The 288,358-nt window shown below is 41.3% G+C and overlaps 4 protein-coding genes, 1 non-coding gene and 1 pseudogene across 5 annotated transcripts; 3 read left to right on the top strand and 3 right to left on the bottom strand.

The window, feature by feature from the left end:
- The first annotated feature begins 6,114 nt into the window (after positions 1-6,114).
- On the top strand, positions 6,115-6,220 carry LOC122625532. The gene has a single exon (XR_006326613.1). It is a non-coding gene; the product is annotated as a U6 spliceosomal RNA (small nuclear RNA).
- Positions 6,221-27,516: 21,296 nt separating this feature from the next.
- LOC122625500 lies at positions 27,517-27,990 on the bottom strand. Its single transcript, XM_043805594.1, has one exon. The coding sequence runs from the start codon at positions 27,988-27,990 to the stop codon at positions 27,517-27,519; it is 474 nt and encodes a 157-aa protein (XP_043661529.1).
- Positions 27,991-28,529: 539 nt separating this feature from the next.
- On the top strand, positions 28,530-29,543 carry LOC122625499. The gene has a single exon (XM_043805593.1). The coding sequence runs from the start codon at positions 28,530-28,532 to the stop codon at positions 29,541-29,543; it is 1,014 nt and encodes a 337-aa protein (XP_043661528.1).
- An 81-nt stretch (positions 29,544-29,624) lies between these two features.
- Positions 29,625-30,449, top strand: LOC122625498. Its single transcript, XM_043805592.1, has one exon. The coding sequence runs from the start codon at positions 29,625-29,627 to the stop codon at positions 30,447-30,449; it is 825 nt and encodes a 274-aa protein (XP_043661527.1).
- A 14,792-nt stretch (positions 30,450-45,241) lies between these two features.
- Positions 45,242-49,454, bottom strand: LOC122625497. Its single transcript, XM_043805591.1, has 4 exons — positions 49,406-49,454; positions 48,905-49,354; positions 46,203-48,798; positions 45,242-46,145 (listed from the first exon to the last, which is right to left on the bottom strand). The coding sequence occupies exons 1-4, from the start codon at positions 49,452-49,454 to the stop codon at positions 45,242-45,244; spliced, it is 3,999 nt and encodes a 1,332-aa protein (XP_043661526.1).
- A 93,866-nt stretch (positions 49,455-143,320) lies between these two features.
- On the bottom strand, positions 143,321-278,350 carry LOC122625482 (annotated as a pseudogene).
- Positions 278,351-288,358: the final 10,008 nt, after the last annotated feature.

Here is a 288,358-nt window from a genome sequence, read left to right as displayed (position 1 = left end):
AGAAAGCCAACCCTCCGGGTCAAAACCTAAAGCTCCAAGAGCATGACTGTCGAGGACTTTATTTACCGAGTCGAAGCTTTATCTTTAACATTGTACGGTAATCTTCAACATTATTCGAAGGTATCGAGAGCGATTGGTATTGGCGATACCACAAAAGCGTAACCGTTGTGCGCTGGTATGAATTATGCGCCGCACTCAAAGGGCAATTTAAGGACGACAGAACTGACAGAAATATCAAGGCGGAGATAGAACAAAAAAAGCAATGCGGAAACGAATCATTCGATGATTTCTACCGGGTAATTGGAACTCTTGCGTATAAACTATCGCAGCCCATTTCCGAAGGAGTTATGGTTGAAACCCTACGAGCCGATCTCCAACCCGAAATTCAGCACAAAATTTTATATGTGCGTACCGATACAGTTTCCGAGTTAAGCAGATTGGTTAGGACTCGGGAAATCTTTATGCAAAGCGAAGGGAAGCCTCAGGGATTTCCACAACGACAGGTACCCAAGCGACAGGTTTGCGAGGTTCAATGTCAGATCGAGTCAGAATCGGAATCCTAATATATTGAGGAAGACCTAGAGCTAGCGGCCATGTGCTAGTTACGCTCAAAAAAAAACCAGCCAGGGCGTGCCACAAAGGCACGCAAGCAGATGGTTTCAAAATCGACGATGACCAATTAAGTGATTTCAACCAAACAAGTAGCAGTGTACCTACAACCTATGAGGTGGACCAGGTTTAACAAAAGCTAGATGGCACAGATACAAGCCGCTCAAAAGTTCGTACGGAAAAAAGAAAAAAAACTAAGATAGAAAGAAGCTGCTTTTTTCAGCCATGGTGGGGCCGCTTGGCGACGTTAGGCCGTATGTTCAGGTGCAAGTGCTGGGAAACACAGTAGTGGCCTTACTAGATACAGGGGCATCAGTTAGCTGCATAAGTGGTAGCCTAAGAACAAAACAGCATTTACCGTGTCTGGGACACCCCTTTTCCAATTTGAGTTATCAAATTCTCCTCAGACTATGTGCAGGCTGATGGATAAAATGATACCCGCAGACTTGAGAAACGAGGTGTTCGTATATCTGGACGATCTGCTAATAGTCTCAGACACGTTCAAAAGACATATAGAAGTTTTGCAGGAGGTTGCCTCTCATCTTCAAAAAGCCAAACTGACCATAAATGTGGAGAAGAGCCACTTTTGCATCTAGGAGGTAAAATATCTGGGACATGTTATTGGAAATGGAACTGTAGGGACAGACGAAGATAAAATATCCGCCATTCTCGAGTTTCCAAGCCCACGATCAATGAAGCAAGTTCGTCGATTTTTAGGGATGACTGGGTGGTATAATAAGTTCATAAAGAACGTCACAAAGCTAGCCTCTCCAATTTCAGATACCCTTAAAAATCGACGGAAATTTGATTGGACCAGGGAAGCTCAGGAAGACTTTGAGGGTCTAAAGGAAAAAATGTGCACTGCCCCAGTCTTACACAGCCCATATTTTGACGCACCTTTTTCTATTCATTGCGATGCAAGCAATGCAGGAGTTGGTGCCTACTGATGCAGCTAGACGCGGAAGACGAGGTTCCGAGATCCTTTATGTCTCAAAAGCTGAACAGGTCCCAATCAAATTACACGGTGACTGAAAAGGAGTGTTGGCAGTAAAAAAATTTAGGGTATATGTGGAGGGTCCGTTACAGAGGGACCTTTACAGATGACCTATCCGCTTTCAAAGTAGCAAAGAATTCAGGGGAATAGAGTACGAAAATGTAATGTCAGCTGTTTCTTCAGGAACACCAAGATTATTGTATGTCAGGGTCAGCAACGGGTACTTTTATCGTCGCGCTGAACGCGCTGCAGACGAAAATGCGGGAGATGAGTCTTGCTGAAAACTTTGGCTTCCCAAAGAAATAGACCCTCTGCGGGAGCCTCTGCGGAGTAGAACAAATGTTGGAGAAACTAAGAAGGTATTTTTATTGGCCAAATTAAGCAGCAGATGTCAAGGAATTTGTCAACAGGTGTGCGGTGTGTAAAACTACCAAACACCCCAGTCAGATCTTAAGGCCACCCATAGGAAATACTGGTCATTCAGACAGGATTTTTCAAAAACTTTTTGTCGACTTTTTAGGACCGTATCCGCGTAGCTCAGAAGGGAATATAGGATTGTTCATTGTCGTCGATCATGCTTCAGAATTCCCATTTCTTAAAGCCGTAAACAAGTTCACAACGGAGGCTATCCTTCCCTTCCTGGAAAGGAAATCTTCCACTGTTTTGGCGTTCCGGAAACAAGCATTTCCGACAATGGTGTACAATTTAAATCAGTGGCTTTCAATTCCCTGTTAAAGAAATATGGCGTAGCGCACTCTTATATCGCTATTTACGCACCGCAAGCCAACACTTCAGAAAGGGTCAACAGATCCGTTTTAGCTGCTATTGAAGCTTACATAAACCCAAACCAAAAAAACTGGGATACCAAGCTCAGCAGCACCTGTTGCGCGTTGAGATCGAGTTTACACTCAGCCATAAAAGCCACTCCCTACAGTATGATAGTTGGGGCAGCACATTATAGTAGACGGGAAGTCGTATAGAATTATCAGGGAACTAGGACTGCTGGAAGATAGAACGGTGCAGTTTGATAAGAACGACTCAAAGGATATCATCATGCGTACTGCCCAGGATGCGATGGGCGTCCAGAGGCAAAGGAACGAGCGGTCCTAAAATTTAAGAATCCGAGAAATATCATAAAGACCTGGACAGGAAGTGTACCGCCGGAACTTCCAGCAAAGCATTTTTTGCAAAGGTTTTAGCTTAAAACTGGCTCCGGTCTTTATAAAATCGGAAATTTTGGAAGAAGCTAAGAGCGGCGTATTACGAGATCGAGGATCTCCAAAAAAAAGTTATAGGTAAATAGCACGCTAAAGACGTAAGGCAATAGCAAGTATCCGCCCGGTACAAGCTTGCATCTCCCTTGTGGCAATATCTTACCCCAAGTGATATTTTGGTAGGGGGGAATTGTAAGGTAGCTTGTCGTGGACCTACCGTCGATCTCGGCCTAAAAGTAGGCACGTTAATTGGCCCATCTAGACGACGCGAATAATGTTAGTAAAGTTCATTATGTTAGACATTTCTCCAACTGGTTGATTTTTAGAATTCAGACTCGGGGTTCCGACCCGAGCTGTAGCCACGGGGGTTAAATCGATTTTGGTCAGCGAGCAGTAGAGTGCATAGAGCGTAGTGCGTGGAAGTTACTTCCGTAAAAAGTTCGTGATTTAAAATATTCAGCATCAAGAGTCAAGACCAAGAGTCATCCATATCCCAGCAGCACCTTCCTATTCTTGGCGTGGAAGCTAATGCATGAAGTAGAGGAAAGGGAATTCACCGCAAGAGAAGAGGATCGGAGAGCGGCTCAGAAAAGAAAAAGAGCTCTCTTATTATACACGTTACTCGTAAAGTAAAAGGGTATACTAGATTCGTTGAAAAGTATGTAACAGGCAGAAGGAAGCGTTTCCGACCACATAAAGTATATATATTCTTGATCAGGATCAATAGTCTAGTCGATATGACCATGTCCGTCTGTCCGTCCGTATGAACGCTGAGATCTCTCCTGCGCACTTCCACTAGCTGAGTAACGGGTATCAGATAGTCGGGGTACTCGACTATAGCGTTCTTTCTTGTTTTACATAAATACGAGAAAGTAGATGCCGTATAATATTTGAAAAAAAATAAATTGCTACTGCGGCGCTTTTCAATTCCTTAGTTTGGGCAAAAGTTTTGTTGAAAAATTCCCAAAGGAAAAAATGAATAGAATGCCTATGCTAAAAAAAACAAATCCCCTATATTTTTTCTGAAAAATTACAAATAAATGAAAACGAAAAAAAAAAACACCTACATTACAAATCCCAAGCCTCCCTCATCCAGTACCCAAACTATAATGCCCTCCCATTAAAACAAATAATAATTATTCTTTAAAAAATTGTACCTTTTTTCATAAAATTTTCATCAGTATATATTAAATTTACATGAAGGTCAAACAAGCCAAAATCGTTTTTTTTTAACAGTTTAAATTTGTATGTTTCGTATTAAAACCTAGTGTGATCAGTTAGGATAAGTTGTATGAACCTGTTCACAACCAATTTTTGTCAGTTTTTAAGATTCTTTTATGTTAAAAATTAAAATTTATAATGTCTAAATCAGATTAATTTTCTCTAGGGGAGCCATGGGTGGTCAGGGGGTCTATGTTGTGTAAAGTATAGTATACATGTGGGGATAACATTTTATGTTAACTGGTCATTGGTGGTCATGGTAGGGTGAGCGTCGACAGCTTAACAGCTGCAGTCGTAAGCAGTTGCTATGTCCTTGTTTGTCCTTAGTCCTGTTGTCAGTTAGTCCCATAGCCCGTTTGTTTGTGGAGATCAATCCTAGCATGCGAATTAAATAAGTATGTGATACGTGCCGAGCGAGTAATCGCGATGCTTATTATTCCACCCCTAAAATCTACCGAGAACGTAACCGGAACCAACGCGTGCTTGATCGACCAGATACATATTACCATCTGCTCGGGGATGTAACACACGTAGTTCGCTAGAGAACGAATTAATGCGCATTTTTAATAAGTGGTGTTAACCCAAATTATTTAAGGCAGATAGAGACGGAGCTTTCTCCAGCTTGACTGCAAAGCGATATCTTTAAGCAGAAGGAATTTCACTGCAACTTAATGCGGCCAATGACTGTGTAGCAGACGGAGAAGGACTACATAAAAAATAAATAAAAATACATCAAAAACAATAAAATTAAACATGTCACAACTGGACAAACACCAGCTGAAATTTTCTCATACGCTGGGTATCCAAAATGGATGACACTAAAAAAATTAAAGAAAGGAAAATAGATCAAATAAATAAAGATAGGCCGGAATTTAATATGGACACTAAATACAGAAAAGGTCAAATTCAAAAAGGAAAATTAGAAAATCAATTAACATTATCATTATCAATTAACAAAATCTATTTACATTAAAGCTAATAAAATGTAAAAAGAATAAACAATGACCATTAAAAAATTAGAAAATGACAAATCGAAATAGGGAAACATAATACTGCAAAACACAATTTTAGAAACAAAAGAAAACCAATACCGTTAAACTTCCACAGGAACGTTGTGTATAATGACGTTGTTCCTATAAGTGCGGGCAACACTCAACAAATTCAAATAACCAACCCAGATTCCGACCTTGGCTATTTACTATTCTCAAGAAATCCAATTCAAAAATCGGTAGCATATGAACATCACTGGATAAGAATTAATTTAACTGAATTCGTATCATCTCTAAATTATTTGCTAACGAAATCGAAGACACACCCAGAATGAAATATTACGACAAGTTTGAAAGCATTAACAACCAGAAAATACTTATAATCAAAACCTCAACTTGGATTGTCAACGAAATTACGAATTATTTCTCATTTCACATATCCCAAATAACAAAAAAATCATTATCACCATTCAAATATTTCCCTAACCCGACCATAATGTGTATCAGTTAGAGCATTCAGATCAACAATCATATTTTAAAGATGAGAACGAAATGTATAGTCAAGACAAAAAAAAAAGTTAATAATGAATGCTTTAAAAATATAGTTATGCGCAAAAATCCAATTTGAAATTTTATGCCATCTCCCTAAAAAAACAAATGATTCAATAAATAAATAAGTTAATATAATAATAATAAGTTAAATATGTTAATTCGGGTCAACCAGACGGGCAATATCCGAGTGCTCAGCAGAGGCCAAATCGCATATACAAAATTTGACCGGATGCTCGTGCATAGTCGGCAAACACCTGAACAATTGAGGCATGTAGTGCAGACGGCGGTTACTAACGCAATTAACAAAGAGAAAAATGGTTAAGAGAGATAATTGATTCACTGGCCCGTCAAGTGCAGAATTGCGTGCCGCGCCAGCCCTATCCTCAACCTTGGCACCGCAGGTATAGCCATACACAACAATACAAATTAGAGTGCAACGAACCGCTAGACGAAGATAAATGTCTGCCCGAATTTTCGCGCGCCCAAGAAGCATATGTCTCGTGAAGACAAGCAACTACTGCAGCATACCAAAGTTCTTGCTTTGGCAGAAAAAAATACTAAAATTGGAACAGTACAGAGAAGATTAGCATGGCTCCTGCGCAAGGATGACACGCAAGAAGACTGGACAACAACACCAACCACCTGGCCAACAACCTTCTGGACAACAGTCAATCCCGTAGACGTCTGCTGAGAACGCCCCCACTTGACCTCATTATATATCTCTATATACCTCATTATTATCTATTAAGATATATGGAAACATTTTAAATTAATAAACACGCACGCTACAAAACAAAAAAAAACCAAATCTTTAAAAGGTATGATGGTAGCTCTCGACATTACCGGGCGGTAATTATTATTAGAAGCAACTACTGCAGTATACTAAATCTGCAAAAAGTATGTTGGTAGCTCTCGACATTACCAGGCGGTAATCAGGTAATCATTATTAGGAGCAAGATTAGGGGCTCAGCGGATCTATCTATTTTCGTTTGTTATCTTCGTTTGGAATGGTGCTTAATTTCGAGGCAATCTTAACCCACCTCGACTTTACGTACAGTGACAAGCCTTGGCACAAGAAGTGGAATCGAACCACGAAAGATACCAGTTCGCGGCTACATTCGCAAGAAGTCAGGAGGACACAGATGCTAAAAGATAAAAGACAGACAGGTCACCCCCGGAAATAGACCCACAGGCTGATGCCAATTGAAACCCGCACTTTAACAGATTCCACAAATCTCAGGTCCATTCAACTCCGCGTAACAGTACGCCCCAAAACCCTAATCCAGAGCTCATGGAAGTTGGGCTCACTAGCTAAAGGATAGACCAAACACTTCTGAACGCACTGGAGGGCCAAGAAAACAGCAAAGGGTTTATCACATGTCGCAGGACGACGGACAGGCCGAATAATAGTATGCCAAAGCCGCGGCCAACGCGGCGGCGGAAATTTATGCCGACGACAGTCACGAGCTCGACTCGGATCCAATTAATTTTGTAGGGGAAGGTTCCTACTACCCGTCGTCAGACGAAGAGTAGCAGGGAAAGACATGAAGTTTCTAATCGACACGGGCGCGTCCAAGAACTTTATTCGACCACAAGAAGGTTTGAAAGCCGTAAATGGGGAAAAAGTTAAGGCCATACAAAATTTCCCTGAACCCAAAAATGTGACCCAGGTCACTCCTGGGTCTCGCCAGCTACTACAGATGCTTCATCAATAGCCAAACACATCTCGTACATACTCAAAGGGGAAAACGAAAGCGTCAGCAGACATAGGTCTAAAAATATCCAAGTGCAGCTTTCCGTGGAACAGCGAGACGCATTGTAGAAACTGCGCAACATATTGGCGTCCGAAGACGTCATGCTCAGGTACCCCGATTATAAAAAAGCATTCGATCTAAAGATGGTTGCCTCAGCGTACGGCATTGGTGCTTTCTCTAGAGGGACGCCCGAAAGAGAGAGAGGTGAATTATTCACAGGGTGCAGGAGATCGGCCTAGCAACAGCGAATACGGCTGGAATGTGAGAGGAGTCCAGGGCGGTCAGGTCAAACGGTAAATAATGGACCTTGGACATTGGCAAAGCGGAGAAACCTTGAACTAACGGTACCGCGCCGGACCTTGGACTCAAGTCAACCAAGGGAACTGAGTTCGAACGCTAACTGTATGGACTTTGGTCAAGCACAAAGAAGCTCCGTGAACTAACAGGACTTGTGTTGGACCTTGCACAAGGGGAAATAGCGGGATCCCCGCGGCCTATAAAGGCGCAGCTCGAGACAGTCAGTCAGCTAAAGTGCGCGGAGATCCATACAGTCAGTCAGTGATAGTGCGCGGAGGTCGACAGTGAAAGTACGCGGAGCGCTACCCGAAACGAGCGAGCGATAAGTAATTGTCGAAGCGGGCATCCAAGAAGGACCTCTACAAGCGAAGGACAAGCGATCACAAGGACCTGGCGTGGTCAGAAAGAGACGGTGGAGTCATTGGTCGGCAAAGGTGGTTCAGAGAAGAGCGCTATCTTATCTCATGGACGATACATCCTGTACGTAGCCAGGTACGAGTCAGCAGGTCCGTTGGCAGAGGCGACGAGAGCCTGGCATACACAGAAGGGACGGTGGAGTCAGAGGTCGGCAAAGGTGGTTCGGGGAAGAGCGCTAGCTTATCTCACGGACGATACACCCTGCCTTCATAACATCCTAAGCCCCAGTCGAGCCGGCACGGATACGCCGTCGAGAGCGAAACGGGAGCAGCGAAAGAAGGACGACGAAGGAGCGACGACGCGCATCCGAAGTGGTATTAAATAAATACTGGAGGCGTTGGAGAAAGAGTAAGGAAGGAGATCGTTCGTGGAAGTTAAACTCACCGGCGTTGAAGGTCTGATGAGGAGTCTCGACTTTAACAGCAAGATGGAGGGCAGCGGATGCAGACCCGAAAGGCAGGAGTTCGGGAGTGAACGGCGGGAAGGCAGCCGCGAGAGGAGGGAGAGCCGGGAGGCCCCGAGAGTATCCCCGCAAGATTACGCGAAGGTGGCGAAGCAAGTGCGAGAGTGGAGCTTCCGGTACGACGGACGCGAAAAGCCATTAGAGTTCCTGGAACAGGTGGAGTGGTCAGCCATGACATACGGTCTGGACCTCAACCAAATCCCACGAGCTATGCCGAATCTGCTGAAGGGCAGGGCCTTAATGTGGTTCATCGCCAACAATAGATTTTGGAAGACCCTGGCCGATGAGTTCGAGCGCTAGACACCCAAAGGGAACGGTTCGAGATACTCACAGAGCACGCCTGTTAAACCCAGCACAAGCCTGCCATAGATGCGGAAGCCAGGATCACTGGATGCGAGAGTGCCGGAACCGACCGATTAGCTTTTGCTGGACATGCTGGAGAATCAGCCCGAGGACGGCAGAGTGCTGTTCGAGATCGGGAAACGCGACCGATGCGACCCCAGCCTCAGAGGGGCAACCAGGGTTCGCAAGCTGCTGCCCCTCAAAATTAATGGGCAAGCTAAAAACGAAAGAAAGGCAACTGTTCGCCACAGTGCTCATAAACAGAAGGGAAATTAAGGCCACGATGGACCCCGGCGGACAGGTTGCGGGCGGCGGGAGAGGTCGTACCCACAAGGAGGGAAGTGTGGATTGCTGATGGATGGTATGAGGAGGTCACATCGCTGCTCGAAGTGGACATAGGACTTGGAGAGAGGACCGTACGAATGCAACTACTAATCCTCCATAACATTATCGACGCTCTAGTGCTGGCATTGACGGCTTCCTGAAGTCAAAGTTAATTGAGTTGGGAAGAGTCCAAGGGACATCAACAGTGCGGTGCAAAAAAACGTTCCAACGGGCGTCGGACCAAGTGAGGCTAAGGGCGGCTAACCTGAAAGTAAATACGGATAAGTGCAAGTTCTTTAGGAAGGAGCTACAATACTTGGGTCCCCACGTGACAGATCAAGGCATCGGAATGGATACGGAGAAGGTAGCGGCAATAGCAATTCCCCCGGGAAACGTGAAGGAGGTGCGAGAGTACCTGGGAGTGGCTTCGTGGTACAGGCGTTTTGTACCTGATTTTGCGACGCTGGTTCAACCGCTGAATGCACTCCTCAAAAAACTGGCATGGTGGGAGTGGACAAACGCCCATCAAGAAGCATTCGAGGCCGTCAAAACCAGGCTGATTGCCGACCCGATCCTGGCGTGCCCAGATTTCGCAAAAACATTCGTGTTGCAGACGGACGCCAGCGACTATGGGCTGGGGGGCTTGAAGCCTACTCCAGCAGAGCGCTGAACGAAGCGGAAAGGAAATTCTCTGCAACAAAGGAGGAAAGTTAAGCAATAGTGTGGGCTGTCAGATTAAGACCATACCTGGAGGGCTACCATTTCAAAGTGATAACAAATCACATGGCCCTAAATTGGCTGAATAGCATCGAGAGCCCGTCCGGAAGGATTGCGAAGTGGGCACTGGAGCTCCAACAATACGATTTTGAAATCTCGCATAGAAAGGGTCAGCTGAACGTCGTCGCGGACGCCCTGTCGGGACAGCCGCTGCAGGAAACGAACCGCAGGATAACGGCGAACGAAAAAGGGCACCCGAACGAGCAGCAGGGATGCCGGTGGACGGAAGAGATGCGGAGGAAAGTGAAACAGGATCCCCAAAAACTCCCTGACTACCTAGAGGAGGCCGGCCAGGCACATTCCGCACCGGGCAGGGAATGAGGAGGAATGAGGAATGAGGGAGAGGCAACGCGTCTTGGCCGAGAACCACGACATGCCGACGGCAGGACACCAGGGTCGGAAGACGATCGCAAGCCTAACCAGCTGCAAGCAGTCGGAAAAATGCGAGCCCAGGTGCCTGAAGAACCATGGGCCACCGTGTGTGCGGATTTCGTGGGCCCCTTGCCGAGGTCGAAGCAAGGATGCTGCTGGACCTGGTGGACAGATTCTCCAAATGGACCGAAATCGTCCCGATGCGTAGGGCAACCACCGAGACGCTACGAAGGGCTGTGCGAGAGCGAATAAAGGCCAGATACGGGGTGCCAAAAGTTATGATCACAGACAACGGAGTCCAATTCGCGAGCAGGGCGCTCAAGAGGTTTTTGGAGGAGCTGGGTGTGCGACACCATATACTCCACAAGAAAACCGAACAGAGGAAATGGGACGTGAAGACGTGAAGCTACAGCTGGCAGTGAACACGCCGGGAAGCGCGGGAGCCGGCGGGCCAGAGGACACCGAGTGCGAACAACAATTACAGAAACCCTTAAGTGAAGAAGGGGGGAAGACGATACGGGGTATCGAAATCACAAAGTCACTCAAACACACACACAGGCCCGTTGAAGCGTGAGAGCAGGACAGGGAGGGTACACAGCCGCAAGAACCGTTAATGGCTAACGCACACAGTTGCGAATTCCGTGGGAGGCAGGTACACGGAGGAGAATCCCGTTTCCGGTACAGGCCCCGCGGAATAACGACACAAGAAGCAAAAGGAAAACCGAGATTTCGTCGCGGCAATCGAGTCGGCGACATGGCAGCCCACACAGCGAATAGCAACCGGGAGATGCTTGAGACCGGCATCGGGGAAGAGCCCAGATCGAGATGGAGTAGGAATCCCGATTCCTACCACCAGCGATGCATCGATGTTATATTTTGCCAACATCGACGACCATCGACATCGATGTTTTCGGTCGAACTTGCATCACTAACCGGAACCACGTGTGGAGGAAATCGGTCTAACAGCTGTCGATCGATAGGGAACAAAAAATAATGGATATACACCGATTTTCAACACGCAGTCACACTATTGGCAGCAATCGGCACGACATGGCATATCGATATGAATAGGAAGTGGCAACGCCGGTCGCCAATATCGATAACTCGATCGTGGTGACTATCGGTGGAGTTGCCAGAGACAAAAGGTGATAAGAAGGCGGGATGTTCAAATACAGAGCTGGTGACGAGAAGCGGACGGCAACATATGAAGGAAGTTGGAGAAGGGCGCAAGTATCCAGATGCCGAGTAGAGATGCTAAACGACAGGGTCTACTAGGCTGAGACTGCCGGGTTGAGATCAAGGAGGAGCATCCGAATCCCATCCTGACATTTAAGATCTCCTGATCTTGTCGAAATTTTCAACTTATAGCTATTACATGGTCTTTAGTCGATATTTGGTTTTTTTTTTTTTTACAGTTTTCTTATAGTTAATTAAACAAATTCATTTTCTACTCCCTATCCAATCTTTAATATTTTGACTACTCCAGACACCTTCATATGGATTACGTGCCAATTGAAAACCAATTGAAAATCTTTAATTAAAAACCTATCATTTTTTAATACCTTCTCTATTACATTGTGGCTCAACGCTGGCCAGGACTCGTCGCAGATATTTGATTTGGTTCAGGTGGGGTTGCTGGAAGAGAATCCGACCCGGGTCTCAGAGGAGAAGACGGGAGAATTATACAGTAATTGGGTCTTTATTCGTAAGTAAGCATTGTGTTCACAATCGCTTCAGGGTGGCTGCTGTCCTCGTAGAGAGATTGGCGACTGGTTGGCTCGGGGTCGTCTTGTCTTGTTCCTAGGGCCGTACAGCTCCACGATGGGTACGGATTGACGTTGGACTCCCGAGCTCAATAGTCGTCGGGTCACGCGGCCGCGAGTTCCTCCAACGTCTGTGAACGTGAAACAATGGGGAAGAGACCGTTCGGGTCTACCAATAATGGGGAAAGTTTGAGAGGCCGGTCAGATTTACTACAAATGAGAACTGTTTTAGAGGCCGGTTAGATCTACTAGAAGTGAGAACAGGTTTAGAGACCGGTTAGGTCTACTAATTATGAGAACAGTTTATAGAGGACGGTTAGGTCTACAAATGATGAGAACAGTTTTAGAGGCCGGTTAGGTCTACTAATGATAAAAACAGTTTTAGAGGCCGGTTAGGTCTACTAATTGCAAGAAGATTTTTAGATGCCGGTGAGTTCTACTAATTGTGAGAACAGTTTTAGAGGCCGATCAGGTCTACTAAGTAGAGTTTTAGAGGCCGGTGAACCGAGCCGGAGAATGAGACCTAATACGCAAAGACTACTATGATTAGTTAGTTACCACGCCGTTTACCCGTCTCCTATGGCTCTGTTGAACTCCTTACCGCTGATCCTTAGCTGTTGGTCCGTTTTCTCTAGCTCCTCCTGGAGGTCTGGTCGCCGGCCGAACTGAATGCCCTCCGGAGGGCTGGGGTGCGCCTTTTATAGCGGTTTGGCGGAGGATAGTGTGCCAGCATATCCCAACCGAATTTGGGCCGCATTAGTGTGACCGATCTATTGCGGGCCAGTGTGACCCTTCGCACACGATCCTTGGCGCGCGCGCGTATTGGGTTTGAATTTAAATGCGGGTTGTGTGTGTGTTTCTTTTCCGTTATTCTTTCATTTATTTACGTCTTATTCTATATATATTATTTACTTTACGTCTTATGCAATACATGTTTTTCCCCATGTTTCTGTGACTTTATGTTTATTATTTACTATATTACTATGTGCGCGTTTGGCGCGTCACAACATATAGACCCTCATGTTTAGGTATTAGCTTTCAAACAACTCCTCCTCCACCATAATGTAATCTCCTACTTTGTACTGCGTATTTCTTTTCTTCGTACTATTATATCTGTTTTCATTATCGCTTTTAATTTCGATTCCGTTCCATTCTTTCTAATTTCTTTCAAGTCTCCAATTTTGCTAAAGTTATCTAACTCTTCTAATTTGTATCTTAACTCATCAATAACTTTCCCCTTTTGCTCATTTCCAAACAACATCGGAGATTGCGCTATACTTCTTTGCTTGGTATTATTCAATGTCTGTCAATTTAGCGATCATAGGCCCTACTATTTTATTGGCTCTTTCAACCATTGGCCTGGGGTGAGCCTGCAGCATTCCTTCTTCTTTTCCAGACTTTGGTAAAAATGCCACAAATCTCAAACAATTTCCTATATGCCTAACAACTTTTTCTTTCATATTCGAAAACCAATAAGTCTTAACAATAGCATCAATAACCTTATCTGTCCCTAAGTGCCCTAATTCATTGTAATATTTGTATACAATTTTTTCGTCCATTTCTTCTGGCACAACAAACAAGATTATTCCATCATTTGCTTTTAAATAAAGTACACTATTTCTCATTTCAAAACATTTATCTTCCGTTTTCTCCAACATTTTCCTAATATCTTTCAACTTATCATCTTTTACTTGACAAATAACTAAAGTTTTTTTTTTTTATGTTTATTTATTAAGTGAAGAACCCGTACATCATAATATTGTATCTTAACATCACAGGGGAGAAATATTCTAGGGGTAACCAAACACTATATACAAATTAGTGAAGTAGGAGCATATATACATAGCAGTTTTTACTGCTGTCCAAGTGTCTTGGCAAAGCCTTGCCTTTTGAGTCGTCTCAGAGGTCGAGCGGGGATAAGACGTCTTGCAAGAAGGCTGCTATGAGTAGTCTGTCACTGTATCGACTTGTGTGTCTCCCAATTTGTTCCTCAACTGTGTAGAGATTGAGGTCCTTATGGAGTGTAGAGTTCCGTACGTACCAGGGGCAGTTGGTTATTTGTCGCAGTGCTCGATTTTGCATCACCTGGATTCGTTTATAATTTGATTTGGCTGCGATTCCCCAAATCTGGATCCCGTATAACCAGATCGGTAGGATACAGTGCGCATACACAGCTCTTTTGCATCTCAGCGAGAGGGTGTTCCTTCTGTTCATGAGCCATCTCAGTTGTTGTGATCTGCGACCACATTTCTTTACTGCATTTTTGAGGTGCGGCCCAAAGGTGAGGCGTTTATCCAGTGTTATACCTAGATATGTTGCTTGCAGCGGCTGGTCTAGGGTAACTCCTTCTAGCTGGAGTGGGGGTGTTTTTTTGATGAACGTTTTCAATGTGAAACATAGATTTGTGGTTTTCGTTGCATTTATTTTTAGATTCCACCGTTTACACCAGGCTGCCAGAGCATTAATGTATTCTTGTAGTCCTTTCGCTGCCTCTCTGCTGTCCCCAGAGTTATACACCACTGCGATGTCATCTGCATAGGTTGCCATAAGAGCCTTGTAGGGTGCTTCCATGTGATCGAAGTTCGGGGAAGGGATATCTGCAGTGTACAAGGAGTATAGTAGTGGTCCAAGGACGCTGCCCTGTGGGACTCCAGCTCTCATTGGATATACGGAAGAGTAGTTATTCCTCACCGTGATTTTAAATTCCCGTCCTTCTAGATATGACTTTAAAATACAGAAGTAGGGCGCAGGTAGCATGGTCTTTATCTTGCATAATAATCCTTTGTCATACTTTGTCAAACGCTTGTTGCATATCTATAAAGACAGCGTTTGAGTATTCGCAGTCGTCAAAAGCCTGTGCTTCACCAGTCTGTGGACCTGTTCTACAGTGCCGTGTCCCTTCCGAAATCCAAATTGATGGTCCGGCAAGATATTACCTTGTCTTACAATGTCATTGATCCTATTGACAAAAAGTCTCTCCCATAATTTAGAGAGGGAGGGTAACAGGCTTATAGGCCGATAAGACTCAGGATCAGCTTCTGGTTTCCCGGGTTTGTGGATCATCATGATAACAGCCATTTTCCACTGTCTTGGGAATACTTGGACCCTTAAAATAGCATTAAAGATAAGTGGTATATAGATGATCGCTTTTATAGGTAAAACCTTTAGCGTGGCGTGGCAGATCCTGTCATATCCTGGAGCTTTATGTTTCGGCAGTGATTTAATTATTTCAGATATTTCTTCTATTCTTATTGGCTTAATAGGCAAAGACATCTGCAATGGCACTGGTACTGGTAAGTCTCTCTTATCTGCTCTGTCGTGGCGAAGTCATAAGGAGTGAAATGATCCTCAAGGTGGTAGCCGAATGCATTAGCCTGTTCCACTTCACTTTTTGCAATTTCCCCGCCTGGACATCGTACTGGTACCCATCGAAGTGGTTGTCTCTTAAGCGCTTTTGAGCACTTCCACAGCGAATAGTTTGCATCAACTGTGTAGTCCATGGAAGATAATTTTTGCTCAAAGAAATCATTTCTGAGCTCCCTTAGATTGCTTTTCAGTTGCTTTGCTGCTCGGTTCCACAAGATTCTGTCCCATGGATCCTGAGTTCGAATTGCTCTCCTTCGAAGTCGTCTTTTGGTTTTGATTAGTTCTCTAGCCTCTCTTGTTAATAGAAGCAGAAGCCGCTCTATGTATATTTAGCGTTAGATTTTCTACTGCGTTCTCGATGTCTTCCTTAGAGCTCAGAACCGTATTTAATTGAAAAGAGTTATCAAGATGTTGAAAGCAAAAAGATCAGTTCGGCTGTTTATTAACAGAGAGCATGGCCTAACATAGGAACCTTCTGTTTGTAGAGTAGCAACAAGGTTACATGGTCGGACTCTAGATTCCAGTTTTCGCAAATGCTTGTTCTGTCTAAGTTTATCCCATGATACACAGCAAAATCTATGCAGGTAGGGGTATGACTGGGCACATGTGGGTATCTAGTTGGCGAACCTGTAGCAAGGATATAAGCACTTCTGGCTGAAATGGCTTCACCCCTGGGTGAATTGTACGTATCACCCCATAGCCAATGTCGAGCGTTCCAGTCCCCCCCAACAAAATACCTTTGGCCACAAGAGAGAAGGATGTCACTGAAGTGTCTCCCTTCAATTTTATTTCTTGGTGGACAGTATATCGCGCTAAATTCCATATCTCCCAGCCCGGTGGAGACCTTAACTGAAGACATCTGAATACTTTTCTTTTCAATAATTCTTTGCGGGGAATGACGAAGGGAGCTCCTCACCAGTATTGCTGCTCCTCCCATTCCGTGATTGTGGCTTGCAGGTTTATATGCGGGATAAAAGCTGTATCCATGTATCTTAACTGTGTTCCCTCTGTTGAGTCTGATCTCGTTTAGGAGAATAATGTCAACGCAGTTGTTGTGTGCGAAGAGCTCAACTTCTTTAGCTTTACCTGAAATGCCATTTACGTTCCAGATAAGAATCTTCAGAGAGTTCATTGCGATGGTAAAGCGTTACTATGGAGTTGGAGAGCCGATGTATCTCCAGTCCTTTGCTTCAGAATATTGGCCATTTTGTAAACCATTTTTTCCAGCCGTTCAAGTCGTTGACTATTCAGTTTGTTTTGTTGTTGTTGCTCCTGTTGCTGCTGCTGAAGCCACGACAGGAATTGCTGCTGTTGTTGCTGTTGGAGCTGTTGCTGCCAATTCATAAATTGTTCCTGCTGTTGTGCCAATATTGACTGAACGTCAATCGGGTGTAGCTGTTGTTGTTGTTGCATTTGTTGTTGCCATTCTTGGAACTGTTGTTGTTGCTGTTGTAACAATGCTTGAACGTCAAGTGAATTATTTTGCTGAATATTCAGCCGTTGTTGCTGCGATAACTGTTGCGTTTGTATGTTATATAAACGTCGCTGAGCTGGTCCATCCTTGGAGGGCGTTGTATTAGAATATTCTTTTGCTACTGTGGCGTAGGATTCTTCTGTATTTTCCCCAGGACCTATAGATGGTTGATGTTGTACCATATTTGGGAGTGGTTGTGTTAGTCGCTGATGTTCTGTTGATTGGTTGGTACTCCTACGGCGATTAAGCTGCACGAAAGGAATTTGTTGCTGATCTCTATGATTGAACCCATGATTATTTCTGTTTAGATGATTCGCCTTCTTTACAGGCCCCATAGATCTGCGGAGAAGCTCCTGGTACTTATGGCATCCTTTATAACTAGCTATGTGATCGTGAGAACAGTGATAGCATGTGGGTAGAGCATCTACAGGACGTATGCATTGTGTGGTTTGGTGATTTTCACCACACCTGGCACAATTTGGATGTCTGCGGCAGTATTTAGCTGTATGGCCATACTCCTGGCAACGTCGACATTGTGCAATTTCACTGGACTTTCGCATCCTACCTATCCGTATTTTCTGTCGGCAAAGGGGTTTTACGTGGTAAATTAATATTAGGGCAGGGCTTTATGTTAATAAAAAAAAATATTTACTTTTTCATCTTTATTAATCCTTGAACTAGGGTTGTGAATGTGGAGTACTTCATAGCCTAAACATTTCAGATCGGCAGTTATATCTTTGTTTTGTGTGCTGTGATGTAAGTCCTTTACTACAATTCTGTGTGCTTTTTCTGTCAGCATTTGGTAAGTGTGAAACTGCATACCAATCTCATCCATATGGCTAACAATTTTTCTGTAAGTGTCACTGTCTTTGGGAAATATTCTAACTGTTTCCCCTTGGTTAGCTTTGACTACAACGTTATCTAGATTTGCCTTTTCTTTTATAAGCTCAAAAAGATCATTTAAGTTGCTAACATTAACAACAATTTGCGGTGGTTTTTTAGAATCTTCAAGTTGATTGATGGCGTTAGATGTTTCCTGAGATTTACTGCCAGTATTGATTTCTGCAGATTGAAGTTCGTCCATGTGGGCACTAACATCATCAGCACCCTCAAGCAGCATGTCTTCTCCGTTTTCTTCATTAGTAAAGATGTCGAGAATAGCAAACCTGTTACTAGAGCTTGCCTTCTGGTTAATTGTGGGGTCCAAGTGCAGATCCTGGGTACTGCTCACTATTTTCGGGTTAAAGATGGGGGACGGTGGCTTTGTATTTATCCTCTTGCCTGCTTTCCGATTTTGATCATCCAGTAGTCTTCTGGCTGCATCGCTTAGGTTTTTTGTTGCAATGTCGGGGCTGGTCAATTGGGAACTTTCTTGGTTTATTACACTTGAATCAGAACAGATGCTGCTAATTGTGGCATTTGCCATTGTGTATATGGTGCTACTACTGGCACTAGTAAATGTCACCGTTGTTGTGGTGAGACTACTTTTTTTGAGACTTGTTGCATGTAATGCGTTGGATTTCAGATCGGCACTCATCTCTAATCTTACTAGGTAATTTTCCAGCTATTGAGAACATTTTTTCATGATCAATCTGCTTCTTTAAAAGCTGAGAGTCATTGAAACTGTTTTCATTCATTGTTTTTATATTAAGTCTTAATATTCAGCAATAAATTTGCAGACCAAATGCAGGCCCAAATGGCCACAAACAGAGCAACAGGTCGGTTTTACTGATAAGCAAAGTTTTTATTGCACCTCTTATGCAGTTCTGCGCGGGGTGAGGTAGATGACTTGCCCAAAGGGCAGAAGCACCGCTTGACTGCACTTCACCTGATGCACTTTGTTTTTGTCAAACTGCCGACACCGCCCAGAGCAGCGCCCAAATAAATGATTTGTGCTATCTTGAGCACAAAAGGGAATGCACCGATAAGCAAAATAGACAATCACTTTTGCATGCGCGCAACACAACCGATCTCTTTGAATGCGGATTTGCGACTTCCAATAACTAAAGTGTCTTCAAAACTATTTGTTTCTATCACTAATATGTTCGTATTTCTGCTTAATGCATCGACATGCTGCATATGCTTCCCTGCTTTATGAACTAACTCAAAATCATACTCTTATAGTTTTAATGCCCATTTTGCAATCCGGGGTCTTAATTCCTCTCTATTTAACGTTTACGTTAATGCGTTGCAGTACGTAACAATTACTAATGTTTCCAGTTCGAAACTATGATATTTGGCTTCATCCTTCGTCGTGGCTTTCGAGTAATAAAATATAGGGTGCCGCCATTTCTTATCGTCTTTCTTCTTCTGATATATGCACACAATCCCAAAAAGCTTCTGACACCATGTACCTTATCTGGTACTGGAAAATCCCTAATTGCTTATATTTCCTTGTCATTAACCTGTATTCCCTTACTTGTTATTAAAAATCCAAAATATTGTACACTCGTTTGCAGAAGCTCACATTTGTCCATTCTTAGCAATCGTTAATCTGTCAAAAACTTCTCTAAGTACTTGCATATGTTCCTTTATTCCTTTGCTAGCTATCATTATATCATCCATATATATAATACCTTTATCCTGCCTTATCATATCCACGAAAATTCTATTAATAAATCTCTAAAAAACCGCCGGTGCATTTTTCAACCGCATCGGCATCCTTAAATATTCGAACTGTCCTAAGGGTGTCATAAACGATACACTTCGTGTATCTTAATATACACTTAATGTACACTTAATTGATTTCTTATCAACAAAAACATGAAAGTAGCCATGTTAAAGATCTAACTTCGTAAATATCGTTTTATTTACTAACTTATCCAACAAATCATCAATCAACGGCCGAGGATATATTTCTTTAACCATTGTTTTATTAAGTTTTCTGTAGTCAACACATAACCTTAGATCTCCTGTTTTCTTTTTTACTAACACTATTGGAGATGCATACTCTGATTCACTCGGTTTAATGATTCCGTTTTATAAATACTCATCTAAAGTAATCTGGAACTTCTCTTTTTCGATACATGCTAATCTTCTCAGCGGACAACTAAACGTCCTCTAATCGTAGTTGTATCTTACACCAAATCTCCGGTTCTTTTGGTCTTACTTTATTAACATAATTTTTTACCAACTCAGTGAATTGACATCTCACATTATAATCTATCTGGTCACCTATTTTGTAATCAATTGAGTCATCTATTACATTAATTTCAAACAATTCCCTTTCCACTGTGCTTATTTTAAAATTTGCAGAATTCCTAATCTTTTTCTAATCTTGTCACTAATCATTTGATTTTCACTACTACCCTGACTAACACAATTGCTAACTGTTTTATTATTATTGTACATATTTGCTACAAAGTGCCCCATCTCACCACAGGCACCACAGGCATCTCAACTTATTCGCGCTTTGGCTTCTTGCACTCCTTGGCCCAGTTTACCTTCGAGTTGCAACTCAAACAGCGCAAGAGTGTGCTGCTATTATTTTTTACCATCGCCGCCTTTTTATCAAGCGTATACTTTCGGTAGCTTCACTTCCGCAAATGCCCGCTTTATGTGCCGAACATCTGCAAAGCATTGAATACGAGCTTGGTTACGTAGCATTTGATTTGGAATGCCTCCAATGAGGAGCCCCAACAATTCTTCCCCGTCTATATTTATGCCATGTGCAAGCATTACCTTATCGTCTATTTTCGATCCTCAAATTTTCGCCTTGCTTCTAATTTTGACTTCTTCTCACCGAACATCGATATCAGCTCAGCCACCAACTGCTCCGTTGGTAGCAATACATGCTCCGGATCTGCATGCAACCACATGCATGCTTTGCCTTTTATCTTGCTGACAATCAACATCTTCATAAACGGTTCATTTACTCCATAAGTGCTGGCTATATTCTTAACTTGTGTGATCCATTTGCGTGCACATGTATCTCCCGAAAATTCGTTTAATACATCGGTTGCCATGCGCAATATTAATCCAAATTTTGCTCAGCTTGTACCGCTGTATTTCGTTTTCCTTCGCCGCATTCTTTGTTGCCAGCTTTGGCAACTTCGTTTTTATTTTAATTTGGTCTTGATCTGATATGGTAGGGGTATAATATATATCCTCCCATTAAGTAAATCGCAAACGCACAACTCACTTTCTCGCTTTAATTTTTATTCACACTTGACGTTAGTAGCGTATGCCTTTGACTGACTCTCTCTCCGTTTGTGATCTGCATCTTCGCATGTTGCTAGCGAGCCGATGTTGCGAAACAAACTAATATACAATGTTGATATAGCAAACTTATATATAATGTGTATGCATACTATTTACATACCCTAGTCTACTACACGAGGAAGCTGCTTATGCGAGGAGACACCGAAGTGGAGGCCCGCCGGAAAGAACATCTTTTTTAAAAAACTTCCGAAGGAACGGGGAGATGTGGGGAGTCTTAAAACTCCCCACAAATCCTGGTGCAGGAGATCGACCTAGCAACAGCGAAGTCGGCTGGAATGTGAGAGGAGTCAAGAGCGGTAAGGTCAAACGGTAAATAATGGACCATAAACGGTTCATTTACTCCATAAGTGCTGGCTATATTCTTAACTTGTGTGATCCATTTGCGTGCACATGTATCTCCCGAAAATTCGTTTAATACATCGGTTGCCATGCGCAATATTAATCCAAATTTTGCTCAGCTTGTACCACTGTATTTCGTTTTCCTTCGCCGCATTCTTTGTTGCCAGCTTTGGCAACTTCGTTTTTATTTTAATTTGGTCTTGATCTGATATGGTAGGGGTATAATATATATCCTCCCATTAAGTAAATCGCAAACGCACAACTCACTTTCTCGCTTTAATTTTTATTCACACTTGACGTTAGTAGCGTATGCCTTTGACTGACTCTCTCTCCGTTTGCGATCTGCATCTTCGCATGTTGCTAGCGAGCCGATGTTGCGAAACAAACTAATATACAATGTTGATATAGCAAACTTATATATAATGTGTATGCATACTATTTACATACCCTAGTCTACTACACGAGGAAGCTGCTTATGCGAGGAGACACCGAAGTGGAGGCCCGCCGGAAAGAACATCTTTTTTAAAAAACTTCCGAAGGAACGGGGAGATGTGGGGAGTCTTAAAACTCCCCACAAATCCTGGTGCAGGAGATCGACCTAGCAACAGCGAAGTCGGCTGGAATGTGAGAGGAGTCAAGAGCGGTAAGGTCAAACGGTAAATAATGGACCTTGAACCCCGGCAAAGCGGAGAGACCGTGAACTAACGGTAGCGCGCCGGACCTTGGACTCGAGTCAGCCAAGGGCACAGAGTTCGAACGGTAAAGGTGTGGACTAGCACGGTCCGTGCGCAAAATGGGAAATAGCGGGATCCCCGCGGCCTATAAAGGGACGGCGCGGAGATCCATACGGTCAGTCAGTGAAAGTGCGCGGAGGTCGACAGTGAATGTGATACCCGGAACGAGTGAGCGACAAGGGAGTATCGAAGCGGGCATCCAAGAAGGACCTCTACCAGCAAAGGACAAGCGATCACAAGGACCTGGCGTGGTCAGAAAGGGACGGTGGAGTCATTGGTCGGCAAAGGTGGTTCGGGGAAAAGCGCCGATGCGCATCCGAAGGCGAGGACCGCAGGAGTCCCTATTGTCGAAGTGGTATTGAATAAATTCTATTCTAATCAGAAAATTAGTCTTCTTTTTGGTTGGGCAATCACACAAATCACAAATTTGGTGGGACGAACAAACAAACTCTCTGAGCTAGCCGTTGCAATCCATAATAATAATACCATGGAAGAGGTGGAATCCTGTGCGGCTACAATCCACAGCGAACTAACCCATGCTGTCGAAAGCACGGAAAAGCCTTTAAATTGCTTCCAAAATCAAATAATATTAGAATATAATCCCATCGGAAACGGACCTTTATATTGTTTGGAAATAAAATCCAGCATTTAATCGGCACCTCCGACAGAGAAGAGTTGCTTAAATAGCTTGCAGACATAATCATTCCAAAGGGCGTAAATGACTTTCACTGTGACTTACACACGCTAGCCATGATACAGAATGAAATAGTCCGAAGTTCCCAAATGCAAAATTCTGCCACTGCAAAAATCAGGACACAGACATACATGCAGCCAAGGAAAGAAGGCGGATTCTTACGGCCGAGCATAATAGGGCTTCCAGGTTCGCACAAGAAAACATTAAACCGGTACTCTCCGACTTCCCCAAAATTGCAAAACTGGCTAACGAAATAGTTTCAAATTGCAGCACATGCTCGGACTGACATCCTAAAAAAAGTTCTCAAAATTCGCCATGATACAGTACGTACCTTCAAGAACTATACAGGATTTAAAACCGGACCTTCTGAATGTCTGCTCAGACAACCTAAAATGATGTAACTAGCCTATTAATCCAATCACATTGTCCCCTTGTGTTGTGTAGTTATTAGCTTAGACCCTAAGACAGAAAATATACCTTAGATTAAGCTAATTTTTCTCGGAGTTGGGAAACCAAGTCATGAACTGAAATATAGTATAAATCCACTCCACAGGTTTAAATTCATCCTCCTTATCCTCACTTCGACGATAGTATCAAAACACATTACCGCTACCTTCCAAGCGAAATACATTCCCATTGTAGATGGTTTTTTCTTGGTATGGGAAGATTCTGTGTTCGTTACGCATTCAGCAAACCTTCCCGAGTATAGGCGTATAGGCGTAATCGACGAGACTGACAATATGGACAGCACACCGCAGTCACATATAAAACAAGAGAGAACGCTATAGTCGAGTTCCCCAACTATCTGATACCCGTTACTTAGCATTGGTTTTTGGCAGCTTATGGGCGTTAGAGTGGGCGTAGCAAAATGTTTTTCGAAAGAAATGTACAAGACTAACAAAAATGTAAATAAATATAAACACATTTTTCAAATGTGTGGGCGTGGTAGATTTGGTCGGTTTGTAGGCGGTGGGTAGGCGTGGCAAAATTTTTTTTGGCAAACTAATAGAAATTTACATGATAAATAAATAAATGATAAAATATCAAAACCCCTTTCAAAAGGGTGAGCGTGGCAGTTCAGGGTGGTTTATGGGCGTTAGAGTGAGCGTGCCAAAAAGTTGTTCTGCAGAGTGGTAGAAATTTACAATGATAATAACAAAATGAAAAACTATTTCAAAAGTGTGGGCGTTGCAGTTTTTGGCGGTCAGTCGGCGTTGGAGTGGCAAAAAGTTTTTCTGCAAATCGATAGAAATTTTCAAAACTTATAGAAAAATTAAAAAATATCAAAGCATTTTCTGAATTTCAATTTTTAAGGTCCTGAGATCTCGACGTTCATTCGGACAGACAGACTGGCATGGCCAGATCGACTCGGCTATTGAGCCTGATCAACAATATATATACCTTATATGGTCGGAAACGCTTCCTTCTGCCTGTTACATACTTACATACGATCTAGTCTATACCACTGTGGTAACTATAAGTTGTCTCAAATGTGCGCGCAGTGGCCCGATTATCAAATCGCCCAATCAATATGCGTATTGCTATTGGTTTTGGACTATCCAAATCTAGCAATGAACAAAAACCTTTTACATCTACTAAAAAATCTAAAATATGTTTACAGCACCCAGAGATGGTGTGGAGCCACAAAATGAAATCTCCTAACACTAAACAATTTTGACCGAGTCTGGCTGGAAGGACTAATGTACAAGATAACAAAATTGCTTCCGCAGAATACCCACAAAGTGTTCCAATCTTATCTCTTCAAAAGAGTGTTCTCAATCAGGTGTAACAGTTCGACTTCACACGACCGCGTCATCAATGCTGGAGTTCCCCAAGGAAGTGTGCTGGGCCCCGTTCTCTACAATTTATATACAGCAGACATGCGTACAAACTATCAACTCACAACCTCTAAGTTTGCTGACGATACCGCAGTACTCAGCCGATCCAAATGCCCATCAAAGGCAACAGAAAAACTTGACTGTCATCTTAAAACAGTGGAAAGATGGTTTGCGGACTGGTGCATTAAGATAAACGAGACCAAAAGCAGACATGTAACATTCACACTGAATAGACAAACCTGCCCACCATGTTTAGGGTACATACACTCATCTCACAATCAGACGTAGTAACATATCTCGGGGATCACCTAGATAGACGCCTCACCTGGCGGCGACATATAGAATCTAAAAGGACTCATATGAAGCTTAAAGCAGGCAATCTCCACTGGCTTATTAATTGCAACTCTCCGCTTAGTCTGGAATACAAAGTAACTCTCTACAATACCGTGCTGAAACTCATTTGGACATACGGCTGTGAATTATGGGGAAACGCGTCCAAAACCTACATTGAAATTATACAGCGAGCTCAGTCAGCGATTCTGCGAACTATCACTGGGGCACCATGGTACCTACGCAGCGAAAGCATCCATAGAGACCTCAACATAAACCTCGTCAACGAGGAAATCCAGATGAGAAAGAGTAAACATCAAGCAAAGCTCGCCGCACACGAAAATCCTCTCGCGAAGTCTCTCACGCGTGTATGTAGTCACAGCAGACTAAAGCGCAAAGATTCTCCAGCCCAGCAAAGAAATCCTAGGGCCGTCTCTAACTAATACAACTATTTAATATTGTACTTAAACTAATTTATATAATAAGATTTGAATAATTATTGTTAGTCTCATAATAAGAGAAGATCCAATAAATAACGTTCAAAAAAAAAAAAAATTTTCATCTATTTTTACCTTTTTTGTTAAAAATAATCATTCAATTTTACTTCATTTAATATTTTTGAAGAATAGTTTATCATTATTCATTCATTTAAAATCATTACAAAGTCAGGGATTGATAAACATGCAGCCAATACAGGAAAAAAATGTATGAACCCAAAAAAGGTTCAACTTTGAACACTTCTAAATTACTGAATTGATTTATTTTTTGTATTCAACCCTTTTGAACTATTACCTGTCGAATGCAATGCACGCAACGATCCGTTGTCATCAAAAATTGGAATTTAATTCAGCATCTGCGCCTCTGTGCGTCATCAGACATCATTTGCCCGAATGCCATGAGTGCAATTGCAAACGGTTGGTCGCACGGACTCCACAGATACGTTCCAAATATAGCACTGTATAGATCGTGCGACGGGGCCTGAAAAATCCAGCGATCACATACGGGCCGCAATCGTCCAAGATCTTTAACGAAGTTTATTCTACAAATCAGGGCTTAAACTTCTAAATGCGGAACCAGCCTAATTTACAGGGAGCGGGAACATGGAATGAAGAGTGGATCCTCCGATTCCGAAAGCAACTTTGCCTGTAGGAGCACACAGTAAAATTTTAACAGAAGTTGGGTCGCATCCTACTCTACCATTATAGTCCTTGGACAGGTACTGAAATAAGGTTGCTTTTAGAGTCTACTTATACCGACACCTGCTCCGCCTCCTACGAACTTATAAAAGGTTAGATTTGTCCTTGCATTTTGCAAGACATGCGTACTCCAAATTTTTACTCCAAATTTATAGATTTAACTCAAACTTAACTAAAGATAATTTCGTGCAACAACAAGCTTTAACCGGGATAGAGATTCACACTCACAAATAAATAAATGCTACAAGAAAAATAGTTTTATCTTTGGCGGAACCTTTCTCTCACCTCCTCTGATGTTCTGGAGGCTCGTTCTTGCCCACCCTACCAGTGGTCGCTCATACCCTCAGCGCGTAATAACCTGAGCGACCCCTTTTTGGAAGTGCTACCCTACATTACGAGACAAAGCTAGCTGCGGCCACTTTCAAACTCCTTTAAAACATTATAAAATTTTATTCAATTCTAAAAGGAAATAAATCTCTTAAACTAAGCAATGGACACATAACATAAATATAAATGGTATACAATAAAACTTGCGATTAAAATCGAGAATAAAATATATAATATTCACAAATATTCATAAATTATGGAATTTTTCGAACCATTTATTTACTGGATAAAATGGAATGGGACGGTAACTCAAAGTATGATTAAGGTTCATTGGTAAATTTTCAGAATTTTCTAGAGGAACATTGCCGCTGAAAGGGCATTTCATTATGCAAAAATTATAGTCAATGCAAAACATAAGAGCTTTTAGCTCGAACCAGATGATCTTTTTTATGCTCTCTTCTCATTCTTTCTCCTGCTAAATCCTCATTGGATTTGCCGCCCAACACTTTTTGTTTTTCGTATTTTTATCTTAATCTAACTTTAATGATAAAGATTTTGTTATTCTATTTTTTTCTCCGGAATGTTGGGACTCGCATCTGGACGACTTTTCTGGGCCTTTCTCTGGGGCCCATTCCCGGTTGGGAGAAAGGGCGGGCGGTTCTCGGCGTCGACAACAAATGGGCGGGTGGAGGAACTCGAAACTAAAACGCTCGGCTCAGCCGCAAACTATGTGCTCTCGCTCCCAAGCATAAAAGCTCTATTTCTAGCCGGGGTGATGTTTGGAGCTCGCTCCCGATTTACTGGCTCATGCCGGAGCGCCTACTGCTATGTGGAGCGGATGCTCGATAGCTGCTGCAAAGAACCTTGTCTCTCTCTGGCAAATTTTGATTTATTTATGGGGTTGCGAGGCTACTGCTTGATGTCCTTAGCATGGAACCTGCCAACGTAACGCCCCTGCAAATCCTCAAGGTCGTAATAAACTTGACCAATTTTCTTTTTCACGAAGGATGGACCCAATTTCGCATTGTAACCAGCTGCGAAATTGCTCTGCTTGAAATTTCTGCGATAGACTTCCTGGCCTTCACTGAAAGATACCTCCCTTGAGCGCAAATTGTACCTTTTCTCGTTATTCTCGAACTGATTCTTCATAACTTTTAACGCCCTGCTACGAACAATTTCCAACGAATCTTCCTTTGAAAACGCCAACGACCTGTCTTCAAGCACATTAAGAGCTCTCAGCAATTTATATGTGGCACCAGATGAAATGAAGTGTCCAATTGTCATGTAATAGGGTGATGTTCCTAAGCTAGAGTTAACCGCCGATCTAAGGGCACAGCAAATGCTGCTGAGCTGCTCATCCCAATCCTTTTGGTCGCTACGCATATACGATCGTATGGCAGCAATAACGGTACGATTTACCTGCTCGGATGCATTCGCTTGGGGCAAGTAAACGGCAGTAAGAGTGTGGGCAATCTTATGCAAGGTTATTCCAGTGATTCTGTTTTTTCCCCCACCAGTGGTAAGAAACACAGAATAAAAGACCACGCCTTAAAGTACTAGGACTATAAGGTGAAACATTGTGTTCTTGCTTTTCCTTGGCTGATCAATCAGCTGTGAGTCGAGGCACAGCTAGGTCAACTGGGCGACCAATCAAAAAATCCTCCAACGGATCACGCCAAAGAATACAAGCAGAAAGCACAAGTCACAGTGATTGTTTTCCCAAGATGTTGTCGGAAAGATCTGTGAAATTGATGCAAGACCAAGGAGTGCTGCAGAACAAAATACTGCAAGCCATCAAGGACAAAGCATCTATACCAGCAATAGAAGCATTGGTAGACCAATTTACTGCTAACAACAATGCGCTGGTAAAATTGGGAGTTGGCGATCATCAATATTTTAATGAAAAAATATTTATTAAAACTATGGATGCTGTCAAGGCCTACAAAGAGTCGCAATTAAAGGTAGAAACACTTGAAGAGATAAATATACCAAGTGGATCAAAATTATCTGATTCCGCATCAGCTCGGAGCTCCAGTCCAGTTGATAATCTGGTTCAACTGGTGGACAGAAGAGCGGACAGGGTGAGGCAACAGATAGGCCTAATATACGAAACCCTGGATAGTTCAAGTGAGATTGAACTAGTCAAGCAGCTGGCAATAATGAAAAGTCATTGGTCCAACGTGACAAACACACTGAAACTGCTTGAAAACAAGTATGACAGAACTGCCTTTGATCAAGATGAGGCAGACATTCTGCAATCTGATGTTGCCGCACTAGAGATGGTACTTCAGAGGAAGTTGGAACAGTTCAAAAGTTCCAACTACGCCGTGCCAGAACTCCCAAAAGTGGACCTTCCAACGTTCAATGGAAATGCGAAGGAATGGCCAACATTTTACGAGCTGTTCTCTGAACTAATAGACAGCAGAAAGGATCTCAGCAACACAAGGAAGCTGGGATATTTAAGAGCCTGCTTAAAAGGAGAAGCTCAAATGGTGGTTAGCCATTTGATAACGAGATCAGCGGCTAGCTATGCAGCAGCGTGGGAGCTTATCTGCAAACGCTATGAGAATAGCAGAAAAATATTCTCCCAACACTTCAACAAATTAATGGAACTGGAGTGCTTGCTGCCCCATGATGAGAAAAATTTAGGGAAGTTTTTGGATACTGCGACCGAGAGCATATTCATCATAAAGCAAAAAGGAAAAATAGGAAGCTCTGCTGACGTAATTTTAGCAGAAATTCTGCTGCGGAAATTTTCGCCAGAAGCCTTGCAGCTGTATGAACAGCATGTAAAAAAGGCAAGAGCTATACAGTCCTTACAAGATGTACTGGAGTTTATTGAGCAACAATACAACTCAGTAAATGCCATTACCAAAAATACCGCTCAGCTTGCTACAAGAAAAGTGCAAGTTAGATCGTGTACCTTTTGCTCTTAGGATGGCCACTATATGATAATGTGTCTCAAATTCAGAGCACAATCAATCTAAAAAAGAAAAGAATTCGTTCAAAAGAACAGCATGTGCTTTAGATGCTTTGGAAAGCATAATGCTATCGACTGCAGAAAGGAAATTACATGCAATCAATGCTCCAAAGGACAAAACAGCCTTCTTCATGAAGACACAAAACGCAGTATCAACAGCAATGGCCTTAAGCAAGGCCAAGACACACTATTGGCAACAGCTGTTGTTTTAGTGAAAAACAAAGCTGGAGGTTACAACGAGTTGAGGGCGCTTATTGACGGTGGATCCCAGAAGACGCTGATTTCAGAGGAAGCAGCACAAATATTAAGGATTCCCAGATTAAGGAGTACTATAGAGGTCGAAGGTATCTCCCAGACTACTCAATTATCAAAAAATAGTGTCCACCTGACGATCAAACCAAAAATTCCAAGCAGCTTCAAAGCATCAACGGAAGCATTAGTTTTACCAAAACTCCATAGAGCCCTTCCCAGCAAAAAGTTTGATATTGATATCAACAAAGAGTGGAAGGGCTACAGGCTAGCAGATCCACGATTCAACGAGCCAAGCAGAATTGACACGGTGATAGGTGTGGATCTATTTCCCCTGATTATGATGGAGAAAATAAAAACCGTGAATGGAATCTTGGGACAAAAAACCAAATTTGGATGGATTGTGTCCGGAAATATAACTCGAGCAGCAAAGCAAAAAATTATAAGTGCCACTACAATAATAAATCTAAAGGACCTGGATCGCTTTTGGGAATTGGAAGATGAAGCTGATGAGATGATTACAGACAATGCAGAATGCGAAAGAAAATTCCAAGAAACAACTGTCATCAACGAGGAAGGCAGATTTGTGGTTTCAATTCCATTCCACCAATAGGCAAAGCTGGGGGACTCTCGCAAACAGGCAATGGCAAGGCTTATGCAAATGGAAAATAAGTTTCAAGGAAACCCAAAGAACTGGGCTGCATACAACGAATTCATGAAAGAATACCTTAAGATGGGACATATGGAATCTGTAAAGACAACGGGTCAAGGTAAATACTATTTACCCCATCAAGCAATCATCAGGCCTGGAAGTTTAACTACGAAGCTACGAGTAGTTTTTGACGCATCCGCAAAGACGACAAATGGACTAAGCCTAAATGACGTTATTATAGCTGGTCCTAAGATTCAAAAGGATATATTCGATATTCTAATTAAATGGCGCAAGTGGCAATATGTTATGGTAGCTGACATTGAAAAAATGTATAGCAAAATAAAGGTTGCTGAGAAAGACCAAGAATACCAATATAACCTATGGAGAGATGATCCAAAATTGCCGATCAGTGAGTTTAAGTTAACAACCGTAACTTATGGCACCTCGGCAGCACCTTTCTTAACAGTCCGATGTCTACGAGAGTTGGCAGATAGCTTTTGCCAAGAGGATAGCGTCTTAGCAGAAACAATAAGAGACGACTTTTATATGGATGACCTCATAACTGGTGGAGACACAGTCAACGAGTGCTATGAACTTCAAAGGAAATTGAGACAAGTGATGGAGAAGGCCGGCATGCATCTGCGAAAATGGGTTGCAAATGACGAACGTATTTTAGCCGACATTCAGGACAACGGTGCTACGGAGAAAATCTGCATTGAGGAGAATGAATCGATCAAAACCTTAGGACTTCAATGGGATCCGAAGAAGGATACATTTACGTTTTCGGCAGAAAACCCAATGCTAACACGCATAACAAAGCGTTTAGTGTTATCACAGTTGTCCAGAATTTTCGACCCACTAGGATGGTTGGCACCTGTAACGATTCAAGGTAAATGTTTCATTCAGGAACTGTGGAAGTTACCGATGACTTGGGACGTTGAATTGGAATCCAACTTAGCAAACTGGTGGATGGAATAAGCTAAAGGTCTATCAGATTTAGAAGAAATTAGTATTTCACGCTGGACTGGATGCTCCAAAGGTATTATGGAGCTACATGGATTCTGCGATGCATCAGAGAAAGCATATGCAGCGGCTGTGTATACAAAAGTAGGCGGCAGAGTTACTTTGCTAGCAGCAAAAAGCAAAGTAAATCCTATAAAAAACAGAAAAACAATTCCAAAGTTGGAATTATGTGCTGCGCATTTGCTAGCAAAGTTATTAGCGAAAGTGCAGGCTATATGGAGCAACAAGATTACAACGCATGCATGGAGTGATTCGCAAATTACTATTGCTTGGATACAGAACAAGCGCAGCAAAGATAAGTTCGTGGGAACTAGAGTAGAAGATATCAATAAACTAATTCCCAATGTCAAATGGAATTACGTTAAATCGGAAGAAAATCCAGCAGACGTGGCTTCAAGAGGGATATCACCGCAAGCTCTTAAAATCTGTGAAATTTGGTGGAGAGGGCCGAATTGGCTATCTATAGATGCACAACACTGGCCCACTCAAAAGGAATCGGAAATGGTTGTGGTATCCACATTGATAAAATCCGAATATCTGCAAAACCATCTTCTATCAAAGTATTCATCGATCGACAAACTTCTTAGAATAATGGCGTATGTATTACGCTTCATAACAAAGCTGAGAGGAAAATCGCAAAAGCCGTCACATCTTACGGTGGAGGAATTATAGCTAGCGAAGATTGCTGTGGTAAAGATACAACAACAGCTAGATTTTGGACACGAAGTCAGACTAATCAAAAGCAAAAGACCATTCGACCCAAAGAGTAAGTTACAGGCGCTAAATCCGTTTTTGGATAGTGATGGCGTACTTCGAGTAGGTGGACGACTACAAAACGCAATGATACCGTATAATGTAAAACATCCAATTATACTGGATAAGTCACATTTGACTTGGTTAATTGTAAAGGATTCTCATAAAGAAACTCTGCATGGCGGAATTAACATTATGAGAACTTATATTCAGAGGGAGTTCTGGATATTTGGCATACAAAATTCCTTAAAGAAATATTTAAGGGAATGTATTGTATGCATACGATACAAGCAAGAGATGTCCAGTCAACTGATGGGAAATTTACCAGTTTATAGAGTAACGGCTGATTACTCGTATCAAAATACTGGAATCGACTACGCCGGACCGTTCCAGATTCGCTGCTCAAAGGGAAGAGGTCAAAAAACGTATAAAGGATACATTTGTGTATTTGTTTGTATAGCAACAAAAGCGATACATCTGGAAGCTGTTAGCGACCTTTCGTCAGACAAATTCCTGGAGGCTCTTCGACGGTTCTTTGCAAGACGAAGCAAGAGCGAGAACATATACTCAGATAATGGAAAAAACTTTGTAGGAGCTTCAAGAGTATTGGACAAAGAATATGTAGCTGCCATAAAAAACAATAATGAGTTAGCACCTACACTAGAAAAAGAAGGCATCAAGTGTCACTTTATTCCCCCGGGAAGCCCCCACATGGAAGGTTTATGGGAAGCCGGTGTAAAATCAGTGAAGCATCACCTTAAACGAGTTATTGGTGAAAACAGCTTTACATATGAAGAATTTGCATCGCTGCTATGTCAAATCGAAGCAGTGCTAAACTCGCACCCATTAGTCACTGTAAAGAGCGAAAACGATGGTGAGGACATATTAACGCCGGGTCATTTTCTGATGGGAAGACCTCTAATTGGAGCTCCTGAACATTTTGACGAAAGTAAGACAATCAGCTCTTTGGATAGATGGAAGCTTATTCAACGCATCAGAGGTGATTTTTGGAAGAAATGGAAAGAGGAGTATCTGGTGTCATTGCAACAGCGAACCAAATGGCGCCAGGTAAAGCCAAATCTGAAGGAGGGACAGCTGGTTCTTATAAAACATGAGAACACTCACCCTGCAAGATGGCCAATGGTAAGAATCATTAGTACGACTAAAGGACAAGATGATAAAGTCCGGGTAGTCACGGTTAAAACAAGCGATGGGGAAGTAAAAAGATCGCTAAATAAGATCTGTTCACTTCCTGTTAGCGAAGCAAAACCAGCTGGAGCTGCAACGCCATCTATAACGGAGTCGATTCAGCTAGGCAAGGACAATAAGTTTAGGCAGCGAGTTCCAAAAGGCAAAAGAAATGGCACTGGAAGCATAGCTACTGTGCTATGCTGTTTATTGATGTTGCAAGCTACAACTGCAACAAAAAATTCGGAAGAAATTCCCAAAGAACTTGGGGAAATTTACGACATCCACGCAAAAGCTGCAGTTATGGTGAACAAAATTGGTAAAATTGAAGTCGCTACATCTAGTTGGCAATTATTGTTTTATTATGACATGCAAGCCTATTTTGATGTCATAAAACAATCAGAGGACTTCCATGAAAAATACCGCCTGGTTTGCGAAAAAATGGGAGACTACTGCGATTTCTTCGGCACGACAATAAGGACAAAAATTGAAACATAAAAGAAAAAGACAAAATACTACGGCACCGTACCAACCGAAAGAAAAGGTTTATACTGTTCTTTGATATCGGAAATGCAAATAGAATACAGGAAAATATGCAAACGATCATAAAAAACGAAAAACATCTAATGGAATATGTTGGCAATCAGACCTCGGTCATCAATGCCACGGAAGAATTAGTAAGAGCAACTACGATAGAAGCAAACCGGAATTTGGGAAAACTGACCCAACAAGTCAATATTATTGCAGAAACCATGCTTCTAGCTTCAAAGCGAACGGTCGTGTTTTTTTTCTGCGCTCCGAATTTATTTTTGTTTTGCTAAATCCAGCGGTGGAATTTAACAAATTATTTAATAATTCAATTTCATAATCCGTACTAGTTAAAGTGCCGTTCGTTTCACGAGTGAATCACATTGTGATATGTGCATTATTTTAATAAATTAATTCAATCTGTTCTCTTTCTGTCTTTGCGTTTTGTTTACTCTCTTTTTCGTGCGTTGTCCGTAGTGCTGTTTGGTGTTGTTTTTGTACTTAACTGCACGGTGAGCGGGTGTCTCTCGCTCTCCCACACAAAATCTTAAAGTGCACACTGCGCTCTTGCGGTACATTTTCTGATTTTGTCTTTTGGTACAGTGGTCAAAACCCAATTAAACATGGAAACCAATGTTGTCTGCTTCCATAACAAATGCCGTCAGGTAATAAAGCCTGATCAGTCAAAAATGACCTGTTGGCTATGTGATAGAATGGTGCACACTAAGTGCGCTGGTTTTAACGGCCGAACAAGTGATGACCTAGCTAAAGGCCCTAATCTAAAATACTGTTGTGATACTTGCCTAGGAGTTGCGAATGAAATGCAACTCTTTATGCGCCAAACTAAAGGTGGCTTGAAAGGACTGATCAGCAGTTTTGGCGTGGCTAGAGATAGTTTTCGTCGAGCTGATGATCTTCTTTCTGCGCTTGATTCACAATTTAATAGCCTCAAACTATTAGAAGGATCTCCAAAGCGCAAGAAAGCCGCTGGTGGTAGGCTGCCTAAGGGGAATGCCCCGCAACCTTCGGCGAGTGATCAACAGGACTCCACAGCTGATCAGTTGACGATCGCAGCAAACCCTCAAATGTTGCTTAGATCGGCAGCTAAAAAAGATTCGGTGCAATCCGATCAATCGGTTGTGGAGGGAGTCCAGCCTGGGATTGCTACAGATTCCGCTATGTCCGCACTGGTTTCTCAACCGGTGATTCCACCCGTCCCGAATTGTTTACCACCACAAAGGAATATTGAGTCCGGACTACCGGCACAAGTTGGCACTTCAGAAATACAACCTGCATTGCCAAAACCCCTCTCGGTGGTTCCACTAAAGAAACAAATTTTTGTTTCTCGGCTTTCCCCTGATCAAACATCATCTGATGTACTGTCTTATATACAAGACAAAACAAAAGCCGACAACATTAAAGTGGAAAAATTTAACTTTTCTTATGCTAGGGACATCTCAGCTTTCAAGATAACTGTCCCAAATGAGCTATTCTCAACCATATGTTCTGGTGATTTTTGGCCGGAAAGTATGATTGTGAAAGAGTTTGAAGCTAAGATTAAAAATAGGATAAAAAGGCCCGTGGGAATTAAACTTCCCACAAGTGGCCAGATCACTGCCCCATTCTCCTCAACTACTTCTACTTCTTTATCTTCAAAAAACTAAAATCTAGTCTCACTATCTGTTATCAAAATGTAAGAGGCTTGAGTAGTAAGCTAACTAATTTGTATTCTAATAGTCTTTCCTTTGCATCCCATGTTATTGTGTTTACAGAGACTTGGTTAAAACCGAAGATACTTAACTCCGAAGTTCTCCCAGGTATGTACACAGTATACAGGCATGATCGTCCCTCCAGGCGGGGAGGTGGAGTCCTAATTGCTGTTGGGTCTACCCTCACGTCAGAGGAGGTACTTTTTGACGAGTTCCGTAACATAGAATTCTTATGCGTAAAGCTGTCATTTTCTGATAGCTATGTTTATATTACGTGCTCGTACATTCCGCCGTCTTCTGAATTTCCTGAATATATTAACCATTTGTCCGCTATCCAATCCGTTACAAACAGACTGTCCGATAGGGACCAACTAGTTGTCCTAGGCGACTTTAATATACCAGGCACTAAGTGGTCCACAGAGGAACAGTCAAATATTCTCCTGCCTATAGCACAGCATGACTTTATTGACGGCTTTCTTGACATATCGTTGTCGCAAGTTAATTATATTCGAAATTCTCTTGGTCGTTTATTGGATCTATGTTTTGTTTCAAGTCCTGAAAGTGTGTTTCTGACTAGAGTAGCACCTCTTAGTCAACCAGAAGATCCATACCATCCAACTTTCGAGGTGACAATTGACTCAGGTACCGTAATAAAAGAGAGGCCAGAAAAGTCAACCAAACGAATTCATTGTTTGCGTAAGGCAAACTTTCAGAGGTTAAATCTTTTTATATCTGGCTTTAATTGGTCCGATCTATATTCTTGCAACATAATGGCCGATGCCATATATATTTTTTATACTGCAATTAAATCATTTTTCAACTCTTGTGTTCCGATGTACTATCCGTCTACTTCTAACAAACCTCCTTGGTTTAATAAAGAGTTGACACACCTAAGAAATGTTAAGTCCAGACTTTATATAAAATTTAAAAATACCGGTTCTCAATCTATATTTTCTAAATATGTAAGTGCTCGGTTAAATTTTACCGTGCTTAATGCTCAGTGTTATAAGAATTATTTAAACCGTTATAAGTTCCAGTTCGCACAGGATCCCAAACAGTTTTATAATTTCGTTAACACTAAGCGCAAAACAACTAGTTACCCTTCCTCGCTATTTTTTGAAAATACTTCGGTAACATCGGATCAGGCAATAGCCGATCTATTTGCCAAGTTTTTTCAAACGCCTTGTGTTTCAAAAGCCTTGTGCAAACCTCTACTAAAACTGTTTAACTTATCTCTGGAATCTACACAGTTCCCCCAAATATGGAAGGAGTCCTTTGTGATACCTCTCCATAAAAAAGGTAGCAAATTGGATGCAAGCAATTACAGAGGAATCTCCAAATTTTCTGCTATCCCTAAGCTTTTTGAAAAAGTTATCACTCCTCATTTGCAGCACCTTTGTAGGTCAATTATTTCACCATGTCAGCATGGTTTCATGAAACGCAGATCAACAACTACTAACCTTCTGGAGCTAACCTCCTTCGTAGTACAGGGTTTCAAAAATAATCTTCAAACAGATGTCATTTATACGGATTTTAGTAAAGCATTCGACTCTGTTAATCATTCACTTTTAATAAAAAAAACTTGATTTATTAGGTTTCCCTGTTGATCTCCTAAATTGGATTCTAAGTTATCTGAATGGCAGGACGCAACGGGTCCTCTTTAAAAATTCTCTTTCTTGTATTCTCCGAGTCACATCCGGCGTCCCACAAGGGAGCCACCTAGGTCCGCTCCTTTTTACCTTATTTATTAACGACCTTCCCTTAATAATAAATCATTTGCGTGTACTAATGTACGATGATGATGTAAAATTATGCTTGCAATATAAGGAAATTTCTCGCCATTTGGACTTACAATCCGATCTAGATTGCTTTCAAACATGGTGCCGTGATAACGTATTAAACTTAAATGGCTCTAAGTGTAAAGTTATGACCTTTTGTCGTGCCAACTCAATGCACGCAACTTACACTTTAAGTGGGTGCTGTTTGGACAGAATAACACATGTTGATGATCTTGGTGTTCCCGATCCTCGAGTATGGATCACCTGTTTGGAGTCCACAACTTCACTGTTCCAAGCAGATTTACTAGAAATTACGTACCTTTAATTTTAAATCATTTTAGATCTAACTATGAGTTGCATGATCCCTACAGAGTATTATGTTCTGACTATAATAGATTCTATCCTATTATCTCTAATTCTGACTCTCTGCCGTTTCTAAAGCTATCAATACTAACATACTTAACGAATTCTTAGATATTACTACTAGCATACATATATTTCCTCGTCCTTTACTGTCTTCTATATCGCGTCTATCTTCCCGCGATTCGAGCCGTACGATACACGGCAGCGCCCCTCGGTCGGTTGGGCGGGAGGCCGTGGGACTCGCGCGTACAAAAAAAAAAAAAAAGCACTTTATGGTATATAAGGAGTCAATTAAATTCCTTATGTTATCAAATCAAGTGCGAAACTGGATTGAAGAGGCAGAAAGCCTACAAGCAACAGCGATCTCAATGGTAACGGACATTAGTGAAGGAAGAATTCATCCTACACTAATTGCGCCTAACAAAATGCTGGAGGAGCTCGAAAAAGTTAAGCAAAAATTAGGACGAAAACAAATGCTACCGGGTGGAAATTCAGTTATACAATTACCACTGATCTATAAACTGATGAAGGCACAAGCTATGTTGAAGGATAATGTCCTATTCATTGAAGCAAAATTGCCGATATACAACAATCAGGAAACGGATCTCTTTGAAGTAATCCCAATACCACTGTGGACAAACGGAACAAAGCTTATTCCGAAATTGAATTCTAAATTTTTTGCGTTCAATACAGACATAAACGCATATCACCTAATGTCTGAAATGGAAATTAACCAATGCTGACAAGAGGATTCGACAACATGGCTTTGCGAAAATAATTGGGCATGGAAAACCGCGGATAATCACTCTTGCGAAATATCTCCATTGAAACCAAGCAAGGCACACTCATGCGAAATGATGGAATTCCAAGGCAATTCGTTCATCAAAGAGATAAGTGGATCCAACCGTTGGCTATTTAGACTGTTTCGGAATACAACAGCTAATATAAGATGCAACGAACAGCATCAAGTTATAAGACTGCCCAATCAAGGCATTATACAACTACTTGCAGGATGCACAGCAATATTAGGGGATACAACAATAATTACGCCTCAAAAAGTAATTTCGACAGCGTCTGAAATGTCTATTTTCCCCAGTTTACGAATTATAGATGACAAGGAGACATGAAACGTGGTCCCGCTGAAGCACTTGACTGTCAACAACACAAATGAACTGCAAAATCTTTAAGTGCGCATCAAGACTCTGAAAAATAACAAAGTACACATTGATGACTTGATTTTCCACACGGCAAGCGGACACTGGGCTCTAGCGTTGACAACGATTATCATAATTATAATGGTCATTTATATCCAGAGGCAACGCATAAATGAGAGACAACTACTGGCCGTACATTTCCACCCCCCTCAACAATAAATCTCAGCTGCATTGACCAACGCAGACTGCAGCGTCTTACAAGCGCTGCATTATATAATTAGATGATAAGAATCTATGAAAGAATGAATAAAAGGCGATGCCCTTTAGTTAGATTCAAACACCCGAATTGAACTCATTAAGTGTACGCAATAGTTTATAGTGTGAACACTATATTTCCACTCCTTGACCTGGGGTACGGGCCTGAAATATCGACGTAAAGTTTTTGGAATGGTATTGCGGATTCTGGAGCTACTCCCATGGGTGGTCTCAACGCGCTATTAGGAGCCTTGGTCGTCTTACAGGTCTCGCACGACTGAATGTACTCCTTCACGTCCTTTACTAGTCTGGGCCAATAATAATACCTCCTTATCCTCTCTAACGTTTTATGCACACCTCCATGTGAAGCTAAGGGATCATCATGAGCATTTTTAAGAGCTTCGGGCACTAGGCCCCGAGGAATCCATAACTTCCAACAAAAACTATCATGCATCGGGTCTCCCGTTAAATGCTCTGTCTTCGTGTAGAGAAATCCATCATCTACTTTTAAGCCCGGAAGACGGCTAACATTGGATTGAAATTTCTCCACAAGTTCCTTATAGTCAGGAGCGCTAAAATGTTCAGATTCCAAGTCAACTGACAACCCATGACTTGCATCTAAAGTCGGAACCTCTTCCTCATTGACCCGTAATAAAGCATCAGGAACTACATTGAGCTTACCGCTTCTATGCTCAATTTTAAAATTGAAGCCTTGAAGTTTCAACGCCCACCGAGCAAGCCTTGAATTCAAATCAGTCTGCGACATCAGCCACTTGAGCGACGCATGGTCGGTGATGACTGTAAAATCATGGCCTTCCACGTAAGCTCGGAACCGTTTTATGCAGATAATGACATTCAAACGCTCTTTCTCGCTGACTGTGTACGACTTTTGCGCCTTGTTCAGCTTCTTCGAGACAAATGCTATTGGGCATTCTTCGCCACTTTCAGACTTCTGCACTAACACTCCTGCCCCTCCGGAGTTGCTGGCATCGCAGTGAATGTAAAATGGCTGACTGAAATTTGGGCTACGAAGAACTGGAGCAGAACAAAGCATCTCCTTTAACTTCGCAAACGCTTCTTCTCCTTCCGGAGTCATCACAAATTTTGGCCTTAAAAGATCTGTCAAGGGTGTCGATACGTCTGCAAAATTGCTAATGAATTTTCGGTACCAACCGGTCATCCCGAGAAATCGTCTCAACGCTTTTAAAGACTTTGGCAATGGGAAATCCGTCATTGCAGATATTTTATCTGGGTCCGTTCGAACTACCCCTTCACCCACAATATGGCCTAAATATTTAACATTTTACATGCAAAACTTGCTCGTCTCCACGTATAATGTGAAGCTCTTATATAACAAACAACGGTGCTCAGAACTCTTAAGTGACCCTCAAAGCTGTTTGAGACGATCAGGACATCAAGCATATACAAGCATACATCAAGCATATACTTCGGCTACTTGATCGGCGTCAGAAAACTCCGCCGCGTCATCCGACAAATACTCCAAGCTCGAAAACCTGCTTTCGAAAAGGCGCTGGCTTTTGGTATCCATAAGTACGTTTAACTTCCTCTAAGAAACCCTCCCTTCGCCGACAGATATCACGAAGCTTTTGAACGGAATCTATGCTTACGTTTAAAAGCTCATGTCTTATTTCCGGACGCGAATTCCGGCGAAGAGTTTCTATCAGATCTTTTTCCGGCATTGGAACCTCTAGACAGTCCGTTATCTGCACAATGGCATCATAGAAACAGTCAAAGCTCTGTCTCTCTTTCTGCTTCCGGGCCCTAATTGACTCTCTTAGATCCACATCCGTGCGCGTATCGCGAAACTGCTTGCGTAAAGATTCTGTAAGCAAATCCCACCGCGAACTATCTTGCACGACTTACTTGGTCCGGTGACAAGGTCTTGTCGCAGAGTGTGCATTTTGTTGACCCCGAAGCTTCTGTCTCCATGATTTCTGTAGTGAATTTTATCTAGCCCACGATTTAACAAATACTAGCACGCTTACAAGCAACAAAAACGAGAAAAATCAATAGCATTAAAACAGAAAAAATACAACTCCAAAAAAACTATAACTTAAGATAAATGTTCCAAAAAATAAAAAGATCAGAAATATCTATCCAAGTTCCGAACCCTGAGATCGCTATGGAACCTTCAAGTATACAAACTCGACACAGTTACTTACGCCACCAAACCAGCCTCCTTCTTGTCCGTAAGGGTTATGCAGCAGTTATAAATCGATGAGCTGGCAGCGTTTCCCATAGGATCAGAAATCCTTCCATCTTATCTCCGGCTCCGGCACGGTAAAGGATGCTATCAGCATAATGCAGCAGACGGCTGGCATTCTTGCAAAGGGCAAGCTCAACATTCCGCTTGTGCTGGAGGGTGTGCCCGCCGAGAACAAGGAATCGTTCATGAAGTTTGAAGATGGTAGCGATTTCACCAAAACTTTAGGTCTCGCTTGGGATCCCGCCTCCGACCAGCTATTGTTTTCGTTCTCTGCCTTTCAGTTGCCATTGTTTTGTCTGCGATTGCAAAATTTTACGATCCTCTCGGCCTGGTCAGTCCTGTAATCACAAGGTGTAAAATCTTTTTGCAGCAGCTCTGCAAGGAAAAGCTGTCCGAAGATGAAAGCCTCCCGGAAACTCATAACACGAAATGGCTTGATATAAGGACGCTACTATTGTTGGTGCGACTCGACGGTGGCACTTTCCTGGATCCGAGATGAGCCCGCCAGGTTCAACATATTTGTGGCAAATAGGGTTGCTGCCATTCAGGAGCTGACAACCGGTGCTTGAACTTCGTCGAAGTGTGTTCATCGTAAAGTCGCCGTACGTGGATGTAATTGCTAGCTCCAAATTTGCAAATTCTTACCCCTCACTGCAACGAGTGTTTGCATACATTTACAAATTTTGTAATGAAATTCGTCATCCTGGGCTCACCGTCGCACACATTCAAGAGGGTTCTCAGATGATGCTGCGTTTGCTGCAGCGTGCGCAGTTATGGGAGGACATGCAGTCCCTTAAAACTTTGATGGCCGCCACCAGAAAATCCTTCCAAGGTCCCATCCGGTGACTCTGGCAATTATCTTCTGGGTGCAATTCGATCCCAATATTGGCCTATTGGTGGAGGAAGACGGTTACCAAGGCCGTGAACAGATGCATCAAATGTTTTCGGAATTAGTCGCGGCTGATAGAGCACATCATGGCGGACCTTCCCAAGGAGCGCTTGGAAGGATCTCACGCTTTTGAGGTTGCTGGTATAGACTTCTGTGGACCCTTCTTTCACAAGTCGGATACTCGCAATAAGCCTGCGGTTATATGCTACGTCTGCGTATTTATATGCTTTCCAACCAAGGCAGTGCATCTGGAGCTGATCAAGGATCTCTCGTCAGTTGCGTTTCTGTGCGGACTCAAGAGGTTCATATGCACCCGGCGGAAGCCGAGGAAAATTTGGTCAGACAACGCCACCAATTTTGTCGGCGCCAAGAATGAACTTCTGGAACTTCGAAGCTTATTTCTCAGAAGCGAGCATCAAGACTCCGTTCAGAATTTTTGCCTTTCGGAGACGATTGACTGGCGGTTCATCCCTCCACGATCGCCCCATTTCGGTGGACTTTGGGAAGCGGCCCAGCATCATTTCTACTGCGCTGTGGGTACGACGGTTCTGACCTTTGACTAGCTAAGAACGCTGGTGTGCCACATCTCGGCAGTTATTAAATCCAGACCTTTAGTTCCCATTTCAGAGAACCCTGCCGATCTGGACGTCCTCACTCACGAGAATCTACCCCCAATTAGATGTCCTTTGGCGAGAGTCATGCACTTGATTCCTGGCAGAGACGGCGTCGTTCGAGTTGCAGAATTGAGGACCGCGTCTGGAGTAATAAGGCGGGCAGTGAACAAGCTGTGTCTGCTTCCCCTCTGTTGGAAACCAAGCTTCCAACGGGGGTAGGATGTTGGGTCATGCAGCCGCCAAAACTGTGCAGTAGACTAATCGTATACTCTTAATATTGTAAGCCGATGTAGTCAGTGGTAGCAGTTGCGATGCCCATAGTGCGAACCGCTGTTCTCGCACGTATTTATCTGTACGGCGCTCATTCCTTCTCTTTTTTATCTACCTAAATTAAGCTTGGGCGCTGCATTCGGCTGTCTGTCCCGCCAATTGTCACTTCTTCGTTGGTCGGCCCTAGCTGCCATAAACAATTAACAAAATAAACAGTATCGGAAAATAGACAAAACTTTCTTCGGCTATTTATTATTCGCAACAGCTATTGAAAAAGCTCAATAGCTAAACAAATTCGTTATTTAATAAATTATTATTATTTTTTAATTTATTAAATTTATTAATTCGTAATTTAATAATTTATTATACATTTTTTTTTTCTAATTTAGTAAATATATTAATTTGTAATTGAATAATTTATTAGCGGAGGTTAGTTCCTGGAAAAATGGCAGATAATATACGTATATGGAATATGGGCATGCATGCATATGTAAGGGCACAGTAAAGCGTCGAGAAGTGGACTGAATTTGGATGTTTTGAAAAGGACAGAAAAATGATGTGGCGAAAAAAATGGCACACACCAAGATGAGAAAAAAAATATCGCAAACGCGGCGGTCTGTCCGGCGAACAAGGAAATTCCCGAACGAACGATATTAATTATCCATTTTTTCTCACCACACAATTTCACTTTTCACTTGCAAATTCGCGGAGTTAGAATTGGGTCGACATATAGTTGTGTACATATGTATGTACCAGGATGTATGGAATGAATATATATGTAACTATTTATGATGTATGAGCATATGAACGTATGTAGATATGTATGATGTATGAGCATATGACCATTTGTATGTATGTATATGACCGTTTGCTCGTTGATGTACAAAAAGACAACGGAACGAAGCGAAGACGGATTGAAAAGAAAAATGTCGATCGATGAGGAAAACAGAATTTCTCACCTGCCGTTGGGTCGGAAAATTCACGGATGTGGAATTGACACGGAAAATAGTCTTACAGCAGTGCGACCGAAATTGAATGCTCGGAGCTCTGCTGAAGACCGGCAGTGACTTATCTTGGCGGAACAAATGGCCGGTAACCGCTGGCAGACGGGAAGAATATCCTGTTTTGAAGGACCAATGTTTGTAGAATGGCGTCGTCCTCCAAAGATAAGTGCAAGCTTGTCGAATTTGTTAATTCTTACGGCGCAGAGCGAAACTCGAAAAAACACCACCGAAGAAGAAGCACAAATAAGCGGGGGCGTCGTGGGCATAAGTTCTTTATTCAGTTGCATTCATGAGACTGACTTTTAGTTTAAACTAGAGCGGCGTTCTTACTCGCTTTACTTCGCCAAAGCGGGCTCAGGTGATCGACGGCGGCCGACCACGAAGCTTGGAGAGCGCGAGCTCGGATGAGAGCGAGTGCGTAAGTGTACACAGTTGACGTTAGCCACTGTTGCTCTCTTGCATCTATTCGTCTATGCCTATTCCCTACCCTATCTTGCCTTAGCGGCAACACAGTTCCTCGAACTTCTTCTGACCCACAGATGGCGGTAAAAAGTATGCTTTATTTTCCCGAGCAAGCGCTACATGAGGAATGCTTGAATTGCCTCTTCTAATGTCATTAGCTGCTTCTCGCATTAACTTCGAAATACCCCGATGGGATCTGTTAACATTGTAAAAACAAGAGCTTTTTCTTGAGTATAAATGATAAGTCGGATGGTGCTAGTTTAATAGTTAAATTTTAATGACAATTCTTGATTATTTCTCCTCACTTAAACTCCTCGTGGCTATATCTTCAACTTCAATTTTTCATCTGTTTTTTGTTCTATTCTCTCTTTTTTCTAATTCCTATCTGCCACTCGTTCGCTAGTACGAGTTGGCAGCCTAGCGCAACAGCTGTTATGTTAACATCATTCAAAAAGCGCGGAATTCAAATATACAAGATTATTCTAATTGGGTTTTGACCCAACATACCGGCCCCCTTGAAAGTATGCGATTGACTTTCAAGAGACAGGTAATAAGGCGAGTTTCCGTATAGGGCGGCGGATGATTCCCTTGGCCGTGCGTACGTCGGCTACACGCACGATGTTGTCCGCTCCTGCGATCGTGCTGACTATGCGCCCAAGAAGCCACCGTTGTGGGGGAAGATTATCCTCGTGAACGACGACCATGTCGTTGACAGCCAAATTTGGTGAAGTCTTCGTCCAGGTTGTGCGAACTTGGAGCTCGTTGATGTACTCGTGGCTCCAGCGACTCCAGATGTGATGTTTGAGTGCGCTGACCCTTTTCCATCGATCCAACTTGTCCAGGTTGTCGTCGATTGGTGGAAGTTCCGGTAGTGCTCGGAGTGCGTCACCCACTAAGAAGTGGCCAGGCGTGAGAGCGGCCAGGTCGTTTGGGTCTGATGAGAGCGGCGTTAACGGGCGAGAGTTCAGGATCGCCTCGACGTCAGCAGCTGCAGTGGCTAACTCCTCGAAGGTTAACCTGGTGTCTCGAAGAGTGCGATTGAGTAGTCCCTTGACACTTTTTACTGCAGCTTCCCATATGCCCCCGAAGTGTGGAGCCCTGGGTGGAATAAAGTGGAAGTTAATGAACTCTGAGCGACAGAAATAGTGGATTGTTTTTGTTGTTTCGTCTTTAAACAGAAACTGCTTCAACGATTCGAGCTTGTTGTTAGCTCCTGCGAAATTTGTAGCGTTGTCACAGAATATGTCCGAGGGAAGTCCGCGTCGGGCAATAAAACGCTTTAGTGATGCAATGAAGCTATCCGTCGTGAGATCCGATACCACTTCGACATGTATCGCCTTCGTGGCAAAGCAAACGAAGACGGCTAGGTAGGCCTTGGTAGGCGGCTTACCCCGGATGCGCAAATAGACGTTGATTGGTCCGCAAAAGTCCATTCCGCATCTTGAAAATGGTCTAGATGGTGTGATCCGCTCTTTAGGCAGTTGGCCCATTAGCTACCTTTCGAGAGTTGGTCGATAGCGGCGACAATGTATACATGAGCGAACGACTTGTCGCGCCAAGTCCCTTGCATTCACTATCCAGAACTGTTTTCTAATTAAAGCGACGAGCGTCCGTGGCCCGGCGTGATAGTTCTGTAGATGAAGATGGCGAGCGAACTGTGACACAAATGGATCCTTAGCTGGGAGCAGCACAGGATGCTTTTGGGTTTCTGGGTAGTCTGCTAGCTCCAGGCGCCCTCCGAACTTTAGCATTTGGAAGCCATCTGTAACCTGGAGGAAGAGACTAAGATTTTTAAGGTTAGTGCGAATCGGATGGCCCTTCAGGACCGAGGACATCTCTTGAGCGAAGTGAATAGTTTGAATATTCCAGACGATGCAATGTAGCGCCCGCATCAGTTCTGCTGGCGTCGGCGAAGGTGATTGGAATGGCGTTAGTTTACGGCAGCGCTGAGTAAATCTGTACATCCAAGCGATAACTAGTAGGCAGCGATGATGCGAACTGATCTTGTAGATTCCTTCAAGCAGTTGATTACTAGTCGTGTGTACGGCAAAGGCTGATTTTCTCTTCTCCAATTGGACAGTTTCCATATCAATGTCACTGTTGTCTCGACTGTCCTTTGGCCAATGTTGATGATCTTGGCCTAGGAACTCAGGTCCCTCGAACCATATCGATTGTTCTAACTCGGTGATAGTGCAGCCCCTGGACAAGATATCAGCCGGGTTGCAGTGAGTAGGAACATGTCTCCAGTGGCAATCTGACGTGAGTTCTTGAATTTCGGCAATTCGATTGCCGACAAAGGTTGATAAGGTGGCCGAGTGTTGGCGATTCCAATGTAGAACAATTTGAGAATCGCACCATAAGAACGAAGTCGGCTTTCTGTCAGCGAAGATTCTAATGATTTTTTTGTACAGCTGTGCTAACAAAAGTGCTCCACACAGTTCTAATTTCGGCAGAGATAGCTTCTTGGTGGGAGCAACTCTGGACTTCGATGTGATTAGCTGGACCTTGGTCAGCCCATCTGATCCGATTGTGCGAGCGTAGTTGCAGCATCCATACGCTCGAATGGAGGCGTCACAAAAGCCGTGTATTTGAAAGGTATGTATCGCTGATTGGAGGCAATATCGTGGTATTGCTACAGACTCCAACGACGAAAGCGATGCAAGCAGGGACATCCAAGCTGTATGAATGCCTTGGGGTACTGACTCGTCCCAATGTAGTTTTAGGAGCCACAGCTCCTGGAGGATAATTTTTGCCACTATGATGATGGGAGTAACTAATCCCAACGGATCAAACAGCGAAGAGGCTATGGACAAAATCGAGCGCTTGGTGACGTGGTCCGAATCGAATCTTGGCGAGAACGAGAACATGAATGTGTCCCGTACTTGGTCCCATTTTAGGCCAAGCGTGCTGGTTAGCATTTCGTCGTCCAACTGCAAATGTTTGACTGTAGCGTCATCGACAAACTTGCAGTGATTTGTATGCCATTTTGCGAGTTCTAATTGGCCATCCTGTAGAATCGCTGTAACTTCCCTTTTGATTTGATGTAGCTCCTCTACCGTATCCGCTCCACCTAGGAAGTCATCCACATAGAAAGACGATTTGATGGCTTTAGCTCCAATCTCCAATTTGTCCATGAATTGGTCGGCTAGATATGACAAACTGCGTATGGCTAGATACGGTGCAGCCGCTGTGCCATAAGTTACAGTATTCAATTCGAAGGTGCTCAATGGTTGCGATGGCGACGTTCTCCAAAGAATGTATTGGAATCTGCGATCCTCGGCAAACATGTTGACTTGGCGGAACATCTTGACCACATCAGCAGTGATGGCATAGCGATGTATCCGAAAACGCAGGAGTAGTGTATAAAGATCTGGCTGAATGGTCGGTCCGACCATCAGAATGTCGTTGAGCGATTTCTGGGACGTCGTCTTGCGAGATGCGTCGAAAACCACTCTGAGCTTTGTTGATGTGCTATTAGGCTTGAGCAGGCAGTGGTGCGGAATATAATAATGCGGAGTGTTTAACTGTGGATGGCTCACGGGACTCATGTGTCCCAGATTTTGAAACTCCTGCATAAATTCAACATATTTGGCCCCTACCTCAGGCCTTTTGCATAGGCTGCGTTCGAGGGAGAGGAATCTCCTTTTGGCAATGTCGAATGAGACTCCGAGAACGGTAGGTTCATCTTTAAATGGAAATCGTACTTCCAATCGACCATCTGAATTACGTCGTACCGTTTTGGTGTAGAAATCCTCACAGTTTCGCTGCTCTGGCGTAAGTGTGATCTCAGGAGGCTCCACATGATCGATGCGCCATAGCCGTTCCATTTTTTGGTCAATTTCTGTTAATGCGATAGATGAGTACTGATGGAGTGTTCTGGGATGAGCTCGACATCGACCAGACACTATCCATCCAAGTAGTGTTTTTTGTAGTACGGGCAGATCCTTTCCTAATTTAACTTGGCCGACTGCCAATATATCGAAGAAGGTTTCCGTCCCCAAAAGCAGATCGATCCGACGAGACTTGTTGAAGCTCTCGTCAGCAAGAGATGAGTGCTGCGGAAGGTTCCACGCAGTAATGTCAATTTCCGATTCTGGATGATAGGCGATGTGGGATGTCACGCAAAAATCAAGGAGCAACACGAATCCTCGACTTGATATTGGTGGTTGCATGGCGTTTAATTCGCGTTTGTGGCTCACCAATGCTACGAATCTCGAGGTTGAGCTTGCTCCGTGGCAGTCGAAGTCTTTGGGCAAACTCCTCGGATATGAAATTCACCTGAGAACATGAATCCAGAAACGCTCTTCCTATTTTGTAGCTTCCAGATGCATCCTTGACCAGAATCAGTGCCGTGGCCAGAATGACACATTCGGAACGAGACTCCGTGTGAGTATGCGCGACAGCGTCCGAAACTTGTACAGGCTCCGCTTGAGGGAGTGGCAAGGGAGCTGCGGCCGATCCTGGCGATGGCCGATGAAGCAGCGAGTGATGCGGTAGTGCACATGAGTGGCACCTCCGCGTCGACGGGCAGTTGGCTACAAGATGACCCCTGCCAAGGCAATTAATGCATAGCTTGTGGCGCTTTACTGCATTGAGGCGATTATCTAGGGCGAGATTGATTAGTTCTGGGCATCTAAAGGTCTTGTGGTCTGTCAGTGAACAGATGTTACAAGTTTGTGTGGTGCAATTGAGGGACAGACTTGCCTGATTCCTCTGCGAGCGCGACATATGGCCACCTGGTTGACTCATAGGGGCTTCAGCAGGAGGCTTCTTATCCGATTCCAAATATTGTCAATGACGTTCAACGACTCCAACGCATTTGTCCCACGAAGGCAACGTAGTGTAGTCCAGCGACTCATTCCACTTCCTCTTAGTCTCCTGGTCCACTTTGCCCATAACTATGGAGATGAGCATGGCCTCGCAAATCTGTGGCTCGGTGCTCAACGAACGCAACGAGTTGTATAATGCGGATGCATTATCGATTAGGCTGCGCAACTGCTGACCATTTGACTTGGCGACAGTTGGCAATGCGAAGAGTGACGATATGTTATCCAAAAATACGAGAGTCGGGTTGTCATAGCGCTGCTTTAAGAGGTCCAGAGCCTTTGTGTAGTTGTCTGCGGTCACCTGGAAAGCTCGAACCGTTTCAAGGGCTGGTCCTCGAAGACAGTTTAACAACTGGTTGAACTTCTCGATCTTAGACATGGATGGCTGGTGGCCAATAACTTGGTTAAACGACAAGATAAAGTTTTGGTACTCGCAGTATTTGCCGTCAAATGTCGGCAATGGTAAGCGCGGGAGCTTAACTGCAGATGTGTGCCCAAAATTAACCGTAGATTCATGAATGCCGGTGCTGTTAGCGTCTGGTCCAAGTGGCTCCTGAACGCAAACCTTGGCGTGGATAAACAGTTCCTCTATTTCGAAGCGAGTATTGCGCTGCGCCTCAGCTGGCTCCATCTGCTCTATGGCTTCCTGGGTAGATAAAGCAAGTTTAAAATACGATTCCAAAATCGACAAACGGCAAGATAAGTCCAACGGAGATAAATTCAAACCAGGTTCCACTGATTTGCTCATACGTGTAAGGTTTTTTCGAGCACTCGTTCGTTGAGCTTTAAGTTGCTCCAGCGAAGACATTTTTGCAGATGTTTTTTTACTTTATTTAATTTCGATCTGGCAATTCCTTGCTTGACAAGGTCTGTGAGAGCGAGCGAGACGACGAGATGTAGTGGAAAATTTTCGCTCGCCAAGCCAAGAATGAGGTTATGTATGGGGGTGCTCCTGGGGGCAATATGTATAGATGGAGGACCGAGATGTCGACTCCAACTATGGCGATGACACTTGGAGGATGTCCAACGATGTCCAATGATGCGGCGGGAGACCCTTGAGTATAGCCGGCAGCTGCGCTGCATGTAGTTGTGCGCAAATGCACTAGCGAAAATCCTATGCGGACGCTGGGTAGACCGGCAGCGAACGCGATGCGCGAATGTACGAGAGTTTGGCAGGGCAAAGGTCGTAAATGCGCGTGCGAGACTTAGAGCAAAGTAAAAATGGGGGCGAACGTAACCACAATCATCACCAAAATGAACTAAAACGTAGCACAAGTCCTGTCACGGTCGCCAAAATGTAAAAACAAGAGCTTTTTCTTGAGTATAAATGATAAGTCGGATGGTGCTAGTTTAATAGTTAAATTTTAATGACAATTCTTGATTATTTCTCCTCACTTAAACTCCTCGTGGCTATATCTTCAACTTCAATTTTTCATCTGTTTTTGTTCTATTCTCTCTTTTTTCTAATTCCTATCTGCCACTCGTTCGCTAGTACGAGTTGGCAGCCTAGCGCAACAGCTGTTATGTTAACATCATTCAAAAAGCGCGGAATTCAAATATACAAGATTATTCTAATTGGGTTTTGACCCAACAAACATAATTATTAATGTAGCTACAGCAACAAAAGGGTGCAACATTAACTGGATATCCATATTTGCCCTTTGCGTAGAAAGAATGTGTTTATTATATGCATTAATTTGAATTCCTGCAATAGTTCTCTGTGGCGACCGGCATGGCCAACAACCAAGCATCGGAAGTGCGACGACACTATATTGACACCTGGAGGGCACTGATGACAGTTGAGCGGTTGACAGGTGATTCTAGTACGGACGACCGAGCGACACGGAGTGCCAACGATAGGACTCGTGTGAAAGACGCTAACTAATCAAAAAAAACAACCGCCGGAGTGATGCTCCCGGCAACAAATATCGTACAACTTTTCTTCTTTTTGTTATAAATTTATTCCAAACAAAAGAAAACCGTGTATATCAAAAACAACAAATAATTAGAAATGAGCCAGAAAGACCTTCGGGCCCAGCGTCAACTTGAGCAAGGCCAACGTCGCCTCTCCTTGCAACGAAACAACGCGTACTTAGTCGTACGGTCAATCACCCCCGACCCAATCAAAAACCACGACTTACCAACAACAAGCGACAGAGCGCGGACTTGCTCTCCATCAATCTGTAAAGGGACCGTTGAAATGCCCGAGCAAGATCAAGCTAAAAATTTTTGCTTATCAACTGGCTCTGTCACACCTGCTGTGACAAAAACAACAACTCCACCGGTACACGCCCGATCAACGACGACTGCAAGTTCTGCTGAGCAAGCACCAACAACAAATTCACTGTGTGCTGCACCCTCAGCAAAAAAAAGTTCCTCGACCATACAGACTGGTATAGATCGATACATACAAATAAAGCGAAATCTATGCCCGCAAAATTCTTCAATGGGTAATAAACATAATGTGACATAACAAGACAAAAACTAACATGCCCAACAATGATAACCGATTTGCCATTATGGCCAATGATTTAGACGATCTGCCAAATTCTGGCAAAGACATTAAGAAGACCCCTAAGCCGCCTCCAATCTACACTAGAGAAAAAAGTTCCAGCGCCCTCGTATACAAAATAATGGACCTTATTGGGAAAGACAGTTCTCAAATATTTCCCCTGACCAAGGGCAACATTCATGAAACAAAAGTGCAAGTCAAACCGGAAGTCTTCAGAGCGCTTACCAAATACCTCAACGATGCCAAGAAAAACTTTAATACGTACCAGCTAAAAAGCAGCAAGGGACTACAAATAGTTATTAAAGGCCTTGAGCCTGAAATAAATCCTGAGGAAATATCAGAAGCCCTAATAGAACAAGGTTTTATGCCGAAATCAGTTATCAACATGTTTAACAAAGATAAAAAGCCCCAATCTCTTTTCAAGGTCAAACTTGAACCAGACTCTTGGGCATTGAAGAAAAACAAGAGTCACTCCATTTATAAGCTGCAATATCTCTTACACCGTAGAATCTCTGTTGACGAGCCGCATAAGCGCAAAGTGTGAAAATTGCCAAGAATATGGTCATACAAAAACTTATTGTACCCTTCGCACTGTATGTGTAGCTTGTGGTGAGCTTCACAGCTCTGTTAACTGCCCATCATCAAACTGCCCCGGCATGAAAAAGTGTAGTAACTGCGGAGGTAACCACACTGCAAACTACAGAGGTTGCCCTGTATATAAGGATCTAAAAAATCGGCTACACCATAAGTGACTATGATGCGTGGGCAAAGCACGCCGAGCACAATTGTACCCTCAAAACATACACATGATGTCCACTTAAACAGTCTGACCAACAGGAACGTAACATTTGCAAGTGCGCTTAAATCAGGTCTTGCATCTACAAATCCTACAACTCCATTCCCAATCGCTGAACAAAACAAGGTAAATGCTGATCAGCCAACAGGACAGCCACAAGGCAATATTGAAAAAATGATCTTTAACTTGCAACAAAGCATGACCGAATTCATGACGTTTATGAGAACAACCAACAGATGCTGGTTCGCAGCTGTCAAAATAATCAATGGCTCCCTTACGTATAACTCTATGGAATGCCAACGGCGTTTCGCGACACAAGCTTGAAATGGCTCAATTTCTCCAAGACAAACATATCAATATAATGCTCCTTTCTGAAACACATCTTACAAACAAGTACAAGTTTCAAATAAGTGGTTATATATTCTACGGCACCAACCACCCTGATGGTAAAGCACATGGAGGCACTGGAGACCTGATTAGAAACCGCATAAAACATACTTTTCGTAACGACTTTGCGACAAACTACTTACAGGCAACATCTTTAAATATACAGCTGGATAACGGACAAATAACACTTGCTGCTGTATACTGCCCACCTCGCTTTACGATATCCGAAAACCAATTTTTGGATTTTTTCAACACACTAGGGGATTGCTTCATAGCTGCTGGTGACTACAATGCTAAGCATAAGCACTGACGATCTCGTCTTGTAACCCCTAAGGGAAAAGAATTATACAATAAATTATTAAAGTAAGCAACAAGCTTAGTTGCGCCTCTCCGAGCACACCGACATATTGGCCAACGGACCCCAGAAAGATACCAGACTTGATTGACTTTGCTGTTACAAGAAACATCTCATATAATCATATAAACGCCGAATCCCTCCCAGACCTTTCTTCTGATCACTCGCCGGTGCTCCTTAATTATCTTCAATGTCCAGATCTGAAAAATTCACCCTGTCGATTGACATCCAATAGAACTAACTGACTAAAATACAAGAAATACGTAATTCAATAAGGCTGACATAGAAAGCACCACTAAACTTTTGGAGTCTGTCCTTGTTGCAGCAGCCCATGTCTCAACCACAGAAAAACAAACTGTTCAGTATATGCAACGTAAGACAAATGTTCAAATTGAACAGCTTGTCTTGGAAAAGAGCCGCCTACGACGAGAATGGCAATCTTATAGATTGCCATTTGCAAAACAAAGGCTCAAAAACGCAACTCGTAGATTAAGAAAGGAGCTAACCAACGAGCAGGAATGCGCACAACGCCGCTACATAGAGCAATTATCACCTTTTAGCACAAAATACCCATTATGGAGAGCACACCCATCTCTAAGCCCCCCGGTAGGTTCTGTTGTGCCAATAAGAAATTCTGCAGGTGAATGAGTCCGCAACGATAAACATAGAGCTTCTACTTTGGCGGAGCACCTTCAAAACGTGTTTTAACCAAGCCCAGCAACGAATAATTTCGTATTACAAGAGCAAACAGTTGTAATCCAAACGACACATAGAATTTCGACCAACTGAAATTGCTAAAATCATTAGGGAATTAAAACCTAATAAGAGCCCCGGCAGCGATCTAATAACACCTAAGATGATCATCGAACTTCCATTTGCCAGCTCTTCAATGCAATAAATTGAATGGGTCATTTCCCTTCGTTATGGAAAAAGTCGATCATCATTATGATACCGAAACCGGGAAAGGATCATACAGTTCCATCATCATACAGATCTATAAGTTTACTACCATGTATGTCAAAACTCTTCGAAAAATGTCTGCTGACCTTTGTTATATTCTATCCGCGAACTTTTAACAAAATACCGGAGCATCAATTCGGTTTTCAGGAAAAACATGGAACAATCGAACAAGGCAATCGAATTACATCTGAAATTCGAACTGCATTCGAAAAGAGAGAGTACTGCACTGCCATTTTTCTCGACGTGGCCCAAGCATTTGACAGAGTCTGGTTAGATGGCCTAATGCATAAAATTAAGTCAACACTCCCTGAATGCACCCATAAGCTTTTAAAGTCGTACCTGTACAATAGAGTGTTCTCAGTTAGATCTTACGTCTGAAGACCACATCATAGAAGCTGGAGTTTCTCAAGGCAGCGTACTTGGCCCAACACTATATCTACTATATACAGCCGATATAACAACATCGAGGCAGCTAACAATGTCTACATTTGCCAATGACACTGCAATCCTGAGCCGCTCTAAGTGTCCACGGCAAGCTACTGCCCAACTTGCTCTCTACCTGGCACATATTGAGAAATGGCTTTCTGACTGGCGAATAGAAATCAATGAACAGAAATGTAAACACGTAACTTTTACACCCAACAGACAAGATTGCCCTTCGCTCATACTAAATAACACTGTTATTCCAAAATCAAATGAAGTTACGTACACACCTCAAACTAAAAGCCAATAGCCTACATTGGCTTCTTAGTATACGCTCTTCCCTAAGACTAGAATATAAGGTCTTACTCTACATCTCCGTCGTGAAACCGACCTGGACTCCCAGCTATGGGGGAACGCCAGTAACAGCAGCGTAGAAATCATCCAACGAGCCCAATCGAAAATCCTGAGAACCATTACTGGCGCACCGTGGTATGTTCGAAGGGATAACTTACAGAGCAAGAGCAAGCTACAAATTTTTGCTTATCAACTGGCTCTGTCACACCTGCTGTGACAAAAACAACAACTCCACCGGTACACGCCCGATCAACGACGACTGCAAGTTCTGCTGAGCAAGCACCAACAACAAATTCACTGTGTGCTGCACCCTCAGCAAAAAAAAGTTCCTCGACCATACAGACTGGTATAGATCGATACATACAAATAAAGCGAAATCTATGCCCGCAAAATTCTTCAATGGGTAATAAACATAATGTGACATAACAAGACAAAAACTAACATGCCCAACAATGATAACCGATTTGCCATTATGGCCAATGATTTAGACGATCTGCCAAATTCTGGCAAAGACATTAAGAAGACCCCTAAGCCGCCTCCAATCTACACTAGAGAAAAAAGTTCCAGCGCCCTCAAAATATACAAAATAATGGACCTTATTGGGAAAGACAGTTCTCAAATATTTCCCCTGACCAAGGGCAACATTCATGAAACAAAAGTGCAAGTCAAACCGGAAGTCTTCAGAGCGCTTACCAAATACCTCAACGATGCCAAGAAAAACTTTAATACGTACCAGCTAAAAAGCAGCAAGGGACTACAAATAGTTATTAAAGGCCTTGAGCCTGAAATAAATCCTGAGGAAATATCAGAAGCCCTAATAGAACAAGGTTTTATGCCGAAATCAGTTATCAACATGTTTAACAAAAATAAAAAGACCCAATCTCTTTTCAAGGTCAAACTTGAACCAGACTCTTGGGCATTGAAGAAAAACAAGAGTCACTCCATTTATAAGCTGCAATATCTCTTACACCGTAGAATCTCTGTTGACGAGCCGCATAAGCGCAAAGTGTGAAAATTGCCAAGAATATGGTCATACAAAAACTTATTGTACCCTTCGCACTGTATGTGTAGCTTGTGGTGAGCTTCACAGCTCTGTTAACTGCCCATCATCAAACTGCCCCGGCATGAAAAAGTGTAGTAACTGCGGAGGTAACCACACTGCAAACTACAGAGGTTGCCCTGTATATAAGGATCTAAAAAATCGGCTACACCATAAGTGACTATGATGCGTGGGCAAAGCACGCCGAGCACAATTGTACCCTCAAAACATGCACATGATGTCCACTTAAACAGTCTGACCAACAGGAACGTAACATTTGCAAGTGCGCTTAAATCAGGTCTTGCATCTACAAATCCTACAACTCCATTCCCAATCGCTGAACAAAACAAGGTAAATGCTGATCAGCCAACAGGACAGCCACAAGGCAATATTGAAAAAATGATCTTTAACTTGCAACAAAGCATGACCGAATTCATGACATTTATGAGAACAACCAACAGATGCTGGTTCGCAGCTGTCAAAATAATCAATGGCTCCCTTACGTATAACTCTATGGAATGCCAACGGCGTTTCGCGACACAAGCTTGAAATGGCTCAATTTCTCCAAGACAAACATATCAATATAATGCTCCTTTCTGAAACACATCTTACAAACAAGTACAAGTTTCAAATAAGTGGTTATATATTCTACGGCACCAACCACCCTGATGGTAAAGCACATGGAGGCACTGGAGACCTGATTAGAAACCGCATAAAACATACTTTTCGTAACGACTTTGCGACAAACTACTTACAGGCAACATCTTTAAATATACAGCTGGATAACGGACAAATAACACTTGCTGCTGTATACTGCCCACCTCGCTTTACGATATCCGAAAACCAATTTTTGGATTTTTTCAACACACTAGGGGATTGCTTCATAGCTGCTGGTGACTACAATGCTAAGCATAAGCACTGACGATCTCGTCTTGTAACCCCTAAGGGAAAAGAATTATACAATACAATTATTAAAGTAAGCAACAAGCTTAGTTGCGCCTCTCCGAGCACACCGACATATTGGCCAACGGACCCCAGAAAGATACCAGACTTGATTGACTTTGCTGTTACAAGAAACATCTCATATAATCATATAAACGCCGAATCCCTCCCAGACCTTTCTTCTGATCACTCGCCGGTGCTCCTTAATTATCTTCAATGTCCAGATCTGAAAAATTCACCCTGTCGATTGACATCCAATAGAACTAACTGACTAAAATACAAGAAATTCGTAATTCAATAAGGCTGACATAGAAAGCACCACTAAACTTTTGGAGTCTGTCCTTGTTGCAGCAGCCCATGTCTCAACCACAGAAAAACAAACTGTTCAGTATATGCAACGTAAGACAAATGTTCAAATTGAACAGCTTGTCTTGGAAAAGAGCCGCCTACGACGAGAATGGCAATCTTATAGATTGCCATTTGCAAAACAAAGGCTCAAAAACGCAACTCGTAGATTAAGAAAGGAGCTAACCAACGAGCAGGAATGCGCACAACGCCGCTACATAGAGCAATTATCACCTTTTAGCACAAAATACCCATTATGGAGAGCCCCCCGGTAGGTTCTGTTGTGCCAATAAGAAATTCTGCAGGTGAATGAGTCCGCAACGATAAACATAGAGCTTCTACTTTGGCGGAGCACCTTCAAAACGTGTTTTAACCAAGCCCAGCAACGAATAATTTCGTATTACAAGAGCAAACAGTTGTAATCCAAACGACACATAGAATTTCGACCAACTGAAATTGCTAAAATCATTAGGGAATTAAAACCTAATAAGAGCCCCGGCAGCGATCTAATAACACCTAAGATGATCATCGAACTTCCATTTGCCAGCTCTTCAATGCAATAAATTGAATGGGTCATTTCCCTTCGTTATGGAAAAAGTCGATCATCATTATGATACCGAAACCGGGAAAGGATCATACAGTTCCATCATCATACAGATCTATAAGTTTACTACCATGTATGTCAAAACTCTTCGAAAAATGTCTGCTGACCTTTGTTATATTCTATCCGCGAACTTTTAACAAAATACCGGAGCATCAATTCGGTTTTCAGGAAAAACATGGAACAATCGAACAAGGCAATCGAATTACATCTGAAATTCGAACTGCATTCGAAAAGAGAGAGTACTGCACTGCCATTTTTCTCGACGTGGCCCAAGCATTTGACAGAGTCTGGTTAGATGGCCTAATGCATAAAATTAAGTCAACACTCCCTGAATGCACCCATAAGCTTTTAAAGTCGTACCTGTACAATAGAGTGTTCTCAGTTAGATCTTACGTCTGAAGACCACATCATAGAAGCTGGAGTTTCTCAAGGCAGCGTACTTGGCCCAACACTATATCTACTATATACAGCCGATATAACAACATCGAGGCAGCTAACAATGTCTACATTTGCCAATGACACTGCAATCCTGAGCCGCTCTAAGTGTCCACGGCAAGCTACTGCCCAACTTGCTCTCTACCTGGCACATATTGAGAAATGGCTTTCTGACTGGCGAATAGAAATCAATGAACAGAAATGTAAACACGTAACTTTTACACCCAACAGACAAGATTGCCCTTCGCTCATACTAAATAACACTGTTATTCCAAAATCAAATGAAGTTACGTACACACCTCAAACTAAAAGCCAATAGCCTACATTGGCTTCTTAGTATACGCTCTTCCCTAAGACTAGAATATAAGGTCTTACTCTACATCTCCGTCGTGAAACCGACCTGGACTCCCAGCTATGGGGGAACGCCAGTAACAGCAGCGTAGAAATCATCCAACGAGCCCAATCGAAAATCCTGAGAACCATTACTGGCGCACCGTGGTATGTTCGAAGGGATAACTTACAGAGCAAGAGCAAGCTACAAATTTTTGCTTATCAACTGGCTCTGTCACACCTGCTGTGACAAAAACAACAACTCCACCGGTACACGCCCGATCAACGACGACTGCAAGTTCTGCTGAGCAAGCACCAACAACAAATTCACTGTGTGCTGCACCCTCAGCAAAAAAAAGTTCCTCGACCATACAGACTGGTATAGATCGATACATACAAATAAAGCGAAATCTATGCCCGCAAAATTCTTCAATGGGTAATAAACATAATGTGACATAACAAGACAAAAACTAACATGCCCAACAATGATAATCGATTTGCCATTATGGCCAATGATTTAGACGATCTGCCAAATTCTGGCAAAGACATTAAGAAGACCCCTAAGTCGCCTCCAATCTACACTAGAGAAAAAAGTTCCAGCGCCCTCGTATACAAAATAATGGACCTTATTGGGAAAGACAGTTCTCAAATATTTCCCCTGACCAAGGGCAACATTCATGAAACAAAAGTGCAAGTCAAACCGGAAGTCTTCAGAGCGCTTACCAAATACCTCAACGATGCCAAGAAAAACTTTAATACGTACCAGCTAAAAAGCAGCAAGGGACTACAAATAGTTATTAAAGGCCTTGAGCCTGAAATAAATCCTGAGGAAATATCAGAAGCCCTAATAGAACAAGGTTTTATGCCGAAATCAGTTATCAACATGTTTAACAAAAATAAAAAGACCCAATCTCTTTTCAAGGTCAAACTTGAACCAGACTCTTGGGCATTGAAGAAAAACAAGAGTCACTCCATTTATAAGCTGCAATATCTCTTACACCGTAGAATCTCTGTTGACGAGCCGCATAAGCGCAAAGTGTGAAAATTGCCAAGAATATGGTCATACAAAAACTTATTGTACCCTTCGCACTGTATGTGTAGCTTGTGGTGAGCTTCACAGCTCTGTTAACTGCCCATCATCAAACTGCCCCGGCATGAAAAAGTGTAGTAACTGCGGAGGTAACCACACTGCAAACTACAGAGGTTGCCCTGTATATAAGGATCTAAAAAATCGGCTACACCATAAGTGACTATGATGCGTGGGCAAAGCACGCCGAGCACAATTGTACCCTCAAAACATGCACATGATGTCCACTTAAACAGTCTGACCAACAGGAACGTAACATTTGCAAGTGCGCTTAAATCAGGTCTTGCATCTACAAATCCTACAACTCCATTCCCAATCGCTGAACAAAACAAGGTAAATGCTGATCAGCCAACAGGGCAGCCACAAGGCAATATTGAAAAAATGATCTTTAACTTGCAACAAAGCATGACCGAATTCATGACATTTATGAGAACAACCAACAGATGCTGGTTCGCAGCTGTCAAAATAATCAATGGCTCCCTTACGTATAACTCTATGGAATGCCAACGGCGTTTCGCGACACAAGCTTGAAATGGCTCAATTTCTCCAAGACAAACATATCAATATAATGCTCCTTTCTGAAACACATCTTACAAACAAGTACAAGTTTCAAATAAGTGGTTATATATTCTACGGCACCAACCACCCTGATGGTAAAGCACATGGAGGCACTGGAGACCTGATTAGAAACCGCATAAAACATACTTTTCGTAACGACTTTGCGACAAACTACTTACAGGCAACATCTTTAAATATACAGCTGGATAACGGACAAATAACACTTGCTGCTGTATACTGCCCACCTCGCTTTACGATATCCGAAAACCAATTTTTGGATTTTTTCAACACACTAGGGGATTGCTTCATAGCTGCTGGTGACTACAATGCTAAGCATAAGCACTGACGATCTCGTCTTGTAACCCCTAAGGGAAAAGAATTATACAATACAATTATTAAAGTAAGCAACAAGCTTAGTTGCGCCTCTCCGAGCACACCGACATATTGGCCAACGGACCCCAGAAAGATACCAGACTTGATTGACTTTGCTGTTACAAGAAACATCTCATATAATCATATAAACGCCGAATCCCTCCCAGACCTTTCTTCTGATCACTCGCCGGTGCTCCTTAATTATCTTCAATGTCCAGATCTGAAAAATTCACCCTGTCGATTGACATCCAATAGAACTAACTGACTAAAATACAAGAAATTCGTAATTCAATAAGGCTGACATAGAAAGCACCACTAAACTTTTGGAGTCTGTCCTTGTTGCAGCAGCCCATGTCTCAACCACAGAAAAACAAACTGTTCAGTATATGCAACGTAAGACAAATGTTCAAATTGAACAGCTTGTCTTGGAAAAGAGCCGCCTACGACGAGAATGGCAATCTTATAGATTGCCATTTGCAAAACAAAGGCTCAAAAACGCAACTCGTAGATTAAGAAAGGAGCTAACCAACGAGCAGGAATGCGCACAACGCCGCTACATAGAGCAATTATCACCTTTTAGCACAAAATACCCATTATGGAGAGCCCCCCGGTAGGTTCTGTTGTGCCAATAAGAAATTCTGCAGGTGAATGAGTCCGCAACGATAAACATAGAGCTTCTACTTTGGCGGAGCACCTTCAAAACGTGTTTTAACCAAGCCCAGCAACGAATAATTTCGTATTACAAGAGCAAACAGTTGTAATCCAAACGACACATAGAATTTCGACCAACTGAAATTGCTAAAATCATTAGGGAATTAAAACCTAATAAGAGCCCCGGCAGCGATCTAATAACACCTAAGATGATCATCGAACTTCCATTTGCCAGCTCTTCAATGCAATAAATTGAATGGGTCATTTCCCTTCGTTATGGAAAAAGTCGATCATCATTATGATACCGAAACCGGGAAAGGATCATACAGTTCCATCATCATACAGATCTATAAGTTTACTACCATGTATGTCAAAACTCTTAGAAAAATGTCTGCTGACCTTTGTTATATTCTATCCGCGAACTTTTAACAAAATACCGGAGCATCAATTCGGTTTTCAGGAAAAACATGGAACAATCGAACAAGGCAATCGAATTACATCTGAAATTCGAACTGCATTCGAAAAGAGAGAGTACTGCACTGCCATTTTTCTCGACGTGGCCCAAGCATTTGACAGAGTCTGGTTAGATGGCCTAATGCATAAAATTAAGTCAACACTCCCTGAATGCACCCATAAGCTTTTAAAGTCGTACCTGTACAATAGAGTATTCTCAGTTAGATCTTACGTCTGAAGACCACATCATAGAAGCTGGAGTTTCTCAAGGCAGCGTACTTGGCCCAACACTATATCTACTATATACAGCCGATATAACAACATCGAGGCAGCTAACAATGTCTACATTTGCCAATGACACTGCAATCCTGAGCCGCTCTAAGTGTCCACGGCAAGCTACTGCCCAACTTGCTCTCTACCTGGCACATATTGAGAAATGGCTTTCTGACTGGCGAATAGAAATCAATGAACAGAAATGTAAACACGTAACTTTTACACCCAACAGACAAGATTGCCCTTCGCTCATACTAAATAACACTGTTATTCCAAAATCAAATGAAGTTACGTACACACCTCAAACTAAAAGCCAATAGCCTACATTGGCTTCTTAGTATACGCTCTTCCCTAAGACTAGAATATAAGGTCTTACTCTACATCTCCGTCGTGAAACCGACCTGGACTCCCAGCTATGGGGGAACGCCAGTAACAGCAGCGTAGAAATCATCCAACGAGCCCAATCGAAAATCCTGAGAACCATTACTGGCGCACCGTGGTATGTTCGAAGGGATAACTTACAGAGCAAGAGCAAGCTAAAAATTTTTGCTTATCAACTGGCTCTGTCACACCTGCTGTGACAAAAACAACAACTCCACCGGTACACGCCCGATCAACGACGACTGCAAGTTCTGCTGAGCAAGCACCAACAACAAATTCACTGTGTGCTGCACCCTCAGCAAAAAAAAGTTCCTCGACCATACAGACTGGTATAGATCGATACATACAAATAAAGCGAAATCTATGCCCGCAAAATTCTTCAATGGGTAATAAACATAATGTGACATAACAAGACAAAAACTAACATGCCCAACAATGATAATCGATTTGCCATTATGGCCAATGATTTAGACGATCTGCCAAATTCTGGCAAAGACATTAAGAAGACCCCTAAGTCGCCTCCAATCTACACTAGAGAAAAAAGTTCCAGCGCCCTCGTATACAAAATAATGGACCTTATTGGGAAAGACAGTTCTCAAATATTTCCCCTGACCAAGGGCAACATTCATGAAACAAAAGTGCAAGTCAAACCGGAAGTCTTCAGAGCGCTTACCAAATACCTCAACGATGCCAAGAAAAACTTTAATACGTACCAGCTAAAAAGCAGCAAGGGACTACAAATAGTTATTAAAGGCCTTGAGCCTGAAATAAATCCTGAGGAAATATCAGAAGCCCTAATAGAACAAGGTTTTATGCCGAAATCAGTTATCAACATGTTTAACAAAGATAAAAAGCCCCAATCTCTTTTCAAGGTCAAACTTGAACCAGACTCTTGGGCATTGAAGAAAAACAAGAGTCACTCCATTTATAAGCTTCAATATCTCTTACACCGTAGAATCTCTGTTGACGAGCCGCATAAGCGCAAAGTGTGAAAATTGCCAAGAATATGGTCATACAAAAACTTATTGTACCCTTCGCACTGTATGTGTAGCTTGTGGTGAGCTTCACAGCTCTGTTAACTGCCCATCATCAAACTGCCCCGGCATGAAAAAGTGTAGTAACTGCGGAGGTAACCACACTGCAAACTACAGAGGTTGCCCTGTATATAAGGATCTAAAAAATCGGCTACACCATAAGTGACTATGATGCGTGGGCAAAGCACGCCGAGCACAATTGTACCCTCAAAACATACACATGATGTCCACTTAAACAGTCTGACCAACAGGAACGTAACATTTGCAAGTGCGCTTAAATCAGGTCTTGCATCTACAAATCCTACAACTCCATTCCCAATCGCTGAACAAAACAAGGTAAATGCTGATCAGCCAACAGGACAGCCACAAGGCAATATTGAAAAAATGATCTTTAACTTGCAACAAAGCATGACCGAATTCATGACATTTATGAGAACAACCAACAGATGCTGGTTCGCAGCTGTCAAAATAATCAATGGCTCCCTTACGTATAACTCTATGGAATGCCAACGGCGTTTCGCGACACAAGCTTGAAATGGCTCAATTTCTCCAAGACAAACATATCAATATAATGCTCCTTTCTGAAACACATCTTACAAACAAGTACAAGTTTCAAATAAGTGGTTATATATTCTACGGCACCAACCACCCTGATGGTAAAGCACATGGAGGCACTGAGACCTGATTAGAAACCGCATAAAACATACTTTTCGTAACGACTTTGCGACAAACTACTTACAGGCAACATCTTTAAATATACAGCTGGATAACGGACAAATAACACTTGCTGCTGTATAATGCCCACCTCGCTTTACGATATCCGAAAACCAATTTTTGGATTTTTTCAACACACTAGGGGATTGCTTCATAGCTGCTGGTGACTACAATGCTAAGCATAAGCACTGACGATCTCGTCTTGTAACCCCTAAGGGAAAAGAATTATACAATACAATTATTAAAGTAAGCAACAAGCTTAGTTGCGCCTCTCCGAGCACACCGACATATTGGCCAACGGACCCCAGAAAGATACCAGACTTGATTGACTTTGCTGTTACAAGAAACATCTCATATAATCATATAAACGCCGAATCCCTCCCAGACCTTTCTTCTGATCACTCGCCGGTGCTCCTTAATTATCTTCAATGTCCAGATCTGAAAAATTCACCCTGTCGATTGACATCCAATAGAACTAACTGACTAAAATACAAGAAATTCGTAATTCAATAAGGCTGACATAGAAAGCACCACTAAACTTTTGGAGTCTGTCCTTGTTGCAGCAGCCCATGTCTCAACCACAGAAAAACAAACTGTTCAGTATATGCAACGTAAGACAAATGTTCAAATTGAACAGCTTGTCTTGGAAAAGAGCCGCCTACGACGAGAATGGCAATCTTATAGATTGCCATTTGCAAAACAAAGGCTCAAAAACGCAACTCGTAGATTAAGAAAGGAGCTAACCAACGAGCAGGAATGCGCACAACGCCGCTACATAGAGCAATTATCACCTTTTAGCACAAAATACCCATTATGGAGAGCCCCCCGGTAGGTTCTGTTGTGCCAATAAGAAATTCTGCAGGTGAATGAGTCCGCAACGATAAACATAGAGCTTCTACTTTGGCGGAGCACCTTCAAAACGTGTTTTAACCAAGCCCAGCAACGAATAATTTCGTATTACAAGAGCAAACAGTTGTAATCCAAACGACACATAGAATTTCGACCAACTGAAATTGCTAAAATCATTAGGGAATTAAAACCTAATAAGAGCCCCGGCAGCGATCTAATAACACCTAAGATGATCATCGAACTTCCATTTGCCAGCTCTTCAATGCAATAAATTGAATGGGTCATTTCCCTTCGTTATGGAAAAAGTCGATCATCATTATGATACCGAAACCGGGAAAGGATCATACAGTTCCATCATCATACAGATCTATAAGTTTACTACCATGTATGTCAAAACTCTTCGAAAAATGTCTGCTGACCTTTGTTATATTCTATCCGCGAACTTTTAACAAAATACCGGAGCATCAATTCGGTTTTCAGGAAAAACATGGAACAATCGAACAAGGCAATCGAATTACATCTGAAATTCGAACTGCATTCGAAAAGAGAGAGTACTGCACTGCCATTTTTCTCAACGTGGCCCAAGCATTTGACAGAGTCTGGTTAGATGGCCTAATGCATAAAATTAAGTCAACACTCCCTGAATGCACCCATAAGCTTTTAAAGTCGTACCTGTACAATAGAGTATTCTCAGTTAGATCTTACGTCTGAAGACCACATCATAGAAGCTGGAGTTTCTCAAGGCAGCGTACTTGGCCCAACACTATATCTACTATATACAGCCGATATAACAACATCGAGGCAGCTAACAATGTCTACATTTGCCAATGACACTGCAATCCTGAGCCGCTCTAAGTGTCCACGGCAAGCTACTGCCCAACTTGCTCTCTACCTGGCACATATTGAGAAATGGCTTTCTGACTGGCGAATAGAAATCAATGAACAGAAATGTAAACACGTAACTTTTACACCCAACAGACAAGATTGCCCTTCGCTCATACTAAATAACACTGTTATTCCAAAATCAAATGAAGTTACGTACACACCTCAAACTAAAAGCCAATAGCCTACATTGGCTTCTTAGTATACGCTCTTCCCTAAGACTAGAATATAAGGTCTTACTCTACATCTCCGTCGTGAAACCGACCTGGACTCCCAGCTATGGGGGAACGCCAGTAACAGCAGCGTAGAAATCATCCAACGAGCCCAATCGAAAATCCTGAGAACCATTACTGGCGCACCGTGGTATGTTCGAAGGGATAACTTACAGAGGGATTTATTCATACTTCCGGTCAGAGATGAAATAGCCAAACAAATGGAAAAATATCTCAACAAACTACGTGCCCATCCGAACGGGCTTGCGACAGACTTAACACGGCTATACGAATCCAATCCAATTGTTTTTACAGGCTCTTCTAATATTTTTTCTCGTTATATTGGAGAGGTGATAGACTTAGCAGATCCCGCGATCCGAATACGACGAGCGTACGCTGGCAACCTGGTGCCTGAACATCGAATTCCTCTCGTTCGACCCTAAGGCGCCAATTAGCCGACGTAAACCCGTCTAGTATTGATTCAGTGTGTAATTTATTCGGTAAAGGTCAGCGTCGAGAGCGACCCCGGAACAGTCAAGAAGGACGACAAAGGAGCGACGCCGTGCACCCGAAGGCGAGGATTGCAGGATTCTCTTTGTCAAGCGTCACTTAATTAAGGCTATTCTAATCAGAAACACTGTCTTCACAAATTTGGTGGGACATCAGTAGCGAGCAGAAACTAAGAAATCAGTTTGTTGCATCTAGCGCCCAACGTAATTGTCCTGATCAAGGAGCCACACATCATTATTCGCAAAATCGTTAACACCATTAAAATAAATTACGACCAAAATGGGTATCAGTTAGACTATTCAGATCAACAATCATATTTTGAAGATAAGAATAAAATGTATAATCAAGATATTAACCAAAAATTCGTTAAATCCAGAATGGGATTTAACTTTAGATTAATACTAGATTAGATTAAGTAGAAAATAATAATAATAATTGTAGTTATAGTTTTTATAATTTTTTTTTGCCCTATCTAAAAATTGTTCACTAAATCCAATAATTTGTTTATATACAAAAATCAGAAAACAAGCAAAAAACAAGAAAGAATGCTGTTGTCGAGTTCTCTGATTATCTGAAACCCGTTGCATAGCTTCTTTAAGTGCGAAGGAGAAATTTCAGCGCTAACAGCTTTTGGCGGTTTGTGGGCCACAGAATGGGCGTGGCAAAATGGGTGAATAAACTTGCGCTGCGCCTATGTCTGTTAAATCTATATGCTTAATTTCAACTTTCTAGCTTTTATAGTTCCTGAGATCTCGACGTTAATACGGACAAACGGACGGACATGGCCAGATCGACTTGATCCTGAACGCAAATATATATATTTTATGTGGTCGGAAATGCTTCCTCCTGCCTGTTACATACTTTTCAACGAATCTATCCTTTTACTATACGAGTAACGGTTATAATAATCAAGAACCCCAACAAGAACCACAACAAGAAATAAAACCGACACAAAACCAGTTTCCTGCATTGTACCTTGTAATGCCAGCACAAGCTTAGGCAACCCCTTTACGGGTTTATTTAGTACTGTTCGAAGACATAGAAAAATGCAGTGTGTGCATTGCAATTCACATCCGGAGCAAGCGATGCCGCTCTCCCTAAGAGGCTCTCTAATTCTTGAATTATTGTATACAATCAATATGCCAAACGGGTGATCTTACTTGAATCCCGCACTTGTTCTGAACGTTATTGTTGTTATTTTCTTTTTGTTGACAATTGTAAAAAAATGCATAGGTCAACTATTTTTGTTTTCTTCTTTTGCCGACTTATTTATGTTCGGCCGTAATTATGTGAGTTTATTTGTTGATTATCACTGCACTGCTCATACTTGTTAAGCGGTCTTCTCCTTGCACGATATAAATTATTGTGGCTGCGGGATGCCTGATACAATCCTTTTCAATGTATGGTGATGGTCACGACGCCGCTGAAATATTGCCAGAAATACCAACACCAACTATTGGAGAGTAAGCTCAACCCCTAAGTATATACCCCGCCCTAGCTGACTTCAGGGTCCTGCTTACGTCGATACGTTGACTTTAGGGTCCTGCTTACGTCTCTACGCTGATCTCAGGGTCCCGCATAATTCTCTACGCTGACTTCAGGGTCCCGCATACTTCTCTACGCTGACTTCAGGGTCCCACATAATTCTCTACGCTCACTTCAGGGTCCCGTATAATTCTCTACGCTGACTTCAGGGTCCCACATAATTTTCTACGCTGACTTCAGGGTCCCACATAGTTTTCTACGCTGACTTCAGGGTCCCACATAATTATCTACGCTGACTTCAGGGTCCCGTATAATTCTCTACGCTGACTTCAGGGTCTGAACGTCACAACTCCATACAAAAACACAATAAATAATAATAAAAATACATCCTAGAACTTCATCCAACACCTTCCCCGTTGAGCACCTGCACGACATTAACAAATTGGCAGCGGCGCCAGCTTTTGGTTCGCCATCCGAAACACTGCTCCGTCGCTCCTTCTAAGATCGACGGCTCTATCCACGCCGTGCTCCCATGCGTGCGTCGCGATTACCCTTCTCAGGAGCCTCTGTTGAGGCGGCAGGTTGTCACGACGAGCTGTCCCTCCTCGACGTTGTCTGGCTGGTGGTGCCATTTGCCCCGAACTTGTAGGCCCAGGACATATTCCCGGGACCATCGCCGCCAGAACGTTTGCTGACTAACGAGAGATCGCCCCAAGCAACTGAGACCCGCCTGGTCTGGGGTCAAGAGTGCTGGTGCTGCGATGAAGGGCCAGCCAGTCCTCTTCGTCGCTTGGGTGCTGACTGAGAGCTCCGAGAAGCCGCGAGTTCCTAACGGCCTTAATCCCGACAAGGAATGTTTCCAGCTCTTCCACGTTGATGAGCTCGCTGCCCACCGCTCGTAGGAGTAGGTGCATGGCAGTTTTGACATCTGCCTCCCGTAGTCCGCCAATGTGCGGAGCCCGAGGATGTGCAAATTCGCGAACCGCTCATCGACGAAGTTCGTCGCGTTGTCGCAGTGAACCGTCTGCGAACCCCCTCGTCGACCAATACCCTTTGTAAAGCCAATAAAAAAGAATCAATACTTAGATCTGAAACCATTTCTTAGTGTACAGCCATGAACGCAAAACAAACTAATAAGGCAAGGTAGGACCTCAAATGTTTTCAGTGTCGTATAAACAGGGCCACAAAAATCAACTCCACATATCGGAAATGCGCGGAGAGCACGGAGTCTATCTGCGGGTAGATTTCCCATAATTTGTGTCATCAGTCGAGGCTTGCATTTAATACATGGCACACATGATCGAATTGAGCCAAATACACTGTTTTAGGATAGTCACAACCGCTCGAGGGCCGACATAAAAATTTGAATGCCAGATGCCGGACGTAGCTCAGTAAAAACTGGGAGCGTTTCGTTATCAGCACGGGAAACATGGCATTGTATGATATAGGAGCATTAGCAAATCCTCCCCCAACTCGCAACAACGAAAAGTTGCACCAAGTGTCCGTGTCCTCATGAATGAATGGGTTCAATCGTTAAAGACTTGGGCCCACCTTTGAGTCTTTAAGAACTTTTTTAATTTCTATTTAATACTCGTGCTCTTGAACTATTTGGATAATTTTATGAAAAGCTTTATTATATTCAGTTGGTGGCAGACGGAATAAGACTCTTGTTTTAGCATTTTCTTTTAAAGCGGAACATATAAGCGAAAACTCTAAGCAGTTTGAGGTGAGACGAGAATTCCTCGATGAAATACAGTAAATGGGAAGTTTGCTTAGCAGCGGTCAATCCGACGGCAGTCTTCCTTGCTTCCTGAAGCAAGACTTAATTTATTCCTTTTCCTCTTTGTCCCTCAAAAATAGTGGTCCTGTGAAGCAGATTGACTCCCCAATTACGTCGACTTCACAACCGCTAGAAACGAATCTACTGGGTTCTGCTTTGTGGGAACATGCTGCCATGCTTCTCATGACCATTTAACGCTACTTTGTCGACCTACTGTGAGGAGTCTAAAAACTTAAAATCCGGATACAGGGGAGGGCCCCAGCAAGCGCAGCTCGGGGCAGTCAGTGAGAACACGAGAGAGCTATACCCGGAAGTCAACAAGAGTTCCGCAAGTGAGAAAGTGATAAATGCGCACCCGTCTATAAGTGAAAGGTCAGCGAGAACACGCAGGACACAGAAGGGAAGCAGCCCATGAGTGTCGAAGCGGTTACACAAGTAGGATCACTGCAAGTGAAGAACGGAGCAAGCACAAGGACCTGGCGTGGTCAGAAGGGACAGTGGAGTCATTGGTCTGTAAAGGTGGTTCGGGGAAGAGCATTGGCTTGACCTCACGGACGATACATCCTGTCCCATAATATCTTTAGCCCCATTCTAGCCGGCAGGTGGTCAGTTGGCAGAGAGGACAAGGACCTGGCGTAGTCAGAAGAGACAATGGAGTCATTGGCCAGCAAAAGTGGTTCGGGGAAGAGCGTTAGCTTGAAACCACGGACGATATATCCTGCTCATACACGGGTAAGCGCGAGGATGTTCGGGATCCCAAGTTAAGACGCTAAACGACGGGATCTACTAGTCTGAAAACAAAGCGCGCAGGGAGCAGAAACGAGAAAGCTGCCTATGCGAGGAGACCCTGAAGCGGAGGACCGCCGGAAACACCATCTTTTCAAAAACTTCCAAAGGACGGGGGAGATGTAAGGAGTCTTAAAACTACCCACAAATCGGGTTGCCAAGGAGCGGCCTAGCAACAGCAAGAACGGCTGGAAAGCGAGAGGAGACGAACGGGAAAAAATGGATCTTGGACCCCGGCAAAGCGGAGAGACCGTGAACTAACGGTACCGCGCTGGACATTGGACACGAACCGGCCAAGGGCACAGAGGTCGAATGGTAACGGTGTGGACTTTGGACGAGCATAAAGAGAACGCATCGTGAACTAACGGGACATGGGTTGGACCTTGTACCCGAGCGGACCGTGCGCAAATGGGGAAATATCGGGACCTCCCGGACGATACATCCTACCCCATAACATCCTAAGCCTCATTCGAGCCGGCACGGGTACGCTGCCAAGGACGACGCGGGACAACGAAAGAAGGACGATGAAAGAACGACGCCGCGCATCCGACGGCGTATGGACTGTAGAAGTCCATTTCGAAGGGGTATCAAATAAAGCTATTCTAATCTGAAACTCTGTCTTCTCTTTGGTCGCGCAATCACACAAATCATAAATTTGGTGGGACGAACAAACTAACTCGCTGAGCTAGCCGTTGCAATTCGTAGCGACAGAAACAAGAAAAGCAGTTCGTTACAGTACACTGGGGCACGCACTGATTTGCAATAACATAATATGGAGTGGAAGGAATTTTATTGTCTGTAGGCGACATATGACCTTGCGCGAGATATTCTTACATTAATTCTAATTTTAGGATCTCGAGACAGCCTCAAGCCACATAAAACGTTTTGCAACGTCGAAGAAGTAGCCCAACCCATTTGGATCGGACTTAAACGGCAGCCTAGCCTCAAACCGACCTGATGGCAATTGCTGAGAAGTCTTCCGGTAACGATCTTCACATAACTTGTGCTCAGGCGACAAAATTTTCTTTGGATTTGGCATTTCCTTCAGCGATCAACATTTCTGTAGTGTACTGTCAATCGATTCTTACGGTTCCAGGAATCTTTCAATGACTGACGTTCACCGATTGATCAGGATGGTAACCGGAGTTTAAGTCCAAGATCCGTAAATCAAACGAAAACTCACTACCATTTATTCTCCACTTCACGACTGTGTATACATTTTTTCTGACTTGAGAATTCCTCTCTACGAATATGTAAGCGGTTCGACAGTTTTTCTGTTAGTTTGAGCAGTAGAGCTCGGGCTAAAACGTATTCACCGTTCTTCGTGCAGACGCATACGATTGACGTAGCCAACATCACCCTGTCCAATGACGTGGCATGCATAACATGTGACGTGGAAGGCTTATCTTGGTGGAGAAATGTTCTCTTTGGGGGGTGGCATCATGTAGAAAAATGTGATGTAAGCGGTCACAAGCTGGACACTTTTTGCCTTTGCATTTTAAAGCAGCAGGCCTTTTCGCAGACACTTAATACATAAGGAGGCAGACTTAACAATCTCAAATCTTTGCATCACAGAGAGACTCCCAAACGGGCTACAATTCTGTATTAAATGATCTGCTGCATTGCAATAACTACAAGTTTCCTGAGGCTTGCTGTTGAAGAAGGAACACGAAAACGAGCTACTATTATGTGGCTTGCTTGACAATAATTTGTCTTGCCACGGCATTGTGCATTCTTCAGCTGCTTAATGCTAATATCGTCGATATACAATTTTTTCGAAATCGGACGAAAGCGGAAAGGTCTTATAATCGAGATGTTCCTCCCACACGGTCGTCTTTATTCAATACCAAATAAATCAACATTCGAAATTTTATTAGCGTCTCTTATCGATAATAGAGAACCATAAATCGACGAAACTGTATCGATAATGTTGCTCAAGGAGAATGCGAACTGATGCATAATTTTTGAAAGACTAAACGATGTCGAAATCTTATTCCTAAAGATTAGACATTGGCTAGTGTTTATTCGTAATTGCTTTCGGTGACTTAGTAAGATTTAATTGTTCCTAAAGCTTCACCAAAGAGACAAGAAATTAAATGGTTACAATTTTCAATAACTGAAATGCGGCCGTGTTTATGAACCAAAGTTTAAAAAATGCTGAAATACCAGATGCAGTATTTTTGCTTTGGGCACTATACAAAGTTCTTCCAACTTGTTGCCAAATTCATCGCCAAAGTCTATGTCTTCTATCTGTTCTTGTAATTGTAATTGATTTGCCTTATTAATTGAAGCATTTAAGTTTCTTAGTCCACAATTTAATTCTTCCTCAAGAATCGGAATAGTTCTCTGGTCTAGTCGCTCGTTTATTTGACGAATGGTTCTGACCCGACTTTGACGCTTGCTTTTTAGCTCTTCCAGAACAGATGTATTTTTCTTTTCTTGGCTCATTATTTAGTTAAAATTTATAATTTATATAATCTTTTGAAATCAAATTAAATTGGCCGAAACTAAAATGTTCTCAAATCTGACCACCAAAAAAAGTAATAACCTTCGAATCTAGAATTATACATTAATTTTTAAACCAAAAACATAGGTTATTTTTAATTTAATAAATTATTAATATATTGTTCGTATATTACATTTTTTCTGATGAAAACAACGACAAAAAATAGTATAACTTTAAAATGAAGTCACGCAGTATTAATAGCAAAATGACGCCGAATGAATATACCAGGCGAATACAGGGTAGCGCGACACTGTAAGTCGGCTGTAAGTATTAGGGTACATGCTTCGATTAACTCCAACTCTAGCCTTCAATTTTTTGCAAAAATACTTCTGGTTTCCTTTGTGTATTGTTATCAGCCTCGGTAGTAGCAGCAATAATCAGGAACCAGGATCAGGGTATTAAGCGACCGACATGAATATGTTAAATTTAAACACACTAAACGTGTCGCGGGCAACAATTACTTTATTTGGCACACCAAAAAAAAAAAATTTTAAATTGCTCTTTTTTTGGATGTATCTGTTGCGGATTATTATTATATTATAATATTATTGAATATTATAATTCTAGGCAAGAATAAATATCAACGAAACGAGAACTGCAAAGTGTTATTACTGGTAACCGGGTGATCAAATTTTAATATAAATTTAAACGTGATTATCCCGGCATTATACAAAAAAAAGCAGTATGGGTAGAAGTTGGATTTGCCGCCTCAAAAAGGAGGATTTCGCATATCGCTGTCCGGAAAAATGGGGACATGCGAATGGCCCTGCCGGAGTACTACGCAGTGACGGAAAACGACCCAAAGCTCGCAGCAATCTGGACAGAATTGGAGGTAGCATATCCAGACAGACCAGGTCCTAGCATAAAGCTGACAAACCCCGAGGGTGAAGACCTAATAGCAAGTCTGAGCATGGAGGAGATGCAGCAGGAAAGCCAACGGAGCGAGACGAGCAGGGAGAGAAGGACAAGTCCAGAAAGACCCATGCCCATCCAGCCGGATTAGCAAAAGTTGCAAAACAAGTCAGGGAATGGTCTTTTTGCTTTGACGGACGAGAAAAACCCCTCGAATTTCTGGAAAAGGTGGAGTGGTCCGCAAACCCGTATGGTTTGGGCCTTAACAGGATCCCCCGAGTAATGCCGGAATTGATGCAGGAAGAGCCTCTAAAATGGTTCATATCCAATGACAGACACTGGAGGACTTGGGCCGAGTTCATAGAGAGTTTCCAAACACACTTCCTGGAGGATTTAGGGAAGCCTTCAAGGACTACATGGTCGAGATGCAGACCCTAATAAGACCCCTGGGGTACGGAAAAAAGGAAACGCTAGAGCTCATCAAGGAGAACTGCACGCCAGACCTCCGAATAGCGTTGAGATCCTACCATGTGGACGACCTAAAGACACTCATGATCCTGGCAGACGCGTACAAGGAGCTGCACAAGGAACGGGAAGCCTTCAGGGAAGAACATAAATTCAGCCGGTGTGGGGACGCAGGCGATCTAGGTACACAGACCCAGGAACAGTGGGCGCAATCTATCCCACTCCAGTCCAGACGACAAGACACACCCCTGTGGAGTCCGCCAGTCACCACCCAGTGGTAACCAGTTCCAGGTCAATGGAACGAAACCTGGGGGAAACTCAGGTCAGAGCCCAAACTTATGTTTCCAATCCGCAAGAGGAATGCCGCAGGTGCGGTAAACATGAACATTGGACAAGAGGCTGCTATTCTGCGGAAGAGCAGGAATCCGAAGTACGGAATGCTGCCAGAGAACGGGAAATGGCCAGCGATGCCAGGCGCAGAGAGGCGAGCCGGGGACGCAAGGTGCCGCCTCTCCAAACTACCTGGCAAATTAATCGAAGAGGAGCAGCAGTTGTCCGCAGAGGACGGTGGGGGACACGTAAAAGGCCATCGATACCGGGCCGACAGCAAGCTTCATAAGCGGACAAGCTGGCTGCCCGTAGAACGACTAGAAGGATACGACGGCAGGTTAGATTGGCAGAAGGTGCGGCGAAATCAACGCAAAGCTCGAAATAGAAATGGAGTTCGGCAACAGGCGACTCGACATGAGCCTGCTGATACTACTAGGAATAGTCGATGCGTTGGTGCTGGGTTGGAATTTCCTCACGCAAGTCGGGGCCGAGGTCAGACACAATGGGTGGCTCGAGAAGAAGTTGTCGGTTGCAGTAGTCCAAAAGGACGGCGAAGAGGATGACATGGATAAATTCCTGGAAACAAAGCTCGCGGAATTTCACTCTATGACCGGAACATCAAGTATAGCCGAGCACACGATAACCATGAAGAAGCAGATATACTTCCCCAAGAATCCAAAGATTTAAGGGGAGATTAATACAAAGGTGGAGGAACTTCTGGAAATGGGACGCCCATAGTCATGGTAATGAAGAAAACGGGAAAATGGAGACTGTGCGTGTACTTCGTGCAGATAAACGCGAAATCAATAAAGGATGCCAACCCAATGCCCAATGATAAACTACATCCTCGACCAAGGGGGGCGCGCTTCATAAGCAGTCTGGACCTCAAGAAAGCAAGAACTACTGTACCTAGGTCATCGCGTCACAAGCCAAGGCATAGGTACGGACCCACAGAAGCTAGCAGCCATAGCCCAGTTAGAACCACCATTGTCGGTCCGTGAGCTAAGACAATACCTGGGAGTCGCATCTTGGTACCGACGCTACGTGCCTGACTTCGCGCGCATTGAAAGGCCACTCAACGACCTCCTTCGCAAGGGTACCAAGTGCACATGGTCACAGGACCACCAGCAAGCCTTCGAGGAGGTGAAAGCAAGATTAGTCACCGATCCAGTCCTGGCGTGCCCCGACTTCGGGAAAATGTTCATCCTGCAAACGGACGCCACCGACTTCGGGATTGGCGCGATCCTCACGCAGGATACGGATGATGGAGAAAAAGTTTTTTCATACTCTAGCCGGACCCTGAACGGAGCCGGGAAGAACTACTCTACAACAGAGATTTGCCTTATTAATTGAAGCATTTAAGTTTCCGAGTCCACAATTTAATTCTTCCTCAAAAATCGGAACAGTTCTCTAGTCTAGTCGCTCGTTTATTTGGCGAATGGTTCTGACCCGACTTTGAAGCTTTCTCTTTAGCTCTTCCAGAACAGATGTATTTTTCGTTTCTTGGCTCATTATTTAGTTAAATTTTATAATTTATATAATCTTTTGAAATCAAATAAAACTGGCCGAAACTAACATTTTCTCCAATCGGACAACCAAAAAAATTAATAACCTTCGAATCAAGAATTATAAATTAATTTTTAAACCAAAAACATAGGTTATTATACCCGTTACTCGTAGAGTAAAATGGTATACTAGATTCATTGAAAAGTATGTAACAGGCAGAAGGAAGCGATTCCGATCATATAAAGTATATATATTCTTGATCAGGATCAATAGCCGAGTCGATCTGGCCATGTCCGTCTGTCCGTCCGTCTGTCTGTCCGTCTGTCTGTCCGTCTGTCTGTCCGTCTGTCTGTCCGTCTGTCTGTCCGTCTGTCTGTCCGTCTGTCTGTCCGTCCGTATGAACGTCGAGATCTCAGGAACTATAAAAGCTAGAAAGTTGAGAATAAGCATACAGGCTCCAGATATATAGACGCAGCACAAGTTTGTCGACTGATGTTGCCACGCCCATTCTAACGCCCACAAACCGCCCAAAACTGACACGCCCAAACTTTTGAAAAATGTTTTGATATGTTTTCATTTTCTTATTAGTATTGTAAATTTCTATCGATCTGCAGAAAAACTTTTTGCCACGCCCAACCTAACGCCCACAAACCGCCCAAAACTGCCACGCCCACACTTTTGAAAAATGTTTTGATATTTTTGCATTTTCTTTTTAGTATTGTCAATTTCTATTGATCTGCAGAAAATCTTTTTGCCACGCCCACTCTAACGCCCACAAACCGCCAAAAACAGTCAATGTTGTAATTTCTCTTCGCTCTTTCTCTAGCTGAGTAACGGGTATCAGATAGTCGGGTAACCCGACTATAGCGTTCTCTCTTGATTTTAATTTAATAAATTATTAATACATTGTTCGAAAAGTATATTACATTTTTTCTGATGAAAACAACGACAAAAAATAGTATAACTTTAAAATGAAGTCACGCAGTATTAATAGTGGGTGCAAAATGACGCCGAAAGAATATACCAGGCGAATACAGGGTAGCGCGTCACTTTCCGTGAGCCAACCGAGAAAGGCCAAACAACAACGTATATAAGGCTGTAAGTATTAGGGTACATGCATAACTCCAACTCTAGCCTTCAATTTTTTGCAAAAATGCTTCTGGTTTCCTTTGTGTATTGTTATCAGCCTCGGTAGTAGCAGCAATAATCAGGAACCAGGATCAGGGTATTAAGCGACCGACACGAATATGTTAAATTGAAACACACTAAACGTGTCGCGGGCAACAATTACTTTATTTGGCACACCAAAAAAAAAAAACTTTTAAATTGCTCTTTTTTTGGATGTATTATAATATTATTAAATATTATAATTCTAGGCAAGAATAAATATCAAAGAAACGAGAACTGCAAAGTGTTGTTACTGGTAATCGGGTGATCAAATTTTAATATAAATTAAAACGTGATTATCCCGGCATTATACAAAAAAAAAGCAGTATGGGTAGAAGTTGGATTTGCCGCCTCAAAAAGGAGGATTTCGCATATCGCTGTCCGGAAAAATGGGGACATGCGAATGGCCCTGGCGGAGTACTACGCAGTGACGGAAAACGACCCAAAGCTCGCAGCAATCTGGACAGAATTGGAGGTAGCATATCCAGACAGACCAGGTCCTAGCATAAAGCTGACAAACCCCGAGGGTGAAGACCTAATAGCAAGTCTGAGCATGGAGGAGATGCAGCAGGAAAGCCAACGGAGCGAGACGAGCAGGGAGAGAAGGACAAGTCCAGAAAGACCCATGCCCATCCAGCCGGATTATGCAAAAAATGCAAAACAAGTCAGGGAATGGTCTTTTCGCTTTGACGGACGAGAAAAACCCCTCGAATTTCTGGAAAAGGTGGAGTGGTCCGCAAACCCGTATGGTTTGGGCCTTAACAGGATCCCCCGAGTAATGCCGGAATTGATGCATGAAGAGCCTCTAAAATGATTCATATCCAATAACAGACACTGGAGGACTTGGGCCGAGTTCATAGAGAGTTTCCAAACACACTTCCTGCCCAGGGGATACTTTGCGAAACTCGCGGAGAAGGTGAGGCAAAGCAAGCAAGGATTTAGGGAAGCCTTCAAGGACTACATGGTCGAGATGCAGACCCTAATAAGACCCCTGGGGTACGGAAAAAAGGAAACGCTAGAGCTCATCAAGGAGAACTGCACGCCAGACCTCCGAATAGCGTTGAGATCCTACCATGTGGACGACCTAAAGACACTCATGATCCTGGCAGACGCGTACGAGGAGCTGCACAAGGAATGGGAAGCCTTCGGGGAAGAACATAAATTAAGCCGGTGTGGGGACGCAGGCGATCTAGGTACACAGACCCAGGAACAGTGGGCGCAATCTACCCCACTCCAGTCCAGGCGACAAGACACACCCCTGTGGAGGCCGCCAGTCACCACCCAGTGGTAACCAGTTCCAGGTCAATGGAACGAAACCTGGGGGAAACTCAGGTCAGAACCCAACCCATGTTTCCAATCCGCAAGAGGCATGTCGCAGGTGCGGTAAACAAAGGTGCGGTAAACTTCGGGAAAATGTTCATCCTGCAAACGGACGCCAGCGACTTCGGGATTGGCGCGATCCTCACGCAGGATACGGATGATGGGGAAAAAGTTTTTTCATACTCTAGCCGGACCCTGAACGGAGCCGGGAAGAACTACTCTACAACAGAGATTTGCCTTATTAATTGAAGCATTTAAGTTTCCGAGTCCACAATTTAATTCTTCCTCAAAAATCGGAACAGTTCTCTAGTCTAGTCGCTCGTTTATTTGGCGAATGGTTCTGACCCGACTTTGAAGCTTGCTTTTTAGCTCTTCCAGAACAGATGTATTTTTCGTTTCTTGGCTCATTATTTAGTTAAATTTTATAGTTTATATAATCTTTTGAAATCAAATAAAACTGGCCGAAACTAACATTTCTCCAATCGGACAACCAAAAAAATTAATAACCTTCGAATCAAGAATTATAAATTAATTTTTAAACCAAAAACATAGGTTATTATACCCGTTACTCGTAGAGTAAAATGGTATACTAGATTCATTGAAAAGTATGTAACAGGCAGAAGGAAGCGATTCCGATCATATAAAGTATATATATTCTTGATCAGGATCAATAGCCGAGTCGATCTGGCCATGTCCGTCTGTCCGTCCGTCTGTCTGTCCGTCTGTCTGTCCGTCTGTCTGTCCGTCCGTATGAACGTCGACATCCCAGGAACTATAAAGGCTAGAAAGTTGAGAATAAGCATACAGGCTCCAGATATATAGACGCAGCACAAGTTTGTCGACTGATGTTGCCACGCCCATTCTAACGCCCACAAACCGCCCAAAACTGACACGCCCAAACTTTTGAAAAATGTTTTGATATGTTTTCATTTTCTTATTAGTATTGTAAATTTCTATCGATCTGCAGAAAAACTTTTTGCCACGCCCAACCTAACGCCCACAAACCGCCCAAAACTGCCACGCCCACACTTTTGAAAAATGTTTTGATATTTTTGCATTTTCTTTTTAGTATTGTCAATTTCTATTGATCTGCAGAAAATCTTTTTGCCACGCCCACTCTAACGCCCACAAACCGCCAAAAACAGTCAATGTTGTAATTTCTCTTCGCTCTTTCTCTAGCTGAGTAACGGGTATCAGATAGTCGGGTAACCCGACTATAGCGTTCTCTCTTGATTTTAATTTAATAAATTATTAATACATTGTTCGAAAAGTATATTACATTTTTTCTGATGAAAACAACGACAAAAAATAGTATAACTTTAAAATGAAGTCACGCAGTATTAATAGTGGCCTCTGGTTTCGGCAGCCTCTTGTCCAATGGTCATGTTTACCGCACCTGCGACATGCCTCTTGCGGATTGGAAACATGGGTTGGGTTCTGACCTGAGTTTCCCCCAGGTTTCGTTCCATTGACCTGGAACTGGTTACCACTGGGTGGTGACTGGCGGCCTCCACAGGGGTGTGTCTTGTCGCCTGGACTGGAGTGGGGTAGATTGCGCCCACTGTTCCTGGGTCTGTGTACCTAGATCGCCTGCGTCCCCACACCGGCTTAATTTATGTTCTTCCCCGAAGGCTTCCCATTCCTTGTGCAGCTCCTCGTACGCGTCTGCCAGGATCATGAGTGTCTTTAGGTCGTCCACATGGTAGGATCTCAACGCTATTCGGAGGTCTGGCGTGCAGTTCTCCTTGATGAGCTCTAGCGTTTCCTTTTTTCCGTACCCCAGGGGTCTTATTAGGGTCTGCATCTCGACCATGTAGTCCTTGAAGGCTTCCCTAAATCCTTGCTTGCTTTGCCTCACCTTCTCCGCGAGCAGCAATAATCAGGAACCAGGATCAGGGTATTAAGCGAACGACACGAATATGTTAAATTGAAACACACTAAACGTGTCGCGGGCAACAATTACTTTATTTGGCACACCAAAAAAAAAAAACTTTTAAATTGCTCTTTTTTTGGATGTATTATAATATTATTGAATATTATAATTCTAGGCAAGAATAAATATCACAGGACCACCAGCAAGCCTTCGAGGAGGTGAAAGCAAGATTAGTCACCGATCCAGTCCTGGCGTGCCCCGACTTCGGGAAAATGTTCATCCTGCAAACGGACGCCAGCGACTTCGGGATTGGCGCGATCCTCACGCAGGATACGGATGATGGGGAAAAAGTTTTTTCATACTCTAGCCGGACCCTGAACGGAGCCGGGAAGAACTACTCTACAACAGAGATTTGCCTTATTAATTGAACCATTTAAGTTTCCGAGTCCGCAATTTAATTCTTCCTCAAAAATCGGAATAGTTTTCTAGTCTAGTCGCTCGTTTATTTGGCGAATGGTTTTGACCCGACTTTAAAGCTTGCTTTTTAGCTCTTCCAGAACAGATGTATTTTTCGTTTCTTGGCTCATTATTTAGTTAAATTTTATAATTTATATAATCTTTTGAAATCAAAATAAACTGGCCGAAACTAACATTTTCTCCAATCGGACCACCAAAAAAATTAATAACCTTCGAATCAAGAATTATAAATTAATTTTTAAACCAAAAACATAGGTTATTTTTAATTTAATAAATTATTAATATATTGTTCGAAAAGTATATTACATTTTTTCTGATGAAAACAACGACAAAAAATAGTATAACTTTAAAATGAAGTCACGCAGTATTAATAGTGGGTGCAAAATGACGCCGAAAGAATATACCAGGCGAATACAGGGTAGCGCGTCACTTTCCGTGATATAAGGCTGTAAGTATTAGGGTACATGCATAACTCCAACTCTAGCCTTCAATTTTTTGCAAAAATACTTCTGGTTTCCTTTGTGTATTGTTATCAGCCTCGGTAGTAGCAGCAATAATCAGGAACCAGGATCAGGGTATTAAGCGACCGACACGAATATGTTAAATTTAAACACACTAAACGTGTCGCGGGCCACAATTACTTTATTTGGCACACCAAAAAAAAAACTTTAAATTGCTCTTTTTTTGGATGTATCTGTTGCGGATTATTATTATATTATAATATTATTGAATATTATAATTCTAGGCAAGAATAAATATCAAAGAAACGAGAACTGCAAAGTGTTATTACTGGTAACCGGGTGATCAAATTTTAATATAAATTAAAACGTGATTATCCCGGCATTATACAAAAAAAAACAGTATGGGTAGAAGTTGGATTTACCGCCTCAAAAAGGAGGAATTCGCATATATCGGACAGAGGTTGCGCATATCGCTGTCCGGAAAAACTGGGGACATGCGAATGGCCCTGGCGGAGTACTACGCAGAGACGGAAAACGACCCAAAGCTCGCAGCAATCTGGACAGAATTGGAGGCAGCATATCCAGACAGACCAGGTCCATAAAGCTGATAAACCGCGAGGGTGAAGACCTAATAGCAAGTCTGAGCATGGAGGAGATGCAGCAGGAAAGCCAACGGAGCGAGACGAGCAGGGAGAGAAGGACAAATCCAGAAAGACCCATGCCCATCCAGCCGGATTATGCAAAAATTGCAAAACAAGTCAGGGAATGGTCTTTTCGCTTTGACGGACGAGAAAAACCCCTCGAATTTCTGGAAAAGGTGAAGTGGTCCGCAAACCCGTATGGTTTGGGCCTTAACAGGATCCCCCGAGTAATGCCGGAATTGATGCAGGAAGAGCCTCTAAAATGGTTCATATCCAATAACAGACACTGGAGGACTTGGGCCGAGTTCATAGAGAGTTTCCAAACATACTTCCTGCCCAGGGGATACTTTGCGAAACTCGCGGAGAAGGTGAGGCAAAGCAAGCAAGGATTTAGGGAAGCCTTCAAGGACTACATGGTCGAGATGCAGACCCTAATAAGACCTCTGGGGTACGGAAAAAAGGAAACGCTAGAGCTTATCAAGGAGAACTGCACGCCAGACGCCAGACAAGACACACCCCTGTGGAGGCCGCCAGTCACCACCCAGTGGTAACCAGTTCCAGGTCAATGGAACGAAACCTGGTGGAAACTCAGGTCAGAACCCAACCCATGTTTCCAATCCGCAAGAGGCATGTCGCAGGTGCGGTAAACATGACCATTGGACAAGAGGCTGCCGAAACCAGAGGCTGCTGTTCTGCTGGATGTGCGGAAAAGTTGGGATCCGAGGTACGGAATGCTGCCAGAGAACGGGAAATGGCCAGCGATCCCAGCCGCAGAGAGGCGAGCCGGGGACGCAAGGTGCCGCCTCTCCAAACTACCTGGCAAATTAATCGAAGAGGAGCAGTTGTCCGCAGAGGACGGTGGGGGACACGTAAAAGGCCACGATCGACACCGGGCCGACAGCAAGCTTCATAGGCGAAGAGCTTCATGATCTTCTAGCTTTAAAGCGAACGGTCGTGTTTTTTTTCTGCGCTCCGAATTTATTTTTGTTTTGCTAAATCCAGCGGTGGAATTTAACAAATTATTTAATAATTCAATTTCATAATCCGTACTAGTTGAAGTGCCGTTCGTTTCGCGAGTGAATCTTTTGTGATATGTGCATTATTTTAATAAATTAATTCAATCTGTTCTCTTTCTGTCTTTGCGTTTTGTTTACTCTCTTTTTCGTGCGTTGTCCGTAGTGCTGTTTGGTGTTGTTTTTGTACTTAACTGCACGGTGCACCCGCTCTCTCGCTCTCCCACACAAAATCTTAAAGTGCACACTGCGCTCTTGCGGTACATTTTCTGATTTTGTCTTTTGGTACAGTGGTCAAAACCCAATTAAACATGGAAACCAATGTTGTCTGCTTCCAAAACAAATGCCGTCAGGTAATAAAGCCTGATCAGTCAAAAATGACCTGTTGGCTATGTGATAAAATGGTGCACACTAAGTGCGCTGGTTTTAACGGCCGAACAAGTGATGACCTAGCTAAAGGCCCTAATCTAAAATACTGTTGTGATACTTGCCTAGGAGTTGCGAATGAAATGCAACTCTTTATGCGCCAAACTAAAGGTGGCTTGAAAGGACTGATCAGCAGTTTTGGCGTGGCTAGAGATAGTTTTCGTCGAGCTGATGATCTTCTTTCTGCGCTTGATTCACAATTTAATAGCCTCAAACTATTAGAAGAATCTCCAAAGCGCAAGAAAGCCGCTGGTGGTAGGCTGCCTAAGGGGAATGCCCCGCAACCTTCGGCGAGTGATCAACAGGACTCCACAGCTGATCAGTTGACGATCGCAGCAAACCCTCAAATGTTGCTTAGATCGGCAGCTAAAAAAGATTCGGTGCAATCCGATCAATCGGTTGTGGAGGGAGTCCAGCCTGGGATTGCTACAGATTCCGCTATGTCCGCACTGGTTTCTCAACCGGTGATTCCACCCGTCCCGAATTGTTTACCACCACAAAGGAATATTGAGTCCGGACTACCGGCACAAGTTGGCACTTCAGAAATACAACCTGCATTGCCAAAACCCCTCTCGGTGGTTCCACTAAAGAAACAAATTTTTGTTTCTCGGCTTTCCCCTGATCAAACATCATCTGATGTACTGTCTTATATACAAGACAAAACAAAAGCCGACAACATTAAAGTGGAAAAATTTAACTTTTCTTATGCTAGGGACATCTCAGCTTTCAAGATAACTGTCCCAAATGAGCTATTCTCAACCATATGTTCTGGTGATTTTTGGCCGGAAAGTATGATTGTGAAAGAGTTTGAAGCTAAGATTAAAAATAGGATAAAAAGGCCCGCGGGAATTAAACTTCCCACAAGTGGCCAGATCACTGCCCCATTCTCCTCAACTACTTCTTTATCTTCAAAAAACTAAAATCTAGTCTCACTATCTGTTATCAAAATGTAAGAGGCTTGAGTAGTAAGCTAACTAATTTGTATTCTAATAGTCTTTCCTTTGCATCCAATGTTATTGTGTTTACAGAGACTTGGTTAAAACCGAAGATACTTAACTCCGAAGTTCTCCCAGGTATGTACACAGTATACAGGCATGATCGTCCCTCCAGGCGGGGAGGTGGAGTCCTAATTGCTGTTGGGTCTACCCTCACGTCAGAGGAGGTACTTTTTGACGAGTTCCGTAACATAGAATTCTTATGCGTAAAGCTGTCATTTTCTGATAGCTATGTTTATATTACGTGCTCGTACATTCCGCCGTCTTCTGAATTTCCTGAATATATTAACCATTGGTCCGCTATCCAATCCGTTACAAACAGACTGTCCGATAGGGACCAACTAGTTGTCCTAGGCGACTTTAATATACCAGGCACTAAGTGGTCCACAGAGGAACAGTCAAATATTCTCCTGCCTATAGCACAGCATGACTTTATTGACGGCTTTCTTGACATATCGTTGTCGCAAGTTAATTATATTCGAAATTCTCTTGGTTGTTTATTGGATCTATGTTTTGTTTCAAGTCCTGAAAGTGTGTTTCTGACTAGAGTAGCACCTCTTAGTCAACCAGAAGATCCATACCATCCAACTTTTGAGATGACAATCGACACAGGTACCGTAATAAAAGAGAGGCCAGATAAGTCAACCAAACGAATTCATTGTTTTCGTAAGGCAAACTTTCGGAAGCTAAATCTTTTTATATCTTGCTTTAATTGGTCCGATCTATATTCTTGCAACATAATGGCCGATGCCATAGATATTTTTTATACTGCAATTAAATCATTTTTCAACTCTTGTGTTCCGATGTACTATCCGTCTACCTCTAACAAACCTCCTTGGTTTAATAAAGAGTTGACACATCTAAGAAATGTTAAGTCCAGACTTTATATAAAATTTAAAAATACCGGTTCTCAATCTATATTTTCTAAATATGTAAGTGCTCGGTTAAATTTTACTGTGCTTAATGCTCAGTGTTATAAGAATTATTTAAACCGTTGTAAGTTCCAGTTCGCACAGAATCCCAAACAGTTTTATAATTTCGTTAACACTAAGCGCAAAACAACTAGTTACCCTTCCTCGCTATTTTTTTAAAAATACTTCGGTAACATCGGATCAGGCAATAGCCGATCTATTTGCCAAGTTTTTTCAAACGCCTTGAGTTTCAAAAGCCTTGTGCAAACCTCTACTAAAACTGTTTAACTTATCTCTGGAATCTACACAGTTCCCCCAAATATGGAAGGAGTCCTTTGTGATCCCTCTCCATAAAAAAGGTAGCAAATCGGATGCAAGCAATTACAGAGGAATCTCCAAATTGTCTGCTATCCCTAAGCTTTTTGAAAACGTTATCACTCCTCATTTGCAGCACCTTTGTAGGTCAATTATTTCACCATGTCAGCATGGTTTCATGAAACGCAGAACAACAACTACTAACCTTCTGGAGCTAACCTCCTTCGTAGTACAGGGTTTCAAAAATAATCTTTAAACAGATTTCATTTATACGGATTTTAGTAAAGCATTCGACTCTGTTAATCATTCACTTTTAATAAAAAAACTTGATTTATTAGGTTTCCCTGTTGATCTCCTAAATTGGATTCTAAGTTATCTGAATGGCAGGACGCAACGGGTCCTCTTTAAAAATTCTCTTTCTTGTTGTTGGAATGTCCCATCCCTATTACAGAAATACCATTTTAAAGTATTAACCACTTCATGGTATTTTATGAATACGTGGCCTTCGGTCACACTACTGTTGTTCTATTCCTTCTTGTGCTTGCTAAGTGTGTGGTGCTGGTGTTGCGGAAAATAATAACTAAAATATAAAACATAAAACTAAAACATTGAGTTCAGTTCCGCGTGTGTCTACCTATACTTATACAACTCAGTATGTGTGCACGCTAACATGGACAAGACAAAACGAAATATAAAGCCATTCGATGGCGAGAAGTACGCGATTTGGAAATTCTGAATTAGGGCTTTGTTGACAGAACTGTATGTGCTTAGGTCATCGATCAAGACAAACCTGATGAATTAGATGAACAGTGGATGAAAGCTGAGCGTTGTGCAAAAAGCACAATAATCGAGTACCTAAGCGATTCATTTCTGAACTTTGCGACAAGCGAAATAACGGCGCGTCAAAATTTTGGAAACTTGTTTGGCATCGCAGTTGGCCATTCGCAAACGCTTGCTTTCTCTAAAACTATCAGGCGAAATGTCCCTATTGTCTCATTTTACTATTTTCGATGATTTGATAAATGAGTTGTTGGCCGCAGATGCAAAAATAGAAGAATTGGATAAAGTGTCTCATTTGTTAATTACATTGCCTTCGGCTTACGATGGTGTCATCACAGCAATAGAGACGTTGTCAGAGGGTAATTTAACATTGGGATTTGTAAAGAATAGATTACTAGATCAGGAAATAAAAATTAAAAATGATCATAATGACACCAGCAGGAAAGTTTTAAATACGATTGTGCAAAATAAAAACTACAGCAATAAAAACAATTCATTTAAAAATCGCGTTAATAAACAAAAGAAAACATTTAAGGGAAATTCTAAGAATAGGGTTAGATGTCACCATTGTGACAAAGAGGGACACATTAAAAAGGATTGTTACCACTATAAACGTATACTAAATGAAAGAAATAACAATAATACAAACTACAATAAACAAGCTAAAACCGCAACATCACAAGGCATTGCATTCATGGTAAAAGTAAAAGAGAACCGCGCGGTAGATAAATGTGGATTTATTCTCGATTCCGGTGCAAGTGATCATCTCATAAATGATGATTCGCTTTACGTTGATTCTGTGGAATTTGTGCCGCCGCTGAAGATCGCTGTGGCCAAGCAAGGCGAATATATATTCGCATCTAAGCGTGGCATTGTGCGTTTGCGCAATAACCATGACATAACGCTGGTGGAAGTGCTGTATTCCAAGCAGGCTGCTGGAAACTTGATGTCGGTGAAACGCCTACAAGAGGCTGGAATGTCGATTAAATTTGACAAGAACGGTATAACCATTTCTAAGAATGGGTTGACCGTGTTCAAGAATTCAGGTATGTTTAACAACATTCCCATTGTTGAATTTCAAGCATATAATATAGATGCGAAGAATAAAAATAATTTTCGATTATGGCATGAGAGGCTTGGTCATATAAGCAATGGCAAGTTATTAGAAATAAAACGAAATAATATGTTTAGTGATAACAGACTTTTAAATAATTTAGAGATCTCCAGTGAAATTTGCGAATCATGTTTAAATGGAAAACAAGCCAGGTTACCTTTTAAACAATTTAAAGACAAGACCCATATTAAAGTATGAACCACTTCATGGTATTTTATGAATACGTGGCCTTCGGTCACACTACTGTTGTTCTATTCCTTCTTGTGCTTGCTAAGTGTGTGGTGCTGGTGTTGCGGAAAATAATAACTAAAATATAAAACATAAAACTAAAACCTTCTCTTGTGTGTTTATTAAAATAACAGAGTGATAATTACAACACTTGTATTCTCCGAGTCACATCCGGCGTCCCACAAGGGAGCCACCTAGGTCCGCTCCTTTTTACCTTATTTATTAACGACCTTCCCTTAATAATAAATCATTCGCGTGTACTAATATACGCTGATGATGTAAAATTATGCTTGCAATATAAGGACATTTCTCGCCATTTGGACTTACAATCCGATCTAGATTGCTTTCAAACCTGGTGCCGTGATAACGTATTAAACTTAAATGGCTCTAAGTGTAAAGTTATGACCTTTTGTCGTGCCAACTCAATGCACGCAACTTACACTTTAAGTGGGTGCTCTTTGGACAGAATAACACATGTTGATGATCTTGGTGTTCTTCTGGACCCAAAACTTAAATTTTCAGACCATATTTCGTGTATTGTCAATAAGGCCAGGGGTGTGCTTGGTTTTATAAAACGGTGGTCAAAGGAATTTGATGATCCTTACATGACCAAAACCTTATTTATTTCTCTAGTCCGTCCGATCCTCGAGTATGGATCACCTGTTTGGAGTCCACAATATGAAGTTTACTCGGACCGCATTGAATCGGTTCAAAAGAACTTCTTATTTTTTGCCTTACGGCGCCTTAATTGGGATGCAAACCGTAGATTACCTCCTTATTCGAGTAGATTAAAGTTAATTAACTTACCCTCCTTAGCTAACCGTAGAACGATGCTTGGAACAGTCTTTATTTTTAACCTTATTCGTGGTGAAGTGGATAGTCCCGACTTGGTTAGTCGGCTAAACTTCACTGTTCCAAGCAGATTTACTAGAAATTACGTACCTCTAATTTTAAATCATTGTAGATCTATCTATGAGTTGCATGATCCCTACAGAGTATTATGTGCTGACTATAATAGATTCTATCCTATTATCTCTAATTCTGAATTCTGCCGTTTTTAAAGCGATCAATACTAACGTACTTTACGAATTCTTAGATATTACTACTAGCATACATATATTTCCTCGTCCTTTACTGTCTTCTATATCGCGTCTATCTTCCCGCGATTCGAGCCGTACGATACACGGCAGCGCCCCTCGGTCGGTTGGGCGGGAGGTGTGGCCGTGGGACTCGAGCGTTAAAAAAAAAAAAAAAAAAAAACGATTTGCCATTATGGCCAATGATTTGGACGATCTGCCAAATTCTGGCAAAGGCATTAAGAAGTCCCCTAAGCCGCCTCCAATCTACACTAGAGAAAAAAGTTCCAGCGCCCTCGTATTCACCCTGGTATTGACTTACGGGTATTCACCCGGTTATTGACTTACGGGTAGTCAACTGGGTACCGACTCTTTTTTCGATGGTCCGTGGTGTTTTATACCGGCTTAGATTTTCTAAGCTATCGCTCTTCTATGCCAAGTGTTCCCACCTAGGAGTCATATTTCTAAATTTCCCCTATTTTGGGAGTCAATACCCCCTCAGTGAACTGTGCCCGTAACAGGAGTAGGTTTTTTTTCTGGGACCTATTGCGGCCGCTGAACTGGACATCGGACACTCGTTTATTGTCGACTTGCATTTTCTTTGTCGCAATCCGTCTGTCTCAACGCGATGATAGTACCCCTTCCCCTGCTTTAGATTCTGAGTGTGAATCTTCAAAGTCTTATGATCTTATAAAAAGGGTGTACGTAACAGCATCTTCGCTGGGAAACCACGATATTCCAAACGCATTAGTTGTGTCTGAATCCGAGATAAGTATCGACTTAACTGTGCACTCAGATGCAGTGACCTTAGGTGATTTTCAAAACCACTTTGTCAATTCAAAACATGCTGTTTGAAGAACCTGAGATACTTCTGACTTAATTGTATTTAGCTCTTCTACGCATGCAGCACCAGTTAACAGGTCATCGACGTCAAAATCGGATCCACTTACATCGGCATCTTTAGGGAATGAAAATCGCTCAACCTTTTTAAACACCGAATAGCCAGAAAAGGGGCTGGTCCACTACCATATGTGACGGTGTTGTGCATGTATATTATCAAGGATTCAGAGGGGTCTCTCCTCCACACTATGAGTTGAAACTTCCTATCCTCTTCTTTTGACGCTACATCTTTTTTACATCGGCAGTCAGGGTATACAGGTGCAGCCGGAAGCGGAGTAACGTGGAGTACAGCTCTTCTTGAAAAGTCTTCCTATAATGATCTTCACATAACTTATGCGCAGGCGAAAAAATTTTCTTTGGATTTGGCGATCAACATTTCTGTAGTGTGCTGTCGATCGATTCTAACGGTTCTTCACTACAATTGAAACTATTCACAACTTGTTTCAGGACTGCAGATTTTCATCGGCCCGATAAACCAAGAAAGGTCTTTTGTAAAGTTGGTTAGTCAGGACCTTGTCTAATTTTGTAACCAGTACTTTGTTACTTAAATAGCGATTTTTAGCTTAAACCACGTTGAGTATGCCGCAAACAAAATCAACCAGGCTGACTCAAATCCTATATTCTCTTGGAGATAGTACTTATATCTCACTTATAAGTTTGCATAGTAGTAGTAGTTGAGTTGCCGCTAAAACCGGACGTAATTTTAAACGCTGCGCGAAATTTAGCTATTTCCAAAGACGTCGCCGTCAGAAATAGTCGAAGAGTGTGCAAAGTTGCATCCCGCGTTTGCTGCACGATCACAGGTAGAACAAGAGAGAACGCTATAGTCGAGTTTCCCGACTATCTGATACCCGTTACTCAGCTAGTGAAGGTGCGAAGGAGGATCTTCAACTCTGAAAGTTTTTGGCGGCTTGTGGGCGTTAGAGTGGGCGTGGCCAAAAGTTTTTTGGAAAATTGATAGAAATTTATAAGACTAATACAAAAATGAAAAAATATCAAAACATTTTTCAAAATTGTGGGCAGCTTTGGGAGGTTTGTGGGCGTTACAGTGGTCGTGAATCGACAAACTTGCGCTGCGTTTATGTCTCTGGAGTCTGTATGTTTAATATGAACTTTCTAGCTTTTGTGGTTCCTGAGATCTCGACGTTCATACGGACGGACAGACAGACGGTCAGACGGACAGACAGCCGGACAGACAGACGGACAGACAGACAGACGGACAGACAGACAGACAGACAGACAGACAGACAGACAGACAGACAGACAGACAGACGGACAGACAGACGGACAGACAGACAGACGGACAGACGGACAGACAGACGGACAGACAGACAGACAGACAGACAGACAGACAGACAGACAGACAGACAGACAGACAGACAGACAGACAGACAGACAGACAGACAGACAGACAGACAGACAGACAGACAGACAGACAGACAGACAGACAGACAGACAGACAGACAGACAGACAGACAGACAGACAGACAGACAGACAGACAGACAGACAGACAGACAGACAGACAGACAGACAGACAGACAGACAGACGGACAGACAGACAGACGGACAGACGGACGGACGGACAGACGGACATGGCCAATTAGGCGGGGCTAATTCGCAAAGATCGAGAGAGAGCTTTGTTATGCTCCCGCCTTCGCACTAAAAACAATCTTAAACTAGACTCCAAATTTTACTTCAAACAAAAAAACTATAAGTAATCCAACACCGGCCCCGTTGAACGCCTCCACGGCTTCAACAAATTGGCTGCGGCGCCTGCTTGTGGATCGCACTCCGAAACACCGCGTCGCTCCTTCTAAGATCAACGACTTTAACCATGCCGTTCTCCCCTGCGTGCGTCGCGATTACCCTTCTCAGCAGCCACTGTTGAGGCGGCAGGTTGTGCTCTGCCACGACGGGCTGTCCCTCCTCGACGTTGTCTGGCTGGTGGTGCCATTTGCCCCGAATATTCCCGGGACCATCGCCGCCAGAACGTTTGCTGACTAACGAGAGATCGCTCCAAGCAACTGAGACCCTCCTGGTCTGGGGTCAAGAGTGCTGATGCTGCGATGTCCTTCTTGGGTCCTGACTGAGAGCTCCGAGAAGCCGCGAGTTCCTAACGGCCTTAATCCCGACAAGGACTGTTTCCAGATCTTCCGCGTTGATGAGCTCGCAGTCCACCGCTCGTAGGAGTAGGTGCTTGGCAGTTTTGACATCTGCCTCCCGTAGTCCGCCAATGTGCGGAGACCGAGGGGGGGCAAATTCGCGAATTGCATCACCCTGCTCATCGACGAAGTTCGTCGCGTTGTCGCAGTTAAACGTCTGCGGACCCCCTCGTCGACCAATAAACCGTTGTAAGGCCAATAAAAAAGAATCAATACTTAGATGTGAAACAATTTCTAAGTGTACAGCCTTGGACGCAAAACAAACTTATAAGGCAACATAGGACCTCAAATGTTTTCAATGTCGTATAAACAGGGCCACAAAAATGAACTCCACATATCGGAAATGCGCGGAGAGCACGGAGTCTATCTGCGGGTAGATTTCCCATAGTTTGTGTCATCAGTCGAGGCTTGCATTTAATACAGGGCACACATGATCGAATTGTTAGACTGAAGAGTTCCTGAGCGTTTACGATTCAAATACACTGTTGTAGGATGCTCACAACCGCTCGAGGATCGACATAAAAGTTTGAATAGTGCAGATGCCGGACGTAGCTCTGTAAAACCTGGGAGCCTTATGTCATCAGCAAGGCAAACATGGCATCGTATCATATAGGAGCATTAGCTAGTCCTCCCCCAACTCGCAGCAACGAAAATTTGCACTAAGTGTCCTTGTCCTCATGAATGAATGGCTTCAATCGTTGAAGACTTCGGCCAACCTTTGAGCCTCTACATTTATACTCGTGTTTCTCACCTATTTGGATAATTTTATGAAAAGCTTCATTATATTCAGTCTGTGACAGACTGAATAAGACTGCGTCTCTCTTGACTCTCAAAGACTCTTGTCCTAGCATTTTCTAATTGAGCGGATCATAAAACCGAAAACTCTAAGCAGTTTGAGGTGTGACGAGAATTCCTCGATGAAATCCAGAACAGCAGCGGTCAATCCGACTGCAGTCTTCCTTGCTGAAGCAAGACTTCATCGTCCTGCTCGAAATGTGCATTCTTGGGCAAGTTTTCCTCTTTGTCCATCAAAACCAGTTTGACTGCCCAATTTTGTCGACGTCGCAACCTCTAGAAACGATATCTGCTGGGCTCTACTTTGTGGGAACATGCCGCCTCCTGACCATTCTTAAATCTTAAATACCCTGTTCGATACAAATGTCGGGAACGAAAATGGATATGATCGAATACAGTGAAGAGTAACTTCAGAATATGACAAATACTAAATATTAACAAATATCGTACAACTTTTCTTCTTTTTGTTCGGGCCCAGCGTCAAGTTGAGCAAGACCAACGTCGCCACTCTTTGCAACGAAACAACGCGTACTTAGTCGTACGGTCTATCACCCCCGACCCAATCAAAAACCACGACTTACCAACAACAAGCGAGAGAGCGCGGTCTTGCTCTCCATCAACCTTTAAAGGGACCGTTAAAATGCCTGAGCAAGCTAAAATTCTTTGCTTATCAACTGGCTCTGTTACACCTTCTGTAACAAAAACAACAACTCCACTGGTACACGCCCGATCAACGTTGACTGCAAGTTCTGCTGAGCAAGCACCAAATTCACTGTGTGCTGCACCCTCAGCAAAAAAAAGTTCCTCGACCATACAGACTGGTATAGATCGATACATACAAATAAAGCGAAATCTATGCCCGCAAAATTCTTCAATGGGTAATAAACATAATGTGACATAACAAGACAAAAACTAACATGCCCAACAATGATAACCGATTTGCCATTATGGCCAATGATTTAGACGATCTGCCAAATTCTGGCAAAGACATTAAGAAGACCCCTAAGCCGCCTCCAATCTACACTAGAGAAAAAAGTTCCAGCGCCCTCGTATACAAAATAATGGACCTTATTGGGAAAGACAGTTCTCAAATATTTCCCCTGACCAAGGGCAACATTCATGAAACAAAAGTGCAAGTCAAACCGGAAGTCTTCAGAGCGCTTACCAAATACCTCAACGATGCCAAGAAAAACTTTAATACGTACCAGCTAAAAAGCAGCAAGGGACTACAAATAGTTATTAAAGGCCTTGAGCCTGAAATAAATCCTGAGGAAATATCAGAAGCCCTAATAGAACAAGGTTTTATGCCGAAATCAGTTATCAACATGTTTAACAAAGATAAAAAGCCCCAATCTCTTTTCAAGGTCAAACTTGAACCAGACTCTTGGGCATTGAAGAAAAACAAGAGTCACTCCATTTATAAGCTGCAATATCTCTTACACCGTAGAATCTCTGTTGAAGAGCCGCATAAGCGCAAAGTATGAAAATTGCCAAGAATATGGTCATACAAAAACTTATTGTACCCTTCGCACTGTATGTGTAGCTTGTGGTGAGCTTCACAGCTCTGTTAACTGCCCATCATGAAACTGCCCCGGCATGAAAAAGTGTAGTAACTGCGGAGGTAACGACACTGCTAACTACAGAGGTTGCCCTGTATATAAGGATCTAAAAAATCGGCTACACCATAAGTGACTATGATGCGTGGGCAAAGCACGCCGAGCACAATTGTACCCTCAAAACATACACATGATGTCCACTTAAACAGTCTGACCAACAGGAACGTAACATTTGCAAGTGCGCTTAAATCAGGTCTTGCATCTACAAATCCTACAACTCCATTCCCAATCGCTGAACAAAACAAGGTAAATGCTGATCAGCCAACAGGACAGCCACAAGGCAATATTGAAAAAATGATCTTTAACTTGCAACAAAGCATGACCGAATTCATGACATTTATGAGAACAACCAACAGATGCTGGTTCGCAGCTGTCAAAATAATCAATGGCTCCCTTACGTATAACTCTATGGAATGCCAACGGCGTTTCGCGACACAAGCTTGAAATGGCTCAATTTCTCCAAGACAAACATATCAATATAATGCTCCTTTCTGAAACACATCTTACAAACAAGTACAAGTTTCAAATAAGTGGTTATATATTGTACGGCACCAACCACCCTGATGGTAAAGCACATGGAGGCACTGGAGACCTGACTAGAAACCGCATAAAACATACTTTTCGTAACGACTTTGCGACAAACTACTTACAGGCAACATCTTTAAATATACAGCTGGATAACGGACAAATAACACTTGCTGCTGTATACTGCCCACCTCGCTTTACGATATCCGAAAACCAATTTTTGGATTTTTTCAACACACTAGGGGATTGCTTCATAGCTGCTGGTGACTACAATGCTAAGCATACGCACTGACGATCTCGTCTTGTAACCCCTAAGGGAAAAGAATTATACAATACAATTATTAATGTAAGCAACAAGCTTAGTTGCGCCTCTCCGAGCACACCGACATATTGGCCAACGGACCCCAAAAAGATACCAGACTTGATTGACTTTGCTGTTACAAGAAACATCTCATATAATCATATAAACGCCGAATCCCTCCCAGACCTTTCTTCTGATCACTCGCCGGTGCTCCTTAATTATCTTCAATGTCCAGATCTGAAAAATTCACCCTGTCGATTGACATCCAATAGAACTAACTGACTAAAATACAAGAAATTCGTAATTCAATAAGGCTGACATAGAAAGCACCACTAAACTTTTGGAGTCTGTCCTTGTTGCAGCAGCCCATGTCTCAACCACAGAAAAACAAACTGTTTAGTATATGCAACGTAAGACAAATGTTCAAATTGAACAGCTTGTCTTGGAAAAGAGCCGCCTACGACGAGAATGGCAATCTTATAGATTGCCATTTGCAAAACAAAGGCTCAAAAACGCAACTCGTAGATTAAGAAAGGAGCTAACCAACGAGCAGGAATGCGCACAACGCCGCTACATAGAGCAATTATCACCTTTTAGCACAAAATACCCATTATGGAGAGCACACCCATCTCTAAGCCCCCCGGTAGGTTCTGTTGTGCCAATAAGAAATTCTGCAGGTGAATGAGTCCGCAGCGATAAACATAGAGCTTCTACTTTGGCGGAGCACCTTCAAAAAGTGTTTTAACCAAGCCCAGCAACGAATAATTTCGTATTACAAGAGCAAACAGTTGTAATCCAAACGACACATAGAATTTCGACCAACTGAAATTGCTAAAATCATTAGGGAATTAAAACCTAATAAGAGCCCCGGCAGCGATCTAATAACACCTAAGATGATCATCGAACTTCCATTTGCCAGCTCTTCAATGCAATAAATTGAATGGGTTATTTCCCTTCGTTATGGAAAAAGTCGATCATCATTATGATACCGAAACCGGGAAAGGATCATACAGTTCCATCATCATACAGATCTATAAGTTTACTACCATGTATGTCAAAACTCTTCGAAAAATGTCTGCTGACCTTTGTTATATTCTATCCGCGAACTTTTAACAAAATACCGGAGCATCAATTCGGTTTTCAGGAAAAACATGGAACAATCGAACAAGGCAATCGAATTACATCTGAAATTCGAACTGCATTCGAAAAGAGAGAGTACTGCACTGCCATTTTTCTCGACGTGGCCCAAGCATTTGACAGAGTCTGGTTAGATGGCCTAATGCATAAAATTAAGTCAACACTCCCTGAATGCACCCATAAGCTTTTAAAGTCGTACCTGTACAATAGAGTGTTCTCAGTTAGATCTTACGTCTGAAGACCACATCATTGAAGCTGGAGTTCCTCAAGGCAGCGTACTTGGCCCAACACTATATCTACTATATACAGCCGATATAACAACATCGAGGCAGCTAACAATGTCTACATTTGCCAATGACACTGCAATCCTGAGCCGCTCTAAGTGTCCACGGCAAGCTACTGCCCAACTTGCTCTCTACCTGGCACATATTGAGAAATGGCTTTCTGACTGGCGAATAGAAATCAATGAACAGAAATGTAAACACGTAACTTTTACACCCAACAGACAAGATTGCCCTTCGCTCATACTAAATAACACTGTTATTCCAAAATCAAATGAAGTTACGTAGAAGCCAATGTAGGTTATTGGCTTTTAGTTTGAGGTGGGTTCTTTTTGATGAATACCTAGATCTTGACAGACGACTCACTTGGCGTAGACTCATCGAGGCATAAAGAACACACCTCAAACTAAAAGCCAATAGCCTACATTGGCTTCTTAGTATACGCTCTCCCCTAAGACTAGAATATAAGGTGTTACTCTACAACTCCGTCCTAAAACCGACCCGGACCTATGGCTTCCAGCTATGGGGGAACGCCAGTAACAGTAGCGTAGAAATCATTCAACGAGCCCAATCGAAAATCCTGAGAACCATCACCGGCGCACTGTGGTACGTTCGAAGTGATAACTTACAGAGGGATTTATTCATACTTCCGGTCAGAGATGAAATAGCCAAACAAATGGAAAAATATCGCAACAAACTACGTGCCCACCCGAACAGGCTTGCGAGAGACTTAACACTGGCCGAACCCGACTTCGTCGTAATGATATGCCAACCCAACGTTAATTATTAGGGCCATACAAACTCATACCAGTTGCAATAGTGACTGTTAGTTAAGTACTTTTTAAGATTTCTAAACTTATTGTTAGTCTCATAATGAGAAGCTTCAATAAACAGAGCAACGCATAAAAAAAAATAAGTTTGCATCGCAGTTTGCGACCAGATAAAGTATATATATAATACACTAATATATATACTCTAATTGTTTAATTATTAGGAAAAAAGTTAGTTTCGTTGTTTTTGATCAAAAAATCGCTATACACTATTACAAATTCAGCATCTAAGTCGGTTGAGTGATGAGCTGCTATGAAAGAAGCTGCTAGAAACACATTTAAGATGTGGGTAACAACACCATGCCTTTCTGACTATTACAAATAAGAAATAGTAGCAAAAAATAAATCGAAACTCTGCACCTGTCCACCTTACAGAGGATTCTCATAGCCCCGGAAATATTAAAAGGCATTAAAGGCTAAATCAACCATAATAGCATAAATAGAATACGACAAGGAAGTGTCAGGACATCAGGATGTCCCCGCGGTAATTCCGCCACACTGCTGGGTGCTTCTTGTCGCCTTGCTACTCGATGCGACGAAATTGCTCATCTGGCTCCAGAATATGTGGTCTGAAATCATACGCTCTTCAAAGGTCATCGGGTCACCGGTGTGCACCAAGAAATTTTTAGCAGATAGCTCCAGAAGCACCCATGCCCACTTTAGATCTGTGTCATCCAGAAGTTTACTTCGCCATGCTGTCTTAGCAACTATCTTCTCACGTGGACTACTTCCAGAATCTCTGCCATGCATTCTTTCCATGCTGTTTGTTTTAGCGGTAGTCTAGATGGCTTGCCTGGGATACACAGTACCCCGATCCTCCTGGGCACGTCGTGGATGTCTTTAGCCTCTACCGCCAGGAAATCGATCGAAAAAGGCTGCGTCGTCCAATATTATCTGGAAACCAGAGCACGATATGCATTTATCTAAAGCCGCTATTTATGACTGCTTTAAAGCAGCGTATGTTCATATCGGGATATAGTAGTTTATTATACCCGTTACTCGTAGAGTAAAAGGGTATACTAGATTCGTTGAAAAGTATGTAACAGGCAGAAGGAAGCGTTTCCGACCATATAAAGTATATATATTCTTGATCAGGATCAATAGCCGAGACGATCTGGCCATGTCCGTCTGTCCGTCCGTCTGTCCGTCTGTCCGTCTGTCTGTCCGTATGAACGTCGAGATCTCAGGAACTACAAAAGGTAGAAAGTTGAGATTAAGCATACTGACTCCTGAGACATAGACGCAGCGCAAGTTTGTCGATTCATGTTGCCACGCCCACTCTAACGCCCCCAAACCGCGCAAAACTGCCACGCCCACACTTTTGAAAAATGTTTTGATATTTTTTCATTTTTGTATTAGTCTTATAAATTTCTAACGATTTGCCAAACAACTTTTTGCCACGCCCACTCTAACGCCCACAAACCGCCCAAAGCTGCTACGCCCACACTTTTGAAAAATGTTTTGATATTTTTTCGTTTTTGTATTAGTCTTCTAAATTTCTATCGATTTGTCAAAAAACTTTTTGCCACGCTCACTCTAGCGCCCACAAACCGCCAAAAACTGTCAGTGCTGAAGACTCCTTCGCACTTTCACTAGCTGAGTAACGGGTATCAGATAGTCGGGGAACTCGACTATAGCGTTCTCTCTTGTTTTTTTTTTTAATTCCTTCTATTCCACTCGGGAACTTAGGGCTTCTACGAGAGCTTTCCATCTAACTCTATTTTGAGCTGTCTGTTTTGCACTTTCCCATGTAGTGTTTATTTGGGCTAGTTCTTGGTGAAGAACCGCTCAGGTTGCTCTTGGCCTTCCTACTCGCCTGCTTCCTTGGGGGTTCCAATCTAGTGCCATCCTCACAATGCTACTCGGGTTTCTTCTGAGAGCGTGCCCTATCCACATCCATTTTTTCTTCCTTATTTGTATATGAATCGGGGACTCGCCTGTAACGCGCCACAGTTCTGTGTTGGTTATTCTGTTTGGCCAGAATACCCCACATATGACTCTCAGGCATTTGTTGCTGAAAGCCTGTAGCTTCTGCGTTATTTTCTTTGTGGCGAGCCATGTCTCACTTCCGTATAGCAGTATGGATTTCACACACGCATTGTAGATCCAGAGCTTTGTTCGTCGGCTGATTTTTCGGTCTCTCCATATGCGGTATAGTCTCCCAAATGCTGAGCGGGCTTTGCCAAGACGACTGGAGACATCATCATCCACTCCACCACTGTTGGTGCCAAGGTATGGGAAACTCGTAATGAACTCGATTGGGTTCCCATTTATGTTGATGTTTCCTTGGTTGGAGTGGTTGAAGCGCATAGCTTTTGTTTTCGCTATGTTTATCTCGAGCCCTACGCTGCTGGCTATCCTGACGAGGTCGTCACTTTTCCTCTGTATGTCGCCGAGTCTGTGCGATATGAGACAGATACAGATGTCGTCTGCGTAGTCCAAGTCCTCAAGGTGTCTGGTGAGGTTCCACGAAATTCCGCGCTTGGAAGAGCATACTTCGCTCATTAACTCGTCGACTACGATGCTGAAGAGGAGTGGTGACAGCGGGCATCCTTGCCGAATTCCGGTGTTCGTCTGGAAAGGTGCACTAGTTTTTCCATTGTGCAGTACCGCCAGGTTGCCATCGTCATACATCGATTTGATGATGGCGATGAGGTTTGCAGGTACTCCTTTTCTTGCAAGTGCTCGCCATATTGCTGCTCTTTCAACTGAGTCGAATGCCTTCTTGAAGTCGATGAACAGGAGGTAAAGCGGGGCTCTCCATTCCACAGCTTGCTCGGTTATTATGCGTAGTGTATTTGCCTGGTCTACGCAACTCATGTGTGGTCTGAAGCCTGCCTGTTCGTCTCGTATTGTTGGCTCAATTTTTTCCTGGAGGCGTTCGTTCAGAAGTGTAGCTAAGATCTTGTAGCTGGTGTTGAGCAGTGTTATCCCTCGCCAGTTGTTGTAGTCACTAAGGTCGCCTTTTTTGGGAAGCTTCACAATGATTCCGTTTTTCCAGGAGTCTGGCACCGTCTCGCCTTCCCATTTGCGTGAGAAGTGTGGATGCAATGTTTCAGCCATTAGTTGGGTGTCAACTTGAAGCAATTCGGCTGGAATGTTGTCTTCGCCAGCTGCCCTGTTGTGCTTCAGCTTCTTTATTGCATTCACGATTTCTCTTACATTCGGGGGTGCAGAGGGTATCCTGCTACTCCCACTTGGCGGCACAACACTCCTGTAGTCTATGGCCACGTTTGGTGATGTGGTGTGGCTAATTCCCATGAAGTGTTGGCGCCATCTTCGGATTTGTGCGTCATCATTGGATAAGAGGTTACCTTCTAGATCTCTGACTGGTTTGTTCTGTCTGTGATGGGTTCCTGTGATCCGTGAGATCTGCTGGTATAGCGAGCGCATGTTGTTCTCGCCGGCTGCTCGTTCTGCGTCTGCCGCAAGTCTATCCAGCTGTGCTCTTTTGTCCTTTCTGGCCGACCTTTTCACCGCTCTGCATAGTCCGCGATACTCCTCACGATACTGCGTGAGCTGGTCCGCCAGAGGCTTCAGGTGGTTCCTCCTTCTGATTAGGTCCCTTCAGATATCCAGTCCGTTCTTCCGCGTTGTTGCAGGCCAAGTATTTCCTCCGCCGTGGTCCTTAGTTGCCTGCAGGTGTACTCCCATGGGTGGTCTTCTAGGGGGATCAGCGTGGACGTCATTCTCGTCTTCAGAGTAGAGTCGCTAAGGAGGTGCAGGTTCAGGGGGGGCGCACGCCGGTGTTGACTGTTGCCAGTGTTCCTTGAGTGGTTGCGGTTGAGCTTTATTGAAAGTTTTCCAATGACCAACTCATGATCACTGTCTATGGCTGCTCCCCTTTTGTTCCGTACGTCCAGTAGCGAGTGTCTCCATTTCCTGCTAATGCATATGTGGTCGATCTGGTTGCGCGTATTACCACTTGGAGATGTCCAGGAGTATTTGTGGACATCTTTGTGTGGGAATAATGTGCCACCGATGACCAGTTGGAATAGCTGGCAGAGTTCCACTAATCTCTCTCCGTTATCGTTGCGAGTCCCAGTTCCATGCTGGCCCATGACAGATCTTAGTCCGGTGTTGTTGGGGCCAATGTTTGCATTGAAGTCACCCATGAGGATGTTAATGTCACCTTGCCGTAACTTGTTGAGGGTTGCTGTAAGGGCAGTATAGAAGTCGTCCTTGGTGTCGTCGTTTGCGTCTTCCGTCGGGGCATAGCATTGAGTGATGTTTATATGTCTAGCTCTACATCTGAACCTGGCGGTCATGATTCTATCAGAAATGGGTTCCCAGGAAACCAGTGCCTTCTTTATGCGCTTGGACACGAAAATTCCCACTCCATATCTGCTGCCGTCACTGTTGCCACTGTGTAGGACTAGATTGCTATCTGATGTTGTTGTTTCCCCACTGCCAGTCCACCTCATCTCGCTGATTCCAGCTATTGCAATGTGGAGTTTCTCCATCTCCGCCTCGAACTGTGCTAACCTAGATGGTTCTCTTAGAGTTCTAACGTTCCATTGTCCAATTCGTGTCCGTTTTGAAATGCCTATGGTCGTCATCGAATTTGGGGATCCGTTTATGTTTAAATTTCTCGTATTAGTTTCAGTAATCGTTGTAAGTTTTTCGAACGATCTGGTGATTGGCCAGATGCGGCTTATCCCAGTGGTGGGGCTGCCACCTGTCGCCATCGGGGAGTGGCGCCTACGGTGTTGTGTTGTTATTCGTAGAAAAGCGAACAGTCTGGTAACGCGATCGCCCTGCTGGGTGTTGTTGCTGTTCGCAGAAAAACACAGGGTGCGCTTGGTACTATGTGGGTGCCCCCGTTTTTCTCCCATGTAATGAGGAGGGGGGTGGGATGGTGTGGCAAGTGGAAGTTGCCGAAGATTGTTGTAATAGGCAGTTATGTGGGAGAATACTTTCTAAAAGTTAGAAAAGCATTTCAGAGAGGGAGTTTTTTGTATGGCCATGCTCTCGTCATGGGTGGGGTTTGAACCCACGACCCCGTGGTTAGCAGGTAGTTACACTATCCACTACACCACGAGGCCCCACATATAGTAGTGTCGAATAGTATTTTCGCCCTGTAGACGTGCTGAAGGACTAGCCTGCGTCTCTGCTTTGGACCCCTGCTATTTAGTATTAATCATGATAATTATCTAACAACGTTTGCAGGCTTTTTTGTTTGCATATAATCACAAATCACGTGCATAGCAATTTACAGCTCCGACCCATCTTCGGCTGTACTGATCCGATTCCTTATTTAGAAGAACCACTTCCAGCAATGAAAAGGCTTCGAGCACGGTTTGACGTCTTGGTAATGAGTATGTTAATTCCTATTCTTGACTCAGACAATACATTTAGCAGCAATGGCCGCTCTTCCCTAGCGTCATTTGCCAAATGGGGTCGAACTACAGGCACTTACAACATATAGGATTTGAGTCTCTTTTCTTGACTCGACAGACTATCCATCCCACCGTGTTCTTGACCTTGACCACTACGGCTAATTAATGTTGACTGTGTGTCCCTCCAGTGACATAAGCGAATCGCTCCCATGCATAGGTTAGGAAAGGGAGTTTTGCCTTAAGTCCAGAGCGAGCAGCAGAACCCAAAAACAAAGCTTCAAGCGCAAGAGTACAAAAGAGAGAGACAGAGCGCGAGAGCTTTTCTGCTCACGCAACTTCACTGCATAGTTAACGAAAGCTAAGGTGTCGTGGGTACTAGTTGTGTCTCCAATGTTTGCAATAAACGAAGACATAAATTAAGGAACTGCTGGCGGCTGCGAGACCCAACAGTGCACTTCTGGAGGGTTTTTAAAGAATAATTAATGTGGTTCCTATAAATCAACATGCTTTTAATAGGTTTGGACGTAAAACTTTTTCACAATGTTTTTATACACTTGCTTTGGGTGCCATATTTCTTTCACTGACTTTTTCCATATTGCTGATATATTCAAAAAAATAAATTTCGCAATCTAGCAACAGTGTTGTTGTTTATCAATGATTTCCAATCTATAACTTTTTTTTTTTTTTCCTTCTTTTTCTTATTTATTGAATCTTTCCTTTTACTTAAGAGACTAACAATAAGTTTTCAAATCTTATTCTAAGCTAGCTAATTATCATTTTATGAGATGATTTGTGCTATGTGGCCTAACAAATTAAACGCTGGGCTGGTTGATCGTTGCGGTGCAGTCGACTTTGGCTGCATACTCGAAGAAGTTTTCTTGCAAGGGGATTTGGATGTGAGCCTAGTTTTTCCTTGTATTTTACTTTTCTCTCTGTTATTGTCTCAATGACAAGTTTTATTTCTAGGTCTTTGTGTATATTCTCGTTCCGAAGGTACCATGGAGCTCCAGTTATGATTCTCAGAATCCTAGACTGTGCTCGCTGAATGATGTCGATGTTGCTTCTCGATGCATTGCCCCATAGCTCGGAGCCATAGGTCCATATGGGCTTAAGAATGGAGTTATACAAAAGGACTTTGTACTCCAGATCCTTTTCCTTTCCTTTTAGTCTCAGGTGCGTCGTCTTGGCCTCTATGTGTTTCCGCCAGGTGAGCCGCTTGTCCAGATGCATACCTAAGTATGTTACGTCATCGGCTTGTGGGATGCGCGTGTGGTTCATAACCAAGGGCGGGCAGCTTTGTTTGTTAAGGGTAAACGTAACTTGTTTGCATTTTTGTTCGTTTACTCGTATGCGCCAATCTGCAAGCCAATTCTCTACACATGTCAAATAGCGTGCTAGTTGCATCGTAGCTTTTAATGGGCATCTGGATCGACTCAGTATTGCAGTGTCATCAGCGAATGTGGATATTGTTAGCAGGTAGTCTGTTGGGATGTCCGCCGTGTATAGGGTGTATAGAATTGGACCTAATACACTTCCTTGGGGCACTCCAGCTTCTATAGTACAATCGCTTGAAGTGCTTGAACTACATCTAATCGCGAACACTCTTTTGTATAAGTAAGACTTTAGAAGCTTATGTAAGTTTTGAGGTAGCAGTTTGGTTATTTTAAACATAAGTCCATCCAACCATACTCTATCGAATGCTTGTGCAACGTCTAAGAATAAAGCTGTACAATATTCACGATGCTCAAAAGCAGTGCGAATTTCCGTTGTGATGCGGTTAACCTGCTCAACAGTTCCATGTTTTGCCCGAAAACCAAATTGGTGCGATGGGAGTGTGTCGTGTGTTTGAAGGTGGGGACTGATTCGTAGCAGCAGTACTTTTTCAAATAACTTGGAGAGACAAGTAAGTAGGCTTATTGGCCTGTATGATGATGGCTGTGTTTTGTCTTTCCCAGGCTTAGGGATCATAACTATAACTGATTTCTGACTTTTGAGGAAAGTATCAAATTTTGGTAATAGCGTTGAAGAGTAGGCAGATTTGTAGAACTGCACACATTGGAAGCTCGATGATCATTTTCGGTGTTATTAAATCGAAGCCAGGCGATTTTCCAGTCTTCAGTTGGTCTCTAATGACTTTCGTTATTTCGCTTGGCCGAAATTCTATGGGATCTTGTGGTGCTAATTCAGATGCAGTTAAGGGTGGGAGAGTAAATGAGTTAGTGGCTGGATTGGGTTGGAATACCTTTTTGAGATGATCAGCGAAGACTCTTGCTCTGTCCATGTCACTACGAGACCAGTTTCCGGTAGAGTTACGGAGGGGTACGACAGTTTCTGCTGGTGCCTGCAGATTCCTGTGGGCTTTCCACAATGAGTTTTTTTTGCTGGTGGGCGTGAGATTCTCGATGTAACGCAGTTGTGCGTCCGCATCTTTTTTCTTAATTTCTCTAGAATTAAAAAAATTTGTTTGCTACGCCCACCCTAACGCCCACAAACCGTCAAAAATGGTCAGTGCTGAAATGTTTCCTTCCACTAGCTTAGTAACGGGTATTTGATAGTCGGGGAACTTGCGTTCTCTCTGGTACTCGTACTCGTACGAGTAAAAGGGTATACTAGATACTTTGAAATGTATGTAACAGGCAGAAGGAAGCGTTTCCGTCCATATACAGAGGTAATTCCCGCGCGTGAGACTGATGGTCGATCACGGATGTCACGACTCGGTGTGTCACCGTAGCTACGCGTAGCTTCCAGTTTGAATTAGCTGTGCCGAGCCATGAACCAAAGTATGATGCTTGCGGAGGCAGATCCGACAAATATGTCGCGAGGTACAGTTTCCCACCATATGAGCTGGACTGAGGCAATTGAAACATAGCTTCCTTGCTTTCAGGAATTCTCGTCGAGATCCAATATCGAGTGATATAACCTGTGCTCGGGCACTTAAATTGTTGGTGATTCTGCTAGCACGATGTGCAATTTGGCTCTTCGCATCGTGGATGCATGTCTGCGTGGCACGTTGCAGCTGCGCGTCCAGCTCGGATTGGCCGACCTAAGTTAAAAGCCTCCAACGTTTCGCAGCGTGATGTGAGAAATTTTAGAAATCGGTGGATTGTCACACATTTTTCCTCGGACTCTGCGCACTGAGCCCAATCTTGGCGAGTATCGCTATCCAATTTTGTAAGCAATATCGAAATTAGCCAGGTATCCCGCTGCTTACAGTTAAGAGCTCATAAGCCACAAATAATTTCGTCTGCACCATCGGCAATTTTACGCACTGTGCCGACATTTGAATTTATAGCACTCAGAAGGGTCATACAATTGTTTAAGAATGGACTGAATAATTAGCGATTGTTTTTTGTGTCGTCCGGCCGATCCCATACTTCCCGATAGTTTTCCTTAGTAACTGAAATATATTTTACTAATACGAGCGCGTCTCCGGCAAGGTACGATTTGAAATAATTAAATCCTTAGCTCGAGTTGGAAGCAATCGATCCAATAAACATGTCCGAAAAGTGTTTCCATTTCTCATAATTCCCGGAAAAGTTCGGAAGTTTGACTCCGCTCGAAATGAAAATCAACATGCCTTCTCCGGGATGTGTCTGCGACTTGAGCAGTGGCCGCGATACTCATTGACGTGACATCACGTCTCAACTCCTCCAGCCTGTTGCTTAGAATAGCGTGTGTAGCGAAGTGTTTTTCATCATATGCATCCAAATCGTCGTCAGGGCTCTCCCAATCGGCTTCCGATTGAAAGGCATACAGCTCTTGTGAGAGCCGAACAAAACGCAAATAACTTTTCTGTAGTCCGCGTGGCTGACAACTATCGTTTCCACTGAAAAAATGTGTAAAGTTGTGTCCCCTTATATATGTTTAAATAGGGGTCATTGTAAGAGGGGTTCCACGGTTCCTCCATTCTCTTTCTCCCTGTTGTATGCGCTGCCCAGAAACTAGCGAACGATCAGCTGATCGCCGCTCTCCCGCACATTGGGACAAGCTGCAAACTAAACAAAATGTCTTCAACAAATTTTAAGTCATTAATTTGGCCTTTGCAGAAGCCCCATTGTTAAATCACTCTCCGCATGGTGGTCGAGAAAAGGGAACGATTCTATACGATGTAGGAATCGAAAGATCACCGTTGACAAAAAACAAATAACCAAAATCAAATGTCCGGAAAAAAACGCAGATCCGGTTAACTGGCTCGAAGGACAACATTTTTGTATGTTTATAAATGAAACCGCCAGTGACACTGTTTACTTTATTTTATTGTTTAATTTCACACACTTTAAATTATTATGTCGACAACGATGCATACGTTTTAATTCAGAGGCAAAATGTGAGTAAACTAAGCTTTGGATCACCATACGATAATGCTAGCTTAAGATGTTAACAAGTTACAGTTAGGAGTTAGAAGTTATGGAAAAGTACTATGCAAGCACGCGCAGCGGTGGGATGCTTACATTGATTTCACTGATAGGCGCACAAAGATAAAGGGTGCCTTGTTTGTGTTTTCGGGAGAGGAAAATTATAAGCTGCCAATGTGACATAAGTGACAAATCAAATAAGAGTGAATAAAATTTAAATGAAAAATAAAAAGTGAATTTTCTCACTTAACAAAAAAACAAACTGAGGAAATAAAATGGATATTTCTTATTTTTGGAAAAATTTAAAATAATCGAAAACTATAAAATACAATAAAAACAAGAGAGAGAAAGCAATTCCCCTTATTGTAGCCCAATTGTAGTAGTACCTAAGAAAGCAAACGCCTCCGGACAGAAGAAATATAGAATAGCCATAAATGACCTTAATGAGATAACAATAGCAGACAAATATGGAATAAATATGGATGAAACTTAAGCAAGTTGGGAGGATGTAATTATTTTTCTATTTCAATTTCATCAAATAGAAATGGACCCCGAGTCCATCTCTAAGACAGCATTCACAACTAAGACAGGACACTACGAGTATACTCGTATGCCAATTGGGCTGAAAAACGCCCTCGCTACCTTCCAACAATGTATGAACGACGTACTTCGTCCCCTTTTAAATAAAATATGTATGGTATATGACATTGTTGTTTTTTCAACCTCCTTAGAGGAACATCTTTATTCCCTTAAAGCAGTCTTTGAAGCATTATCTTACGCTAATATAAAACTCCAATTAGATAAATGTGAGTTCCTAAAACACGACACATATTTCTTAGCACACATAGTTTCTCCAGAAAGCATAAGACCTAATCCGGAAAAATTACGAGCAATAGAAAATTACCCCATTCCAACTAAGCCTAAGGAGATAAAAACATTTTTAGGACTCACAGAATTTTATAGAAAGTTCAAATCTCATTTCGCACAAATTGCAGAGCCTTTAACAAAATGTCTCAAAAGGAAGCAAGAACATTTTTACTCACAACAGACGCTCGTAATGAAGCTCTACGCCAAATTAACGAGGTGGAAATTCAGACTAGCTGAAAGGATTTCGATATTAAATACGTCAATGGCAAAGAAAATTATGTAGCAGATGCTTTATCCAGGATTAATATAGGGGAAGCGTTCTTTGCTGAAGCTACGTAGCACAGCTGCTCAAGAAGATAACAGGAAACTAATATTCATATCGGAAAAGCCAGTAAATAATTACAACAGACAAGTAATTTTCATTAAGGGATCAGCAAAAAAAACAGGAGAATAATTATATAAAGATCATCCACATTTCTTATGAAATTCTAACTCATTAAAAATTTGTATTTTTGTTAATAAACACAGTGTTTTATACATAGACAGCGAAGCTGATTTCGAAAAAAATACAGAAAGCTCATAAAAAAAATTATCAACCCAAGTACCACAAAAGTATTCAAAATCCTAACTTTAACTAACTTAAAAAATATTAAGTAATATGAAAAATTCAAGGAGTTAATCCTTCAGACCCATACAAAGCTATTGCACCCTGGGATACAAAAAAATAAGAAATTATTTAGCGACAACTACATGTTTCCAAATAGCCAGTTACTAGTTCAGAACATTATAAACGAATGCCAAGTTTGTAATCTAGCAAGGTCAGAGCATAGAAATCCCAAAGTCCCTTTTAAACTCACCCCGAGTATAGAATTGTGTAAAGATAAATTCGTTATAGAAATTTATTCGGCCGAAGGCAAACACTACTGGAGCTGTTTAGACTTTTATTCAATACTCGCAACATTAGAGCAGATAAAAACTAAGGACTAGCTAGAGTGCAAAAACGCCCTGATGCGCATATCTAATCAGTTAGGAAACCCGAATCTATTAAAAGCAGATAGGGATGGCGCATTTTCGAGCCTAGCATTAAGAGAATGGTTAGAAACAGAAGGAGTACAGCTACAGATAAATACCACAAAAACAGGAGTAGAAAATATTGAACGTCTTCATAAAACCATTAACGAAAAAACAAGAATCATTAATACTATGAAAAATCCTGATATACCCCTGGGCAAAATAGAAACTATACTTTGTACTTACAATCCCAAAACAAGTCTTGACACCACGGGACAAACTCCCGCTCACATATTTTTAGAAAAACTCAATAAAGAAAGGGAAGATCACGATATCGATACGAGATATCGTAAGGGACCCTTCAGAAAGTAAAATTAGAGAATCCTTACAAATTAAATAATAACAGCGTACAGCAGGTTTCACCAGATCATTACGAATTAACCAATAGAGGTACAGCTACAAAATACTATAAGACCCATCTTAAGAACGCAAAACAAATTACTAACCTAATTAATTTACAAAACGACGATGCAAGATAATCCTTCTGATGATACCACAATGTCACGGCCGAATTTAAATAAATAACATAGACACCGACTACGGATACCTCCTATTCTCGGACAAACTAGTGAAGGTGCCTTCAGAATATGAGCACCACTGCCTCCGTATTATTCGAACCTTAATAAATAGTCTAACTCATTACTTCAATGACAAAATGAACAATTACACAGTCATTCGCCAAATCCTCCTTAGAGAGCTACGCAGTAAAACCGTACATAAGAGCAAAGAACAAAAAAGAGGACTAATCATCATAATAGGGACGACACTAAAATTCCTTTTTGGTTCTATAGACGATAACGACAGAATACAAATTCAAAACCAACCAGAGTCGACAACTACAAACACTATCAACATACATGAAATAAACGACATAATAAAGATAGTCAACGATAACCTACAAAAGACAAAATAAGCCAAAAACGAACGCAGACACCAAGAATAATAATTATATGAAATAATTAAATTTACAGAATATAGCGGTCATTGCGATGGGAATACAAATCTCCCGACTAGGACTTCTTAAACCCAAAACTTCTTAAAACCCAAATTATGACAAATAAGAAAATATTAAACGCAACAGCATATTACAGTTGGATTTGGACTGACGCGAACCAAATACTTTTAATAACACATATACCTACTAAACAGAAATTCATTCACACCACTAACATTAAATCCTACCCCGACAACAATGGCTATCAATTAAATCATTTAGATAATGATAGATATTTCACAGAAAACAATGCAATCTATATATAAAATTATTACTGCTTTGTCCTCACTGACTGACTCACTTTGACTCACTGACTGATATATCCCAGCCATGGCCAAACCACATGTCTTAGAGACTTGAAGTTTTTTTTAAAAAATCAGAAAAAAAAATTCCAGATTCGTATGGGTATTTTAATTTTCTAATTCCACCTGCAACCTATTTTAAAAAATAAAAAACTTAAATTTAAATTGCATTAAATGCAAGCTCGCTAAGCAACCATTAAAAACGGTCAATGCGTGTGTACGCATAAATACACAATTTTAGCGTGGGCAACTGAAAAAGAGCCAGAAAAAAACGGTTAGACTCGTGAGAGCCGTGCGAGCTATGTCGCGAATGTGGTTGTTGTTTTGTTCCCGTGAACGAAGCAGTTATTTATATTGCGTTCTTTGTCATACATACATAATAACGCTCTGAAAATTGACAAATTTTAAAAATAATTGTTTTTTTTGGTAAAATTTGTTTCTTGAATTTTTCAATATAAAAAAATTATAGGGAGTTTTCATTAGTTGTTTTCATGCTACACAGAGAAAAAAATTGTTTATGTTTATTTAGCATGAATTGAATCACGGGTAGGTGGGACGAAGTCCACCGGGTCAGTCTAGTATTTAATAAAGAATTCAAAGAAGTAAATAATGAATGCATTAAAAGTATCATACATAAAACCAAGCCAATATGCAATTTTGTTTCCATAACTTTCGCACACTTAATAAAATACATATAACCAAACAGTAAAATGACCTGGAATATAACTGATACAACCATAAAACAAGATTGCCAAGATTCAAATACTAATGTAACAATAAAAGGCAATAAAATAATTACAGTAAAATAAAGACAGGAGAAGAAGTGTTAAGCGAAAACAACCTGGACCCAGAAATTAATCTAACACCTATTGAAATAATCAAAATAAAACCAATAGATCATAAAGACATGGTAAAACTAATATCGAATAATATTATCACAACCGGTAAATCATAAGTTTCTTAATTCGCATTGCTTACATCTTCTGAATATTTAATAATAGGTCAGCAATAGAAGTGCAGGTAACTAATCCAAAAGAACTACCCCGACTATATTTATCAACCCCAGTAGAAGCAGAAGCTTCTTTCTTAAGGGAGGGGAAGAGACATATCTACAATAACCACAAGGTAGCCCGCCAGTCAGCCAAAGCTGTCAACGAATTCCAATGCTGCACTCGCATCCCCTCCACTACACGCGCAACCAGAATTGTCGATAGGTCAGCATATCCAACGCTGGCCAGCTCCCCAATAAAATGTTGAAGCAGCTTATGTACATGCTGCTGCCAGTATACAATTTATCTTATTAGTACAATCCTATAGATTGGATAGCCAAATTGGATAACTTTTGGGAGGTCCCACGCAGCAGTAAGTGAATGGCAGGCCTGGTGATTATACGGAAGTTATGGTTTCCCACGCAACTGTCTTTGCACGGGATTGCAGGTTTGTAGATCCTAATGTAGAATTAGGCTTCTGGCCTAGAGACTCAGATAGCGTGATAATAAAAGGATATACGACGGAGTTTCGTTTTATGAGCTTATGCTCTTTATTTAATCAGTGAGCAAAACGAACTATAAATTATCTAACTGTACTAGAGCTAGCCGCGGCCGGCAACCCGACCGTTCCTCCAGCAAAGTTCTGACACTAACAAAAACAGCATATCTCACCATACCGGAAACCAATGGGAACCAGGCACAACCCCTAAAGGCGTTTATGCTGAATCTGCATTTAAAGACACTAGGGTGATCCAATATTCACCCAAGACTTATACCGACTTAAGTCTTAATTGTCTTAACTACTCCCCCCGTAGAAGTATGACCGTCCTCGGTCATCTGAAACTTGTCAACGACTTGTCGTATCTCTCGCGCATTATTACTCCGTCGTCTACCAATGTGATGAGACCTATATGGCTGGCCTGTGTTTTGCAAGTGCAGTGCTCCCAGCATGCAGGCCTCGAGCGCAAGTACGATGCGTATGTTGTTGTCCCCGTTAGTTGCAGAATGATGTGTTGGAGTGATACAGAGAAAATTGTGATCTTTTTACAAGTGGCTTTAGTATTGGGATATGCCATTATCACATGGATAATACCAAAGGACTTGAAGACTCTTATATTAGATACCTCTATTAAGCTTATTACGGGGATTTCTGTGGGGTGATCAATTAGTACAGAATACAAATCGTCATGGTTAAAAATGTCGGGGTTAGCCAGTGTGACGGTAAGCATTAAATTTTGAATTTCGGTTATTAATATTATATTTCTCGCCAAAAGTATCTCATATAAGTGTCATCCATTTGACTCCATTAACCGGGATTCCGACATTTTTAACATTTCAAAATCGGAAGCATCAGGTGTGCCCGCTATTACCTCAAGTGAGGTGCCTCGAAAGTTTAGGCTTCTGGTGATCTAATGATGTACTTTTCGCATATGCGACTCATGGAATAAATCAGACAACCTACTTGTTTCTTTTACCATCATTAAGAATTCGGTCAGATTACTTGAATGCCGAAGCAAATTTCTCTGTTCCCACATAAGTGCAACACAGTCCGTTATAGGAATATACTGGGAGTGCGAGTAGAGCGTCACTCTAGCGTTAACTATAATTCCGGTGATCCTGTAAGAAGGCGGGAGGTTAAATCTATTGTGCATGTAATAAGTATAAGTATGCTTAAGTTGCGGGAGATGTAAAAGTGAGGGGTTTTTATCTGAGGTTGTCCTTATTGACCACCCTCCCTCTAACGAAAACAGACCTTCCTATTTCTGAATCTACACGCTCTTCTGTATACAGTGCGGTTAGTTTATTCCCTAACCTTTTGTTGTTTTTGAGATATATCTTTTTTCCTACCTCAAATAGATTAGCCTGTTGCGCTTTTTCGATGCTGTTTCTAATTGTCTATGAGCGTCGTTGGCTGAGTGCAAGACATATTTGGGTTGTAAATTTATGACTGAGTGTAATGTCTTATTATACTCCACCGTGGCTCTCATGATGAGCTCGACGTTGTCGTCAACCTTTTTGTCAATTTTAATGCACCTAGCTATTTCCGTTAGGGTGCTGTGGAATCGCTCCGCTTGCCCGTTGGAGCTGCTGTGTAAAGGGGGGTGTATTAACGATGTCAATGTCATATTGGTTTTTTAATTACGAAATTAACTCCTACACATTCGTGGAAGCGGACGTCTTTCGATAGCGCTGCGAGAAAATCTCGTGTTAACGTGGTTGTGCTGAACAGTGTTAGCGGCAAATCTGCAAAAACAAACGGTGGACTTGTGCCATAGTTCTGCGCGTAACCTAGGCGTGCTGAATGACCGCGTGTTGCAGGTGGTTAGCAAAATATATAAGTTTGCAATTTTTGCAGCTGATAAAACAGCTGACAGCGCTGCCAACTTATCTCGGAGGGCGATCATGAGCGAGTGGCGTTGCCACATCAACTGTAAGACCAGTGCTGAGGTGCGAACGTTGGGCGCGTAATTTCAAAATTAAATTCAAAATTTGATTTAATTTAATTTAAACAAATAAGTGCCACACATAACAAGCTCGAAAAAATGAGCAGCGATCAAAAGAATGAGCGTAGAAGCTCCGTCAACCCAAGAAATGCTTGCTACTCCTATTTCTCAACTAGAGATATAGATCAAAATCAGAAGTCGACAAAGAGGAACTCGACTCTACTGACCGTCGACAGCAAGAGAGCCAGCTCTTGCTCACCCTCTCTGCTCACCCCAACTCCCGCATCATGGAGTTACCAATGCCAAACCCCATCACCGCCGGCTTCGCTGAATGAAGCTCCAACAACAAGCAGTGCTAAAATTTCTGCAGTAAACTCACCACCAATAATTAAACCAACTACCAATACTGCGAGTTCGGTCCCAAAGGCCGCACAACAAAATAAAATGGCAACAAAAACAGTTAGCCTCGATAAGCAACAAGCGGTCCCGGCTATACAGACCAGTACGGACCGCTACATCCAGATTAAGCGCAAGCTTAGTCCACCCAACACGGTTGGCAATAAACCAAAGATCAATCGAACCAACAAAAGCACCGATCAAACGAGGAGCTCCAATGAAAACCGATTCTCCATCTTAGCAGAGGCGGAACAACCAACCAGATTCAACCAGGCAAGTTTGGGAAGCAACCCGAACAGTTGCAGTACCAACACGGTGCAATAAACCAAAGATCAATCGAACCAACAAAAGCACGATCAAACGAGGAGCTCCAATGAAAACCGATTCTCCATCTTAGCAGAGCGGACAACAACCAACCAGAGTGGGCAGGAACCCAAAGGAAACCTAAGCCCCCACCTATTTACATAAGGGAAAAAAGTTCAAGCGCCCTGGTCAACAAAATTGTTGCGCTGGTCGGGGACGAGAATTTCCATGTTGTTCCGCTTATTAAAGGGAACATACACGAAACAAAGGTTCAAACGAAGTCCGAAGAACACTTCCGAGCTGTGTCTAAGTACCTGGAAGACACAAAAAAGAACTTTTACACCTATCAACTAAAAAGAAGCAAGGGACTGCAAGTTGTGCTAAAAGGTATAGAACCTGACGTCACCCCCTCTGAAATTCAGGAAGCCCTTAAGGCCAGGGGCTTCTGTGCCAAAAATGTTAGCAATATTGTTAACAGAAACAAAAAACCGCAACCACTTTTCAAGGTAGAGCTCGAACCAGATAGCAAAGCCTTAAAGAAAAACGAAGTGCACCCGATCTACAAGCTGCAGCTCTTACTGCATCGAAGAATCACCGTGGAAGAACCCCACAAACGCAACGGCCCTGTTCAATGCACAAACTGCCAAGAGTATGGACACACCAAGACATACTGCACACTTCGGACGGTCTGCGCAGTCTGCGGAGACTTCCACAACTCCGTAAACTGCCCCGCAAACAAAGAAGACCCCCAAATGAAAAAATGTGGTAACTGTGGAGGAAACCATACGGCAAAATACAGAGGCTGTGCGGTCTACAAGGAGCTGAAGAGTCGCATGCGACGAGCGACAGCTACGCACCAACAACATTTCTCCAAGGCAGCCAGATCATCTTTTGGGCAGCTAGATACAACCAAGGGAATCTCCTACGCCGAAGCACTAAGAACAGGCATGGACAGAACAGGCATCCGCCCCAGCCTCACTCAGAAAATGCTCAGCAGGTTCCAGTGCAGCCGCAAAGCAAATTGGAATCTATGATGTTCACCATGCAACAAAGTATGATGGAACTTATGTCATTCATGAAAACAACCATGCAAACCCTTGTTCAGAACCAGAACATGGTAATTCAGTTGCTTGTAGCACAACAGTCCAAATAATAAATGACTAACCTACGTATATCCATGTGGAATGCCAACGGTATTTCACGGCATAAACTTGAAATAACTCAATTCCTAAACGTAAAGCACATCGACGCCATGCTCCTGGTTGAAACGCACCTCACAGGGAGATATAACTTCTATAAAAGAGGTTATACCTTTTACCGCACAGATCATCCAGATGGCAAGGCCCACAGCGGAACGGGCATCTTAATCAGAGAACGCATCAAACACCACTTTCATCAAAGGTTTGCAACAAATTACCTGCAAGCCACGTCCATAAAAGTGATCTCAGGAAACGGCAACCTTTGCATTGCCGCTGTCTACTGCCCACCTCGATTTAATATCTCTGAAAGTCAATTCATGGACTTCTACAACATTTTGGGGGATCGCTTCATAGCCGCAGGAGACTACAACGCCAAACACACGCACTGGGGATCACGCCTCGTGACTCCCAAGGGAAGGCAACTGTACAATGCACTTATAAAGGTGAGCAATAAACTGGGCTACGTTTCTCCTGGTAGCCCCACATATTGGCCTGCAGACCCAAAAAAGATCCCAGATCTAATTGATTTCGCGGTGACAAAAAACATCCCACGCAATTTAATAAGCGCCATAGCACTACCGGATCTCTCATCTGACCACTCGCCTTTGTTGATAAGCCTTCTTCAAAGCCCAGAAATTGCGGACCACCCCCACAGGCTGACGTCGCACAACACTAACTGGATGAAATACAGAAAGTATGTGAGTTCCCACATTGAGCTAACTCCCCAACTAAATATCGAAGCGGACATCGACTGCTCCACCGCCGCACTGGTAGAGGTACTCGTCACAGCAGCTAGGATCTCAACCCCTAAACGGAAGGATGGGGAATTTAAGAAGTTCAAAACCAACCGGCAAATTGAACAGCTGGTTCTGGAAAAGAGGCGTCTGCGACGAGCGTGGCAAACCAGCAGATCGCCATGTTCAAAGCAACGTCTTACTGAAGCCACCCGCAATCTAAACCGGGCCCTGAAGCAAGAAGCTGAAAATGAACAACTTAAATATATTGGAAAACTCTCGCCAACTAGTACAAAGCATCCCTTGTGGAGGGCTCACCCAAATCTAAGCTCTCCAATTCAAACCGTCACCCCTATAAGGAATTCTTCAGGGTGCTGGGCCCGCAGCGACAAAGATAGAGCCGAATCATTTGCCTTACATCTCAGAAGCGTATTCCAGCCGAGCCCCGCAGCAAATGATTATGTTCCTCCGCAAATCCACCTCGAAACTGAATCCACGCCAACTACATTTCAGCCGAACGATATCACAAAAGTCATCAGGGAGCTAAAACCAAAAAGGCTCCAGGCGGTGACCTAATAACTACAAAAATGATAATGGAACTTCCGTACTGTGCTATTAAGGTCATCTGTAAACTCTTCAATGGAATCATAAGTCTCGGCTACTATCCAAGGAAATGGAAAAAATCAATTATTATAATGATACCGAAGCCCGGAAAAGATCACACGATTCCGTCATCTTACAGACCAATAAGTTTATTATCATGCCTGTCCAAATTATTCGAAAAATGCCTTCTAACGCGCATAATACCATATATGGTGGCCCACAACATTATTCCAGCCCATCAATTTGGCTTCAGAGAAAAACACGGAACTATAGAGCAAGTAAACAGAATAACATCAGAAATTCGCACAGCCTTCGAACATAGGGAATATTGCAGCGCGATATTTCTCGACGTATCTCAAGCATTTGACCGCGTCTGGCTCAAAGGTCTCATGCATAAAATCAAAACACACTTGCCCGGGTACACTCACAAACTCCTTGAATCCTACCTGTACAATAGAGCCTTCGCAGTAAGATGTAACACAACAATTTCCGATAGCTACACTATCGAAGCTCGGGTCCCACAAGGTAGTGCACTTGGGCCAACTCTATTCGTCCTTTACACAGCAGATATTCCCACGAGTGACCGACTAACAACATCCACCTTCGCCGACGACACTGCGATCCTTAGCCGCTCCAGATGCCCAGTCCGTGCAACAACCCAACTCGCCAACCACCTCGTGGTAGTCGAGAAGTGGCTATCTGACTGGCGTATTAAAATAAACGAACAAAAGTGTAAACACATAACGTTTACCCTTAACAGACAAACTTGCCCTCCGCTCTGTATGAATAGCACGCAGATCCCCCAAGTTAATGAAGTAACGTATCTCGGCATCCACCTCGACAGACGTCTAACATGGCGTAGACATATCAAATGCAAAAAACTGCACCTAAAACTGAAAGCCAGCAGCCTCCACTGGATTATAAACTCACGATCGCCCTTGTGTCTGGACTACAAGGTCCTGCTCTACAACTCCACTCTTAAGCCAATCTGGACGTATGGCTCCCAGCTGTGGGGGAACGTGAGCAGAACCAACATAGACATCATACAGCGAGCCCAATCAAAGATCCTGCGAACTATCACTGGGGCACCATGGTATATTCGTAACCAAAACATCCACAGGGACCTCGGCATTCTCGCAGTAAAAGATGAAATAGATAAGCAAAAAGCGTCCTACAATGAAAAACTCTCTGTCCACCCAAATCCTCTAGCAAGGGTCTTGACTCGGGTCTCCAGCCGAACCCGCTTGCAACGTACAGACCTTCCAACCCAGCCATAACTTGTCAGGGCCACTGTCTCAGTCTACATGACTCCTAGTTAGGTTATAGTATAAGATTTGATATACTTATTGTTAGTCTCGTACATGAGAAGATTCAATAAATAAAAGCAAAGCAATTAAAAAAAAAAAAAAAAAATTACGAAATTACGGTCTCCGAATTGAAGGATGTTGTTTTGGATTTTTTTTTTTTTATTTCCTTCTATTCCTCTCGGGAACTTAGGGCTTCGACGAGAGCTTTCCATCTAACTCTATTTTGAGCTGTCTATTTTGCACTTTCCCATGTAGTGTTTATTTGGGCTAGTTCTTGGTGAGCGGTTCTTCTCCAGGTTGCTCTTGGCCTTCCTACTCGCCTGCTTCCTTGGGGGTTCCAGTCTAGTGCCATCCTCACAATGCTACTCGGGTTTCTTCTGAGAGCGTGCCCTATCCACATCCATTTTTTCTTCCTTAGTTGTATATGAATCGGGGACTCGTCTGTAACGCGCCACAGTTCTGTGTTGGCCAGAATACCCCACATATGACTCTTAGGCATTTGTTGCTGAAAGCCTGTAGCTTCTGCGTTATTTTCTTCGTGGCGAGCCATGCCTCACTTCCGTATAGCAGTATGGATTTCACACACGCATTGTAGATCCTGAGCTTTGTTCGTCGGCTGATTTTTCGGTCTCTCCATATGCGGTATAGTCTCCCAAATGCCGAGCGGGCTTTGCCAAGACGACTGGAGACATCATCATCCACTCCACCACTGTTGGATATGATGGTGCCAAGGTATGGGAAACTCGTAATGAACTCCATTGGGTTCCCATTTATGTTGATGTTTCCTTGGCTGGAGTGGGTGAAGCGCATAGCTTTTGTTTTCGCTATGTTTATCTCGAGCCCTACGCTGCTGGCTATCCTGACGAGGTCGTCACTTTTCCTCTGTATGTCGCCGAGTCTGTGCGATATGAGACAGATACAGATGTCGTCTGCGTAGTCCAAGTCCTCAAGGTGTCTGGTGAGGTTCCACGAAATTCCGCGCTTGGAAGAGCATACTTCGCTCATTAACTCGTCGACTACGATGTTAAAGAGGAGTGGTGTCAGCGGGCATCCTTGCCGAATTCCGGTGTTCGTCTGGAAAGGTGCACTAGTTTTTCCATTGTGCAGTACCGCCAGGTTGCCATCGTCATACATCGATTTGATGATGGCGATGAGGTTTGCAGGTACTCCTTTTCTTGCAAGTGCTCGCCATATTGCTGCTCTTTCAACTGAGTCGAATGCCTTCTTGAAGTCGATGAACAGGAGGTAAAGCGGGGCTCTCCATTCCACAGCTTGCTCGGTTATTATGCGTAGTGTATTTGCCTGGTCTACGCAACTCCTGTGTGGTCTGAAGCCTGCCTGTTCGTCTCGTATTGTTGGAAGTGTAGCTAAGATCTTGTAGCTGGTGTTGAGCAGTGTTATCCCTCTCCAGTTGTTGCAGTCACTAAGGTCGCCTTTTTTGGGAAGCTTCACAATGATTCCGCTTTTCCAGGAGTCTGGCACCGTCTCGCCTTCCCATATGCGTGAGAAGAGTGGATGCAATGTTTCAGCCATTAGCTGGGTGTCACCTTGAAGCAATTCGGCTGGTATGTTGTCTTCGCCAGCTGCCCTGTTGTGCTTCAGCTTCTTTATTGCATTCACGATTTCTCTTACATTCGGGGGTGCAAAGGGTATCCTGCTACTCCCACTTGGCGGCACAACACTCCTGTAGTCTATGGCCACGTTTGGTGATGTGGTGTGGCTAATTCCCATGAAGTGTTGGCGCCATCTTCGGATTTGTGCGTCATCATTGGATAAGAGGTTACCTTCTAGATCTCTGACTGGTTTGTTCTGTCTGTGATGGGTTCCTGTGATCCGTAAGATCTGCTGGTATAGCGAGCGCATGTTGTTCTCGCCGGCTGTTCGTTCTGCGTCTGCCGCAAGTCTATCCAGCTGTGCTCTTTTGTCCTTTCTGGCCGACCTTTTCACCGCTCTGCATAGTCCGCGATACTCCTCACGGTACTGCGTGAGCTGGTCCGCCAGAGGCTTCAGGTGGTTCCTCCTTCTAATTATGTCCCAGGTCCCTTCAGATATCCAGTCCGTTCTTCCGCGTTGTTGCAGGCCAAGTATTTCCTCCGCCGTGGTCCTTAGTTGCCTGCAGGTGTACTCCCATGGGTGGTCTTCTAGGGGGATCAGCGTGGACGTCATTCTCGTCTTCAGAGTAGAGTCGCTAAGGAGGTGCAGGTTCAGGGGGGGCGCACGCCGGTGTTGACTGTTGCCAGTGTTCCTTGAGTGGTTGCGGTTGAGCTTTATTGAAAGTTCTCCAATGACCAACTCATGATCACTGTCTATGGCTGCTCCCCTTTTGTTCCGTACGTCCAGTAGCGAGTGTCTCCATTTCCTGCTAATGCATATGTGGTCGATCTGGTTGCGCGTATTTCCACTTGGAGATGTCCAGGAGTATTTGTGGAAATCTTTGTGTGGAAATATTGTGCCACCGATGACCAGTTGGAATAGCTGGCAGAGTTCCACTAATCTCTCTCCGTTATCGTTGCGAGTCCCAGTTCCATGCTGGCCCATGACAGATCTTAGTCCGGTGTTGTTGGGGCCAATTTTTGCATTGAAGTCGTTTATGTTTAAATTTCTCGTATTAGTTTCAGTAATCGTTGTAAGTTTTTCGACCGATCTGGTGATTGGCCAGATGCGGCTTATCCCAGTGGTGGGGCTGCCACCTGTCGCCATCGGGGAGTGGCGTCTACGGTGTTGTGTTGTTATTCGTAGAAAAGCGAACAGTCTGGTAACGCGATCGCCCTGTTGCCGTTGTTGCTGTTCGCCGAAAAACACAGGGTGCGCTTGTTACTATGTGGGTGCCCCCGTTTTTCTCCCATGTAATGAGGAGGGGGGGGGGGGGGGGGGCGGGGGGGCAAGTGGAAGTTGCCGAAAATTGTTGTAATAGGCATTGTTTTGGTATTCGGGAAAAAATGTACCAATTGTAGTATGGGGCTGCGTACGGCAACTATGGCCCTAGAAGTTAATCGCTGTACTACAGCGAACTTTGAAAACTTGTCCACACAGGTTACAAATAATTTCTTATCCGTGGAGTAGATGTCTATATGCAGCATTTTGCCCGCATATAAGGGGATTGGTGTGACACCCAATTCCTGCTTCTTGGCGTGTAAGTAATCCTGGAGGACATGTTTAACATTTTCCTGGGCAGCCCTGTGGGCGCGGTTGTGCTCGCATGTAATAATTTCTCTTTATTTATTAGCATCTGTGATATCATTCACGAAGTTTTTCCAATGCCAAAATTTGGTTGCTGGGAATTTCGTCACTAGATGCATGCTAGTGTGGGGAGGTTGCAGTAAATAGTAAATAACCAGTCTTAACAGGGAGTCTTTACTATCGAATTGCGAAGCTGAGAGGCTGATAGTCCGTAAAAATCCGGATCTCTCTGGTGCCGTATAGTTAATTTGGCAATTTCCCAATAGCCCAGACGATTGCAAATAACTCCCTTTCGTTTATTGCGTAATTAACCCGCAGTCTCTTAACGTGCGAGATTTCATTGTGTATGGTCGTCCCTTTTGGGACAGTACCGCACCGATACCGCTTGCTATAGCATCGGTAGTCAAGTTGAAAGGGTGTTTAAAGTCTGAGTATTTCATCTTCCAATGATAGAATGTCTCGCAGGCGCTCGAAAGCTTTGCGTAGGGTCTCATCAAATTCAATAGCGACCTTTTTTGACATGCGTTTTTTAACAGTGCCATTCTATCTCTTAAATATTGAGGTAAGTAGTCTAGCTATGGAAGCGAAGTCTTTAACAAAACTTCTGTAATAACTGGCCAGTCCAAGAAAGGACCTGAGGCTGAACAAATTTTTTGGTTCGGTGTACTCTTCAATGGCTTTTACCTTTTCCGGGTCTGTTTTGGCTCCGTTTGATGTACTAATAAAACACAAAAACTCAACACATTCTTTAAAGAATTTGTTTTTTTCAGGTGCCACTCTCATGTTGGCTTGGCACAGACATTTAAGTACTGTGTCAATGTGTATGATGTGGTCAGCAGCATTTTCGGAGAAAATTATTACGTCGTCTACATAGACGTAACAAATGTTCCCGATTTTTTCGCGTAACACATCGTCAATCGCCCTTTGAAAGATGCTTCCTGCATTCTTCAGTTCAAATGGTAGACGGCAGAACTCATACTTTCCTCCGTTTATGGAGAATGCAGTTGGCTTGGCACAGACATTTAAGTACTGTGTCAATGTGTATGATGTGGTCAGCAGCATTTTCGGAGAAAATTATTACGTCGTCTACATAGACGTAACAAATGTTCCCGATTTCATTGCATACTTGGCATAGTGTACCGATCGGCGATGTGTCGTTCATTCAGTTTCCTGAAATCGATCACCAGTCGTTTTTTTCTGTTTCCTGTTGCGTTGTTGCGTAGATCTAATGCAGCTCCGACCTGAGTTAGTAAGTCGAAACTGTGAGGAGTTAAAACTCCGCACAAATGCAGATAAAGAGTGCATAAGCAGGGCCTGCCGTTGCCAGTTACGCAACAAGTCAACGCGTAGTAATGGCAGTGCGAAACCGAGGAGAAAGAGAGTTTGGAGACTCTAAACCAGGAGAAAGAGAGTTTGGAGACTCTTAACCTGTAGAAAGAGAGTTGGAGAGACAAAAGGTTTGAAGGAAAGTAATGGTACAAGCTGGACTTTGAACCGGGCCAACGGTAAAACCGTGGACTTTGGATCCGGAGACTGGATAAACAGTTAAAGGAGGCCTATATAAGCAGGCCAAACGCTGGAAGCTGGACAGGCAAGGAGAACAAGTATACAAGTCAACTACGTGAAGAATCGAAGTCCGCAGAGGAGCTACAGCCGTGGTAGTCAGCAAGGAACAAGATCGCTACGTCAAGACGTTCGGGACAAGGAAAGTCTTCGAATTGAGACGCAGGTAGCTGTGGTCCAATACGACGAAGCACGGTTAGTCCGGAAGCGGTCAACAGGCGGGGCCGAACCGAAGAGGGTCCCGAAGAGGCGACCGGAATTGTGGTGTAGCCCGGTCGACAGTGACGGAGACTGCCTATGTGAACCCGATGATTGCCTGGTGCGTCCGTGCGATCCGAGCAGGCGTGGTACCGGCGCCACCAGTCAGAGCAGACGTGGGGTTGGAATGTTGCTGTTCCACCAGGCGCTTGCCTTGGGGGTCGCAGCCGTTAGCTGCCGTGAGTCCACATACGACGAAAAATCCTTAGCCCAAGTGACGGGTACCCAGCGTCACGGTCCGTGCCACTCAGGACGGCGAGAGCGGCAAGGCAGCAGAACGAGGCCGCTGAGCAGACCGCCCAGGTCCGTCCGCACCAGCAGGAGAGAAAAGGTAGGGTCGAACGTTCGTCTTTCACTTGGCATCTTGCTACAGGGACTGAGGCGTAACCGGACGATTGCGCGGTGCGTCGGTAGCAACTGAACGGGCGTCTGGCGGGACCGGCCGGGACAGAGCACGGGACAGGAGGTTGCGGCTAGCGAGGGGGCCTTGAGAGCCCACCAATTGTTCACCCTAGTCTGAGAATGGTGAAGCTTCCACCCACGTGTGGACGCGGCAGTACCAGGCGAGGGTCCAGCACTACGAAGGGAGAGCAGAGACGTCCGGATAATCACATCGCATTGTAAAGCTAAGCAAGAATAAATACCCAAAAAACGAAAACTGCAAGTGTTGTTACTGGTAACCGGGTTATCACGTTTTAATATAAATTTCGTGGGACGAACACACGAAATCTACTGAGCTTGCCGCACGTATTCCGTAGCGAGCAGAGCAATATAATCAGTTCGTTACAAAACCTATTATGGCATCAAACGAATAATGGTATCAAGTAAAAAGAAATGGGCTGTTAGGCCAAATATGTGCATTAAGCACTGGAGCCGTGAATGAAACTCACAGTGAATGGGGAGTCGACAAAAGTTATGTTTCTCAGCTATTTTAGGGGCTTTACATAATAAGGGAACGCGGGACCTTCCTTTAAAAAATTAATAAGGTCGTTGGAGTTCAATGAGTCACTGTCGTCGCCAATCGCATTAAGAGCGGCGGCAGCCGCGTTTTCGTCTTTATCTTCTTCCGCATCGGCGGCTTGCTCAACATTGAAAAACCTCCGGCGCATTTGGCTAGAATTTCTGGGGATTGATTATTTGGGTAGGTCAGAGAAACAGTCGTCCCGTTTGCGCCATAAACCGGCATTTTGATTCTTGTTTGGCTTTTTGAAATAATGGGGATTTTTTCTGGGCCGCGTTCGGTACAACAAACAACAGCCCTTAGGGATTATTTTAGACCGGAAATAAATACTTGGAGGGCATCAGCCTTAACCTCTGTATTAAGCAAAGTGGCTCTTTCATCATCGTATGTCATGACAATTTTTTTTTGTAACGAGGGTTAATTTTCGTTCGACCTCATCGTAGTACAGCATTAGGGTTTGGTCGCCTTGACGGACCGACTCAAGTCCCTGTCGTTATAGGCGCAAGGATGTTTCATCTGCATTGGAGCAGTCTAATCTAGCCAAAAAGGCTTTAAAATTAAGCACTGTCTTGTGCAAAACTAGCAGCGCACGAGCTGGACCTATAATTATACCCGTTACTCGTAGAGTAAAAGGGTATACTAGATTCGTTGAAAAGTATGTAACAGGCAGAAGGAAGCGTTTCCGACCATATAAAGTATATATATTATTGATCCGTCTGCCCCTCCGTCTGTCCGTCCGTATGAACGTCGAGATCTCAGGAACTACAAAAGCTAGAAAGTTCAGATCAGGAACTACAAAAGCTAGAAAGTTCAGATTAAGCATACAGACTCCAGAGACATAGAAGCAGCGCAAGTTTGTCGATTCATGTTGCCACGCCCACTCTAACGCCCCCAAACCGCCAACTGTCACGCACACATTTTTTAAAAATGTGTTGATATTTTTTCATTTTTGTATTAGTCTTGTAAATTTCTATCGATTTGCCAAAAAACTTTTTGCCACGCCCACTCTAACGCCCACAAACCGCCAACAACTGTCAGTGCTGAAATTTCTCCTTCGCACTTCCACTAGCTGAGTAACGGGTATCAGATAGTCGGGGAACTCGACTATAGAGTTATCTCTTGTTTTGTTTCTAATAATTGTAACGGCTTGGAAATAACTGCTACTGCCCGGATAATTTTCGTAAAATTTAAAAGCAGCCGATTGCCTCCATGCCACGTATTCATCCTGAATGCCATAAAATCTGGAATTGACTTTACTATGTGTAAAGGTGAATCGCACGGTGTTGCTCCCGGCTTTACGGCTACCCTCTGGTAATTTTTTACCTCTTGCGGTTCTAGACGAAATTTTGTATTGTTATTGATATTGAAATAAAACGGTAGCAGTCGCAGAAAGACCAGTAGACTTCTCGAAGGAGGATATTAATATTTTCCTAAAGAACTCAGTCTTTAACTTAGATGCCACCAACGCCAGTGTGCGAATATGTCAGTGTCAGAATATTCAGGAATTCGTTTGTTCTGCCTGTAAATAATTCCTGAGGAGTCAGCTTCGTTGCTGAGTGAATGACGTTATTGTAAGTTATAAACGCTTCGCTCAATATCTCTTCGTGTTTAAGTTCCAACTTCTTTTCTTTCCTGCTTTCCAATATTACCCGGTATATTTCCGTAATAGTGGAGTGCAGTCTTTCCACTGTGGAGTTGCTCGACGACTGTTGAAAGGACGTTGTATGCAGTTCGTACTGCCTGCAAAAATGCTTAAAAAGGTTCGACGAGAACTCAACTCCCTGATCGCAAATTACTTTATTGGGTATTCCGAATAGGACCATAAAGTTCTTCATTGCTTTGGCAATGCTAATACTCTCCTTGCTGGAATAGTTATTCCCCATGCATATCTTGAGAATTTGTCGATAATCGTGAAAACGTTTTTCCTGTTAACAAAGTATAAGTCAATGTGCACTATTTGCATTGGCTTTCCTGGAGTTTCGGTTACACTATATTTTTGAATTTGGCAGGTATCGCAATTGTTAATTGTTTGTGCTATCAACTGCTTCATGTGAGGGAAAAACAGCCTTCTTTTTAAATGCGCTATAGTCTCCTCTATCCCCCTGTGGTTACTTTTCAGGTGATAATCCTTTATAGCTTCTTCCTGTTGCCCTCTCTCCGTTATATCTGGCAATAAGATTGTACATCTTATTGCCCTATACAACTTACTGTACGCAAAAAGTTTACAATATACCTCTTGGATGGTTAAGACCAGCTCCTCCGGTATCAGTAATGCTACCGTTCTCTTTGGTTTTAGAATTTCCTTGAGTTTACGGCCAATTGTCTCATCGTCAAAGTTATTTTCTGTCCCAGTTATCCGCATCTTGTTCCTAAATGGAACTTGTTTCGCAACCTTAGACGTTCCCCCTTTCTCTATAACCACCTGAATGTTATATTCAAGTCTTCCTCCGCAAGTCTTGTCTCCCCGTTTGTTGCCACTTCTGAGGCATTTTCCAGTACGTTCAATTCTAGCTGTACTCTGCTCAAAGCATCGGCCACTACGTTCAAGGAACCCTTTTTGTATACAATTTCATAGTCATACTCCAACATCTGGAGTCTTCACCTAACGAGTTTGGAATCGGATTCTTTAATGCTCATAAGCCAGGTTAATGGCCTATGATCTGTCACTATTTTGAACTTAGTGCCGAACAGATAGTGTCTGAAATGCTTTATCGCCCAAATAATGGCAAGCATTTCCTTTTCTATCGTAGCATAGTTTATTTCGGAAGTTGACAATGTTCTACTTGCGTATGCTATGGGCCTGTCCATTCCCAAGTTTCCCCGTGATAGGACCGCTTCAATGGCATAATTGCTTGCATCCGTGGTCAAGATGAATGGTTTTTCAAAATCGGGGAACTGCAAGATTGGGTCATTGCATAAGAGGGTCTTGCACACCTCAAATGCATCTGTGTATTCTTCATCTACCTGTACTGGTTTCTTTCCCTTAAGTTGTTTCGTCAACGGCTTTGTTATACTCGCGAAATCCTTAATAAACTTCCTGTAGTAGCCCAATAACCCTAGGAAGGACTTTATCTGCTTCCTGGTCCTTAGGACGGTGAATTTTTTGATTGCTTCAATTTTCCCAGGATTTGGTTTAATTCCGAGTGGGGTCACTACGTGCCCTAAGTATTCCACCTCTGTCCTTAGGAATTCTGTCTTGTCCAACTGCAATTTAAAATTGGGTTCCGTGAGCTTTTAAAATACCCTTTCCAAGTCTGTAATGTGCTCTTGCAATGATGCTGAAAACACCATGATGTCATTCATGTATATGAGGCAGCATTTGCCCAACAATTCTCCAAAGATGTTATTCATTAACCTCTGGAAGGTCGCGGGAGCGTTGTTTAAGCCAAACGGCATTCGAACATACTGGAAGAGACCTCCCTCTACGGAAAAGGCCGTCTGCCTCCTGAACTTCGATCTGGCGATACCCGCTTGCTAAATCCAACGTCGAGAAGTATTTAGCCCTTCCTAGGTTGTCCAACACGTCGCTTATTATCGGTAATGAATATCTATCTTTTATCACCTTTACATTCAACTTCCTATAATCCACTACCATTCGCCATTTCGTTTCCCCTGAGGCATCCTTCTTCTTAGGCACCAGCCATACTGGTGCACTCCAGGGTAAATTGATATGCCTGATTATGTTTTGGTCTAGCAACTTGTCTAATTGCCTTCACACCTCTTGTCTTCCCTTAAACGCATACCTATACGGTCTAGCATAGATGGGAATGTCATCTCTTGTTCTTATCTGATGTTTGACGGCGTTTGCAAAAGACAAATTGTCTCCTTCCTTATGGAATACCCTTGGGTATTTCCTACAAATTCTAGTCAGTTCTAAGAGCTCCTCTTTATTTAAGTGCTCTGTTTTAACCTTGTCCATCGGAACTCTACCATTTGAGCTATCGAAGGGTTTGATCTTTCTATATTGTTTAGCTCTAAATGTTGTGTGATTTTGATTTCTACGACATTTATTGGTTCCTCTAAAAACACTTCCTGATCCGTCTCTGCATAATTTGTAACTTCCACCAAACTTTGTCCTGACTCTGCCCTTGAAAGGCCTTCTGAAATCTCCACGTCCTTTTTTATTATCGTTCTGTTTAACAGGAATTCTCCCTCTTGCAATTGCACCGAAATAGATTTAACTCTTTTCGATTCGGCCTCTATTGTATACAGTTCCGATGGTCTATATGTCGCAAACTGAATCCTTTGTTTCGTATCTGCTATGTTAAACCATCCGTTCTGTATATCAATAACTGCCTTCAATAACTGCTGCAGCGTATCCATTCCGATCAGTCCTTCAAAAAACTGATGAAAAACTAAAAGAGAAGCATTCTAATTTTACCGACTCCTCCTAGCTCAGTGAACGTTGGTAAAATTGCCTCTCTCGACCTCATGCGCCTGCGTTATGGTCTTAATGGCTATTGGGTCTCTGAGTTTTCTTACGTATTTCGGATGCGCTAATTCGGGTTGGATAAATGAGAAAGTGGATCCTGTATCTATTAGTAATTTTATTGTCTTTCCTTGTGTAATTTTAATCAACACGTAAGGCAGAGTCGAATGACTATTCCTTGTTCCTAAATATCCTGTGGATTGTTGGAGGCTGTTTGTGAAAAATTTGCGTCATCCTCTTGAATGTTGTGGAGTTGTCCACCTCCTGAAGTCCTATTGCCATTCCTCTCGGCAGTGTAGTTTGAGTTGTATGATCGTTTTGAATTATTCGAATTGTATGACTGTCTGGACTGTCCCGAATTGTTAGAATTGTTCTCGATTTGCCACTGCCCTCTGCGTTTGTAGGTGCCCCAATTGCTAGGTGCTCCCTTCCATTGTTATTGTTGTAGCTATAGTTGTTGCCATACCTGTTCCACTGCCTGTCTCTATTTGTTTGGCCATGGTTCCATCTGAAATTCCTGTTTTGTTAGCCACGATATGGTCTTTGGTATCCTACAGAATCCCCTTGATTAAAGTTTTCTGCCCTGAACGGGTTCTCCATCATTGGATATGGGAACCCAAACCCCGGCCATCCGTTCGTATTTGGCATGGCAACCGTCATTGGGAACGGCGGGGGATTGTTTCGTCCCCACGGTATTGTAACCAGACGGCTGTTTTCTGTGCTTCCAAAACCCGGGGATCTTCCTTTTCCTTACCCTGTTCCTGAGTCTCCTTCGTGTCCTTTCCCTGCGACTCGCCTGACCCTTGAGCTTTGGGTTCCGAGTCAGTATCCTCAAGACCACTTAAATTCTTTTCTCTACAGGCTACCTCGTAAGCCTTGGATATATTTTTAACCCCCATGTTCCTTATTGTCACTCCTATTGGTCCCGTTAAGGCCGAAACGAAAGCATTCAAAACCATGTCCTCATACCACTTAATTTTCTCGCTCCTCAACAAGAAGTTACTCCCACTAAGGCCTTCTTCAAGGTCATAAACATGGTGTAAAGGGCCTCCATACCTAATTTCTTATACCTGATATGGGTTAACTCCATAATCAGATCCTGTTCCGATCTTTTATCCTTAAAATGGGTTACCAATACTTTCTTTATCTGGTCCCAATTTAACTCCGACTCGTCCAATCCAGGACTCTATCGGCTGCTCCTACTACCTTGCTCCGGATTGCTCGGAGCGCTATAACTCCCACATTCGATCTTTTTTCCCCCCGATCAGGCCTAGTATCTGCTCTACTGCCGCTATGAAACCATCTAATTTTCGCGCTTCACCGTCATACTTGGGAATGATTTCCACCAGGTCTATCACCCTGACGGCCTCTAATACGCCTATTGCTGGCGCTCTAGCCTCCTGCCTGTCTGTTGGAATTGACATAGTTACTCTTAGCTAAGTGTACTGTTCGTTAAATATAATCGCGTTTAGTATTATAACTCGCCGTTTACCTAATCTCCGTATCCCGACTTGTCAACTACTCATAGATGTTTGTTTGATTATGTTGAAAAGGAGTTGCACTTATTGTAATGTCGTTTTCCTTAACTATTACTAAGCCGTGTGTTCGCTATAATCGCTGTGTACTTATTCTAATACTGTTTCTTATCTTATTGATAGGCAGAGTGTTAGCTCTAAGCGTTGTGCTTATACCCGTTACTCGTAGAGTAAAAGGGTATACTAGATTCGTTGAAAAGTATGTAACAAGCAGAAGGAAGCGTTTCCGACCATATAAAGTATATATATTCTTGATCAGGATCAGTAGCCGAGTCGATTTGGCCATGTCCGTCTGTCCGTCCGTCTGTCCGTCCGTATGAACGTCGAGATCTCAGGAACTACAAAAGGTAGAAAGTTGAGACTAAGCATACAGACTCCAGAGACATAGACGCAGCGCAAGTTTGTCGATTCATGTTGGCACGCCCATTCTAACGCCCACAAACCGCCCAAAACTGCCACGTCCACACTTTTGAAAAATGTTTTGATATTTTTTCATTTTTGTATTAGTCTTGTAAATTTCTATCGTTTTGCCAAAAAACTTTTTGCCACGCCCAATCTAACGTCCACAAAACCGCCAAAAACTGTATGTGCTGAAGACTTTCCTTCGCACTTCGAATATCTAAGTAACGGGTATCAGATAGTTGGGAAACTTGACTATAGCGTTCTCTCTTGTTTTATTCTAATATTGTTACTTATTTATTAATAGGCAGTATACTCCGGATAACCATCCCTACGCTAAGCGGCCGTTCTGTGTGCCTTACAGTGCGCCGCCTAGTACATGTGAATGGTCCCTTCTAACCTCGTAATCAACCGAACCCGTCCTCATGCTCAAGCAGCCGCCCTGTGTGTTACAGCGCCCTGCCCAATACATGCGATTCTTCGGTACCACGGCGTCTTTTAATCCGTCCCTGAAATTGTGTGCAAGGTTCGATTGAGTGCCATGATAAGGGGCAATGATCGAACCGAACCGAACGTTTCCACGACCGGCTCGATCAGACGAAAGACCGACATCGAACCGCGTTGGATGTCGACGGTTCGAAGTGCCGAAACGGTACATTCGAGTAAACGAGCGTCGGCCGCTGTCATACTGAGGGAACTCGGCGGTTGTCTTAGAAGTTCGGTGCACATTCGGGTGGTTGCCTTCGAGCCACGACCGCTCGTTCGTCATTCGAACTAATTTTCATGCTTATCGTCTTCTTTAAATTCTTTTAATTAATTATTTAATTTTATTCTTGGTTTGCACCACCATTATATTTTTATTATTCATTACTTGTCTTTGTTATTTTACTGTTTCCATTGCTTGGGAATTTCCTTTTTTCCTTATAACTCTCCCCCTTTGGGTTATACACTTGTTTTCCTCTTTGTTATTTTTATACCCGTTACTCGTAGAGTAAAAGGGTATACTAGATTCGTTGAAAAGTATGTAACAGGCAGAAGGAAGCGTTTCCGACCATATAAAGTATATATATTCCTGATCAGGATCAGTAGCCGAGTCGATCTGGCCATGTCCGTCTGTCCGTCCGTCTGTCTGTGCGTCTGTCCGTATGAACGTCGAGATCTTAGGAACTACAAAAGCTAGAAAGTTGAGATTAAGCATAAAGACTCCTGGGACATAGACGCAGCGCAAGTTTGTCGATTCATGTTGCCACGCCCATTCTAACGCCCACAAACCGCCAAAAACTGCCACGCCCACACTTTTGAAAAAGGTTTTGATATTTTTTCATTTTTGTATTAGTCTTGTAAATTTCTATCGATTTGTCAAAAAACTTTTTGCCACGCCCACTCTAACGCCCACAAACCGCCCAAAACTGCCACGCCCACACTTTTGAAAAATGTTTTCATATTTTTTCATTTTTGTATTAGTCTTGTAAATTTCTATCGATTTGCCAAAACACTTTTTGCCACGCCCACTCTAACGCCCACAAACCGCCCAAAACTGCCACGCCCACACTTTTGAAAAATGTTTTCATATTTTTTCATTTTTGTATTAGTCTTGTAAATTTCTATCGATTTGCCAAAGAACTTTTTGCCATGCCCACTTTAACGCCTACAAGCCTCTAAAAACTGTCAGTGTTAAAGACTCTCCTTCGCACTTCCACTAGCTGAGTAACGGGTATCAGATAGTCGGGGAACTCGACTATAGCGTTCTCTCTTGTTTGTTTTATTATTACTTTGTATTATTTGTACTTGTATTATACTTGTTTCATTTACTTCCCATTGTCTGGAAATTATTTTATTTGCGATTCTTATTATCGCCACCTCCATTACACTCACTTCATTCTACTCACATGCCCTCCTTACATCGATATTAATATTATTATGCCTCCTATCATCCTTCGGTCTCCCAAATCTTTCCTTCCTAGGTCTTCTCAATTCCTTGGTTGACTCGTCCGTCGGCCTTAGGTTTACCGACTGCGCCAGTTATGATTGTAGGTCCGTTGGGTGCCCGTGTGGAGGGTTTTTTAAATTAACAGGTGAATACGACTTGCTTCTTTTAGGTTCTGTTTCTGAATAATCTTTATTTCTTTTCCCATTATTTCTACAGCTAAGTTTGTTACAATTCTTTATTTGAATTTGCTGATTTGGCATTAAGTGTAAATTGGAGCGGATGCGATTCTGTTGGTGTAGCTCAGCGTTTTGGTGGTCGATATAAAAGTGTCGACTAGGCCTCTGGTTGTCGAGGGGGTTTCGGCGGGGTGCCGCCGAGGGTAAATGCCGAGGCGGTAACTCGCGCGCCAAGGATCATGCGCGAAGGGTCACACTGGCCAGCAATAGATCGGCCACTCTAATGCGGCCCAAATTCGGTTGGGGTATGTGGGCACATTAGCCTCCGCCAAACCGCTTTTTAAGGCCGGCGATCGGCGACAATACCTCCAGGAGAAGCTAAAAAAAAAAGGACCAACAGTTTCTTAGTAGACCTGATCGGCCTCTAAAACTCGCCCTATAATTAGTAGACCTGATTGGCCTCTAAGACGCTTCTCATCATAAGCAGACCTAACCGGCCTTTAAACCGCTTCTAATAATTAGTAGACCTGACCGGCCTCTAAGCTCTTGTCATCATTAGCAGACCTAACCGGCCTCTAAAACTCATCTCGTAATTAGTAGACCTAACCGGCCTCTAAACTATTCTTATAATTAGTAGATCTGACCGGCCTCTATAAATTCTTCTTAGTAGACCTGATCGGCCTCTAAAACTGTTCTCACAATTAGTAGACCTCACCGGCCTCTAAAGCTGTTCTCATCATTAGTAGACCTAACCGGCCTCTAATAACTGTTCTCATAATTAGTAGACCTGACCGGCCTCTAAAAACTCTTCTTAGTAGACCTGATCGGCCTCTAAAACTGTTCTCACAATTAGTATACCTGATCGGCCTCTAAACTGTTCTCACAATTGGTAGACCTGATCGGCCTCTAAAACAGTTCTCACAACTAGTAGACCTTGTGACGCGCCGAGACGCGCACATAGTAATATAAGGACAAAACATGAAGTGAATAGTTAGTTAAAAAACATGAAGTAAATAAGATTTAGTTAAAACTTATAAAAATGGAATCAATAAATGAAGCATAACATACAACCCGCATTCAAATTCAAACACAGTGCGCGCGCGCGCCAGGATCACGCGCAAAGGGTCACACTGGCCCGACATAGATCGGCCACACTAATACAGCATTAAATCAGTTGGGATATGCGGGCACACTATCCTCTGCCAAACCGCTATATAAGGCGCACCCCAGCCCTCTAGAAGTCACTCAGTTCGGCCGGCGATCGGCAACAAGACCTCCAGGAGGAGCTACCAGGAGCAGGATCAGCGGTAAGGAATCGACAGAGCCAAAGGAGGTGGTAACTAACTAAGTCTTTGCATATTACGTCTCATTCTCCGGCTCGGTTCACCGATCCGCGTGTGCAATTAGCAGACCTCAACGGCCTCTTAACTCTTCTCATAAATAGCAGACCTCAACGGCCTCTCAACTCTTCTCATGCATACGAGACCAGACGCGCCCGAGCAAACCAGCCGCCGATCTCGCCACTCGGACTGCAGCCTATCTGAAGCGACTGGGAACACTCGGTTTTATTCACAAATAAAGCCCCAATTATTGTATCACTCTCTCGTCTTCTCCTCTGGGACCCAGGTCGGATTCTCTTCCAGCAACCCCACCAGAATCAAATAAATATCTTAGACGACTCCTGGCCATCCCTGGCAACGAAAGACGAACTATCGGGATACGCAGCCGAATTCGGATTGGAAACGTCAGGAAAGAGCGAGGAATTGAGGCGGACATTAGCCACATTCGCGAAAGGAACGGAATACAGCGGAGCAGTGAAAGAGAGACTCGCAGAATTAAAACGGAGATACAAGAAGGACAGGAGTCCGGCGCGCAGTGCAACATCCACTAGTAGTAACGGAGGCAGAGGAGCAAAAGGGGGAAATGGAGGAGGAAAACGACAAGAAGGTGGAGCGGAGGGTAGAAACAGAAATCGTGGATCGAGTACGAAGCTGGGATATCAGGTTCAAAGGATCAAGCAATCCGTTGGAATTCATCAGTAAGATGGAGCAGTGGGCGACCGGGTATGGAATTCACACGGACCAGCTCGTCCAGACGATGCCCTTTGTATTGTAAGAAGACGCAAGCGATTGGTGGAAGTGCTGCAGAGCGGGGCCGGGAAACGCCGGAAGCCTGAGCAGGTGAAGCTGTCAGCTCAGGCGGCGACACAAGAGACAGCAGCGGGAGACCAGTTAAGCTGCGACGGATTCCAGATAGTGGCCAAGATAAGGATAGGGAGCAAGATGACGAAGGGAATCGTGGACACGGGAGCATCACGGAGTGCGATAAGTATGGGCAGGTACAGAGACCTGAAGAAACAAGGCAAGTGGAGCGGGGAACGGTCCGAGATAACGCTGGCCAATGGAGAAAAGCAGAACACGGTGGGAAAGTTTGAAGCCGGAATCAATTTCGGAGGGAGATCTTTCCAAATATCATTCATGGTACTGGCACACGTATCAGGAGGAGTACTTCTTTGGCCGGAGCCGGTAGTGTGTTACGATGTGGCGAACTGGAGCTAGATATAACGGCACCGGGCGACAAGGAGAGCGAGGGAAGCCCGGAGAGCAGTCCGACCGACGAGGAAGTGGAGGAACCTACGGATGGAGCAGTACAAACGTTTCTGGAGACACACAGACAAGTATTCGAAGGAATGAAGGGTGTGAGTAACATTACGAAACATAAGATATACCTAAAAGACGAGAAACCGATCAAACAAAGGTATTACCCGAGGAACCCAAAGCAACAGGCGATCATCAACGACCAGGTGGATGAGCTAATAGCGTTAGGGCTGATAGAACCGTCCCGACGTCCAGTGCCCAGAATGAACTATATCCTGGACCAGTTAAGAGAGGCGAAATTCATAAGCTGATCGACCTGAAGTCAGGATATTGGCAGATCCCCATAGAAGAAGACAGCAATACACAGGCTTCACGGTACCCGGACGGGGTCTCTTTCAGTTGAAGGTGAGGCCACATTCCAAAGAGCGCTGGATACCATAATCGGACCCGAATGCCACTTCTTCCAAAAGGAACTTAAATACCTTAGGCACGTGGTGAGCGGCCGGGGAATTAGAACAGACCCAGAGAAGGTATCAGCGATCCAGGATATACCGACTCCGACTACGACAAAGGAGGTGCATAGCTTTCTGGGGATGGCGTCTTGGTATAGACGGTTCATACCCAACATTACGGAGAAAGCCGTGGCACTCCAGAACCTGACTAGGAAAGGGCAAAAGTTCGAGTGGAATCCGGAACACCAAGCATCCTTCACCATTCTAAAGCAGAGTCTGACGAGCGCACCGGTGCTGGCATGTCCAGACTTTTCAAGACAGTTTAAGCTCCAGACAGATGCCAGCGACCTGGGAATAGGAGCCGTGTTGACACAGGACGGGTCAGACGGGGAACACGTCATATCCTACGCAAGCAGAAAGCTGAGCCCGGTGGAACGAAACTACAGCACAACAGAAAAGGAGTGTCTAGCGATATATTGGGGGATAAACAAGTACAATATGTATTTGGAAGGCTATCGTTTCATAGTAGTGACAGACCACATGGCTTTAAAGTGGTTAAACTCGATAGAAAGTCCCTCAGGAAGAGTGGCACGATGGGCATTCGGACTGCAACCATTCCAATTTGAGGTGCAGTATAGAAAAGGAAAGTTAAACGCAGTAGCGGATGCGCTGTCCAGGATCCCCAATCCCCAGTTAAAGACAATTGAGACGAAGAGCTGGTGGGAACAAATGTTCAGGGATGTGAACAACAAGCAGGACAACGAGGAGTTCCGGATAGAAGAGGGGAGGCTATATAAACTAAACGCGGACCGAGGAGACCAGCAGCCTTGGAAGCTGTGCGTGAAGGAGAACGAGGTACAGCAGGTGCTCGCGGAGAATCATAACACGGCGGAAGCAGGACACCTGGGAACCTTTAAGACGCTGAAAAGGGTGAGAGACCGATACTTCTGGCCACGGCTCACGAGAGACGTCAAGAAATTCATAAAAGGGTGCCTGTGCTGCCAAAGATACAAAGTTTCACAACAGAAAGGAGCAGGGAAAATGCTGACGAAGATTGCGGAAGCGCCGTTTGAAACCATTTGCGTAGACTTCGTGGGTCCGCTACCACGAACTAAGCACGGAAACACTATTCTACTGGTCATGGTAGACAAGTTTTCGAAATGGGTAGAGCTGGCGGCAATTCGGCAAGCAACAGCGGAATCATTCCTGCGCGTCTTTCGGGAACGGATAATATCGAGGATTGGGGCATCAAAGATTCTGATTTCGGACCACGGGGTACAGTTCACGGGGCGGAAAACCAGAACGGCCATGGGAAAATAGGCATCCAACAACAATTCACGGCGCCATACACACCCCATGGCATATAATGGCAGCACTTCAGAATCTACGAAATACAGCCCTGCACACCTCATTTTCGGTAGGGAGCTCAGACTTCCAAGTACGCTTTTCGATACGGCAACACGAGGCTCGGAAATAAGGGCAGGAAGCGTGGAGGCGAGGTGGAAAAGGCCGAAAGAGGTACGAGGACAAGCAATGATGACACTACACAACAAAAAGATGCAACATGAAGTAAATAGTTAGTTAAAAAACATGAAGTAAATACACACAACCCGCATTCAAATTCAAACACAGTGCGCGTGCGCGCCAAGATCACGCGCAAAGGGTCAACCTGACCCGACATAGATCGGCCACACTAATACAGCATTAAATCAGTTGGGATATGCGGAGGAGCTACCAGGAGCAGGATCAGCGGTAAGGAATCGACAGAGCCACAGGAGGCGGGCAAGGAGGTGGTAACTAACTAAGTCTTTGCATATTACGTCTCATTCTCCGGCTCGGTTCCAACTATCTCTCGTTCACAGGCAGTGGGGAAACTAACGGCGACGTGACTCGACGACCGAGTAGGCGGCCATCTCGGGAGTCCGGCACCCACCCGTATCCATCGCAGAGCGGTACAAACCCTTCCGGGACGAGACCAGACGCGCCCGAGCCAACCAGGAGTCGATCTCGGACTGCAGCCCATCTGAAGCGACTGGGAAAACTCTGTTTTATTCACAAATAAAGACCGAATTATTGTATCACTCTATCGTCTTCTCCTCTGGGACCCGGGTCGGATTCTCTTCCAGCAACCCCACCTGAATCAAATAAATATCATAGACGACTCCTGGCCATCCTTGAGCCATCCGAGCACTGACAGATCGTCACAACCTTACCGGCCTCTAAAACTGTTCTCACCATTAGTAGACATAACCGGCCTCTAAAAACTGTTCTCATTTCTAGTAGACCTAACTGGCCTCTAAAACGGTTCTCATAATTAGTAGACCTAACCGGCCTCTAAAAATGTTCTCATTTGTAGTTTACCTGACCGGCCTCTCAAACTTCCCCCTTAATTGGTAGACCCGAACGGTCCATTCCCAATTGTTTCCCGTTCACAGACGTTAGAGGAACTCGCGGCCGCGTGACCCGACGACCATTGAGCTGCTATCTCGGGAGTTCGGTGTCAATTCTCCCGTCTTCTCCTCTGGGACCCGGGTCGGATTCTCTTCCAGCTACCCCACCTGAACTTAGTCAAATATCTGCGACGAATCATTATTTATTCATTTAAAATCTGTCCAGATAGACAATAATTAAATTTTCAAGGGGAGACATTAACTTAAGGGATTACAATAGGATGTAGGTGGGTCGGGATGTAAGAGATTTTATTGTTGGTGGAGGTCCAGTGGATGTTTCCTCTTCAGTCGTCTGAGTGTTTGGTCGTTATCCAGCAGGTTGATAGCCAGATGGTTGTGGTGGTCGTCGAGCCTCTTCAGATATCTCTCGCTGAGCCTTGAGATTTCTTCAGCGACTGACGGAATACCAAGCTCCTTGTGGATGACCGAGTTTTCATGGTAGGGGAGTGCGATGGAGACGATTCTCAGGCACTTGTTTTGTAACCGCTGTATCCCCACAGCTGTATCCCGTATGTCCAGATTGGCTTCAGAATAACTTTATAGACCAGCAGCTTGATGTTTGGTCGAAGTTTAGACCTTCTCCCAGTGAGCCATTGTAGCTGCCTGTGACGAGACTCTGCTTGAGTGCGCTTATTTATGAGGTGAGGGCGCCATGTGAGCCTGCGATCGAGCGTCAGCCCCAGGTATTTTGGAGTGGGTGCGTTGGGGATAATGCCTCCGTTTAGCAGAACGGGAGGACACTCTCCTCTGCGTAGCTAGAATGTGGTTTGGGTCGATTTTTCCGCGTTCACTACGATATTCCACCTTTTCAGCCAGGGATGTAGCGTGTCCAGTTGCCTTTGGATTGTATTTGAGGCTTCTAGGGGATCAGAAGATGAGGCAAGAAATGCGGTGTCGTCGGCATATGTGCAGGTTGTCAGGTTCCTGGCGGGAATTATGGGAAAGTCTGCGGTGTAGAGGGTGTAAAGGATAGGTCCCAGCACGCTGTCTTGTGGTACTCCGGCTCTGATCGGCCTAGGCGAGCTTAGTGTGTTTCCACATCTTACTTGGAAGACTCTATCCTCTAAGTAGGATTTGAGAAGGGCAAAATGGGAGCTTGGAAGGTAGGATTTGCCACACTCTGTCAAATGCCTGATTTATGTCCAGCATAACCGCGCAGCAGTACTTTTTCTCTTCAAATGACTCCAGTATGCGCTCAACTAGTCGGTGGCATTGCTCGGGTATTCCATGGCAGCGTCTGAAGCCGAACTGGTGATCAGCGATCAGTCCGGCCTCGTCCATTACTGGCAATACTCTGCGCAAAAACACTCTTTCGAGTATTTTGGAGAGGATTGCCAGGAAGCTGATCGGACTAGATTGCTAGATTGGCTAGATTGGCTTCAGGCTTTCCAGGTTTAAGGAGGACGATTATTTCGGCGCGTTTCCACTCCTTCGGGAAGTACCCTTGTTGTAAGCAGCTATTGTAGATGTTGGCCAGCATATGAGAGCTGCTGCGTCGATGCAATCCAGTCCTGGAGACTTGCTGTTTAGGGCAGCGATCTCCTCAGGCACAACAGGCTTTATTGGCGGGCCAGGGACACTTGGAGTGTCGATGTACCTGAGAGTTTCAGCATGCTCTTTTGTTGTACAGCAGTTAAATGGGGAGAAGGCGTTGTGGAGATGCTCAGCAAAGGCCTGTGCTTTCTCAGCATCTGATCTGCACCATGACCCATCCACTTTGCGCACTGGTTTTATCCTTTTCGCTGGTCTCCTGATGTGACGAGTGACATTCCAGAGATTATGTTGTGGGTCTCCTGGTGAGAGCTCTTCGAGGAACCTTTGAAAGGAATCCTGACGAAGGCTGCAAAGCTTCTCCTTTAGCTCTTTGGTAGCGCGATTTAGAGCTGTCTTGTCCCTTGGATTGCGTGTCGAGAACCACGTTCTCCTGAGGCGTCTCTTTTCAGCCACAAATGCCGCAATTTCAGGGGACCAGAGGTGAAGGTCTCTTCCTGGAGTTCTCGCAGTCGTAGAGGGCGGTGGATTCGCAAACTTTGCAGCCTTGTGGATTTCCTTTGTCAGGCTTTCGATGGCTTTGTCTATGTCCCTGGGTGAGTTGAGGGGAGGATCAGGATTTAGGGTGGAGAGCATCCAGAAAGCGAATTTGTTGGCGTCAGTGTGCTTCCCAGTGAGCCTCCTGCGCGGAATTTTCCTCAGAACAGGCGTGTTGACAAGAAGGTTGATTGCGCTGTGGTCAAACAGAAGATCAGGATTGGTGGTGCAGCTGATCTTTGCGTGGCCTATTCCTTTCGACACGGCAATGTCCAGCAGGTCAGGAGGCTTGAGGGGATCAGTTGGCCAATGTGTGGGCTCTCCAGTGGAGTGGCAGTCCAGGCTGTTGCGCTGCAGGTACTGAAAGAGTGTCTTCCCTTTGGGATTGTTGGCGCGAGATCCCCACCAAGAGTGTTTGGCGTTGAAGTCTCCAGCTAATATGAAGCGGGATCCAAGGTGCTCGAAGAACTCACTGAGATCCCTGGCTGTTATCCGGTGTCTAGGGGGAAAGTAGACCGCTCCAATGTTGACGTCACCCTGCGGGCAGGCGATCCTGATGACGAGACATTGTGCCCATTCTTGTTGGAATGCGGGCAGTTCACAATACTCAATGCCGCTTTTTATGAGGATGGCTGCTCCTCCGCGCGCTCTGCCTAAAGGATGATTGGCCTGGATGAGGTCGTATCCGCTGATGCTGAAGTGGGAAATTGGGGGAGAAGTGGGTTTCTGAGACGAGGAGTATGTCAATTTGGCTTGTTTTGATATGGTGTTTAACTCTTTTCTATTTCGCGTCTATATTCTCGCGCATCGAGCCGTACGAAACACGGCAGCGCCCCTCGGTCGGTTGGCGGGATGTGCGGAGGTGGGACTCGCGCGCTTTTAAAAAATGTAATATAAATTTTTATATATATAAAATCAAGGTGCAAAAGAGCGGCCTACAACAGCGAAGAAAGCTGGAGTGCTTGGGACCAGTCAGTGAGAACACGCTTTTGTTACTGCACAAATTGTATATACTTCTTATGCGGGTTTCCTCATCGGCAGCACGAGTACCTATTAATTGATACAAGTCTCTTTTACAAGTATATATTCTTATTCTAAATTGCCCGTGTCCGTTAAGCTGAGTTTTTTATGTAGGTTATAGTTGCAAGTACAGCTTTAGTAGGATAAGGGTTAGGCTAACGACGAATGTGTTTTTGACAGTCGTGATTTCTAAAGTTACCCCGAACCCATTGTTGAACTGTGAGGGTCATGCATACTAGTCCCAGTCGCTAAAATTTTTAATTGCGTTATAAAAAGACTTCGCGAACTTTATTGATTGATGTTTAAATGGTGGAAAATCTTGAATTGGAAAAGTATTGAGTATCAAAGTATTGATATCGCACACCAGGTCCAATGAAGGGGCCATCAACTTAACATACACCAGGGTTCCAAAATATCAGCCGTTTTGGAGAGCTTCAAAAGATGGCAGAGGTCGGAAAAATGCTGAACCGTTTTGGTTAGCTGCCTACTACTGGATAGGCAGACAAATATATGGTAGACACGTTGTTGATCTAAACAGAAAAACTTTTTATACCCGTAACTCGTGGAGTAAAAGGGTATACTATTATTCGTTGCAACAGGCAGAAGGAAGCGTTTCCGATCATATAAAGTATATATACTCTTGATCAGAATCAATAGCCGAGTCTATCTGACCACGTCCGTCTGTCCGTCTGTCCGTCCGTATGAATGTCGAGATCTCAGGAACTACAAAACCTAGAAAGTTTTTGTTTTGATACTTTTATATCTTTTTATTAGTATTGTAAATTTCTATCGATCTGCAGAAAAACTTTGTGCCACGCCCACCCTAACGCTCACAAACCGACCAAAACTGACACGCCCACACTTTTGAAAAATGTTTTGATATTTTTTCACATTTTTATTAGTCTTTTAAATTTCTATCGATCTGCCAAACAACTTTTTGCCACGCCCACTCTAACGCCCACAAACCATCAAAAACGGTCAGTGTTGAAATTTCTCTTCGCACTTCCACTAGCTGAGTAACGGATATCAGATAGTCGGGGAACTCGACTATACCGACTATACAAAAACCAAATATGAACTTATAGGTATAAACTTCAAAGATTTTATTTTATTTACTTATTTTATTTATTTTCCATGATATATTTATTTATAACAATAAAAAGCTGCATAGATATATTAAATATTTTTTGTACGTTAATTTTAAATTATCCGCATGTCTGAGCGCAAGACATGTATGTACATTCGCCTGAGACACTACCTCGATCACGTGCTACCCATCAGGTGCTCCATATAAATTAAAAAACAAACAGCACCGTTTTTGCTTGGTTGCCACTTCTCACAGTTCGTCGGGTAGTGAACCTGTGGTCTTTGCAACGCCTTTAGGATGCTGTCGAATAATATGCCATAAACATTTATTTTCAAATTATTTTTAACTACTTCAACTACAGTTTGCACATTATACAAATGAAAGTTTGGAAAGTTTTTAAAATAAATTTTTGTTTTCCAAAATATTTATATATTTTTTTAACGTATTCTGTGTCTTCTTTTAAACAGGTTTTTATTTTATAACTTAAAGATAAAACAGCTTTTCCAAAAGTGCTCCAGCCACATCTCGTTGAATACTTTGTCCAATCAAATAAGCCAATTTGTGAGCGTACTGAAAAATATTTAAAATTATATTAATGACTTGTAGTAAATGGTAAAAAACAAACTACGGTCAATAGATGTTTATATATAGATAAGTTTTTTGATATAATATTTCACATATGCAATGGTTGAAATTACGATCACTATGTTAGCCGTCCGTATTAACTGAAATTTTAGAATCCAATCAGTACTAAAGAATTCGAATAAAAAGAATGCAGATTATAAGCGTAAGTTTATTTCAAGTTTTGGCGTCAGTGTCAAGTAAGTAAAAATAATACAGAACGGACAGATGTTGCAAGTTAAAAGTTTTAAATTACAATTGATTCAGATACAGTAGTAGAGTGCTCTTAGGCATAGATAAGATAAAAATCAACGCAGCAATCTGTAAAAGACTCAGAAAGAAGTTTCCTTTCCTTTTTTTTCATATTCCCGCTCTTCCTAAAATCTTAGCCAAACAGTTTAAATTTTCCGTAATGTAGAAATAATAATTAATTTATAATAATAATTAATTTATAGTTTATAATAATAATTAATTTTAGTGATATAAACAAAGACAAACACATAAATATTAAATTTGTATACCCATAAAAAGAGTATATTGATTTCAGTCAGACTTTTGCAACGCAATGAAGGAGACATTAGCGACCATATAAAATATTCTTGATCTGTATAAACAGCCGAGTTAGCTTTCAGGGCGCTCTAGTTTCCCAGCTTAAAAGCTATCTGAAAGAAAATCATCATCATCTGGTAGATTAAAGCCGGATCGGACCAATATATCATACAGCTTTCATAGGAATAATAGGACAAAAATTTCTTTGTCATGTAATTCTCATTTCGGTAGTTTTAAAAAAAGAGAATTAGACCACTAATTCAATTTTACACATTAGGACACTTTAAATATAACTGGAAAATCTTTTCGACTTTAAAGCAAACGGTCGTGTAAATTGTTCTGCGCTCCGAATTTATTAATTTGTTTTCGCATAAAAAAGCGGTCGTTCTTAAAATTCTTAAATTTAAACGTATTAAACCATTTTGCATTTCTTTGTTATACCTGTTACTCGTGAAGTTTTCTCGAAAAATATGTACTCTAAGTGGGTGCTCTTTGAATAGAATAACACGGGTTGACGATCTTGGTGTTTCGTCTATTGCCAATAAAGCCACGGTGTGTTTGTTTTTTATAATCATGGGTAACCTGCAATATGAAGTTCACTTGCATCGGTAAAAAAAAAATTTTACCGTTTGCCTTACGGCGCCCAAATTGGAAGCAAGCCTTATATAACCACCTGAATCCAGAAGTTAATTAACATCTCGTCCCTAGCCAAAAGTAGAACGATGCTTGAAGCAGTTATTATTTGTAATTTAATTCCTAATAATTTAGATTCTGCTCCCTACGAATTGCAAAGGCTAGCTCAGAGAATTTGTTTGTTCGTCACACCAAATTTATGATTTGTGTAATTGCCCAACCAAAGCTTCCGATTAGAATAGCTTTACTGTCAGATCACTTCGACAAGGGACGGTGTCACTCCTTCGTCGTCCTGCGTCCACCTCGACAGCGGACCCCGTGCCGGCTCGAAGGATATCTAGGAGGCGGGCCGCAAGGTGTATCGTGCGATAGGTCGAACGAGAGCTATTTCAAGAACCACCTCGCCTGGAAGCGCACGTCTATTAGGACCGCATTTGTCACAGGACACCAAACACTGACTCCCCAATCCCATAACTGACTGGCCACGAGCTGCGCTTGCGCCGTACACTTATAGGCCGGGGTGATCACGTTGTTTCCCTCTTTTGCCCATGACCCGCTCGGGTTCAAGGTCCACGATTGCTACGTTAGCTCAAGGTGCGTTCTCTTTGTGCATGTCCAAAGTCCACACCGTTACCGATAGACCTCTGCGCCCTTTGCCGCGTTGAGTCCAAGGTCCAGTCTTCTTCGCTGTTGCTAGGCAGCTCTTCTGCACCTCGATTTGTGGAGAGTTTTAAGACTCCTCACATCCTGTGTTTATGGAATTAATTTCCAATGTATTTGTACAACTTTTAAAGTAACAAGAAGTTGCGAAAATTTTGAAGATGGGGGTATAATTGTTAGTAAACTATTGCGCCAGCGTTCGTTGCGTGTTTTGGTTTTCGTTTCTCGTGTATATGTTCAAATTTTAATGTTAATGCTAATCTAGTCCTGACAAATTATGGCTGCTAGCATTCCGTTTTAGGTTCAGAAGTCAGTTAGTCGGGCACTCGTGGGAATATCCGCTGTGTAAAGGACGAATAGAGGTGGCCCAAGTGCACTGCCTTGTGTTGTATTGCACCATTCAGGGAGTTTATGAGTGTTCCCATGCAAGTGTGTTTTAATTTTATGCATAAGTCCTTCAAGACAGACGCGTTCGAATGCTTGAGGTACATCGAGGAATATCGCGCTGCAATATTCTCTAAGCTCGAAGACTGTGCGAATCTCTGATGTTATTCTGTTAACTTTATCGATATATCCGTTTATTTACTGAATTCAAATTGATGGGCTGAGATAATGTTGTGAGCTCCCATATAAGGTATTAAGCGCGTTAGAAGGCATTTTTTTGAAAAATTTGGACAGGCATGATAATAATATTGGTCTGCAGGATTTCGAATATCGAAACAATTTAAACCTAAAACCAACATCTTACACTGGCTCATCAACACTGGCTCTTCCCTCAGCATAGACCACAAGGTCTTACTCTACAATTCCGTATTGATACCTATCTCGACCTATGGTTCACAGCTATGTATGTGGCAATGCCACATAACAATATTGACATCGTACAGCGAGCACAATCAAATATCCTCAGAACCCTTACTGGGGCGCCGTCGTACATTTGAAATGCAACCAACCAAAGAGACTTAAATATTCCACCTCTCATTAATACAATCACGGAACTTAAAGGAAAATACCATAGCAAGCTTTCTTCGCCACCTAGCGAGAGGTCTAACACAACTCAGCAGACGCTCCCGCCTTCGTCGAAAGGACCTACCATCCCAGCGAAGAAATGTTTAGGGTCGTATAATCGAAGACAAGTTGGAAAAATGAAATCACTGTTGAAAAATTTGTTATTGTAAAGATTTTTAAACTTATTGTTAGTTCTTATACAAGAAGATTCAATAAATGAAAGCAAAGTAATACAAAAAATATAAATATTATTGGCTTAATACAAACGAATTAATCTTATTAAAATTTACGAATAATATATCTAAAAAAATTTATATAAAAAAAAGTCTCAGCGTGAAAGTCAAATATGTAATTTTCAGGAATCCTAAGTAGCATAAAAACTATAAGTCCGCTGTAAGTACTTTTCAGAATGAACATCAAGTGAAAAAATGTTTTGGAGCCATTCCACTTGAAGTAAATTCTCTTATAATAAATGCAGTATTGTCCAAAAACCAACATTATCAAAAGATTAGGAAAAGAGTTCTGTTATGTTTGTTACAAAAACAAACAGCAAATCCTGTTGTAATTTGGGAAAACCATCTGCCCTTTTCAACACGTTACTGACTATGGTTACAGTGATTGCGGCAGATAACCATTGCCAAGAGACCAGACCAGTTTGTCTCACCACTTATATACAACCAGCGCAAAAAGCAACGTAATAATGATCAATAATATTTAGCTTCAATACGCATTAATTTCCCAATTTTGTTTTTATGGTGTTGTTTTACGTAAATATTAATCATATTCAAACACTTTTAAACTTATCTGTTCTTCATTTAAAATATGACCCTTTTAAACGGTCTTTGTGGTTCAATCTTAGCTAATTTTTTAAAATGGTCAAAGTATTTATCAATAAACTTAAAGTTCAAATTGAACATTCCGCCTTTACACAACTTATAACTTATACTAATAGTCACGCAATTCCCTTTCTCAATTCTCACTTATATGAGTATGTGTATAAGCTGTGAAATGAGTTAACGACACCGTACTCGATATGATAGTTTTGTTGCAAACGCATAACACAAAACATACTGCAAATCAAGACACCCTAGTAAAGTCGTTAGTAGTATCTTAAGTTATCTTTGTGGACTTAAAGATAATTTAGTGGTTCATTACTTACCATACAACAAGCTGGAATTCGTAATGTACCAGCCCAATTGTAATATAAGAAACAAAGTTTATAACTTAACTTTTGAATTATATCCGGTCCATAATTACAGTCATCTCGTAAAACAACATAATGAGTTGGGGTTACAGTACCCTGTCGTACAAATTGTGAAACCAAAAAAAAATCGTACATTTTTGATTTTGTTATGTGTTGGTCAACGACAGTTCCTGGCAATGGGTTTTCAAGTTGAATGCCACTTCCCTAAAAATACAAAACAAACAAAATTATTACTCTTCTAATTAAAGTTGTAGTGGTAGTTTGTATTTATAATTCAATTCTTATAAATATGAAGACATTATAAGCTGTATCCGGTTTTCAGCTGAAGGGAGTCCAAGTTCTAGAGTGAATCGGAAGATATTTTATTTCTCGCCACATTACGAATGAAAAATTTTTATATCTCTACATCTACATTCTAACTCTTTATATTATATGGCGGCACACATATATTCTCGAGACATCGATCAAATTAAAAAAAACAACAAAAAATTTGGATAAAAAAATATTTCTAAATATTTGAGTAATTAATTAATTTATTATACTTTATTAGCAGCTAGGGCCTTCCGCTCGTCTAGGGTGACAATGGTTTATACATAGTGTGAAAAAATATATCAAAGTTTAATTATTTAATTTAATTATAATTTTATATTTTACAGATTAGGTTAGACTTTTGCAAAAAGGTTATAATTTTGTAGATGTTTGCGTTTCTTCAGTAATAAAGTGCGATAATTGGATGATTGAATGAAAGGCAGATGTTTTATATACATAAGGAAAGGGAAGGATAGATAACTAGGATGTCTAACTGGTGATGGTTGCAGAGAGGGCACATTTAGTGGGCATTGTTAAGGTTTGTGTGTACGAGAAGCCTATTCATAAAGATTTAAGGGAATCGGAGCAGATAGCATGTTTGCCTGGGTTTGGCATTTATCTAAGTGCATCATTGGTTGATATAGTTAAAAAGGGGTAAACGTCAGCGTAAGCGACGAACTTCATTTGTTTTGGGAGGGAGATAATAAAAGTAAGAGAAATGTAAGCGACTAGAAAAAGAATGTCTGAGATGGGAGAACCTTGCAGGATGCCATTTTTGAGGGTTTTGATAAATTGGTTGCATTTTTAACTATGATCTTCCTGTTTGTCATGAAATTTACCGTATTTAATAATACGGGGACCTATTTTCCATTCTTGAAGTTGGTGGATATGGGAGTTGTTACCTATTTTGTCAAAGGCTTTAAAAAAGGACCAATAATTTAATAGAGAGGTGGTGCTTTAGAGAGAGAGGTATTTTGTTGCTATATGGTTTGCGTACGAGTGAAATAGATTGTTAGAACATAATTTTCCCTTTTAAATCTTGTTGTGAATAAGTTTGTTAGTTAAGACAAACAACCACAAACGTTAAGCTATAATTATATCTTGAACTTTTGCCATTTATTGTTTTATGCAAAAGTAGTGGCTGCCATTAAGATCGTTGATCTATTACTATTTTAAAATTCAGCAGAAACGTGGGTTGAGTAGTGTGCAGGGGATTTATCGATTATAGATATATAATTTTGGTGTTCCGAGTCCTACAAAAGAAAGTGCAGTTTTGTTGTCGCATTGATTGCAATCAATTCTTGTTGTGATTGAAGACTCTGTCATCTTTTGTTTATGGAGTTGTGGGGGTTTGCGGTCTGTTCTGCGCTATAGTTTGAGGATCTTGTACACTTTTCTTTTTTTTCAAAAAAATAGTTTCGAACACATTACGAGGGTCATCACTAATGCACATCTAAACAAGATTTAGTCGAGCTCCTCGACTTTCAGATACCCGTAAGCTAGCGAGTGTGTAAAGGAAATTTAAATCGCTTTGTAAACATAGATAGAAATCTGAATAACATAAAATACAAAAAAAAATTCCAAATTGTTAGCGTTAGAGAGGGCGTGGCAAAAAGATTTTTGGCAAATCGTTAGATATTTACAAGACTAATACAAAAATGAAAAAATATCAAAACATTTTTCAAAAGTGTGGGCGTGGCAGCTTTGGGCGGTTTGTGGGCGTTAGAGAGGGCGTGGCAAAAAGATTTTTGGCAAATCGTTAGATATTTACAAGACTAATACAAAAATGAAAAAATATCGAAACATTTGTCAAAAGTGTGGACGTGGCAGTTTTGGGCGGTTTGTGGGCGTTAGAGTGGGCGTGGCAACATGAATCGACAAACTTGCGCTGCGTCTATGTCCCTGAAGTCTGTATGCTTAATCTCAACTTTCTAGCTTTTGTAGTTCCTGAGATCTTGACGTTCATACGGACAGACGGACAGACGGACGGACAGACGGATATGGCCAGATCGACTCGGCTACTGATCCTGATCAAGAATATATATACTTTATATGGTCGGAAACACTTCCTTCTGCCTGTTACATACTTTTCAACGAATCTAGTATACCCTTTTACTCTACGAGTAACGGGTATAATTATTATTTTAAAAAAAAATTTAAGTAAGATGTTCATTTTTTTATATTTCAAATAAAGTTACTAAAATAGTCGCTGCCTAGTGTGAGGTTTCAGTGTTTATAAAAGCAAACAAACAATTTCTGCCGGGTGCAATAAAGTGTTAAAGTGTTTACCTATTGAGCTTTTTCAATAGCTGTTGCGAATAACCGAAGGATTTCTGATCCAATGGGAAACGCTGCCCGCTCATCGATTTATAACTGCTGCATAGCCCTTACGGACAAGAAGGAGGCTGGTTTGGTGCCGTAAGTAACTGTGTCGAGCCTGAGGATAGGAATCTCCTAAAGAATCCAAATGGAGTTTTAGCGGCAAACGTACCGAGTAATCGCCAGCTGGCAATCGGGTGTAATTTTTAACAAAGTGGGCTTCGCAATCTAGCTCCTCCTTAGTGGCTTGAACTACTGGGCCGGGACAATTTTCTACCTCCCAAAAGCGCTGCAGAAGTGAATCAAGTTCAACATCAATGCTGTTTTCCTCGCTGGCTGAAGAAGGAACGCGTGAAGCTATTAAGGCGCTACCGCACGGGCGCGCGCAGCCTCGACACAACCCAGCACAGACGAGTTTTTTGAAGCAGTGGCAGTCCTGGCAGCAACTTTATCTGACCTACGCACAGCAGCTCATAAAACAGGCTAGCTCCTATTAACAGGTCAACACGCTGAGCTGAGTTGAGAAATTCGAAGTGACAGACCGCATCGCAATTCCGAGAAACCATCAGTCGCGAAATTGGAATCCCCGATTCCAATGACGGAGCCAGACGACCTTGACCTCTTAAGTTGCAGTTGATTTGCAAACCGAGAGGTGACCAAGTGCAGTTGAGAATCAGAATCTAACAAGGCCCTACAGGGAACAAACAGTCCCGACCGATTCTGCACTAGAACGGCTGCAGTGGCTAGCAGCACAAGGTCACTACCGAGATCCTGGGCAATTAGAGTAGAAGAAGTCGAAAGCGGGGCGGAAGGCTCAGTGTGGGAACTTGAAGACAACGGAACATGTGGCTGCGAGGAAGGCGGACCATCTAGATGGAGCACAGGTGCGGCAGCGTCTCGAGCTGCATTGCCGTAGCTGATGACCTGCCTTCAGGCAATTTAGGCAAAGTGCTAGTCTCTTTGCCTCGCGCAGACGATCTACTGGCGCTAAGTCTCTAAATTGCGGGCAAGCCCTGCATTATGGCAAAGCATGCAGCCAAGAGAATTTTGGGTGGTAGCAACTAGCGTCGAACGATTTCTGCCCACCTGCCCATGGCGCAATCCACGGCCTCCAAAGTCCTACATTGCTGCTCCAGGAATGCAGCCATCGATTCCCACGACGGAATAAGGTTGATAAAGACCGGATCCTCCAAGCGGTCCTCCCACTTAGCTTGGCTCACCGCATCCAGCTTTTGCAGCAGCACTTGAACTATGATGCAGCCAGCGATTTGCTCAGTGGTGCCCAAACCCTTCAACGCACGAATGTGAGCGTTAAACTTGTCCGACAATTCCCGAAGCGAAGTCACTGAACCATTCCGTACTACCTTTAGACCCAGAATCTCGGTGATGTGCGCCTGAAAAACGAGACGTCGATTATCAAACCTTTATTAAAGCAACTCTAAAGCCGCTTCGTAATTGCCGTTTGAGATCTCCAATGATCGGATAGTTTCCAACGCCGAATCCCTCAAATATGACCGCAGATGCTGAAATTTATCAATGTTGGAGAGGTCCGGATAGCTGTCGATTATGCTTGTGAACACGGAGTAAAAATCCGCCCAGTTTGCGTAGCCTCCGCCAAACGTAGGCAACTGCACAGGCGGCAACGGCATCGGCCTCGGCCGCGGCTGCGTCTGATGACCACTACACTGGTGGGGCACAACACCTTTCGCAAGCGTTGAGTGCGGCGCGCACACTAGCCTTGAATTCTACGATGAATTCATCGAAACTCTTCCTCATTTCACTGCCAATTTCGTCGAAATCGAATTCCTCCAGTTTTGTATGCAGAACATTGAAGGCACTTTGCAGCTCATCAATCTGCTCCAGCCTCACCGTAAGAGTGGGTTCGTCGTAACCTCTTAGCGTCTCATTAGACAGCGACGTTTGTAGCCTCTGCAACCTGCTGAACAACGCATTGGCTTTGCGCTTTAAAAAGGTCACCCTGTTTTTGTCACTTTCAGTGGGCATAGCAACAAATCGCTTTAAATTTGGTTCAGCGGGAAGATGAGCACAAAATAAAATCCGAAAATGCAAGCGGAGTCAATGCACGTAACGGGGCGGGCTGCACTTAATATATGTAGCAATGTATGTATGTATATAATGCTAGCTCGCTTAAACACAGCCACTATCACCGAAATGACCACTCACTTGTCCAACCGATTGCGTTTTAATATATTTATATATTATATATATTATATATTATTATATTTATAAACGGGATAAGTGCATTAATTAATGCATGCAAATTAACATTATTACGTCGGGGTCACCAAATGTTTAGCTATTGAGCTTTTTCAATAGCTGTTGAGCATAATAAATAAACGAAAAAAGTTTTGTCTATTTTCCGATACTGTTTATTTTGTTAATTGTTTATGGCAGCTAGGGCCGACCAAGAGCTATATCGAATTCACAAGTTGAGTCTTTGCTGAAAAACGAAGAAGTGACAATTGGCGGGACAGACAGCCGAATGCAGCGACCAAGCTTAGTTTAGGTAGATAACAAAGAGAAGAAGGAATGAGCGCCGTACAGATAAATACGTGCGAGAACAGCGGTTTGCACTATGGGCATCGCAACTGCTACCCCTGACTACATCGGCTTACAATATTAAGAGTATAAGATTTGTCTACTGCACAGTTTTGGCGGCTGCATGACCCAACAAAAAGCTTTTTTTTATGTTGCGCCCAGGGCAATACGAAGAGAAAGCGGACGACAGTAGTGGCGACGAACTAATAGCTTCATACTTAGATCTGACTTTAGAGCAATCAAAAACAATGAATGCTGAAAAGGCTGCCCAGATAGAGGCAAAGGTGCAGGCAACCCTTGAGCTACAAACCCGCTTATTTGAGGAGAAGATAGCCTCTCTGGCAAACCAGCATAGTAAAACTAGAGTTTCTGCACCACAGATAGAAATTTTCCAAGAAGTTAAAATCGTCCCCAGGGGCCCGCTTCGACGAGCACCTAGATGTTGCAAAGTCCATCCCCGAGTTCGACGGAACGAAAGAAAATTATGTTTCGTGGAGGCAAGCCGCTTCCGCAGCCTATAAAGTCTTCGAGCCATACAACGGCACCTCAAGACACTACCAGGCAGTAGCTATAGTCAGAAACAAAGTAAGGGGACCAGCAGATGCTGGCCTCATTCAACACAGTGTTGAATTTTAAAGCCATTATTGCTAGGTTAGATCTCACATACGCGGACAAGACACCGGTTCACGTAATCCAACAGCAACTAAGCACGCTTCAGCAGGGCTACAATATTTCGACGAGGTTGAAAAAAAACTCACACTATTGCCAATTAAAACACTAATGAGGCACGAATCCGTCGCAACAGCTATATTAAACGAAAATTTTTAAAGCGACGCGCTTCACGTTTTCGTCTCAAGATTAAAAAAATCTCTGAAGTGGGCGGTCTTCCCGGCACAACCCATAGACCTCCCCTCAGCCTTAGTTCTAGCCCAAGAGGCCAGCATAACCCAAATAGCACAAAACAGAGCTATAACCCTGCTTTGATAACCTACGTCTGAGAGACGCTTTTTACATTTTTCGCTCTCTCTCGAGAGAGTGTTTTTTGAGCACGCTCATTTTTTAGTTTTGCTCAGTCAGGTTCTGCAGCTTGTCGGTGGTGGTCATCAAACTGTGGTAAGTTCTTTGCTTTCGAAGTTTTGACTATTGCATACGTCTCTGAGCCGTATGGTTATCTTTTGTGTGACTTCTAAACTCCACGCAAATTTTTATACCCGTTACCCGTAGAGTAAAAGGGTATACTAGTTCGTTGAAAAGTATGTAACAGGCAGAAGGAAGCGTTTCCGACCATATAAAGTATATATATTCTTGATCAGGATCAATAGCCGAGTCGATCTGGCCATGTCCGTCTGTCCGTCCGTCTGTCCGTCCGTCTGTCCGTCTGTCTGTCCGTATGAACGTCGAGATCTCAGGAACTACAAAAGGTAGAAAGTTGAGATTAAGCATACTGACTCCTGAGACATAGACGCAGCGCAAGTTTGTCGATTCATGTTGCTACGCCCACTCTAACGCCCACAAACCGCCCAAAACTGCCACGCCCACACTTTTGAAAAATGTTTTGATATTTTTTCATTTTTGTATTAGTCTTATAAATTTCTATCGATTTGCCTTTTTGCCACGCCCACTCTAGCGCCCACAAACCGCCAAAAACTGTCAGTGCTGAAGACTCCTTCGCACTTTCACTAGCTGAGTAACGGGTATCAGATAGTCGATAGTCAGATATGTTTTTTCCTGAATTAAATAAAGTATAATGGATCGAAAGAAATGCTTAGATGATTCCACTGGCCAAGAACTTGCTCAAAGAACCATACAAATTGACTCTTGTTGGAACTATAAGATCAAACAAACGCGAAATTCCCGAACTTATGAAAAATTCACGATCGCGAATAGTTGGAACTAGCATGTTTTGTTATGATGGTCCCTTAACCCTTCTATCTTATAAGCCGAAACCATCTAAAATGGTATTCCTGCTCTCATCCTGCAATGAAAGAGGCACAGTCGACGATAGTAGCGGAAAACCAGACATAATTTTATATTACAATCAGACAAATGGTGGAGTTGACACGCTCTACCAAATGTGTTCGATAATGTCGTGCTCTCGGAAAACGAACAGGTGGCCTATGGCAGTGTTTTATGGAATGCTTAACATAGCTTTCGTAAACTCATATGTAATATATTGCCACAACATGCAGAATCAAAACCAAAAGCCGCTATGTCGAAGACAGTATATGAAAACTTTGTCTGAGTTATTAACATCACCTTGGATGGAAAAACGATTGCAGACTCCTAGTTTAAGTAACGTATTGAAACGCAATATTCAAAACGCATTGCCTGAAAAGCTCAAAAACGCCAATAACGAAAAAAGAGAAGAGCCGGAACCGAAAAAAAAGAGATATTGTTTTTATTGTCCCTCTAAAATAAGGCGCATGTCGAAAATGGTGTGCGTTAAATGCAATAAGCCTATATGCGGCGAACACAAAAGTGATTTGTGCAAAACTTGTACTTAAATCGAAAATATTTCCAAACTTTTTTAAAATTTCTTAAATTTCATATATATATAAGCTAGAACAGCAAGAAAAATGTGTTAATTTTATTTGTTGAGAAAACTACAGTTCCTATGGAAAAAGAATTAGTTATTTTTGTTTATTTTTTAAGAAAAATGAATATGTTAATTTTTTGTTTTTTAATAAAATTAAGTTCTGAAATAAATGTTTTTAAATTCTTAGGAAATAAATAAAGAAACAATGTAAGTACAAAAATGGTGAATAAATGGATCAAGATGCTTTTTAAATAATGGAAAACATGGAAAACGTCTCGAAGACGTATGGTTATCTTTTACGCACCTCCTAGGAGTGTTATCAAAGCAGGGTTAACAACCAGAAGTCCCAAGGGCGGGGTCCCGAACCAATGGAGGTGGATCCCTCCTCGCGCTTCAGTTACAAGAACAATCAAAGGTACGGCGACCAGTCAATGAGAACCCAACAAAACCTGAATCTTACCCCAAGAAGAGAGTTTACTCAAAACTGTATCCGTATCCAAAGGGCGTGCTTGACTTTGTCAATGCTGAGGTTAAACAACTTCTAGCGAATGGCACAATACGACCGTCAAAGTCCCCTTATAATAACCCGACAAAAAAAGCATCGACGAAGCGGGTCACAAACAAAAGCGTATGGTTATTGATTTTAGGAAACTAAATCATAAGACAACCGACGACAAATACCCTATCCCATCCTATTGACTATATTGCCAAATTTGGGCGAAATTCAGTATTTCACTACGCAGAATCTCAAGTCAGGGTCTCCCCAAATCGAATTGGCTGCAAGAGACAGGAAAAAGACAGGGTTCTCTGTCAACAACGGGAAGTACGAGTTTTGTAGACTCCTCTTCGATCTGAAAAATGCCCCAAGTATTTTTCAACGAGCCATCGATGATGTGCTCCGCGAACAAATTGGTAGGATATGTTATGTTTACGACGATGACGTAATAATCCTCTCCAAATCCAAAGAATACCACGTCAGAGACATTGAGTGGGTCTTGAAAAACCTTAGGGACGCAGGCATGCGGGTGTCTCAAGAAAAATCCAAGTTTTAAAACAAAAGCGTGGAATATTTGGGATTTACAGTGTGCAGAGGCGGGATTTGGTTCTCGTCCGATAAACTTAAGGCTGTTAAGGACTTTCCCCCACCGCAACCCTATTCGCTCTTAGGTTATTTTTAGGTCTAGCACGCTAATATAGCTGCTTCATAACGGGGTTTGCCAACATCGCAAGGCCCCTAACAGATATCTGACAAGGCGAAAACGGCAAAGTAAGTGCCAACTACTCAAGAAAGGTGATAATCGAGTTGTCACCAGAGCAAAATGAAGCCTTCGATAGGCTTAAAAATATACTGGCCTCCGAAGATGTATTGTTGTCCTACCCAAATTTCAAAAAGCCTTTTGACCTCACAACAGACGCGTCTGGCTACGGACTGGGAGCGGTACTGTCTCAAGACGGCCGCCCGATTACAATGATCTTGCGAATACTGTGAGGTAACGAGGTAAATTTTTTCACAAATGAGCGTGAGCTTCTCGCCATTGTATGGCGAGAACATTTATACAGACTACCAGCCATTAACCTTTTCGGTATCGGACAAAAACCCGAATGCCAAAATAAAGCGTTGGAAAGCCTTCATTGATGAGCAGAACGCAAACATAATTTACAAACCCGGAAAAGATAATTTAGTAGCAGTAGTAGTAGTAGTCTCGTCAAAATGTCAATGCACTCACTAGAGGACTCAGTAGACTCGGATGTTGCCACCATCCACAGCGAAGAATCCCTCACGTAAACCATTGAAGCCACAGACAAACCGGTGAATTGCTCCTGGAACTAAATTATTCTGGAAGAAGGAACTATTCCCCAACAGAAGACGCTTATTTTGTTTGAGACAAAATCTCGTCACATACTACATTTTTCTGATCGCAGAACATTATTGCAAATAATTAAAGATGCAGTAGATGCAGTAAATGACATCGCCATTCATTGCGAACACGGACTGAGTGAGGCATTCCCTTCTACCACCACAGACATTGTAAACCCAACGGAACAGAGGGAAATTGCGACAGCCGAACATAATCGCGCGCAGCAAGAAAATGCGAAACAAATACTTGGGGACTACTTTTTTCCAACAATAGGTCACTGTAGAATTTGTGCTATGAGTAAACATCATCGGCACCAAAAAAAACAGGAAATAGGAGAAATGTTGCATATTATGTTTACTCCACTGCCGGTAAATATTTTTTAACCTGCATCGATAAGTTTTCCAAGTTTGCGGTAGTACAGCCTATATGGTCCCGCGCAATTGTAGATATAAAAGCTCCACTTTTGCAACTTTTGAACATGTTTCCCGAAACAAAGGTAATTTACTGCGACAACGAGAAATCCTTGAACTCAAAAACCATTAAATCAATGCTCAGTAATAGCTTTGGCATCGTGATTTCGAACACCCCACACTTGCATAGTTCCTCTAATGGGCAAGTCGAGCGGTTCCATGGCACTCTTGGGGATATAGCACGCTCTTATAAGTTGGAAACACAGGTAGAGGACACTGTCGAAAACATTCTCCTTGCAACCATAAAGTAAAACAGGTCAATCCATTCGGTGACAAACGAGAGACCAATAGACGTAATTCACACAGCCTCCAAAGGCAACACAGTGCAGATCAAAGAAAAAATCGCATCAGCACAGCAAAAGACACTTGACCAAATGAATAAAATAAGGGTCTATAAGTCGTATTTGGTAGGCAATGGGGTTTGGATAAAAAACAATAAGAGATTAGGAAATAAACTATCACCCCTATTCGCAGAAGCTATAGTGGAAGCAGACCTAGGTACGACGGTTCTTATTAAAGAGAGGGTGGTCCATAAGGACAATCTTAAGTAGGTTTTTGACATTTGAAAAATTATGACAATTATTTTTAACTAATTACTTTTTTTTTAGGTTAAGATATCTTTTCAGTTTAATAATAGCAACCATGACCTTGACCGAAGCGACATTGAGACTCAACGACTTCTTCCACGCGGACTGACCGTTCATCACCGACAAGCACGTAGCATTAACATGATAGGTAGTGCCCTTAAGGCAATTGCAGGAACCCCAGATTTTTATGACTGGGAACAAATAAAATTCAAACAAAGTCAGTTAATAGAATCCGAAAGCAGGCAGATAGAAATCAAAACTAAATTACACTTTTCTTTTTACTTTCTGATCAAATATCCCAAACCTCTGTTAAGCTGTACAAAAATAGATATCCTTCCTGTCCAGCATAATAACATAATATTAGATCTAGAAGAGGGTAATACGGTGGCCGACTGCGGAACAAAGAACTTTGCTGTACGTGACTGCGCTGCTACTGTGAGCACCAAAATACTTCATGCGCCCAACAACTGGTATCTGGAACCGTCGCACAATGTGTCACACGCCCTGGTCATCTGGCGCCCGTGATAGTAATCGCAATAGTAATAAACAGCGCGACCATGAATGTAGTGGACAGCACTGGACACAAACAGATAATCGCGGGAACTTTCCTCGTGACCTACGACGATTACGTCTAAATGGCACCCGTTACGTAAACCACCGAGGGATCCTGAAGAAGAAACCTGCTGTATCCACGTCAGCCGCGGTCAACGTCACCCTTTTCAGAGAACATCTGAGCCTCCCATTTCTACATGACCTAACCATGAAGAATCTCAGCCATATCGGGGATCTTAGAACAGGATTATCTTCTCGATCATATGGCTGCTTGGCACTCATCGGCCTATTCCTACTTCTGTTGGGCACCTGGAAATTATACCAGCGCAGAATGATAAAGAAGAAACCCGAAGACGCATTTCAAACTAGTAGGGGAGGAGTTAACACGCGCAAGCTTGAGTTTGCTGACAACGCTGCTGCACCGGATGCCGTCGCGACAAAGTTGCAGCCGAAACTCACACGCGCAAGCTGCTTGATCGCCCGCTGCAGAAGCTGACGCAGCATTCAGCCGACATTCCAGCGGCGGCTTCGTGGTCCGATGAAGCTTGCCCTAAGTTTCAGTTTTAAATTTGTTCTCCAAAGGTTCTTACATACCAGAAATAAAAACAAATAATGATACTTCCTAAATAAAACAGTCTTATTTTAATTTATACTAGACCACTTAGATCGTAATTTAATAGCAAATAAATAGCTAAACAGACGGTATAAAAATAATTACATCCAGCATCTGCCCTGACACCAAACTTGAAAATGTATGTAATTTATGTAATAGTTTTTCTGGTTACATAATGCAACAGCGATCCATTGTATCGATGATCCCAACTCAAATTCTTTTGTTACAGATCAAAACATTTTCAGTCAATGGTCTAAATGGTCTAAAAAGTTTTTAAATCCTTTTCTACACAAATTATGCACTACGGATCGCCGTATATGAATTACAACATAGGAATTCTTGGAATTCTCATGATCTAAAAATATTTTATAATTATTGACGGTTTCATCATCAAATCGATGTATGACGATGGCGGTACTGCACAATGGAAAAACTAGTGCACCTTTCCAGACGAACACCGGAATTCGGCAAGGATGCCCGCTGTCACCACTCCTCTTCAACATCGTAGTCGACGAGTTAATGAGCGAAGTATGCTCTTCCAAGCGCGGAATTTCGTGGAACCTCACCAGACACCTTGAGGACTTGGACTACGCAGACGACATCTGTATCTGTCTCATATTGCACAGACTCGGCGACATACAGAGGAAAAGTGACGACCTCGTCAGGATAGCCAGCAGCGTAGGGCTCGAGATAAACATAGCGAAAACAAAAGCTATGCGCTTCAACCACTCCAGCCAAGGAAACATCAACATAAATGGGAACCCAATCGAGTTCATTACGAGTTTCCCATACCTTGGCACCATCATATCCAACAGTGGTGGAGTGGATGATGATGTCTCCAGTCGTCTTGGCAAAGCCCGCTCAGCATTTGGGAGACTATACCGCATATGGAGAGACCGAAAAATCAGCCGACGAACAAAGCTCAGGATCTACAATGCGTGTGTGAAATCCATACTGCTATACGGAAGTGAGACATGGCTCGCCACGAAGAAAATAACGCAGAAGCTACAGGCTTTTAGCAACAAATGCCTGAGAGTCATATGTGGGGTATTCTGGCCAAACAGAATAGCCAACACAGAACTGTGGCGCGTTACAGACGAGTCCCCGATTCATATACAAATAAGGAAGAAAAAATGGATGTGGATAGGGCACGCTCTCAGAAGAAACCCGAGTAGCATTGTGAGGATGGCACTAGACTGGAACCCCCAAGGAAGCAGGCGAGTAGGAAGGCCAAGAGCAACCTGGAGAAGAACCGCTCACCAAGAACTAGCCCAAATAAACACTACATGGGAAAGTGCAAAACAGACAGCTCAAAATAGAGTTAGATGGAAAGCTCTCGTAGAAGCCCTAAGTTCCCGAGAGGAATAGAAGGAATTAAAAAAAAAAAAAATTGACGGTTTCTTAAAGCTATTTATACTATAAAAGGAAAAACACGAGACGACTGCGATTAAATAAATAACGAAATGCCTTAGTCCTTAACCTTTAAAACCATAAAACGAAACTAACCATAAACGAAACTTCTTTAATAGAATCTTAAGATCTAATATTCTTTACATGTTCATATAATCTTAAGTGTATTTATAACAATCAAACTACTTAATTGTCATTAAATGGGACAATCCAGTAACTTTACGAACTTCATGACTAGCCGAACCTTTACAACACTACAAGATCTACAAAACAAGATCTACATTCCAATTTTGTACGCGGAGGAAAGATTTTTTTTTTGCTATGGGAAATAAGAATTCAATTTACGAAAGCCAAACTACACCACAATGAGATATCTTAATATATCGTAATATCTTGGTTCCATAATACGGAAAATATTATTCAAGAAATGGAGATCATTTAAAAAAGTTTTACTCTAGCTTTGGCTTGTGAAGTGAATATCAAAAATCATCAACTCCAAGAGTAATTTTCGTAAGAAAATTTTAGGAAATTAAACGCAACAGCAACAATTAACCCTTTCTAAATCCTGGATAGAAAGAATGCTGTAACGAGTGAGAACAAGAGAAAACGCTATAGTCGAGTTCCCCGACTATCTGATATCCGTTACTCAGCTAGTGGAAGTGCGAAGGCGAGTCTTCAACACTGACAATTTTCTTCGGTTTGAGGGCGTTAGAGTGAGCGTGGCAAAAAGTTTTTTGGCAAATCGATAGAAATTTACAAGTCTAATACAAAAATGAAAAAATATCAAAACATTTTTCAAAAGTGTGGGCGTGGCAGTTTTGGGCGGTTTGAGGGCGTTAGAGTGGGCGTGGCTAAAAGTTTTTTGGCAAATCGATAGAAATTTACAAGTCTAATACAAAAATGAAAAAATATCAAAACATTTTTCAAAAGTGTGGGCGTGGCAGTTTTGGGCGGTTTGAGGGCGTTAGAGTGGGCGTGGCTAAAAGTTTTTTGGCAAATCGATAGAAATTTATAAGTCTAATACAAAAATGAAAAAATATCAAAACATTTTTCAAAAGTGTGGGCGTGGCAGTTTTATGCGGTTTGTGGGCGTTAGAGTGGGCGTGGCAACATGAATCAACAAACTTGCGCTGCGTCTATGTCTCTGGAGTCCGTATGTTTAATTTCAACTTTCTAGCTTTTGTAGTTCCTGAGATCACGACGTTCATACGGACAGACGGACGGACAGACGGACGGACAGACGGACATGGCCAGATCGACTCGACTACTGATCCTGATCAAGAATATATATACTTTATATGGTCGGAAACGCTTCCTTCTGCCTGTTACATACTTTTCAACGAATCTAGTATACCCTTTTACTCTACGAGTAACGGGTATAAAAAGGGGAGTTCTTGCTGGTTACTCCTTGATCTATGCAGCCAAAGCGACAGCCATAATTAATGCTATTGACATACGGATCATCAGACATTAAAAATTCACCGGGTAACTAACAACCACCGAAAAATATAAATTCAATGAATACAAAGGCGTCATGGGATCATTAATTTTCAATTACTCACAACACCAATACATACCAACTAGAAAGGATTTTCGACATCACCCCGCAACTGATTAAATTAATAAACTTATAAAATCGGACTTAGAACTCAAAGTTTTCCGAAATTCCGGGACTCAAGCAATCAAAACTCATAAGAGTTGGGTATAACAGGTTGGGCCACGCGAAAAAATTGACCCATGCTAATGCTGAGAGATGCAACAGAGACAATCCAGATCCTAATATGCATTAAAAAAAAAACTAATGTAACACATAAGATTTAATAATATATGAATTTCAATGATATTGAATACCTCTAAAATACTGAAATACATTAATAGCCTTATTTATGCTATAAATAAAAGGCTTGTACGGATTTTGAAAAAAAGAAACGTGTATAAATACACATCGATTGAGACAATATTTCTTAAAATTATATGACCCGTTCAAAAGATATTTCAAAAACAAGACTATTGGACATTTTTTCTGACTAATAAGTTCTCACAGCTTTGCAAATAATAAATCAAACGACCAACTATCGTCCCCAGCGATCTACCATTACAATAATTAAGCCTACAAACATGTCAAGATCAAAAGAAAGAGGAGCATGTCTTTTCGTAAACAACACCGTGTGTATTGTGGCATATAGCATATTAGCATATCACTTTTTAAAGAGAGAAATCTGACGACGAAAGGAACCAAAACGGAAATATTTGTTTGGCTTTGCAGCATATTTCTAAAAATGTTGGCATGCCAAAAATCTAATGGCATAGAATATCCTGAAAAATCTTAACAACTTAAACAACACTTTTCCGACCATATAAAGAACATATGAACATATATTATTGATCAGGATCAATAGCCTCCTAAAAAACACCCTTTATTTCATTATTTTCCCGATTTCGGGAGTCAATGCGGACTGATAAACTTTGTCAATTACTGAATTAGAATTTCCATGTGAACGATTGTCCGAATGGTTATTTAAACTGCATTTATAATGTTACACAAGTTAGCATATGTATTTAGACATGAAAAATATTCAATATTTATTATTATTATTATTGAGAAATTATCGCATAATTCAAATTATGCGGAATTTTGGACTAGCTATAGCAGTAAATAGGTAGACTATCTGTTACGTACAGGGTGTACGTAAGATCTTGTAAGATCATAAATGCAAAGGACAAATTTCCACACTGACAGTTTTAGGCGGTTGGTGGGCGTTAGGGTGGGCGTGGCAACATTATACGACAAAATTGGGCTGCGTCCATGTCTCTGGAGTCTGCTGCTCTACTTTCTAGCTTTTGTAGTTCCTGAGATCTCGACATTCATACGGAGGGACAGACGGACATGGTCAGATCGACTCGGCTATTGATCCTGATCAAGAATATATATACTTTATATGGTCGGAAACGCTTCATTCTGCCTGTTACATACTTTTCAACGAATCTAGTATACCCTTTTACTCTACGAGTAACGGGTATAAAAACACCACTCCAGTTACGGGCACAGTTGACCGAGAGGGTGACTCCTAGGTGGGAATACTTGGCATTGAAGACCGATAGATCAGAAGCGCTCTATGCCGGTATAAAAAGACCGATAAAATAGTCAATACCCGGATGAATACCCGTATTTCAATACCCGGGTGAATACCCGTAAGTCAATACCCGGGAGAAACACGAAAGTCTATAACCGGGAAGACCCCAGGAGCGAGGACTCTATCAATCCCTAGAATAACAGGATGTATTCTGGAAGGATCCAGGACCAATACAAAGAACACGCTTGAAGAAAAACCCGAATTATATAGAAGTCTCAAGATGGAAGGCAAGGAGTCTAAAGCCTCCGACAACACCGCCAATGTGATCAACACCGTGGAGGTTGTCGACCACAAAGAGGAAATAGCAGGTGTGCCGTCCTATTAATATTGCTGGCACTATTGAAGCTATTGAAAATGTACAAAAGATCAGTACAGCGGAGACGGGACCATCACCGTACCCTGGAAAGAATCGTATCCAGTATCCCACAACCCCAATAAGTGCATAATTAAAACGCAACGAGCAAAACAAATAATCAAAGAATAAGTGAACCGGTACATTTTTGTTAATGTGGATATCAGCAAAAACAAAATAACAACGTGGACTTTCCAAAGAAGTGCCTAATCCAAGTAATCTGAGAGTCGGATAGCAGCCGAAGCGTGCCGCAGAAAAACCACTCATTCATTCATTCATATATATATATCTAAAGAAAGATGAATAGTGTATTTTTTTTCTATTTGTTTGTGTTACAAATTATTGGTGCACGAATGTATATATATGTATAACTCCATCACTATATATATAGCAACACCCAGGATCCAACGCGTCGAGATATCATCGCTTCGGATTAAAGTGGAGTAAGTTTGACGGAATACTGTTCCCGAGTTTTCTCTATATTTATATATATGCATATATTCTCGTGCTTATTTTATTTTTATACAGTTAGTAAATATAAGTATATTTATTGCTTGAATAGGTTTGTAATTTTAAATTTCATTTTCGGAAAGTAGTAAGTTTCTGCAATTTGTTTCTTATTATACCCGTTACTCGTAGAGTAAAAGGGTATACTAGATTCGTTGAAAAGTATGTAACAGGCAGAAGGAAGCGTTTCCGACCATATAAAAGTATAAATATTCTTGATCAGGATCAATAGCCGAGTCGATCTGGCCATGTCCGGAACTATAAAAGCTAGAAATTTGAGATTAATCATGCAGACTCCAGGGACACTCATGTTGCCACGCCCACTCTAACACCCTCAAACCGCCCAAAACTGTCACGCCCATACTTTTGAAAAATGTTTTGATATTTTTTCGATTTTTTTGAAGTCTTGTAAAAATTTCTCGATTTGCCAAAAATCTTCTTGCCACGCCCACTCTAACGCCCACCAACCACCAAAAACTGTCAGTGTTGAAATTTCTCCTTCGCACTTCCACTAGCTGAGTAACGGGTATCAGATAGTCGGGGAACTCGACTATAGCGTTCTCTCATGTTTTCTTCCTCGTTTCGATGCGCCCTGTTGTGGCATTCTGAGATCCTTTCTTCTTGCCCAATCTCTAAGATTTGTTCCTGAACTTTCATTGAAGTGAATCTAGGTTTTATGATTCTAAGTTATGGGGATCTTTTCTTTCTCTGTAGTCATGATGCCATTGATAAGCAAAGGGTTGAGGTGGTTTTTGAGTAGTGTTAAAATGTTCTCCTTCAAACACTGAGATCTGGTTATTTCGTGTCTGTGATATGTCGGAAAAGGAATGCTGAACTTGTAGCTTTCTTTATTAACTAACATCAAAAAGATTTGATTTTTAGATGCGTTGATAGGGACGTTCATGCTGGGAATTAAATATTCTCCTGAGCTATCTGAACTATGCTGAGTGGATGCTATGGAGTTTATGAGAGTGACCCTTGATAGTAAGTCAGCCACGACATTCTTTTTTACTGGTTTGTATAATAATTCATAATCATATTCCTCTATATACGATTTCCACCTTTTCATTCTACTAAGTTAAAAAGTTAAAGGTTGGTGGTCCGTAAAATTTTTTACTTTTGCTTTACAGTAAAGGTAATTTCTAAGAGGCTTAAGAGCCCGCATTATGGCTAGCATTTCTTTTTCGTTTGTCGCATATTGTTCCTCAGCCTTAGAAAGTGTTCTGGACAGAAATATTATTGGTCTGTCATTTTGGGCCACAACGGCTCAAATAGCAAAGTTGCACGCATCTGTTATCAATTGTAATTCCTTGTTAAAGTCGGGATAGTTTAGAATTACCTCATCTGAAGTCAGTGCGCTTTTCAGCTTGTGGAAAGCTTCCATAACATGATCGTCTAGTTTTACCATTTTTCTGTATTCGTTTTTGGACAATCGTCTGATTTCCTATATCTTAAAAGAGAGGTAAGTGGCTTTGCCAGCTTAGCGAAATCTCTTATAAACAGTCTATAATATCCCGCCATTCCTAGGAAGGCTCTAAGGTCTTTTAATATAGCGAGACATGGATACTTGGCAATCGCTAACACTTTCTTTGGGTTAGTTTCAAATGACGAAGCCGGGGAATTCGACTTTTGTCTTATAAAACTCGCATTTGTCCAACTGACATTTTATGTTGGCCTCCTGTAGAGTTTTGAAGATTTTGTTTAGATTCCTCGTGTGAGAATCGCTATCTTTACTGAAGATCCACTCTTGTAGCGTAAGTGAGTTTTTCATTCGGGTCGGCAAAAAGTCAGGGATAGGTTTTGATAAGTTGATCTAAGTCGTGCTTCTGTTCTCTATTCAAATGTTCTACTCCTGTGTTTATGTGTTTATTCTAAAATATTAAGAGCTGCCTTATTTTTTCGATCTGTACGCCTTGCATCTCTATGTCGTTGAGGTACTCCTCCCCGTTCTCGTCTGGATGGCTTTTTTCTTGTATTCAGCCATAGCTTTTTCATACTTAGCTTCGGTCTTCTTCTTCTCGTTCGTCTTTCCTTGGATAAAACTGTAGCGGTTTAAATATTGAATGTCTTTTGTCTAATGGATTGGTCGTTGGAAAATGTGGTATTTTTCCCAATTCGAACTGTGTGTGCGATTAATATAATTGATCCTTCCTGATCGAATGCTATGATCCACTTCCATTGGTGCGGGTCTTGGTTGTGGCTTGCGTGCGAAGGGACGACTCGGAGGGGCGTACTGTCGTTGTGGATATTGGAAAAGTGGTCGTGTCACTCGTGGGTATTGGTTGAAAGTCTGCTGGTAAGGTTTTCGGCAGCTGGTTTTCCGGAGGACCAGTGATTCTGTCTGAAGGTATTATTATTTGAAAAATTCTGCTTAGGATTTCGTGGAGGAATGGGTGGTGGTGGGCGGTAGACCAAAGTATTTGGTAGTACCAATGGTCGAGGTTTAGGAACCGGTCGTGGATCTGCGTTCCTAAAGTGATCTACCTGTTGGCTCCTTGATACCGAGCAGTCGATGGTATACAGACGTATATGCAGACGTATAAAGTAATACAAGGCTTTGTCTCTGAAGAACTTTGTCATGACCATTTCTGCTTCTTGGCCAAGGCCCATTGAACTTATTTTATTTAAAATAAGTGATAAGTGCTGGTAGACGATTTGATAGTATTCTTTAACCGACTGTTGATCACTCTGAATTATGGTAGTCATTTGTTTGGGTGTGAGTATCTGACCTGCGTAGGCCTCTAGTATTCCATTTATTCCTTTTTTCCAGGAACTAAATTCTGATCGGTTGCTGGTCTAGTCTCTGGTTCACAGAGTGTGTGAAGTCCGCTTGAGTTGCGGTCAAACGTTGAATCAATGCCTGCAATTGATCTGCCAGCGTCTCGCTAACTACGTTCTGCACTTGTTGCCTAATGGACGAACAGCCATGTTTCTGTTTTGTTGAAACCTTAACTGTATCTGTAAATCCCTTTGTACCTGTCTATCTTATACTTGTACTGGTCTTGTATTATCTTTGTAACCTCTTATTGTCTGACTCTTTTAAATTAATTAAGGGGGTCTTATCAGGTTGTTCTGATTCGCCCTTCAACTTCGTTCGGCGATAAACTTATTTTTATTTATAAACAAAAATGTAGAAAAATTGGTGTTAAATAAAAGAAATATTTAAAAAAAAAATTTAAAATCCTTTTCCAACAAAAAATTTTATTTCAATTCGGTTCAATTCGGCGTTTCCGACCATATAAAGTATATATATTCTTGATCAGGATCAGTAGCCGAGTCGATCTGGCCATGTCCGTCCGTCTGTTCGTCTGTCCGTCTGGCCGTATGAACGTCGAGATCTCAGGAACTACATAAGCTAGAAAGTTGAGATTAAGCATACAGACTCCAGGGACATATATCTCAGGAACTACATAAGCTAGAAAGTTGAGATTCAGCATGCAGACTCCAGAGACATAGACGCAGCGCAAGTTTGTCGATTTATGTTGACACGCCCACTATAACGCCCACAATCCGTATTCAGCGTATATAAACTTAATAGTACTAAAAGTTTAAGTCTTTTTAAACTATACTATTTTTATTTTTATTATTATTTTTATTTTTTTAATTTTAACACTATACTATTTTATTATACTATATTGAAATAATAATAATTTAAGTCTTGTCTTTTTAAAGACTTCTTAACTTATTATTATTTCTTTTTTTCACATTTTATCTTATAATATTCTATACATTTTCCCATTAATATAATTATAAGCATTTTTAAAAGCGTACTTAGCGTATATTATCTTAATAGTACTAAAAGTTTAAGTCTTTTTAAAGACTTGTACTTATAAAACTATTAATTTAGTTAGGTTGGTTCTAATAAGAATAATTTAAGCTTAAGTCTTTTTATAGACTTTTTCTTAACTTAATATTATTTTGCTTTTTTTTCACTGTTAATTTTAATCTATTCTACAAATTCTATAAATTAATATAAATATAAGAGTTATACTTTTTAAAAGAATAATTTTTATATTTTTTTTTATACATATTTTACATATTTATTCGTATTTGTTTAATAGTGCTGCAAGCGTTAGTCTTTATAAAGACTTATACTTTTACTATGTACTAACGCAATTGTTGAGAAATAGGATAAATAGTGATATGAAGGATATGCAGAGCTGGAGAGAGTGGCAAATGCAGTATCTCAGCGTAAGCGTAGGGAATGCGTAGTCAGGAATGCAGAACATGGCGTCAATACAGTGTCGCTAAGATCCAGACGCTTCAATCGTCCTGTTCGTGCGATTGAGCAAGAATCTAACACTTAGTTTCGTTCTCAAAGCCGGCTAGATCCTGCAATTCGCGCAGCTGAACAAGCAGCCCATACTATGCGACGCTTTCAAATGTGTAAAGACCCCGCGATTCGTGAGGTTGAGCAAGCAGGCGATACTCGACCTCGTTCTGAAAGGCGACAAAATAGCGAGAATCGAGCTGTGGAGCAGGTTCAAAATACTGCTGGCCATAGGGAAAGGCGCTTGGATCCTGCTCTTCGCGCAATTGAGCAAGCAGCCGATACTCGACGTCGTTTTGCAAGGCGGCAAAATAGCGAGAATCGAGCTGTGGAGCAGGTTCAAAATACTGCTGGTCATAGGGATAGGCGCTTGAATCCTGCTCTTCGCGCAGTTGAGCAAGCAGCCGATACTCGGCGCCGTTCTATAAGACGGCGAATCAGCGAGAATCGAGCTTTGGAGCAGGTCCAAAACACTTCTGAGCATAGGGATACCGCTTTTCGCACAATTGAGCAAGCAGCCGATACTCGACGTCGTTCTGAAAGTCGACAAAATAGCGAGATTAGGGCTATGGAGCAGGCACAAAACACTGCCAACCATAGAAGAAGGCGCTTGGATATCGTGTATCGCGCGAGTGAGCAAGAAGGAAATACCCTGCGTCGAACACTGGCAAGAGATACACAGGAACGCTTATTAACGCTTATTATGATAGGGCTAACAGAGCTAGGGCTAGGGCCGGTAGGGATCGCAGGGAAGTCGAGCAGGCGAGAAATACACTTGCTCGACGAAGCGCACTATTAGCTGCTAGGCAAGCAACGATCGATGCAATTAGAAATATAAGTCAGAGAGTTATTCAGTACAGAAGCCTTAGGGAAGCAGAAAATCTTCGGAATGCACTTCGAAGTCAGGAAATTAGACTTCATGTAGCTCAGGAAAATATTACTATTAAATTCAGACCTATTGAAATTGAAGCTCACATAGGAAAATTTAATATGAATGTTAGGCTTGGCCCAGATCAGATTTTCTTTTGTTGCAAAGGATTGTGGTTCCCCAAGCCAGAGCTGTTAGTACTGCTCAAGCGCAATGCAGATAGGGTTAATATAAAAGGCCTTATAAGAAAAGACCCAGTGACGTGTGCCAGATATTTTGATTGCAGATGTAGAGAAGTTGTTGGCGGAACTCATATTTCATTGTTTATTGTTTGTTGTTGATGTTAAATAGAGAAGAAGTCGTAAAATTGAATTCAACACGAGCAAACGCATTTTTTCGTTGTCGTTCCGAATTTAACTAATTATTCTTGCCACCAAGTTCCATACATATTTTAATAAACTAATTAAAATCTTCATGGCGCCCCCGGGTGGAAAAGAATTAGTTTAAATAAAAAATTAAAGTGACAGTGACACATATAATATATAATATTATATATATATATAATATATATATATAATATATATAAGTGAAAAAATAAAAAATGGTTCTTCTTTTTTTTTTGAGTGCAATAAAAAAATAAATAATATTGTTGCCCGCGACGCGTTATTGTGTTTAAGGGGGGGGTAGGGTTTTGAGGGTTCAAAAAAAGTGATTTCTTTTTATTGCATATTATGAAAGTATAGTAACTCAAGATTGTTGTCTGTAAATAGGAAGTCAATCGGAGCAAAACTCACAAGGATATAGCTTTGGAAGTAGGCGGGTCTCGAACGACTACCTGAGCTGTAATCCCTCAGCGGGGAAGACAGCAACAAAAACTTTAAACACGTTTTTCTCAAATCGATGTTTTTTGAGTCGGTGCACTCTTTATCTCAAAATCTATTCAACCGATCGTTCTCCAATTTTTTACAGTATTTCCTTACATAATTTATGAGGTAACCCTGTCGAGATTTTTTCGTTTTTGATTTTAATTTTTTTATTATTAACAACAATAGTCATGAACTTTGGCCAAAAATATTTTCACTTTCAAGTTTTGTAAAAAGTTTAAAAATTATAAAAAAATGAAAAAACTCGACAGGGATACCTAGAGGGACATAAAAATTGATGGAAAAACTTTGGGTATTTCATATCAGATTATCCAGTGCTGAGGTATGACGTGCACCGCAAAATGTATTTTTTCTGAGGCGCCTGCGAAGAATTGCTGACATTCGGTCAATTTTCAATATTTTTCAACCAATATTTCACAGAATATAGTTCAATTACTACTCTTTAATGTACAATAATCAGAAATAAATTTACTTTCACCGTACGCCCAAAAAAAAATCTGTAAAAACCTGTTTTTTTCTCCCTTTAAAACCCAACCCCCCCCTTAAACAATAAATATTTCTTAAACATAATCCGTGTCGGTCGCGAAATAACCTATGTAACGGGTGTTTTTTTTAGAGGTATAGAACTTTAAGTTGGCATTACTGTTCAAGATGGCGACCGATTTAACAGCTGTCAAGTGATTTATTCTCAGTTTGGTTTGGCAATTCGTCATGAATAGACTCACGCCTGAACAACGCTTGCAAATAGTGCAATTTTATTTCGAAAATAATGGTTCTGTGCGGAATACGTATCGCGCACTACGTCCATTTTATCGTCGACAAAATCGTCCATCAGAGCAGTTAATTCGATTAACCATGGACCGTTTTCGCACCGCGTTTACTCTTATTGATAACTCGCATCCCCAGAGACGCCGTACGGTGCGTACAGAAGAAGCTATTGCTGCTGTAGAGCGTAGCATTGAGGAAGACCCGAATGAGTCCATCCGCCATCGAGCACAGGAATTGGATCTGTGTCCATCCACTTTATGGAAGATTTTGCGGAAGGATCTTGGTTTGCGTGCTTACAAAATCCAACTCGTGCAAGAATTGAAACCAAACGATCATCAAGCAAGGCGTAGATTCGTCGAATGGGCCCAAAACGAGATTGCTGTTGTTCCCGATTTTCATAAGCGAATTTTGTTTAGCGATGAAGCGCACTTCTGGTTGAATGGCTACGTCAACAAACAAAACTGCCGCATTTGGAGTGAAGCTAATCCTCAAGTGTATGTCGAAACACCGTTACATCCAGAAAAACTGACTGTTTGGTGCGCTGTATGGGCTGGTGGAATCATTGGTCCGTACTTCTTCAAAAACGATGATGGCCAGAACGTTACAGTCAATGGTGATCGGTATAGAGCCATGATTACTAACTTTTTCATTCCTGAATTGAACGACCATAATGTCCAGGAGCTGTGGTTCCAACAAGACGGCGCAACGTGTCACACAGCTCGTGCCACAATCGATTTATTGAAAGACACGTTTGGTGACCGCCTAATTTCACGTTTTGGACCTGTGAATTGGCCTCCAAGATCTTGTGATTTAACACCGCTAGACTACTTTTTGTGGGGCTATGTAAAGTCATTGGTCTATGCGGATAAGCCACAAACGCTAAACCATTTGGAAGACAACATTCGCCGTGTTATTGCCGATATACGGCCAAATATGTTGGAAAAAGTCATTGCAAATTGGACGTCCAGATTGGACTACATCCGAGCCAGCCGTGGCGGTCATATGCCAGAAATCATATTTAAAATGTAATGCCACAAGATTATCTTTCATGTCAATAAAATTCATGTCAATCGAATAATCCATCGTTGTTTTATTGCAATTTAAAGTTCTATACCTCTAAAAAAAACACCCGTTACTTCCGGAATTGCCGCCACCACCGAGGGAACTTTTAAGGAAAGTGGCCGCTAAAAATTAGCATTCGGAAATCACAGGTATTTGTGCAAAAAATTGAAAGCTAGAGTTATAGACAAATTTAATGTTTATTGTCTTGTGCTGGAATATTGCACCTCGCTTTCAGTTCTTGGCACATATGTACGTATCAATATAGTAGAGCTAGATTGCATGCAAATTATTTAATTTATTGAATAAATTTATAAAATAAATACACATACATATATATATTATTCAATTAGTAACGCAAATCAATTACAAGAACAGATAGAAGACATAGATTGTAGCGATGAATTTGGCGACGAGTTGGAAGAGCTTTGTATAGTGACCAAGGCAAAAATAATGTCCCTGTTGTCTGCCTTGAAGGTAGCAAGCGTCAGCGAAGCTCCGGGATCAGCTGCTGTAGCTCCAACTCGTGCGCGACTTCAGTGGAGATTATTCGGAGTTCAAAAATTTCATCAGCCTTTTCGAAACTTTGGTTCATAAAGACGCCAGCATTCCAGTTATCGAAAAATTTAACCATTTAATTTCATGTCTCTCTGGTGAAGCTTTAGGAACTGTTAAAGCTTATCAAGTCACCGAGAGCAATTACGAAAAGGCACTAGCCAGTTTAAAAAAGGTTTACGATAACGAATGCCTCATCTTTATGAATAATATATATCAACATTGTTTAGTCTGCCTAAAATATCGCATCAGTCCGCTTCCTCCTTGAGAAAACTTATCGATACTGTTTCTTCGATTTATGGTTCTCTGTTATCGATAGGAGGTGATACAAAAATTTCGAATGCAATGTTGATATATTTGGTATTGTATAGAGTCGACCCAGTGACCAAACAAAAATGGGAGGAACAGCTCGATTATGAGACTTTACCGCTTTGGGCCGATTTTGAAAAAATGTTAAATCGCCGATATCAGCATTTATCAGCTGAAGAATCGACAAAGCCGAAGCAAGATAAAATTGTGTCGAGCAAGCCACATAATCGTAGCTCATTCTCGTGTTCCTTTTCCAACAGCAAGCCTCAGCAAACTTGTAGCTATTGCAATGCATCAGATCATTTGCTACAGAATTGTAGCCCGTCTGGGCGTCTCTCTGTAATGCAAAGGTTCGAGTTTGTTAAGCCTGCCTCCTTATGTATCAATTGTCTGCGAAAAGGCCATACTGTTTCGAAATGCAAAGGCAAAAAGTGTCGAGTTTGTGACCGCTCACACCATATTCTGCTTCATAGATATACAGTGCCTGAGAACAGTTTAGCGTTGCCACCCCCGCCAGAGACCATGTCTCCTACTTTTAACCAAGATCAGCCTTCCACGTCACATGTTATGCATGCCACGTCCTTGGACAGGGTGATTTTGGCTAAGTCAATCGTAAGCGTCAGTACGAAAAACGGAGAATACATGTTAGCCCGAGCTCTGCTGGACTCTGGGTCTCAAACGAATTTTATCACAGAAGAACTGGCGAACCGCTTACAGATTCGTAGAGAGGAGTCGTGTATCAACTTACTTGGTATTGGCGAGTCCAATTCTCAAGTCAAAAAAAAGGTACACACAGTGGTGAAGTCGCGAATAAATGGTAGTGAGTTCTCGTTCGATTTCTGGATCTTAAAGTCGATCTCCGGTTACCATCCTGATCAGTCGGTGAACGTCAGTGATTGGAAGATCCCGAAGAACCTACCATTAGCAGACCCATATTTCTACAAGTCATAAAAAATTGATATGTTGATAGGAGCAGAATCATTTTTCGAATTGCTAGCTGTTGGTCAAATTAGACAAGGTCCTGACTATCCAACTCTACAAAAGACCCTTCTTGGTTGGGTTGTTTCGGGCAGATACAAGTCTGCAGTCCCGAAACAAGTTGTGAATAGTTTCAGTTGTAGTGAAGAACCTTTAGTATCGATTGACAGCACACTACAGAAATTTTGGTCGCTGGAGGAAATGCCAAATCAAAAGAAAATTCTGTCGCCTGAGCACAAGTTATGTGAAGACCATTATAGGAAGACTACTCAGGTATTGCCATCAGGTCGGTTTGAAGTTAGGCTGCCGTTTAAATCTGATCCAAATGGATTAGGCAACTCCTTCGAGGTTGCAAAACGGCGGTTTTTGTCGCTTGAGCTAAGGTTGTCTCGAGATCCTAACTTGAAGACCATGTACTTGGAATTCATGGAAGAATATCTCGCCCTAGGTCATATGTTGCCTACAGACAACAAAATCCCTTCCACTCCACATTATGTAATTCCCCATCAATGCGTGTTAAGGCCCCAGAGTACGTCAACAAAGTTGCGCGTCGTGTTCGATGCGTCCTGCAAAACATCGTCTCAGGTGGCTTTAAACGATATCATGATGGTGGGGCCAACAATTTAAGAAGAGTTGTACTCCACTCTACTCCGCTTCCGGCTACACAGGTATGCCCTGACTGCCGATGTAAAAAAGATGTATCGCCAAGTAATGGTTAATGAAGCGGATAGGAAGTTTCAACTCATAGTGTGGAGGAGAGACCCCTCTGAATCCTTGAGATTATACAAGCTCAACACCGTCACATATGGTACTGGACCAGCCCCATTCTGGCTATTCGGTGTTTAAAGAGGTTGAGTGAATCTGCAAAATGTTCATTCCCTAGAGCTGCCGACGTAATTGGATTCGATTTTTACGTCGATGACATGCTAACTGGTGCTGCATGCGTAGAGGAGCTAAAGACAATTAAGTCTGAAGTGTCTCAGGTTCTTCAAACAGCAGGTTTTGAATGGACAAAGTGGTTTTCAAACTCACCTGAGGTCACTGCATCTGAGAGCACAGTTAAGTCGATACCTATCTCGGATTCAGAGTCAACTAAGGCGTTAGGAATATCGTGGTTGCCTAGCGAAGATGCCTTTAAGTTCAAAATTGACACTTCTGTCATGGGTCTCCGAGCGACAAAACGGAACATACTATCGGTGACATCGATAGCCCCCTCGGCTTGTTAAGTCCCATTGTGATTAAAGGAAAGATCCTATTGCAGGAACTCTGGCTTAATAAGTTAGATTGGGATGAGCCAATTCCGATGCATTTGGAGAAACAGCTTGGGATATGCTAAAAAGCACTCTGTCTCAACTGGATGAGATATCGATTCCTCGGTTCGTGCATACCGAGCCATTGTCACCGGTACAGCTACATGCCTTTGCCGACGCCTCCATGAGAGCTTATGCAGCTTGCGTCTATATTCGTAGCAAAACTGCCGAAGGTTTTAAATTATCGTTGTTTACTTCAAAGTCAAAAGTAGCGCCGCTCAAGACCAAAACGCTCCTAAGGCTTGAGTTATGTCCCGCTCACCTTCTCGCAGATCTCTGCCATAGAACCAAACCCTTATTAAAAGTCCCTATCGAACGAATTGTATACTGGTCGGACTCTGAAGTTACTCTTCACTGGATTCTATCTCATCCATCTTCGTTGTCGACATTCGTTTCGAACAGGGTAGCGGAGATTCAAGAATGGTCAGGAGAAGCTACATGGCGGCATGTTCCCACAAAGCAGAACCCAGCAGATATCGTTTCGAGAGGTTGTGACGTCGACGAGATAGGGCAGTCGATCTGGTTCTCTGGCCCACCATTTCTGAAGGACAAAGAAGAAAACTGGCCCAAAAATGCGCATTTCGAACCGGATGAGGAAGTCTTGCGTCAGGAAGCTAGGAAGACTGTGGTCGGGCTGACCGCTGCTGTGCAAACTTCCGATTTGCTGGATGTCATCGAGGGGTTTTCGTCACACCTCAAACTGCTTAGAGTGTTCGCTTATATGTTCCGCTTTATAAGAAAATGCAAAGACAAGAGTATAGTTTTCGAAGAAACTCTGTCCCCGACTGAATATAATGAAGCGTTTCATAAGATTGTCGAAATAGTACAAAAGCACGAGTATAAAGTAGAAATTGAAAAGGTTCGTAAAGGCTCCAAGGTCGGCCCAAGTCTTCAGCGATTGAACCCATTCATCCATGAAGATACAGGCACTTGGTGCAACTTTTCGTTGTTGCGAGTTGGGGGGCGACTAGCTAACGCTCCTATATCATATGATGCCATGTTTCCCTTGCTGTTGACGAAACGCTCGCAGTTTGTGCAGAGCTACGTCCAGCATTTGCACCATTCCAATTTTCATGTCGGCCCTCGAGCACTTGTGAGCATCCTACGACAGCGTATTTGGACCGTAAACGCTCAGGAACTCTGCAGTCAGACAGTTCGATCATATGTGCGCTGCTTCAAATGCAAGCCTCGACTGATGACACAAATTATGGGAAATCTACCCGCAGATAGACTCCGTGCTCTCCGCCCATTTGCGATATGTGGCGTTGATTTTTGTGGCCCTGTCTATACGACATTAAAAATTCGAGGAAGGACCCCGTATAAGTCCTACATTGCCTTATTTGTTTGTTTTGCGTCCAAGGCGGTTCACTTAGAGATTGTCTCAGATCTAAGTACTGATTCTTTTCTATTGGCTTTTCAAAGATTCATTGGTCGACGAGGATGTCCGCAGACGGTGCATTGCGAGCGGAGCGAGTCGCCACTTCCTGGCTCTTCGCGATCGGATCGAGGAGCAGGCGGACGCAATTCGCGAGTTCGCATCAAAAAGCGGATGTGAATTGCTTGCGGCGATGGCGGCTTGTCTCGTCAGTCAGGCAAACGTTCTGGCGGCGATGGTCCCGGGAATATGTCCTGGGCCTTCAGGTTCGGGGCAAGTGGCACGAGGAGAAGGCCAACGTCGAGGAGGGCCAACTCGTCGTCGTGGCAGAGGACAACCTGCTGCCTCAACAGTGGCTCCTGGGAAGGATCATCGCGACGCACGCCGGAGAGGACGGCAAGGTCAGGGTCGTCGACCTTAGGAGGAGTGATGGAGCCATCTTCCGGAGGGCGATCCACAAGCTGGCACCGCTGCCGATTTGTTGAAGCCGTGGAGGCGTTCAACGGGGCCGATGTTGGCGGAACTCATATTTCATTGTTTATTGTTTGTTGTTTATGTTAAATAGAGAAGAAGTCGTAAAATTTAATTCAACACGAGCAAACGCATTTTTTCGTTGTCGTTCCGAATTTAACTAATTATTCTTGCCACCAAGTTCTATACATATTTTAATAAACTAATTAAAATCTTCAGAAGTTTTAAAACTTATAAAAAAGCCTGGGGGTGTCTTTGGAAGTAATTTCGTTACTTCCCATTACTGGCGAATTGAGTTTCAACAGAGAGGTTCGCCTCATATTCACGGCATGTTTTGGCTGAAAGATGCCCCAAAAGTGGATTTAAGCAATGAAGAATCTATTTGCAGTGTAAAAGCCTTCATTGATCAGATTGTAACTGTGGAGGTTACAAACCCAGATTTGGCTCCGTATGTTGAATACCAAAAACATAAGCACGGTCATTCGTGTCTTAAAAAAGTGCGGGGACAATCTTTTTGTCGTTTCCTTACACATGTCTTACATAATGCAAGGATCAATCGAACCTTTTATGAGTTCGTAGGTTGCGGAGCAGGTGTCGGCAAAAGTAGACTAATATCAACCCTTTTTCAGTCCCTATCCAACGAGTATAATGGTAGAGAAGGATGCGACCCAACTTCTGTAAAAATTTTACTGTGCGCTCCCACAGGCAAAGCTGCTTTCGGAATCGGATGAAACACTCTTCATTCCATGTTCTCTCTCCCTGTAAATCAGGCTGGGTCCGCATTTAGAAGTTTAAGCCCTGATTTGTTAAATACCTTTCGTTCAAGATTTATTGATCTTATAATTCTTATAATAGACGAAATTTCTATGGTCGGTGCGACAATGTTTTCTCATTTGGACTCTCGCCTAAAGCAAATTTTTTCTAATGTTGAAACTCCTTTCGGAGGTATTTCGGCTATCGTGTTCGGCGATCTTAAACAATTGCAACCCGTATGTGATCGTTGGATTTTTCAGGCCCCGTCGCATAATCCATACAGTGCTATATTTGGATCGTATCTGTGGAGTCTGTTCCAGATGTCTGGAACAAGCTAGGTCCCTAAAAACATCTGAGACACAAGTATTGTGTACCTCTCTGACTTTAAAAACCCCTGCCAAATATATGATGACGGTCAATGTAGATACATCAGATGGTCTCGTAAACGGAACCACTGGTGTCCTTAGGGAGATAGGCTTCAGTACATCCAACACTCCAGATCTTCTTTGGATACAATTTATAGATGAAAGTGTTGGGTCAAAACCCAATTAGAATAATCTTGTATATTTGAATGATGTTAACATAACAGCTGTTGCGCTAGGCTGCCAACTCGTACTAGCGAACGAGTGGCAGGTAGGAATTAGAAAAAAGAGAGAATAGAACAAAAGGAGAAAAAAATAAATTGAAGTTGAAGATATAGCCACGAGGAGTTTAAGTGAGGAGAAATAATCAAGAATTGTCATTAAAATTTAACTATTAAACTAGCACCATCCGACTTATCATTTATACTCAAGAAAAAGCTCTTGTTTTTACATTTTGGCGACCGTGACAGGACTTGTGCTACGTTTTGGTTAATTTTGGTGATGATTGTGGTTACGTTCGCCCCCATTTTTACTTTGCTCTAAGTCTCGCACGCGCATTTACGACCTTTGCCCTGCCAAACTCTCGTACATTCGCGCATCGCGTTCGCTGCCGGTCTACCCAGCGTCCGCATAGGATTTTCGCTAGTGCATTTGCGCACAACTACACAAAGGCTCTGGACCGCTTAAAGCAGCGCTATGACAACCCGACTCTCGTATTTTTGGATAACATATCGTCACTCTTCGCATTGCCAACTGTCGCCAAGTCAAATGGTCAGCAGTTGCGCAGCCTAATCGATAATGCATCCGCATTATACAACTCGTTGCGTTCGTTGAGCACCGAGCCACAGATTTGCGAGGCCATGCTCATCTCCATAGTTATGGGCAAAGTGGACCAGGAGACTAAGAGGAAGTGGAATGAGTCGCTGGACTACACTACGTTGCCTTCGTGGGACAAATGCGTTGGAGTCGTTGAACGTCATTGTCAATATTTGGAATCGGATAAGAAGCCTCCTGCTGAAGCCCCTATGAGTCAACCAGGTGGCCATAGGTCGCGCTCGCAGAGGAATCAGGCAAGTCTGTCCTTCAATTGCACCACACAAACTTGTAACATCTGTTCACAGACAGACCACAAGACCTTTAGATGCCCAGAACTAATCAATCTCGCCCTAGATAATCGCCTCAATGCAGTAAAGCGCCACAAGCTATGCATTAATTGCCTTGGCAGGGGTCATCTTGTAGCCAACTGCCCGTCGACGCGGAGGTGCCACTCATGTGCACTACCGCATCACTCGCTGCTTCATCGGCCATCGCCAGGATCGGCCGCAGCTCCCTTGCCACTCCCTCAAGCGGAGCCTGTACAAGTTTCGGACGCAGTCGCGCATACTCACACGGAGTCTCGTTCCGACTGTGTCATTCTGGCCACGGCACTGATTCTGGTCAAGGATGCATCTGGAAGCTACAAAATAGGAAGAGCGCTTCTGGATTCATGTTCTCAGGTGAATTTCATATCCGAGGAGTTTGCCCAAAGACTTCGACTGCCACGGAGCAAGCTCAACCTCGAAATTCGTAGCATTGGTGAGACACAAACGCGAATTAAACACCATGCAACCACCAATATCAAGTCGAGGCACAATGGATTCGAGTTGCTCCTTGATTTTTGCGTGACATCCCACATCGCCTATCATCCAGAATCGGAAATTGACATTTCTGCGTGGAACCTTCCGCAGCACTCATCTCTTGCTGACGAGAGCTTCAACAAGTCTCGTCGGATCGATCTGCTTTTGGGGACGGAAACCTTCTTCGATATCTTGGCAGTCGGCCAAGTTAAATTAGGAAAGGATCTGTCCGTACTACAAAAAACACTACTTGGATGGATAGTGTCTGGTCGATGTCGAGCTCATCCCAGAACACTCCATCAGTACTCATCTATCGCATTAACAGAAATTGACCAAAAAATGGAACGGCTATGGCGCATCGATCATGTGGAGCCTCCTGAGATCACACTTACGCCAGAGCAGCGAAACTGTGAGGAGTTCTACACCAAAACGGTACGACGTAATTTAGATGGTCGATTGGAAGTACGACTTCCATTTAAAGATGAACCTACCGTTCTCGGAGCCTCATTCGACATTGCCAAAAGGAGATTCCTCTCCCTCGAGCGCAGCCTATGCAAAAGGCCTGAGGTAGGGGCCAAATATGTTGAATTTATGCAGGAGTTTCAAAATCTGGGACACATGAGTCCCGTGAGCCATCCACAGTTAAACACTCCGCATTATTATATTCCGCACCACTGCGTGCTCAAGCCTAATAGCACATCAACAAAGCTCAGAGTGGTTTTCGACGCATCTTGCAAGACGACGTCCCAGAAATCGCTCAACGACATTCTGATGGTCGGACCGACCATTCAGCCAGATCTTTATACACTACTCCTGCGTTTTCGGATACATCGCTATGCCATCACTACTGATGTGGTCAAGATGTTCTTCTTGAATACTGTAACTTATGGCACAGCGGCTGCACCGTATCTAGCCATACGCAGTTTGTCATATCTAGCCGACAAATTCATGGACAAATTGGAGATTGGAGCTAAAGCCATCAAATCGTCTTTCTATGTGGATGACTTCCTAGGTGGAGCGGATACGGTAGAGGAGCTACATCAAATCAAAAGGGAAGTTACAGCGATTCTACAGGATGGCCAATTAGAACTCGCAAAATGGCATTAAAATCACTGCAAGTTTGTCGATGACGCTACAGTCAAACATTTGCAGTTGGACGACGAAATGCTAGCCAGCACGCTTGGCCTAAAATGGGACCAAGTACGGGACACATTCATGTTTTCGTTCTCACCAAGATTCAATTCGGACCACGTCACCAAGCGCTCGATTTTGTCCATAGCCTCTTCGCTGTTTGATCCGTTGGGATTAGTTACTCCCATCATCATAGTGGCAAAAATTATCCTCCAGGAGCTGTGGCTCCTAAAACTACATTGGGACGAGTCAGTACCCCAAGGCATTCATACAGCTTGGATGTCCCTGCTTGCATCGCTTTTGTCGTTGGAGTCTGTAGCAATACCACGATATTGACTCCAATCAGCGATACATACCTTTCAAATACACGGCTTTTGTGACGCCTCCATTCGAGCGTATGGATGCTGCATCTACGCTCGCACAATCGGATCAGATGGGCTGACCAAGGTACAGCTAATCACATCGAAGTCCAGAGTTGCTCCCACCAAGAAGCTATCTCTGCCGAAATTAGAACTGTGTGGAGCACATTTGTTAGCACAGCTCTACAAAAAAATCATTAGAATCTTCGCTGACAGAAAGCCGACTTCGTTCTTATGGTGCGATTCTCAAATTGTTCTACATTGGAATCGCCAACACTCGGCCACCTTATCAACCTTTGACGGCAATCGAATTGCCGAAATTCAAGAACTCACGTCAGATTGCCACTGGAGACATGTTCCTACTCACTGCAACCCGGCTGATATCTTGTCCAGGTGCTGCACTATCACCGAGTTGGAACAATTGATATGGTTCGAGGGACCTGAGTTCCTAGGCCAAGATCATCAACATTGGCCAAAGGACAGTCGAGACAACAGTGACATTGATATGGAAACTGTCCAACTGGAGAAGAGAAAATCAGCCTTTGCCGTACACACGACTAGTAATCAACTGCTTGAAGGAATCTACAAGATCAGTTCGCATCATCGCTGCCTACTAGTTATCGCTTGGATGTACAGATTTACTCAGCGCTGCCGTAAACTAACGCCATTCCAATCACCTTCGCCGACGCCAGCAGAACTGATGCGGGCGCTACATTGCATCGTCTGGAATATTCAAACTATTCACTTCGCTCAAGAGATGTCCTCGGTCCTGAAGGGCCATCCGATTCGCACTAACCTTAAAAATCTTAGTCTCTTCCTCCAGGTTACAGATGGCTTCCAAATGCTAAAGGTCGGAGGGCGCCTGGAGCTAGCAGACTACCCAGAAACCCAAAAGCATCCTGTGCTGCTCCCAGCTAAGGATCCATTTGTGTCACAGTTCGCTCGCCATCTTCATCTACAGAACTATCACGCCGGGCCACGGACGCTCGTCGCTTTAATTAGAAAACAGTTCTGGATAGTGAATGCAAGGGACTTGGCGCGACAAGTCGTTCGCTCATGTATACATTGTCGCCGCTATCGACCAACTCTCGAAAGGCAGCTAATGGGCCAACTGCCTAAAGAGCGGATCACACCATCTAGACCATTTTCAAGATGCGGAATGGACTTTTGCGGACCAATCAACGTCTATTTGCGCATCCGGGGTAAGCCGCCTACCAAGGCCTACCTAGCCGTCTTCGTTTGCTTTGCCACGAAGGCGATACATGTCGAAGTGGTATCGGATCTCACGACGGATAGCTTCATTGCATCACTAAAGCGTTTTATTGCCCGACGCGGACTTCCCTCGGACATATTCTGTGACAACGCTACAAATTTCGCAGGAGCTAACAACAAGCTCGAATCGTTGAAGCAGTTTCTGTTTAAAGACGAAACAACAAAAACAATCCACTATTTCTGTCGCTCAGTGTTCATTAACTTCCACTTTATTCCACCCAGGGCTCCACACTTCGGGGGCATATGGAAAGCTGCAGTAAAAAGTGTCAAGGGACTACTCAATCGCACTCTTCGAGACACCAGGTTAACCTTCGAGGAGTTAGCCACTGCAGCTGCTGACGTCGAGGCGATCCTGAACTCTCGCCCGTTAACGCCGCTCTCATCAGACCCAAACGACCTGGCCGCTCTCACGCCTGGCCACTTCTTAGTGGGTGACGCACTCCGAGCACTACCGGAACTTCCACCAATCGACGACAACCTGGACAAGTTGGATCGATGGAAAAGGGTCAGCGCACTCAAACATCACATCTGGAGTCGCTGGAGCCACGAGTACATCAACGCACTCCGAGCACTACCGGAACTTCCACCAATCGACGACAACCTGGACAAGTTGGATCGATGGAAAAGGGTCAGCGCACTCAAACATCACATCTGGAGTCGCTGGAGCCAGGAGTACATCAACGAGCTCCAAGTTCGCACAACCTGGACGAAGACTTCACCAAATTTGGCTGTCAACGACATGGTCATCGTTCACGAGGATAATCTTCCCCCACAACGGTGGCTTCTTGGGCGCATAGTCAGCACGATCGCAGGAGCGGACAACATCGTGCGTGTAGCCGACGTACGCACTGCCAAGGGAATCATCCGCCGCCCTATACGGAAACTAGCCTTATTACCTGTCTCTTGAAAGTCAATCACTTTCAAGGGGGCCGGTATGTTGGGTCAAAACCCAATTAGAATAATCTTGTATATTTGAATGATGTTAACATAACAGCTGTTGCGCTAGGCTGCCAACTCGTACTAGCGAACGAGTGGCAGGTAGGAATTAGAAAAAAGAGAGAAACAAAAGGAGAAAAAAATAAATTGAAGTTGAAGATATAGCCACGAGGAGTTTAAGTGAGGAGAAATAATCAAGAATTGTCATTAAAATTTAACTATTAAACTAGCACCATCCGACTTATCATTTATACTCAAGAAAAAGCTCTTGTTTTTACAGAAAGCATAGGAGTAAATGCGCATTCCAATCGTTCCATTGTGAGGAGGCTTTATGTACACCGATTTCGAAAATTATAAAAAGTTTTCAAATTAATTCTAATTAGTCAAGGAGCTACGTACAGTAAAGTGGTACTTCACACTAACTCCAGCATGCAGAGAGCTGCGCTGTATGTAGCCTATAGTAGAGCCACAACTGCGGCAGGTCTCTTCATTATTGGACCTTTTGTCCCCCCAATATCCGCTCAGGATTCAGCTTCAGAAGCAGAGCTCCGAGAATTGCGTTCCACTAAGCTACTGAATACCCATTTCGATTGTTTAATCAATAGTCCGAACCTTCATATTTTTTTCAATAATACGGGATGTTTACACTGCCACATTAGCGATGTTTATTCCGATCGTCTAATGCTTAGGTCTTCTCTTTTGTGCTTCGCTGAAGCATCAACATACTCAAATAAAGTATACGAATTTCCTGGCTTTACCACGAAACGAACCACAAACGAACTATTTGAGAATGTTAGTCCTTGCTCAAGTGGTCGATTTTTTTCAAATCTGAAACTTAGTTTAAAGAGTTATTTCACACATTTTTAAATAGTAATTGTTTAGTGTTAGGAGATTTTAACTTGTGCCTCCACTCCATATCAGGCTGCTGCAAACAAAGTTTCGATTTTTTAGTAGATGTAAAGCGTTTTAGTTCCTTGATAGATTTGGATTCGTCTACAACCAATAGCAATACGCATACTGATTAGGCGTTTTCAAATACTTTCGATAATCGGGACAGTGGTATATTAGTTAGCGTTAGGAAGGCAGAGCAGGTGGTGTAGTTATTTAATTAAATATAAACTAAATAAATATATATTTTTAATTTTTTTTAGTTATTAGATGTATTTATTATTAAATTAAAAACCAAAAAAAAAAAAAAAACCTAAAAAATATTTAATATTTTTAAATAAGTCTGATAGTTTAATTTAATTTAAAAAAAAAAGAAAAAAAAAATTAGTATTTTTAAATAAGTGTGATAATTTAGTTTAATTTAATAATTCATTTTTAATTATTTTATTTAATAATAACAATATCCTCCGAATGCTACGGACAAAAAAAATTTTTGGGAAACATAAATATTTTCAAAGTTTGAAAACTCAAGTCGACTCGTAGGTCCCCAAAACTGATTTTGGTTTAAACGACCCCGTTGTGACTCAACAGCCTCCACGCGGTGTTTCCTGGGTACCGATTTCAAAATTTTAATTAATTAATTTAATTAATTTTAAGCTAAATTTTTCTATAATTAACTTTTTTCCATCACTTCTTGCTCATTACTTTGTTTTTTCATTTAAAATCACGTACATTAAAGTTATGAACCCTCTTCCCTTTCCCTTTGTCTTACCCCCTCCACCAGCCTGCCTACCACGCGCTTCCTCCTCTTACGTCGCTTGACGGTCACTCAACTCCGCTATGCCCACTTCAAAACGCTGACTTCGCCCCCTCCCTCATCCAGCAACGCAACAGTGTATTCAATGGCCCGCCGGCTGCGTTGCGTTGCGTCGGCAGGCAACACATAGCTACAATCGCGCTGACTGCTACGCCAGCCAGCGACACTTCTTGTTGTTACTGCTGCATCTGCAATTGTTGTTGCGGAGCGGCAGAACCGCCGGACGTTGGATAAGCGACCGCCGACTTGGCATGGCTCAAATTACGGCCGCTTACCCAACTGCTTTGCGGAGTCGCCCCTCACCCCACACCGGACGCGAACACTTCCCACGACTCTGGAGCCGTAGCTCTAGCGCGAACCAGGCCCAGCGGCAGAAGCCAGTCTTCCCTGACACCAGAACGGAGCCGGCAGCAACCCAGCAATTATAAAATCGAGTTATCTCTAAGAATATTACAATAAGGCGAATTTATCTCTTCTTGAGGATCGACACCTTCACCATTTGTAGAATAACAAGGATGTTGGTTACACTAACTATGTGAGCTATTCAGTGACAAGAGCTTGTCACACCCCTAGCAACCATGGGTTGCATAACTGGCGCCCGAACCAAAAGAATAAATATAACAAATAAATGAAATTAAAACAAAAAAAAAGCAAACAAGATAGAACGCTATAGTCGGGTTCCCCGACTATCTGATACCCGTTACTCAGCTGGTGAAGGTGCGAAGAGAAATTACAACACTGACCGTTTTTGGCGGTTTGTGGGCGTTAGAGTGGGCGTGGCAAAAAGATTTTTGGTATATAGACTTAAATTTACAAGACGAACAAAAATGTGAAAAAATTTCACAACATTTTTCAAAAGTATGGGCGTGGCAGTTTTGGGCGGTCAGATCGACTCGGCTATTGATCCTGATCAAGAATATATATACTTTATATGGTCGGAATCGCTTCCTTCTGCCTGTTACATACTTTTCAACGAATCTAGTATACCCTTTTACTCTACGAGTAACGGGTATAAAAATGGAATGTGGAAATGTGGAAAAATTTGAAAAATTAGAGTGACAGTGATGTGATGTGACAGTGAACAATCAAACAATAAAAACGACCACCCGCCGCGGTGAGAATGCCCCTACAGTCTGTAGCGGGAACAACATTCTGCACATAACTAACTGAAAAAACCACCCGCCACAGCATTAATACTGTCTCCATCCAGGAGCAATATACGCGGGCGCAAAAGCGTCTTCATAAAAAATAATAGTGAAGGCCTATGTAATGACCCACTGCGGCGATTTGCCTACACTCGCTGTAACCTATTCGCGAGTGCAATGTACATAGTGCCGAAGGAAAAAAAGGAATAAATAAAATGAAAAGATGAAATAATCACCAGATAAACTCTAACTAAAATGTGTGGTAATCTGCTGGATATGCTGAGTGGTGTGCAAGCACCCGGAGAAGCTGCCCAGTAGATTGTGTGGCAACCGTATTATTAGTAGGCCAAGGCCAAAAAGGAAGAATACGGACCACCGCACCCAGTTCAACTGTTCACTAAATTCACTCGTCACTGTCCAAAAAACCAAAACCACATGAAAGAAAGAAAGAAGAAAACATGAAACATAAACGAATATAAAAAACGATTGCCCACAATTACTACTAGAATTTTCTAAAAGAAACATCTTTATCTTTCCTCAGATTTTAAGAAGAACACAACAGACAACAACATACCTCAACACAAATACATCAATTGTCAAGGGTGAGTGAAACCAAAGACATTATAATAACAAGATGCGTAACGGCCATACATTAGTTTTGCACTATGCAGCCACTTTTTTGGTGACGACCAAAATTGCTCTCTTTTCGCTCGCCTAAAATTGAGAGCGTAAAAATCTAAAAATAGAATTGTCTTACTTGTGTGAGTTAAAACATTAAAGGAGATAGTGTGTATGTGTGCGTGCTTCTGCTAGAAGACGATTTTCGGGCCGAAATCAATTTTGATCTAAGAAACGAATTTGATTAATGTTTTGGTAAATTTCGATTCAAAACTATTATGGTTTGAAAGAAGTTTTTTTAATATTCGTTTGATAAAATCGCCGCTAGAATTAGCTACCGGTTACATATTTATATTTATATTGATAATTATTAATATGTAACTATCCGTACTTTACCAATGCCACAAAACGACTTTAATTGATTATAAATACAATTATATAGCGAAATTTAAAAAAATCGAGGAGCTATACGTATAGTCAGCTTTAAGCAAACGTTTTAAGAGAAAAAAAAACGTATTAAAAGAAAAAACAAAAAAAATTGGCGCGCTTTTTTGCCTACCCATAATTGCGCGCTGTTTTAAAATCAACAAAATGAAATATAAGAAAATAATTTAAATGAATCTTAGTTGCATTTTAAATACTGAAAATGCTTAATTTTCATACTAGTAATTTGACTAAATAAATACAGTAAATAATTAAAACGTATACAAAGTAAATTATTATTACTACTGTAATTTAAAACAAAGAATTTCCAAAAAAAGAAATTACATTTCAAAAGTAAATATTTCATACAAATAATTCATATTAAAAAATATGGAATCTGTTTATTGCAAAATTGATTTCTTGAAGCACGAAGTGCGGACATAAGCACCGAAGAATCATTGTCTTCTTATATTTTTCACACGTCGCACGCTGAATACTCTAATGACAATTATTCTAATATAAAGTCATCTTTTAAAATTATTATGCATTTTTTTGTACATAGATTGTGCTATTATTATTTCTGTGTTAAATTTGAATAATTGTTTTGTTAAGGCAATGCAAGACTAGAGTTTTTAAGTGGTGTCAATTTATAAAAAATAATATAGATTTAAAGTCTAAGAACTTCTAAGATGAAGGGCATATTTTGTCATTTTTACAATGCATGTGCATACGTGGGCACCAATACAGTGGTCAGCTGTCGCTGTATGCGTACAAGAGAGCTGGTGGCTCTAGAGCTCTCCGCTCTCTGGCTTTTGAATAAAATTTCGAGAGAGCCTGGAGCCACTTGAAAAGCCACCACGAAAAAATCGTGTGCAAAAAAATCGTATAGCGTTACGCATCTTGTTATTCTAATGTCTTTGGTGAAACCATATCTATGTACATCCAGTTTGCGCTTTTCTATAATAAACAAGAGAGAACGCTATAGTCGAGTTCCCCGACTATCTAATACCCGTTACTCAGCTAGTGGAAGTGCGAAGGAGAAATTTCAGCACTGACAGTTGTTGGCGGTTTGTGGGCGTTGTCGGCGTGGCAAAAAGTTTTTTGGCAAATCAATAGAAATTTTCCAGACTAATTAATAAATGAAAAAATATCAAAACATTTTTTAAAAATGTGGGCGTGACAGCCTTGTGCGGTTTGTGGGCGTTAAAGTGGGCGTGGCAAAAAGTTTTTTGGCAAATCGATAGAAATTTACAAGACTAATACAAAAATGAAAAAATATCAAAACATTTTTAAAAAATGTGGGCGTGACAGTTTTGGGCGGTTTGTGGGCGTTAGAGTGGGCGTGGCAACATGACAAACTTGCGCTGCTTCTATGTCTCTGGAGTCTGTATGCTTAATCTGAACTTTCTAGCTTTTACTCTACGAGTAACGGGTATAAAAATAAAATACGTTCTAAATATTGATTTTCTATAATAAAAAATCAAATACGTTCTAAATATTTATTTTCTATAATAAATAATAAAAATACGTTCTAAATTAAGTGAACTCTCTAAAATAAAAAATAAAATACGTTTTAAATATTAAGTGAGCGAACTTTCTAAAATAAAAAATAAAATACGCCCTAAATATTGACTCTCTAAAATAAAAATTCATTCTGAATATTGACTTTCAAAAATAAAAAATAACAAGAGAAAACGCTATAGTCGAGTTCCCCGACTATCTGATACCCGTTACTCAGCTAGTGGAAGTGCGAAGGCGAGTCTTCAACACTGACAGTTTTTTTCGGTTTGAGGGCGTTAGAGTGGGCGTGGCAAAAAGTTTTTGGCAAATCGATAGAAATTTACAAGTCTAATAAAAAAATATCGAAACATTTGTCAAAAGTGTGGACGTGGCAGTTTTGGGCGGTTTGTGGGCGTTAGAGTGGGCGTGGCAACATGAATCGACAAACTTGCGCTGCGTCTATGTCCCTGAAGTCTGTATGCTTAATCTCAACTTTCTAGCTTTTGTAGTTCCTGAGATCTCGACGTTCATACGGACAGACGGACAGACGGCCAGACGGACGGACAGACGGACATGGCCAGATCGACTCGGCTACTGATCCTGATCAAGAATATATATACTTTATATGGTCGGAAACACTTCCTTCTGCCTGTTACATACTTTTCAACGAATCTAGTATACCCTTTTACTCTACGAGTAACGGGTATAAAAATACGTTCTAAATATCAAGTGAACGAACCCTTGGTTAACCGTCTGCCTGTCCGATCCTATCTACTTCCGATACCCCCACGCTCGTAATAATGGAAGAAATTAAAGAATCCCTTAACGCGCTCCTTGCTCAGTTGACCGGGTTGCAGGATGATATGAGAAAGATAAATGGTAGGCTCAGTACGCTAGAAACCGAAAACGAAGGTCGTAATCCGGTGGTCACGCCTCCGGTGCCATTGGCGCGTGCGCGCAATGAATACGAATTGAAGGAAGTCTTTACGCTTCCAGATTGCGTCAAGGAACTTCAAACATTCGAAGGTCAAGCCGAGAGATACGTTTCTTGGTTGAACCGTGCGCAGGCAATTCTAAACGATTACGAAGTTATCAAAGGGAGACCTCTGTTCCGCGCCATAGTCTGTCACATTAGGCAAAAAATAAGAGGTGAGGCTGAGGAAGCTCTTGACTCTTATGGGGTTCTAGACGACGACTGGCCGGAAATTAAGAGAGTTCTGGCACTGCACTACGCGGACAAGCGCGATGTGCGTACGCTGGAATATCAGCTTGGCCAACTGACCCAGGGGAATAAAACTCTAGAGGAATACTATTTGGAGGTGAATAAGCACCTTTCCCTTATCCTCAACGGATTGAAGGCTATGGGTTATCCAATGGAGGCAGTTAGGGCCCTCTCAGAACACTCGAGGGACAAGGCTCTTGACGTCTTTATCCGGGGAGTCGGCAATGATGCCTCTAGGCTACTGGTCATGCGCAGACCAAAAGATGTACAAGAAGCATACTTCTTTTGCAAGGAGTTACAGGCTGTTGCCCCAAGAGGGGGTCACTTTACCCAGTCCTCCGCGCCGGCGAGTTTCGTACCAAATACCCGGTTCTACCGGCCGCCAAACGCTCCTCGCTTTTCTTCCCCCTATCAGGGAAACGGTAGACCTTCATCAGGCTCGGGATATGGTGGGCCCCAAAACAATAACCGCTTCCAGGGCCCGAGACCAGCCATTAAAATGGAGTCGAACCGGTCGGGCCAATCCCACCGCTCAGATTATAGGTCCCCCCAGAACGAGGGTTCTGGAATAAAGCGAACATCGAACGAATACCAGAACCCGTTCCAAAGGGCAACAAAGCTATACCACATGGAGCCCATACCCGACCCTTCTATTACAATTCCTGTTGAGCATAGCGAGGTCCTTCCAACTGACCCCTACTACGATCAGCTCGGTACTGAGTACGCTAGGATGCCTCGCCAGGAGGCTGTGGAAGAGAGGGACGACCCTGAAATGGGAACTGAGGGCCCAAATTTTATGACCGAGGCCTCTCCAGCGTCCCATACCTAGAATACGAAGGGAAAGATGGGGCTAAATTACAATTTCTGATCGATACCGGCGCAAACAAAAATTTCATCAGCCCCAGAATCGCCGCCGGGTCGACTGTCCTTTCTATCCCCTTCCGCGTCCAATCGGCTACGGGCTCCGTTACAATATCGCGCTGCATAGCCTGGAAGTTTTTTAAGAAATTAGGAAACAACTTGACCCTTACCATCTTTGATGGTATCATAGGGGACGACACCCTCAAAGATCTAAAGGCCTTAGTAGACGGGAAGAACAACTGCTTGGTCATATCCCCTGGGATAAAGATCCCCCTTCTTGCTAAAAGGTCCCCAAACGTCAATGCTTTAATAGACCCAACACATCCGGATGGTGTAAAACAGACCTTAAAGGCCTTAATTAATGAGTATTCGCAGCTCTTCGACCCCTTGTCACCGGCGAGGCCGTCGATACTTGTGTAAAGGCAGAAATCCGCACAAACACTTCAGAACACTTCTAAAAGTCCGTATAACTCTCCGGTGTGGATAGTACCAAAAAAGCCGAAACCGGATGCCGAAACGCAATGGCGGTTAGTCATCGACTTCAAACGGTTGAATGCGGTCACAATTTCCGACACCTACCCGATCCCGGACATAAATTCCACACTGGCTAGCCTCGGCGGAGCCAAATACTTTACAACACTTGACCTTACTTCGGGGTTGAAAAATGCCCCGGCTATCTTCCAACGCATGATCGATGATGTCCTTTGGGAACACATCGGCAAAATTTGTTACGTATATATTGACGACATCATCGTCTTTAGTAACGACTATGATAGCCACTGGGAAAACCTTCGCCTGGTCTTTGAATGCCTTAAAAAGGCCCGGCTTCAGGTTAATCTGACCAAACTCAATTCTTGTCCACCCAGGTTGAGTTTCTCGGCTATATCGTCAGTCATGACGGTATCAGAGCGGACATTAAAAAGGTCGAAGCCATATCAAAAATGAAACCCCCTGGCAATATCAAGGAACTGAAAAGCTTCCTTGGGATGACATCCTACTATAGAAAGTTTATTCGCGATTATGCAAAAATCTCCAAACCTCTGACCAATTTGACCCGCGGGGAATCCGCTCGCGTTAAGGCGAACCAATCTAAAAGAGTCCCGGTCGAGCTCGATGACACGGCCCTACAGGCTTTTGACGACCTCAAAGCAACCCTATCCTCTTCAAAAGTGCTTGCCTTCCCAGACTTCGGCAAGCCATTCCATTTGACCACAGATGCGTATAACTATGCTCTGGGAGCTGTATTGTCGCAAGACATTGAGGGAAAAGACCGCCTCATAGCTTACACCTCGCGCACTCTGTTCAAAACTGGAGAAAACTATGCCACTATAGAAAAGGAGATGCTTGCTATAGTATGGGCACTGGACAACCTCAGGTCCTATTTATATGGTGCTGCATCTGTTAAGGTTTATACAGACCACCAACCTTTGACGTTTGCGCTAGGGAGTAGAAATTTCAATGCCAAATTGAAACGTTGGAAGGCGAGAATTGAGAGTACAACTGCTATCATTACAAGCTGTAAATCCAACGTTGGACGTGTTATCAGATGATACCTTGATGCACACTGATCCTACAGGCCTATAGCTGCCGCGGACGGAAAGGACTCGTCTCACCTACTCCCCCACGTAGAAGTTCCCATTAATGTATACCGCAACCAATTAGTTTTCGATCCCAACCGATCGGAATATTTGTGCGAACAACCGCACAGGGGCTTCGTGCGTCATCTCATTCCGGTTGGAGTTGGTCTTTTATCCGATTTGGTCGTTACCCTGGGAAAATACCTCAAGCCATCGGTGATCAACGGGGTTAAGATTCCGGAAATTTACCTGTCATCATTCCAACATCATTGCTTAGAGAATTTTGCCTCGTTCAAAATACGAATGACGCAAAGGTTGGTGACAGATTTGTCGGATCCCGAGGAGGTTTGCGAAGTTATTGAAAAAGAACATCGCAGAGCTCACAGGGGCGCTAGGGAGGTGCAAATTTTGGAGAAATTTTATTTCCCTCAGATGGCCAGCATCATCCGCAAGCAACTCTCGTCGTGCGAGTGTTGCAAACTCTACAAGTACGAGAGACACCCCAATAAACCACTCCTTCAATCGACACCTATCCCAAAATATCCGTGCGAAATCCTTCACATCGATATTTTCACCTTAGACAAGAAAATCTACTTGAGCTGTATAGACAAGTTCACCAAATTTGCCAAGCTCTTCCCATTAGAATCAAAATCTTCGATTCATCTACGAGAAGGACTAGTAGAGGTGCTTCATTATTTCACCGTCCCGAAGGTACTGGTCTCAGACAATGAGAGAGGCCTCCTGTGCCCAACGGTACTGAACTATTTGCGTACGCTAGGGATTGCGCTCTACAATACTCCGACCCAAAAAAGCGAAGTCAATGGTCAAATCGAGAGGTTTCACTCCACCTTCCTTGAGATTTACCGATGTTTGAATTGGTCGCTATATCAGAGGACAGATACAACAATTCAGTTCACTCGGTGACTGGGAATAAGCCGGCGGACCTGTACTTCGGCCGCTCGGCCAGGATCAACTATCAGGGTCTGACTAACTTCAGGACAAAGGTCCTAGAGGATGTTAGAGGCTTAATAGAGTATAGGCAGAAACTCACAAACGCGGCCCACAATAAGACCCATTTCTAAACCCGTGTCTTACGATCAGGGAGACAGGGTATTTGTCGCCAATAAACAAATTAAGACCAAAGAAAAGCCGCGCTTCAGGGCCAAAGAGGTTGCTGAAGATAGGAACGTGACGATTAAAACCAAGACAGGCAAAATTTTTCATAAGTCCGATCTGCGGAAATAATAAAAAAATCATAATAATAATAATAATCAAAAAAAAAAATATATATATATAAAATAAAGGTAAAAATAAAAAAGCGCTGGACAACATGTACTGTGTTTCACAAACTTTCTTTACACTCACACACTTTGTGCCCTTCCCTTACTACACATAACCCTAAGCACATAACACACAATAAGGAATCAAACACCTACCCCAAAAAAATTTTTACTTAATACTGCAAGCTACATTTTTTAATTGCAAGCATCATCGTGGCCCAAATGGTGGGAGCTGCGGACATTTTCAAGTATGAAGCTCTGGTTGTGCCGCTGCAGGAGGGCACAGTCTGGCGGGTCAACGGTCAATTGAAACTGGCGCATGTAATCGACTTGGCAAGGCTCGAGGCACTGGTTCAGGAGGTTCAACGCGAGGCTGCGCTACTTATGGATCCCAGGATTGAAGCGCTGGTAACGCACTACCTGGAAGAATCGCGGGAGGGCCTGTCAAGACTGATGGGCACGCGGCGCGGACGTCGTTCACTGGACTGTATTGGGTCCGCGTGGAAGTGGATTGCGGGTTCTCCGGACGCATCGGATTGGGACGCCATACTTCGTGCGCAGGAAAACGTCGTCAAAACGGCCGACCAGCAAGTAAGGATAAACGCTGGCCTCTTCAACGCCTCACAAGAGTCCCTGAGACAATTGAACGAAGTAGCTGCGAGGGTCAATGCCATCGATGGAGATGTACACACGGCAGCGACGCTACTGCACAAGGCCCTGATCATCGATAGTCAGGTCGGCGAGCTGACCCAAGCTTGCCAATTGGCTAAGACAGGAATTGTAAACTCCCGCTTACTTGACCACGGGGAGGTACAAACCATTTTGACCGAGGTCAGGAACTTGCCGTACCAGAATACAGTAGAAGCACTGGAATTTTCCCGCCCGTCTGTGCTAACAAATGGAACGGCGCTGCTATACATTTTGTCTATGACCAAGGGGATCCCAATCATAAGAGACGGCACATTGGACCTGGAGGTACAAGAAGCTAACAGGGCACCCAAGGCCCAATAATCTGCGGGACGCAGATCTTGAGGGGGGACGAGTTATGAACCCTCTTCCCTTTCCCTTTGTCTTACCCCCTCCACCAGCCTGCCTAACACGCGCTTTCTCCTCTTACGTCGCTTGACGGTCACTCAACTCCGCTATGCCCACTTCAAAACGCTGACTTCGCCCCCTCCCTCATCCAGCAACGCAACAGTGTATTCAATGGCCCGCCGGCTGCGATGCGCTACAATCGCGCAGACTGGGGGGGGGTACGTTGCACTTTGTTTTTTATACCGGTGTCGCGACACTATTTTTTTTTATTATTTTTTTTTTACTTTCGTACGCGTTGCGGTTTCTGTTCGTGCGACAGATATTTTCCGGTGGTTTTTAGAATTTAACAATAAAAACGCGAAGTTATTCAGTTGTATTAACTGTAACTTTTTTTCGGAAGATTATTACACCCGTTACTCGTAGAGTAAAAGGGTATACTAGATTCGTTGAAAAGTATGTAACAGGCAGATGGAAGCCTTTCCGATCATATAAAGTATATATATTCTTTATCAGGATCAATAGCCGAGTCGATCTGGCGATGTCCGTGTGTCCGTTCGGCTGACGTATGAACGTCGAGATCTTAGGAACTATAAAAGCTAGAAAGTTGCGATTCCGCATGCAGACTCCAGTGACATAGACGCAGCGCAAGTTTGTCGATTCATGTTGCCATGCCTACTCTTTTGAAATGTTTTGATATTATTTCACATTTTTGTTAGGTTAGGTTAGGTTTTGCCGGCGGTCGGTTTTATCCGACGCACTTAGACCATAAGAGGTCCATTGTGATACCGTGTGTGTTTTCCCTTTTTACCCGTCGAGGTTCGTGTGAAGTTAGCAGTTTCCCCAGCCAGAGGCGCTGGTGAATTTTTGTTTCCGATGTGGATCGGTGTCGGATAGGTCGGACGGATAGACATCAGGAAGCTGCTTCCCAGTTGAGCAAGTCTTTTCGCTTGCATGGCTGGGCAGTGGCACAATAAATGCTCTACCGTTTCTTCCATTTCCTCGTCCCTACAGCTACGGCAGAAATCATTATACGGGGCATTTAGTCTTCTGGCATGGGTGCCTATCAACCAATACCCTGTGATAACTCTCATGGCGGTGTTGAGGTTTGCTTTGGTCAGTCTTAAGAGCTTTGACGTTCTTTTTGGGTTTATTTTTGGCCATATTTGGCGTGTTAGGCGACAGTGTGTGGTATTTTCCCATATTGTCTGTTTGTTTCGGTTTATGTCTTCCCTAATTAGTACTTTACATGTGGCTAAAGGCATACTATGCCCTCCATCTCTTGTATGAGTGGCGCGGTAGTGCCTTCTCGAGCTAGTTCATCTGCGATGGAGTTGCCTTCTATGTCCCTATGTCCGGGTACCCATATAAGGCTGATTACGAATTGTTGTGTCATCTCGAGTAAAGATGATCGGCAATTCGATACTGTTTTTGAGTGGCTTGAGATTGAGCCAATCGATTTGATAGCTGCTTGGGTATCACTGAAAATGTTTACGTGTGAGCTTTCCGGTTTTAGTGCTTTCAAATGCTTTAGGGCCTCCCTTATTGCTACTACTTCCGCTTGGAAGACGCTGCAATGATCGGGGAGTCTAAACGAGATGCGTAGGCCTAGTTGTACGGAGTAAACTCCTCCTCCTACTCTGTTCTGTAGTTTTGACCTGTTCGTATAGAAGCATATTGCATTCTGGGGGCCAGGTGTCTGTGAGTTCCACTCGTCCCTTTCTGGGATAATAGTGTTGAACGGTGTTTGTACGTATTCCGTTGGAGTACAATAGTCTGTCCTTGACGGGACTATTTGGGTGTGTTTTAGGATACATGAGTGACCCGCTTCTTGTGGGTGCCACTGTTTGGTATCTCTAAGCCTGATTGCCGCTACTGTGGCCTATTTCATGCCAGCTAGTTCTGGGCTTGGGAGGTTGAGTATGGCATTTAGGGCTTCGTTTGGGGTGGTGCGTAAAGCATTGCTGATGCAAAGTGCCGCAGTTCTTTGCATCTTTGCTAGCATTTTTATGCTGGATTTTTTTTTCATGGCCGGCCACCATACCACGACCCCATACAGTAGTATTGGTCTGACGATGGCCGTATATATCCAGTTTACTATATAGGGTGTCATGCCCCATTTGAGCCCTATTGCTTTCTTGCACGTGAAGAGTGCTATTGAAGCTTTTCTGTATCTGTCTGCGAGGTTCAGATTCCAGTTTAGTTTCCTGTCAAGTATTACGCCCAGGTACCTTGCGCTGCTACTGAAAATAGTCTTTGATTGTTGAGGATAGGTGGGACTAAGTCTGGTATATTATGCTTCCTAGTGAAGAGAACCAGCTCGGTCTTTGAGGGGATAATTCCTAATCCGTTATTTTTGGTCCAGTTGGACCAAACAATGAGCTTTTCGCTCATAAGATCGCATAGCGTTTGAGGGTACTTGCCTGTGAAGATGATAGCAACGTCGTCCGCATAGGCTATTATCCTACAGCTCCCCCCTTCCATGTCTCATAGTATCGAGTTGACTGCTATGTTCTATAGAAGTGGGGAGAGGACGCCTCCTTGCGGAGTACCTCTGCTGACGTGCCTAGTGAGGGTTGACGCGCCTAGTGAAGACATAACCTTCCTGCAGGTGAGCAGTTGGTTTATGAGTCCCACCAAGTGGCGGTCCACCCCAAGTTCTGTCAGAGCTCCGGTAATAGCTGTTGGGATGACGTTGTTAAAAGCTCCTTCTATATCCAGGAAAGCTACCAGCGCATATTCCTTTTGGGACAATAATTTTTCTATCTTGGAGACGAGAGAGTGTAGTGGTGTCTTTGTCGATTTTCCTTTCTTGTAGGCGTGTTACGTGTCTGTGATAAGACTTGGATTGAGAGTTGATCTCAGATGAAGGCCGATGATTCTTTCAAGGGTCTTTAGTAAGAAGGATGACAGACTAATTGGTCAGAAATCCTTGGGGGTCCTGTGTGATGGTTTCCCTGCTTTGGGGACGAAGACAATTCGGGACTCTAGCCACGATTGCGGTAGGTGTCCAAGAAGTAGGGACCTTTTAAAAATGTCTAGAAGCCAGTTAAGGGCTATGTTTCCCGCATGTTGGATTAGTGCGGGTATGATTTTGTCTGGACCTGCAGATTTGTATGGTTTAAAACTGTGTATGGCCCAATGGAGGACCTTTGGGTCCAAACACAGTTCGATGCTTGCCAGTGTGGCGTTTGTATGTTGGGAGGTGAGAGCGTTTTGGCTGTTTCCTGGGAAGTGAGTGTCTAGAAGTATCTCCAGAGATTCCTCACTCGAGCTGGTCCAGGAGCCGTCTGCTCTTTAAAGGTAGCCTAGGGTTGTGGCCGATTGGGAGAGGATTTTTCTAAGCCTGGCTGCTTCAGTTGTATTTTAAATTTCTGAGCAGAAAGAATGCCTCGAGGATCGCTTTGCTTTCCTGATGGCCTTTTAGTAGTTTGCAAGGGCTATCTTGTAAACGGTCCACAGGGCATCCTCATTTCCTGCCTTGGCCCTGTTAAAAAGGGTTCTGCAGTCCATTCGGAGGGGAGATAGTTCTGCTGACCACCAGGGAGGTTTTCTTTTTCTTCTGGGCTTGCTATTGGGGCAGGCCTTTTTTAGTGCATAGTTGCAGGCTTCTGTGAAAGTTGAGACAAGTTTGTTAAGACTAGAACTTGTTTGAGGGTATGGGGGAGAACCATTTTTGTTACTTTTATATATTTTTTTCTCGATTTTACACAAACCATCAAAAACTGTCAGTGTGTTAATTTCTCCTTGGTACTTCCACTAGCTGAGCAACGGGTATCAGATAATCGGGGAACTCGACTATAGCGTTCTCTCATGTTTTCAAGACTAATTTGCTTAAATCAATTCTACCCTAACAAAATCTTCAATTTGGCAGAGGCAGCGGCAGCGCTGTCGGCAGCGCAACTGAAGTTTGTGGTGTAATCGCTTGCACTTCAGATTTTTACAAATTCGACTCGCTGGAGGAAAAGGTGCAGACACTAGGTCAGCAAACGTGGCTATGTTGTGCAATTGTAACGGGTGTCGGGTAGCTGAGCGAAAACTTTGTTGCTTGCATTTTGGTTTTCGATTGCAAGCTTTGTGAAGCTAACTGAAGGTTACATATTCTATCCCTTTTCTTTCAGTCTTAATGCGTAATTTATTGAAGTGGACCCAGCTACGATGAGAAATTCTGGAGAAACGGCAAAAACGGTAATATCTTTCTTTAATTTTTCTTTTGTATTCGCACAATTTCCTCCAACAATAACACAAATATAAAATAATGAAATATATCTTAAGCCTAAGTTTTCATTTTAAGTAAACCCTATGATTAAATATTTTTATGTAATATATGTATATGTAAGGCATAAAAGGCTGTTTATTAATATAGTTAGAATTATAGTAGTAGTTATACCCTTAACTACTTGACGATTGACCCTCCGACACACCAACTTCTATGCTCAGACTTGTTCCCTCGTCGACTTCTTCACAACTTGACTTTATCTTCACAATCCCAATTTTCTGCTCTTCTAGATTTCCGCTCGCTAGATTTTCCTTGACTCCAGTCCCTCTTCTTCATTTGTTCTGGAGATGTTACTTCGTATACTATGTCATAGCAGGCACCTTGATAACTATCGATACCCAACTCTGCTTTACATATATTTATTTATAAAATGATTATTCTAAAATTTAAGAAAAACAAATACATCTAATAAAAATATGAAAGCAAAACAAGAGAGAACGCTATAGTCGAGTTCCCCGATTATCTGATACCCGTTACTCAGCTAGTGGAAGTGCGAAGGAGAGTCTTCAACACTGACAGTTTTTGGCGGTTTGTGGGCCTTAGAGTGAGCGTGGGAAAAAGTTTCTTGGAAACTCGATATAAATTTACAAGACTAATACAAAAATTAAAAAATATTAACACATTTTTCAAAAGTGTGGGCGTGGCAGTTTTATGCGGTTTGTGGGCGTTAGAGTGGGAATGGCAACATGAATCAACAAACTTGCGCTGCGTCTATGTCTCTGGAGTCTGTGTGTTTAATCTCAACTAGCTTTTGTAGTTCCTGAGATCTCGACGTTCATACGGACAGACGGACATGGCCAGATCGACTCGGCTATTGATCCTGATCAAGAATATATATACTTTATATGGTCGGAAACGATTCCTTCTGCCTGTTACATACTTTTCAACGAATCTAGTATACCCTTTTACTCTACGAGTAACGGGTATAAATACATCATTTTATTTGGGAATAATTTAGAAAATATTATTTATAAAATGATTATTCTAAAATTAAAAAAAAAAACAAATACATATACATATAATACAAATATGAAAACAAAAATACATCATTTTATTTGTGAATAATTTAGAAAATATTATTTATAAAATGACTATTCTAAAATTTAAAAAAAAAACAAATACATCTAATAAAAATAAGAAAACAAAAATACATCAATTTATTTGGGAATAATTTAAAATATATTTTTTAATATTCAGGGCAATCAAATTACCCTCAACTTAGGCAAATTCTGCAAATTTTAATAATTACTTTTGATTTTAGAAAAATGCAACTTAACTTTAGTGGAATGTATTGCCTTACATTTCAGAAAATTCTGTCATAGTTTAAAGTCAACCCACCCTAAATCAAAGACAAATTTTTCTGAATTTCAGAAAAAAGTCCCTAGAATTAAGAAAGACCCGCCTCATATTTAGGACAAATCACCATAAAATTAAGAATTTTTTTCTTAGCTCAAGAAAATTCATCCCAAAAGTAAGCAGTATTATGTTTCCTTTTCTAGGGTTAATTTTTCTAAACTTAAGAGCCAGTTGGTAATGGTTCTTTTTTTAGGGCGTTTTTTTGAATATACAGGCGAAAAGTGTGATTTATAGGGCGATTTCGGGTAAGCATTTTTATGAGTGTACGGGCAAGTAAGTTTTTGGTTGTGTGTGTTTTTTTATATATATATATTGTCCGGGGAATTTTGTATAAATCAATCAAATTTTGTACCGAAATACCAGAGTTATACTTATTTATTATATAATTATACCCATTACTCGTAGAGTAAAAGGGTATACTAGATTCGTTGAAAAGTATGTAACAGGCAGAAGGAAGCGTTTCCGACCATATAAAGTATATATATTCTTGATCAGGATCAGTAGCCGAGTCGATCTGGCCATGTCCGTCTGTCCGTCCGTATGAACGTCGAGATCTCAGGAACTACAAAAGCTAGAAAGTTGAGATTATGCATACAGACTCCAGGGACATAGACGCAGCGCAAGTTTGTCGATTCATGTTGCCACGCCCACTCTAAGGCCCACACACCGCCCAAAACTGCCACGTCCACACTTTTGAAAAATGTTTCGATATTTTTTCATTTTTGTATTAGTCTTGTAAATTTCTAACGATTTGCCAAAAAACATTTTGCCACGCCCTCTCTAACGCCCACAAACCGCCCAAAGCTGCCACGCCCACACTTTTGAAAAATGTTTTGATATTTTTTCATTTTTGTATTAGTCTTGTAAATTTCTATCGATTTGCCAAAAAACTTTTTGCCACGCCCACTCTGATGCCCACAAAACCGCCAAAAACTGTATGTGCTGAAGACTCTCCTTCGCACTTCGAATAGCTGAGTAACGGGTATCATATAGTCGGGGAACTTGACTATAGCGTTCTCTCTTGTTTTTTGTAAATTCGCTCAGTTCCTTTGTTTTTACCAAATTATCCTTCAAATTTATGAATGAAATACAAGTAGGTAGTACCACGGTTTCAAGAACAAACGTTAAATTAATTTAAAAAAAGACAAACATTTGATATTCTTTGAACAGAACAATGCAAATAAATTAAATGTGATGTCTAAGTACTCTTGCCATCGCCCAAATCGTTGTCTGCCTAGCTTTCTTATTAGGAACGGCAAAACATACCTCTCGTGTGTAACTGTAATTGTACTCTTTGACCGTACTATGAAAAGCATTGCTCGACAAGTGTCTAAATACTTATGCCCACTTGCGTACCTTTTAAAGTACGAGTAACGAAAATAATTAAAAATGGCATTTTCATGTTTTTTACAGTTAGTTAACTTCTATGGCGAAAGATCATCTACAAAATCTTCCAAATAGTAAAACATTACTAAAAGTTTACATTTTTTTAAAAAATCTGTAGTTTTGGTCCCCTAAACTAGTTTCCTCTTAATGCAATCCCGAGTTATCGACAATTACGTAGACAGACGGGCGGTACGTGACTAAATTGAATCGATAAGTGACCTTGAGCTAGGAGATATATACTTTCTTTTGTCGTTAACGCTCTGCTTTACCGCTTATTTAATTTTTAACCAATCGAGATTACACTCATACTCAATGCAATTGGTGCATTAATTGGAAAAAAATTAGCCACCTGTCTAGTTTGCGTTCCGTGGGGTATCTCTATACCCCCTCTGGTCGGAAGCGTAACTTTTAAAAAGTTAATTTTAAAATTAATGAGTCAATTACATTTTAAAGAAAACTTACCGAAAAAATGCGAGTGTTGATCCGTTTTTGGACTACAACAAATGAAATTTTGATGCGATTTCCGCACACCATTTCAAATTGTGGAATTTCGTAATTCAGACAAGTATTAAGCTCTCCATCTCCAATTCCATCTCTGAAATGTTATATAAAAATAAAATGAAGAACAAATAAGTTTTAAAAATAAAAAAAATTTTATCAAATTTAAATTTGTTTTAAACTTTTGACAATCATTTTTATGGCTTGAATTCAGCTGTTAGAATAAAAACAAGGAAGAACGCTTTAGTCGAATTCTCCAACTATCTGATACCCGTTACTCAGCTAGTAGAAGTGCGAAGAGAAATTTCAACAGTGACCGTTTTTATCGGTTTGTGGGCATTAGAGTGGGAGTGGCAAGAAGATTTTTGGCAAATCGAGAGAAATGAACAATACAAATAAGAAAATGAAAAAGTATCAAAACATTTTTCAAAAGTGTGGGCATGACAGTGTTGGGGGCGTTAGGGTGGGCTTGAAAAAGTTTTTCTGCAGATCGATAGAAATGAACAATACTAATAAAAAATGAAAAAATATCAAATAATTTTTCAAAAGTGTGCGCGTGGCAGTTTAGGGTGGTTTGCGGGCGTTAGAGTGGGCGTGGCAACATGAATCGACAAACTTGCGCTGCCGTCTATGTCACTAGAGTCTTCATGCTGAGCTTTTATAGTTCCTAAGATCCCGACGTTCATACGGCCAGACGGACATGGCCAGATCGACTCGGCTATTGATCCTGATCAAGAATATATACACTTTATATGGTCGGCAAGGCTTCCTTCTGCCTGTTACATACTTTCAACGAATCTAGTACACCCTTTTACTCTACGAGTAACGGGTATAATAAGTAAGCTTTATGGTTGTATAAAGAGAAACTAAAAGGTACCGTTACTCAAATATCTTTTGGCAATGATGTTGTTTACCATATATCACTATATAATTTGCAACCTTAAAGTGATACAAGAATTAATATTATAATTTCAACTGCAAACATTTCAAAATAAGCCGGTAAAATTATTTCGGTTTGTGTGCGCTAAGTTACAATGTCTAAGGTTTGAAATATTGTTAAATTTTGTATATTTGTACAATTTGATTGAAATTGCATTGAAATTCTATACAAAAATAAAAAATAAAATATTTCAAAACAAATTTGAAATTTGCATGCGTGACAGTTTTAGTATCCTTTACTATACCGCGAAATCAATAATACCTTATTAGTGAACAATTAAAATTGACTGCCACGGCTGGGTCGGATGTAGTTTAATCTGGACGTCAAATTTTCGATGACTTTCCAACATTTGAGGCCGTTATCGGCAAATAACACGGCGAATGTTGTTTTCCAAATGGAATTAAAGTTCAATACCTCGAAAAAATATCCTTCTATTCTGGGTCAGGACCACAGGCCGTGACGTCCTTCCGTCCGTATGAATGTTGAGCGGAAACTATAGAAGCTAGAAATTTCAGATTAAGCATGCAGATTCTAGTAACACCTAGATGTGGCATTGCATCTCACATCGAAGACGCTGTTGAAGAGATGCGACTCAAGTAACTTGTAAGTGTTTTTATGCAGATGAGATCTGATTTTACTCATCATGAATTACTTGTCAAGCCAGACTCGGTTATAGGCAGCAGCAAAGCCACGACAAAATTCGGCCTGACTTCAGTGTTTGAAACTTTGCTAAAAAAAAAGGCCTGTAAGATTTGTTTTTGTTTTTTCGAACTCTCGCGAGGAAAAATACGGGCGAGGAATTTGGGAACTGAAGGGTGTACGTAAGCATAAAAGCCCTCACCATATAGCTGACGGGCTCGTAAAATGTGTATGATGTGCAAGTGAATTTCTCGGGAATTTCTTTTGAAATTCCTCGGAAATCCGTTTAGTATTAATCGGGAATCCCTTTAGTATTCCTCGGGAATCCTTTTAGTATTAATTAGGAATTCCTCGGAGTTTCCTTAAGTATTCTCCTCGGAAATTCGTCGGAAAAATACCTGTAAATCCAGAAAAATCTGCCGAAAACGTAACAAATTTATTTAAATGTTAAATTACATTTTTATTTTTTCCTTTTTATACCCGTTACTCGTAGAGTAAAAGGGTATATTAGATTCGTTGAAAAGTATGTAACAGGCAGAAGGAAGCGTTTCCGACCATATAAAGTATATATATTCTTGATCAGGATCAGTAGCCGAGTCGATCTGGCCATGTCCGTCTGTCCGTCCGTATGAACGTCGAGATCTCAGGAACTACAAAAGCTAGAAAGTTGAGATTATGCATACAGACTCCAGGGACATAGACGCAGCGCAAGTTTGTCGATTCATGTTGCCACGCCCACTCTAAGGCCCACACACCGCCCAAAACTGCCACGTCCACACTTTTGAAAACTGTTTCGATATTTTTTCATTTTTGTATTAGTCTTGTAAATTTCTAACGATTTGCCAAAAAACTTTTTGCCACGCCCACTGTAACGCCCACAAACCGCACAAAGCTGCCACGCCCACACTTTTGAAAAATGTTTTGATATTTTTTTATTTTTGTATTAGTCTTGTAATATTCTATCGATTTGCCAAAAAACTTTTTGCCACGCCCACTCTAACGCCCTCAAACCGACAAAAACTGTCAGTGTTGAAGATTCTCCTTCGCACTTCCACTAGCTGAGTAACGGGTATCAGATAGTCGGGGAACTCGACTATAGCGTTCTCTCTTGTTTTTTTTGCATTGTTTTTTTACACATGCGTAGGTCAAGGCTTTCTCCGCTGGCTTGTGGCCTTCTAATGTGCTTATGCTATTTGTCATGAAAACTATTTAAATAATATAAAATAATATCATGTAGTTTGGAATGCAGTTAGCTATGCTCATTTATCAATGCGAAACACTACTTACCGGTTTTATATATTTAACGTTGAAATTTTCCAAACACCACTTGTCACGTTCTACAATTGAATGCAAATACAAATTGAATGCAAATGACGGAAAACGAAACCGAAGATTCTGGCAGGCGCTTGCCAGGGTATTTCTGACCATAATGATCCCGTGTAATAAGAATTACATAGGCAAATAATTAAACACGGACGCATTGGCGTTTCCTATTGCGACAGTTTAATTTCTTACAAAATATAAAATCCTTAAATCAAATATGAATTAAATATACACTTAAAAATATATAAATCTCCCACCAACTATTAGAACGGTATCCAGAAGTCTATACATAGCGGTTTTTTCTCGACTCTGTTTTGTCTCCTCTCATCTCTCACTCTCATTTTCGGTCACTGTTTGAACTACTTCGAAGAAAAAACAACTAACATGATCTGCCACGACAGAATTCCGCTTGACTTCGGTGTTTAAAACTTTGCTAAACAAGCCTGTGAGATTTGTTTTTATACCCGTTACTCGTAGAGTAAAACATAAAGTATATATATTCTTGATCAGGATCAATAGCCGAGTCGATCTGGCCATGTCCGTCTGTCCGTCCGTGTGAACGTCGAGATCTCAGGAACTATAAAAGCTAGAAAGTTGAGATTCAGCATGCAGACTCCAGAGACATAGAAGCAGTTCAAGTTTGTCGATTCATGTTGCCACGCCCAGAAACCGCCTAAAACTGCCACGCCCACACTTTTGAAAAATTTTTTGATATTTTTTCATTTTTGTGTTAGTCTCGATAATTTCTATCGATTTGCCAAAAAACTTTTAACGCCCACAAAACGCCCAGAGCTGCCACGCCCAAACTTTTAAAAAATGTTTTGATATTTTTTCGGAATTGTATTAGTATTGTAAATATCTATCGATTTGCCAAAAAACTTTTTGCACGCCCACTCTAACGCCCACAAACCGACAAAAACTGTCAGTGTTGAAGACTCTCCTTCGCACTTCCTCTAGCTGAGTAACGGGTATCAGATAGTCGTGGAACTCGACTGTAGCATTCTCTCTTGTTATTTTTTCGAACTCTCGCGAGAAAAAATACGGCCGAGGAATTTTTGGATACTATAATATATACTATACCGCTGTACTGTGGTCCAGATTTAATTTGGCATAAAGACTATTTTTCGATGTTTATACATATATCGTTGTTTTCTTTTTTTAATCTAAAAGTAAGTACATCATACATTAAAAAAATTGTGATTAAAAGCTTCAAAACGGCACCAAAACTTGTTGACAGCTTTTAAAAGTGTGCTAGCGATCATCTGATTTCCGAATAGAAATTTGCGCCCAACATTTTTAGTTGCTTTATGTTGTGCCACATGTTATATGTACATAATACAAAGACAAATCGTCTTCTAGCTTCAAAGCGAACGGTCGTGTTTTTTTTCTGCGCTCCGAATTTATTTTTGTTTTTGCCAAATCCAGCGGTGGATTTCATAAAATTCTTGAATAATTCAATTTCGTATTCCGTACTAGTTAAAGTTCCGTTCGCTTCGCGAGTGAATCTTTTGTGATTTGTGCATTATTTTAATAAATTAATTCAATCTGTTCTCTTTCTGTCTTTGCGTTTTGTTTACTCTCTTTTTCGTGCGTTGTCCGTAGTGCTGTTTGGTGTTGTTTTTGTACTTAACTGCACGGTGCACCCGCTCTCTCGCTCTCCCACACAAAATCTTAAAGTGCACACTGCGCTCTTGCGGTACATTTTCTGATTTTGTCTTTTGGTACAGTGGTCAAAACCCAATTAAACATGGAAACCAATGTTGTCTGCTTCCAAAACAAATGCCGTCAGGTAATAAAGCCTGATCAGTCAAAAATGACCTGTTGGCTATGTGATAAAATGGTGCACACTAAGTGCGCTGGTTTTAACGGCCGAACAAGTGATGACCTAGCTAAAGGCCCTAATCTAAAATACGGTTGTGATACTTGCCTAGGAGTTGCGAATGAAATGCAACTCTTTTTGCGCCAAACTGAAGGTGGCTTGAAATGACTGATCAGCAGTTTTGGCGTGGCTAGAGATAGTTTTCGTCGAGTTGATGATCTTCTTTCCGCGCTAGATTCACAATTTTATAGCCTCAAGCTTTTAGAAGAATCTCCAAAGCGCAAGAAAGCCGCTGGTGGTAGGCTGCCTAAGGGGAATGCCCCGCAACCTTCGGCAAGTGATCAACAGGACTCCACAGCTGATCACTTGACGTTCAGCGTTGTGTAATATTAAGTGTTGTGTAATGTCCAATTTATGTGTATTTTTAAGAATACTAATATGCGTTCTCCGCCTATTGTGGAATATAACTACTAAGCTGTTCTATGCTGAAAGCAACTAATTGGTCCAGATTATACATGTCAGTGTTGTCTTAAGCAAAAAACTAAATACACATCCCCATTCCTCCCCCTTTTTCTCACATTTTGGAAATATATAGGCCTGTTTGATATTAGTCACAGCGAACTCAGCAACAATCCAAAAATTCAATGTGTATCGGATTGGATATAAATTAATAAAAAAACGCTTCGGAATAATAAAGAAAATTGACAAAACAAGGAGAGACTTCAACACTGACAGTTTTTGGCCGATTGTAAGCGTTAGAGTGGACGTGGCAAAAAGTTTTTTGACAAATCAAGTGACTAACAAAAATGAAAAATATCAAAACATTTTTCAAAAGTGTGGGCGTGGCAGATTTGGGCGCTTTGTGGGCGTTACATGTGCGTCTATGTCTCTGGAGTCTGCATGCGTAATCTCTTTCTAGCATTTATAGTTCCTGAGATCTCGACGTTAAGATCTGGACGGACAGACGGACGGACATGGCCAGATCGACTTGGCTATGGATACTGATCAAGAATATTTTATATGGTCGGAAACGCTGCCTTCTGCCTGTTACATACTTTTCAACAAATCTAGTATACCCTTTTACTCTACGAGTAACGGGTATAAAAATTAGTAATTTTAATAGTTACATTCATAAATATCTTCCAAAATGTAATTACATGCTTAAACGGTTCATGCTGGCCTCTAAAATATCAATTACACTCGATCGCCGACGCGTGAAGACGTGTAATTATCGAGCTCCGCACAAAATCAGTTGTTTTGAGTGAAGTGAACGCCTAATAAAATAAACAAAATAAATAATCCGAAAGCGAAAGAGACGCTCTATGCGATGCAAGATCGCTTAAATATATATAGTGATTTGTTATCGTAAATAATAAAACTATTTGTCAGAACGACACTCGCTCTCAGCGTCAGCGTGAGCAAGACGAACGCCGGCTCTCAGTTTAACGCAACAACGCGTACTTCTCCTACGTCTCACCGACAACCAACAAATCAAATCTTCTACCAACAAATCAAGAAAGAGCGCGCTCTTGCTCTCCCGCTCTTAGCTCCGACAGAAGCCTCGCTACCTCCAACAACAACAGCTGGAGATATACCAACAGCCCGCTCTATCTCGTCATCGGCTGCACCCGCTCACGCTCTGACTGAGTCAGCGAAAGCAAAACCGCAAGCAATAAACGGTTCTGCTGCACTACCAGCAAAACAAAAAGAAAACGTAAACAAAAAGCTGGGTCGACCTGGCAGACTGGAATGGACCGCTACATTACAATAAAGCGAAAGCTCAGCCCGGAAAATTCAGATTTGGAAAACAACCCGAAAAATACACGCGACAACTCTACCTTGATCAACAATGTAGCCCCCGGAAATACCAACAGATTTGCCTTGCTGGCAGATACCGCTGAGGACGTGCCGCTGGGATCCGTTGATATCGAACCGAAGAAAACAAAGCCTCCGCCAATATACATCCGCGAGAAGAGCACAAGCGGTTTTGTAAATGCTTTGATTGGCCTTATTGGAAAAGATAGCTTTCATATAATTCCCCTCGTAAGAGGTACTATCAATGAAATCAAACTTCAAACGAAAACGGAGGACAACTACAGAAAAGTCACAAACTATCTTACCGAACAAAAAATAGGCTTCTACACCTACCAGCTTAAAAGCAGCAAGGGCCTGCAAGTAGTACTGAAGGGCATTGAGTCTGATGTTACGCCCGAAGAGATAACTGAGGCGCTAAAGGAAAAGGGATTTTACGCCAAAAGCGTGTTCAATATCAAAAACAGAAACAGGCAGCCCCAATCACTCTTCAAGATTGAGCTTGAACCAGAAAACAAGCCTCCTAGAAAAAACGAGGTTCACCCAATTTACAAACTCCAGCTCCTTCTGCACCGTAGGATCACAGTAGAAGAGCCGCACAAACGTACCGCTCCTGTACAATGTACAAACTGACAAGAGTATGGCCACACGAGGTCGTATTGTACACTTCGCCCGGTGTGCGTAGTCTGTGGAGATCTCCACGACTCCAAACACTGTCAAACTAACAAAGAAAATGGATGCGAGAAAAAATGCAATAACTGTGGGGGCAATCACACAGCAAACTACAGAGGCTGTCCAATCTACAAAGAGCTGAAAATCCGTCTTCACAAAAGAATTAACACGGCGCGGACACACCAAGGAACAGCTACGCTGACACCATCAGAAACAAATCCTGAAGTACTTTTCTCGAAAGCAAAACTGAAGCTATGATGCAAGCCCTACAAGAGAGCATGATGGAATTTATGACATTTATGAAGACCACCATTCAAGACATGATGCGTAATCAAAACCTTTTGATACAAATGCTTGTAGCCCAACAATCAAATATATAATGGCTACCTTACGCATAGCTACGTAATGGCGTTTCACAGCGCAAACTTGAGCTAGCTCAATTCCTACATGAGAAGCACATCGACGTAATGCTTCTTTCGGAAACTCATCTCACAAGCAAATACAATTTTCAAATAAGAGACTACCATTTCTATAGTACAAATCATCCCGACGGAAAAGCACACGGTGTCACCGCCATACTCATAAGGAACCGTATGAAGCACCACTTTTACAAAGAATTTGCGGAAAATCATCTTCAGGCCACATCTATCAACATTCAGCTGGAGGACAACACTCTCTTCACACTAGCGGCCGTATACTGCCGTATAGCTGCCTGACCTGATCGACTTCGCAGTTACGAAAAATATTTCCCGCAGTTTGGTTAAAGCTGAATGTCTGCCGGATCTGTCATCTGATCACTCGCCTGTACTAATTCACCTCCGCCGGTACGATACAAAATATATAAGTTCACACATTGAGCTAAGCCCAAAACTCAATACTGAATCTGATATAGAGAGCTGCACATGTGCATTGCAATCCATCCTTACTTCAGCAGCTCTTACTGCAACACCCAAAATAACAAATACTACAATTAATTCAAAAGAGACCAACGTACAAATCGAGCAACTCGTCCACATAAAACGACGCTTACGCAGAGAATGGCTATCTTCCAGATCCCCAACTGCAAAACAAAAGCTAAAAGTAGCCACACGGAAACTGGCCAACGCTCTGAAACAAGAGGAGGAAGACGATCAGCGCCGATACATAGAGCAACTCTCACCAACGGGCACAAAACAAAAGTCACTGTGGCGAGCCCACTCAACTCTTCGCCCACCGACTGAAACCGTTTTGCCGATAAGGAATTCCGCAGGCGGCTGGGACCGTAGTGATGCAGATAGAGCCACCACATTTGCCGCTCACCTACAAAATGTGTTCACGCCAAACCAGGCTACTAGCACATTCGCGCTACCGTCCTCACCCGTAAACTGCCACCAGCAACACACCCCAATTGTGTTTCGTCCTAAAGAAGTAACTAAAATTATCAAAGACAATCTCAGGCCGAAAAAATCCGCCGGCTACGACCTTATAACACCGGAAATGATCATCCAGCTGCCACACTCTGCAGTTCGCTACATAACCAAGCTCTTTAATGCCATCACCAAACTTGGTTACTTTCCACAACGATGGAAGAGGTCAATTATCATACTGATTCCAAAGCCTGGTAAGGACCACACAGTCCCTTCATCTTACAGACCAATAAGTCTACTCTGATGCATTTCGAAACTATTCGAAAAATGCCTGCTGATCCGACTTAATCTACATCCCAGCCCATCAATTTGGATTCCGCGAAAGCCACGGAACCATTGAACAGGTGAATCGTATTACAACGGAAATAAGAACTGCATTTGAACATCGCGAATACTGTACAGCAGTATTTTTAGACGTATCCCAAGCATTCGACAGAGTTTGCCTCGACAGCTTAATGTTTAAAATTAAAACAGCCCTACCCGAAAGCACACACAAACTTCTAAAGTCTTACCTCTATGACAGAAAGTTTGCAGTGCGGTGCAACACTGTCACTTCCACTGATCATACAATTGAGGCTGGAGTCCCCCAAGGCAGCGTTCTTGGGCCAACCTTATACCTCATCTATACAGCCGACATCCCTACAAATAGTCGCTACATTTGCTGACGATACAGCTATCCTTAGCCGTTCAAGGTCCCCTATCCAAGCTACTGCACAGCTGGCAATGCACCTCATCGACGTTGAGAAGTGGCTCCCTGACTGGCGAATAAAAGTAAACGAGCAAAAATGTAAGCACGTGACGTTTACGCTAAACAGACAAGACTGCCCACCGCTCTTGTTGAACAACATACCACTCCCGAAAGCAGATGAGGTAGTGTACCTAGGAGTACACCTTGACAGAAGACTCACATGGCGCAGGCACATTGAAGCCAAAAAAACCCAACTTAAACTCAAAACCAACAACTTACACTGGCTTATCAACTCTGGTTCTCCGCTCAGCCTAGATCACAAGGTCTTACTCTACAATTCTATATATTGAAACCTATCTGGACCTATGGCTCACAGTTATGGGGCAATGCCAGCAATAGCAATATTGAGATCATATAGCGAGCACAATCAAAGATTCTAAGAACCATCACTGGGGCACCGTGGTACGTTCGGAGTGAAAACATCCAAAGAGACTTAAATAACCCATCAGTTACCAATGCAATCAAGGAACTTAAGGAAAAATACCATAGAAAGCTGTACACGCACCCCAACCACCTAGCGAGATGTCTAATCCAGCTCAGCATCCGTTCCCGTCTCCGGCGAAAGGACCTACCAACCCAGCGAATAAATTATTAGGGCCGTTTAATCATAGAACAGTTGGAAAATTAATACAACGGTTCAAAAAATCCATGTTATAGTTAAGATTTTTAAACTTATTGTTATTTCTTATACAAGAAGATTCAATAAATAAAAGCAAAGTAATAATAAAAAAAAAAAAAAAGAAAACTCGAAAATCTGCAAGACACCACGGCAAATACGACGTCGAACCTTAACTTACACGAATGCGGGTACAAGATAAAAAAGGAAATTGGCATCTGAGCTTGCAAATGAAAATAATTGTAACACAAATCTTACACATGCTGCAGCAGTCACTGCAAAGAAGCAAAGCGAGCAAAACACGGCTTTTATTCTTTAAAAAAACCACAACAACATCCGAATATTCAACTGAATCGAGAAAGGACGGATATATAAAAACCGTTTCCACTTACATTCGATGAAGCTTTGGCTTACCTCTTAGAAAATGTTCTTACAAAACAGCAATACATAAACATTTGACTTATGAATAACCTAAACCTATAGTTTAGTAATGGAATCTAAGTTACAACATCGTCCTGTAAAGATAAAAGTAACGGAAACTTCTGCCTTCTGCGCACAGAATTATTGAAATCCATGCCGATGCTTTAAACCAGATTCAAACAGTTTTGAAATGAAATAAAATAAGTGAACAAGTAAGAGTAGATTCCTTAATAAATAATCTCAAACCTTTTGTTTATAAACTGAAGGAAAAGCGTAAGATAACAGTAAAGTATGGAATGCATATGACTCTTATTGAGGGCAAAGTGCTAAACGTTTTAACTGTAACTAAATATACTCAATGTTGTCCTATCTGTGGTGTCACTTTAACAAAAATATTCTGAACTTTACTAATCTAATATAAAAATGAAAAAGTCCATATACCCACGCGAGGGCGGCTGGAAACAGGTCCCCTGGCAAGGTTATGTCCCTGCCAGAGGATGCTGGCAAATGGTAGTCGGGCGCCCCGGGCCGGACTAAGGTGTCACTCTACACGTGCCGAAAGTCAGCCTGGCTGAGGGCCCGGGTCACAAAATAGCTCAGTCTCAAACGGAGAGCTCAGGGTACCTGGCGACCCCCTGTTCTAAGAAGCCTTACCCGGGCGTCGCGGATCTCCGCCCGGGTGGACCCTCATTTTCTCCGCAACTCGTGGGAATCACATGGAGTCGATAAATATAAATAAAAAGGAGTCACAATCTCCCAATAAACCTACTAAAACGGCAGCGACGACGGAGTCTGGCCGTACAAATTTGAAGGCAGCGAAGTTGGCGAATGAGCCCACCTGCCTGGCCAGCACCACAGGATCGGGTTCGGGTGAACCCCGCCTCAAGTCTGAGGCGACTGAGTGCAAGCCGCCCAAAGACGTCGCCATGGGAACATCTCCAGGCCCTAGTGCCATGATCGCGAAAAACCGCATTCTCCTGGGCGTGGTCGACAAAAACGACCCAAGCGGTAGGATTCCACGTAATATGTGGAAGTGGGTGGAATCAACCCTAGCCACAAAATTCTTCGAAATTCTGGCCAAAGAACTTGGACCCCCCTGCCTGTAAAGACGTGGGATGGTTCCAAGGCAGCGTCAAGGTGATCGCCTGTGACGACGAGCGCTCTGCGGAGCTATACAAAGCCGCAGTAAAGAAGCTGGGGGAGGTGTATGAAGGCGCCGGACTTGTTGCGTTAAGCTGGTCCGACGTACCTTGCCGACCCCGTGCAAGGATCTGGATCCCGGCATCCATCAAGGCGCCGGACCAGATCCTCACCATGCTGCAGCGATGCAACCCGCACCTTCCCACCTCGAACTGGCGAGTGGTGAAGGTCGACGAGATGGAGGGGCCAACAAACCAGGCCATCCTCATCCTAAACAATGAGTCCCTAGCTCCCTTTGAGGCCGCTCATGGGGAGCTAAACTTCGGCTTCAGCTCAGTGACCATAAAGGTCTACAAATCGGACTCCGCCAAGGAGGATCAGGAAGGCGGTGGAGGAGTGATCGCAGAGATCGAAGGTAAAGTAAGGGCCTGCATCTTGGCCAAAAAGCACCTCAGGGCCAAGGCAGGAAGGATGCCCTGTGGACCGCCTAAAAGAAAGCCCTTGAAAACTACAAAATAGCCATCAGGAAAGCACAGCGATCCTCGTGGCATTCCTTCTGCTCAGAAATTGAAAATACAATTGAAGCAGCCAAACTTAGAAAAATCCTCTTCCAATCGGCCACAACCCTAGGCTACCTTAAAAGAGCAGATGGTTCCTGGACCAGCTCGAGTGAGGAATCTCTGGAGATACTTCTTGACACTCACTTCCCAGGAAACAGCCAAAACGCTCTCACATCCCAACATACAAACGCCACACTGGCAAGCATCGAAGTGTGCTTAGACCCAAAGGTCGTCCATTGGGCCATACACAGTTTTAAACCATACAAATCTGCAGGTCCAGACAAAATCGTAAAAGCACAAATCCAACATGCGGGAAACATAGCCATAAACTGGCTTCTAGACATTGTTAAAAGGTCCCTACTTTTTGGCTAGAGTCCCGAATTGTCTTCATCCCCAAAGCAGGGAAACCATCGAACACGACCCCCAAGGATTTCAGACCAATTAGTCTGTCATCCTTCCTACTAAAGACCCTTGAAAGAATCATCGGCCTGCATTTGAGATCAACTCTCAATCCAAGTCTCATCACAGACACGCAACACGCCTACAAGAAAGGGAAATCGACAGAGACAGCACTACACTCTCTCGTCTCCAAGATAGAAAAATTATTGTTCCAAAAGGAATATGCGCTGGTAGCTTTCCTGGATATAGAAGGAGCTTTTAACAACGTCATCCCAACAGCTATTACCGGAGCTCTGACAGAACTTGGTGGGACTCATAAACCAACTGCTCACCTGCAGGAAGGTTATGTCTTCACTAGGCGCGTCAACCCTCACTAGGCACGTCAGCAGAGGTACTCCGCAAGGAGGCGTCCTCTCCCCACTGAAATAGGCCACAGTAGCGGCAATCAGGCTTAGAGATACCAAACAGTGGAACCCACAAGAAGCTGGTCACTCAAGTATCCTAAAACACACCCAAATAGTCCCCCCCAGGACAGACTACTGTACGCCAACGGAGTACATACAAACACCGTTCAACACTAATATCTCAGAAAGGGACGAGTGGAACTCACAGACACCTGGCCCCCAGAATGCTATATGCTTCTATACGGACGGGTCAAAACTACAGAACAGAGTAGAAGGAGGAGTTTACTCCGAACATTGCAGCGTCTTCCAAGCGGAAGTAGCAGCAATAAGGGAGGCCCTAAAGCATTTGAAAGCACTAAAACCGGAAAGCTCACACGTAAACATCAGATTTTGGGGGAACTCGACTATAGCGTTCTCTCTTGTTTTTAAAAATATTTTCAAAAACTTGAATGCCATTTGGCAGATTTAAAAGAAAAAGGTCAGATGGTGCCTTTAGTCTAAAGTCCGTTTCGATCAAATTACATGTTTTACATACATAAATACATACTTGAGCGCGTAGGCCGCTGACATATGCACCTAAGAATCTCTGCCTTCAAATATTCGAAGTGGGACGTGGGGGTCCCGAATACATTTATTCCACCTTGGTTTTACCGAGATTTGATGAGCCTTTCCATTGAGACCATAACCAAGCCGGTCGTTTACATATTTTAGATAAAAATCGACCGCAAAGTCCGAATTTTCTACAAAACCGGTTTGAATTATTTGTTGTATTCAACCCTTTTGAACTAATGCGCCACTGTGCGTCGTAAGCTGAATACTCTAATGACAATTATTTTAGTATAAAGTAATTTATAAATATTATTATAATTTGTTAGGCACATATGATCGACTATCGCCGTATGCGTGAGACAGCTGCTAGCTCTGGAGCGCTCATGTTCTGGCTTTTGATCAAAAGTTCGAGAGAGCCTGGAGCCACTTCTAGAGCCAGCGCAAAAACATCGTTACGAATCTTGTTATTCTAATGTCTGTAGGGATAATACAAATTAAGTTTATTATTTTGGGTATTGTTCACAAAGTTTGAAATTAATTATTATAAAAATGAAAAGAACTACGACTCTCGCACTAATAAACGCATCGACTGACTTCGTTAAAAATTCTGCAGCCACTGCATTACTTCAGAGACACCATGGGAGAGAGACACTGTTGGCAATGCTGTTAGGATCTGGCTGATATAGGAAACAGTGTGTGCACTCCCAAACATCTAGGCTGCATGATAATGCCAACTTACTCCAATCCCACAATCGGCCATCCTGAATATTCATTCGCCCCTGAATGAACTCCATTTTTTTATATATTCGGCTGCAGTCGTTGTTATTTTAGGCCCTTCCTGATTCCCTTCCTTTATTACTTCATAGCGACCGTGGTTTAGTTTTTTTGTAATTTTATACGGACCGAAAAATTTTGGCCGAAGTTTCATTCCTGTTCCATACTGTGTTCTCTTAATGGCTACCAAATCTCCTTCTTCATATTCATTTTCAACCTTTCTTTTCTCATTAAAGTTTTTCCTATTCTCTTGCTGCACTTTTTCTATGTTTTCCTGTGCTTTCTTTCGAATCTCTTCCCTCTCTTTGTTCAATTCTTCTAGTTCTAAGTCATCTATTAGGTCTTTTATATCATTCAGCTTAAGTCTCATATTCAATCCTGTCAAAATTCTAAATGGACTATATTTAGTGGTTCGAGGTGGAGTATTGTTTACGATTTGTTGAACTCTGTCTACGTGGCGATACCAATTTAGTGGGTTTTCTTGACACATTTTACCGAGCATCGGGATGACAATTTTGTGTATTCGTTCGACTTGTCCATTGCCTCTGGGAATACCTGTCGCAATGTGGAGTAGTTGAATGCTTTCGCGATTGCAATATTCAGTAAAGGATCCTGAAGTGAATGCGGTTCCTCTGTCCGTAACTATTCTGCGAGTGTTCCCAAAAACTGCTGCTTGCTTCTCGAGTTTTTCTATAACCTCATCTGTTCCTGTTGGCTTTGTTGGATAAAGCCAAACAAATTTAGAAAAACCATCCACGACTGCTAATATGTGGTTATACTTCTTTTTTGTATCGGTAAGTGGGCCAACGTGGTCGATGTGGTAGGTTCCGAGCGGTTCTTGAGCCTTGTCGATCGGCGATAGTAATCCCTCCTTTTTTCCGCGCTTAGAGTCAATGATCAGGCACTCTACACATGCTCTAACCACTCTTTCTACTTTAGGCAGAATTCCTGGAATGTAATAGGACTTCTCCAAAATATCTCTGGTTTTTTAAATTCCGAAGTGACCCTCTTTGTGTGCTGTAGCAATGATTTTATCTACCATCGAGTCGGGAACAACTATCAGCTCATTTACTGGATCCTTGCAAAGGATATTATTTTTTATATAAAAATCTTCGTGCTCCTTATTACTTGCCAATATAACTTTGACGGCTTTTATCCAGTTGTCCCTGTTCTGTGCTTCGATCAAGCGTGATTTTGTGGAATCCGCTATAAGAAAGCACGACAAACGGCTGAGTGCATCTACGTGTCTCATCTTCGTTCCGGCTCGGTGCTCCACTTTATACTCGAATTCCTGCAATGACATTGCCCATCTTGCAACTCTAGGAGGCAGATCGTCTTTTTTGATGGTCATTACAAAAGCGTTGCAGTCTGGGACCACTGTGAACGGCTTTCCCAACAAGTACACTCTCCATTTTTTCAACGCATTCACAATGGCTAAATCCTCGAGCTCATAGGAACTGTATTTCTCCTCACAATTGTTTGTTTTGCGGCTCATAAATTCAATCGGGTGAAATTGCTGATCATCTGGGTCCTTCTGCATCAAAACGCCGCCAAAGCCATATTTACTCGCATCTGTGTGTACTTCTGTAACAGCTAAAGGGTCAAACAGTTTCAGTACTGGTGCTGATACCAATAGTTGTTTTAAGTGGTTGAAGGAAGCGATACCCAACTCAGTCATCACTAGGTTCCTATCGTTCTTGGCTTTGCTGCCAAGGCATAGTCTTTGATAAAGCGTCGCATGTATGACGTTAAGCCCAAGTACCTCTGCAAAGCTTGCCTGCTTTGAGGGATTGGAAAGTTAACAACAGCTTTGATTTTCTCGTCAGTTGGGGATATGGTTCCATTCTCAATCGTATAGCCTAAGAAGTTGATTCTTCTTTTCAAAATCTGTGCTTTCTCCCACTTAATTCGCAAACCTGCCTTTGACGCTGCGCTCAATACGATTTCCAAAGCCTTGATTCCATCGTTCTCGTCCTTGCTTGGTACTATTATATCGTCCATGTATACTACGATTGTCTGATTTTGAATGAGTTCTCGCAAGACTGCTGAAACATAACGACAAAACACAGCTGGGGAATTTGAGATGCCAAATGGAACATGCGTAAATTCATACTGTCCGTTGTGAGTCACGAATGCTGTGAACTTCCTTGAATCTTCGTCGATCGGCACGTGCAAAAATCCGTTCATCATGTCGAGAGTGGTAAAGATTTTCGACCCCTGCAATCTATCCAGTACATCGTCTATCAGGCTCATTGGAAAGTTGTCCTTCTTGATTTTCTGGTTAAGTTTCCGATAGTCACAACAAAATCTCTTCGATCCATCCTTTTTTGAGACTAGTACCACAGGCAATGCATACTCTGAGCAACTTGGTACGATTATTCCCTCTGAAAGCCAGTCTTCCACTTGCTTGTCTATGAAACATTTGTTCTCGTAGGAAGTTCGTCGTGGTCGCTGATAAACGGGTACATCGTCTTCCAATATGATCTTCATATTAACTGGAGACGCCAATGACTTTACTGGTTTATAATCTTTAACTAGATTTTCTACCTTTAGCTTCTGACTCTTTTCCAGGTGAGATAGATCGATTTTGTCGAGCACGGAGGACTCATCGATGATCTCAGTGACACGCATTCCTTTGAATGCCGTAGCGAAATCCTTTTCTTTTTCTTTAAATAAGACCCCCTTCGAACTGAACACGACATCGATACATTGGAGCACATCATTTCCAATAATGGCTGCGTACTCCAATTCATTCTGTTTTACTACGTGAAAAGTTGAGGTAAAGCGTACGCCATCCGCCTGAAGGTTAATATCAAAGCATCCTATTGTCCTTAGCTCACCTTTGCCAATGCCTCTCAGATGTTTAAATACAGGCTTCAGCCTTAAATCTTCAAAGCTGCTAAAAATATCCTCCCTCATCAAGCACAAGTCGCATCCCGAATCGATCATCGCTACGAATGTCAAACCATTTGCTACTATCATTTTATATATTGACCCTTTTTCAACATTGACTTCCAGGACATTCGCTTTCTCATTCTTGACGACATTATTTTTCTTTTCCGCGCAGTTCTTGGATATGTGCCCTTTCTGGTTGCAATGATAGCAAACTACGTCGCCCTTACAATCTCTGGCAATGTGGTCACTGTTGCACTTAAAGCATTTTCTCTGGCCATTAGTCTGTCCTTGTTTCACTGCCACCTCTTTCTTAACAATTTCCTTATTAATTCCTTTTCCCTTTATCTTTTCGTAAATAGAAATTTCGTCCTTTAGCTCTCTGATAGTTTTTGCGCGATACAGCCCAGCCTTATTTATCCTGCCATCTGGTATGCCTTCTACAACATAAGAAACTAAGCTCTCCTCATCAAGATTTATCGATTTGCTGATCTCCATCATGCTGTACAAAAACTCAATGCATGTCTCTTTTGGTTGTTTTTGCCTTTGCCGCAGAAGCTTATGAATCTCAGCCGAGCATAATTTTTTGCCGAACTCATCCTTAAACGCGCGCTGTAACTCGACCCACCCTCTAATTCTTTTTGTGCTTTTGATATAAAGCTTGGCGGCTCCGGTCAAACGTTGTTTAGCATAGATAAATCTTTGCAAATTGTCCCAGCCTACGGTTACTGCAACGTCTTCGAACTCAGACAACCAATGATTGACGTCTTCGTGGTCTGAGCCAGAAAATGATGAAATGCTGTCTTGGACATCGCGTAGAGTAAATCTCGAGCCTACGTGGTGACTAACATCTTGATAATTAGATGAACCCGAAACACTTTCTGCATCCTCTTCCTCACCGCCCGCATCTATGCCATAGTGTTCAAATAATCTGTCCTGCAAAGCGCTCTTTCGCCCATTGGTATCCAAACCCAATTCCGTTAATTTTGCTTTTAAAAAAGGCACGGTCAATTCGAGAATTTGTCTAGCATCCATGTTAGTGCGTGAGCCGTTTACAAATTAATTTAAATGTTAAACAATGAATTCAAAAATATTAAACAATGTTAAACAATTTTTAAAACCAATTTGTTAAATGCGCAGCCTCTCGCAACCAGTTGTTACGACTCTCTTCCGCCGCACTTCTCGTCTCTTCAATGTCGTCGTATTTAAGTTCTTCTGTGTTGCGAAATTCGTCTTCGCCGTAACCTCGCTCCGTATTGCGTTACGGATCACGTCGTCGATTGCTCTTACGTCGCCGTCGCTGCTCCTGCTCTTCGTTATTTCGTCGTTTTGTTCAAAAATATGTACTCATATACTTCGTCGTTCCCGTCGAAATGCACGTATTTTTTCACGCCGTCGATGCTTCTCTTGTTTTTGCGTCGTATGATCTCCTCTACTCGTTTTCTGTTTCCTTCTTTATTTGGTTTGTCGTTGTCCTCTCGTTGTCGTTATCCTCTCGTTGTCGTTATCCTCTCTTTGTCGTTATCCTCTCGTTGTCGTTCCTTTGAAATTCGTGGTTTCTTTCGCCAGCTCTATCCGCTCTTCGATACGGAATTTCACCACGAAAAATTCTTGTTTCGACACGTCTTCAAAATGCCCAAGAACTTTCATGTGCACGTCGAAAGACTTTCTACTAGTCTCACCGTTGCTCTTGCGTCGTCGTTGCAACCGTCACATAAATATTCTTTCAAAGGGTCTCTTCTTTGTCGAGAAAAGATCCAGAATTTGCTCCAGTTTTGCTTCGTCGAATTGTCGCACGCCAGTTTCTCTTCTCCTTCGTTCTCTCCAATTCGTTAGTGTTAATGCACCTTTATTAATTTTATTCTTTGAACGTTCCCGGACGAGCCCCCATAAATTTGTAGGGATAATACAAATTAAGTTTATTATTTTGGGTATTGTTCACAAAGTTTGAAATTAATAATTATAAAAATGAAAAGAACTACGACTCTCGCACTAATAAACGCATCGACTGACTTCGTTAAAAATTCTGCAGCGACTGCATTACTTCAGAGACACCATGGGAGAGAGACACTGTTGGCAATGCTGTTAGGATCTGGCTGATATAGGAAACAGTGTGTGCACTCCCAAACATCTAGGCTGCATGATAATGCCAACTTACTCCAATCCCACATGTCTTTGGTTCTACCCTCTTTTTATACCCGTATATTCTTGATCAGGATCAATAGCGGAGTCGATCTATCCCTATGTCCGTCCGTATTTTCGTCTATCCGTCCGTATGAATGTCGAGAACTCAGGAACTATAAGAGCTAGAAAATGAGATTATGCATGCATTATACAGAGACGTAGACGCAGCGCCACGTTGACCCACGTGTCAAGCCCTTAAACTGCCACAGTTTATAAATTTTAGTCTTGTAAATTTCTATCGGTATGCCAAAAATTGCTTTGCCATGCCCACTATAACGGCTATAAACCGCTCAAAACTGCTACGCCAACACTCTTGAAAAATTGGTTGAAACTTTTTTGTTTATTACTAGTCTTGTAAATTTCTATCGGTCTGCCAAAAAAACACACTTTTGAAACATTTATATTTTTTTTTTAATTTAATTATTCTTTTTCCCTATTTTCATTAATGGGATCAATTTTAACATTTCTCGTTAGCACTACCACTAGACTCGTCTGATTTAAGTCGCGTTTAATCACAACCCGCAGTGTCGTACAACTCGTATCCAATGAACTCATCAAGGATCAACTCATAATAACGAATGACTCTTTTTTTGGATGCTGTGGATCTATTTATTTGTTCATACTTTATAGGCTCTGGCTTTTTCGGAAAACCATTAATTACTTAAACTGTTGAGGCACTAATTAATTTGGGCCTAGGGAGAGCAATAATAAACAACCTTTTGTAGCAGTCACTTTATTTTTATTTAATTTTTTTTTAGCAAAGCGAGCAGCTTTAAAAATCTTTGTTTTTTCTCCTCCGCCAGTGTTTCCTCAAGTGTCGTACAAGTGTTGCCCTATCCAATAACCGCAGATCAGGGTTTTCAGGGTTACGCCTTTTTCGCCTAGTTGGCGGTTGAATTTAAATTGTCGCGGTAACGACATCGCCGATAGCTATTGGGGAACGTTTGGTGAACCACTTGCTGCGTCTGGTTAAATCTGGGGTAAATTCCTTAACCCAGCGATTCCAGACTTTGTCTGCGAATAACTGAGTTCGTTGCCAACGCAGCCTTAGATCGGTATTGCCATCTGCCAAACGCTTATAGCCGTTCGTCGATCCCAGAAGTAAATGATTCGGGGTGAATGCTTCGTCGTCGGCTTAATCTAAAGAGACAAAGGTTAGTGGTCTGGAATTGATGATACTTTCCGCTTCCATAAGGGCGGTTTGAAGAGTTTCGTCGTTGAATTTGTTTGTTGGGCAGATTGTTTTCAAAACAGTTTTGACCGATCTGACTAGTCGTTCCCATGCGCCTTCCATATGAGGTGCTGCAGGCGGGTTGAAGTGCCACCTAATTGCTTCGTATTTTATGGTGATTTCATAAAAGTCGATCTTTTGTAGTTTTTCTTTCACCATTTTATCCGTGGCTTTAAAGTTTGTGCCATTGTCAGAAAAGATTTCTTTTTGAGTCCTGCGACGTGTCATAAAATTCCGCAGACACATAATGCATTAGCTTACATCGAGTTTGTGGGCTACTTCTATGTGTACGGCTCTCAACGTCAGGCAGGAGAAGAGGACTCCCCACCGTTTTTCCTTGTGTCTGTCAACGTTGACCAGTATGGGACCGAAGTAGTCGACTTCCGTGTATGTAAAGGGTCTTTCGAAGCAAGCTAGTCGGGCGACTGGTAATGGAGCCATTTGAGGTACTTCGGGGCTGGCGGTGGAAATTTTGCACAGTTGACAGGCCTTTCGAACTGTTTTATACAGGACTCGTAGACGAGGTACACTCACTCGCATATCTCTGCGTACACCACAATTTTAAAATTAAACTTTGAACAGCAATAGTTCGGCCATTTATGCATATAATTATTCCATTATTTTTTTAAACTTAACTTTAATTTATTGTTTATAATATGACATTTTTTAGAATTATTGTACAATATATTACATTTTATTTTTAATTTTAAACTTCATACTATACAAAAATGTGTACGCAGAGATATGCGAGTGAGTGTACGTAGAAGTCGCTTCGAATACGATTTATCGTTGACTCGTGCATCATGTGATGTGATTTTTCATGGTAATATTTTGTAATTAAAAATGCGATTTGGGACTTCTTTGACATAACGACGGCGTTGTCAGGATTTATGTTATCGTTTTTTCCCTGAATGCGTAGTACGCCGTCTTCGTCCAGGTAAACATTCAGGGCAATCAACGAGCTTGACTTGTCAATGGCTGAATTATATTTTAGAACGGTTATTTCAACTGAACACGCCCTGGATTGCGCCTGTTTATATAGCCACGATTTTGCTCTATGGCCATTCGCCACTACTCCTCCCTCAGCAACTCCTGTGCGTTTTTGTTCCGCACATAGTGAGCAATACAGGGCGCGCAGCAAATTCCAAATTCCCGCATGACGAATGTGCGGGGAGTTTTGTCGCCCTTGTTAAGCCACAGAAATCGTTGAACATGCATGTCGCTTTGCTGAATAGTTATTTGAAACATCTCAGCGATATCCGCGCACACGCCTATACGACCTAGTCGTTGAGGGGTTTTCCGTGACTCTTTGCAGCGGCATCCCAAACCAATCTTATTTTATTTGGCTTGTTTGGGTTTAGAGCGATGAATATAGGGAGGTACCATACACGGTTTATGTCCTCAGCTATATCTTTGGTTTCCAGTTCGAAAGCGTATTTTTTGTCGACTAGGTTGTCAATATAGCCTGGAATTTTATGGAATAGCTTAATTTTTTCTCGAAGACATTCGAGCCGTTTCAGTGCGTTTGAGTAGCTGTCTGGGAGAATTACATTTTTGTCTCGCCAGAGTAGTCCAATTTGGTAGCTACCATTTACTTTCTTGCATGTTTTCTCCAGAATTACCGTAGCCTTTTCGTCGTCTTTAGAGGAGAGCTCCCGCGGTGTGATAGGGTCTGCATTAAAGCTTTCTCTTACCGTCTTGTCGATGTCGTCCCAGTTGCAAATGCAGTGATGAAGGGAATAATTTTGGGTGGCATTACTTGTGCCCTGAAGACTCCATCCTAGCATACATTTTGAGGCGATAGGCTTGTTGCGTCTTCCTTCACGAATTTTGCGGGGAACAGCAAAGGTCCAGTTGTCTGCGCCGATTAGAAGCATTGGTGCAGCATACCAATACGATTTTATGGGCAATCCATGTATGCGCTTGTATTTGCTGCCAAGTTTATGTGCGTCAACGGTTTGCTTAGGTAGGGCAAGGCGTTTGATTGAGTGCACGTTGTTAAGCCACAGTTTTCTTCCACACCCCATAACCGATATTTGTACCTGGGCTTTGAGAGACATTTCCTCCGTACGGGTGGTGTCTCCGGTCCACTGCAGGCAAAGTGGTTCAGAGGAAACAGGAACCTTGAGAAGCTTCAGAATCCCATCATCGATAAGTGTTACAGATGAGCCCTCGTCCAAAAACGCATACGTGTCGACCTTTGCTCCGTTCCCAAAAACGCATACGTGTCGACCTTTGCTCCGTTCCCTTATAGTGTTAACGGCAGGATTCGAAAGTATGATTCTTCGAGGCCAGTTTCTTGATAGTGGGTACTGACGAGTTCGCGCTTAGGAGCTTCTCTGTGAAGGAGAGGGTGGTGTTTTGATTGAAAGTTATCAACGCCGCAATCGCGTTTGGAGAAACATTTGCGACGGCGCATCTTTAGGCATCTGTAGCAGGCCTTGGCGTCGTTGATTATATGATGTCGCTCCGGAACTGGCAATCTTTTTAATTTCTGGCATTGGGCGGCGTAATGTTCGGTGGAGTTGCACATGACGCATGAAGGGTTCGGTTTGGCGTCTTCCTTCTGATCGTCTTCGGACTCACACATTTCTCCGGTTGATAAGTGAGTGTGGGTATTCACGCTCCATGAATTTTGTGCAGGTATGACTGTGGAGGCTGCTTCTGCTAAATTGTATATCCAGTCGCTGAATGATTTTACAACAGGGATAGAAGCACTGCGTGGATGCATGGCCCAGCTTAATTTATGGTGGGCAACTTGTCAACAAGCTCGCGCAGAAGCATTGGGTTGTCAAGATGTGCGTACAGGTTACAGGCCTCCATTGTGGCTCACGCGTTGCGCACTGCCATCGCAAAGTCGATTAGGGACTCCAATCTATCTTTGTGTATACTTATTTTATGGATTTTGCCGATGAGCCGGTCGAGGATCTGTTCCGGTCGCCCAAAAAAGGTTTTTAGCGTCCTGATAACCTCCGGGACGAGTGCCGGCAGTAGCAGCTTATCACGAACCAATTCATAGGCTTTGCCTTCGAGACAATTCTGGAGACGAAGCTTGTTCTCAGCGTCTGAAAATCCAGCTACCGAGCAGATGTACTCGTACATGCTTATGAAGATTGGCCAGTCTGCTGGGTTGCCATTGAAAGACGGCGGATCCGCTGGTAATATTTCCCTTGCTGCTAGTTGGGATGCAGTTGGTCCAAATGATAGGATGTGCCTTTCCTGTGTCCCCTGCTGCTGTGCAAGTATTGCGTATTTCTGCTCGATATATTTCTTTTCTACTTGGCGTGTCTCTTCTAGCATCTCTATCATCAAGTTTTTTGAGCATGGAGTATATTATGTCTCAGCTGGCTTATTGGGATTGGATTCGATTTGTATTATGACGTCATCTTTCGGCGAGGTATTAGTCAGTTTGTTGCGTTGTAAAGCGGCTTGCTGTGAGGTGGAAGGGGTATCGTCGACAAGTTTGCACAAGTCGCACGTCCATTGTGACTGTGCAATAGAGGCAACGACTCCAACGCAGGCGAAGTGGTACCATGCCTTGCACACGTCGCACTGCACCCAGTTTTGGACGCCGTTGAATACGTGGTTATCTTGGCTTATAGATATGTGTGTGTTCCGTGTGAATTTCACAAATGGGTGTCGTCACTTGTAATTGCGCTTAATATTGTGTACTTACAAAGTTTTTAAAAAAAAATGTTGAGGCCATAATTAATTTGGGCCTAGGGAGAGAAATAATAAACAACCTTTTGTAGCAGTCACTTTATTTTTATTTAATTTTTTTTTAGCAAAGCGAGCAGCTTTAAACACCTTTTTTTTTCTTCTTCGCCAGTGTTTCCTCAAGTGTCGTACAAGTGTTGCCCTATCCAATAACCGCAGATCATGGGTAACACTTTACTAAAGGTTTTCAGGATTACGCCTTTTTCGCCTAGTTGGCGGTTGAATTTAAATTACGGAGGTAACATAAACTATAAATATTTTGACACGTCGATTAGGATGGTTAGATTTCTATATCTGCTATGCCATAAACTTGAAAACGTATTTCCTAAGCATCAACAATCTGTTTGTTCTGCTCGGTATATTGGTAGATTGTCGCAAAGTTCTTGCTAAAAGTCATTGTACACCCATTTAAAACAGAGCAAACTCAGCTACAACTCAATGTCTATAATCCTTTAATTTCTGGTACATGTAAAATTCCAAAAGCTCTCGTTGCATTGTAGTCGCTCATAATATCTTCTGATACTGCAGTGTCATTATTGACAATTCGACCTTGGTTTTCATTTTACACAGGTTCTTATAGTAACCAAGCTGTCTACTATTGAAACTCTCCTTGATAAATTTGTCTCTTCTATTACTCTGCGGTTTGTGGGCGTTAGAGTGGGCGTGGCAAAAAGTTTTTTTGCAAATCGATAGAAATTTACAAGACTAATACAAAAATGAAAAAATATTAAAATATTTTTCAAAAGTGTGGGCGTGGCAGTTTTATGCGGTTTGTGGGCGTTAGAGTGGGCGTGGCAACATGAATCAACAAACTTGCGCTGCGTCTATGTCTCTGGAGTCTGTATGCTTAATCTAAACTTTCTAGCTTTTGTAGTTCCTGAGATCTCGACGTTCATACGGACGGACAGACAGACGGACGGACAGACGGACATGGCCAGATCGACTCGGCTATTGATCCTGATCAAGAATATATATACTTTATATGGTCGGAAACGCTTCCTTCTACCTGTTACATACTTTTCAACGAATCTAGTATACCCCTTTGCTCTACAAGTAACGGGTATAAAAATAAAGTTAATAAGACACTTTTATTTTATTTATTGTGGGAAAAAAAGAGTTTAAAGCTAAGATTAAAAACAGAAAAAAGGGCCCATGGGAATTAAACTTCCCACATGTGGCCAGATCACTGCCCCATCCTCCTCTACTACTTCTTTATCTTAAAAAAACTAAAATCTAGCCTCACTATCTGTTATCAAAATGTAAGAGGCTTGTATAGTAAGCTAAATAATTTGTATTCAGATAGCCTTTCCTCTGCATCCCATATTATTGTGTTTACAGAGATTTGGTTAAAACCGGAGATACTTAACTCTGCAGTTTTCCCAGGTATGTACACAGTATACAGGCATGATCGTCTCTCCAGGCGGGGAGGTGGAGTCCTAATTGCTGTTAGGTCTACCCTCACGTCAAAGGAGGTACTTTTTGACGAGTTCCGAAACTTAGAATTCTATGCGTAAAGCTGTCATTTTCTGATAGCTATGTTTATATAACCTCCTTGGTTTAATAAAGAGTTGACACATCTAAGAAATGTTAAGTCCAGACTTTATATAAAATTTAAAAATACCGGTTCTCAATCTATATTTTCTAAATACGTAAGTGTTTGGTTAAATTTTACCGTGCTTAATGCTCAGTGTTATAAGAATTATTTAAACCGTTGTAAGTTCCAGTACGCACAGAATCCAAAACAGTTTTATAATTTCGTTAACACTAAGCGCAAAACAACCAGTTACCATTCCTCGCTATTGTTTGAAAATACTACGGTAACATCGGATCAGGCAATAGCCGATCTATTTGCCAAGTTTTTTCAAACCACATATTCAACGTTACCTCATTCCGAACGGCCTTACTCTTACGCGGTATCAAAGTCGAATTTAATATTCTGTCCCACTCTAAACGAAAGCTCACTGCTTTGTGATCTTCAGCGAGTTAAGCCTGTCTATTCGCCAGGTCCCGACGGAATTCCTGGCTGTGTGCTTAGATTCTGTGCGGATCCCTCTCCATAAAAAGGTAGCAAATCGGATGCAAGCAATTACAGAGGAATCTCCAAATTGTCTGCTATCCCTAAGCATTTTAAATACGTTATCACTCCTCATTTGCAGCACCTTTCTAGGTCAATTATATCACCATGTCAGCATGGGTTCATGAAACGCAGATCAACAACTGCTAACCTTCTGGAGCTAACCTCCTTCGTAGTACAGGGCTTCAAAAATAATCTTCAAACAGATGTCATCTATACGGATTTTAGTAAAGCATTCGGCTCTGTTAATCATTCACTTTTATTAAAAAAACTTGATTTATTAGGCTTCCCTGTTGATCTCCTAAATTGGATTCTAAGTTATCTAAATGGCAAGACGCAACGGGTCCTCTTTAAAAAATTCTCTTTCTTGTATTCTCCGAGTCACATCCGGTGTCCCACAAGGGAGCCACCTAGGTGCGCTCTTTTTTACCTTATTTATTAACGACCTTCCCTTAATAATAAAGCATTCGCGTGTACTTATGTACGCTAATGATGTAAAATTATGCTTGCAATATAAGGACATTTCTCGCCATTTGGACTTACAATCCGATCTAAATAGCTTTCAAACCTGGAGCCGTGATAACGTATTGAACTTAAATGGCTCTAAGTGTAAAGTTATGACCTTTTGTCGTGCCAACGCAATGCACGCGACTTACACTTTAAGTGGGTGCTCTTTGGACTGAATAACACATGTTGATGATCTTGGTGTTCTCTGGACCCTAAACTTAAATTTTCAGACCATATTTTGTCTATTGTCAATAAGGCCAGAGACGTGCTTGGTTTTATAAAACGGTGGTCAAAGGAATTTGATGATCCTTACATGAAACCTTACCCAAACCTTATTTATATCTCTAGTCCGTCCGATCCTCGAGTATGGATCACCTGTTTGGAGTCCACAATATGAAGTTTACTCGGACCGCATTGAATCGGTTCAAAAAATCCCCTTAATTGAGATGCAAACCTTATATAAACTCCTTATTCAAGTAGACTAATGTTAATTAACTTACCCTCCTTAGCTAACCGTAGAACGATGAACAGTCTTTATTTTTAACCTTATTCGTGGTTAAGTTGATAGTCTCGACTTGGTTAGTCGGGTAAACTTCACTGTTCCAAGTAGATTTACTAGAAATTACGTACCTCTAATTTTAAATCAATGTAGATCTAACTATGAGTTGCATGAGTCCTACAGAGTATTATGTTCTGACTATAATAGATTCTATCCTATTATCTCTAATTCTGTCTCTCTGCCGTTCTTAAAGCGATCAATACTAACGTATTTAACAAATTCTTAGATCTTACTAGTATACATATATTTTCTCCTCCTTTACTGTCTTCTATATCGCGTCTATCTTCCCGTCTATAAAACTGTTTTATGCGAACTAGAACTTACAATGGTTTAATTATTTCTTGTAACACTGAGCATTAAGCTCATAAAATTTATTAAATATTTTATTAAATATTATTAAAACAAGGAGGAGATAGACGGTTGGTCGCACTAATGCATATGTCAACTGCGGAAGGAGGCACTTAAATATTTAGAAAAGAACGATTGAGAACCGGTATCTTAAATTTTGTATTTATTAAATATTATTAAAACAAGGAGGAGCTAGACGGTGGGTCGCACTAATGCAGATGTCAACTGCGGAAGGAGGCCCTACCAGTTGCCTGTTATGCAACAAATCAAAGCGAAGTAACGGCAGAGCGAAACGAAAAGTTTGGAGAATCGAAATCTGTAGAAAGCGAGAGTTTGCAGTAACAGAATCAGCGCACCAAATGTGCACCATTTTATCACACAGCCCACAAGTAATATTTGGGTGCTCAGGCTTTATTACTTGACGGCATTTGTTTCGAAAGCAGACGACATTAATTTCCATGTTTTCAGACAATTGTACAAGTTGTACAAAGATGCATATTCAAAACTAGCAAACGAGCTGTAAAATGTACCGAAAATGTGTGGGATAGCGGGTGCACGGTATAGGTTATGTGCATACAAAATTAAAACTTGCAAGCGAGCTGTACGCCTAGAACTTTGGATCTGGTATGCAAAAGCGAGAGAGTGGGTGCCCAGCGCAGTTTATGTGCATAAAAAAATATCACCAAACAGCACTACGCACAACGTACGCAGAGAGAGCAAACTGAATACATATACAAACAAAACCAAAGGTTAAATTAAATTGTTTAAAATAGTGCTCAAATCAAAAGACAATCGAAAGCGAACGGAGTTTGAAAAATGATGTGTACAAAATAGAACTATTTAAAACCACCCCTGAGTTTTATAAAAGCTAAAATAAATTTGGGGCGTAGAAAAAAACGCCACCGTTCGCTTTGAAGTCAGAAAACGAAAGTATATATCAGATTATTTGTATGTTGTAGGATCCTATTATTACTTTAACGTTATGTGTGCCTTACCTGTATATTATAACATTTTCGGGGAGTTTTCCATTCCTTTTATGATAAATTTGTAAAGCAATTTCTAAAGATGCACAGAGCCCATTAACCATTTCTTCACGTTTTGTTTGTAGAACAGCCTTACTATACCACTGTGAGTATGACGAATTTATGGAGGCCACAAATGCTGCATAATAAAAAAATAAGTATAAAAAGTTAAATATTACATATTAAAAATAGGAAATAAATTTAAAATTATACTAACATCATTAAAAGTAACAAACAAATTTATTTACAGTGCTGCTGAGGTAAATACAATAAGTATAAAACGTTCCATGTTAGAAAACCAAAAAATATATTTTGACGCTATAAGGAATACTAAAGAGATAACCAGAGCTGTCGGGCAAAGTCTCAACAGCTAGCCAATACCCAAATAGAGGAAGCTGTACTCAGCAAAGAATCACATCAAGATTGGTTTTAGGCAAGAACGCAATGTACATTTTGACAGTATTGCTTAGACTTAGACTTTAAACAAGAGAGAACGCTATAGTCAAGTTCCCCGACTATCTGATAACCGTTTCTCACCCAGTGGAAGTGCGAGGGAGATATTTCCACAGTGTCAGTTTTAGGTGTTTTGTTAGAGCGCTAGAGTCGGCGTGGCAAAAAAAAATTTTTGGCATTCCACCCGGGCCCGGACTTCGGAGGGAGGCCCGGATTTTTGACGGAAACATAACTTATATGCAAAACTTATAAGCGAAATTCACCGCAAATGTACTTCGATCATTGTTAGACTTAACTTTTTATACCCGTTACTCGTAGACAGGCCCGGCGACAGGGAATATGGGACCGGGGGGAAACACCCCGTCTTGATAGACTCAAGAATAAACGCATTCCCGGCACCAAATTAGTCTTTGTTGCGATCCCGTATAATAAACCCATATAGGTATGAGTTGCGTTTTAGACCATATAAAGTATGTATGTATGTATGTATGTATGTCCATCTGTCCGTCGACGGACTAGAAAGTTGAGATTAAACATACAGACTCCAGAGACATAGACGCAGCGCAAGTTTGTTGATTCATGTCGCCACGCCCACTCCAAACAAACCGCATAAAACTGCCACGCCCACACTTTTGAAAAATGTTTTAAAATTTTTTAATTTTTGTATTAGTCTTGTAAATTTCTAACGATTTGCCAAACAATTTTTTGCCACGCCCACTCTAAAGCCCACAAACCGCATAAAACTGACACGCCCACACTTTTGAAAAATGTTTTAATATTTTTTCATTTTTGTAAGTCTTGTAAATTTCTATCGATTTGCCAAAAAAATTTTGCCACGCCCACTATAACGCCCACAAACCGCCCAAAACTGCCACGCCCACACTTTTGAAAAATGTTTTGATATTTTTTCATTTTTGTATTAGACTTGTAAATTTCTATCGATTTGCCAAAAAACTTTTTGCCACGCCCACTCTAACGCCCACAAACCGCCAAAAATTGTCAGTGTTGAAGACTCTCCTTCGCACTTCCACTAGCTGAGTAACGGGTATCAGATAGTCGGGGAACTCGATTATAGCGTTCTCTCTTGTTTTGATTAACATAATGTAACCATGTACACTCTAGGTAAACAAAACATAGCAATGGACGCTTTATCGCGGTAAAATGTAAACGTGTTAGAAAACTGTAGTGTCTCGTTATTCTTAGTGAGTATTATCTGACCTCTACTATTGCAGCAACAAAATTTATTTTAAAATGAAATCATAATAGAAAGGCGGAATATTCATTGGTCAATACATTCGTGCTATACAATTCTTAAACAGAAACACCCTATTGAAAGTTTTTGCAAGACGTCACGGCAGATGTAGAAAATTAAATATATGGCTAGCTCCACTAACCAAGGTGGAACTATCAACTTTACCACGAATAAGATTAGCTAAGCTTTCCTTAGCTTCTCAAAGCATCCTTTTACGGATGGCTTCCTCCTACGGTATGTTAATACTGAATGCTGAAATAAAAAGCAATCCTTATATTAGGTATTTGTCCGCAGTTAGTCGCCGTAAGGCAACAGAAAAAAATTTACGGACTCCAAACAGTTAAAACATTGTCAAGAATCAGGCGGACTAACGAAATAAAAAACGTTTCAATATTTTAAGGATCATAAAGTTCCGTTAAGCAACTTTTGTTGTTTTTTATCGGATGGCATCACCGAGTTCACTTCTCTGCATTCTCGCCTCGAGCATGGTTCAATTCCTTTTTCTCTTGTTTCATTTTCTTTTGTCGCATCGCACTATTACCATGCAGCACAAGTGGCCACGTTCAGCAACAGCTCTATCGGTCTCGCTCTAACATATTAATTCCCATTCTCAGATAATTAGTCGCTTTACCCCTTTTACTTTGAGAATAAATGAAATAAGGAACACTCAAAGGAACCCAAGGAAAAGAGGAAAAAGTACAGTCTTGCACACCCTTTACTTTGCCACAAGCGCAATAAGAAGCAGATAACGACTATCTTAATTCTAAATTTCATCACGACACGTCCATTCTGACTTTTACACGTCCTTGTGTAAGCTTTCGATACTGAGATACCAGATACTGAGATCACACATTTTCTTCAAAGTTCGGTAAAATTGTATTTATTACATTCCTAATCTTACTTAAGAAATATATTTTATAAATTTTATTTTTCAAATAAAAACAGCGTCTGTTTCATTGTTGCTGAGATAACTTATTATTTCTTTAGCCAGTAATACATCAACTTAACAACTTGTTTTAATAATGCCTGTTATTGTAAGCCACATATTGATACTCCGCCAGTTGTCACATTTTTAATCATTTATTTAAATCAAACTCATCGTCTCACCTAGACGGAAACACTTTGTCCCATACCCATCGTCTCACCTAGACTGATAACTCTTCATTAATCACTCATTGTCTCACCTCGACGGATAACTCACAGCTCATCGTCACTTTTGGACAGATGACTCGTTTGCAAACGTTGGCGGGCTTTTCTCTACATTTTCGTTATTCAATTCGTTTAGAATTTCAACATCTGTCATTTTCATTATATCTTCATAATAATACTTGAACGTTCGGATACCTGTCAATGACTTAAGTGTTTACCTGGCACCCTCTAATACTTCAGTTACCAGAAACTCTGAATTTCGGATCCAATTTGGTTTGATGTCTCTCTTATTTTTTCAATAACGCATAGTCACCTACGTGGTGTTTAATAACAGCTGCCTCACTGCTTTCAAATCTGGGTTCGTCAGAAGACGCTAAGGCTGACGGCAGAGTGCGTGCGAAGCGATAATATTGGGCGAGAACGAGCTATAAAGCTCTGCAAGCATTTTTAAGTGAAATCGCTCGAAAGATGAGATGAGAGCGAGGCTAGTTGCGAGCTCAAGCGATAAAGCGAGAGCAAAGCGAGAGAGCAGTTTGCAACCTGCTTTATCGCTTCAACTCGCTCAGAGCGTACGATTGTTTTGTTGTATTCTGTGCTTTAATTACCGTTTATTTTCAAATTTTTAAAAAAAATTTGGCCAATTTTTCGTCAAACGACTACTAATTTTATTTAATATATAATCAAAAGTCGAAATAGACATACGCGTATAGTTAAAGAACCTATCTGGGTAGTTTCGTAAATCATTGTATAAATTGTTGAAGTCCCCTTTTTCATTTGTGTTGGTGTTAAGGGGGTGGAAAAATTTTTCGTCCGAATCCATCGCGTTCACATTTATAACTAAAAAAAAACAATGTAGCTCGCTTCTCGCCTCACTCTCACTCTGTGATCTTCTCGCTTTGCTCATAGCTTCTCGCTTTGCTCATAGCTTCTCGCTTTGCTCATAGCTTCTCGCTTCGCATCTCGCGCGCACTCTGCCGTCAGCCTAGGGAATTTATATTTTTTGTAGCTTGAGCTCTAAGGCTTGCCAAATCTATTTCACATTCGATCTCACAAGGGGGATCTCCAAGGGGTCGGGCCAGTTTGCTATTTAACATCTCCAACGGACTTGCCTCAGTGGCACGACAAATAGTACAAATTAGTGCCACTGTTGGCAGCAAACATACAAGAGCTCGAGGGTAAGTTTCCAATTCCGAAACCCAACCCCCAACTCAAAAAAAAAAATGTAGCGAACTTCTAATCTATTTTGTTCTCATATATGAATGGGTTTGAATCTTTTGAAGATTCGTTGATATTAATTCATTATTTTAAATATGTCGTCACTGGATTAGTGAGATTCAATCACAACTTTCTCAAACGCAAATTTGATTTCTCTTGTTGAATTACTTTTTTAAAAAGATTGGCGAATTTTTTGTACCTTTGAATAAACCAAAAAACCCATCCGAAGACTCTTAGAACCTTAGTGAGCAACGAAAATGACTCTATTTTCTGAAATACATAATTCGGCTCTAGTATTGCATTAAGAGCTAATGCTGACATGTGCAATTCGTTCGACAGCCGGCACTTTGAATTGGCGATTTACAGGTCAATCAACTCCTGACAACCAAATAGAATCTAAGCTCATTAACGTCACACCGCCGTGACAAAATATCCGAATACTATCCGACAACTCTTAAAATAATAATAATTTGATTGATTATACGATTATAAAGATCTGTAAAAAAGGATATGTTTTCGTCTCGAATGCAGAGAACGTAGATGTGTATCTGTAAGAAAAAGTCGCGACACTTTGATTATTTGGATCTGCAAGTACGATATCTGCAATTGCAAGTGTAGCGACTAGTCCTATTTAAACTTTCGTAGCCATAGTTCATTAGGTTATAAATTTGCCATTGTGATCAGAAGGCATAATAGGCCAAATGGATCGGAAATTCGAGAAGTCACTGACAGTATGTTTCGTTCTGTCGCACAAAGATCACGGATCTGGAGTTATCCAACCGAAACTGAAAGTGATCTTTACCAGGTAACCAAGACAACGTGAATGAACTCTGCGTATTTGGACAAGTGGGTTGCGCCAAATCTACAAGCCCAAACCAAAGTCTAAACGTTAAAAAGTGTACAGACAAGGTTCCCAAGTTACGGTATGTAATCTTAAGATCTTCGGAGTCTCAGATGGATTTCGTTACCCCACTATGAACTGAAAGTTTCAGCCATCTTCATTAAACATTACTTTGCAATACATTTTCTTGACGTCTGCTGTAAGGACAAATTTGTACCGCCTATAGAAGCAACATCACATATACACGTGCTCAGGAGATTGGGGAGCAATTCCTCCACAGACCAAAATTTCAGCATGGTTGTATCGATTGACTCCAAGACTTTCTCTTGATAGCTGAAATGTACCAATTACTGCTAGCAGGACATATGCCTGACACTATCCAGTCGAGAACGATCTTTTGTACGATGGGGAGCTCATGGTCTTGTATTCTCTGGCCGACTAAAAAGAAGTTGAAAGAACGAGTCATACAAGGCATATATATTTTTTTGGGCTTTAACAAGAATGGATATTTATGGAAATATTGCTAATTATACCCGTTACTCGTAGAGTAAAAGGGTATACTAGATTCGTTGAAAAGTATGTAACAGGCAGAAGGAAGCGTTTCCGACCATATAAAGTATATACACTGACGAGCAAAACTGTAACACGAGTTGTATATTCTAACTTCAACGGTCAGTATCTTCTCTCCTATTTTATGTACGATAATAATCTTAGTCTTGTTTTGTTGCTACTATATTTGACTCGCTTGTGAAAATATGAAGCGATTTGATAATCTGGAATAAATATGCCGAAGCAAAATGTAAAAGAAGTCAAATGTTACAGTTTTGCACTGGGGTGATATATTAAACGAAAATTTTTTTTTAAATTATTTTAATAATGAGTCCACAGCCCTTTTGATTTTTTTAGCTCCGTTATGCGATTTGGCATACTTTGGGTATACCGTAGCACCATTTCAGGACGAATAGCATACCAGAGGTCCTTTGTTCTTTCCCACAGCTCCATCATTCTACTTGGAGGGCCTGCATATTTTGCCAGTTGGGATTTTACATGGCTCCACAAATTTTCTATGGGATACATATCAGGAGATTGCGGTGGCCACTTCAGCGATTGAAAATTTTGCTTTTCCATCCAATTGTTGACCAAAATCGATGTGTGTTTGGGATCCTTGTCTTGCTGAAATATGCATTTTTTAGCAGCAATACCCATATTTTGAATTACTTTTGGAAGATTTTGTTGCAAAATGTTTAAGTAATGTTCCTTCCGCATTATACCTTCAATTAACACCAAGGGACCAACTCCGTTTTTGTGTATACAGCCCCAAACCATTATGGATCCGCCACCTTGCTTCACGGTTTGCTTCACGTTACTTGGTGACTGGACTGTGGGATCTCTAGTCCAATACCAAGAGCGTCCATCTGACTCGAAACGATTAATTTTGGTTTCATCTGACCATATAACCTGAAAAACCAAATTTTTGTGATTGTTTTAACTTATTGGTATTGGACTAGAGACTGGACTGTGGGATCTCTAGTCCAATACCAAGAGCGTCCATCTGACTCGAAACGATTAATTTTGGTTTCATCTGACCATATAACCTGAAAATCCAAATTTTTGTGATTGTTTTAACTTATTGGTATTGGTATTATATTTGGTTCAACGTATTGAATTATTTCTTTCGAGAGAGTTGGTATAAAATTACAAATGGGACTCTTGCGCTTAATTATGTTTTTAATGCATTCATTATTAACTTCTATTTTATCTTGATTATAAATTTTATTCTCATCTTCAAAATATGATTGTTGATCTGAATGGTCTAACTGATACCCATTATGGTCGGGATATGGAATTATTTTAATGGTGTTAAAGATTTTGTGGTTAATAGGAATATGTGAAATGAGTAATAGTTCGTTATTTGTTTTATCAATCCAAGTTGATGTTTTGATTCAAAGTATATTCTGGCTGTTAATGCTTTCTAACTTGTCGTAAATGAGTAATTTTGGGTTAAAAAGACCAAGACGTGAAAGTTGCATGCCCATTTCTATGTCTTCTATGTATTCAATAAATTGCGTGAGCTCATAGACGAGTGTGTCAATATTATTGCGATTATTTTCGTAGATGGTGAGTTTCTGCAGTCCTTCATTCACAAATTTTACGAAATCATTTAATTTATGAACTTGAATTGAATTTTCTGCAATTAGATCTATTTTTTGTTTGTTAATTTTTACTCTATCATTTTCATCAAGTGTGCCAAAAAGAAAGTTAAAAGATGAACCAAATAGTCCACGTTTTTGCCTAATTTGTTGATGAATAGTTAAACCATTTAATTCTTTCAATAGTTTGTTGTACAAATATTTCATTTTAGGTGAGTCTGATATTTTGTTACCAAAAGATTTTGTGATTGCATTGATTTCCGTTAAGTTAATTCTTAGACAGTGATGTTCATATGCTAGCGGTATTTAAATTGGATTACTTGAAAAGAGTAAATAGCCAAGGTCGGAATCTGGTTTGGTTATTTGAATTTGTTGAGTATGGCCCGTGGTGAATAATAGAAGCAACATCATTATACACAAGGATCCTGTGGAGGTTAAACGGTATTAGTTTTTTTTTGTTTCTTAAATTGTGTTTTGTAGTATTTGATTTCTCTATTTCGACTAGTAATTTTGTAATGGTCATCATCTATTTTTTCATTTTTATTATTTTTTAAATGGATTTTCTAATTTACCCTTTTGAATTGGACCTTTTCTGTATTTAGTGTCAATAATATTAAATTCCTGTCGATCGTCATTTATTTTATCTATTTTTATACCCGTTACTCGTAGAGTAAAAGGGTATACTAGATTCGTTGAAAAGTATGTAACAGGCAGAAGGAAGCGTTTCCGACCATATAAAGTATATATATTCTTGATCAGGATTCATAGCCGAGTCGATCTGGCCATGTCCGTCTGTCCGTCCGTCTGTCTGTCCGTATGAACGTCGAGATCTCAGGAACTACAAAAGGTAGAAAGTTGAGATTAAGCATACTGACTCCTGAGACATAGACGCAGAGCAAGTTTGTCGATTCATGTTGCCACGCCCACTCTAACGCCCACAAACCGCGCAAAACTGCCACGCCCACACTTTTGAAAAATGTTTTGATATTTTTTCATTTTTGTATTAGTCTTATAAATTTCTATCGATTTGCCAAAAAACTTTTTGTGACGCCCACTTTAACACCCACAAACCGCCCAAAGCTGCCACGCCCACACTTCGAAAAATGTTTTGATATTTTTTCATTTTTGAATTAGTCTTGAAAATTTCTATCGATTTGCCAAAAAACTTTTTGCCACGCCCACTCTAGCGCCCACAAACCGCCAAAAACTGTCAGTGCTGAAGACTCCTTCGCACTTTCACTAGCTGAGTAACGGGTATCAGATAGTCGGGGAACTCGACTATAGCGTTCTCTCTTGTTCTATCTTTAATTTTTTGAATGTTTAATATCGGATGACCAGCGTATAAAAAAATTTGAGCAGGTGTTTGTCCAGTTGTGTCATGTTTAATTTTATGGTTGTATGTGTAAAGGATTGTTTCTATCTTGCCTAATTTTACTTCTTCATCATCAGATAATTTGAATTTACGGATTTTTTCATTTATTGTCTTATGTAATCTTTCGACGTCTGCTACTCCGTTTTTTGCCGTATTGAGTTGCAATTCGATTCCTTCGGATTCGAGCCATCGCTTTAGAGTCAAGCTAGAGAAAGCTCCTTCTCTGTCTGCCTTTAGTAATTTGGGCTTAACTAACTGATTAAAAATGCGCATTAATGCGTTTCTGCATTCTATTCAGTCCTTTGTTTTAATTTGCTCGAGTGTAGCGAATTTAGATAAAATATCAATGCAACTGATGTAATGTTTTCCCTCAGATGAATAAATATCTACCATAAATTTGTCTCGACAATGTTGTAATTTTAAAAGGCATTTTAGTGTTTCTATGTTCTGTTTTAGCCAAATTGCATATGTTGCATTCGTTTATTATATTCTGAATTAGTAGTTGACTATTTGGAAAGAAGTGATTTTCTTTAAATAATTTTGTCATTTTCTGAATGTAAAAGTTTTTCATGTGATTAAAGTATGATTTCTTTAAATTCGGCGTATGAACCAACATAATTTAATAGGAAGAGACTGCGAATTACTTTAGTGTAGGTGGTATTAATAATTTCTCTGTGTGCTCTTTGGATAATTTCAAAATCTACATCGCTCTCAATATAAATGGTTACGTTTCTATGAATAAAACAAGAGAGAACGCTATAGTCGAGTTCCCCGACTATCTGATACCCGTTACTCAGCTAGTGGAAGTGCGAAGGCGAGTCTTCAACACTGACAGTTTTTTTCGGTTTGAGGGCGTTAGAGTGGGCGTGGCAAAAAGTTTTTGGCAAATCGATAGAAATTTACAAGTCTAATACAAAAATGAAAAAATATCAAAACATTTTTCAAAAGTGTGGGCGTGGCAGTTTTGGGCGGTTTGTGGGTGTTAAAGTGGGCGTCACAAAAAGTTTTTTGGCAAATCGATAGAAATTTATAAGACTAATACAAAAATGAAAAAATATCAAAACATTTTTCAAAAGTGTGGGCGTGGCAGTTTTGCGCGGTTTGTGGGCGTTAGAGTGGGCGTGGCAACATGAATCGACAAACTTGCTCTGCGTCTATGTCTCAGGAGTCAGTATGCTTAATCTCAACTTTCTACCTTTTGTAGTTCCTGAGATCTCGACGTTCATACGGACAGACAGACGGACGGACAGACGGACATGGCCAGATCGACTCGGCTATGGATCCTGATCAAGAATATATATACTTTATATGGTCGGAAACGCTTCCTTCTGCCTGTTACATACTTTTCAACGAATCTAGTATACCCTTTTACTCTACGAGTAACGGGTATAAAAATAGATAAAATAAATGACGATCGACAGGAATTTAATATTATTGACACTAAATACAGAAAAGGTCCAATTCAAAAGGGTAAATTAGAAAATCCATTTAAAAAATAATAAAAATGAAAAAATAGATGATGACCATTACAAAATTACTAATCGAAATAGAGAAATCAAATACTACAAAACACAATTTAAGAAACAAAAAAAAACTAATACCGTTTAACCTCCACAGGATCCTTGTGTATAATGATGTTGCTTCTATTATTCACCACGGGCCATACTCAACAAATTCAAATAACCAAACCAGATTCCGACCTTGGCTATTTACTCTTTTCAAGTAATCCAATTTAAATACCGCTAGCATATGAACATCACTGTCTAAGAATTAACTTAACGGAAATCAATGCAATCACAAAATCTTTTGGTAACAAAATATCAGACTCACCTAAAATGAAATATTTGTACAACAAACTATTGAAAGAATTAAATGGTTTAACTATTCATCAACAAATTAGGCAAAAACGTGGACTATTTGGTTCATCTTTTAACTTTCTTGTTGGCACACTTGATGAAAATGATAGAGTAAAAATTAACAAACAAAAAATAGATCTAATTGCAGAAAATTCAATTCAAGTTCATAAATTAAATGATTTCGTAAAATTTGTGAATGAAGGACTGCAGAAACTCACCAACTACGAAAATAATCGCAATAATATTGACACACTCGTCTATGAGCTCACGCAATTTATTGAATACATAGAAGACATAGAAATGGGCATGCAACTTTCACGTCTTGGTCTTTTTAACCCAAAATTACTCAATTACGACAAGTTAGAAAGCATTAACAGCCAGAATATACTTTGAATCAAAACATCAACTTGGATTGATAAAACAAATAACGAACTATTACTCATTTCACATATTCCTATTAACCACAAAATCTTTAACACCATTAAAATAATTCCATATCCCGACCATAATGGGTATCAGTTAGACCATTCAGATCAACAATCATATTTTGAAGATGAGAATAAAATTTATAATCAAGATAAAATAGAAGTTAATAATGAATGCATTAAAAACATAATTAAGCGCAAGAGTCCCATTTGTAATTTTATACCAACTCTCTCTAAAGAAATAATTCAATACGTTGAACCAAATATAATACCAATACCAATAAGTTAAAACAATCACAAAAATTTGGATTTTCAGGTTATATGGTCAGATGAAACCAAAATTAATCGTTTCGAGTCAGATGGACGCTCTTGGTATTGGACTAGAGATCCCACAGTCCAGTCACCAAGTAACGTGAAGCAAACCGTGAAGCAAGGTGGCGGATCCATAATGGTTTGGGGCTGTATACACAAAAACGGAGTTGGTCCCTTGGTGTTAATTGAAGGTATAATGCGGAAGGAACATTACTTAAACATTTTGCAACAAAATCTTCCAAAAGTAATTCAAAATATGGGTATTGCTGCTAAAAAATGCATATTTCAGCAAGACAAGGATCCCAAACACACATCGATTTTGGTCAACAATTGGATGGAAAAGCAAAATTTTCAATCGCTGAAGTGGCCACCGCAATCTCCTGATATGTATCCCATAGAAAATTTGTGGAGCCATGTAAAATCCCAACTTGCAAAATATGCAGGCCCTCCAAGTAGAATGATGGAGCTGTGGGAAAGAACAAAGGACCTCTGGTACGCTATTCGTCCTGAAATGGTGCTACGGTATACCCAAAGTATGCCAAATCGCATAACGGAGCTAAAAAAATAAAAAAGGGCTGTGGACTCATTATTAAAATAATTAAAAAAAAAATTTTCGTTTAATATATCACCCCAGTGCAAAACTGTAACATTTGACTTCTTTTACATTTTGCTTCGGCATATTTATTCCAGATTATCAAATCGCTTCATATTTTCACAAGCGAGTCAAATATAGTAGCAACAAAACAAGACTAAGATTATTATCGTACATAAAATAGGAGAGAAGATACTGACCGTTGAAGTTAGAATATACAACTCGTGTTACAGTTTTGCTCGTCAGTGTATATTCTTGATTAGGATCAATAGCCGAGACGATCTGGCCATGTCCGTCTTTCCGTCCGTCTGTCCGTCCGTATGAACGTCGAGATCTCAGGAACTACAAAAGCTAGAAAGAGTAAGCATAGATGTCCAGAGACATAGAAGCAGCGCAAGTTTGTCGATTCATGTAGCCACGCCACAAACAGCCCAAAACTGCCCCACACACATTTTTTAAAAAGGTTTTGATATTTTTTCATTTTTGTATTAGTCTGTCTTGTAATTTTCTAACGATTTGCCAAAAAACTTTTTGTGACGCCCACTTTAACACCCACAAACCGCCCAAAGCTGCCACGCCCACACTTCGAAAAATGTTTTGATATTTTTTCATTTTTGAATTAGTCTTGAAAATTTCTATTGATTTGTCAAAATACTTTTTGCCACGCCCACTCTAACGCCCACAAACCGCCAACAACTGTCAGTGTTGAAATTTCTCCTTCGCACTTCCACTAGCTGAGTAACGGGTATCAGATAGTCGGATAACTCGACTATAGCGTTCTCTCTTGTTTTTACATCTGAATATTTATCGATGATGACTCTGTGACCGAAGCTGAGCTGGCCTCACTCGGGTTTTTATTTAAATTAAATACCTTTGTTTCGCTTTTTTATCTCATCACATAAATAAACTCTTTGAGAAAATGCAAGTCCTATTGAAAAGTTCCAATATGAATTCTTAACTCCCGAAAAATAGGGCGTAGAAATAACAGGATCTGGCAATTTAATTTTTGCTTGGGCGCTCACACAGGCCGCGTAAAAATTATTCTATCCAATGCGAAACATGCGAAGTGGTTGGAGTTTTTTCCAGGAGCAGTTATTGCATAAGGGCGCACTTTTTGCAACGAACTTCTGCTTTCACTCCTCTGAGGATAAATATGGCTTCGTTGTGGAATATTTTCGGTCCTAGACGGCTCGCCGGCGACCATATGCTTTTATCTCCATTCGCTCCCGAAAATCGCTGGAGGCCAATTGGAGGGTAATTGGCAGGATTTCTATTCTACATTTACTACAATCATAGATAGCCATCCTAACCTCACAAATATATTCAGCATACAGTATCTACGATCATGTCGGAGAGACAATGCGTTGGAAACCATTTCCTCACTGTAAGTTTCGGAGGCCAACTATGCTATAGCTTTGGAATTGTTACAAAACAAATAAAATCGACAATAAAAAGTGATAAGGGGAGCACAGCCTTCTGAAATTTAATTCCAACGTGGGAATTCATGGCATCAACTAGGGACTAGCGATGTAGGACTCTGGAGACCATAGATTTCTCCAAGGCGCTGTGGTACTCCTATCCACTGCCACCGTGTTGGTATAAAACCGTTCAGGATCCTTTGTTCCTTGTCGTGCTGTTTTCGACTTGGGCTCCCAACTGATGAAAAGAAATTCGACCGCATGTGTTACCGGAATAGGTGACTTTAGTTTCGAGACCGATGGTTTGTTCAGTTAACTTAACAATTAACAAAATCTTTTGGGGGAGTTTGGATAAAAGTCCAAGCTCTGCAAAGATTCTTATCTCTTGAGAGAAAATTAGAGCATCGTCTAGACGTCAACGCCCAATACAAGGCTTTCATTGAGGAGTACTAGCATATGGGGCATATGTCAGCAGTTCAGACAGAAGATTTTAGTTCCTGTGGATATTTTTTACCTCATCATTGCGTCATGAAAGAGGACAGCACCAACTCTAAGTTTCGCGCCGTTTTTAATAGAACAACGTCAGAATACTCCTTTAACGCTTTTCAGAAGGCTGGTCCGGTAATTTAGCCAAAACTTTTCCAGATTCTTCTACTCTTACGTATGCTTACTAGCCAGCTGTAAGATAGACGTATCAGTTGTCTATGAATGAGAAGGCGACATTTCCAGTGGTTGCTGAGACTATTCGCCGAGATATCTGACGCCAGTTCCAAAGAAGAAGCCATCAACGTCCTCAATCTTGTACAGAGGCAATTTTAAACTAAGGAAGAGGTATTTAAATGTACCAGCCGTTTTGAAAGGAGTTTCGGAAGATTATAAGGAGTCCCTCTTTAAGTTTGACGATAAGGCCGATTTTACAAAAATAGGTAGACCTCGCCTGGGATCCGGTGTCTGATCAGCCCATTTTCAACCCTTCAATCAACATCAAGGCCTGGCTGACGTTCAGATTAATCCGCAATCGCTCGATTTAATGATCTTGGTTTGGTTGGCCCAGTAATCACAAAATCGAATCTTTTTCTTCGGCTGCTGTGCAAGGATAAGTTGTCCCAGGACGAAAGCCTTTTTTTGGCGAAAGATTCAGAATGGCAAGATATTTGATGTATTGCTAATATGACATTCTCTTGTGTATCTCCCTTGTGTTTATTTGGAACGAAGACATTGCGTCGCTAAGCACGTCGTCGCGTGCCAGAGCTATAAGGAAAGTACGGAGATCGCGTAGAGAATTTCCTTGAGCGATGATTCCGACTATACAAGGCTCTACGAATCTGTTAATTTTCTTAAGTGATTATTACGACTATATAAGGCTCTACGAGTCCTGGCGTTTATTATTTGGTTTTTAAATTGCTGTCCAAAAATGCCTAAAATCCTAGATAGAACTGGATATGCCAATTTCTACTCCAACACTCAGGAAACTTACACGCTTTGCGTATGTAACTTTAACTTAACTTTTTGCTTTTATCAGATAGAGGAGATCATACGAACATGACCATATATATATTCTTTAGAGAAAACACTTTCTGCATCCTATACCCTTGTATACCCTTTTACTCTAGGAGTAAAGGTAATAGTAAGCTAATCTTATTATTATATAATAATAAAATTAACTTGACTATAGCGTTTTCTCTTGTTATTTAATGTTAAATAAAAGTTTATTAATGTATCAGCTAATATGTCATCACACTCTCACTTTTTTTTAGCCGAGCATTAATAGAGGCGCGGGACTATAGCGATCTCGCTTCTAAAATAATAATAATGCAATGCACTATCCAGGACGTTTGCAATAAGCTGATAAGGAATAATTTGTAGTCTTATGAAATTGAGTAAACCGAAAAATATGTCTTCCATATGAGAGAACGCTATTATTGGGAAGTGAGAGGGATATGAAGATATGCAAACAGCAAAGAAGTGCTATACCAAGCAAAAAGTGAATCCATTAGCATGCAGTGATGAGGCGGCTTGTAATTATAGTATAGCTATATATAGCGGTTTGTGGGTGTTAAAGTGGGCGTCACAAAAAGTTTTTTGGCAAATCGATAGAAATTTATAAGACTAATACAAAAATGAAAAAATATCAAAACATTTTTCAAAAGTGTGGGCGTGGCAGTTTAACGGGGTTTGTGGGCGTTAGAGTGGGCGTGGCAACATGAATCGACAAACTTGCTCTGCGTCTATGTCTCAGGAGTCAGTATGCTTAATCTCAACTTTCTACCTTTTGTAGTTCCTGAGATCTCGACGTTCATACGGACAGACAGACGGACGGACAGACGGACATGGCCAGATCGACTCGGCTATGGATCCTGATCAAGAATATATATACTTTATATGGTCGGAAACGCTTCCTTCTGCCTGTTACATACTTTTCAACGAATCTAGTATACCCTTTTACTCTACGAGTAACGGGTATAAAAATAGATAAAATAAATGACGATCGACAGGAATTTAATATTATTGACACTAAATACAGAAAAGGTCCAATTCAAAAGGGTAAATTAGAAAATCCATTTAAAAAATAATAAAAATGAAAAAATAGATGATGACCATTACAAAATTACTAATCGAAATAGAGAAATCAAATACTACAAAACACAATTTAAGAAACAAAAAAAAACTAATACCGTTTAACCTCCACAGGATCCTTGTGTATAATGATGTTGCTTCTATTATTCACCACGGGCCATACTCAACAAATTCAAATAACCAAACCAGATTCCGACCTTGGCTATTTACTCTTTTCAAGTAATCCAATTTAAATACCGCTAGCATATGAACATCACTGTCTAAGAATTAACTTAACGGAAATCAATGCAATCACAAAATCTTTTGGTAACAAAATATCAGACTCACCTAAAATGAAATATTTGTACAACAAACAAATTAGGCAAAAACGTGGACTATTTGGTTCATCTTTTAACTTTCTTGTTGGCACACTTGATGAAAATGATAGAGTAAAAATTAACAAACAAAAAATAGATCTAATTGCAGAAAATTCAATTCAAGTTCATAAATTAAATGATTTCGTAAAATTTGTGAATGAAGGACTGCAGAAACTCACCAACTACGAAAATAATCGCAATAATATTGACACACTCGTCTATGAGCTCACGCAATTTATTGAATACATAGAAGACATAGAAATGGGCATGCAACTTTCACGTCTTGGTCTTTTTAACCCAAAATTACTCAATTACGACAAGTTAGAAAGCATTAACAGCCAGAATATACTTTGAATCAAAACATCAACTTGGATTGATAAAACAAATAACGAACTATTACTCATTTCACATATTCCTATTAACCACAAAATCTTTAACACCATTAAAATAATTCCATATCCCGACCATAATGGGTATCAGTTAGACCATTCAGATCAACAATCATATTTTGAAGATGAGAATAAAATTTATAATCAAGATAAAATAGAAGTTAATAATGAATGCATTAAAAACATAATTAAGCGCAAGAGTCCCATTTGTAATTTTATACCAACTCTCTCTAAAGAAATAATTCAATACGTTGAACCAAATATAATACCAATACCAATAAGTTAAAACAATCACAAAAATTTGGATTTTCAGGTTATATGGTCAGATGAAACCAAAATTAATCGTTTCGAGTCAGATGGACGCTCTTGGTATTGGACTAGAGATCCCACAGTCCAGTCTCTAGTCCAATACCAATAAGTTAAAACAATCACAAAAATTTGGTTTTTCAGGTTATATGGTCAGATGAAACCAAAATTAATCGTTTCGAGTCAGATGGACGCTCTTGGTATTGGACTAGAGATCCCACAGTCCAGTCACCAAGTAACGTGAAGCAAACCGTGAAGCAAGGTGGCGGATCCATAATGGTTTGGGGCTGTATACACAAAAACGGAGTTGGTCCCTTGGTGTTAATTGAAGGTATAATGCGGAAGGAACATTACTTAAACATTTTGCAACAAAATCTTCCAAAAGTAATTCAAAATATGGGTATTGCTGCTAAAAAATGCATATTTCAGCAAGACAAGGATCCCAAACACACATCGATTTTGGTCAACAATTGGATGGAAAAGCAAAATTTTCAATCGCTGAAGTGGCCACCGCAATCTCCTGATATGTATCCCATAGAAAATTTGTGGAGCCATGTAAAATCCCAACTGGCAAAATATGCAGGCCCTCCAAGTAGAATGATGGAGCTGTGGGAAAGAACAAAGGACCTCTGGTACGATATTCGTCCTGAAATGGTGCTACGGTATACCCAAAGTATGCCAAATCGCATAACGGAGCTAAAAAAATAAAAAAGGGCTGTGGACTCATTATTAAAATAATTAAAAAAAAAATTTTCGTTTAATATATCACCCCAGTGCAAAACTGTAACATTTGACTTCTTTTACATTTTGCTTCGGCATATTTATTCCAGATTATCAAATCGCTTCATATTTTCACAAGCGAGTCAAATATAGTAGCAACAAAACAAGACTAAGATTATTATCGTACATAAAATAGGAGAGAAGATACTGACCGTTGAAGTTAGAATATACAACTCGTGTTACAGTTTTGCTCGTCAGTGTATATTCTTGATTAGGATCAATAGCCGAGACGATCTGGCCATGTCCGTCTTTCCGTCCGTCTGTCCGTCCGTATGAACGTCGAGATCTCAGGAACTACAAAAGCTAGAAAGAGTAAGCATAGATGTCCAGAGACATAGAAGCAGCGCAAGTTTGTCGATTCATGTAGCCACGCCCACAAACAGCCCAAAACTGCCCCACACACATTTTTTAAAAAGGTTTTGATATTTTTTCATTTTTGTATTAGTCTTGTAATTTTCTAACGATTTGCCAAAAAACTTTTTGTGACGCCCACTTTAACACCCACAAACCGCCCAAAGCTGCCACGCCCACACTTCGAAAAATGTTTTGATATTTTTTCATTTTTGAATTAGTCTTGAAAATTTCTATTGATTTGTCAAAATACTTTTTGCCACGCCCACTCTAACGCCCACAAACCGCCAACAACTGTCAGTGTTGAAATTTCTCCTTCGCACTTCCACTAGCTGAGTAACGGGTATCAGATAGTCGGATAACTCGACTATAGCGTTCTCTCTTGTTTTTACATCTGAATATTTATCGATGATGACTCTGTGACCGAAGCTGAGCTGGCCTCACTCGGGTTTTTATTTAAATTAAATACCTTTGTTTCGCTTTTTTATCTCATCACATAAATAAACTCTTTGAGAAAATGCAAGTCCTATTGAAAAGTTCCAATATGAATTCTTAACTCCCGAAAAATAGGGCGTAGAAATAACAGGATCTGGCAATTTAATTTTTGCTTGGGCGCTCACACAGGCCGCGTAAAAATTATTCTATCCAATGCGAAACATGCGAAGTGGTTGGAGTTTTTTCCAGGAGCAGTTATTGCATAAGGGCGCACTTTTTGCAACGAACTTCTGCTTTCACTCCTCTGAGGATAAATATGGCTTCGTTGTGGAATATTTTCGGTCCTAGACGGCTCGCCGGCGACCATATGCTTTTATCTCCATTCGCTCCCGAAAATCGCTGGAGGCCAATTGGAGGGTAATTGGCAGGATTTCTATTATACATTTACTACAATCATAGATAGCCATCCTAACCTCACAAATATATTCAGCATACAGTATCTACGATCATGTCGGAGAGACAATGCGTTGGAAACCATTTCCTCACTGTAAGTTTCGGAGGCCAACTATGCTATAGCTTTGGAATTGTTACAAAACAAATAAAATCGACAATAAAAAGTGATAAGGGGAGCACAGCCTTCTGAAATTTAATTCCAACGTGGGAATTCATGGCATCAACTAGGGACTAGCGATGTAGGACTCTGGAGACCATAGATTTCTCCAAGGCGCTGTGGTACTCCTATCCACTGCCACCGTGTTGGTATAAAACCGTTCAGGATCCTTTGTTCCTTGTCGTGCTGTTTTCGACTTGGGCTCCCAACTGATGAAAAGAAATTCGACCGCATGTGTTACCGGAATAGGTGACTTTAGTTTCGAGACCGATGGTTTGTTCAGTTAACTTAACAATTAACAAAATCTTTTGGGGGAGTTTGGATAAAAGTCCAAGCTCTGCAAAGATTCTTATCTCTTGAGAGAAAATTAGAGCATCGTCTAGACGTCAACGCCCAATACAAGGCTTTCATTGAGGAGTACTAGCATATGGGGCATATGTCAGCAGTTCAGACAGAAGATTTTAGTTCCTGTGGATATTTTTTACCTCATCATTGCGTCATGAAAGAGGACAGCACCAACTCTAAGTTTCGCGCCGTTTTTAATAGAACAACGTCAGAATACTCCTTTAACGCTTTTCAGAAGGCTGGTCCGGTAATTTAGCCAAAACTTTTCCAGATTCTTCTACTCTTACGTATGCTTACTAGCCAGCTGTAAGATAGACGTATCAGTTGTCTATGAATGAGAAGGCGACATTTCCAGTGGTTGCTGAGACTATTCGCCGAGATATCTGACGCCAGTTCCAAAGAAGAAGCCATCAACGTCCTCAATCTTGTACAGAGGCAATTTTAAACTAAGGAAGAGGTATTTAAATGTACCAGCCGTTTTGAAAGGAGTTTCGGAAGATTATAAGGAGTCCCTCTTTAAGTTTGACGATAAGGCCGATTTTACAAAAATAGGTAGACCTCGCCTGGGATCCGGTGTCTGATCAGCCCATTTTCAACCCTTCAATCAACATCAAGGCCTGGCTGACGTTCAGATTAATCCGCAATCGCTCGATTTAATGATCTTGGTTTGGTTGGCCCAGTAATCACAAAATCGAATCTTTTTCTTCGGCTGCTGTGCAAGGATAAGTTGTCCCAGGACGAAAGCCTTTTTTTGGCGAAAGATTCAGAATGGCAAGATATTTGATGTATTGCTAATATGACATTCTCTTGTGTATCTCCCTTGTGTTTATTTGGAACGAAGACATTGCGTCGCTAAGCACGTCGTCGCGTGCCAGAGCTATAAGGAAAGTACGGAGATCGCGTAGAGAATTTCCTTGAGCGATGATTCCGACTATACAAGGCTCTACGAATCTGTTAATTTTCTTAAGTGATTATTACGACTATATAAGGCTCTACGAGTCCTGGCGTTTATTATTTGGTTTTTAAATTGCTGTCCAAAAATGCCTAAAATCCTAGATAGAACTGGATATGCCAATTTCTACTCCAACACTCAGGAAACTTACACGCTTTGCGTATGTAACTTTAACTTAACTTTTTGCTTTTATCAGATAGAGGAGATCATACGAACATGACCATATATATATTCTTTAGAAAAAACACTTTCTGCATCCTATACCCTTGTATACCCTTTTACTCTAGGAGTAAAGGTAATAGTAAGCTAATCTTATTATTATATAATAATAAAATTAACTTGACTATAGCGTTTTCTCTTGTTATTTAATGTTAAATAAAAGTTTATTAATGTATCAGCTAATATGTCATCACACTCTCACTTTTTTTTAGCCGAGCATTAATAGAGGCGCGGGACTATAGCGATCTCGCTTCTAAAATAATAATAATGCAATGCACTATCCAGGACGTTTGCAATAAGCTGATAAGGAATAATTTGTAGTCTTATGAAATTGAGTAAACCGAAAAATATGTCTTCCATATGAGAGAACGCTATTATTGGGAAGTGAGAGGGATATGAAGATATGCAAACAGCAAAGAAGTGCTATACCAAGCAAAAAGTGAATCCATTAGCATGCAGTGATGAGGCGGCTTGTAATTATAGTATAGCTAGTTTTAAAGAGCTTTTTAATGAGCCGCATTATATCTTTATGGAATTTCTAATAGACGTGCCGATAATATTATGTTTATCGGATCGGTGTTATTTTTTAGCTCGTTAGCTTTTAATCAACAAATAATACGAAATGTTACACTGATTTATATATTATATAAGGTTGTCAAATATCTCCCTTCCGCCTTTTTGTCTTTTGAATTTCGCGGCTATGTACAAAGCGCTACAGAGCTCGTATCTGGCAATACTATACATAATTTGAAAGGTCTTGACAAAACGACGCTATGCATGATTAGTTTGGATATTGCGTTCAACAGTTATAGACGTGTAAACATGGAGTTCACTAACGCCGAAATTCGCGCTATTTTAAAGTTTTCCTTCGTTAAAGGCAAATCCTTTCTCTAGCGGATTTGCCTTTAACGAAGGAAAACTTTAAAATAGCGCGAATTTCGGCGCTATTCACGGCGTTCCGTGAGATTAATGGTGTTTTGGGGGATGGTACTCTATCACTTCGAACCGCGGAGGAATGGTTTCGACGATTCAGAGCCGGTGAAAACGACACCATGGATAAGCCAGCCGGCGGAAGACCTGTGACGACAAATACCGATCAAATCATGGAATACATCGAGTTAGACCGGCATGTGGCATCTCGTGACATCGCCCATTTTAAACCATCTGCAGAAGGCTGGATACAAAAAAAAGCTTGATGTTTGGGTGCCGCATGATTTGACGCAAAAAAACCTTCTGGACCGAATCAACGCCTGCGATATGCTGCTGAAACGGAACGAACTCGACCCATTCTTGAAGCGGAATATCAAGCGAAAACGGTCGTGGTCGAAGGCCGGTGAATCGTCCCAAACAGTGGCCAAGCCGGGATTGACGGCCAGGAAGGTTTTGCTGTGTGTTTGGTGGGATTGGAAGGGAATCATCCACTATGAGCTGCTCCCATATGGCCAGACGCTTAATTCTACCATCTACTGCGAACAACTGGACCGCTTGAAGCAGGCGATCGACCAGAAGCGTCCAGAATTGGCCAACAGGAAGGGTGTAGTGTTCCACCAGGACAACGCCAGACCACACACTTCGTTGATGACTCGTCAGAAGCTACGGGAGCTCGGATGGGAGGTTTTATCGCATCCACCATATAGCCCGGACATAGCGCCAAGTGATTACCACCTGTTCCTGTCCATGGCGAATGCCCTTGGTGGTGTAAGGTTGAACTCAAAAGAGGCTTGTGAAAAGTGGCTGTCCGAGTTCTTCGCAAATAAGGAGGGGGGCTTCTACGAGGGAGGTATTATGAAGTTGCCGTCTAGATGGAAACAGATTATCGAACAAAACGGCGCATATTTGAACTAAATCCGATCACTGTAACACTTTTTATAAAGCATTGAATAAAGAGCAAAAAAGCGGAAGGGAGATATTTGACAACCTTATATATAGTGACATATTCACAAAGCCAGCATTTAAGAATATGCTGAATACCAGATCCCACGAATTCCAAATTTAATATAGTGACATATTCACATAGCCAGTACATGAGAATATGCTGAATATGCAAATCCCACGATATAAGCACTTGAACCCGGAGTAAGCATTGCCGCTCTCGCTACATACAATCCTAAAAAAAAAAATTAATTTAAACAAATTTTTACTCTTAAATAATTAAAAACAAAAATAATAAAACAAAACAAAAATAATAAAACAAAATAAACCAAATAAATATTATTTTGTGTACTGAAACAAACTTAAAAAGTTACAATAAACAAATTTAATTTAAATTTTACTCTTAAATAATTAAAAACAAAAAAATAAAAATAAACCAAATAAATATTATTTTTGTGTACTGAAACAAACTTAAAAAGTTACAATAAACCAATTTAAATTTAATTTAAACAACCTTTATACTTCAATAAGTAAAAACAAAACAAAAAAATTAATACATAAATAAAAACAAAAAAATAAATACATAAATAAAAAAAAATAAATATTTTTTGTTGTGTACTTAAACAAAATTAAAATTTACAATAACAATGTCGCAACCAAATATTGCCGCACCCCAAATAGTGGTACTGAGCGATAACAACCTTGCCGAAGCCCGTCGGCAACTAAAAGATGTCATGCCATTCAAAGGAGATTCAGAAACCCTCTACACCTTTGTCAGCAGAGTGGACTACGTAATTTCACTCTACCCAACTAGTGATGTGCGACAACAGAGGATCCTACTTGGAGCCATCGAAAGAAACTTGGACGGCCAAGTAACAAGATCTTTGGGGCTTCCCACCCTCAAATCTAGACTCATCGCAGAATTTAAGCCCCAAACACCGAACTACAAACTACTGGAGAACTTCCGGGAGACACCTTACAGAGGAAACCTAAGAGCATTCTGCGAAGAAGCAGAAAGACGACGTCAATTGCTGATTTCGAAATTACACCTGGAAGATAACCATTAGGATTTTTTAATTTATGTTCAGTCTATGAGAGACTCTATCAAAATACTAATAAGAAAACTACCAATACAATTATTTACTATTTTGGCTCATCATGATATTGCAGACTTAAGATCTTTAATTACTATTGCACAAAATGAGGGAATTTATAAAGAACAAATAAAATTTTAAACAAATAAACCATTTTATGTACACAATTTTTCTAATAATTACGATATGTTAATTGGCAGAAAATTGTTGAAAACTGCGCAATCATTTATAAATTACAAAACTTCTACAGTTACCCTTTTCGATAAAACATACAAATTAATTACTTCAGAATCAGGAAGAACCAAAATTTTTACATTCAAAAGACACCAGAACCAATTAAAAATTCAGGAATCAATAAATAAAATAGATTTTTCACTGTTTCGATTAGATCATCTAAATCAGGAGGAAATCTTAAAGTTGAAAGGTTTATTAAATAAATTTAAAAGTCTTCAACATAAAGAAGGAGACAAGCTAACATTTACAAATACCATTAAACACGTATTAAACACAACACATAACTCCCCAATTTATTCAAAACAGTACCCACTTGCTCAAACGCACGAAATTGAAGTCGAAAACCAAGTACAGGAAATGCTTAATCAGGGTTTAATTAGAGAAAGTAATTCACCATACAATAGTCCTACCTGGGTAGTACCAAAAAAAACGGATGCTTCTGGTAAAATTAAATATAGAGTAGTAATTGAATACAGAAAAATCAATGAAATAACTATTCCCGACAGATATCCAATACCGAACATGGACAAAATCCTTGGTAAATTAGGAAAATGTCAATATTTTACAACTATAGATTTGGCAAAAGGGTTTCATCGAATCGAAATGGACCCACAATCAATATCTAAAACTGCATTTTTCACCAAAAGCGGTCATTACGAATACCTTCGAATGCCATTTGGCCTTAGAAAAGCACCCGCTACTTTTCAAAGGTGCATGAATAACATCCTTCGACCGTTGCTTAACATACACTGTTTAGTGTATCTGGATGATATTATAATTTTTTCAACATCTCTTACCGAGCATTTAAATTCAATACAATTAGTTTTTTCAAAACTTGCTGAAGCCAATTTAAAATTGCAATTAGATAAATGCGAATTTTTAAAAAAAGAAGTTAATTTTCTTGGTCATATCGTTACTCCTAACGGTATAAAACCAAACCCTGTAAAAGTTAAAGCCATAGATTCGTATCCAATTCCAACAAAAGTAAAAGAGATCAGGGCTTTCCTTGGATTAACCGGTTATTACCGTAAATTTATCCCAAATTACGCAGACATAGCAAAACCAATGACCAAATTTTTAAAAAAAGGAGCAAAAATAGACGTACAAAATCTTGACTAGAAGCATTCAAAAAACTTAAAGCTCTAATAATTAGAGAACCGATTCTCCAACTTCCCGATTTCGAAAAAAAATTTATTTTAACCACAGATGCCAGTAATTTAGCCCTTGGGGCAGTACATTCTCAAAATGGTCATCCTATACCCTTCATTAGCAGAACACTTAATGAACACGAATTAAATTACAGTGCTATCGAAAAGGAATTACTAGCCATAGTTTGGGCCACTAAAACTTATCGACATTATTTACTAGGACGACACTTTCTCGTTGCTAGTGATCATCAACCTCCTAGATGGCTACATACCTCAAAGGAACCGAATGCTAAGTTACAAAGATGGAGAGCTAAATTAAACGAATACCAATTTAAAATCGATTATATTAAATTGAAGGAAAATTCAGTTGCTGACGCATTATCAAGAATTAAAATTGAAGAAAAATCATCATAGCGAAGTAACTCTACATAGTGCAGAAGAAGACAATAGCAATCTCATTCATTTAACAGAAAAACCAATTAACTAATAAAAAACAAATCATTTTATAAAATCCGATAAAAATAAAATAGAGAATTCAACAATATTCGGTAACTCCAATACCACAATTCAATTCGAAAGGGCTAAACAAATTTTACTTGATCATTATACGCGTTACTCGTAGAGTAAAAGGGTATACTAGATTCGTTGAAAAGTACGTAACAGGCAGAAGGAAGCGTTTCCGACCATATAAAGTATATATATTCTTGATCAGGATCAGTAGCCGAGTCGATCTGGCCATGTCCGTCTGTCCGTCCGTCTGTCCGTCCGTCTGTCCGTCCGTCTGTCTGTCCGTATGAACGTCGAGATCTCAGGAACTACAAAAGCTAGAAAGTTGAGATTAAAGATACGGACTCCCAGAGACATAGACGCAGCGCAAGTTGTTGATTCATGTTGACACGCCCACTCTAACGCCCAAACCGCCCAAAACTGCCACGCCCACACTTTTGAAAAATGTTTTGATATTTTTTCATTTTTGTATTAGTCTTGTAAATTTCTATCGATTTGCCAAAAAACTTTTTGCCACGCCCAGTCTAACGCCCACAAACCGCCCAAAACTGCGGTTCGAAAAACATTTTTCGAAGTGTGGGCGTGGCAGCTTTGGGCGGTTTGTGGGTGTTAAAGTGGGCGTCACAATGCTCACTGCTGTCAGTATGCTTAATCTCAACTTTCTACTTTTGTAGTTCCTGAGATCTCGACGTTCATACGGACAGACAGACGGACGGACAGACGGACATGGCCAGATCGACTCGGCTATGGATCCTGATCAAGAATATATATACTTTATATGGTCGGAAACGCTTCCTTCTGCCTGTTACATACTTTTCAACGAATCTAGTATACCCTTTTACTCTACGGTAACGGGTATAAAATAGATAAAATAAATGACGATCGACAGGAATTTAATATTATTGACACTAAATACAGAAAAGGTCCAATTCAAAAGGGTAAATTAGAAAATCCATTTAAAAAATAATAAAATGAAAAAATAGATGATGACCATTACAAAATTACTAATCGAAATAGAGAAATCAAATACTACAAAACACAATTAAGAAACAAAAAAAAACTAATACCGTTTAACCTCCACAGGATCCTTGTGTATAATGATGTTGCTTCTATTATTCACCACGGGCCATACTCAACAAATTCAAATAACCAAACCAGATTCCGACCTTGCTATTTACTCTTTTCAAGTAATCCAATTTAAATACCGCTAGCATATGAACATCACTGTCTAAGAATTAACTAACGGAAATCAATGCAATCACAAAATCTTTGGTAACAAAATATCAGACTCACCTAAAATGAAATATTTGTACAACAAACTATTGAAAGAATTAAATGTTTTAACTATTCATCAACAAATTAGGCAAAAACGTGGACTATTTGGTTCATCTTTTAACTTTCTTTTTGGCACACTTGATGAAAATGATAGAGTAAAAATTAACAAACAAAAAATAGATCTAATTGCAGAAAATTCAATTCAAGTTCATAAATTAAATGATTTCGTAAAATTTGTGAATGAAGGACTGCAGAAACTCACCAACTACGAAAATAATCGCAATAATATTGACACACTCGTCTATGAGCTCACGCAATTTATTGAATACATAGAAGACATAGAAATGGGCATGCAACTTTCACGTCTTGGTCTTTTTAACCCAAAATTACTCATTTACGACAAGTTAGAAAGCATTAACAGCCAGAATATACTTTGAATCAAAACATCAACTTGGATTGATAAAACAAATAACGAACTATTACTCATTTCACATATTCCTATTAACCACAAAATAAAAACAAAAAAAATAAAAATAAACCAAATAAATATTATTTTTGTGTACTGAAACAAACTTAAAAAGTTACAATAAACCAATTTAAATTTAATTTAAACAACCTTTATACTTCAATAAGTAAAAAAAACAAAAAAATGAATACATAAATAAAAACAAAAAAATAAATACATAAATAAAAAAAAATAAATATTTTTTGTTGTGTACTTAAACAAAATTAAAATTTACAATAACAATGTCGCAACCAAATATTGCCGCACCCCAAATAGTGGTACTGAGCGATAACAACCTTGCCGAAGCCCGTCGGCAACTAAAAGATGTCATGCCATTCAAAGGAGATTCAGAAACCCTCTACACCTTTGTCAGCAGAGTGGACTACGTAATTTCACTCTACCCAACTAGTGATGTGCGACAACAGAGGATCCTACTTGGAGCCATCGAAAGAAACTTGGACGGCCAAGTAACAAGATCTTTGGGGCTTCCCACCCTCAAATCTAGACTCATCGCAGAATTTAAACCCCAAACACCGAACTACAAACTACTGGAGAACTTCCGGGAGACACCTTACAGAGGAAACCTAAGAGCATTCTGCGAAGAAGCAGAAAGACGACGTCAATTGCTGATTTCGAAATTACACCTGGAAGATAACCATTAGGATTTTTTAATTTATGTTCAGTCTATGAGAGACTCTATCAAAATACTAATAAGAAAACTACCAATACAATTATTTACTATTTTGGCTCATCATGATATTGCAGACTTAAGATCTTTAATTACTATTGCACAAAATGAGGGAATTTATAAAGAACAAATAAAATTTTAAACAAATAAACCATTTTATGTACACAATTTTTCTAATAATTACGATATGTTAATTGGCAGAAAATTGTTGAAAACTGCGCAATCATTTATAAATTACAAACTTCTACAGTACCCTTTTCGATAAAACATACAAATTAATTACTTCAGAATCAGGAAAAACCAAAATTTTTACATTCAAAAGACACCAGAACAATTAAAAATTCAGGAATCATAAATAAAATAGATTTTCACTGTTTCGATTAGATCATCTAAATCAGGAGGAAATCTTAAAGTTGAAAGGTTTATTAAATAAAATTTAAAAGTCTCAACATAAAGAAGGAGACAAGCTAACATTTACAAATACCATTAAACACGTATTAAACACAACACATAACTCCCCAATTTATTCAAAACAGTACCCACTTGCTCAAACGCACGAAATTGAAGTCGAAAACCAAGTACAGGAAATGCTTAATCAGGGTTTAATTAGAGAAAGTAATTCACCATACAATAGTCCTACCTGGGTAGTACCAAAAAAAACGGATGCTTCTGGTAAAATTAAATATAGAGTAGTAATTGAATACAGAAAAATCAATGAAATAACTATTCCCGACAGATATCCAATACCGAACATGGACAAAATCCTTGGTAAATTAGGAAAATGTCAATATTTTACAACTATAGATTTGGCAAAAGGGTTTCATCGAATCGAAATGGACCCACAATCAATATCTAAAACTGCATTTTTCACCAAAAGCGGTCATTACGAATACCTTCGAATGCCATTTGGCCTTAGAAAAGCACCCGCTACTTTTCAAAGGTGCATGAATAACATCCTTCGACCGTTGCTTAACATACACTGTTTAGTGTATCTGGATGATATTATAATTTTTTCAACATCTCTTACCGAGCATTTAAATTCAATACAATTAGTTTTTTCAAAACTTGCTGAAGCCAATTTAAAATTGCAATTAGATAAATGCGAATTTTTAAAAAAAGAAGTTAATTTTCTTGGTCATATCGTTACTCCTAACGGTATAAAACCAAACCCTGTAAAAGTTAAAGCCATAGATTCGTATCCAATTCCAACAAAAGTAAAAGAGATCAGGGCTTTCCTTGGATTAACCGGTTATTACCGTAAATTTATCCCAAATTACGCAGACATAGCAAAACCAATGACCAAATTTTTAAAAAAAGGAGCAAAAATAGACGTACAAAATCTTGACTAGAAGCATTCAAAAAACTTAAAGCTCTAATAATTAGAGAACCGATTCTCCAACTTCCCGATTTCGAAAAAAAATTTATTTTAACCACAGATGCCAGTAATTTAGCCCTTGGGGCAGTACATTCTCAAAATGGTCATCCTATACCCTTCATTAGCAGAACACTTAATGAACACGAATTAAATTACAGTGCTATCGAAAAGGAATTACTAGCCATAGTTTGGGCCACTAAAACTTTTCGACATTATTTACTAGGACGACACTTTCTCGTTGCTAGTGATCATCAACCTCCTAGATGGCTACATACCTCAAAGGAACCGAATGCTAAGTTACAAAGATGGAGAGCTAAATTAAACGAATACCAATTTAAAATCGATTATATTAAATTGAAGGAAAATTCAGTTGCTGACGCATTATCAAGAATTAAAATTGAAGAAAATCATCATAGCGAAGTAACTCTACATAGTGCAGAAGAAGACAATAGCAATCTCATTCATTTAACAGAAAAACCAATTAACTAATAAAAAACAAATCATTTTATAAAATCCGATAAAAATAAAATAGAGAATTCAACAATATTCGGTAACTCCAATACCACAATTCAATTCGAAAGGGCTAAACAAATTTTACTTGATCATTATACGCGTTACTCGTAGAGTAAAAGGGTATACTAGATTCGTTGAAAAGTACGTAACAGGCAGAAGGAAGCGTTTCCGACCATATAAAGTATATATATTCTTGATCAGGATCCATAGCCGAGTCGATCTGGCCATGTCCGTCTGTCCGTCCGTCTGTCTGTCCGTATGAACGTCGAGATCTCAGGAACTACAAAAGGTAGAAAGTTGAGATTAAGCATACTGACTCCTGAGACATAGACGCAGAGCAAGTTTGTCGATTCATGTTGCCACGCCCACTCTAACGCCCACAAACCCCGTTAAACTGCCACGCCCACACTTTTGAAAAATGTTTTGATATTTTTTCATTTTTGTATTAGTCTTATAAATTTCTATCGATTTGCCAAAAAACTTTTTGTGACGCCCACTTTAACACCCACAAACCGCTATATATAGCTATACTATAATTACAAGCCGCCTCATCACTGCATGCTAATGGATTCACTTTTTGCTTGGTATAGCACTTCTTTGCTGTTTGCATATCTTCATATCCCTCTCACTTCCCAATAATAGCGTTCTCTCATATGGAAGACATATTTTTCGGTTTACTCAATTTCATAAGACTACAAATTATTCCTTATCAGCTTATTGCAAACGTCCTGGATAGTGCATTGCATTATTATTATTTTAGAAGCGAGATCGCTATAGTCCCGCGCCTCTATTAATGCTCGGCTAAAAAAAAGTGAGAGTGTGATGACATATTAGCTGATACATTAATAAACTTTTATTTAACATTAAATAACAAGAGAAAACGCTATAGTCAAGTTAATTTTATTATTATATAATAATAAGATTAGCTTACTATTACCTTTACTCCTAGAGTAAAAGGGTATACAAGGGTATAGGATGCAGAAAGTGTTTTTTCTAAAGAATATATATATGGTCATGTTCGTATGATCTCCTCTATCTGATAAAAGCAAAAAGTTAAGTTAAAGTTACATACGCAAAGCGTGTAAGTTTCCTGAGTGTTGGAGTAGAAATTGGCATATCCAGTTCTATCTAGGATTTTAGGCATTTTTGGACAGCAATTTAAAAACCAAATAATAAACGCCAGGACTCGTAGAGCCTTATATAGTCGTAATAATCACTTAAGAAAATTAACAGATTCGTAGAGCCTTGTATAGTCGGAATCATCGCTCAAGGAAATTCTCTACGCGATCTCCGTACTTTCCTTATAGCTCTGGCACGCGACGACGTGCTTAGCGACGCAATGTCTTCGTTCCAAATAAACACAAGGGAGATACACAAGAGAATGTCATATTAGCAATACATCAAATATCTTGCCATTCTGAATCTTTCGCCAAAAAAAGGCTTTCGTCCTGGGACAACTTATCCTTGCACAGCAGCCGAAGAAAAAGATTCGATTTTGTGATTACTGGGCCAACCAAACCAAGATCATTAAATCGAGCGATTGCGGATTAATCTGAACGTCAGCCAGGCCTTGATGTTGATTGAAGGGTTGAAAATGGGCTGATCAGACACCGGATCCCAGGCGAGGTCTACCTATTTTTGTAAAATCGGCCTTATCGTCAAACTTAAAGAGGGACTCCTTATAATCTTCCGAAACTCCTTTCAAAACGGCTGGTACATTTAAATACCTCTTCCTTAGTTTAAAATTGCCTCTGTACAAGATTGAGGACGTTGATGGCTTCTTCTTTGGAACTGGCGTCAGATATCTCGGCGAATAGTCTCAGCAACCACTGGAAATGTCGCCTTCTCATTCATAGACAACTGATACGTCTATCTTACAGCTGGCTAGTAAGCATACGTAAGAGTAGAAGAATCTGGAAAAGTTTTGGCTAAATTACCGGACCAGCCTTCTGAAAAGCGTTAAAGGAGTATTCTGACGTTGTTCTATTAAAAACGGCGCGAAACTTAGAGTTGGTGCTGTCCTCTTTCATGACGCAATGATGAGGTAAAAAATATCCACAGGAACTAAAATCTTCTGTCTGAACTGCTGACATATGCCCCATATGCTAGTACTCCTCAATGAAAGCCTTGTATTGGGCGTTGACGTCTAGACGATGCTCTAATTTTCTCTCAAGAGATAAGAATCTTTGCAGAGCTTGGACTTTTATCCAAACTCCCCCAAAAGATTTTGTTAATTGTTAAGTTAACTGAACAAACCATCGGTCTCGAAACTAAAGTCACCTATTCCGGTAACACATGCGGTCGAATTTCTTTTCATCAGTTGGGAGCCCAAGTCGAAAACAGCACGACAAGGAACAAAGGATCCTGAACGGTTTTATACCAACACGGTGGCAGTGGATAGGAGTACCACAGCGCCTTGGAGAAATCTATGGTCTCCAGAGTCCTACATCGCTAGTCCCTAGTTGATGCCATGAATTCCCACGTTGGAATTAAATTTCAGAAGGCTGTGCTCCCCTTATCACTTTTTATTGTCGATTTTATTTGTTTTGTAACAATTCCAAAGCTATAGCATAGTTGGCCTCCGAAACTTACAGTGAGGAAATGGTTTCCAACGCATTGTCTCTCCGACATGATCGTAGATACTGTATGCTGAATATATTTGTGAGGTTAGGATGGCTATCTATGATTGTAGTAAATGTATAATAGAAATCCTGCCAATTACCCTCCAATTGGCCTCCAGCGATTTTCGGGAGCGAATGGAGATAAAAGCATATGGTCGCCGGCGAGCCGTCTAGGACCGAAAATATTCCACAACGAAGCCATATTTATCCTCAGAGGAGTGAAAGCAGAAGTTCGTTGCAAAAAGTGCGCCCTTATGCAATAACTGCTCCTGGAAAAAACTCCAACCACTTCGCATGTTTCGCATTGGATAGAATAATTTTTACGCGGCCTGTGTGAGCGCCCAAGCAAAAATTAAATTGCCAGATCCTGTTATTTCTACGCCCTATTTTTCGGGAGTTAAGAATTCATATTGGAACTTTTCAATAGGACTTGCATTTTCTCAAAGAGTTTATTTATGTGATGAGATAAAAAAGCGAAACAAAGGTATTTAATTTAAATAAAAACCCGAGTGAGGCCAGCTCAGCTTCGGTCACAGAGTCATCATCGATAAATATTCAGATGTAAAAACAAGAGAGAACGCTATAGTCGAGTTATCCGACTATCTGATACCCGTTACTCAGCTAGTGGAAGTGCGAAGGAGAAATTTCAACACTGACAGTTGTTGGCGGTTTGTGGGCGTTAGAGTGGGCGTGGCAAAAAGTATTTTGACAAATCAATAGAAATTTTCAAGACTAATTCAAAAATGAAAAAATATCAAAACATTTTTCGAAGTGTGGGCGTGGCAGCTTTGGGCGGTTTGTGGGTGTTAAAGTGGGCGTCACAAAAAGTTTTTTGGCAAATCGATAGAAATTTATAAGACTAATACAAAAATGAAAAAATATCAAAACATTTTTCAAAAGTGTGGGCGTGGCAGTTTAACGGGGTTTGTGGGCGTTAGAGTGGGCGTGGCAACATGAATCGACAAACTTGCTCTGCGTCTATGTCTCAGGAGTCAGTATGCTTAATCTCAACTTTCTACCTTTTGTAGTTCCTGAGATCTCGACGTTCATACGGACAGACAGACGGACGGACAGACGGACATGGCCAGATCGACTCGGCTATGGATCCTGATCAAGAATATATATACTTTATATGGTCGGAAACGCTTCCTTCTGCCTGTTACATACTTTTCAACGAATCTAGTATACCCTTTTACTCTACGAGTAACGGGTATAAAAATAGATAAAATAAATGACGATCGACAGGAATTTAATATTATTGACACTAAATACAGAAAAGGTCCAATTCAAAAGGGTAAATTAGAAAATCCATTTAAAAAATAATAAAAATGAAAAAATAGATGATGACCATTACAAAATTACTAATCGAAATAGAGAAATCAAATACTACAAAACACAATTTAAGAAACAAAAAAAAACTAATACCGTTTAACCTCCACAGGATCCTTGTGTATAATGATGTTGCTTCTATTATTCACCACGGGCCATACTCAACAAATTCAAATAACCAAACAGATTCCGACCTTGGCTATTTACTCTTTTCAAGTAATCCAATTTAAATACCGCTAGCATATGAACATCACTGTCTAAGAATTAACTTAACGGAAATCAATGCAATCACAAAATCTTTTGGTAACAAAATATCAGACTCACCTAAAATGAAATATTTGTACAACAAACTATTGAAAGAATTAAATGGTTTAACTATTCATCAACAAATTAGGCAAAAACGTGGACTATTTGGTTCATCTTTTATTATACCCGTTACTCGTAGAGTAAAAGGGTATACTAGATTCGTTGAAAAGTATGTAACAGGCAGAAGGAAGCGTTTCCGACCATATAAAGTATATATATTCTTGATCAGGATCAATAGCCGAGTCGATCTGGCCATGTCCGTCTGTCCGTCCGTCTGTCCGTCCGTATGAACGTCGAGATCTCAGGAACTACAAAAGCTACAAAGTTGAGATTCTGCATGCAGACTCCAGAGGCATAGAAGCAGCGCAAGTTTGTCGATTCATGTTGCCACGCCCACTCTAACGCCCACAAATCGCCTAAAACTGCCACGCCACACTTTTGAAAAATGTTTCGATATTTTTTCATTTTTGTGTTAGTCTCCTTAATTTCTATCGGTTTGCCAAAAAAATATTTGCCACGCCCACCCTAACGCCCACAAACCGCCAAAGCTGCCACGCCCACACTTTTGAAAAATGTTTTGATATTTTTTCATTTTTGTATTAGTCTTGTAAAATTCTATCGATTTGCCAAAAAACTTTTTGCCACGCCCACTTTAACGCCACAAACCGCAAAAACTGTGAGTGTTGTGTGTTCTGCGCACTTTCACCATCTGAGTAACGGGTATCAGATAGTCGGGGAACTCGACTATAGCGTTCTCTCTTGTTTAACTTTCTTTTTGGCACACTTGATGAAAATGATAGAGTAAAAATTAACAAACAAAAAATAGATCTAATTGCAGAAAATTCAATTCAAGTTCATAAATTAAATGATTTCGTAAAATTTGTGAATGAAGGACTGCAGAAAACTCACCAACTACGAAAATAATCGCAATAATATTGACACACTCGTCTATGAGCTCACGCAATTTATTGAATACATAGAAGACATAGAAATGGCATGCAACTTTCACGTCTTGGTCTTTTTAACCAAAATTACTCAATTACGACAAGTTAGAAAGCATTAACAGCCAGAATATACTTTGAATCAAAACATCAACTTGGATTGATAAAACAAAAACTATACATTACTATTTCACATATTCCTATTAACCACAAAATCTTTAACACATTAAATAATTCCATATATCCGACCATAATAATCAGTTTCAGATCAAGAAATCATATTTTGAAGATGAGAATAAAATTTATAATCAAGATAAAATAGAAGTTAATAATGAATGCATTAAAAACATAATTAAGCGCCACAAAGAGTCCCATTTGTAATTTTTATACCAACTTCTCGAAAGAAAAATTCAATACGTTGAACCAAATATAATACAATACCAATAATTAAAACAATCACAAAAATTTGGATTTTCAGGTTATATGGTCAGATGAAACCAAAATTAATCGTTTCGAGTCAGATGGACGCTCTTGGTATTGGACTAGAGATCCCACAGTCCAGTCACCAAGTAACGTGAAGCAAACCGTGAAGCAAGGTGGCGGATCCATAATGGTTTGGGGCTGTATACACAAAAACGGAGTTGGTCCCTTGGTGTTAATTGAAGGTATAATGCGGAAGGAACATTACTTAAACATTTTGCAACAAAATCTTCCAAAAGTAATTCAAAATATGGTATTGCTGCTAAAAAATGCATATTTCAGCAAGACAAGGATCCCAAACACACATCGATTTTGGTCAACAATTGGATGGAAAAGCAAAATTTTCAATCGCTGAAGTGGCCACCGCAATCTCCTGATATGTATCCCATAGAAAATTTGTGGAGCCATGTAAAATCCCAACTGGCAAAATATGCAGGCCCTCCAAGTAGAATGATGGAGCTGTGGGAAAGAACAAAGGACCTCTGGTACGCTATTCGTCCTGAAATGGTGCTACGGTATACCCAAAGTATGCCAAATCGCATAACGGAGCTAAAAAAATAAAAAGGGCTGTGGACTCATTATTAAAATAATTAAAAAAAAAATTTTCGTTTAATATATCACCCCAGTGCAAAACTGTAACATTTGACTTCTTTTACATTTTGCTTCGGCATATTTATTCCAGATTATCAAATCGCTTCATATTTTCACAAGCGATAGTCAAATATAGTAGCAACAAAACAAGACTAAGAATATTATCGTACATAAAATAGGAGAGAAGATACTGACCGTTGAAGTTAGAATATACAACTCGTGTTACAGTTTTGCTCGTCAGTGTATGTACATGGAATCAAACGGAAACTAAAATCGCACAAAATTGTCAAGAACTAAATGGCGATATTAAAATAAATGGAAACAAAATTATAATAATAAAACAATGTAAAGTTAAGATTGGAAATGTTATTTTAGCGAAAATTCGTTAAGTCCAGAATTTGATTTAACTCCATTGTATTTACCAATTAATGTGACCAAAATTAAGATAGTAGAACATAATGACATTTTAAAATTAATTTCAGAAAATAATACCACATTTTATGCAACTATAATAATTTTAGTTATTGTTCTTATAATTTTTCTTGTCCTATCAAAAATTTTTACACTAAATCCACTAACTGTTTTATATACAAAATTCAGAAAACAAGCAAAAAATAATCAAGAACCACAACAAGAAATAGAACCGCCACAAATACAGTTGCCCGCATTGTACCCTGAAATTGCAGCCCAAGCATAGGCAACCCTTTTAAAGGGAGGGAAGTGACATATTCACATAGCCAGCATTTAAGAATATGCTGAATATCAGATCCCACGAATTCCAAATTTAATATAGTGACATATTCACATAGCCAGTACATGAGAATATGCTGAATATGCAGATCCCACGATATAAACACTCGCACCCGGAGTAAGCGATGCCGCTCTCCCTACATACACTCATTTGTTACTGTATACAAACACATACTACCACAAGCGGGAGAGCTTGCTCCCATCCCAAATAAATGTAAACTAAGGTCCTCATAAGAAATATTTTTATCACCTGAATTAGTCTTGAGCTGAGAGTTAATGAATAAAGTCTTGGAAAATACTTTTCTTCGATCTTTTTATTTCATATTCTTAGCGTTGTCTTTAGTCAGCGGGCCATTAATTCGGCTCAGTGTTACGTTAAACATTATACTATATGTATATATATAAAAAGATCAAATACACTTACCAGCAACTGACTTGCCCGATTAGATGGGTCATGATATGAGTCTATTCCGCAAACCATTACATTTTTAAATGGAATTTTTACCGTCCATAATGAGCCTCCAATTTTACAGTTCATCTGTAGCACAATTTTTTGAACAACGGAACGAATTTTTGAATCATTTAGTAAAGTTGTAGCATTTATAACCTGAAAATAAATTTAGGAGCTTTAAAAAAAATGTCCACTGGTGTTTAAATACTTTAGCATTTTACTGTACTAATTTAATTTAATATAGGAACGGCATAGTACATCACTAAAAATAAAATTTGATGATTTCAAAATATTATGTTAATTTGGGTGCATAAATGAAAATTCTGGACACATTGGAAAACGTGTATTTCTGGGAAATATCGAAAAAAAAGACAAGGTTATTACCGACAAATTCTAGAGGAAACCCCAAATTTTATCCAGCGAATTCCTCGCGTGTTCCTTACGCTTTCCTCCAGAATTCCTGTGTAAAATACATGTAAATACCTTTTAAATTACAGAAAAATGTCCCTAAAAACGTACAAAAAGTTCTACATTCAATTGTGATTTATTTTTAATTTATATCGATTTTTATACCCGTCCGTATGAACGTGAAGATCTCAGGAACTGTAAAAACTAGAACTAGATTCAGCATTCAGAATCCAGTGATATAGACGCAGCGCAAGTTGCCACGCCCCCTCTAACGCCCACAAACCGCCCAAAACTGCCACGCTCATTCTTTTGAAAAAGGTTTTGATATTTATACCCGTTACTCGTAGAGTAAAAGGGTGTACTAGATTCGTTGAAAAGTATGTAACAGGCAGAAGGAAGCGTTTCCGACCATATAAAGTATATATATCCTTGATCAGGATCAATAGCCGAGTCGATCTGGCCATGTCCGTCTGTCCGTCCGTCTGTCTGTCCGTATGAACGTCGAGATCTCAGGAACTACAAAAGGTAGAAAGTTGAGATTAAGCATACTGACTCCTGAGACATAGACGCAGCGCAAGTTTGTCGATTCATGTTGCCACGCCCACTGTAACGCCCACAAACCGCGCAAAACTGCCACGCCCACTCTTTTGAAAAATGTTTTGATATTTTTTCATTTTTGTATTAGTCTTACAAATTTCTAACGATTTGCCAAAAAAACTTTTTGCCACGCCCACTCTAACGCCCACAAACCGCCCAAAGCTGCTACGCCCACACTTTTGAAAAATGTTTTGATATTTTTTCATTTTTGTATTAGTCTTGTAAATTTCTATCGATTTGCCAAAAAACTTTTTGCCACGCCCACTCTAGCGCCCACAAACCGCCAAAAACTGTCAGTGCTGAAGTCTCGTTCGCACTTTCACTAGCTGAGTAACGGGTATCAGATAGTCGGGGAACTCGACTATAGCGTTCTCTCTTGTTTTTTATTAGTCTAATAAATTTCTATTGATTTGCCAAAAATACTTTTTGCCACGCCCACAAACCGCCCCAAACTGCCACTCCCATACCTTTGAAAAAAGTTTTTATATTTCTTCACATCTTTGTTAGTCTTGTAAATTTCTTTCTACACCAAAAACGGTCAGTGTTGAAATTTCCCCTAAGTCGGTGAACTCAATTATAGAGTTCTCTCTTCTTTTATTATTACTTTTACAGTACTTTAAATTTTTCACGCTTTACATATGCACAGCTGCGAAAAATAACCTTGCCCAGTAAAACTTGCAGCACTTGCCCAGTAAAGCTTTGAATAAGTCTCCTACCTACAATTTAGTGTTTAAAAGGAGCTGAAATACCTTTTTAGAAAGGTTAAACAATTCACTTTTTAGGAAATAAAAAATAATTACAATTGTTTTATTTATTCTTATCTTAAATAAGACACTTTGTTAAGAACGACAAAATTAGGCGAAAAATAAAATAGCAAATAGCAGCACTTCATGAAAAATGCTTAAATTTTCAATGTTAAACTATCAAATGTTTGCGTGCTAAAACTACACCCATCGCACTAATTTAATATTTGGAATATTTATTACCAAAAACAGGAGCGCAACGTTTTAGCATGGAATGAACTAGGTCCTGGCACCGTTTTATACAAAAAGTTATTCGATGTTAGTTGGCTTTGAAGTTATAACTGCTTTTCTTATATCTGTCCAAGAATTTTTGATGGGATTACGGCCTGGGGACTGTGCAGGCCAATCCAAAACAGGAACAGATTTATTTTGGGACGAATCTTTGGCATTCCTGCTGGTCTACTTGGGATCATAGTCTTGTTAATTGTATTCGGCAAAGGGTAGCATTGTCGTCACCAAAATATCCACAAACACATGTTGATCCATGATGTTTTTAACCATGGTAGATTATGGTATAGCCCCAACTACATAGTACGAAAATCAAACCCATACCATTATACAGGATCCTTCGTGTTTAATTGCTTCTTCTGTGTAATTTGGCTTATATTCGGTGTTTCTAGGGCGCCTTACATACGATCAAGATCTATTGCCACCAAAAAAAAACCACCTTGCTCTCATGTAACCATAAGAAGTTCCTCCATTTTTCGCAAGCCCCAATTTAAATGTTCCTTGACGAACTTAATGCGCTTGGGTATGTGTCTTCCCATTTAAAAGAGGACTTTCCTTGGACTACAGCCTTTTAATCCATGTTCCCTTAGACACGTGTGAACAGTTTGCACTGTTGCGGATATGTTGAAATCCTTTTTCCAGTTCGGTAGCAGCTTTAAATGGATCCTTCGTGCTCTCGGGCACTAGCCTTTTAAAGAGATGGGTGCCCTAATGATTGTTTTCTCCACGTTTTTCGGGATTCTCGATCTATCATTTTGTTTTAGCATTGAAGGATTAGACCAATATTTCAGAGTATTTTCCTTCAGAAATTGTTTTTTTATCATGTCACGTTTATCTGAATGCAGTGCTTCCTCGTCCATTTTAATCGCTTTTTTTAAGGTATGTTTCAAAAATAATGTTGGAAATAGGAATACAAATGTCAAGTTTTATAACCATGTGCTTTTCACCAAAACAAAAAATAAGGTATGGACAATTCAAATTTTTTTTTTTCAATTTTGGATAGAAATAATATCTTTTTCATTCGTCCACCTCAACGGGCTTCGATAGCTTCCTGAGGTCAAATGTGGCCTATCCTCTCATTTTTAGATTTTAACCATAATCTGATCTTGCCTATTGGTAATCCACTGGGGGCATTAATACAATTCCTAGATGCATGACGTTAAAACATTAATTTAATATTTATTTTCAATTCAAACAAACCAAAATAACCAAAAATTATAAAGAATCAACCTCATCTGGCCAGGTTGTTATTAATAACGGATGACTTAAGATGATTATTGAGCATTCATACTGTGCTGTGTGCACTAATTAATAAGATCAATAAATAGATTACAGTTATATTAAGGTAAAAAAAAATGTAATTCAATGTGTATTGCTAATTGAAATAAATGAATTCAACAGAATAATAAGGAGAGAAAAGATCTTTGAAGGAAATAGCGGTGTGGAAGGATCGAAATCCCTGCCGAGCTTTGGACAATGATAGGCAGAGAACAGTAAGCTGAGGAATGGAAGGCAGTTCAAAAAATCAAACTCCAGAGTGAACAGGCCACCTTCGTCGACAAGATTATTATTGCTCGCTGCGCTGCTGCTCGTTAACTTTTCTAGTATCGTTTTTTACGAACCTATTAAAGTAAGACAGTCCACGCCGGTTTAACCCCAAAGCTACTGACGCAAACTTTATTCTATGTGAGCATGCACAAGTAGGTGCAACCTTGGTGATGAAGCTCAGAAAATCACGGTCTGGTATTGCTCCACAGTGGCTAGCTTGAACTTGATTGCATGGAATGGGCTGGGCACTATTCAAGGTAGGCAATGCGGACACCGGCTGCACTGTTGCTGAACATGGCCAAAACCCCAATAAATGTCTCTCCTCCTACTCCAGCTGATTGGTTACAACTCTATTGACCGATAACATCCGATGACATTGGTCCTGGTACATGCACTCAATTTGAACGGAGCAGGGTCCTGATAAAAAGGTTTTAAATGCACACTCCGATTATATGCTATAATTGCGGAGAACACAAGCCACAAAAAAGCAGAAGACAGAAACGAGACTCGACCAGGCCATAGTAACAGCAATTAACGTTGATAAGAGAATAATCATGTGTTTCAAATGTGGCAATGTACAAATCGTAATATAAGTACGAAGGGCGTAGCAAACAGTTAATAATATTATCGGTAATTTATGATACATTTAATAATCCACCTTATATGCGAAATATAAACATAGATTTAATTGATAGCGATAAGTCAGAGCTAAGCGATATATGGGCCAAATACTCCATGTTTTTCATTAATAATAGACGCGTAACTACGGAATCATTGGAAACAAAACTATTTACAGGTGCCCTCATCGCATTATCGATTACTTTTTTTTGTATATTAACAATATAAACAAGTTTTATTGATTAACGCACTGTACCAATGTGGCAACTTAATTCCTAGTAGAACTGGGGAGAATTATTATAAATATATAGTAAGTCTTTCTATGTCCAAACCCGATCGCGATATCAAGAGGGTGGTGTCGTTTAAGTCTCTTCTGACTCTAGCATTGTCAGCATTGCTGCAGCTGCGGTCCTAGCTTTCTGGCCAGGCTTTTGGGTGTGCATTAAGCCGTTCCATGTATTTTTCAGCGATGTTTTGAGCTTGACTCCAAGCTTGGGTACCTTAAGATCGCGTTTGATGTCCCGGTTCTCATGTACCAAGAAGCCCCAGAAATCCTTCTTAGAGTCTTCCGCCTGTAGAACCCGGATCTTATTTAGGGGTCTCTTTGCAGCAACGCCGTATACGGGCAGACCGTAGACAGGCTGGGGGTCAATATTCATTAGCAGTCAAGCGATAGTTGTTGCGTGGTGCAATGAGCCAAGACATTCTAGCTACCTTTGGTTCTAAACGGTTGTTGAATATTTGTAATGTGCCTCTGAAGGTACGCTTCCTATTGAGGACAACTACCTGTTCGGTTTGTGAAGTCACATTGGCATCTCACCTCACATTGACATCTCAACGTTAACTCGCACGTTCTAGTTCTCATCCCATTGCTGAAATGCATCCAAGTATTCCTGTAGATCATACGAGGCAGTAAAAATACTTGCTTTTCGTTAGCACAGCAGTATCGTCCACTTCTGTCACTGGTGTGTGAGTAGGCATGTCCAAATCAAATCCCGACTATAGGGTAGGGCATAGGACGATTCCTTGGGGAACTCCAGCTGCAGTTGTTTTCGTTGCCGATGTGAATCCATTAGCAGAGACGTTATAATAACTGTTAATAACCAAATACAGCTGCGGAGGAAATAACCTCTTTGCTTTGTGCAGGAGCCCAGAGTGCCATACTTGTCTAATGCATGTTGTATGTCAAGAAAGGCGGCTACGTCATACTCTTTCTTTTCCATAGCCACTAGAGCAAATTTGAATACTCTATTTAGTAGCTCAGGGGTAAGCAACTTGCAGGCTTTCGGAAAGTACCGAAGATCAAGAATGCTGTTGTACCAGAAACTTTAATGATTGATCTGGGAGCAATGATTTTGTTGTCTAAAAGATCTGCACCAGGCCTTTCTGGGTGAAAGATTGCTATAAGTTCTTTCACTTCTTCCAGAGTTACAGCACTAACAGGTAGGCTCATTTGAAAGGGAAAACCTTTCGGCTTTTCCGCGCTGGTGCGACTCCAGCAACCTGACGGGTTTTGGTAGCCGATTTGGGGTGGGCTGAGCTTGAAACGTTTCGTTATTCGCCAATAACGAAACTAGCGGATAAATCTGAACGGCTGGTGCGAGGATGGAAGTGTATTTCTCGTGGGTCTGCCCCAGCTACTTTCCTCATTTCCTCAAATTTATCTCATCCTTTGTCGCAACTGAGCAAATCCATCACCGCAGAGCATTGACCAATAATAGGATGATGGTATGCCACGTCGATGCCACCAGGTGACTAGAAGGTCCACTTTTCAACTATGTGCCACAGTTTAAAAAAAAAAAAAAAATGTTGGCGTGCTAGTTTTGTCCTACTTGTGGGCGTGAAATAAATTTTTTTTGCAAATCGAGAAAAAATTTAAAAATACATATAAAAAAATGACAAAATATTAAAAACTTTTCAGTTTAAAAAAGTTTTGTAAAAGTTGTTAAGTTTTTTTAAATTCAACTTTTAAAGGTTAAACCTATTGTAAAACATGGACATTTCACAATACATTTACATATATGTGTGTATAAAACTATCACATTTGCAGTTATATCTTATTTATGTTAGACACAACTTTTAGTGCATACTAAATTCTAAGTAATAAGTATTAAAACAATTTACCTGTGATGGTATGGGAATTTCCGAGCAACATATTTTTTTTATTGCAGAATAACGATCATCTCTAGTGTTATGACAAATACATACGACTATTTGCGAATTCGTTGTTATATTTCGCCGCAGTGCTTGAATGTAAGCATCTATCCGGTCATGATCCAAAGAAAATCATTGTTGGGTTAGAAATTTTCATACCAAGTGATTTACAACTTTGCTTCATGTTGTCGAGCAAGTTATTTGCAGCTCGCATATCATTTCTTAAATGTATAATAATCCATTTACTCAGATGAACTACTTCCAACATTTCATTGCTCACAGCATAATTTTGAGAACTCTGCAGTTTTTCCGGCCGACACTGTCGTTTTGAAAAACATATCTGCTCTATGTCCATTGACGTCCAGCTATCTTGTTGGAATTATTCGTTAATGAGAGTCCCCAGCTATTTAAACATCTTGTGCGGCGGGTGTCCTTGAAACATTTTCGTAAAACTTATTTAACGCCGTTTGTCGTTGATTTGGCGAAACTCTTGTAAATGTAGCAATCTCGCGCATAAGCTTGTTATCTGACCGTACTTCGTCCCGCAGCCCAGTAAGATAACATAATTCTGGAATTAAACAAAACTGAACATTTTCTTTTTCGGCTGGAGTTATTCTTGATTTTTTTTATACTATGAAGCAATGGTTGATTGACGTCTTTTATGTTTATGTTGTGATATTGTTTATAATATTCAACGTAACTTGTGCAGACAGTTTTAATTTGAAACTGACTTTTTTGGATTTTGGTCAAAACAAATCTCATTTATTTATACGTACGATTGTTATACCTAGTTAACACAATATTTCCAACCAACATTTTTCTAGCGGATTCTTGGTAGTGCTCTACATTTTGCTGATAAAGATCGACCAACATTTCCAGAACAGTTTTTCGACAAAGTATACGATGCGATACGTCGCAGCATAGCATTAAACCACCTTTATATTCGTCAACGGCTGTAACATATCCAGGCCAAACTTCTAACTTTGCCAGTGGTACTATTTTTTGGTCGCGAAGGATCAAAGTGCTTGCGATCAAATTTAACATAATTTAATGTTTTCATAACTCTATCGAATAAAATATTATATAATTTCGTGCAGTTCCTCATATCCTCTTTTTTTTGAATAAAATGCGAATCTGTAACTCGCATCTTCGGCTTTTGAAACAAATACGGTCATCTTATTTGGCAATAAAATAGGTAAATATAGAGTTGTGCCGTCAAATGTTTGGTTCCTCCGAGCTTATCCTTATGTTCGTTTAAATATTTAATTCTTAAATGAACCGAATCAATGGAGGAAAAAAACGGACTTCGTAATTAAAAACTCCCTTGGATACATCCGCTGTTAGTTTTAAGTAATTACAATAAATATTAACAGATGAACCTGAAAAATAGATTTAATTCATTATTTTTATGTATAAACATAATGTACGGATAAATAAGCGAATTTAAGCCCCCCTTGTAGAGTAAAAGTATGTTGAAAAAAGCATTTTCGATCTGGCCATTTCCGTCTGTCCGTCCGTCCGTCCGTCCGTATGAAACGTCGAGATCTCAGGAACTATATAAGCCAGAAAGAGATTCAGCTTGCAGACTCCAGGGACATAGACGCACCCTAACGCCCACAAATCGCTCAAAACTGCCACGCCCACACTTTTAAAAAATATGTTGATATTTCTTCATTTGGTTGCTAGTCTGGTAATTTTCTCTCGATTTGCACAAAACAATTTTTGCCACGCCCAAAAACCGCCAAAAACTGTCAGTATTGAAGTCTCTCCTTCGCACTTCCACTAGCTGAGAAACGGGTATGAGATAATCGGGGAACTCGACTATAGCGTTCTCTCTTGTTTTACTTGTAAATGTTTTTGTCAATCGTTATGCCTTATTACACAAATTACCATAAATGGAAACGCAGTCAGGGATGCGTAGAGAGCTATCACCAAGAGTCTAGCGGGTATCCAAGGAACGCGGTCTCTTCTTTTTATACCCGTTACTCGTAGAGTAAAAGGGTATACTAGATTCGTTGAAAAGTATGTAACAGGCAGAAGGAAGTGTTTCCGACCATATAAAGTATATTATATTCTTGATCAGGATCAGTAGCCGAGTCCGATCTGGCCATGTCCGTCTGTCCGTCCGTCAGTCCGTCTGTCCCGTATGAACGTCGAGATCTCAGGAACTACAAAAGTTAGAAAGTTTAGATTAAGCATACAGACTCCAGGGACATAGACGCAGCGCAAGTTTGTCGATTCATGTTGCCACGCCCACTCTATCGCCCACAAACCGCCTAAAAACTGCCACGTCCACACTTTTGAAAAATGTTTCGATATTTTTTCATTTTTGTATTAGTCTTGTAAATTTCTAACGATTTGCCAAAAAACTTTTTGCCACGCCCTCTCTAACGCCCACAAACCGCCCAAACTGCCACGCCCCACACTTTTGAAAAATGTTTTGATATTTTTTCATTTTTGTATTAGTCTTGTAAATTTCTATCGATTTGCCAAAAACTTTTTGCCACGCCCACTCTAACGCCCACAAAACCGCCAAAAACTGTATATGCTGAAGACTCTCCTTTGCACTTCGAATAGCTGAGTAAACGGGTATCAGATAGTCGGGGAACTCGACTATAGCGTTCTCTTCTTGTTTTACTTGTCAATGTTTTTTAATTTAGAAAATATAATATTTCGATATTTATATTTTAAACCAAGAAATATCAATGAAAAGTTATTATTTTAATGTAAAATGTTTTATGCTCTTCTTATGTTCTTTTTTGGAATGTACCTTTTGATCCGTGAACTAAATCTGGAAAAAATAATCCATTTTTTGAAGCAATTGCTTCCATTTTCGGACTCCTTTGACTTATCGATAATGTTTTCCTTTGAGTTTAACAATTCAGTTGTTATCAATTGTTTTGATGTATGCCATCTTTTTTTAAAGTGTGTATAAGCTTAGCACGGCCCCGACCGACCGAAATGTTTACATGTTGAAGAGTGGTTATAAGATCAGTTTTCAATATTATGGCCTGATAGAAAACATTCCCCACTTGGTTCAGAATTTCAAAGTCCAAGCCACTATCGATTTCAAATTCTTCACTTGAATTTGATATTTCCATATTGCGAGCATTTTTATTAAATAAACTCAACAAGTTTCCTCTTCCAGACATGATCTGAAAAACACAAATAAAAATTAATGTTTTAGAATGTCAAAAGAGTATATATCGGCAATGAGCGTTTTATGACAAGCCCTAACTTTAGAAATAATAATTCAGCAAGGATGTGTATATAAAACAGTGTTTTAATGTGTTGTCGATTGAATCTATCTCGACTTAAGAGTATCACCTTAGGGGAACTACCTTTAGGCACTTAAAAATATATATGTATATACAGTTGCGAAAAAATAATAGCAGCACCATAACTAATTTTATTCTCGATCAAATAAATTAACTATCGTACCGCATAGTACAAAATTCTGATTTTTCGTATTAAGCTAGATATTTATACCCGTTACTCGTAGAGTAAAAGGGTATTCTAGATTCGTTGAAAAGTATGTAACAGCAGAAGGAAGCGTTTCCGACCATATAAAGTATATATATTCTTGATCAGGATCAATAGCCGAGTCGATCTGGCTATGTCCGTCTGTCTGTCCGTATGAACGTCGAGATCTCAGGAACTATAAAAGCTAGAAAGTTGAGATTCAGCACGCACACTCCAGAGACATAGAAGCAGCGCATGTTGCCACGCCCACTCTAACGACCACAAACCGCCTAAAACTGCCACGCCTTTTGAAAAATGTTTGGTTATTTTTTTAGTTTTGTTAGTCTCCTTAATTTCTATCGTTTGCCAAAAAACTTCTTGCCACGCCCACAAACCGCAAAAACTGTCAGTGTTGAAGACTCTCCTGCGCACTTTCACCATCTGAGTAACGGGTATCAGATAGTCGGGGAACTCGACTATAGCGTTCTCTCTTGTTTTTCTATCCAAAAATGAAAAAAAAAAATTGAATTGTCCATACGTTTATTTGTTATCATTTTTTTTGGGCGGCAAGGTCTAAAATGAGGCGAAAACAAAATAGCAGCACTATCGATTTTTTCAAATATTCAATACATGTCGGCGGTTTGTTTTGGTTATAAAACTTGACATTTGTATTCCTATTTCCAACATTATTTTTGAAACATACCTTAAAAAAAATGATTAAAATGGGACGAGGAAAGCATTGCACTTCAGATAAACGTGACATGATAAAAAAAACAATTTCTGAAGGAAAATCACTCTGAAATATTGGTCTAATCCTTCAATGCTAAAACAAAATGATAGATCGAGAATCCCGAAAAACGTGGGAGAAAACAATCATTGGGCACCCATCTCTTTAAAAGGCTAGTGCCCGAGAGCACGAAGGATCCATTTAAAGCTGCTACCGAACTGAAAAAGGATTTCAACATATCCGCAACAGTGCAAACTGTTCACACGTGTCTAAGGGAACATGGATTAAAAGGCTGTAGTCCAAGGAAAGTCCCTCTTTTAAATGGGAGACACATACCCAAGCGCATTAAGTTCGTCAAGGAACATTAAAATTGATCTTGCGAAAAATGGAGGCACTTCTTATGGTCAGATGAGAGCAAGGTGGTTTTTTTTTGGGGCAATGGATCTTGATCGTATGTAAGGCGCCCTAGAACACCGAATATAAGCCAAATTACACAGTAGAAGCAATTAAACACGAAGGATCCTGTATATTGGTATGGGCTTGTTTCTCGTACTATGTAGTTGGGCTATACCATAATATACCATGGTTAAAAACCATCATGGATCAACATGTGTTTGTGGATATTTTTGTGACGATTATGCTACCCTTTGCCGAATACAATTAACAAGACTATGATCCCAAGTAGACCAGCAGGAAAGCCAAGGATTCGTCCCAAAATAAAACTGTTCCTGTTTTGGATAGGCCTGCACAGTCCCAGGCCGTAATCCCATCAAAATATCTTGGACAGATATGAGAAAAGCACTTTTAGCTTCAATGCCAACTAACATCGAATAACTTTTGGTATAATTAAGGAGTCCTGGAGCAAAATATCCCTGAAACGGTGCCAGGACCTAGTTGATTCCATGCAAAACGTTGCGCTCCTGTTTTTGGTAGTAAGGGATACACTACCAAATATTAAATAAGTGGAATGGGTGTAGTTTTAGCATTTGATATTAGTGAATTTTTTACTATCAAGTTTAAAATTGAAAATTTAAGCATTTTTCATAAAGTGCTGCTATATTATTTTTCGCCTAATTTTGTCGTTCTTAACAAAGTTTCTTATTTAAGATAAGAATAAATAAACAATTGTAATTATTTTTATTTCCTAAAAAGTGAATTGTTTAACCTTTCTAAAAAGGTATTTCAGCTCATTTTAAACACTAAATTGTAGGTAGGAGACTTATTCAAAGTTTTACTGGGCAAGTGCTGCTATTTTATTTTTCGCAGCTGTATATAGCAACCTCGTGTAAATGTTTTAAAAGCTAATTCTCGAAATGGTAGTGCGCCGAGCGAGTATTTTTCCTGACCGTAAATTTTAAACGACATTTTCTCGAAACCATGTTTTTCAAAATTGTGTAAGTGATAATAAAAAACAAGAGAGAACACTATAGTCGAGTTCCCCGACTATCTGATACCGTTACTCAGTAGGGGAAGTGCGAAGGAGTGTCTTCAGCACTGACAGATTTTGGCGTTTGTGGGCGTTAGAGTGGGCGTTCAAAAAGTTTTTTGGCAAATCGATAGAAATTTAGAAGACTAATACAAAAACAAAAAGATATCAAAACATTTTTTAAAAGTATGGGCGTGGAATTTTGGGCGGTTTGTGGGCGTGGCAACATGAATCGACAAACTTGCGCTGCGTCTATGTCTTGGAGTCTGTATGCTTAGTCTCAACTTTCTACCTTTTGTAGTTCCTGAGATCTCGATGTTCATACGGACAGACAGACGGACGGACAGACGGACATGGCAGATCGACTCGGCCATTGATCCTGATCAAGAATATATATACTTTATATGGTCGGAAACGCTTCCTTCTGCCTGTTAATACTTTTCAACGAATCTAGTATACCTTTTACTCTACGATAAACGGGTATAAAACTGAAGGGAATTTCATCATCTAAGATTCATTTTAAAGAGCATACAAATTTGTTTATATATACTACGGTTTTAAAATCATAATATTTTAGACCCTTTTTGACAACGAATTACACGAATTTTGTGACAAAAAACCATCCCGAGTAAAAAATATTTGTCTTTTGATTCAAACTAAAATTGTGGCACAACGATGTGTTGCGATATGACTTAAAAAATCCTTAACAATTTTTTTAGGTTACAGCTTTCATTTTTGTAAAAAAAGTTTTTTTTACCTCAGGGTCGTGTCCCATGAAAGGTCAATTTATATATTTAACACGTTGCTACATTTTATATTGTAAAGGAGAAAAAACTTAACGTAGCAGGTAGTAAGCGCGCAGCAGCTTTATTTAGCAGCTGATTCCTTTGTTGTGGCCATCTATTTAAATTTCTAGTATGCAGCACTAAAGATTGGTGGATTATGAATGCGGCATTTAATATTTTTGTAATATTCGATTTTCAGAAAATGGGATTTGGCCAGAAAAAGTGTGTATTTTTTCCATAGTGCAACGTATGTTCGTGCATGGCTGATTTTATTTTCATATTATGAGCCAACAGTCTTAGGAGGCGATCGAGCCCGATGTTTTTCTGATGACCGTCCGCACGCTGCTGTTTCCAGAGACAGCCGAAATTCTTTCCCACAACAGTTAAATTCAAATGAAAAATTCAAATAGAAATCTCCAGATCTCCAGGACTTAAAAGTTACGACAATTTCATTTAATTTTTCACTCAAATTACTTTAAATTTCGTAAAAATTCAGTTTATCGATCACATCACAATCACTAAACAAATAAACGATTAGTCTGTTACTGGCTACTGAAGTACAACTGAACTAGGCGCACCTTGTGTTTATGCAAAATTGGGTAGCCAATAAAATTGGTATGAACTGCGGGATTTATGTTAATTGCAAAGCGAACAGCAGAATGCTGTCAAAGTATAAGCGCCATAGTAATTTCATAAAGCTTAATAGCGAAAAATGTGTATATTTTGGGAGTACGTACGAAATATTTTGACTCTCCAGTTCTTTAAGATTTAAGAACCAGCAAGAAACTAAACACATTATATATTTGCAGGGGGCATTTGCAAAAATCAACGATTTTTGTGATATGATCACAATTTTTAGGTCAACTTGAACAGTACAATGCAATCTGTCAACTTGAGTATCGATAGACACCGAAGTGAAAAAGGCCTGAACTCTGGATAGTTCGTATTGTCAGGAATTTAGAGCCCTTTCCATTTTTCAAGTCGAGGATATAGTCGATTTCCTCGACTATCTGCGTTACTCAGCAAGTAGAAGTGTCAGAAACGTATTTTAATATAATGTTGACACAGTGAATAAATTGACACAAAAAAATAAAAGTATAGTTTCGTTAAAGTAGGCGTGAAAATGCTTAAAACAAAGTTGCGCAGCGTAGACGTGATGGAACCAGCCTGTCTAATCTCAACTTTCTAGCTTTTAGGGTTCCTGAACACAACGTTCATACGGAAGATGGACCACGCATTCTTCTACTTGTTATTCTTTCAACTGATCAAGTACTCTTTTACACCATAAAATGGTTTGATTTTGCATATATTGTTTGAAGATATGGTTGAGATATTGGTTAAAATAGTAAAGTTGCAGCCGGCCAAACGAAAGTTAGTGTTTGTAGATGTAGAATTTGTCTGAAGTCAACGGTGAGCGATAATTTTATGTGTCGGTTTTGCTGCTTACGGTTTATGAAACAAATTTAAAGAGGTGGACTTCATTGTAGTCATACCATTATTTTGTGACGTTCAGCCGTGCCTCGGGTAGTCAGGGCTGGCCAGGGTCGTCCAGGAAATTTCTTTCTTTCAGGACAGTGGTGCTAGAGAGGAATTCCCGACCCGAGTCCCAGTGATAATGCGCAGAGTTTACCTTAACTAGGCTTAATATAGACGCAGTTTATTCATTCAATTTCTGGGTTACAATAATTATATATAAAAACTGTACGGGCTCCTCGGCTAGGTTCCGCTTCCGCAGCGAGGCTCTTCGTACCTCGCGTCTTCGTCCGGGGACGCGTCTTTCCTACGCGGCCGCTCCGATTTCGTCGAGTACCTTGAATAACGTAAGCCTATCGGATGACATGGGACGGCAAAACATTGGTATTTCATTTGCGACCAGCTCAGGTCGCCACTCTCCTCGATCGTCTCTCACAGAAACGAAGCGGAAAAATAACAGTAAAGGGTATACTATATTCGTTAAAAGTATATAAAGGCAGAAGGAAGCGTTTCCGAAAATATTATATTATATTCTGGATAAGGATCAATGCCGAGTCTATCTTGATATTTTTCATTTTGTTTTTAGAAACTTTTTAGTTTAAGTCTATCGATTTGCAAAAATCTTTTTGCCACGCCACAACCGCCACTCTTTTAAAAAATGTGTTGATATTTTTCACATTTTGGTTAGTCTTGTAAATTTCTGTCGACCTTCAAAAACTGTCAGTGCTGAAATATCTTGTTCGCACTTACACCAGCTGAGTAACGAGTATATAACGATTCTCTTGTTTTTTATTTTTTGCGCTTTTTCAAAAACTGTCGGTGCTGAAATATCTTGTTCGCACTTACACCAGCTGAGTAACGAGTATCATAACGATTCTCTTGTTTTTTTATTTTTTGCGCTTTTATTACGGCACACCCCCGTACGGACGCCCTTGCGTGTATCGGGTGGCCCCAAACGCAATTAAGTATATGCGATATAGATTATCCTTAGTTATTCACCGCACATACCTGGGTGTCCAAATTCAATTGCAAAATCTTGATGCTTTGCCCCACCCGGATAGAAGGTGCCCTTAAGCAGCTCGTCGCCCGACGAGAGTCTTCTTCCAGATGGAGTCGAAGTCATCGAATTACCCCTCAAATGTATCCGCCAATTTTTGCTCCAGCCCGTGGAATTAAGTATATGCGATATAGATTATCCTTAGTTATTCACCGCACATACCTGGGTGTCCAAATTCAATTGCAAAATCTTGATGCTTTGCCCCACCTCGGATAGAAGGTGCCCTTAAGCAGCTCGACGCCCGACGGAGTCTTCTTCCAGATGGAGTCGAAGTCATCGAATTACCCCTCAAATGTATCCGCCAATTTTTGCTCCAGCCCGTGGTTATCACCGGTATAAACGATGTCACCGTAAAGAATACTTACTCACAACCGAGGATAGATGTCATCTTGACGACGATTCATGGCGCCCACTGGTTATCACAGCGGCTACTGGTAGGTCGAAATGGACGAAAGCTTTGACCGAAAAATCATTTTACATGTTACGCCGACCTCGACGCCAGCGACCTTTGATCGCCTGTTGGATGGGCTATTATCCGTCTCTGCTTTGAAATCCACATTGGTTTGCACTCTCGCACGGTCGTAGACCCTTTGGATCACTTGGTGCACGCCTTCGTTTAAAGCTAAGCCACGGAAAATATAATTTCTTGCGAATCGAGATTAGTAAATGCGTGCCCGGAAAAGATCCGGAAAATTGTCGACTGGCCACCATTTTGAAAGGGGAGTGCGATCGTTTGTTGTTCGTATACAGATGCAGAAAAATAATAGCACCACCAGCGTATATTTTCTCGATCGAAGAAATTAAGGTTGCGGTAAAGTTATTACGAAATGCCGAAAATTTGTGTGCTTACCGTTTTCGAATATAAAAAAATTGACTTTATTTTTTTTCATTTTTTTTTCGTGGGAAAACATTTTTTTTTTAATATTTGATATGCGTTATAAAACTTGATATTTGTATTCCCATTTCCAACATTATTTTTGAAAACATATCATAAACAAATTATTAATAGGGGACGTGCAAAGCATTGCACTTAAACATTACATGATAAAATAATTAATTTCTGAAGGGAAATCATACGATACGATGGTCATTAAGGGATTTAACAAAATAATACGTAATGCAATACCTACAGGATCAGTAGCCGAGTCGATCTGGCCATGTCCGTCTGTCCGTCCGTCTGTCCGTCTGTCCGTCCGTCTGTCCGTCTGTCCGTATGAACGTCGAGATCTCAGGAACTACAAAAGCTAGAAAGTTGAGACTAGGCATACAGACTCCAGGGACATAGACGCAGCGCAAGTTTGTCGATTCATGTTGCCACGCCCACTCGAACGCCCACAAACCGCCTAAAACTGCCACGTCCACACTTTTGAAAAATGTTGCGATATTTTTTCATTTTGTATTAGTTCTTGTAAATTTCTAACGATTTGCCAACAAACTTTTTTGCCACGCCCTCTCTAACGCCCACAAACCGCCCAAAGCTGCCACGCCCCACTTTTGAAAATGTTTTGATATTTTTTCATTTTGGTATTAGTCTTGTAAATTTCTATCGATTTGCCAAAAAACTTTTTGCCACCGCCACAAAACCGCCAAAAACTGTATATGCTGAAGACTCTCCTTCGCACTTCGAATAGCTGAGTAACGGGTATCAGATAGTCGGGGAACTCGACTATAGCGTTCTCTCTAGTTTTTTATATATTTTGTTACGTACACCCTATTTGTAAGATCATAAGACTTTACAGATTCACATATAAAACCTGCCAGAATCGAAATGGGAATAACTATCTCGTTGAGACAGGACGAAATGCACAAAGAAAATGCATTTTTGACAATAAACGTGTTTCCGATGACCAGTCAAGCAGCCGCGATCCTTCACATGGAAATTCTACTTCAGTAACGGGCACATTTCATCAACAGGGTATTGACTCCTAAATTGGGGAAATATGGAAATATAACCCATTGGTGGTAACACGGCCTATAGACCGATGAACGGAGTAGTCCAGAGAAAGCTCTAAGCCGGTATAAAAAGATCTCAGCCCCCCTATAAACAATTCTCGGGAAATCATTCTCGGAAGTTCAATTCTCAGGAAGCCGTTCTCGGGAGGTCTATTCTCAGTCAGGATTTCAGTCTCATACTCGGGTGACGACCGTCTTAAACCAAGGACTTCGGTCCAAGGTTAAAGTGTCGAGAGGAGCATAACACCAATCCTGCGCAAATCCCAGGATACCAGGTCTTGGATATGATAATAAATTAGTTAAGATCTACAAGCGATGTATATATGTGATGTATATTCATGTTATATATACATATATAAATGTATATTGTTTAGTTATGCAACACGCAGCCAGCAGTAGATCATCATAAATTTGATTTATTTTATTTGTTTTATTTATTTTATTTGTTTTATTTATTTTATCTTGTACATTGGTCTGTGCAGCAATAGATTTTCCATTCCCCTTTGTGCTGTGTTTCTCGCTCATTTGCCTTCTGCATAGCAATGTCAGTTACAAAGTAAGTGTTGATCACACCGGTACTGCTGTGATACACTTTTACTTTCAATCGGTTCGGTACGGGCACTGCCGACGTTTTTATAAAGTATGTAAATGCAGTCGCTGAAATCGTTAAAATACAAGTATCCATTATTGCTTAAAATAATCTCGCTGAAAACACTTAATTATTTCACCTCCAAAGTTACAGCCCTGTGTGGCAAGATATACATATAGTGAAAAATGTAAACTGAAATCAAAACGGAAATAATAACTGAAATATTAATTTGATCGTTTTTAAAATTCTCCAAGTCAGTGAACTTACCGACGTGATCGGTACAATTTTTTTATCGTGAACTCAAAAACAGTTAAATTATTTTGTTGTGTACATTAGTGGCTTTACTTTTTTCGCCCCCATCTACTTCTTATTTACCGTAAGCAAACTCGCTTAGCGGCAGTTGCACCCGTCTCTTTTGCTCTTGTTTCATTTTCGGTTCTTTACGTACGCACATAAGCATTCACGCGGAGCGGCAGTCTAACCCCTTTCGCTCGCCCCCGGTTTCGGTTTCTTCTTTGCCCACCGCCAATTCGTGTCGTTTTGACTTTGGGCATAAACACACACACATCATTGCTATTGTGTGTCCATTTTGTTTGCCTCGTGCAAATACAGTGCTTGTAAAACTGTTCACCATTGTGTGTGCTTTTTACATTGTTCACTCTGTAGTGCTTGTAAACTGTTAAAAAGTCTGAATTTTTTTGACTTTCACATTTTTTTGTTGTGTCAAAATATTAAAAGTAATCGCAAATATAAACAAGAGAGAACGCTATAGTCGAGTTTCCCGACTATCTGATACCCGTTACTCAGCTAGTGGAAATGCGAAGGAGAGTCTTCAGCACTGACAGATTTTGGCGGTTTGTGGGCGTGGCAAAATTTTTTTTGGCAAATCGATAGAAATTTACAAAACTAATACAAAAATGAAAAAATATGAAAACATTTTTCAAAAGTGGCAGCTTTGGGTGGTTTGTGGGCGTTAGAGTGGGCGTGGCAAAAAGTTGTTTTGCAAATCGATAGAAATTTATAAAACTAATACAAAAATAAAAAAACATTTTTCAAAAGTGTGGGCGTGGCAGCTTTGGGCGGTTTGTGGGCGTTAGAGTGGGCGTGGCAAAAAGTTTTTTGGCAAATCGTTAGAAATTTACAACACTAATACAAAAATGAGAAAATATTAAAATAATTTTCAAAAGTGTGGACGTGGCAGTTTTGGGCGGTTTGTGGGCGGTTTGTGGGCGTGGCAACATGAATCGACAAACTTGCGCTGCGTCTATGTCTTTGGAGTCTGTATGCTTAATCTCAACTTTCTAGCTTTTGTAGTTCCTGAGATCTCGACGTTCATACGGACGGACAGACGGACGGACAGACGGACATGGCCAGATCGACTCGGCTATTGATCCTGATCAAGAATATATATACTTTATATTGTCGGAAGCGCTTCCCTCTGCCTGTTACTTACTTTTCAACGAATCTAGTATACCCTTTTACTCTACGAGTAACGGGTATAAAAATGCCAAATACCGACACAGTCAGTCTGCCAGCTGACGGAATAACATTTTGAAATCGCAAGGCACATTCCATATTTGACGATGCTAAAAAAATTGCTGCAGTTTTAACCATCGAATCGGCTACTTCCCTTAATGATGAACAGAGGCTTCGTTCACCTTGACTCATGATTCCCTGGAGGAACTGGA

The sequence above is a fragment of the Drosophila teissieri genome, unplaced genomic scaffold (genome assembly GCF_016746235.2).
Source record: "Drosophila teissieri strain GT53w unplaced genomic scaffold, Prin_Dtei_1.1 Segkk118_quiver_pilon_scaf, whole genome shotgun sequence".
NCBI classification, from domain to species: Eukaryota; Metazoa; Arthropoda; class Insecta; order Diptera; family Drosophilidae; genus Drosophila; species Drosophila teissieri.
Note: the sequence above shows the minus strand (reverse complement) of the source record. Positions and strands in the feature narration are given on the sequence as shown.

Coding starts and splice junctions, on each gene's coding strand:
- LOC122625498 (XM_043805592.1), top strand. CDS start 29,625: ATGTGCTTTAGATGCTTTGGAAAGCATAATGCTATCGACTGCAGAAAG.
- LOC122625499 (XM_043805593.1), top strand. CDS start 28,530: ATGGATGCTGTCAAGGCCTACAAAGAGTCGCAATTAAAGGTAGAAACA.
- LOC122625500 (XM_043805594.1), bottom strand. CDS start 27,990: ATGCGTAGCGACCAAAAGGATTGGGATGAGCAGCTCAGCAGCATTTGC.
- LOC122625497 (XM_043805591.1), bottom strand. CDS start 49,454: ATGAGTCAACCAGGTGGCCATATGTCGCGCTCGCAGAGGAATCAGGCA. Junction 48,799..48,904: donor CCTCGAGATTCGTAGCATTG/GTGAGCCACAAA, acceptor CCTATCATCCAG/AATCGGAAATTGACATTACT. Junction 46,146..46,202: donor TATCGACCAACTCTCGAAAG/GTAGCTAATGGG, acceptor ACCATTTTCAAG/ATGCGGAATGGACTTTTGCG.